The sequence below is a fragment of the Anser anser genome (assembly GCF_964211835.1).
Source record: "Anser anser genome assembly, chromosome: 7".
In the NCBI taxonomy this organism is placed as follows: Eukaryota; Metazoa; Chordata; class Aves; order Anseriformes; family Anatidae; genus Anser; species Anser anser.
The window spans coordinates 37,700,815-37,967,005 of record NC_139727.1 but is presented as its reverse complement, the minus strand read 5'-3'; the positions used below and the strand labels follow the sequence as shown (position 1 = coordinate 37,967,005).

General features: G+C 49.0%; 7 protein-coding genes and 1 long non-coding RNA gene across 21 annotated transcripts in view; 6 read left to right on the top strand and 2 right to left on the bottom strand.

Moving 5' to 3' along the window:
• Positions 1-6,279, bottom strand: part of ABRAXAS2 (abraxas 2, BRISC complex subunit) — an 18,088-nt gene extending 11,809 nt beyond the window's left edge. The window contains 3 exon segments of the mRNA XM_083844747.1: positions 2,440-2,476; positions 5,440-5,530; positions 6,121-6,279. Of these exon segments, the coding sequence (XP_083700873.1) occupies positions 2,440-2,476; positions 5,440-5,530; positions 6,121-6,192 (200 nt within the window). The 5' untranslated portion in view covers positions 6,193-6,279.
• Positions 6,280-8,089: 1,810 nt separating this feature from the next.
• Positions 8,090-15,856, top strand: EEF1AKMT2 (EEF1A lysine methyltransferase 2). Its single transcript, XM_083844586.1, has 6 exons — positions 8,090-8,187; positions 8,397-8,462; positions 8,971-9,085; positions 12,686-12,793; positions 13,697-13,913; positions 14,738-15,856. Exons 1-6 carry the CDS (start codon positions 8,132-8,134, stop codon positions 14,833-14,835), a joined length of 660 nt encoding a protein of 219 aa, XP_083700712.1. The 5' UTR covers positions 8,090-8,131; the 3' UTR covers positions 14,836-15,856.
• Positions 15,857-22,637: 6,781 nt separating this feature from the next.
• FAM53B (family with sequence similarity 53 member B) lies at positions 22,638-68,025 on the top strand. Of its 3 annotated transcripts, none has more exons than XM_083844576.1 (6): positions 22,638-22,890; positions 30,708-30,768; positions 35,610-35,823; positions 38,682-38,733; positions 45,718-46,469; positions 64,259-68,025. In XM_083844576.1, exons 3-6 carry the CDS (start codon positions 35,755-35,757, stop codon positions 64,601-64,603), a joined length of 1,218 nt encoding a protein of 405 aa, XP_083700702.1. In that variant the 5' UTR covers positions 22,638-22,890; positions 30,708-30,768; positions 35,610-35,754; the 3' UTR covers positions 64,604-68,025. The 3 variants fall into 3 exon arrangements, with proteins under 3 accessions (XP_083700702.1, XP_083700701.1, XP_083700700.1); XM_083844575.1 differs by having other exon boundaries at positions 23,751-30,768; XM_083844574.1 differs by lacking the exon at positions 30,708-30,768.
• Positions 68,026-69,810: 1,785 nt separating this feature from the next.
• Positions 69,811-153,886, bottom strand: LHPP (phospholysine phosphohistidine inorganic pyrophosphate phosphatase). 8 transcript variants are annotated; one of them, XM_083844582.1, is made up of 10 exons: positions 152,742-153,452; positions 150,408-150,528; positions 144,816-148,336; positions 144,374-144,609; positions 141,353-141,540; positions 140,580-140,733; positions 137,147-137,210; positions 135,870-135,962; positions 127,573-127,664; positions 99,611-105,961 (listed from the first exon to the last, which is right to left on the bottom strand). In XM_083844582.1, coding segments are annotated over exons 4-10 (810 nt in total). In that variant the 5' UTR covers positions 144,376-144,609; positions 144,816-148,336; positions 150,408-150,528; positions 152,742-153,452; the 3' UTR covers positions 99,611-105,744. The 8 variants fall into 8 exon arrangements, with proteins under 8 accessions (XP_083700706.1, XP_083700707.1, XP_083700708.1 ...); XM_083844580.1 differs by lacking the exons at positions 99,611-105,961; positions 144,374-144,609; positions 144,816-148,336; positions 150,408-150,528; positions 152,742-153,452 and adding exons at positions 69,811-70,595; positions 153,720-153,886; XM_083844581.1 differs by lacking the exons at positions 99,611-105,961; positions 144,374-144,609; positions 144,816-148,336; positions 150,408-150,528; positions 152,742-153,452 and adding exons at positions 69,811-70,595; positions 153,712-153,880.
• On the top strand, positions 109,244-116,249 carry LOC310902678 (inositol 1,4,5-trisphosphate receptor-interacting protein-like 1). The gene is made up of 2 exons (XM_083844577.1): positions 109,244-111,548; positions 112,137-116,249. Exon 2 carries the CDS (start codon positions 113,405-113,407, stop codon positions 114,413-114,415), a length of 1,011 nt encoding a protein of 336 aa, XP_083700703.1. The 5' UTR covers positions 109,244-111,548; positions 112,137-113,404; the 3' UTR covers positions 114,416-116,249.
• A 2,753-nt stretch (positions 153,887-156,639) lies between the features above and the next one.
• Positions 156,640-159,622, top strand: NKX1-2 (NK1 homeobox 2). The gene is made up of 2 exons (XM_083843149.1): positions 156,640-157,015; positions 157,957-159,622. Exons 1-2 carry the CDS (start codon positions 156,802-156,804, stop codon positions 158,508-158,510), a joined length of 768 nt encoding a protein of 255 aa, XP_083699275.1. The 5' UTR covers positions 156,640-156,801; the 3' UTR covers positions 158,511-159,622.
• A 9,370-nt stretch (positions 159,623-168,992) lies between these two features.
• OAT (ornithine aminotransferase) lies at positions 168,993-183,064 on the top strand. 5 transcript variants are annotated; one of them, XM_083844571.1, is made up of 11 exons: positions 169,140-169,213; positions 169,658-169,988; positions 172,193-172,419; positions 173,237-173,461; positions 173,600-173,695; positions 175,672-175,799; positions 177,389-177,511; positions 178,805-178,933; positions 179,913-180,026; positions 181,078-181,222; positions 182,152-183,064. In XM_083844571.1, exons 3-11 carry the CDS (start codon positions 172,221-172,223, stop codon positions 182,310-182,312), a joined length of 1,320 nt encoding a protein of 439 aa, XP_083700697.1. In that variant the 5' UTR covers positions 169,140-169,213; positions 169,658-169,988; positions 172,193-172,220; the 3' UTR covers positions 182,313-183,064. The 5 variants fall into 5 exon arrangements, with proteins under 5 accessions (XP_083700695.1, XP_083700697.1, XP_083700696.1 ...); XM_083844570.1 differs by having other exon boundaries at positions 169,140-169,221; XM_083844569.1 differs by lacking the exons at positions 169,140-169,213; positions 169,658-169,988 and adding an exon at positions 168,993-169,130.
• Positions 183,065-241,194: 58,130 nt separating this feature from the next.
• Positions 241,195-255,498, top strand: LOC310902131. Its single transcript, XR_014586505.1, has 3 exons — positions 241,195-241,933; positions 253,396-253,604; positions 253,682-255,498. It is a non-coding gene; the product is annotated as an uncharacterized lncRNA (long non-coding RNA).
• Positions 255,499-266,191: the final 10,693 nt, after the last annotated feature.

Genomic DNA, 266,191 nt, shown 5'->3' with positions numbered 1-266,191 from the left:
AAATCAACCTCTGCAGTCTTACCTTTCTCGATATGGGTCAGTATTCGCACCACCCACTTAGACATCCAACTTGGGTGCGTTTGGAGCCGAGGGGGACTACAGAGCTCACAGACAGAGGCAGCTGCTCCCAGAGGAAGAAGCAGAGCACCTAAGTTAGATGCGTAAGACTTGCTGGTGCGAATACTCTAACCACTTTTAAGCAACCGGTAATGCAATGCGATATGCCTGAAGTTGTTAGTTTTAAAATGCTTCCATTACGCACATTAATTTGATGACTAGCATCTCACCAGCAGCCTCTACAACAAGGGGCACACACATAAATGGACCGGGTCATTTTATTTTGGCCAGCATTCTGCAAAACCCTGCTTTGATAACAGGAGGTCTACCTGCCAAGGAGGAAAGGAAACCAGGGCCACTTTACATGCAGCTACAGATTAATTCCTTGAGCTCCAGTCCTGCAACTAGACTCAAGAGGAGACCCTTGAAGCCAAAACAATTATACCAGGGTCAGCACGAACACGAAGAAGCATCGTGGTCTTTCCATGAGGCTCTGCTTACAGGACAGAGGCCCAGGCCCTAATAACTTGTTATTTAGAGGATGCGATAATTTTAAGAATTCATAAAGCTATCTACACAGACAGGTTTATAAATTCAAATGGATCACACTTCATAACAGAAGGGAAAGCATTTGAAAATAGATTCCTCCTTGACTTACCTGCCAAGCCCTTAGTCTCTGTCAAGAGCTGATATCACTAACACCTAAAGCAGTGCAGGAAAACACTCTGTTTTAGAGGTCTGTGATCTCAGCTCTTGTGTGAGGGGGAAAAAAACATCCTGAGCTCAGTACTTGGCTGGTAAATGAGGGTGGAAATAAAATTTGGTTTTAAGGTGCCAGTTACTTTGAATATTAAGACAACAACTCTTTAGACGTCTGAGATACACCTAATATTTGCATAATCTTTTCAATTCATGCTCACAGCATTTGCATATTCGTTTAAGTAGCGGATATCCAATTCTTTCTTTATGACTTGTAAGTAATTTTCTCATGGGACGAGCAACTAGCAGTTCACAGAACGCCTTCATTTGAAAACTGCACAGCCAGAAATCAGTCCTTTGAAAACCCTCACTTCTCATTCAGTTCTGCTCTTTGGTAAAAAGCACTGGAGCCAAGCCTGTTACACTCAGCAGCAGCAATTCCCACTTACAAGAACACAGTGTGGAGGAGCCACAGGCCCCCCTAGGCTGGCTACATCTGAGTCAAAGGATAAGGCAGAGTGCCCCCAAACCACACCTGCTACAGCTGCAGGAACAGAGAAACTGGCATCATGCTCTGGTACTGATAAAGGTCATAGAAACTCTGCAAGGTTCCCCTGTGCTCTGCAGTAACTAAATTCAGCTGTGCTCTTGTGCAGAAAGCACGTCAAGAAATAAACTTCTTCCCCTTCCTCCATCGGCTCAGTTGCTAAAAACCAATTTCTGGACTGGGGCGAGACAGTGAACGTGAGCGGTTTTGCTATGTGCTGCACGAACATCACCGGGAACCGCAAAGAGTCTCCCAGACACTGGGATATTATCTTGATGGGTAGAGTCTCCAGCATATAAATCACCGGGATAAGAGTACCCTCTGTAATTATCAGATAGCAAATGACAGACTGCAGCTTTTCTCTCTAATGCAGCTATGTCAATCACAGTATCTAAGGTACTGCGTCTTCTTAATTGGCTGGAAAGCTCTAAATAAAGACAAGAAGAGATTAATTGGGAATTCCTTCTAAAAAGGATTTCTAGAGAGCAATTTAGAAGCTATCACTGTGTAACAAATGACGACTATAGAGAAAAGTTACGTGTAATAGACTGAAGCTGCTAAACGGAACGTATTAGGCCTATATTTAATTTTAATTCTGGACTACAGAAGATCAGAGGGCAAAAAGAACTGGTAAGCCGAAAGCTTTAGAATTACTTGGTGCAAATCAGCACAACTAATGACAAAACAACTCGTTAACCCGGCAAGTTAACAGGGTAAAGGCACACAAGGTGTACTGCGACCCACCAGGCTTCAGCAGAGCCAGCCTAAGACTCCAGTAATTTGGATTGGTTTTGACCTTCATCTTAATTATCGGTGATATGATTTGATCTAATATCCGCCTCCACTTGGCGGGGGGGAAATTAGGAGAGGTAACAAAAGCAGCCGTACCAGCCACCTCAGCAGCCCTTCTAAACAAAGATTTTGCAGTAAGGCAAGAGGTACTAGAACGGTAAACTCATACTCTAATCACCGTGGCTGCTGCAAGTTACACGGTTCTGTAATGTCACCAGATGCGTAAACAATGCAAACTGTGCTAGGTGCATGTGAGGCGCTACCACCTGTCACCTGCTCAACATATTCACAGCAACATTCACATATTCCACAGCCAACACAGGAAGACAACAGAAAAGGCTTACCTAAAGAGTTTTGAACACGGCTCATGGTTATGGATTTCTGCAACAACAAAAAAAGAGAGAGACATATGTCCAACCGCTCGAGATAGAGAGACATTAGGCATATCTTGCATAACTTTTCCACATCACGGCTATTGAGCAAACAAGCGTTTGTGTCAGACCCCGGGCTGCCCTTCGTGTCTCAGCGACGCTTGATGACACAGCACCACGCCCGGGAAACCAGCTTCTCCTTCTGATCCTCCATTTCACTGAGGGAAATACTTCCACGGGAAGGAAGACTCACACTTGCTCTGATATACACAGATATAGCCTCAGACACATACATTTTAAATTATTTTTCAATAATAACCTCTTCGCAAAGGCATGTTTGTTTTCCGTTTTGAAACACCTTTCCGCATTTTACTTGCATTCATATTCATTGCTGCTGTGATAAAGAGTGTATAAAAAAAAAGGCCGGGGGAAGGAATCACTGAAATTTTCTATACTGGAGTATTTAACCTGGTAAGACAAGTAGAATTTGTTACGAGAAAAGGGGTGAAACACCACTCCAAAACGATTAGCTGCATTTTTGCTTTATATAACAGAATTGTAACTTTTTTATTTAAGTCACTGCAATTTTTTCATTAGTGAGGTACTGATAAACGCTAACATGCTTATTTAATCATTAGTGGTTGCAACATGTCAGTAGTCACAGAGAAGAGGGAAAAGAGCAAAACTCCAATCCATACCGTTCCCCTACCGCCAAGCACGGCTTCCTTTTTGTGGCTTTCCGTACTTCTTTAAAGTTCTCCTCCACTCAGACCTCTTACCAAACACAGTTTGTCATTGACATTGCTGTACTTTGATCACCCAACCTGTCTGAAACCGCATTTGCGGGGCTGAACAGCCCTTACGTGGCAACACTCTCTCAGCTCCTCTATTAGAATGCGCAACAGCTCTGTTCAGACCCTTCCTTCCTGGCGAGCGACCCGCCACCTGCCCTTCTGACAGCCACCGCCTGCTCCGGCTGCAGCCTCAGTGGCCAGGACTCACCGCTCCCAGGAGCAGCAGACCCAGCACGGCCGCCCCGCGGCAGATCGAGCCACCAGCACAGCAGGGCCCTGAGCACCAGCGGCACGCGCGCTGCCTGAGAAGCCACGTTCCCACCGGCAAGAAGTTTGTGGTGCTGCTCTCAGACTTTTAAACAATCCAAACTACAGGAAGTCAGTGTCAGCCCCACGTTTCCATTCTTGCCCACAGGAATCTGTGGAGGTGATTTGCTAAACAAGGCCAGTAAATTATTAATTATTCCAGCCTAGACCAATTCCTTCCAGTGAATACACTGACCACAACTACTGAGAACATACGCTTGATCCTTGGCTTATTACTTCGACTTTTAAAAAACAGGAAGCAACAAGCCCACTGCCCAGAATGTGTGAGGAACCAGCAATCCAAATTTGAGCTTTACACATTGACTTATTTTACATAAATACCTATAGCGTACTTACTATACACCCACATACACAAGGCCACTGAGCTTTGAGACTACAGAAACATAAAAATGTTAAAACCCATCTGTGACAACTGTGCCACAAACCTGTCAGTTTCATTTCAACTTCTGAGCTCTTGGTTCTACTTGTAAGGCTGACCGAAAAATACTGCAGTAAGAAAACAGTAAAAATATCCAGAAGATCTCTGGGGAAAGGATAATTTCCTTTTTCACAAAACAAAAGGAAAAAGTAACAAAAAAAAAAAGAACAATATCTGAAAAGAGAGTGATTTCTTAACATTACTAACTCCTGGTTTCTGAAACCAGACTAGGGTGCAGCTGGAAGTGGCATTAAGGTATTATATTGTCATCAGTAACTAGGTCGGATCCCACTGAACAGTCACATCCAGCTTTGCCTGAACACACAGAGATTTCAGTTGCTTTCCTTCATCCGATACTTTGACAACCATTATATACACGCAGAAAAATTCTATCCCCGTATTTTCTGTAGTTTATCTCAAAGATCAGTGCAGGTCACACAATCAATTTACCACCTATTTTTCTTCAGGAATAACCAGAACAGGAACCTACGTAACCTTCAAGATTCTTGCATACACAACCACCGCTATTTAAAAGTGGTGAGTGCCTTCAGACGTACGGTGCTATAGGACTTAGCTTCATAGACCATCAGTTCATTACAAACCACATTTTGAGAGTCAACTGCAAGATGTTTGCGTTAGCTAAGCTTTATAAAGATCCTGGTAAGTTATCTACAATCTATCCCACACAGCCAAGTACGTACGCCTTTGGGTTTTTAAAGATTTAGATGTATTTCAGCACCGAGTTATATGCACGTATAAAAAAGGCATTTTCTTCCAGGAGCTTCCTAATCTCTCTAAGTCACAGAGAAGCTGTCACAGGCTTTTAACTCTCTTGTGTATCAAAACATCTGCATCAACCAACAACACTTAACGTCAAGGGCTTGCGTCTTCTGTTACCATCACTTCACTCTGCACAACAAATGAGCTTTACAGCACTCGTGCTTCTTATCAACGCATGGTTTGCCAAACATTCCTTGGCAAATAATGTCTCAGCAGCTTACAGTGCTACCGCCTACCAGCCAGCCAGCCAAACTCCCCACTAGCAGTTTGCCCCCCTTCAGCATCGGTAAATCAAGCAATGCATTTACCTTAAGTGCATCCCTGTATGCAGGCAGCCATACAAACAGGAAACTCTCTGCAGGGCCAATAAATCGTTTCTCCATTACAAAACTCACGTAACTCAGAATGAACAATCTCTTCTTCACAGCAAGAGATGTGTAAAAAGCCCCTCTATGTAGCGAGTGACTGTTACCTTTCCTCACACCTTGGCCATGAACAAATAGTGCGGCAAATGGCTTAGTGCTGATTTTGAAAGACTGGAAAAATCTTATGGTGGTCTCACAGCTGAAATAGTAATCCTTACTGAATTGTTGCACTGAAAATGAAAAGCTAAATAGTGCCTCTCACAGAATGTCTGAAAGTTCTGTTACTTACCAATGACTTGTAGGAATTCAGTGTTGCTGATCTGCGAGTCACTAATGCTAAAGGTCTCTTCTTGTCTTACCTCTCCTAGCAGAAATCCTTCCTGCAATTTCAAGGGGGAAAAAAATAAAAAAACACTAAAAATAGAAAAAACACTATATACACTAATCTATTGCAAATTTGTAATCATTAAATGGAAGCTTAAAAGCGAAGTTATAGTTTGAAACATATGGCTGAGCTGCAGGTATAACCAGTGATGAGATTTACCAGGGCTGACTTTCTGATTCACAGCACCGCAGCAATAAGCTGTAGAATAATAAGATGTTTTCATGTCCAAAAATGCTGATTATGCTGAAAGCTTCCCTCAGAAACACGACTTACGGAGGGAAACGGGAACTAAGGAGGCGAGCGCCCTGCCTGCAGCCCCAGCCCTACAGCACCGGGGGGGGGAACGGCGAGGCCCGATGCGAGGCAGAGCACCCCCAGCACCGCCCCGGGGGGCCAGGAGCAGGCAGGGTCCCCCCCCCGCGGGGCTCCCGGAGCCTCCCTGAGGAGACGGGGCCAGGCCTCGAGCGCCGCCACCCCCGGCGACCCAAAGCCCGGCCCCTCCCCACCCAACCGGGCCGCAACGAGCGGGGACGCGGGGCCACGGCCGCGGCCAGCGGGGCGAGGGCGGCGGTGCCGGGCACGTACGTGGTCGGCGCTGCTGTTGGCGCTGCAGTAGCAGACGGAGCTGAACGTGTAGCCCGAGATGGAAGCCGCCATCTTGGAGACCCCCGCCGCCGCCGCCGCCGCTCCCACAAGGCGCCGCGAGCGCTCCCCGCCCGCCCCGGTTCCGGCGGCGGCTGCGCGCGGGGCTGCTGGGAGCTGTAGTTCTCTGTGCGCACACACCGCCCCCGCAGGGGTAACCGCGGGGAAAAAGGTCCCTAAGGTCACCAGGTCCGTCTCCTAACGCTACAAGGCCTCCGCTAAGCCATGGCCCTAAACCATCTCCAGAGAAGGGCTATGAAGGTTGTAAAAGCCCCCCAAGATCACCTGGTCCAACCACCCCCTACCACCAATGTCACCACTGAGCCGTGTCCCCAAGCACCACGTCCAACCTCTCCTTGAACACCCCCAGGGACGGTGACGCCACCACCTCCCTGGGCACCCCGTCCCAACGCCTGACTGCTCTTTCTGAGGAGAAATGTCTCCTCGTTTCCAACCTGAACCTCCCCTGGCACAACTTGAGGCCATTCCCTCTAGTCCTATCGCTAGTTACCTGTGGGAAGAGGCCGACCCCAGCTCCCCACACCTTCCTTTCTGGTTGTTCAAGAGAGCAAAAAGGTCACCCCTGAGCCTCCTCCTCTCCAGACTGAACAATCCCAGTGCCCTCAGCCACTCCTCACAGGACTTCTGCTCCAGGCCCGTCACCAGCTTTGTGGCCCTGCTCTGGACACACCAGGGCCTCGATGTCCTTCTTGCAGTGAGGGGCCCAAAGCTGAACACAGCGCTCGAGGCGCGGCCTCACCAGAGCAGAGCACAGGGGACGATCACCTCCCTGCTCCTGCTGGCTGCACCATCCCTGACACAAGCCAGGATGCCGTTTTGCGCAGTAGTTATGTGCCCCTGGCAGCTGTTGACTGTGTGGTGGTAGAAAACATGAACACAAGAAGCAGCCCAGGAACTGAACGAGACGAGCTGTGTTTTTTCACTCATATCAGTTTGATTTTTCAGTTTCAGCATTCAACTCTCTACTCTCTAACGTTTTTCACTCACTCGGCCTGCGGGATTCTTCTGGAAAACGCTACGCTCTTTGTGCTTTGCAAAGGAAAAATGTTTTGCCTCTGATTTGCAAGCAGCTTCCTGTTGGCAGCATCCTGTGATGTTCAGAGCTTCCCAAATATCTGCTGATTTCACCCCAGCCCAGATATTTCCCAGCACAGATCATCTGGCAGCGGGGCGGCCCGTGTACACTCCCGTTGGCTGCCTCTCGTGCCAGGATTAGTATTGGTTGCAAACAGATTGCAGAATTAAGATATCTTGGAAAAAGTCTGATGAAAGGAAACAAATTTGTGAATAAATAACAAAAACAGAAAAAATGAGCACTGCAGAAAACAGCATTAAGAACTTGATGGTTATATTTTACATGTTACGCTGTCATGGAAAGTCAACGCAACATGAATCAGTGTTACCTCAATAAAATTCTTACCAAGTGTATGTAATGGCTGCGGGATAAGAATAATGCAATTACCATGGATCTGTAAGTACCGTGGTGTGGTCACACTGGAAACACGCGGGTGAAGCAGATTCCCTTTCCCCACCTAGGACACCTAGCGTTTATATTTACAGCCGTAGCTGTTCATAACCTCAGATCCTCTCCACCGGCGGACCAAAAGAAATAGAACAAGTCTTCCTTTTGCACATTGCCCTGATTTGAGGCGGTCGGTACGGGTTAAGATGATGACAATCGGGCCACTTGGAGCTGTGCTGCTCCCGAGGACAAACCCATTGATGGGATCAAGTCACACACTTTGATAGGATGGTAAAGCATGGCAATGAGGAGCCAGCAAGGGGACGAAAGGCTGCCTTGAAAAGCGGCAGAAGAGGCAAGGAAAAGCCCCGGGCTGGCGACTTTTCACCGGCGGCCGCGGTTCGGGCCCGGCTCCCGGTCCTCCGCTCCGCCAGGGCGGCGGCCGCGGCGGCCCGGCTGGGTGGCGGCGGCATGGCGGGCGGCGGGGGGCCGGCCTTCGGGCCCTCGGCCCTGGGCACCAGGCCGCAGTGAGTGCGGGCAGGGCCGCGATACGGGCAGGGATCGGGATGGGGAAAGGGTCGGGACCGCGGAGCAGCCGGGGCAGCCCGCGGGGGTGCCCTCCCCGCTCGCAAAGCCTTCGTGTCGGTTGTGGAGCGGGCGCGAAGCGGCCTCGTGATGCCGCCTTCCTCTCCTTTTCCCCGGCGTTAATCGCAATTTCTTCTCCTTCCCCATTTAGCTGGGATGCTGCGTACGACAGAGAGCTGCGGGTTTTTCAGGACACTGGAGACGCCGGGGAAATTTGGTAAATAGCTAACCGCACCGGAGCGCGCCCCGTATCCCTGTTGGTAACGGGGGTTGCAAAAGGGCACCCCGCAGTTTGGTTACAGGGTTAGCGAATAGTTCTGGGGGTTGGCAAAATGGTAGCAAATTTTAATCCTGAAGCCACCCGTTCCTCTCCTGCCCGGTTTTGCAATGTGAATTTATAAGATGCACTTAGATAACTGTCATTGCACGGAAAGTGAGCTGGGACTCGCCGTGTGTTTTACTCATAAACGTTCATTTTGTCACTGAGCTCAGATTTAAGTCGGCAAATTGGCAGTGCTGTCTTCATTTTTTTATATTTGGAGGGCTTCACCTTCCAGAGTTGGGGTTTCTGTGAGTTGTAAGGCCATTTGATTCACTTACACTTAAAGCAAATACAGAATATGAGTTCTGTCGGTTGCTGCCTGAGTGCTTCAGTGAGAGGTGCTTTGAAGAAGCCTTCTGTATGTCTTTGCTGTCGTGATTACCTGAGCCTTTGTTCCTAATAGGTTTGGAGAAGAAAGCATGGTTCGCATAATCAGATGGTTGGAAAAACAGAAGGTCCCCCATGACAGCTCTGTGCTTGACATTGGAACTGGGAATGGTGTTTTACTGATCGAGTTGGTTGGTATATTGCAAATTTTGTGCGCTTGACACAAAATCAATGCTCAGGACACTGTAGTTTAAGTACAGTTCACACACGTGACATTAGAAATCATGGCCAGCTGTAACTTACATGAAAGACAAGAAGCAGGTAGCATAAACTAAGACCGGTGTTCTGTGTTTTCCATCAGCAGAACACTGGTTACTGTGCACGAGGTCTTACATTGTCATTTGGTTTAAGAGGACAAGTGAAAATACTTCAGAGTTGTTGATAGGCCTTAAAGAACATTCTGTGACAAAAACAAGTCAGAATTGCAAGTGGCTGCCAGACAGCTGGTCGAACTTAGATATGTAACTCATTGAACCAGCAGTGCCATTGGGGTTTTTTTAAGTATGAACATATAGCATGGAGAATAAAGAACAACATGTATGTTGTTCTAGTGCACACCTAGAACATATAAGTTCTTCTTCCTAATGGAAATACATATTTTTTCACTAGATTTGCTTAAACTTCTAGTTTCTTGATACTACCTGGATTGTCAGTACGTCAGTTTTCAAAGTTTACAGCATTTCTTTAAATCAATCAGCCTGAATATTCCTGATTTTAACTTTACCTTTCTGACTTCGTACATCTAAAAATGCTTTTCTTCCCATTGTTGTGTAAAACACCCACAGATAAGGAAAGTTGATTAACACCTTTTGTCCACACTCAATTCTGATAATAGTACTCATTATTGATGTAAAAAATGGTCAAAATCAAGGTGTCTAAATACTTTAGAAGGTTGGTAACAGTTCTTTTCAAGAAGCTTCATTTCTGTCAGGATGAAAACCCCTTACCAGATGTGTTCTGCAGTATTACAACATTGTTATAGAGTGATACAAGATGTTTTGGAACTGCAGTATTCTTTCCAGGTTTTGATTGAGTCCATGGCTGTAATATTAAAGGAGGCTGGTGAAGAAGGGAGCTTTCTTGCTGCAGTAGTTTATATTGTTCTACATTCTCCATTTGCTCCGTTAGTTACTGCAGAAATTGCAGTGGTTGGAAGTCAAAGTCAGGTTTATAATGCTTTTTTTTTTTTTTTCTTAACATGAACTTTGATTTTAGAAGAATTTAAAGCCTTCATGGGGACTGACTGCCACGCTGAAGCATGGGATAAGTCTTATTGTCAAAAGTAGAAATTGCACATCTCATTAAGAGAAATAATTTTTGAAGCCTAATAAGTTTTAAGTGCAATGATAGTTCTTTCACCGTTGAATCACCCAACAGAAAAATCTTCATATTTATAAGACTTTTATATTGGCATCACTTATAAATCTGAAATTGATTTTCATTCTGTAGTAAGAAAACAACGGCCTGTTAGCTTTTAAAAACTATTAAACTGTCCCAAGAGCACCTCCCATACGTAAAGCACCTCAAAATACTCTGAGTGCTTTAACAGAAGATTTTTCGGTCCAGTTTCCATTTGAAAAGAATCTTCAAAAATTACCTTGTTTATTGTTTCTAAATAATTCAGGATCTCAGTTGCTGAGTTGATGTAAAATATTTTTTTGTTGTTAGCTGCTAGGCTTTGAACATCAAATCAGGCCTCTTGGCAGGCAAGTAGAACGCGTCTGCCATTGGAGCTGGACTTGATAATGTCGTAGAAATGGCAATACTGCAGAAGGCAGTCAGACTTCAGTCGTGAACTCTTTGTAGCAGCTCACTGAAAGGTAGCTGCTGGGGGCATGTGTTATTCTAAGGAACAGGAAGGAACTTAAAACACAGCTCGTTGGGAATACTGGACCCCAGCATGCCATTAACAGTAAATAATAGTACATGGGAGTATACCAAGAGAATTGTCCTCAAATGCAGCGAGGTCTAGATGAGGCTTTGTCAGCTCCAACAGGGAATGCTGCACAAAAAGGAGGCGAAAGAGCCAACTGGCTGTGAAATGTTGCTGCCACATGGAGCTCAGACCTCCTAAGTTTTCTGAGGACTGGGGAGGCCAAAATACTGACAAACTTCTGTGAGTGAAGGGTTTTCGCTGCCCGAGTGCGGGTGTCTGCCGTGCAACACCAGAAGCCCAAGCACAGTGCAGCGCTGCTCGCATCGCACGCTGCCTTCTGCTATTTAAGCGGCTTTTCCAGGAAGTGGCAGAAGCGTGCTTGTAAATAACCACCTTCAGGACACGGGGAGTCCAATTCCAGAGCGCGGTGCGGTCATGTTTGGCGCTTGACTGAATGATCCCTTCCTGTCCGTATGGAGTCAGGCCGTACAGGTTTCGCAGCATTTAAGGCTGTTTATCCTTCAGCTTTCCTTCTCTGCCCCAGAGACTACAGGAGCGAATGGAAACTCCCTGCAGTGACTCAAGCTCTTCGCTCCCAAACAGAGGAGCTGTTGTGGAAACTACTCTTCCACCCCCAAGCCTTCAGCGCAGGCATCTCGGGAAGCTTGGTTCGCTCTTGGAGCTCTGGGGAGGAACGTGGGCAGAAGCCCGAGCAATATGCTGTTCTTCATCAAATGCAAACAACACGGTCTTTGTGTCTAGCTGAAATTAGCCCTCAATTAAGAACAGCTGGCTAGCACTACGCTCACACGGACTGAGGGAGGAAGGACTTCAAAAAAAATGTACTTTTCCCTGCTATTGAGGTATCAGCCTTTGGAATAAGTAGATAGGCAGCGTTTTGCTCGGCACTGGTTAAATTCCATGTATTGTTCAAAAAACCAAACCCAAGCCATCCCCCTCCTCCCTCTGCTGTTCCTGCCTGCAGCTGGCCATAAGATCATAGCTCTTCCTGTTAGCTTTGGACCCAGCCGGACCGACCGGCGCACGTGAGGCCAGATCTGCTCGCTTCGTTTGCTCCGACCGAGGAGTGGAAACGTGTCGCCACCGCCCTCCCACGTGCCCAGCTCCAGCTGATGCCCGGTGCGCAAGCCCATCTGTGTAGCAAAAGGGTTGCTAGGATCTCGTCGCCTGACTTGGGCGAGCTGGGTTGTCGTTATCTAGTTCAGAGTCAGAGTAGCAGAAAGTCTCTGTGCTCTTTTACGTGCTTCGTGACCTGCCTGAAAGTGGCTGATACAAAGACCTCAGTGCGGTGCAAATAATTGCATTCAGATAGACGTTAGCATGAGAAATTAGAAAAAGTAAGTTTTTTACAGCGGTTTTCTGTACTAATAAAATGCGCTGCATATTTTGGCTCTTACCGTTTAGGTTATAAACCAAATAATTGCTCAACCTCACATGTTGTGCAAGTGTTAAAGAGGTTTTCTTATTGTGAAGCATCTGGCGTTGGCACATGTTCTCATCACTGAAAATTCCTCGTTTCTAGGTTACTTCTGGTGCAGATAAGAGCCTGTTCCCCACCAGGGTGTTTCTTTTCACAGTTCTGCTCCGTTTTCCACTTGTTGACATAAACCAGCTTTCAGTCAACAATGCTTTTGATGAGGTATCAGGCAGAATGGAGTTACTGCAGTTCATTCCCTTGGCTGTTTAGCTCTGGTGGTGATAACAGGAATAAAAATGAGTACATTTTTTTTTTCCTGTCATTAAGATGAGGAGAGGTTGGGTTATAGATGGGCAATATACCTGTTGAACACAAAATTTGCTAGCACGCTGATTAAGATTCTCTGCTTCTGCCTAGGCAAAAACTGGCTACACTAACCTCACCGGGATTGATTACTCACCTTCTGCAATAAAACTTTCAGAAAAAGTAAGGGAGAAGGAAGGGATGTCTAACATTAAATTACAGGTAAGTGTCCAGAGAAACTTTATTAAGGAAAGAGAAAGCAATTGACCCCGAGGTTAAAAGGCCTACTTGATATTCAACTGCACTCAGTGTAATATAATAATGATGTGTTTTGAAATTCATTTGTGTTTTATACCTCATGAGAGAACTCTAACCAAATAAATCTGTACTTCCGAGAAGATTTGTGGTCTGTTTGTCGTGTTTGTAACAGTCATCAGGACTAAAAAGATTTCCCTGCCTCTAGCGGGGCGGATGGCCGTTTGAGAAGTCCTGTCTTTTAGCTGATACATTCCGAATTTCAGATTAGAGATAGAAAATTAAATCCTTATGTGAAGGAATGCCTACCAGTAGCTATGCAGCAGGAAGTTTGCGAGGCCCTGCCTGAGCAGGGCTGGGAGCAGATGACCTCCAGAGGTCCCTTCCAGCCTCTGCCATTCCGTGATCCCGTGGCTGCCCTTCGCACCGAGCGCTGTCTGCTGTGCTCTTTTCCCCTCCAGCTCTGTACCTGTAGGGTGTCTCTGTTCCTGTACCTCCGTTGCGATCTCTTTGCGGCAGGCACTGTCTTGTCCTCTGTGTTTGTGCTCAGCACGCAGTGCCTAGGAAACCAGGGATCAAAGTACAAATGAGGATTTAAAGAATGAACTTCCAAATGTGTTAGCTTGAGTTGTAGATGAATAGGTATATATGTGGGCTTTGTAGCAAAGAGATTACTACGTCTGTAACGTATATAATGCCTGATGTAGAGAAAAAAGAAGCTGATGTGTAACTGAAAAGCCTTTGAGTTACCCTTTCCTAAGCACCCCTATCGTCAGGTTTGAGGCTTTTTACTTTAAAGCATTGGTTTGCATTAAAAATTCAGGAGCTCTTCAGTAAAGATCGTCTCACAGTTGCAGACTTCTTGTTTAGGTGGAAGACTTCCTGGCTCCGTCAGCTGAGCTGTCAGGATTTCAGATCTGTATTGACAAGGGGACTTTTGATGCCATAAGCCTTAATCCTGATAACGCGGCTGGGAAGAGGAAGCAGTACGTGAGATCTCTCCGCAGCGTGTTGAAACCAGAGGGCTTCTTCCTCATAACGTCTTGCAACTGGACCAAGGAGGAGCTGTTGGATGAGTTCAGAGAAGGTAAGCAGTTGAACAGAACCGTCTGCGAACGTATTTATGGTTGTTCGGGGGTGCAGTAGGTAAATTTTAATGTCTGTCTATTTACTTCGTTAGATGAGGATAAGACAAGGTGGCAGTAAAAAGACTAGTAAATGCCTTAGCCTATCCTCACTATGTTTTCTTCAACAAGTACAGCTTCTACATTTGCCAGTGCCAATCTGTGAAGGGAGCACAGGTTTTGTTATACCCTGGAGAACAAGGATTTCAGTCTAGTTACATGGGAAAGGAGAGAATTCTGTACCCATGGGAATGTTTTTTTTTATTTATCTTTTGGCTCTTTATTGACAGATCCAGTTCACCCATTCAACTGATTCTGAAATTACCTATATTTAGGGGAACTGGCAAGTCTGTGACTGTGACCTTTTATGTCACCCCTTCAGTCACCTTTCTGATCCTCTCTGAAGGGGGGTTGGTTTTTTTATTTTTATTTTTATTTTATTTTTTTTTATACGCTGGTTAGCTCCTGAATCTCATGCCTGAGGCTTGAAACTCCAGGACTGTGGATCTAAAACAACCATCCCTCCTGGGGAAATAAAATTACTGGCAAGTAACCATCTTTTCTGCCATTAATTTGTGTGATTCAGCCATCTAAGGTTTTTATTATCCGTGGAAGGTTTTCAGCTGTGTAAAGCAGCAGTGCAGCGTAACAATACAGTCCTATAAACTTGCAAAGTAACTGCCCTGCAAGTTTTCCAGACAAATAAAGAATGGTTCGCAACGGGTTATCCAAGAGGAGAATGAAATGACTTCCTTCTTACAAAAGCATTTTAATTTCTGTCTGGCAGGATTTGAAATTCTGGAGGAGCTGCCAACACCCAAGTTTTGCTTTGGAGGAAGAATTGGAAACAGCGTAACAGCATTGGTTTTCCAAAGAAAAAAGTGAGGCCATCCATCTTGGGCAAATTAGATTAGCTGAGAAAAGTCTGAACTTTAAAGTAAACCTGACAAAAACCCTCAGACACGTGTGTAAATAAATGTTATTTGAGTACACAGTAAAATACTATGCATGGAACTCCAAGGGGCTATAAAACATTGCCCTAGAAACATTTCAGCTTTGCATAACTTGCCTGTAAATTTTGTCCTTGCTACAACCTCACTTGTTTTAGGGAAGCTGTGAGTTTGTGTGAGACAAGTAAGGCATGCCGAATCTGAAGACCAATATAGCCACACGATGTTTGCATTTGGAACAACATAAAGATCAGCTAGTATTTCATTTCAGTATTGGTTAGCAGTAACCAATAGCAAAGGTATTCTGCAAGGTAAAAATCTCGTTCCTCTGTTGTGGTGTAATTGGGAACAAACTTTTCAGGTGTAGGTGCTGTGTCTTTTTTTCTAAGGTAAACATGGATATAACTGTTAAAGAGGGAAATGAATGTAGAAGCTGTAGCTGGTGCAAAAAGAAGGACCGGTCAGTGCTTTAAATTCAGAATTTTGGAAGTTCTCAGGCTCAGCATAGTTCTGTCTCCACCGACTCCTTTCCAGTAGAGGCAGACTACTGAATATTTTTAAAAATCTCTCTTGCAGGAATGTCTGCATGCTTTGTCAGTTATTTCCACTGATCCCATAAATATATAAAGACGTGATGTTATAATCTCACTAGCCTGTGACATATGTCTCTTTCATTATTAATTTGCCATACAAAAATGTCTTAAAAGCCAACGATGGCAGCAGTGGGAGCAAGGACACGTGACTTGGGAAGAGGATAGGGGTGCCGCCGGGATGTGTAGGAGTGGGATCAGGAAAGCCACGGCACAGGTGGAACTGATCTAGTGGGAGGTGTCCCTGTCCGTGACAGGGGGCTGGAATGGCATTGTCTGAAAGGTCCCTTCCAACCCAGACCATTCTAAGCTTCTATGATATGATTCTGTAATTTTAGTTGTATAAATACAAAAGAATTCAAAGCATAACTATACATTCTTTTTTGACTTGTGCTATGATCATTTTTTTAATTTATTTGCCTTTATTTCTTGTTATTTTGTACTTTCAGAATACTGCTATAGCCTAAAAGAAAGGGAAGTACAAATTCTTTGTGCCTTGACACACACGTTTGCCAGGTGACAATAACCTTGTTCTTTCAAGCATCAGGGAGGTCCCATTAGGCAGGCTGGTTGTGTTTCACAGACTAGGTCATGTTTGTGTGTCAGAGGAATGCTTCTCCTCATTGCCAGCCCAAGCAAGGTCCAGAAGATCTTTAAGGGTCAAGATACACTTCTGGTACTTTCCCAGGATGGAAAACAAGGTGAAATAAAATTTGCACAGGGGTAGGTCTTCTCTTTGTGATCCACCTGGTAATCTCTTCAAGGTAAGGATCCTAAATTCTACCTTGTTTTGCTAACTGGAATACACCGATTGCATTAGAAGAATGGTCAAAGAGCGTTGGGAAGGAAGTTTAGTCCCAGGCGGATAGCTCTTTGCATGTTTGGACAGGCTGGCGTTCCTAACTTGAGTGCCAAAACCAGTGTCTTGTCAAGTTACCATTTGGGTAGCTATTGTAGTGGGATGCGCTGCATCTACCCAACAGCACTGCTGTGAAATGTAAGTGGTAATTCAGACACAGAATATTTTTGATGAAGCAGTACGAAGGATTCAAAGTGCACTACTGAAACCATTTCAAGAAAAAAAGATTATGACTTTTTTTGTAGCAAATTTGGCATCAGGTATAGCTAATGCAAGCGAATATTAATCGGCAGGTATTCTGGCAGGATGTGTTTGGGGCATCTGTTTTATTCCCATCTGTAATTTTTGGTAACGAAGGCGTGATATGGAGTGAAAATAAATTGATGGTTGTCATGGATTTTCTTTTAATCAATTTAGAGGAATTAACTGTAGATCCATACTCCATGAGTTATGTAGGGTTCAGGGCAAGTATTGCTTTCTTTTCTTTATAGGTTAGATAATTATTAGATTTTGTTCACTAGGTAATATTTTTATGTCACTTTGAAAGATAAAAATTAGCTTCCTAAAATAGTTAAACAGAAATTCTAGCATCAGGTACATGTAAATGTATCAACCACTTTCAATTAGTAATTTTACCTGGGCATTTGAAAGCAATTCGTAGTAATGGTAGTAATAAATAGTAATCCAGTATTTCCTCTCGCTATTATACCGCTGTTTTTCAGGTGTTCTGGACAACTGTTGTATTTCTTTATATAATTATTTCCACCTAAAGGAATACATTTTCTACCAGGGAGGCTTCTTAGTGGTGAGGAAAGGCTGGGAACCAGTCTCCTCTTCCAGCCCACAATTTGCCTACCTCATTATTTAGCCAAGGTCACGGGCTTCCACTTTGCAAAGCATTTCCCTACTGCTCCCAGGCTATGTGTAGCTCCGCAGGCAGCAAGCCTTCAGGGATGGCACGTGGTTCCTCTGCTTTCCCTTTGGGATTGCGGGATCCAGCCGTAAGGAGGAGATACACCAGCTAATGCCACCTCTAAAATATTATCCTGCTGCCCCAAGGCGTTGCAGGCTTATTGTAGGAGCCTTGCTGTCTTCACGTAACTATTGCTTTAAGGCAGAATTCATGTGCTTCATCTACTTCTGAGGTCTACATTAAAGTTTTCTAGTACAATGCTTAAGAGAGCTGAAAGAAAGAGCCCGCAGATGGGTTCCTCTATGGGGAGGGAGGGCGGGGAGCAGAAAAATGGAGTGGCACCCACAGGCGGAGTGGTTTTGATCCTGAAATGTGTAGTGGCCCCTCTTCAGTCTGAAATGAGCACACGGGCTGTGACTTGGGTGTAACGAGTTCTGCATCTGACCTGTGGAGTGCGTGTTCTTAGACGGGCCCGTGCACTTTGAAGTATCACTGGAGAGTAGAAAAATGCTTGTAAATCATGTTTAGGAGGGTTTTTTAAGGCAGTAATAACCAAGGGCCTGCTGTTTGACATCTGCTCTGTTGGAAACCTGATATTTTAGGAATAATGGAGCCTCGGCAGCAGCTCTGATAGTGCCTTGAACAATGGCTTTTTACTGACTGGCAGGATTTGGAAATGACGTGTCAAAGAATGCCCTCGATTTGGGGCAGTTGGTCTGTCTAGACGATTTGTCATGAAGGTATGATCGCGTTTATGGTTTTCAGTGAAAAACCTTTCAAAAGAGTCAGAGAAATAAGCAGCGAGTTAGGAGCAGGGAGGCTTTGCCTGTGGTTTGGGGAGTTTGACGGTGGTTTGTAAGGTGGGTGTCTTCATGAACGCAACGAAGTCAGGATGGATTTTAGTAGCTAAGCCCCAGCGAGCAGCACCAGCTGCATTTGGTACAGCTCTGCCCCCGCTACCTGGCTCCTGCTGCCTGCTATTGCCAAGCTTTTGCAGGTTATTTTGTGAGGCATTTACTGGGAGAGTCCTTTGTGTTCGTGGGGCTCGTCCTGCGGAGCGGGCTGGGAGCATTTTACCCGGAGAAGAGCAGACCTTTGAATTCTTACGGGTTCTATCAGGGAAGTGAACTGTCAGGATGAAATATCTGACGGAGGAGACCGAGTGAAATTAATGAAATAAGTATTGATTCAAGAAGCCAGATCTAGGGGAGTTTTTACACATGGGATTCTGCTAAGGAGTAGGGTAAATAGGTTCTCAAGACAAAAAGCCTTTGCATTTCCAGCATCACAGCACTTTCTTGAAGTAAATGCTTCTCCTATAATCGTGTTTATATAAATTTAAAAGTGAGAAATACCAGACATGAAAACTGCGACACAACTGAACGAACACAGAAAATTCAGACGGAAGGATAACGTTCCCTTGCTCCTTGCCTTCCCTCTCGGTGACCAGGTTGGTATTTGTATGGAATTATGCTCATTTAATGGTCGTTGCTCCCTACGGGGCGGAGATGGTCAGGTGCAGTGCCCTGTAGGTTGTTTTTAAAAGTTAATTTTTGGAAGCTAAGAAGACACAGAATTAATATTCTGTTCTTGAACTTCGGTATAATTCTCTCGTCTAAAAGGAAGAATTTCTGCGAGCCACAATTTTTTGAAGAGATGCTGGGTTACGTCAGGAACACCAACAGAATTAGGGCAGCCGCTGTTCTAGAGAGGGCCCGCAGGGATGCAGCATGGAAGCACAGCCCGTCCGTCCTGCCAGGAGACGACTTCTCCGAGTCATTGTCAAGAGCATCAGGTTGAAATAACAACTGTGTGGTATGGGGCTAGGATCTGCGTACAGATACGGGCTCGCCCTCTCGATTCCACACTCGATGTTGCAGCACAATTTCCAAACACCGGGAAGAGCACGTCCCGCCGCACGGGTCCCAGCTACGAGTCTCAGGTATGAGCGTGCAGACGGTGCCGCGAGCACACTGCCCCGTGCCTGAAGGATCGTAATGTGCTCTGAGGATTGACCGCGCGGTACCTGCATGCAAGCTGGGACGGCGTGCGCTGTGGAGGTGTTGCCGCACAGAACCAGCTGGGCTGGCGCCTTCGGAGACTTCACTTGTGTTTAAGCAAGGGAAAGGTTTCTCTGCTGGGGAAGCACGTCCGTGACTACAAATGGAGACGCTCTCTCCTGTAATTTGCATCCAAACTGGCTCTGCTCTGCGAAGATGCCTGCTGCAGGCCGTGGCAGCTGTGGGGCCGAAGGGTCAAAGGCCCGAAGGGGCAAATGAGGCGACGAACTGACACCGCAGCGACGGGGCTCTGATGCCCCTGAGGCCAGGCAAGGGGCTGGCACCGGGCCTGGCAGCTTCTCTGGAGTTATTTTTACATGAGGATGGGTTCTTGAATAGCTTTTCTGCTGCATTAGGCACAGCATGCCTTGCTTCGTGGCTGACACTGGCTTCTGTGTGCTCCCGTGTTCCAGGAATGCACTGGCAGCACTGGAGCCGTCGTAAGGAAAATCCGCGTGTGCATCCCCTCTGCTGTGTCCGTCCTGCTGGGTTCCAGGGTGCCTGGTGAAAGACTGCCAAAACTTGTGTGATTTCACACCAGACAAAAACTTCCAGTAGGGTATTCAGCAACGTACAGCAAAATTTTCAGTGTTTTGGCGCTCGGATTGCTTTCCTAGTCTTGGCACACCGAAAGGTAGAGAACACGCCTCGCTACAACAATAACTGCTTTAGTGTACGGACCCAGTAAGCGTTTTAACACAGCGGATCGTCTCGTGTGAAATATGTGGAGAGCACATAGAAAATTAACGGGCTGGGGCTCTGCTGTGCCTTAAGACCTGCCTCCTTGGTGTTCCCACTGCTTGCTGCCTGCGCTGGGCTGAGAGGAGGGGAAGCTGGGGCTGAGCGTGTTCCTGCCCCTCTGTCTGTCCCAGTGGCACGGACACCTCCGGAGGGGATGGCTCCGCTGCATCGCTTGGCTGGAAGTGTGTCGAGCGTGACCTCACCCTGGTGGTAGCAGCTGGGTTGGAGAACAGCTCGCGGACAGCTGGGGCTTTCCGTGAAAGGGGATGAGGTGCTACAGCCTCGAGACAGCGGAGGGAAGGGAACGCTGGTGTGTTTTATTTGACGTAAACACGGGGAAAGCCAACCCCTGGCTTAATTTCCATTAGTTAGGTAACAGTATAGCTTCAAACGAGCGGATTTTCTGGGTTACTGGAAATTAAACTGGGTGCTGTCAGGCAAACAACGTAGCTGCAAGGTAGCGTATAAATTCTGGATAACAGCAAGTGCCTAAGCCTGGCCTGGAAAGCCGGAGCTAATAAACACCAGTGAGAGAACAGCAACGAGCCTCGGCACAGCCGCTCAAACAGCCAAGTGCTCATGGATAGTGTCGCATGTCAGGCAGAAGGATCTGGATTGATTTATTTATGGGAAGAATCGGCATTTATTAATTTGAAGTGTTGATAGGGTTGTGAACTGAAACCTTCCATGAGCAGCACGGACACGCAGGCACACGCAAGCTGTTGCGTGTGTGCACAAGTAACCTGGGAAATAAAAGAGGGATTTTTAGGTTTGGTGCAAATCCCACCGTATGCCACATGTGGTAAGAACTCCCCTCCATATCACAGTGCTGTCTACATATATTTAGGGTACCGGCTCTCCTCGCTCAGGCACGCTGAGCTAGAACATCCCGATTGTCTTACGGAGCCGTGCTTGCTCCTTGGGTACGGGATATTTGTTAAAATCCTTCTGCTTGCCTCTATTGAAGTTCTCTGACTTTCAGGACGTCTCCTGAACCCAGAGCGTGGCTTCTGCAGGTCTCCATTTGCTGCTGCTGCAGACCTTCAGCGGGTGGGCGTCCGCGCGCAGGCACCAGGCAGCCAAATCCTCCACCCCGGGAGAGAGGGGAGCGGTGCTCGTCCACCACACGTAGCGCTGCTGTACCTACGTCTTCCAGTGCCTTGGGCCCCAATATAACTTCAGGGGGCTCGTAAGGGTTGTTCACTTTTTTCCTACCCCCAGCTTCCATCTACATCAGGCTTCGAGTCAGTGGGTAGTAAAGGCACTGACACCCAGAGCCCCAAATGAAATCAGCTCAGAGTTAAATGGTGTGAATTTACCATCCACAGTGCCTGAACTCCCAGGCCCTGTTCTTTAAAGCTTAAAAGTGATTTCTATTTCTTCCCCTTTTGACAAAGATCTCTTAGACTGTCACCAGAGCAGGGACCTGTGGCCAGCCTTTACATTTACATCTTTTACCAGCCTTTTTATCCAGCCTTTACATCTCAGTCCCTGAGAATACCTCTGTAGAAAGCAGGTTTACACTCGGAGGCACGCTGCTGGCAGCCCACGGCCAGCTCATCTGCCTGACAGCACAGCAGATGAGAGGCAAAAAATGCTGGTTTTGGACTGAGCTGCGGAAGCAGCCAGAAAGCAACCTGCTTGGTTCCTGGAGACCAACCCCGCGCTGCACAAGGCTGCCGCAGGGATGGATCCAATTATGCCGCGAGCGCTAGTACTGAAATGCTCAGCTGGGAGTCACATAAAAACCATTTTCAAACTCGATTCCCAAAGTTCTGGCAAAGGAGCTTCATCTTCCTTGTTACCGGTCTGAACAGGCGATAAGGATGGCGAGCGGCGTAGGAGGACGGAGGAGCCTGATGCAAAAGCCTCTTCGTGTCGCCATCCCTTCCTCCTGCTCCTGATGGATTGTGTGCCGAGCGGCAAGCCACCTGCCTTGAGGGAAGCTTCTCCCTTCTCTTCTGCTTCTTCTGCTCGTCTCCTTTCTTCTTCATTACCTCAAATACCGACAGTTCTCCTTGATGCTTATCGGGTGCCCGTGGCCGTGCCCTCGGAGGCGTACCCGTCCCCTCGCCCTCGGCCCTCACCACGTCCTGCTGGTAGGCGCGAGGCCCCGATCCCCCTTCCCGACAAGATCTCTGCTGGCTGCCGGCGTGCAATCAAGAGGAATATTGAGGCTGTGCTTCGCGACGGGGCCCACATCCTCCCTGGGGCTGTCAGGCAGCGGCCTCGCTCCCTCTCCACAAAGCCTGCGTGTCACCGGGGATGGGGGGAAGATGTCGGCGCGGCTTGCTCCCGAGGGCCGGCTGCTGAGCCGAACCGAGCCGAGCCGAGCCAAAACAAACCGAACCGAGCCAGGCCAGGCCGGGCAGACCCGTCCCAGCGGGCTGCCGATGGCCGCAGCCCTGTGAGCCCGGCTTTCCGCCGGCCCTGCGCTGTCCAGCGCCTCTCCCCCGAGGAGGAGCGGCGCCAGCAGGAGGCAGCCTCGGCCGCCTCCGGGGCAGCCGGGGCCGGTGCGGGGCTCCCGGGGCGGTCGGGGCCCGAGCTGTGCCCGCTCCCCCCCCCCCCCCCCCCCCCCCGGGGGATGGCCCCGGGCCCGGGCTCCGCAGCGGGGGGCGGCGGGCGCGGAGCCCCCCGCAAGGTGCGGGCAGGGCCCTGCCTGGGCGGCCGGCGCCGGGCCCCGCTCAGGAAGTGACAAGCGCATTTCCTCCCTCCTCCTCCTCCTCCTCCTCCTCCTCCTCCTCCTCCTCCTCCTCTCCCCGCCAGGAGGGAGCGCGGCTCGGAGCGGCGCCCACAGCCGGCCCGGCCGGGCCGCGCCGCCGCCACGGTAAGAGCCGGGCCGGGCCGGGGGGCGCACAAAGGGCGGCGGCGGCGGGGGGGGGGGACACCTGGAGGGGACCGTGGGGACACCGAGGGGACCGGGGGGGACACGGGGGGACCCTGCCCGCAGCCTCGGCTCCCGAGGGAGGGCGGGGGCACGGCCGGGCGGGGGCCGCGGCGCGGCGCTGGGGATGCCCGGGGGGGGCTTCGTAAGCCCCGCGTGTGCAGGGCCGGCTTCTGCGGCTCCCCACGCCCGCCTCAATTAATTAAGGTTGTTCATTAACCCCCCCTCCGCCCGCCCCACCACGTGTGTGTCCCCCTCGGCGGGTGGCGAAGCTCCGGGACCCCCGCTCCGGCACCCCAGGGACCCCCACCCCGGCTCCCCGGGCCCCCCAGGATCCCCCCCCCCAGGACTCGGCTCGCTCCGTAAGGCCTGCGGGCACCCATCCTGCAGCCGCACAGCCCCGGTCCCCCGGCGCTGGGCAGCCGGGGCGCTCAGCCCTTAGCCAGGAGCTGCGCCCCGACAGCGGGCCCGGCGTGCAGGTGGCCGGGCACCACGAGATCCCCGGCCGGGCACCACGAGATCCCCGGCCGCAGCGGTGCGTGCTGCCTTCCCCTCGGGTCCCCCGAGCGATGCCAGGGTGGACGGCCACGGCGTAAAGCTCCCCACCACGGGCTGCCGAGGTGGCCCCAGCTCGCAAGCAGGCTGCGGAGGCACCGCAGGCTCAGGAGCATCCCTGCTGCGGCTCCTCGTTGCCCACGCGCGCCGGCGGCCCCGGCCCTGCTCGGCATCCCGTGGGCTGCGCGGCGCCGGCATCTCGGAGGCAGCTGAGCACCCCCGGCGTCACGCACGGTCCCCTCGGCCAGCCCGCGACGCCGCTTAGGACACGCACCGAGGCTTGGCAAGAGCGAGGAGGAAGACGGCGAGAAAAAGCGGCGAGAGGAAACCAGCCGAAGCCGTCGGCCGCGGGACTGCGCCCTTCTCACCTCCCCGGGAGGGCCGGGGCCGTGTCACGCCGCGGGGCCCGCGCAGCCCGGCCGCCGTTTGGTCTTCGGTCCCCGCGTCCAGGCTCTGTGCTTCCAGGATCGACCCGGAGGAGGGAGGGAGGGATGGACGGACGGACGGACGGCTCGGGGAGCGCCGCACGTGGCCAAGGTCTCGGCGAGCGGCTCCGGCTCCTGTTGCAGCGGGCGGCCGCCCGCTGGGAGGGCGAGCAGCGAGAGCTCAGCCTGCCGGCTCCAAAAGTTTGCCTTCGCGTGTAGGAGCGGGGTAAATCAGCGCAGGGCATAACGCGTTGCTGCGGACGGGATGCAGAGTCTTGTACGTGGAGATCAAGCAGACTGCGAGACAGATCCGGCATTGATTTAGGCTGGCTTTCAACTCTGGATGCATGAATTAATAAATAGGTGTGCGTAAATATGCACGCATGCAAATAGGTGAACGTATACCAACATAAATCCCCAAATCTGCTGCAGTTAATTATGTGCAATTAATTCCTGCTAGTATCAAAGGCTTGTTTCACTTTCAGCAGGCGTGCTGGCAGAACGAGGCGTGCAGCTTTTTGCCCAAACCCCTGTGTTTCGGCGTAGAACCCGTGCTGGGGGTGGGTAGGGGAGGTGATGGAGTGGGGACGAGGGGGGGTTTGTGCAGTTTGTCCGTTTTATGGCTGCCGGTCCACTTCTGATTTCTCAAGCGCCAGTTGTGTGGCGTGAGGCTGTTCTATTTTCCCTTCTCGTAACGTACAGAGCTTCTGTTTTTGTCCGTCCCCGTCGGGACGGACGTGCTTTGCACTGTCCGTGTAAAAAATCGGGTAAAGAAGAGGACACCCCGGGCCGAAAGGCGCGATCCGGGCTGTGTTCCCGTCCCCCCGTGGTGTCACACGGCTCGCGGGAGCGCTTTGCCGGGTCTGGTCCCCACGAGCTGGGGCACGGCAGGCGCTGGAGCAGCGGGGCTGGAGCAGGCGGAGGTGCCGGGACGCTCGCAGCCCCGGCACAGCCCAGCCTCCTCCCCGGCCCCGCGCTCACCCCGCCGCTCTCGTGGGGTGTACGTAGGTGCTCCTGCCTCGCTCCTCGGCCAAGCCGCCTGCGGCTGAGTTAATCACGCTTCTTTTCGCTCCTTTCCCTCCCGAAAGAGGGAGGTGGAGGAAGAGGAAGCAAGCCTGCCGGCGTGGGGAAGCGGCAGGCAAACAGGCGGGGGGGCCGCGCCTGCCGCGGGTCCCACACGCGCCAGCTGCGATGCTGCGGGTCGGGGCCGCGGTCACTGCTTTGGGGCTGTTTGTGGCACTGGCATCCCCACCGCCGGGGCTGCCTGCCTGCTCCTCAAGCTAAATTTAAACTAACGGGGCGAAGAGAAGGGGGTTTTCGGCCCTGCTGCTCCTCCGCTGGTCGGTAGGCAGCTCGTTTGGCGGGGACCGATGAGCGGCCGCCCCGTGGGACCCCCTCCTTGCCACCCCGTTTGGGGGGGCTCTGGCGTGGCCGCCCAGCTGGCATGGGGAGGAAGGTGAGGTGCTGCCCAAACCTCCCCCCAGAGTCGGGTGATTTCCAGCCTCGGGAGCGAGGGCTCATCCAAAGCCCCGCTTCGTCGCACGCTTACAAGATGGAGCGCTGCGGTGACCCGTGCGCTGCGAGTGCTGCGGGCGGAGCGATGGCTATCGGGTGTTGCAGAGACACCTAAACTCCCCACCTGCACTGGTTTTCACCCTTTTCCTCCGCCTCCCGACAAGTCGCTGGGTGCACCCGTGGCTCCCGAACCTCCCTGTTGTGCCGGGCTGTGCCGCGGAGCCCGGGGCCAGTGGTGATGGGGGGCAGCCCCCAGGCGGGTCTGCCCCCACCGCGCTTGGGGGAACAACTCCTCCGCCCCGCGGCACGTTATCTGGGGGGTGCCGGTTGCAGAGGAGCAGGCTTGAGCCCTAAATCTCTCATTCTGTGCTCCAGCTGCCTTGGTAGCAGCAGCCGCGCCGTATTTATGAGCGAGGACTTCGCTTCTCCGAGGTCACGCTGCGAGCCCACAGTCGCAGGGCCAGCAGCGCACGACATGAGCGAGCCAGGGGGCAGAGCCGCGGGCTGCTGTGGTTTTCCAAACTTTTACGAGCTGGCTGCCTTCAGGGAAACCGAGTTCCCAGGCTAGGGGCCTGTGCCTGGAGCCCCGCCAAGCTGGTGCGAGCGGGGGCTGCCTAAATCTTCGCTCACGGGCAGGCGAAGCGGGTGTTGGGAATTAACAAAGGTAACTGCAGTTAATGCAGGCAGAGTTTCTCCAGGCTCCGGGTGGCTGATCCGTGAGCTGTGGAGCTTGCAGCGTCCGGTGGGGTAGGTTCATCCGGTGCTGTACGTCCTGCACCTGCCGTGAGGTGCGCTGGGTGCGTGCGAGCTGGTGTGTGAGGAGCTCCTGCGGGCTTCGGAGATGTGCAGCTGCGGGGTGCGGGTCCCGGGACGGGCGGATGCACCGGTACCCACGGCAGTTCGGCTCCCTAATCACTGTATTTGAAGTAAAGCTTAAGAAATGGGAGAGCAAGTGCCAAAAACACGTGCCGGTGAAGGGTCTGGGTTCCCTACCCCCCTGCTCCACAAATAATACAAAGCCCGAGGCAGGCTCGGTGGTGGCTGTTGCTTTCAGAGGATTAAATGCAGCAGCGTCGGTATCGCTCCTCCGCGGCCCGTTTGAAGCATCCCCTGGGCTGTGTCGTTCCCGATATTCATGGATAGGTACGGGAGCGGAGCGAGGGGAGGGTTTGACTCCGTGGCTGCTCTGCGCTCGTGTGTCGGCACGGCTCCGAGGGTCTGTAAGGAAGGAAACCTGGCAGACCGTGCAGCTGGGAAACCTGCCCCTGCCTCTGCTCGGGGCCAGCCCGAGCGAGGGTGCAGCAGAAGCCTCAGGATGGCGGAGCAGAGGCAGGGCTTGGTGCGCAGCACCTCGGGGAGACGTTAAAGCACCAAATCCCTGGGCTTCTCCCCCGCCGGGAGACACCGGGGGAGTAAAACTGCATTAAGGAGGATGACTAGCCTTGTCTTTGCTTGGGATGGACAGACAGCACGGGACAGACGGGCAGCGCGGGCAGGACAGGCGGCTGTAGCAATTCCTCGTTCCAGGTGGAGGGGGAAAGCCACAGCAGGTGGATGTCCTGCGGCTGCCGTTGGCGCGCTGACCGCAATATTACTGCAAAGAGCCTCGTGGTGTGCTGGGTGGCAGTGGCGGCCGCCATAAAACAACGTCGGGGACGTATCGCTGACCCCGTTGTGGCATGCAGGTTTGGTCCCAGCTGTTACAGATGAACCCCGTATGATATTTTTGGAAGGACAAGCTGTAATTCTGTTAAACGGGTGCCGAGAGCTACTGCCGCCTGGGAAAGCTGAATATCCGTTACAATCACGGAGCTACGGAAAGCGTTAAAAACACCTCCCTTTGCTTTTGGTAGCTCAGAGGGGAGATCACCCCGGTCAGCTGTGCCGTAAGCGAGACGCGGCAGCGGCTGGCACCGCTCGTGGTGGATGAAGATTTGCAGTTCCTGACGGCTTCGGCTGGGAACGGGGTCACCCGCGCGTGCAGCCGCACGGGGCCTGGTGCTGCTGCTGCCGGCGGTCGTGGCGCGGGAGGCTCTCCGGCACGGTCCTGCGAGGGCTTAGGGTGTGAGTTATTTGGAGCCGGGGGTGAAGAAAGGTCTGCGCTTAGCGCCAGCTGCTCAGTGTCACCCCAGGTTTCTCCTGGCGACAGCCACGACCGGCGTTTGGCTTTCTCCTTAGTGCAGCACCTAAGTACGTGCTGACCGGCTCTCCCCGTTCCACATCGTTCCCGGTGCCCTGCCTGTCGCTCTCGCTGCCCAGCAGCGCTGCGAGCGGGGCGTTTTCTTGTTCCTGGTGCCTCTGAAAGCCCCCGTATCTCCTTTTCCACACCTCTGCTAACCACAGATTTTTTTTTCCCTGTGCGCCTCTGCTCCTGTTCCTGCTCCTACGGATGCCGAGGTCTGGAGTAAGCCTCTTCCCCAAAAGGGAGGAGGGACGTGAGGAGAGGATCCAGGTGTTGGGAGACTTCAGTGGGGAAAGTTGCAGAGTTTTTTTTCCCCTTCACAGCATGTTCACGCTGCCGTAAACGGCTTGGCACCCGGTGGGAGGGGAGCGGTCATGCCCCGTCCCGCTGGGGAGCTCGAGGAAGGCCGAGCAGGATGCCGTCGGTGCCAGCTGAAATAAAACCAGGTTTGCGTTTCCATTTACTGCTGGATTATTTTTTTTTTTCTCCCGTCTCAGAGGCAGGGCTCTAGAAATGAGGGCTTTTACGGGTGCCAGGCGGTAGCAGGGCTCATCCCTCTTCCTGCCAGTGGGAAAATTCTCCTCTGTGGGTTTTGCTTCTCCAGGGGACCGAGGGGTGTAAGGGCACGCTGCTTTTGGGCAGCTGCCCCCGAAAAAGCCGTGCCCACGCTGGCAGCAGCTCCTGGGGGGGGGCCACGAGCGTGCATGCGGCGGCGGGGAAATGTTCCCCGCTCCGGCCCTTGGGGAGCCGCTCGAGGAGCCAAAACTACCCGAGGTGTGGGCTATACGTGCTGCTGACACCTTACGGGAACGGGGAGCGTGTTAGAGCAACAGATTGGGTATTGTTCCAGCTCCGCGAACGTCTCCCGGAGATATTAAAAACACCGGCTGAAACCTAAGGCCGAGCTCTCCGTGAATGGCTCCGTGGAAATGTTGCCGAGCGCGCTCGGGTGCTGCCCGGCTCTGATTGAAACGGGGAAACGCGACGAGCGGGTGTTCGCTTTGACTTCTTCCTCGAAGGGAAGGGCTTCTTTTGAGGGAAGGGGAAGCATCCTGCAACGTTCCCCGTCACCAGATGAAACCGTCCTGCCCGCGCCTTGGTGCTGGCGGTGACTTTGTGGGGCTCCGCACCGCGCAGCGGCGGGAAGCACCCGATTTCCCCCAGAAACGGGGACGCCCCGTGCCCACGGCTCTGCCCACGGGTAGGGGTAACGCTGCCAGAGCCTGGCCCCGAGGCAGGAGGCTGCCTGAGCCCGCTTCTTCCCGCTGGGCACAGCAGCGGAGGTGCTGCTGGGTGTCCTCGGGGTGGGCTCCTTGGCAGCCTGCGCACGTAGGAGCCGTCTTCGGGTAACAGATTGCTGGGTGTTGGATGAACCCGAGGAAAACAAGAAATGCGGAGGCTGCAGGGCGGCGCGAGTTTGCTGCTCGGCCTGCCAAATCCACGCTAAGTCAGACACCGCGCAGATGTTTGGCTCCTCTTTCGTTAAGGAGATCTGTGCAAGAGGCAGGGCCGGGAAATGCGTTTCTAGCGGGTTGGAGCGACGGAGGTGGCGGCGGTGGCACGGGGGTGAAGGTTTCCCGGCCCCTTCCCTTTGGGGATGCACCGCTGCTGTACCCTGCCGAGGAAATGTCGATGGCAGTGCATGGGCGAGCAGCATCAAAATGTGCCCTTTGGTCGTTCGGAGGATCAATAAAGGCAGATCTGGCCGTTCTCCCCCCATCCTTGTGTACATCCAGTATTTCCCTGCTTTAAATCCAGCCACTTCTGTCCCCTGGTCCTTCAGGGGCCGTCAACCACCACCAATCCTCCAGCTCAGCCTCAGAAAAGGCAGAGCCCCGACCTGCTAACCGTATCCAAACCCGGGACCGACGGTGGCCTTCTCCTGGTGCTGAGCAGGGTCCCCTGCATTTCGGGGCGACGTGTCCCAGGCCTCACGGGTACCTGCGCCGTGCGGGGCTCTCCGGCTGTCCCCGAGGCGCTGGGAGCGTGGCGGTGCCGTCACCGCCCTCGCTTTGCCGTGCAGGACGTGCCTCTTGTAGGGACCAGGAGCTCTGCAGCCAGCACGGCTGGGCTGCCCGAGAAGCGCCGCTCGCCCTGGCCGTGAGCAGGCGGACGTCGTGCTCGGAGGTAGGTACTGGGGCGGGCTTTCATGCTGTCTGATATCGTTTATGTTTGAGAAGTGGCTCTGTAAAAATGGCACGGTGGGACCCTGCTTAGCACCTCTGTCCCAGACGTATGGGTTGTATAGGGGCAAACAGTACGAGGAAGAAACAAGAAGTGCTTTTTGTGCCCGTTTACCGGAGCAGCTTACTGCGGGCGGTAATTAAAAGTAAACCTGGGCTCTGCTGGCTTGTTCAGCACCCCTGGTTGTTAGGGTTAAGCAGCCAAAGCAATCCTCAATTCAGCAATTCCTCAGCTTTTGGGAGCGTGGCCAACACTCACAGTGTCTCCCCGACCGTTGCAAATTCTTGTAATAAATCTCACAATTGGGAAAATAAAGTAAAATTGCAGAGGTGAGCTGGTTCTTTGCACCAGCGGGCTGGTCCTGCTTCAGCTGCCCTTCTGCAGAGACCACCTCGGTCCGGCTCCCTGGGCTTGCTCAAAATAAGCCCCAGTCCCCAAGTAAGGCGTTAGGCAACGGCTGCGGGTTTGCTCCAGGACAACGTGCCATCTTTACGGCCATTTCTCTGGCTAAAAGCAGCCTTTAGGGTACGTCCAAGTGGCCCACGTGGCTCCACGCAGAAGTACTGCCAGCATCTCCTACCAGGGTGGCGTGGACCCGGGTGGCCACGGGGCGCTTGCCACGGCCGAGCAGGTCTGTGCCAGCTTGCCAGCTGGGGACTGTCCCTCCGAAGGCGTTTCGCTGGTCCCCCCCCAAAAATTTCTGTGCCACACGGCGCTGAAGAGCCCGTGTGCGGGAGTTGGGCCCTTCTGGGTTTTGCCTCCTGCCGTGCATGAGGTCTCGTCCCCCCCGCATGTCCAGTTGCCACCTCTCGCCTGGAGCCCCCCAGCCCCCCGGTTTGCAGCCCTCTCCTGCCACTCGCTGTTGGCAGTGCCTAATTCTGCTCTCTTTTCCTTTTCAGTCGCCGGGGAGGAGGAGGCAAAGTCACCGCAACACCACATCCGTGGAGCTGAGATGCTGAGGCAAGGCCCCCCCACCCCGTCCTTTCTCTCCGTTTGTAAGGGAGTCTTTCCCCTGCCACTCCTATCCCGTAAGAGCAGGGGGGCAATAAAACTGATGGTTCCTTACCGAACTTGACAGTGTTTAATTTTTGTTAATCGTTCCTATTTTTTTGGTGAGATCACACGTGGGGATGCGATCCCAGCTCTGTGGGTCTGGGCGTGTGCTGGGACTTGGGGCTCCCCCCCCGGCGGGTGTTTGGGTGCCTGGCTTTGGGCTCCGGCCGCTCTGATTTTTTATTCACTTAGCAATTCGTTCGCGGCCGTGGGCTGCACCCTGGCACGTCCGCGGCTCTCCGTTGTGCGGGTCCCCTCGGAGCAGGCTGGGTGGCTGCAGGGTGGATTCGCTGCTCGTGGTGAGCCGCGGGCTCCGGCGGTGAGCTGTTAATCGTAAGCACAGAGGTGATGTGGATCACGGAGCTGCGCGGACCTAGGGAGCTCCTGACATCTTAAACACCACCAGTCGCTGCTTCCCCCTCTGCTCTACCGGCGGTTAGAAACGCGGAGGGCAGGCGAGTCTTTTACCTGTTAATTAATGGCGACCGCGCATCGTTGTCTCGTTAGCCCTGGAAAAGATGGGTCTGGGTACAGGCAGCTGGCAGAGGAGGGCTGCTCGTGGTCCTGCGTTTGCTGATTTCTGGCGTTTTGGACCCGTGGTTGAGGACCGGGGTCCCGAGAGCTGGCGGAGACCCCGCTGAGCCAGGGGCACGGGGCGAGGCAGGGGAGCGCTGCCGCCCCTTTGCTCCGAGGCTGGGGAACCTGGGGCAGCTTGTTCCTCGCCATGCACAGTCCTCAGGCGGTTTTCGGAGAGCAAAGACTTGACTGTCACGCCCTGAATGGGATATTTCGCATTTATTGGAGGTTTTCACCTTGTAAATAAAAATATTTACTGGTGACGTGGAGGAGTGAGAAGCTGGACAGGACGTTTTGAGGAAGGGCAGCGAGCTGCCCAGAGCTGAGCCCCTCCGGCCTTGCTGCAGGAGTCAAGGCACTGCCCGAGAGAGGAGATGAGCCCGAGCTTGGCTCTGTGGAGATGCCAGGCTGCAAGGAGTTTTTCTGAATTTGTAACACAATAAATGTACAAATTGAAAATGTACCTGCTGATGTTATTTAACTGTACCTCTGGGTATTATTTAAAGCAGGGTGAGACAGACTGTGCAACGAGGAGATTCAGCGTAGCTCCAAAATACCTTAATCAAATGGCGTTCTGGGGACAGAGGACAGTCAGCTCCACCGAGCGAAGAGTTTTCTTATATGGACACCATCCAGTGACTGGGCAAAAAAAAAATAATGCTATCTACAGATTTAATTCTGCCCTTTAAAATATACCTGTTGTCCCATGGAAACCTTCTGCAGGGTTGTTGGTTCTGCTCTATAAAAAGCCCTAAAACATGTTTTCTGACTGCAGTAAGCAGTGTGGGCTCTCCCCAAATCCCTGTAAGTCACTGAGACCCGTGGTGTTTTGGAGAGGATTTGCCCGCTGCCTTGTGCAGGCGCCCCAGGTTTTGTTGCAGCTGCTTTGCACAGAGGAATTCTGCTGCATGTAGCAGGAGGGGAATTGAAGCCTGACTGGAGCGAGTGGGAGGGTGTTAGCGTGCTGGAAATGTGCTCAGAGTTTGGACGGAGTGACTAGGTTTGCTTCTTCAAACGTGTGGGTCTAGAACCGTGTTCAATGAAAACGTAAAACAGACGTGAAGACCAATTCGGTTGATCGCGGGACTTTATATCCTTAAGCGAAACTTAGAAATGATGATTTATTCCTTTCCCACCGTAATTTTTTTCGAAGACCAGCGTTCAGGTGCTGCGATGCTGCCCATAAATCAGAGCCGAGGGAAACCTGGTTCCCTCTCTGCAGCTGCGGAGGTCGCAGGGGCTGCCACTCAGTGTTTTGAAGGAGCACCCATGGTAAAAGCGCCCTTTGCTAACATTTTGTGATTTCACCGCGCTCGTGCTGCTCCTGGATGTTCCATGCAGCGATGTAGGTAACGGAGCTGGCACCAATTTGGTTATTTGGGGCTGTTTTGGGGAAAACCAATGCTTTTCCTGCGAGCTGAGGGGAACAAGCATCTTGGGGCGGCCTGTGCAGCGGCGGGGGGCAGGAGCCTGGTTCGGGATGCCTCCAGCACTCCTGCTTGCTGGTCATTGTGATCTCTTTTCCGTTCGGACTGAGACGGTGGAAATACGTTGAGGCCAGCAGGGCTGATGAGCTTTCAGCCTTTTTGGGGGGTTAAGGAGCCCTCCCGGCAGCTCCCAGCCTGTGTCATCCCCGTGGCCGTGGCCCAAGTCTAAACTTAACCTTGGCTGAAGGATGAAGATAGTCTCTTTATCTGATGGCAAACGAGGAAATACATTTCTTAAAATAATTAATGGTCCCTGAAGACTATCTTTTTATTAGCATCCGTGTGTGTGAAAGCTTCTGCTCTATAAATACGCGGCGGTTTCCTGCTCGCAGCGCAGCGCTGACAGGGAGACCGTCCCGAATGGGCTGCCGCCCCTCGCAGCTCCAAAATCACATTTCAGTGGAAAGTTCTGCCTTTTCTTTTTTATTTTTAATTACCATTTATTGGCGGGGGGTGCTTTAAAAACCCCACTGAGTGGCGGTGAAAACGAAAGAGCCCGTGCCTAGAGGCTTGTCCTGGTGCTGGTGGAACCACTGCTGGGGGATGCTGGTGGGATCACTGCTGGTGGGCTACTGGTGGGCTACTGGTGGGCTACTGGTGGTGGTGGTGGTATTCCTGGTGGAGATGCTGTGGGCATGGCGCCGCCGTGGGAGCTGCTGCCCGGGCTTGCCGCCGCGCCCGGGCGTGCGTAGCAGTCTGCTGCAGCAGCATTAATCATTACCTTAGGGAAAGATAATTATTTCTGGAGAAATCGTAGCCCGTTAACGAGGAGCCGTGCTTAACTGCTTTCCTGCTGCTGGGAACGCTCATTCAATCCCGAACTCCCCTACGGCCGCCTTGCCGGCAGTGGCCCCGGCGCCCTCCGAAGCACCTCGAGGCCGGCGCGGGCGAGCGTCGCTGTCCCTGCGTCAGGTCCAGCAGCAAATGCGGCCAGAAATGGGCCAGCGTGGCCCAGAAAGCTTGAGGCGGAGGAAGGGATGAGCCTTGGCTGTGGCTCAGCTGATGGAGCTGAAGTGGCGTCCCCAGTGACAGTCCCAGGGGTCCCAAGGAAGAGACGGGCCTGCAGGGACGGGGCCCTGCGGCACCGCGAAGGCCGTGGCGACCTTGCTGTGAGACACCGGAGTTTCGGCAGCGAGTCTACCACCAGCGTTGCGTATTTTCCCCCCCCGTGGAGCTATTTCCGTGTTTCCTTGCTGCCAGGCACCTTTGGTGTGTCCCCGTTTGTGCCCTGCTACGTGCCGGCGCCGGCAGCCCTTTTTGGAGGGCTCGTGTTCGCTCCGAGCCTGCACAGGCCCAAGCCTGGGGGTCCGCGTGCCCTGACGGAGGTCCCGTGAGCTTTTGATGCTCTGAAATACTTTGCTTTTTGTATTTGATGGTTGCCGCGTGCTTGTTGGGTTGCCCAGGGGTTTATGGCGACGCTACCAGTAAATTGTATGTGTGAGGCAACCAATACCCCGGAAGAAGCCAAGTCCATACCACGTGCCATCTGGAAGGGTAAATCTTTGAAACCTGCATTGATTCCCCATCCCGGCTCTGCACTCGGGGTGAACTTTGTCCTCACGAGCCCGGAGGAGGTGGTTGCTCTTCACCAGCCAGCTGGCCTTTAAATGAGCTACTCGTAACACCGGCGCGACCTCTAATCCGAGCAAACACGAAGATGATTTACGAGCTGGAGAGGGAATCCGTATCAGTTTGTAATGAGGTTTAATGCTCAGCAGCGTGTTCTCAAGTATTGTCCTTAAACGCTGCAATTTGGTTTTGACTGCGTGTCCCCAGATAAGTGCTTCATGCTCTTCGGATCATGCAAATGGTGGTTTTGTTTGTTTGCGTTAACTGCAAGGCAACAAAACAGGGAAACAGGATTAGAGGGGCGATTTGGGAAAAAACGCTGATTCCTATAATCAGATTTGAATCGCAAGCTGTCTGCTTCTGCAGGGGGGTAAACGTATGGGAGAGGATGCCGGGAGGTGAGGCAGGGCCGGGCTGCTCGTGGCCAAGGCTGCGCGGTGCCGTGTGAGCACTGCCTGCATTTTCCGATATTTGGGAATTGGGCTCCTCGTTGTGCAGCCCCGACTTAGCTTTTACTGCCTAAAGCTGCCAAGGAGATAAGGGAGGATCAGGAGACGCTGTGTGGCCCTCAGGATGACGGGCAGGGAGCTCTCTCCTTCCTCGCAGGCAGCTCTGTGCCCTGTTCTGTCCCCAAAGGGACAGGAAACGGGGAGATATTGGGGTGGCACGGGACATCCAAGGGGTTCCCAAAGGCATTGATGTGGAATTGGCTTCTTCTGCTGGAAATCTGCTCTTGGTCACTCTGCAGGCAAGCGCTTCTGTGAGATAGCCTCTGGGGCTTTAGTGGGTCCTTGTTCTGAAGCCTCAGCCTCTCCAACACAGGGGCTGTGGGTTCCCTTTTTCAGAAGAGAGAATTAAAGAGGAATTTGTCTTTATTTGCTTGTCTGAAATACTCGTGTTCCTCAGGAGTATGTGCTCCAGGCAGCTCCTGCAAGTGCCGTGGCACAGAACAGCTTTGAGCTGATCGGGTGCCGAGGAACGCCAGCAATGCTGAAGAGCCTAAAACAAATACTCCTCGCCCCTCTCCTAACGCAGCCCCTTCGCCCCGTGCCTTTGGTCAGGTAAGGTGCTTCAAGTCCTCCTCTAAACCTCGTCCTCTCTCCCTTGTGCCTGCAGGGAGTCACCGGCGTTCGGCCGCAGCCCCCCGCTGCGCTCAGCCCTTTTTGGGGGAAAATGCACTGAAACGGGAGCTTCGCCAGACCATGGCTGACGGCGACCTCTGCCTGGACTCTGATGGACTCCGACGCAGGACTGCACTACCATGGTGATGATCTTAACCAAAACCCGGGAAAACAAAGGTGCTGACTCCGTAACATGCAGGACTGAGCTGGTAAGCCTTGCGAAGTGTTCCTTGACGGCTCTGCTGCTGCCGATAGCTTCGCTGTAGCTTTATGGTGTGCTTTCTTTTTGTGCTGCAGGGCCAGATCTTTAGATCTTTAGATCTTTAGATCTTTAGATCTTTAGATCTTTAGATCTTTTATCAGCAGCGCTCCACTGGTTTCTGCTGGGCTGCATTCATTTCCAAGGAGCAGGCGATTAGTAAATGATTGGAGCGCCTTAACTTTTGCATATGTGCATTTCAGTAAGCATGCAATAGAGTAAAAAGTAAAATAAAATAAAATCAATGCCGTGAATAACATGGGTTAGAAGTTGCTTTACCCAGAGCGAACAGATGCTCGTCATTAATAGGAGGATGAGCAAGTGGGGAGCAGGATTAAGGGGGAGCTGGCAGAGGCCAGGGCTGTTAGCTAACAGGCTCCCTGGCAGCCGGGAGGGATGCAAACCCAAACGAGCTGGCAACAGAAAAAAAAAAAAATGGGGCGTCAAAATAAGTAAATGATGCTGAAATGGCAGTGGTATGAGAAGCAAGGCCAGGGTGAGCTGGTGGGGTGTAGGGCAGAGGGTGAGGGATAACGCAGAGCCATCCTATAAAGCACAAGGCATGGCTGGCCGTGGGTGTTTGTACCTCCAGGAGAAACGGTCACAGTCGGAACAGAAAATAGTCCAAAAACTGTTCCTCACAGGGTGCAGAGAGCCCCAGATAAGGATGCTCAAGAACACGGCAGGAAGCATCTGTCAGGATTAGCCATAAAAGGGCATTTTGAGCCTAAAAGCAATGTAAAAGCCCGAGTTTGCTGGGGATGAAGGTCTGTCTGGCCAGGCTTCCTGGGCAGATAGCACAGGGTGCTGGGTGGTGGAGGAGGAGGCGACCAAGCCAGAGGCTTGAAGGGCTGAAATTTGGGAAAGAAAACTGTTGATATATTAGGAAAGCGTCAATGCTGCAGTGTTGGCTCCTGCCAGGAAGGCAGCATCTCCTGCGAGGGGGCACACTGAGCATCAGCTCTGGTCATGCCCCAGGAAGGTGTAGGAGCCTGGGCAAGGGTCCTGTCCCTGCACATCTCCCCAGGGGGCTGCTGTCTGTGCAGGAGGACGGTCGGCTGCATAAAGGCTGAAAAGTTTCCTCTCCACGTCGCCCAGTGAGCAGGCAGTGCTGGGAGGGCTGCGGAGCTGCGCCACCAAGCTTTGCCCTCCCTTGCTTGCTGGGTGCCTCCCAGTGCTGTGTCAGTAGTGCAGCTGGCTCGTCCTGGCAAGACGTTCACAAGAGGTCTGATCTCGCAAAGAAAGCGGGAGTGTTTCCGCTGACTTCATGGGGAACGCCAGAGAGCGAACCCTAAATAAAATAAAGGTCTGAGCAGCAGGGCACCATCGCCAGCTGAAGACCCACGGACTCGCTGGTTGTCTTATATCCCAATCTGATCTTAGCCTAAGCTCTTACAAAGTGGTCATTACACTCAGTGTGAGGCAGACATCACGTGAAGATGTTCCTCTCCCTTCCTCCTTCGTGGGCATTAGCTTGTCTCTGAGCAAAGCCTGCAGAAGCGCGCTGTCAAAAATGCTGCTTTTCCTGGGGTTTGTCCCATTTCCATGGTTGCTGCACTTTGGCCACTCTGTGGAGACAGCCGCACGTCCTCCTTGCCTCCTGATTAATTTTACCTGCCTTTACTTAAAAAGGTGGTGACTCGCAGATAGAAATATCTTTATTTCACCTACAAAAGTGGCACGTTCTCCAAAAGAGGTGACGGACCCTTGCTCACCTTCTTCTCATCTGCAAAAATTATTGCTTTCTGCCTCCACATCCCAATACCTTCTGTAGGGGCAGCATTCCGTACGTGAAGTGGGATTGTTTTGTTGGATTGCTCTGCAGGGGCTGTGCCAGCAGTTGGTATATCATTATTATTATTATTGTTATTGTTATTATTATTATTGTTGTTGTTGTTGTTGTTATTATTATTACGTGAGCATGCAAGGTGTAAAAGATGAATCAGGAGAGAAGGTGTGATTGTGGTGGCCTAATTCCAGATAAAACACGGCAGTGGCAGCGCAGATGGACGCGGAGCGCATGCCAGCGCTTTGCTCAGATGAAGTAAAGCCTCGTTCAGAGGGGACGGAGCTGCCAGGACAGACAGTTCGGAAGCAGAATATGGGTATTTTGGGGGAGAACAAAAGAACAATTAGTATGAAAGTGTGTTGTTGCGGGCATAGCTGAAATGGCATGCAACTCCAGATGACATATTGATTTATTGTATATAGGACTGTCCATGCCCATTTTTAGAAGTCTGATGTTTTGTCGTACACAGTCAAGAGGAAAATTCTTGGAAAAAAAGAGCGTAAAAAACCAACTGGGCTTATTTAGTGCCCATATAGTGGCATTTTTCCCTATTTTTAGTGCACATTGGCACCATCCGGATGCAGAATCCTCAGGAAAAATGCTGGGGTGAGTCTCAGAAACACGCTATATGTTTAAAAAAAAAGACATAGCTGCTCTGTGTCTAGATGGGAGACCTTCATGAGCTTGGAGTGGGTCAACCACCACTGCTGCTCCTGTCCTGCCCCGTCCAGTGTTACAGCTAAACTCCTGGTTTAGTTTCTGCAGTTTTTGGTCCAGGACCTGGCTGCAGCTGTTCCCATGGGCAAGGACTAGCTATAGGAGCGATGGTTGGCAAGCTCAGGTCTCAACACTGACTCTCCGCAGCATGTAATTAACCTCGATTTCTCTGAGGGAAGACGAAGGAGGATAACGTGTCGATCAGGAGGCAAGGCTGCGCCCTCGGGTGCTTCGCTCTGTCCCTGGATGGCGCGCGTCGGTCGAGTGTGCGAGACGTGAATAGTTTTTCTGGTTGTTTTCAGCACACTCCAAAGATGAGTCAAGGACCTACGCTCTTCTCTTGTGGCGTTATGGGTAAGTAGCCAAAATTTCGTTCTGTTTTTCCTTCACCTCCGCTCCCATCTCCTCGGCCATGTGCAGGTAGATGTAGTGACCTTCTGGAGCCCTCCTAAAAATGTTCCCCTGCAGATCCCAGCAGGGGTGACCCCGGGGTATAGCCCCTTGGTGCCACGAGGTGCAGTGTCACCCAGTGTGGAAAGCCCCTTAGTGGTGGCCATCACGGCCAGGCCACCCTCTTTCCCAGGGGTGGTCTCCTGCCCTCCCATCCGTGCTGGGTGAATTGCTTGTCTCCCGCCCCCCAGTGCATTGATATATGTTATTATTTTTAGAATTACTTGTATTGTTGGGATTGTAAGCATTTGGGGTCCGAGACTGTGTTCCTCAGGGGTTTGCGTACCCAGCCCACGACCATGGCTCTGCATGATGCAAATAATAAATGTATTATCACTAAAATGTTCCACTGCTTGGCACGATGTGTTTGGTCACGCCTCAGACAATAATGAAAATATCTTTTTTTTGCCTTTAACAGTAACGTAAGCTGTTGTATATGGTGTTTAACACCTTTTGTGGCAGAGCTTTCTATCATCTGTAATGCTGTACAACCTCTGAAATTGGTGGGGGATTGGTGCATTGGCCCACGATCCCGAAAAACCAATGACGCAGGAGGATGTGCCCCTATATTGTGTTCTTTGGGTTTTGTAATGGGGAGCCAGTCACTAGGCGAAGTCTCAAAACCCAATTAAAATTGTAGGTCAAGTTCGAGCCAAGCTACTTGGTATGAAAGCCAATGCTTTACAGACAAAGAGGCTAACCCTTTTCTTCGTGGACACAACTCTCATTAGCGTTAATGGGAGCTGAGCACACGCATTGAGGGGAGATATTTCCCAAGCTCTCTGATAACTTGAGTCAATTGGAGGAGGGGGGGAAGATGGAAAATGTTTTGATTTTTTTTTTTCAGATGAAAGTCACAAGCTTCCAAGTCAAGAATGGGTAGAAACAGTCCGTTCCCTTTCTCCTGCCTGTCAAAAATGAGTAAGGGACAAAGAAACCCAATCAGATGGTTTTGTCTTGTGCTGTGGCACTGGCAGGCTCTTCCACGAATATGAAGAGCCTAAGCCTAATTGAAAATCAGCTTGGTGTTAATAGCTTTTACAAAGCCTTTTGCGTCCTCCTAGTGCGGTGCTGGTCTTCCTTGGCTGCCAAATTATCCTGTTCCCAAGGCAACCCAATCTCACCTCCTTGACCACAGCTTACCATGTAATTGTCTTTGTCATGCCCAGTCAAGAGGAGCGAGTCCCCGGCATGTCAGAGCGTTGTGTGGTTGGTGCTTAATTTTTTAAGGCGTCTTTCCCGAACGCTCTTCTTGATGCCTCCAAACCTGGGCCACAGTCGCAAACCAGCTCAACGCTGAAACTTGCTCAACGTTTTAAATAAGTCCCAGGGTGATGACGGCCCTGAGTGTGCACCTGGGTGAATATTTCAGGTCAGAGGGCCAAGAGGGAAAGCAGGGAGGTGAATAAACACAGCGAGGTTTGGAGTGGTGGCAGAGCAGCCTTGTGCTGTGTCCCATGGAGACAAGGTCCAAGTGCTGGGACTTCTCACCAGCATCGGCATGGGGACACGTGGCTGCAGGAGGGAGCAGGAAGAGGTTGGTCTAGGCCCCCAGGGGTGCATGATACCCCACAGCCAACAAACCCGGCCGGCCTAGGCTGGCAAGCCAGGGATTGTGCCGATATATGGCATAATGTGAATTTTCATGCCATTTGTTTCCTGTTTAACTCAGCAGCAAAGCATTAGAGGCGGCCCTAAAGCTTCGTGTGAAGACCAAGGGTGCCCCACTCTGTCTCTTGCCAGAGGGGACGTCATATACAGGGATTGCTCCCATTGCCAAATTCGGTATTGGTGGCCTCAAACCAGATCTAAAGGAGTCAAAATGTAAATGTCACAAATGTCGTGGTCAATGGGCACTCCAGCAGCATCGCAATGGGCAGCATGAGCCAGTCTGCCAAGATCATTGCCTGCAAAAAGTTCGGAAAAACACTTTAAAGGGGAAAGGAGTAAACTGAGTCCCTCACATTTTAGATGTAAGATGTTCTAAACTCTGTAAGGATCTGAAAATTGGTTCTAGGTTATAATATAACTCAGTATATGAGTAAACGTCATTAAAGGCTTGATATGTCAGATGGTACAATGTTAGATCCACTTCTTTTGATTTTCAGATTTATTAATAACACTTTGTCAGTGGGATGACAGAAATATTAGTTAAAAGACTGTTGAATTTATAGTTCTAGGCATTTCATCTTTAATTTCCATCCTAGCAAAGGGCTACATAAATAAACAAAAGCATTTTTCCCCCTTCTCCTTGATGGGCCCTTGAAACACCTGGGAGTGTAGGAATTGTCCTGTTACTGGACGGAGATTTTTTTCCTTCTCTTCCCTTGCTGTCTCCATCACATGTCCTCCAGCAAAAGAGTGCGTTAGAGAAAGAAGTGAGCATTTTAGAAAGTTTGGGTATTACTTTTGGCTTTCTGTATTGAAAATTTTCCGTCTGCGGGTGGACGGCAGTGGAAGCTGCACACTATTTTAACAACATGTTGGAAATATTGACCAACTTCTCTTTAGCAGGTAAGTAAGAAGTGTTTGGCACCTCAATGGGTAGCAGCTGAGGAGCGGGCACGTTTTTACCAAAACGGTGTTGAATTTCCCTCCGATGTACAGGCTATCAGCACAAAGAGCGTGCACATGTTGCCTGTTCTCAAGCAGTAGGTTTGGGGGCTGTTGTTTGCGTTTCCCCCTGAAGCGCAGCTCCGCACGTTGTATTTTAATCTGATTTGTGCCAGGGGAAAGCAGGAGGGCCGTCAGGCTCTGTGGCACTGCCTTCAGCTAATTGCAACTGTCAGATTTGTTCCACGTTGAGGAATCATCTCCTGAACATAAACAGGGGGCAGTGGAAAATACAGGCTGCCTTTTCCCCGGTGCGCGGGGGCCAGGAGACTAAAATTCGACGTGAACACCATGTGAAAAAGGGAGCTGGATGTGCACCCGCATGAAGAGAAATGTTTGGGTTAGGATCCAAACAGAATTTATCTGCCAAAAAGGAGGAAAAAAAATTGATTGAAACCCGTAATTACTTTACAAGTTGCTGTAATAAATTATGTATGAATGTAAATTATTTCACAGGAAAAGAACGTGGAGGAAACTTGAGCAGAAGGATCATGCATTATGTATAAAAAGGAGCTGTAAAAATATTATAGCAGCACATTTGTGCCGTTATAGTTAAAGTTGTGTCAGCATTTTGATTTTACACCCTTCTTCTCTGTGGTTATGAGCATGGCTGTTAAAATTTACTCCGTGTCATCGGAGGAAGGCAGCCCCTCAGCAGGCGTTTCGGCAGCCGCCGGCCATCCCAAAGGTGCAGGGGAAGAAATGCAAACGTTTCCCTGGGCTCCAGGCTTCCTTTGGGGTACCGAGACCCCAGATCAGGTTGGTTACTTCCACTGAAGTTTCAACAGGACCTCCTTCACCTGTGGTGCCCGTAGATGAAATGCCCGTCCTCGGTCTGGCGGTGTGTGCGCAAAGCTCGCCCGGCCCGGGCTGGCGTGGGTGGGCTCCAGTCTCCGGGGTACTTGGAGGGAATGGGATCCCCCTGAGGCTCATGGTGCCCAAATCTTGGAGGAAGGGCTGCGGCAGGGCACAGGTAGCAGCAGGGCTTGGGGTGCCACGCTGGGGCTGCTCTCAAGCTCGCCGTCGGTGTGGCCCTTTGGTGGTCGTTTGCTGCAGGTGGAGGGGTTCGTTCCTCCTCTCTCCTGGCTGCAGGCAGAGATTTCACTCGAAATTCCCTTGGGTGAAGTTTTCTGGTCCATCAGCGACTAATCTTTATGAATAGAACAGAACAGAACAGTTCAGATTAGTTGGAAGGGACCTGCAAAGATCATCCAATTGCCCGACCACTCGAGGACTAACCAAAAGTTAAGGCATGTTATTGAGGGCGTTATCCAAATGCCTCCTGAACACTGACAGCCATGGGGCATCAACCGCCTCTCCAGGAAGCTTGTCCCAGTGTTTGACCACCCTCACGGTAAAGAAATGTTTCCTAAGATCCAGTCTGAACGTCACCTGGCTCAGCTTTGTGCCATTACAGTACAGCTACAGTAAACCCGGTGCCTTCATCTGATGGGAGCCAGCTGTGCAAGGATCTCAGGGCTGTTCGGACACCACCAGTCTCCTTGATTCCGGAACAAAGCTTCTGAGACTTCAGGACCTGGACTTGTTTGATGTGGTGAAGGTTACCCGGAGAAAAAGGTGGACATTGTTCCAAGTAAATCAGGAAAGGGAGAGATGGGGGTAAAACCAGAACTAAAGCAAGCTGCTCTAGATGAAAGGGTGGCAGGATTTAAAAGGTAGCTTGCTTTAAACCCGATAAAGCCATCCTCGTTTAGTTGATGGACACGTTCAGCAAGTGACTTAAAATGTTTAGTTTTGTAGTTTTAAGTTAAAATCCAGAAGTAAGAGGCTCAGGCTATTTCATCTGAGGACACCGACAGCCAAGAAGGACCCATTTAACCAGGGGGAAGAGCTCCACGTGCCACAGCTACATCGGATCTTTGTTGCAAATGTTCTTCCATCGTTTTCCGATAGGCAAACGAGCGTTTTCCAGCAAAGCAGTTTACTTCTGAGCCGAGGAGTTCTCTCGGTGGATTTTATCCTGGAACAAATTGTTGCCTCTGGGTAAACCAAGCTGAGGTTTGTAATTTAAGAAAATTAATACAGGCTTAACTGCAGCAGTATTAATGGCTCCACTGCAATTATCGTTATCAGTGTTCTCGGGACGTGAATCTTAGTCTTAAAAAATTGAACAGAAAAAGCCATTTTTCCTCACAGGGCTTTCCAGGGTCATTTAATTACACCCCCAACCCCTAGACTATCCTCATTTTTGATTTGTGCTTCCATGGGTGTCAGGGCAGACACTTTGCATTGAAAAAAACATTTTGGGGGCTGCTGTGGGGTTCATGCTGGGACGGGCTGTGCTGCCCTCGTCCCAGGGGGCAGAGGCAGCAGGGGGCCAGCACCAAGCACAAGCACCTCCTGGATGGGAGCTGCCCCGCCAGGCACCCGGCTTCCTACAGCACGTGCTGAGCACAAAGGAAAAAAGCAAATAATAACCTGAAGTCATTGCTCGGGTTAACAGCACGCTTACAAGTTTCCTTGTAATTTTTTTTTTTAAAGATTTATAGCTGTTTGTGCAGGAGTAATGTTGGGAGAGGAAGGTATCCTGTATCCTCTCATAGAAGCTCGCCGAGGCCTGATGTAAAACGTGACGTCTGGGCCTGGGGGTCGTGGCAGCTTGCCATAAAAAATTAGCTTCTATTTCTGTTTCTTTTGTCTGGTGACCCGACCCGAGAAATCTCTCCGCTGGCAGCATAATAAGGGGGGAAAAATAATAAAGATCTAAACATAGATGTGATTGTTTAGCGCGGGTTTCTCACTTTTCATTGTGCTTATTGAAATGAGGAGAGCCACGGGTAAAGTATGGCGCGGTGGCTCAGTGCGGCGCCAGGCTGCTCGTGGTTGGAGCTGGTTTGGGGGGAAAAATGGGCAAAGTAGCCAAGAGCGGTGTAGGGACGTGAGCTTACAGAGCTTACAGAGGCCCCGGGTGTGACCTCCCGGCTGGAAGCGACCTGTGCGAGGAAGCAGTCGGTACCGCTGCATCGTCCTTATCGCCAGGCTGTACCTGCAGCTGCAGGGTGGGTACGGCTTTGAACTCATAGCTCAGCTGTCTAAATGGAAAAAAAAAATAGAAAAAAAACTCTAAAAAATACCATACAAGTTAGATACGATCACACGAAACTTCGCAGCGACGGTTAGCCGGCACGGTTTGCCTCTGTGTGCAGCAGCCGACGACAAAAGCAGTACCAGAGGTCTGTCGGGTGATTACTTTTTTCCATCGCAGCAGCCGGGGCTGGAGCCCTACCACGGTTTTCCTGTCGAGCATCAACTGCAAGTCTGCACAGAGCCCTGCTAGCCTTAGCAGCCCGTGCCAAGGAGCCGGGCCCCGACGGTCCTCCTCTTTCTTCTTTTATAGTCAGGGAACCGTGTGTGGGAATGAGCTCATCGTGCTTAAATCCTCTTTTTTGCACGGTCATCGCGGGGATCTCCGCGTGCAGCTGCAGCCTGGCTCGCGGGCTCGCCGCCTCGAGCCCGAAGTGGCTGTCGGCCCCTTGCCACGCACGTCTCAGACGCGGAGGGAACCGTGGATTTGGGAGGCGTGGGTTTCTCGGAGCTTGGCCCGGGGCGTCCCCAAATCCACCCGATGAAATTAACGCCTCCATTAACGCCCCGAAAGCACGTGGCAGGTCTTTTGTTGGAAGGCAAGTGGGAAACGGGCAAAACTGCAGGTGGGCAAATTCCTGAGCGTACAAACTGATCGAAAAAGAGAGGCAGAAAATTTAAACATCCAGCATTCAGCGTGGCTGAGAGCAAGACAGCCCGGTGGCTGTAGGGATGGCTTTTGGTTCCCTGTAGGCTCTGATGTCCTTGCCACAGGGAAGCAGTTTTGCCCCAACATTGCCTCAGCTTTGGGCTCTTCGCTTAATATTTTTTTGTGAACCTCTCGGGGAATTGTTGATTGTAGAGCCCAGGATGAAACGAATCCATCCGAGGCACGATTTATCGCAGAGATCTGGCGGTGACCGTGTCGTTTCGTACTGCTGAATTCCCCGTGGCTGGTGCAATCTGGATATTCGGAGGCGTGTTTTTATCGGCTCCGAGCAGTTTCGCTCCTGCTGCGATTATCATTTTGTCTCTCTCTCTCTCTCCATCTACGCCACAGCAACCGTGCTGCTGGCGGTTTGGAAAACCGTATTCCAAGAGTTAATTAATTTGTACTGGAAAATGTCCCATATGCTGCTCTTTGTTTATGGACGTGGAAAGCGAGTCGCAGAATTAATTAATGCTAATGCCCGCGCGCGTGTGTGTGTGTTTTTGTCATTTCTGAACCAGAAAATGACAGATGGGGAGACCTCAGCAGGAAGTGTCCACTGCAGATCGAGCAGCCGGGCGCCAGCATCTGGGACTGCCTGGCGGACAAGGGCGAGGAGGGCTCGCTGTGGCCGCGGGAGGCCACCAGCACCTGCTCGGTGACCAACCTCATCAAAGACCTCAGCCTCAGCGACCCCCACGGCAACCCCTCGGCGCCCCCCAGCAAGCGCCAGTGCCGCTCGCTCTCCTTCTCGGATGAAATGTCCAGCTGCAGGACATCATGGAGACCCTTGGGCTCCAAGGTCTGGACGCCGGTGGAGAAGAGGCGGTGTTACAGCGGGGGCAGCGTGCAGCGCTACTCCAACGGCTCCGCCACCATGCAGAGGAGCTCCAGCTTCAGCCTCCCGTCCCGCTCCCACCCGCTGGCCTCCTCCTGCGACCACCCCGCGCTCGCCAGCCGCCTGGGCTGCCAGGCGAGGAAAACGGGGCCCAGCGGGCCGGGAGGCGACGCGTGGAGCCCCGAGGGCGGCCGGGCGGACATGCAGAGGTCCCTGTCCTGCTCTCACGACCGCTTCTCCTCCTCGGAGCCCGGCCCGCCCTCGGCGAGCAGCACGCCCGCCTCCACGCCGCAGCTGGGCCGCCGCGCCGGAGGGCTGTGCCGCAGCCGCTCGCAGCCCTGCGTCCTCAACGACAAGAAGGTGGGCGTCAAGCGGCGCAGGCCCCAGGAGGCGCAGGAGCAGCGGCCGTCGCTCGACCTGGCCAAGATGACCCAGGTAAGGGGTGGGCAGGGGGCTCCGGGGAGCACGAGGCCCCTCGGGATGGGGGCTCGGGGCAGCGCCGGCCGCCGGCCCCAGCTCCATGCTGCGGTTCCCCCGGCTCTGGGCCTCCCAACGCAGGGTGTCCCAGCGCGCTCGGCTTTGCTGTCCGTGATAAAACTCCTGGCTGTGCTTCATCAGGTGAGGCCGAGAAACACCCTGGGGTTTTCTCTCCTCGCCTTATAGCATGAACATCCCGTCCTATAAGGTCATTTTTCCCCCTCTTGCAAGGATGGGATATTTTATGGCATTTCATGCCTGGCAGCTCGATGGGTGTTCGGATGAGCTCATTCGTGTTGGAGGAAGTGAAGAGTTTTTCTTCTCCAGAAGAGCTTAAAAGATAAAAAGGGCCAGAGAATTACGTGTTTGGGTGACTGCAGGGGCAAAATGCAAGGCATTGCAGTCATCTTTTGATAAACCCCGCCAGTAACATTTAATATGCTAAGCTTATTTTATTAGCTAACAGGCCGGACAGGCAGTAAAAACGGATTACACTTGCTGTTACATTTTACTAGCCACCGGTTGCAATAACACCACCGGCATCACCGAAGGCGTTTCCATTCCCTCGCGTCGGTGGAAATGTTTCTAAAATACGCGGCTGTGTTCATTGGTGCCGTACCCGGCGACTGCTTCTCTTCCTGTGGGTCTTTTTCCAGGAGGAGCTGGCGATGACGAGGGTGGTGGGAGGAGGCACGGGGCCGCCGTGCCCAGGGTGCCGCCTGAGGCTGGAGGAGGGATTTTTGGGGGCATGCATGGGGCAGGATTCACCGCCATGCTGCACCTGGTGCCATGCCGGTGTTTGCAGCGGGCTGGCTCTGAATGTTTTGTCCGATCATCAAGTCCTCCCCCCAGATAAGGTGGAAATGGTGGTGGTAGTCCAGGCATCTACTTGCCTTTTTTTCTCCCCTTCCTCCTTATGCTCTCTCCGTGCACAGCCGCTCATTGCTTCACCTGTACGCGCGGGGCAGAACGTCCCACAAGCCTGTGTGAGAGTTTCATGGTAACCCAAAGCCTGCAAAAGGCCCAAATTGCCTGAAAACTGTGGGGAGGGCAACTTCCATCAGCTGCCAGCGGCAGGGAGGGGGGCAAGGCAGGGTAACCCCAGATCGTCGTCGAAGTCCTGGGGAGCCCAGCATGGGGAAGCGATACCGGGGCTCCTTGCAGGCTGTGTCTGACTGCAATTACATCGCTCTCGGCCAGAGGAGAAGTTGCAGAGCATTGGCCACGCTCCTCCAGCTCTCTCAGGAAGCTGCTTCTCTGCTTATTCCTTGCTTTGAAATGAGCGTTATGTAAAAAAAAAAGCAGGTTTTTGGCTTCCCGCTCCCTGCGAAATGACTCGGCACGCTCTATGCATAGCGAGTCTTAAGCCGACCTGTTACTGATAGCAGGAGGTCTCGGCAGTCCCACGAGCATGATTAGGATTGTTCTCCTTGGTGCTGCTGTTGCCACCCGTGCTGCTGACTGCAGCTTTCGTCGAGGCTCCATCAACAACTGGCAGCGTGGGAGGAGGTCGCATGGGGCTGTGGAAAGGGGTTGGCAAAGCCCACGTCGTGCGGTGGATGGGGGGAGAGGGGAAGGATGTGGCCCCGAGCCCAGGTGCCGGGACTGGGAAACGTGCTGCACCTCTTTCTGCGTGCCCAGAAGTGGCCGGCGAAACCTTCCTCATCCACATTTCCTCCGACGGCGTTTTCTGAGACCGTGTTTGGAAATGCGAGGCATAATTGCAGTAAATGCAAGTTCGTACCTAAATGCACACGAGGGTTTAGGAGGAGCCGTGTGAAGGAAGGCTCTTGCATGCTTATCGCAGGCTTTCGATGTGTCTGGGCAACTTTGGTGTGGAAAGACGTTTGTGCCACAGTTTCTTGCATGGGTGTGCAGTACCAAAATCGAGTGCAATAGCTAAACACACAGAGCCGGCTGCACGTGTGCAACGGGGCAGCTTGGCGCAATTGCCCGCTGGTATTTGCTTGCCATGGCCAGAAGCTTGACCTGCAGCACTGAATTTGTTCAACACATCCTCCTCTACAAGCTGCTCACCTCTGAGAGGAGCTGAAGGCACTCCTTAGGTACTCAAGGTACTCGGGACCTTTCGGGATTAAACCAAAATGCCGAATGAGTTGCAAAGCTGCACGAGTTGATGGATTGCTGCACGTGTGCCCCAGCTGCGTCTGCTGGAGTACTCGGTGGTGAACAAAGGGAAGAGATAAAAGGAACTGTACTATTTTTATTCGCCTCGCTATTTTGAGAGTCTGCGCAATGGTTGCCATCTCGGAGCGGCGCTTGCGCCATGGGGAGATGAGCAAAACAGGGTTTCTGCAGATTGCGGAGGAGGGCAAGCTGCAGGGTGGGGATTGATAGAGAAGAAATAAAAAGGAGCAGAACTCCCTTACAAACCACGTTATTTTTAAAATTGCCATCCTATTGCAGTTCTCTTGGGTACAAGTCGCAGTCCTGGGCCTTCGTGGTTGCAGTTGTTTGTGTAGATGGGGAAAAAAAGAGTGGCTGTGTGCTCAGCAGGGGAAGGAGTGGGCAGGGTGGGAAACGGTTGGGGTTGGGCTCGACGGGGCAGGTAGCACCTGCTCGGCAGGGCTGAAGGACCCAAGGGGGCACTGCTGGCGGCTGGGAGGGCAGGGAGAAGCCGTCTGTCTGTCCTCGCTCATCGCTTTGCTCCAGCCAGCCCGGGGGGCATCACAGGGAGCGCCGCGGGGCGGGCACCACGCTGTGCCGGCCGGCAGGGACCAAACTCCCGAGGTCACAGTCGTGGCGGGCTCCAGCGCTTTGATCCCTTATTAAGGGAATTAAAGAGTTTATCTTTCAAAATGCTCAAGGAGCATTTTATTTTTTTTTTCCTAAAAGTTCCTTGTGATTTTTCTGCTCTTTAATTACCGGCCTTGGCAAACGAAGGGCTGGGAGAGGGAGGGTGGCCGGTAGGGAAAAGGAAAGGAAAGGAGACGGTCCGCCCTGCCCTCACTGCTGGCAGACAGACCCAGGGCTCAGGGTGTCACCAGCTCGGGGTGGTGCCAACCCCACCAAGGGCATCCGTTCGCCTTCTCTAAAAGTCATCGTGGCAAAATTGTTTCTGACATTTTCCTACTGAGCTGAAAGCAGGGGGGGATACGTGTCCCAGCGAGGCGCAGGCCCGCTGCGGACTTACAGACTTAACGGCCCTGGAAGCGCAGTTACTTACCTTTTGCCATAAACTGAGCCCTTTCACTTTTAAGAAGTAGGTGGAAGAGTAACCTCAGGCAATTAAAAAAAATGAGTGGTAAAAATAATTGAATGCACAATGAACCTTCAACGCAACCCCAGCCGGATCATGCCCACAAGCGTTGTGAGCTGCTCCTGGTGACGCGCGGAAAGGGCTGGCTTGGTCTTTCAGAAGAAAAGTGATGCCGAGGTTTCAAAAGAAGTGCGAAATGAGCCAGCAAATCCCAGCCTGTCTGTTGGACCTGTGAGCCACGCCAGGGTATACGCTGATACATGCCTGAAGAAGGACCTGCAAGGATGTAAGATCTTTACAGCTTTAGGAGGGTGAAGATGCCGCGAGGCCGGGCAGTCGCCGTGCTGTGGCACGGCCAGCTGCCCTGCAGGGCCTGGCGCCAGCTGGTTGCAGTCCTGGGGCTTCCTCGGCGAGCACGAAAGGTTTGGGGCCAACCTGGAAGCTCCTCCTGAGCACTGGGAGCTTCTCCCAGAGCCACCGGCTCCCGCAGCCCGCAGTTGCGTTTGCTCATCCTGCAAAAGTGAAACAATAAAAGGAAACGGGCTGAGAAGCGGGGACAGCACGAACAAAGGGTTGTGGTTATGAAATAGTCGAGATGCTAAAAGCAGCGGCGTGTCACCGTACTGGGTGCGTTTGGTAATCGGATTGCAACAGAGAGGGTGCTGGTTGTGCAGCAGCAGCGGTTTGGCAAGAGGGAGGCGATGCGGCCTGCGGGGATGTGAGCGTGGCCGTCCCCCGGCGGGATGGGGGAAGAGGCAATTCCCTTCCTGCAGGAACAAACAGGGGAAATGTCCCCAGACAGCTGAGAGCTGGAGACGAGCTGAAGAGCCTCAGCTCCGTGTGCTGCACCTCTGGGCAGCAGTTCCCCCAGGAAGGGCAGCAGGAGAGGGGTGCCCCTGGGTGGCCACGGCACCTCGCGCGCCGCTGTGGACCCTTTGCTCCACGCAGTGCCCCTCCTGCTGCTGCTGGGCTTTCTGCGTGAGGCTGTCCACACCGGGAAGGATGCCTGCAGGTTCGTTTTGCTCTGACGTGGGTGGCTCATGTAACGGTCGGTGAAGGAGGGGAGCATCCGGGCGCTGGCTGCCACCTTTCAGGAGCAGGAGGTGCGATGGGCTGTCACCCAACTGCATCGGGTGGCAGCTCTGACCAAAATATTGCCCCAGCCTGGATGCTCGCACGAAGCTGGGCAGCACAGGGCAGAGCTGCTCAGGAACCACCTTTGCTGTCCTCCGAGGATGCCGTGGGTGGTTTCAGGGCAGAGCTTTTCCATCGTCAGACCAAGGGGGAAAGTTTGTCAGCTGGACAAGGCTGCGGGGGGGCTTGTGCGTGGACACCCCGGCTGAGTCAGCGGGAGCTTCCCTTTCCCTCTGGCAGACACCCAGCCCAGGCACACACTTACGATTTGGATTTCCTTGCCTTTGACACAGGCAAGGGCCCCGAGAAGGACAAAACCTAATCACTCATCCATCCAAAAGCAGCTCGGTCCGTGTTCCTTGAAAACCGTAAGCTTGAGGAGGAGTTGCTATTTTCTCTGGCTGCTTTCCTCCACCTCAAAAAATCCTCGGAGCCGAGGAAGCGACGCCTGAGCAACCTGCGTTACTCAGCTACCCTCAAGCACGAGATCAGACGGAGGCAGCTGCCAGGGTGGGTCGTGCTGGGCAAGGAGCGATGCCATCAAGGAAGGAAGCCCCGCGCCGCGGGGTGCGAGCGCTGCGGCAGCGGGTGACCTCCACGGCATCCCCCCCATGTCGAAAGCAATGGAAGGAGAAGAGGGGGGAAGTAAAGCTGATGTCTGTTCAGGGGCCGGGCTTTTCCTCGTTCCTCAGCTGGGTTATGAAAAGCTTTTCACGTGAAAGCACAGGCTGCCTCCACGTGGGAGGACTGGCACGGAGGGACGGAGCAAGACGAGGCAGGTTACGGTGAGCATTCTTGCCCTTGGTGGGGCCGCTTTTCGGGGTGTGGGGCAGCGCGTCGGAGCCCTCCCCAGGAGGGGAGCCCTGTGAATGCCAGCTGGTTCCTCGTGGGCAGCGCGAGGCGCTGGGACCAGCGTGCTTGAGAAAACCACGTGGATTTGGTTGCTTGGCTCGGTATTCCCTCGGGTAACTTTTAATGACGCTCCAGGAATGAGGCCGGTTAGGTAGTTTCAGATGAAGAGCCTAAATAATGGCAGGGGGTCCGCGTTTCCTCTCCTCAAGCCTCGGAGGGGGTAGACGTGGCTTTGAAACGTTCATTTCACATACGGGGAAACTGAGTCCCTACGGGGAGAGGCAGAGCTGGGCACCCAGCCTGGGTGCTGGTGCTGGCTCAGCACCCGGCTCTGGCAGCCGACCGGTTAAATTTTTGCTCGTGCTGCTAACCACATGTGTTTATAGGCCATAAACCCGGCACCATAATCAAAATAAAAATAATTTGACCTGAAAGAAATGTTTTCTTCATACCGAGAGGGCTATTTGGGCCAGGCAGGAGGCGTTGAGGCAGAAGGGGAGGGAGCTGCTCCTGGAAGCAATTACATGGCCGCATAACTGGGCTAATTAAGAAAGGGCTCTAAATGTTAAAGTTCGTCTGGGAGGGAGAATACTTGGAAAAACATTGCCTCTAATTCCTCAAAGCCCCCGCTGCCTGTTTTTGTCTCTTCTTTCTGCCTTTTCCTTCGAGGAGGCAGGCCCACATCGCTCCGCTTCTCCTTACCGGTACGGCCCCGAATCAGAGCGGCCTCAGCGTCGGGCAGAAACCAACCCCCGGAAACTACCGTCCTTGGAATAATAACAATTTGGGATCCAAAACGGTCGGGATCGTATTTTTCCATGAACCGTGTGGTTTCTCAAGCATTTCTTCTCATACCGCCGGCTGGGTGCAGTAACAAACTGGGAAGAGGGGCAATGCTGAGGGGTTTTTTTGGGGGCCTGGCCGAGCCCCCCGGGGCAGAGGGCAGCAGGAAGGGGCGGTGGGCACGGCGGGGGCTGCCTGGCCTCGCTGCCACTGCCCCTGTGGGACACGGGGACTGCGTGCCGAAAAGCCTCTCAGGTTTTGGTTGCCTTGTTGGACTCGTCCAGGGGCTGGCCCTGGTGGTGCCGTGCTTGCGGAGCGTGCTGGGCAGCTTGCTTCCTCCACACGGGCTCTGGAGGGCTGCAAGGGAGACCAGACACGTCTGTCACGGCGAGCGCCCCGGGATGGAGTCTGAAATCGTCCCCGGTCGTGGCAGAGTGGGCCCTGGCTATCTCTCGCCCGTTCTGTTTCCTGCCTTGTGACATGTTGATAGCGCTGTTATGGGGAGATTTTAATTTGTGTTAGCACGTTTCCAAGCGCAGCTGACCTTTTTGTAGATTTTTTTTTAAAAAGTGAAGCATTTCTGTGTGTATTTGTTCAACACTGACCGCCCTCCCTGCAGCAGCCAGCCCCAGGAGAGGTAGCCCTGGCCTGCAAGGGAGGGTGCTCTTGTGTGCAAGGCACCAAGCCACGGAAAGATCCAGAAGTCTGTGTGCTATGTGCCTTAGCACCTCTTGCCCGTACCAGTCGGACGTTATAGGAGGTATTTGTTCCTGCCGGCTGTAACTGCATGGCCAGGATCTGGTGATACAGTGGAGGGGTGGCACCTGCGTGCTGTTCCTGATGGCTCCACAAGATGTTGGCTTCTCTGCAGTACTTCAGAGCATTTCCAGTGTGAGGAGCTACCTCCGGCAGAGCACGGAGCTCCTCCCATCACGTTTTCTCCAACTCCCATTTCCCGCAGGGTTTGTACCTGTGAACACCGAGCAGTCCCTAACAGCTGGCAAAATACTTCTCCTAGGTGCAGCACCTTATTATGTTTATATGGGACAGAGTAAGTGCCATAAAACGACCAAGGGAATTCACATTAGCTGTGCACACCCATCGCCACGTGGTCGTGCGTCCCCGTGGTGCTGCAACCCCATAAGCAGACCCCAGCGGGGCAGGCGGGCTGTGTGGGTTGGATGGGGCCCTACTGGCGGCGGTGGGCACCAGCTCGGAAGGGGACGAGGATGAAGCCCTGGGCCTGCTTCAGAAGGAAGGGCTGCAGGAAGGACTTTGTGCCCGAGAGCTGCCTGTCATGGGGAGGGTGCTGCTGTGCGTACAATGGGGCTGTTCATGCTGCTCGCAGGCTCAGCAGACAGACGGTGCCATTCATGGGGTGGCTTCGCTGTCCTCCGAGGAACACGTGGGCATGGAGGCATTGGCACCAGCAATCGCAAGAGAGGCCTGAAACATGGGCAGGTGGTTCCTGCAATTTTTAGGATTAAAGTGGGCTTCAGTCTGGGCTGGAAATTCAGAGCGGGGCGTGTAACGTCCCTGGCGGCTAGGGGCAGGCTGCCCCGGCCCTCTTTCCCCCCCAGACTCAGGAGAAAGGGTCAGTCAGTGAAGTTTCAGTGAGGGTCAGTAAGTGAAGGAGCTCATACGCTCCCAAAGCTGAAGTAAAGAGCCCAGCAGCTAGCAATTCCTCGGGCTGGCCTTGCTGCTGCGTGGGGAAGAGTTTTAAGCTGTGGGGTGGGAAAACCGATCTGTCCTGTACCGTCCTCTCCTCTTCTTTCTTCCCCATCCACCGTACTCTTCCCTTGAGGGGTGAAACCCTCTACACTTCCACGGGAGATTTTCTGAGTGAATTTTGGCAGCTTTCTGGCCTGCTGGCAGCGTGGAGCTGGTGAGCTCGGCCTCGGCCCGCCTCAGCGCCTACTCAAGCCAGTGGCAAGCGTTGCCAAAAGGTAGGACAGGCGAAAAACTGGAGGCCTTGAATTCCGGCCGTATCCCAGGAAATAGCCGGATATTGATGTAACTTCGGAGAGAGGTTCCAGCTTCCAAGTCCCAGTGTTTTTTAAATAAACACGAATGAGAGACTGCGAAGGTCACTTTGCGGCCCGGTGGGAAAACGCGCTGGAACCGAGCGTGGGTTCGGGATCGAACGCGAGCGGCGTGGCTTGGAGGGGCACAGGGCCTCGGAGGCCGGCCGGGCCGCTACACACGCTGCCGTTGGCTTTTGTTGCCACTGTATTTTTGTCTTTTAATTTAAAAACACACACAGTTAGGAAAAAAAAAAAAGAGATTATGTTCATAAGGGTGCTTGTGCTGGCAGGAGCTGCCGATGCTTTCCCCTCCCCGTCCCCCTGTCAGGCTGCTCCCCGGCCGTGTGCCCACGCTGCCGCCCTCGCCTCATGGGCAGCCTCACCCTGAGGTGTTTCTGTGGCTGTTTGGGTGCTTTGCTGCAGATTTCTCCTACGCTGTGCTGAAAATAAACGCCCTTATGCTCTAGATCAGCCTAGTTCAAGGCTTTTAGCACGGAGGTTAAAGTGCGTGCACTTTGTGCACAGAGGGCAGTATGTAAAGGGGAACGGATGGTTCTGAAATTATGGCACTTCTGTGTTTGTGTGCAACCAAAACAGCAACATCTGCAGTGCCAGGACCAGCACCCGTGGAGATCCCACTCCCCGGGACATGCTGAGGCGTTGGCAGGGCGGCCTGCTGGTGGCCATTTCAGGCAAGGTACAGCGGCACGGGCAGAAGACGCTCGCAGGGGGTGATTTATTGCAGCAGGCTTCTATTTTAGTGGCGTGACGGAGCTTTTAATAGCAGTAACATGTCATGCAATGACATACATTGTTTTGATTTTACAGTAGAAATAGTCCCATCTGCTTCAATTATGAATTTGTGACTCACCAAAGAAAATTGACGGAAAACGAAGTCTGCCGTGGAAGCAGAAGCGGGCAGTGTTTGGGGATGTGGGCGCTGCTGCCATGAGATCGGCGTTGCAGCACGCACCGGGGCACCCCGGTGGTTTTGGGGCCGCGTCCCACTGCCCTGTGCAGCCTGGCCCCGTCCCCGCTGCCGGCTCCGTCCCCGGTGCGGGGCTGCAGGGTCAGGCGTTGGGCCTTGTGTGCACTCACGTGAGAGGACGGGGCTGGAAACGCAAACAGAGCTTGGCAGTGTCTGTCTGGAACGGACACAGGATCCGATTGTGTCCCGAAGACATGCATCTGATGCATCACATGTCTGGTTTAACCCCCGGTGTCCGGGCTCGCGTTGTGTGCAGACCTGAAGAATAGCTTTCATACCATACACGCATAGGGATCTAGGCACAGGTCACCGTTGCCCCTGAGGCCTCTTGAGTCTTTCTGGAGACCTTTGTGCTCAGGATGGGGTCCGAGACCCTGGCAGCACCTGCAGATGCCAGCTTTGACCTCAGGTACCGTTTCCTTGCCGAGCCCAATGCGGTACCTGACTCATCCTGAGCTCCTGCTTGCTGAAGTCTTTGCAGCAGAAGCCAGCAGAGAGATCATTGCAGCAAAAAAATCCAAAAAACCTTTGGCAAAAGGATTTTAGCTCCCATGCTCAGGGAGGCCACCATCCCCGTTGTCCCCACGAATGGCCAGGCTGTGCCTGGGGCTGGGAGCTCCGGCCATGCTTATTTTAAGCCGCGTCTGTTCTCCTGGCTGCCTTGGCACGCAGGCCAGGCCGTGCGGCACTTCCTCACCGGCTCCTGCCAGATTCCCGACGCACTGACAGACTCGATGTTGGCAGCCAAAAGCAGTTGTGTGTGCTGCTTGAAAAGAAAAAACGCCGAAAAAACAAGCAAAGGATTTCTGGGCTCGCCATTCCCTTCCACGTTTCTGACGAACGATGCGGTGGTGGGATTTGCGGACAGCAGTCGGGTTTCTCTCCCTCTCCCCCCAGGTGTGCCGTTCATCGCATCCTCTCCTGTCAGAGGATGCTGAAAATGCACTGAGGAGATTGCACGAGCCCTGCACTTTGCCAAAAGCACAGGGTTCAGGACGAGGAAGCAGGTCGAACACCCTGCTCCACGGAGGCAATATTTGCTCTGAAGATCTCATCGCTTCGGTGCCCGGCCGGCAGATTTGCGTCACCCAGCAGCGGCGCGGATCCGTGCCAGGCGCCCTGCGTGCAGCCCCGCTCCCCATTTTATCCACGTTTCCTCGTGTCTCCCTCGAGGAACTTCGTGGGGCTGCTGCCTGCCTCGCAGATAAATTATTTGCTCAGCGCTTTGAGGGTGTTATTTATGTGCGGCTTTTTATTATTGTGCCAATGACAGTAAATTGCCACATGCTGGCTGCGTGCAGTAAATCGCCGCACGTGGCGCTCGGTGTCAGGTCCCTGTGCAGACAAGTGCCACCAGCCGTCACGGGTCCCCTCTCCGGCAGAGTCCCAGCCTGCTCCATCTCCCCGGGCCGGGAAGATGCTCGATGGGTTTTCCCCACCACCACGGTCCTGCCGTGTTTCAGCAGCTCAGGAAAACCTTGGCCGTGCCGTCAGTGCGCCGTGCTCCGTGCCGATGTGCACCCGTGGCGGCTCCGGCCAGGGAAAGGACTCTCAGGGCCGTGCCAGGAAGAGAAACGAGCCCATCGTCCTCCTCTTCAGTTTTGCTCCATTTCATTGATTTTTTGGCAAACGCAGCCTCGACGGTACGTGACTGTGCAAAATATAGCGCTGGACAAAGCGCTGTTGACTCACTTGGAAAATGTTCTGCTTTCTCAAGCCATTTTCCACAGCTTCCTTTTCTGCGAGCGAGGAGACTGGCAGGCCGGGGCAGCTCGCCGTTTGCTCCCGCGTACACGTACCCTCGTGCAGATGTTTCCTGGCCCTGCGGCCACAGGATCCCCTTTGGCACATCGTCCTGCCTGGCCTCTCCAGCCTGGGCTGCGGGCGCCTGGGCTGGAGCATCCGCGGGTGCTGGCAGAGCCGGGGAGGTCACAGGGTGATGGAGGCACCGGCACCAGCGCGGTGGCAACGTCGTTCTCCCAGAAGGCAGAAATTCAGCAGTAGGTGTGTGCCGTTTCGGGCCGTCACAAGGGTTGGTGAACGCTGGTTTTGGGGTGCCAGCATCTGAGAGCTGTGGGGGGAGCAGGGACACGGGGGCTGGTCCCAGGCTGGCTCCTGGGGTGGTGGCAGGAGCGCGGTGCCCAGGACTGCAGGAACACCGGCGCCGAGCCCAGTTGGCTGTTTGGGGGCTGTTGTTTTTGTTTGGGAGCCTCAAATAAAGACTTCGTGCCCCTGCTGGGGAGCGGGCGTTGGTGAGGCGAGAGGGTCCCGGTGTGCCTGTGCCAGTGACACAACTGGCAGGGGACACAAGGCCGCGTGGTGGCATCCCCCGTGAGTTACAAGAGGAGAAGTCGGGTGGGAACGCTCAGCAGGAGCAGGTTTCCACTGAGGTGGGCCGTCAGGGAAATCACGAGTCCCACAGAAAGCATTTTGTCAGAGAAATTCAAGGAGAGGTTTGGAAGTTTGGTTTTAATTTCCATAATGCCTTGTGTTGTAATTAAGGGTACAAAGTGAGACCACTGTAGTATAATAATAGCACTTCTGTGCCGCATATAATGCGAAGAATATGAAAAAGGAATAGGGCTGAAACTCTCAAAAATGTGTTTTCACCGAAAGAAATCCGTATTACTGACGTTTCATCTCAACTTGGGATAAGCCGGGCTATCAGCACCTCTGAACTTCCCCAGAGATAAGCCACTCCAGCCCCCGAAGCTTTACCAGCCCTGACTTCAGGCTCATACACCGCTCATCCCAAAGCACCTCCGTCTCCATCCGTCACGCTGCAGCGACACGGCGGAGAGAGCAGCTCGGCCCCGACGCCAGCACCTCCTCCGGAGAGGACCTGCAGCCTCTGGGCTCCTGGGATGCAGGGGAGAAGCCGGAGGGGCTGTGGAAAACCCGCCGCTTGCAAAACGCATGTAAATGCATATTTTTGCAGCCCTGCTGGCAGGAGGAGCCGCCGGTGCTGGCTGGAGGTGCTCAGGCTGCCGTGCGTCTCCGCCGGCCGGGCTGTGCTTACTCTGGCGCGGGTTCAGCGGCCCCGGCACGGGCGCCTGGCAGCCGGGCGTCCCTCCAGGGGCACGGAGCCCTCCAGGGGCAAAGCCCTGAGCTGTGGGATCCCCGCTCTGCCCTGCAGGGACGGGGCCGTGGGCACGGCAAGCTGGGCACCGAGGGAATCGCTGCTGGGGCTCTACGATGCCCCGAGCGAGCGCGTTGCTCCAGCGCGTTCCGACGCGGTCGGTGTCTGTTAGGGAAAATATTTGTTCTTGGCAGGAAACGAGGATTTCCTCCAATTATCGTTACGAATGGATACTGGGCCGAGAGGCTGAGCCCCAGCGTGCGGGATGCTGGGCACGGGTGGGACGGAGGAGCCCCGCCGAGCGCTGCCGCTCGCTCGCCGGTTTCATGCGTCTCCCTGCCCGCTTTCTGCCTCCTGGGTTTCGGGGTTACGCCTCTTCTGCGTTTCCCTGGGGCTGTGCGGCACCAGCGGGATTCCTGCTGATGGCTCACGCAGCGGCTTCTTCCTTTTGCATCGGTGGAAACCCGCTGAAAATCCTCACTGTGGTTGGGGCAGCTCCAGAGCTCCGGAGACGAGAATAAAGCTGTGAGTGGAACCAGGTTAACTCTCCCAGTCCCAAAGGCAGCGTTAATGCTGAAGGCTTCATCAAAACTGCCTTCTTTTATTTTTGTTGGTTTTATTACTGCGGTGTGAAGCAACTTGGTAGGATAATAGGTATTTCTTTGCCTGCTCGTGAAAAACTGTTTTTCACACCAGGCAGAATAAAAGCAAAATTGTCTGTGAAAGCTGCAGACCTTCAATGCAGCATCCACGCAGACAGCCAAACGCCGGTGCCCGCTGGTGCAAAATTAGGATCGGGGCCGTGTAAATATTCCCTTTCGTTAGGGGATGAGCCCTCCCCTGGCTGGCCGGCGCCCCAGGACTTGTTTGGCAGCGCGAGGAGGTGGGTGCCTGCACACCGAGTTACTGCTGGGGACCCGCACGGGATTTTGGGGTCAGTAATGCCCGAGGGATGGCCCCGGCTACCCGGGATGGAAATGTTCTTCCACTTCTTTCCCCCGTGAGCTCAGCAGCGCGCTGCACCTGGAGCTGTGCCCGCCGGCAGCTCAATGCCTCGATAGATACATGCAGAAAAAAAAACGTGGATGGGTTTGAGCTGCCTGACGCAGCAACGCCCGGGCCTCTTCCCCAACCTCTAACCCGACTCCGGCCCCGCAGCAGACACCCAGGGCTCAGTTTGCGTTCCGTCTCCCCTATAACAGCCCTCTGTGTTTTTTCTCCTCAGGTATTTCGGTCGTTTCTTCCCCGACACTCCATCCATCACCGGGAGCCCGGCCCGCGGGCGGCGGTGCCGGTGTCAGACCTGCAGCCCCCCGGCGGCGGTGTTGATTTTGGAAGCGGGGGCTGCAGCGGCTGGCAGCGCTCAGCCGTCGGGGGAGGCAAAAAAACCAGCGGGCGGGGCGCTCGCCCTAAAACCAGCCCCGGGAGAGCTCGGCCTGGGGATGAGGTCTGAGGAAACGGTGAGGCGGAAGAGCCTTGAACCCGAGCGAGGCACAGATGTGTGCGCGTGTGCCTGCTGTGCGCCACAGCGGCGGCCGCGATGAGGTTACGCAGAGCTTTAGAGACAAAGGAAGCCCGTTTTTGTCTGCAGCCACGGGGTGCTCGCCGGCAGCACGAGCGCGGGGCGTGCGGGATGCAGGTGCCACGCGGGACGTCGCCGTGCCCCGGCCGATCAAAGCAGCAGACAGCGATCGAGGACTGGGGGCGAGGGCGCCTTGCAGCAAGGGGCTGACAAACAGGAGGCGTTCGCCTCCCACAGCGAGCAGGGCAGAGGGGTCCCCGCGGCTTCGTTCCACCAAAGGGCGGCCGGGACGGGGACACCGGCGTGGGCTCAGCAAGCCCTCTGCAGCAGGGAGGCGGCGCGCCTCGCCGGTGCCTTCTCGCTGCGGGTTATTTCCAGCTTTCTGCAGAAACTGTAGCGCAGTGTGCTAACGGGAGGTGATGACAGCAGAGTAGGTAGGGCCGGGATCGCTGACAGCTCGTAGGGTCGCACCTTCGCTGAGAAAATTGCGGCAATAACCTGGCAGGGTGGAAAAAAAAAAAAAAAAAAAGGGGGTTGTGCAAAAGCCACTCCGAGCGTTTCGCCACGGGGCTCACGGGCGTGCTAATATTTATTCTAGCGCAGGCACCGGGGTCTCCTTGTTTGAGGGAGACGCGTTTCGGGGAAAAACTCACAGTCGGTTATTTTATGAGGGGGAGAGTTTTACGGAGAAGTGTTACCGAGGAATTTCTCCGCCTTTCTCGCTCTCAAGGCTGCCAACATTCAGCCCGCATCCCTGCCTGCCGGGCGCACAGGCAGCGGGAAGGAAAAACCTATAGAAACTTGCTCCAAAACCTATGGAAAAGGATGGATGCGGGGGGTGAACCAGTTCCTGCAGCTCCTGCCCCTCAAAATCCCGAATAAAACCTGGAATGGAAAATGCGAGGGACTTTAGGAGCACTTGTCCTTCGTGGCCCAGCGTCGAGCAGTCACTGTGTTTGCTGTTGGCCGCTTCTGGAGCTCCTAGCTTTTGGTCCCCGCGCGTCGTGGAGCGTCGTGGAGCACCAGCACCCCCTCTGCGAGGCGGACAACGCGCCCTGAGCCTGCCCACCACCGCGCAAGAAGCTCTCGGCTCCGGTGGCTGGCCGGCGACGGTGGCCGGTGGCTCCGCGGCTCGTTTCAGGCGGTCAAAAGTTTCTCACTCGTGTCTTCAGCCAGTTCTTCGGAATCCGGCAGGGTGTCTGGGTCCCTGCGTGCTCCTGGGGATCAGCAGCAGCCTTGCCGCCCTTCGCACCCATCTCCTCTCCGAAAGGAGCTGGGAGCTGGGCTCGGTTAGCAGAGGGCGGCGAGCGGAGGGAAGGAACAAGCTTCTGGAAGCGCCAGGGTTTTATTTGTGAAAGGGATTTGCACTTCTGAGAGCACTGTTGACTTTCGGGAGCCGTAGGCTTTGAAGTGCCCAGATCACTTTCGGAAACACGCTCGCAGGTTTTTCTTAAGTACTTCGAAAACTGCCTCTCGTGTCCTCGGGCCTCCTCCGGGCGCGGCGGGAGTTACAGGTTGGCCGTTGACCAGCGCGCGGATCTCTGCGGGAAGCTTCCTAGAAGGCAGGCCACGTGGAAGGGCACAGCTCATGTTCAAGGTCTGGAAAAGTTCAAGATTTGGCCGGCTGCTGCCTCATCCTCTGCGATGACCCGTTTTACGGCGGCGCGTCGCTCAGCGTAGTGCCCAAAGCCTTGCACACCTTGGTGTGGATTCAGCCCCATTTGGTTTCGAAAGAAATAATCGGAGCGCGAAGGAGGCTTTGACCTAAATCCCACGGGAGATAACATAAGGGGATGATGTGGCTTCAGCCAGAGCCCGGGGTAGGTTATTTTGGTGGAGTTACTCCCGGCTTAGCTGCGTTTGAAAAGTACCCAAGGAACAAAGGCCTGGAGCGAATACGCCTCCTGTTCCCGGGAACGCCGATCGGGGAGTTTGGGGTCAGGCTGGCTCCTGCCTGAGGAAACGTGCCCCGGCCTCTCGCTCGGGGTGCCTGCTGGCCGCGCGGCACCGAAACTCTCCCGGTTACTCCAGTGCCTCTTTGTCCTGGCTCGTGGAGAAGGCCTGGGTGGACACGGCGCGGGGACCTGCCGTCTCCCAGGCACATGGGTGCCCAAACGGCTCTCTTACAGCCTCCTGCTGCCGCAGGCGATGCCAGCAGTGACTCCAGTTTGACAAGGCGCCTAACCCACATCTCCAACCCAGCTGGGCTTCGTGTCCTAGTCGCCTGCCCTCGTTCTTCCCCCTTTTGGTGTCTTCAAGCTAAACCTCACCCTTTTTAGACCCTTCCTTGGAGGCCAGCTCAGCCGCACTCCCCCTCCTTGCTGCTCCGGGCTCTCGAAGAGCTGCTGACACGCGGCTTGCAGATTTAACCAGGCCTCTAACCCCCCACCCAGGCCGCTCAAGAAAATACAGACTGATGCCTGAAGCTGGTGAGGCCTCTGGGGAATCCCCTTGGCTCGTTCATCCCACCGAGACGTGAGCTGCTCATAACTCGTCATGGTCTTGCACCTTTGCAGTAGGCCTCTCCTGCGGTCAAGGCCTGAGCCAGGTACCCGTGCCGGGGTCTTCTCGTCACGTCTGTTTGAGTCGACTCTGTACAAAGCCCACCCCAAGACGGGCGAGGAATGTCGGAACCAGGAGCCCCCGTCCACTGCAAATATGCTTCAGCTCTCAAAGCACACACAAATCCCACGTGAGCAGAGGAGAGCTTATGGAGACGGGAGAGCCGAACGCTTGTTCATGGAGTTTCTAAGGATCTCGGGGCCATGGGTTAGGCGAGCTTCTTCAGCTAGCGAGAGCGCTCCTTTCCCCCGTCATTTCGTGGATGCACATTTGAAAGCTGCCCACTGGAGCACCGGGACATAAATAGTGAGCAGCTTTGTCGGGGTGGGAGCACACACGTGCCTGCTCTGCGCCTGGTTCCTGTCGGTGCCTGCCCCTTACGGGGTCCTGTGTGGTGCGGTGCAAAGCCAGCCCTGGCCGTATGGGAGAGGGCGCCCCGGGGCAGCCGGAGCACGGGGCTGACGCCCGCGGGTCGCGGCAGAGGATGAACGCGCCTCCCCAGTCCTGCTGCAACACCCGGGGAAAGAAAGGGGGGGGAAAACGACTTCTTCAGCGCTCACAAGTGCCCCCGGGGCACAGCCCGAGCACGTTATCTGGCGTTTGGTCTGGTGCAACGCCTAAGGCCAGAGCGGTGGGTGCACAGAGCGGGCTAAAACAGGCGCTTGGGGTAGGATGTGGCCAGGCCGTGTTGCTGTGGAGCGAGTGCTTGGTGCCGCAGCGCCTCACGCTTGGTTTGCAGCCCGGCCTCTTGCGAGGGCGTCCGCGGGCTGCTGAGATGCTCCCCGGGCTCTCGTGGCGTGTCTGCCTTCTGCCTGCTATGGGCACGTGCGCGGCCCCGCAGCCAGCATCAGCAGGGTGCCGGCTGTACTTCGCCTTGCGTCGCTACGTAGAGGTTAGTTTGCTCCTTAAAAAGCAAAGCGGAATGGGTCCGGTCAGGTGCTTGTGTTGGTGCCTCCTGGGGAGGCTGTGGGAGCTTCGCTGGGGGGGATTTTGAATGCTGGGAGCTCCTCATCGTCCTTAGGATTTTGAGGCCATTGTGAGGAAGTGACGAGACGTGAACCGCATCAAGTTTTTGGGAAAGGCATCGGGCCACGGAGCCTTTTCCATGACCAGGATGAGAGGCAGAGAGCCCACCTTGGGGTGCCTTTAATAAGGGCGCGTGGTCGGGACATACCCCAGTGGAGGGCTTAGCAGGGGCTAACGTTTCCATGAACTGCTTTCAAAAACAGAGTTTTCAGACAGACTCGCTTCATTTTGGCGGAGCAGCTCGGCACTGCCCTACTCGTGTGCCGTGGAGGTGCGCGGGGTGGCGGCAGAAACGGGGCCGGGGTGTCTGAGTTGGGTGCCATCGCCTGCTGCGTGGGCTGGGCTGGGCGCTGGAGGGTTGGAGCTGGCAGGGACGCGATGTTTTCATCCCTGAGTATTTTGGCCGATCCGTTCGTTTCTTTCCAGGCTCGGGGGCTCGCAGGTTTGGTGGCCGTGGGGACGTCTAAACCTCAGCGCGGCTTTTAGGATCCTTTTAGGATCCCCTCCCGCGCCCGTCTCAGCCGCCCCTCTCTCTCTCTCTCCCCTTGCTCTTGCAGAACCGCCAGACTTTCAACAGCCTCAGCTGCCTTAGCGCCGCGGCGGAGGACGGCGCCCAGCGGCTCCCCGACGCCCGGCCGTGGCCCGCGGCCGGCGGCCCCGCGGAGGTGATGCCGGGCAGGACCCCCGCCTGCACCCCGGTGCCGGAGCCACGCTCGCGGGGCGAGGAGCGCCGGGCGAGCCGGGATGACCTCTCCTGCGAGGAGTCCGACTGCGGCGCAGCCGAGGACGAGGGCGGAGGGAAGGAGGAGGACGCGGCGCCCTGGCGAGGTGGCGGGGCGGGCGCCGAGAGCCCCTTCCAGCTGGATGGAGAACTCGACATCGAGCAGATCGAGAACAACTGAGGGCACGGGGCCGGCAATTTGGGGTCTGGGGTCGCCAGCATGGCGCCGTGACGTTCTCCCAGGGGTCTCCCTGGGGTCTCCCTGGCGGTGGCCTCCTCCCGCCAGCCGTAGGGGACGAAGCAGCTTTGCCAAAATTTCATCAGGTATTTAGAGCAATTTTGTGTGTGTGTGTGTGCGTGCGCGCGTGTGCGTGTGTAAATGTTGAAATTCTTTGTAACTACTGTAGCCAGATATCAGCTAGTTTGGGCAAACTGCCCGTCAGGCTTTGGAGATGAGGTACGGAGAGCTCCAGAAAACTCACAGCTCTCTCTTTTGGCCTCCGCCGGCGAGGAAACAACTCGTGCAGACGTAGGGTTGCGGCTGAGGGATCCGGCCGCAGCCTCCCAGTTCGCCCCTGCGCTTGTTTGTAAAGCAGAAGGAAAAAAACCACCACGGGGGCGGACTGGAAACCTGGGGGAAGGACGAGGGCATCGGCTGAGCTTTGCCAAGCAGTGGCTGCGGGGTGGCCGGGGCTCCCCAGCCTCTGCTCCCGGGCTGCCACCGAGCCGGACACAGGCCCAGGCCCTGGCAGGAGCCGGGGAAGGCGCCGGGTGCCGAAGCGAAGCCGTCCCCATCCCGCACGGCCCCGTCCCTCCCTGCCAACCCTCCCGTCCCTGGCAGTGCCATCGGATGGAACCCGCGAGTACTTTGCTGAAATTTGATAATGGTAAGAGCTGGATTTTTTTATTTTTTTTATTTTTTTTAATTTTCCTGACGAGGAGCTCACGGGCTGCCTCGCCCCCGCCGCCCCAGCAGCGCTCGGATGCCTTCCTGCCATGCTTTTTTCTTCCCAGCCCCTCTCTCACCCGCTGGGACAGGGCCCCGCTGGGTGCCCCTGGGGGTAATGCGCCCACCCAGCGGCGGCTCTGCCCGCGGCGCTCCCGGCCGTGACGGGGGTCCGTGTCCAGTACCGTGGGATTACTTGACGAAAGTAAGCTGTCAAAACGCTGAAAATTCAGGTAGCAGCACTGGAAGCTTCTCCTCTCCCTGTGCCTTTTGGAAGCACAGATAAAGCGGCGAGCGTTACGTGTGTACGACAGGCAATCCTCGGGAAAGTAAGCTGTCCGCTCGCTAACAGCTTTAGAAGAACACCTGCTTTTTTTTTTTTCCTCTCCCCCCCTCCTTTTATTTTTTTAATTTAAATCTACAGGAAAGCTGTAGGAGCGGCTTCCAGCATCGCCTGCAGGTTCCTTGGGGCTCACGGGTTGTTTCCCGAGTTCTGCGAAAGCGAGAAAGGAAAACCAATTCCTAGACCCCGACACCGATTCGGGCAGGTGCCGTTTTTGGAGGGGCTCGGCACCCCCGTCGGAAAACCCTTAGGAGCCTGTCAGTCAGAAGAGGCTGAAAGCCTCCGCTACAGGTTTTATTAATCGTTGCTGGTTTTGTTACTGCACTTTTTTCGACGGTGGCTCGGGGTGCGTGGGCGTCCCCCCTCGCGGTGGGAGCCGTCAGCTCCATCGCTCTACGCCTCCCGCCCGACGGCACGGCAGAGCTTCGCAGAGCCCGGCAGGCAGGGCGAGCCCGCACACATTTGGGGTCTCTTCATTTCGGGGAATCCTCCAGCTCCTTAAAGTGTCCCTGTTAAGACATCCCGGTTCAGTTTTCAGCCCGCCCGTTGTGGAAGGGCCGGCGGCACGCGGTGGCTACCAGCCCGCGTCCCCGGGAGCGTCGTAAGCGGCTCTGAGTCTTCCTGCTGCCCCCACCCCGCCACAACTGACACGGTCCCGGCTTCAGGGTGGCCACGGGCACCTCCTCAGCCGGGTCCCCACCCACCAAACCCGACAATGCCCCCAGAGCCGCGGCTGGGCATCGTGTCCAGCACCGCGCCGCGGCGATCCGGCGCTGCCCCTGGCTCCCGCGGGCCCCGGGGCGCGCTCTTGCCTATGCATAACGGGGACTGTAACTCACAAGGGCTTCTGTCTCCTCTCCAAGGGCTGCTCCCCGTGCCGTGCCCCCCCCCAGGCGGCAGGAGGGTGCCCAGACGGACCCCTACCCAGCCGTACCCGACACAGACGTAGCACACAGTTTACACGCAGCACAACCCGTTTGCCTTACTCAAGACGCTTCTCCAGTGAGTCGTGGCCTTACCCTGGGCGCGCGAGCTTAGACGCAGACTGCAGTTAGCTACGGTTTGTAGGCCACAGCGGGGCTCCGCTGGGCGTTCCCTTGTTGGTTCCGTGTGATTCCATGTACTTGTTTTCAGTTTAAGAAAGCCTTACTTTTAAAAAAGGTTTTTTTTTTTTTTTTTCTCTCTCTCTCTCTCTCTGTAGAGGTTAAAAAAAAAAAAACACATTTGTGGATTTATATATATATAAATATATATATAAATAAAATAATGAAAAATATTAAATATAATATAGTACGTGCCTCAGATTCAGGGGACATCCTGTTGATTGTAAAGCTAGCAGCGGCGGCGCTCCTCGGCACGCGGTGGAAGCCGGGCGAGAGCCGCCCCGTGCACCGCAGCGACACCAGCTGAAAAGCAGGGCGCCCCCCCCGGGGGGGCTGCTTCGGGTTTTTAAAGGACTTCACCTCTCACGCAGATGCTTTGGTAACCCCCGCGGCAGATCCCTGCCGCCTGCCAGAATGTGATTTTAAAATAATATGCAGACACCTGACCTTAGCCTTTGCTAGGTAGCTCACAGGCTCGGTATCGGGAAGATATTTGGGGACTTGCTAAAGGCACGGCCCAACCCGCACAGCAGCCATTGCAGGACAATAACAAGCTTTAGCAGCAGCAATAAGGTTTCATCAGTGCGATTCCTGAAAAAAAACAAAACAAAAACCACACAGGATTTTAACGGGAAAATTCCTAGCACCGGTAACACACGCGGGGAGCTTGCTCTGTGTGTGCAGTTCTTTGAGCCTGTTCTATGAAAGATTACATCTTAAAAAAAAAAAAAAAAAAAAGACAAAAAGAAGCGTTTGTAACATAGATTGTAATTTTTCATGTTATAGCGTAGCCTATTTGGCCAATAAAGTCGTGTTTCAAGTGCATTGTTTAAAGCTCCTGGCCGAACAGGATGGCAGACGTACGTAGGACATTAGAGGATTGTAGCAGTGCTTTACGGAGTTTATGGTTTTGATGTTCAAGAAATCAAAAGAAGAGGATGGCCAAAAAATAAAAATAAAAATAAGCCTTCTGAAGCTATGACCTGTAGTAGCAAAGCCTCCCTGTTACTTGCACAAGCGCAGAGGTATGTGCGTGCACCCGGGGAGGGGCTGCCGAAGGCGCCCCCGCCGTTGCAGGCTGCCCTCTCCCCGGGCGGGCGAGAAGACTGCTGATTTGTACCCTCTCCATGACTTGATTGCACTAGAGCAGCTCAGTCTCAGGAAATTGCTTGTTACTTTTACTGTGTAAATAAAGCTTCCTGGTTCAATAACCCCCGGCCGGGCCGGCCGGCGTCTCGCCTCTCTGTGCTCCCGCGGCCGGACGCGCCGGGGTCGGGGGGGCTCTCTCGCGGGGTCGGTGCCAGGTATGGATGTCCCTGCCCCGAGTCGGACCACAAAAACGGGCATTTTGTGGTGCTGTGCACAGGGAGACGCGGTGCATCCCCCCCCCCCAGGGGGTCTGGGGGAGAACAACCCCCCGGCTCCGTGCAGCCCAAAGAGGTGACTGTGAAACGCGCCTCGAAGCTGGAGCACCACGCAGCACTTCACGCTCTGTGTTTAAGGTCAGGGATAACGTCCCACCCCGTAAAATAAAACCAAAAGCTGAGCTAGACCAGGAGCCCACGGCGGGGTAAAGGCACGGGGGGGGGGAACTCCCTGGGGAAATAGGGCAGGAGCCACCTGCAGCCTTCGTGCGCAGTAACTCGCTCTGTAGAGCCGAACGGAGAAGGGCTGCGCTTCCGTAAGGGAGCAAACAACGTAAAAAGCCTCAGGACAGACAGGCAGGATGTTTAGCTGCCTAAATTTAATCCGATTGAAGCGATAGGCTCAGTGTAACAGAGCAAAAAGGAAGAATTACAGGATAAAAAAACTTCTCGGTGCCCCATCACGGCCCTGATGTTGGACCGGGCTTTCAGGCGCCCTTCACGTGTGCGTGGATGCGCACAGCGCTGTAGACTTTGGCTGAACCGCTACCCGGAGGATGAAGGATACAAAAACAGAATGAAAGACTGCACTAAGGTCATTTTCCCAGATGCAGTTTACTTTATTATAATTTAATTCCTAGCCCACTTTCCCCTTCTGTCCCCACGGGGTGCAGTGGGGCTCAGCAGCCAGCCGGTAGCTCTGCAGGCAAGCAGCTCCAACGCGCCCGGCTGCGGCTCGCGGGCTCCTCCAGAAACACAGAGCAACATTTCGGTGTCCTTCAGCAGCTGGGGCGACCTCACGCTGCTTCGACTGTCGGAAACACGGCAGGAATTATCACTCGCCTCCTTGCAAACTCCAAAAGCAGCAGCCGAATGCAGCCAGAGCACGCTGCCCGAGCGCATGTGTATGTGTGCACACGCACACACGATTACGTGTGTTTGAGTAACCTTCCCGTGGTCCCACAGGAGGCCTGGAGCAGGTTAAAATTCAAACGGCCTCATTCCTTTCCACTCTACAGCACAAAGCCTGAGAACCAAGGGGGTGCAGAGCTGCTGACCAAGCTGGCTGACAGGGGACTTGTGCCCCTGAAAGGGCGATCCTCGCAAAGGTGGGCTGGGCACCCACGGGGGCAGGGGATGCCAGGAAGCGATCCCAAATCTCTAATTCCTCTCCCCATTTTGAGCCCCCGCCCCTTCTTGCCAGGTGCAAGGTGTGCAGGTGCTAGCGGGCAGGCTGCAAAACTGTCAGGCGAGGGAGAAACAAATCCCCGGGCATCCACCAGTCGCTGCTCAGCGGCGCATCCCCTCGGGCACGCCGAGCGCTGCCCAGCAGCAGGCCGTGGCTGCGCTGGGGGTGCAGGTACCCCACGGGCACACGGTGCTGGTGCAGGATGTGTCTGGAGCTGTGTGAGGGTTGGTGCCGACCAGGATTGGAGCAGGAGAAGGCAGGAAACCCGTGTCCCGCTGAAACCTGCGTCTGCCTGCCAGACCCCTCTGAAGGAAAGGAAAAGCCATCAGCCCCGTGGCCCCACCGGCGAGGTGCTGCGTGCCAGCTTGTTCCTAGGAGAGCATTTCAGATCCCACAGAAACCCCTGCCGGTGCCGAGCCAACTGAACACAGCAACACCAGGGCTAGCTTCACAGGACTGTGTTTATTACTGACACGAGGACACAATTATTCCATGATTTGTCACAGCATTACTGAATTCCTGCGCTCTAACCCAGGGCAGTACCAGACAGCGGCTAATCGGGGCAGAAACCCAACTACCAGCTCGCCGAATGTGCCTGGTGCTCTCCCACGGCAGGGATTTGTGATGCCCGTACCTCTGCGGGAGCGTGCTGGTATGCAGCCAGACCCCGCAGAGCCGTGCCGGTCTCCTCCACCCTCAAGGACATCCTCACCCCGCCTCAGGCACCTCAAATGGCACAGCGCTGGCGAGTTACACAGCAAAGCAAAAGGGTCTGGGTTTTGAAGCCATCCCTGCTCCTCGAGGAGCTCCGAGCTTCACCCCAGTGGCTGGAGTTAGGCTGGGTCAGACGGAAAGAGCCCGGTGGCACGCGGTGCTTCTGGGACTGCTCATTCCGTCCGTGCTGGCGCTTGTACGGCACCGAGGGGAGGAAACCTCAAGAAGTGCACAGAGGACAGAAGATTCAGCGTCCCCCCTGCTGAGGTTAGTATCTGGTTTTAGTACCTTTACGGGGAACGTTTGGAAACACAGGTGCTGCGCACCCGTGGGAGATGGAGAGCGCAGACTGAGCAGCTGGTGGCAGCGCGACGTGCCGGGCCTCGTCCTTGATCCCGCAGCTCCGCCACCGCGCCGCCGGTGCTACAGCTGGCCGAGGATAACGTCGACCGCCTCGGCCAGGTTGTTCACATAGGCGTCAGGCTTCACCTGGGGGTGGTTTTCATCACAAGGCCTGCGAAGGGGACAGAAGGGACAAGTGAGGGAGGGCAGGCTCCTGGCCGGGGTCCTTCTGCGTCTGCTCGCAGAGCCCGGGGTAGCTCAGGGGTGGCCCCAAATGGAGCACCCCTGGCTGAGCAAGGGTCTCAGAGTCCTCTTTTCTGTTCTTCCTCCCTTATCCCCTCTCCTCTCCCTACCTCCCTCACGTTCTGACCTTCCCTGTGTGCTACAGCAGATCCCATGTACTTGCGTTGGCTATTTTACTGGGCAAAGCCTTGTGAAGACGATGCTCTCCATCCTCACCTAACTAATCAAAATGCACGCACTGTGGTTTTACACGGCACGTTTTCACTCAGGTGGCAGCAGTATCAGACAAGGATCTCTGAGAGGACACCTCACTGCAAGCCTAGGATCCTAGGAAATTGTGTAAATAATTATTGTCCCATATTTTTTCTCTAGAAATAGGTAAGGAAAAGAATAATTCACTTCTGACCCAGAAACATGGTCTGCACGCAGCTGGAATGAACGGGAAGGCTCTGCTGGGGCTGAACGCTGCAGGACCAGCACCTTCCTGTAAGCGTAGTGGTGGTGGTTCCCCCTGTGACCACGAAAGGGGTCAGACTCACACTGCCATGCAAGTCGCGACCCCAGAGCAGAGCAGCTTCAAGCCACATTCGCAGCGATTTCAGACACCGGTGGCCGTGGGCACAGAGGCGCCGTCCTATTTAATGATTCGGCCGGGAGAGGGGCGGACACGGGAGGCAGCAACAGCCCGGTCAGCTCTTCCAAACCTCATGGCCCTCTTCTGGCTCTGGGGCTGAGAAAGCCAACAGCTGCTGAACAAAAACCATATGCATTTTTTATGCTTTAATGGCTTTCCTCTGGGAAAGAGAGGGGAGCCCTCGCGTCCAGCTCCTATCTCTCTTGATTCCTGTAAAGGGCAAAACTTTATTTAGCAAGGGCCGTTTTCTCAGTGAGGAAGACACGGCTCCCATTGGATGCATGGGAGCAGAGAGATTATTATTTTTGTTATTTACGATTTGCAGAATTTGTTGAGCACTTGTCTGTACAAGTACCAAGTTATTTCTTCAGTTCCAGCACTAAAGCTCCCCAGGGCTCTTTCCTTTCTGCTCATTTCTCAGCTGCGCTCCTCATTCCTGCCTCCACGAGCTCCTCACAAAGGCAGAGCCTCTCTCGGGAGCCCACGCTGCTCCAGATTTTGCTTGCTGGGAAGTTACAGCTAGGATCTAGAAAAGTTCCTGCTGTCCAGGCTTCTTTGTGCCACCAACAAAGTGGCGTCCGACACAGGGAGGCAGATTTTGGTGCTGGCTGCTGTGAAAGCATTTTATTTAAAAGGTGGAAGGTTATGCCATGGGTCTTTATTTAATTCCCCAAGTTCTATCTTGTTACGAGTCGAGGGTGCAATATGAGCAGTAATTATGATGATTTTTAAATTTTTTTTCAACCAAAGAAGAATTTATGTCACAGAATGCAAAGCAAGTTATTAAATACAATGGAGAAAAACCTTAAAATATAAACAGAGTTAAAATCCAGTACATACACAAGTTCCATGTGCCAATTATTACTCACTCCCTGATTTAACCAAGAGTCTTTTATGAATACAGAAATTTGGGATATGGTAAAATACTCAATTCTTGGCAATAATCCTTAATTTGAGTGGGGATCCAAAAAAAAAAAAAAGTAATGAACAAAACTTCTTTTCATTCTACACCCTGCAAAATGTTTCTTTCCTTGCTTGTACATTAAAAGAAAATTTTAAGACCTGCTTGAAAGGAAAGCTTCAGGAAATTGTCCGTTACACTGCACTCTGATCTATTAACAGGACTTTGCAGTTGGTATCTGTGCTAACGGTACAGAAATCCACCTGGAACCCAGCTTCTAAATACTGGTGAGCAAGGAGACACGCTGCTCGTGTGCTGTGGTAGGGCTGGGTGTATGTGTATATACCCCAACAGTACGAACTGGGAAGTGAGGCTCAGGTGCCACAACACTTCTGACAAGTTCGCTGCAGATTCAGGCCGCGCAGTTTGCAGGTGCTCCCAGTGGTAGGCACACCGCAGCCACCTCGGAGGACTGCAGCCAGCCCACGGGTAGCCCCTACAGCCCAGCAGCATCCTGCTCCGGACGTGGGCTGCATTGCCACCCGCTGCACCCCTGGTAGTCCTAACACATACCTAATATATACCTCTATATACCTAAAGTGATGCCTGCTCTTCTGCGTTACAGCCCCAAACCCTGCCGGGTCACACCTGCAGGGTTACCCTGGCCTACTCTTCGGCTGCCTGTGCTGCAGACAGACAGACAGACGGCTTCTCGCACAACACAAGAGTTTTGGTATTTTTAATAGCGTTAGGGGCTTTGCCCACAAGGAGCGAGAGGCCTCGGCAGCCCCGTGCAGCTGATGTCTCCCATGAGGGCACAGGGGTGCAGGCACAGCCCGGTGGCCACCTGCGTGGCCTGGCTCGAGCAAGGGCCCTGTGGCGGTGGGACTGGCCCTGGGACAAGGCGCTGTCCCCACACCGGCTAGCACCACCCCGGGGACACCACATTGATTTCATTTCGGCCCACGGCACGTTTGGGAGTTAGACTTTTGAGGCACTTCCTGTGCCTTAGATTACATCTGCTCGTCTCTGCTAAGAGGGGGGAACGCAATAAATCAACTGGCCCGGGCTCCGCAGGAAGGCAGAGCCCTGAAATACAACAAACTTCCCCACTCTCCTGCCTCCTCCTGAGGCTGAGCCGAGGAGCTCGTCTTCCTCTCAGTGCTACCCCAGGAGCCGATTCTTGTGGCCACGGCCTTTGTTTTGCAGAACGCTTTGTAACTCACAACTGCAACACATAGCCAAGAAACGTTGGTTTTTTTTTTTTTTTTCCCCAGCTCTTTCAAAAGGAACCTGCAAGCAATAATCCCCAAGCACTAACGCCGAGACACAAGCAGCCAAATGAACCTGAGGCCTGTCGGAAACGGGGTAGCAGAGGGCCGTGCCGGGAAACTGGGCCCGGGTCCGGGCCATGGGCACTGAGCGGCCGGGGGACGAGCCCTGCCGGGCTCAGCGCGTGTCCTGCACAGGCCTCGCAGGACAGGGCCACCAGGGCCGGGCAGGAACCTCACCAAGGGCAGATCTTTCTCCCCCAGCTTCAGCTTGGTTCCTCGTTCATTGACAATTGCTTATTTTGCCTTTATGAAAAGCTGCGCTAGGACAGGCATCACAACGGCAGGTCGCAAAACTGACGGTGAAGGTTATCGTTGAGCACTTTTCTCTTTCATATTCCAGAAATACAAAAACCTGAAAGAACGCTTAATCTGCTGGGTAAACTGAAGAATAAACTCAGATCGAACTAACTTGAAGATAAACTCCTTCTGGTTTTGTTTTACATGGGACTCCGGTTGCAGAGAAGAACATAAATCAAACTGACAGAAAATTATATTCTCTAGCTGAACATTGAGCTGTCAGCAATCTTGGCCAGTGCACAAACTCGCTTGTGAAAAATCAACTACAGCCTTGGGAAACCCTCTCTTCGGTGAAGCCTGGGCTCCTCGGAGCGATTTAGCTCCGCGGCCTAGCCGCACATTCGTGGGACGTTTTGCAGCCCGGGCTGGTCATGACAGCCCCCTGCTCCCTGTGAAATGAACTCGTGGCACTGGATTTCTGCATGGCCGCTGTGTGACCACCTCGCTGGTACAGGAGATGGTCAGGGAAAGAAGCGGCCAAGCACAGGCACCGCCCGAAATCCAGGGTGGCTCTCCTGGGTTAGGACTGCGCGATCATCCTACCCTCAAGCTGCAGAGAGAAAACCTGTCATGACACGGCAGTTTCAGGACTTTGAGGCAGCCTCTTTCCTCAGGAAGGCCTCTGCCAAGGCCTGGTGAGGAGCACGCCATCTCCTCGCCGAGGTCAGACACCCAAGCAGGGTGGGACCGTAGTGCCACCTGCCTGACCAAGCCCTCGCGGTACCAGCAGTGCTGCAGGTAGGACACCGTCACCCCCTGCACCTGGAGGTGACAATGCAACAGGCGAGCACTGTAGTGGACCAAATCTGTGGGATTTGGGGACACCTAATCCGTGCCTGCTCCTCAGAGCACAGAGAAAGGCAGAATACATTCTTACAAAGAAAACGCAGCCCAAAAAGATCAGTACGTTACAACACACAAAAGATCAAAGTATCTTTAGCATGGTGCGACATGGAAAGAGATCTGGAGACTTGGTAGTTACTCATGTCCGTCCAGGCACCCTCGGGAGAGGGCTGAACACCCTCCTCTCCCCAGGACCATTTGTCACTGTCAGTGCTGCAGAAGCTCAGCAGCTATCTATAGCCCCATGTGCTCCGAGCCAGATCCTCCGCCCATACTAAACTGGTTAGTTCAGATCAATGCTTCCATGTGAGACATCAAGGAAACAGCAGGAGCAGGCTCCTGCGGAAAGCTGGCTCGGCGATTTTAACTCTTCACTCGGCCTCTTGGTAAGAAAAGCTCTAGCACGGTACCAGGGCCACTGACTAGCAGGTAGAGATGGCTTCCTCCTGGTGAAGCACAAAACCACGTCCCAGATCCAAAGTGGCAGTGAAAGATGAGCTTCTGCAAGAAGAAGAAGGTTTGCTTAATGGCTGGGTGACATTTCCACTTGGACAGGTCTGCTCTGACAAGCTAGCTGCCCCGTGTAGGCCCAGCACCTGTCAGGATGGTCTTGAATTGCCCTGACCTGCTCTGTAATCTTCTGTGCCCTGTAAGCAGCTGCGATGGTATAACGGAGATATAATGGAGCGCCTGTGGTGGATGGAGGGATCTGGCTTGCATGTCCCTTTGCGAGAGCTACTAGGAGTCTTGAAAGAGAATGAAGCTACAAAGACATGCTAAAGAGAGCGGGGATGTGGGGACCAATACTTTTAGTCCATGGGTCAGGGTAGGCATCGAGCATCACTGGCAGCCCGCCCCGAGCAGCCCCATCACGGGGACCACGTCTGCAACAGGAATCTGAGCTGCAGCGTGTCTGTGAGGCAAACCGGGCCCGCTGGGTCCTGGGGTGTCCTGCGGGGCTGAGAGCCAAACGCCGCCACGGGAGCACGGGGGTGTTTTCAGTGTGCACACCGAACACGCACGTACAAGGAAACTCCACGTACCGGTCGGAACGGCTTTCCACATGCCTCAGTTACGCTCATTTCCAACAAAACATACGGAGAACAAAAAGGAAACAGCTGGATTACTGCGTGGACGAAATAGGAAAGGTTTAGCGGATGGACGTCTAAACGGAGGTGGTTGACACGGATGGTCGCGGCCACGGGGGTGAAAGCAGCTACACCGTTCAGATCAACCCGAGACCTGCAGAAACTTGACTTCGGAGACAAGCAGCTGGGAATTGATCAAGGCACGATTAGTATCACAGACTAAAATTAGCTTTTGCATAGTTCTTTAAGAATAGGGGTGGGTAGGAAAAACAACAGGCAGGGCCAAAGCAAGGCACAGAAGTTAATTTGAAAGAGACAAATGAGCTTGCATTCCAGCGTACAGAGCTGCAGTCATTTGGCAAACCTGATCTGTAACACTGCATGTCCCACGATCGCTGACCTTTTCAGCAGCACAGCTTTCTGTGAGAGCGAGCGAGAAATCATCCCCCCAAATCTCCCTGTGTTTGTACAAGGGATCTCTTTGTGTCACAACACAGAATTCCTGCTAACTCCCCAATTAAGCAGAATACACTCCCACTGCATAAAATTAGATAAAAAAGATTAAAACCATTCCTCCTGACAATGTATTCTTCAGGGGCTCTTACCATGGCTGTAAAATATGTGAGACAGAGTTTAACAAGATTTTCTTTATGAGGAATGTAAACAGACACTATTAACCTCTGCTGGTTTCTTTGGACAGATGCAATAACTTCAGTCAGGGCTACGAGTGAAAGTCCCGCTTTCACTGAACGTGCAATTTAATCAGCTCAGCACCGAACATCCAGATAAATCACGATGACTGGCAGCACACCACCGTGCAGCTGATGAATGCCTGTACAGCACGTTTCCTGATGCTATGATGAGACAAACGTGCCACAAAGGCACCTGATTAAACGTGTCCAGTGCTGGATCAGGTCCTAAAACCTGAGGGAACTCTGTACCTCGACCCTCATATCTCATGTCACACCCAGATATCCCCCAGAACAGAAAGAGAGGATTTTCTGGTTGAAACGCTAGATTTTGGAGAGCTGCTGCAATGGCTTTGAGAAGAAGCTAACACCTTTCTTTGTCATTTGGGATGATGATATTGCTCGTAGAGGTGGGCACCTTCAACAAAAAGCCCTAGCCATAAGCCGTGGAGCCAAGGACACCTCCCACTTTGCTGCAGGAGTTGGTGGCCCCTGGCAAGCACCTCGCTGTGCCATCCCCTCCTGGTCACCACGCCTGTGGGGCTCCAGGAGAGCAAACCCCTGCCAGAGACATCCAGCAACCTCCACCGCTCTTCTCTTGCCTCCCAGAAGAGTGCACAAAGCTAATTGTGTGTAATTGCAACTCGTTTAAATGCAAGCATCCACAAACAGGTAGAAATTACCAGCCAAATTGTTCGCTAACATCTGAGGGAAGCCTGTGGGCTTGCCTCTTAATTGGTCCCATTTAAGTTCAGCTGCTGCAGTTTTAACCCAACAGAAGGAACCAGTTTAGGTACAACACTTCTCCAGGCGACGCACCCAGGGAAATACTGAGACGGAATGGATAGGGAGTTATCTTCCTGCAAAAAATTAAAAAAAAAGCTTGGCTAATGCTAGGAAACATTACCTAGATATTGTTTGTATTTTCTGCATGTCAGTGCCCTTCCTGGTGGGAACACTCGTACTTTCCCAATGTACACGTGCTGAAAATGTAATTTGAAGCGTTGTGGTAATTTGTTTGTTTCTGATCACTTGGCTGCATGGCGATGCTGTAACCAATGAGCTCAGATACACAACTCCAGAAATAACAGCTTAAAACAGGATGCTGTGAATGCCGGAAGGCTGAAATAGATGCGTGGGGGAGCATTGGGTGTCCATGCTGCAGTTTGCTCCACCAGCAATTCCAGCAGGTCCTTTTATTCCAGCTCTGCACAGGAACCACGAGGTGCTGTGGCTGCTCAGTGCGGTGCTGGCAGAGCTGGCTCTGCTCTTCTGAGCCCCTGCACTCTTCTCAGTCGAAGAAGTGCCGTAGTGTTGAGTTGCTCCTACCCGTGCACCCTGTCACATCCCCAAACTCTTCTGTATGTCCGTGTCCCACCGAGCCAGCTGTCCCAGCACGCTCAGCACCATCGTTTCTCTCCCCCGGGCAGCTGAGGGCAGGCAGCGATGCCAGGGCAGAAGAGCTGGGGCGATGCCTGAACACCTTTGCCAGAGGGATGCTGAGAAGAAGAGGTAAGAGGAGCAGAGGTGACCAGGACAGATCACGGACTGGAGGCTGCCAGTGGGCATTGCACTGAGCTTTTGTTAACACAGCTCCGACCAATACTTCTCTTTACAGGCACGACCTCTACGCACACCAGTTGTACATTACCCCTTGAATAACCCCAGTCCCCTACCATCTCTTTACAATACGCCGTACCAGCCAGCCTCAGAATACACAGCGAGGAAGCGGATGACGGGGGCAGCCGTATTCCCCCACCCACCCCTATTTATTTTCTCTCTCAGGAAGTACAGCACATGTGAACGTGCAAGATTACAAGCTTTGGGGATTAAAAGTTTTGGAGGTCTTTGTATGGGCTGTATAGGACATACACAGACGTAGCAATATATAAAACCACCTTCTCCCACTACTTGAGTGATTCCACAAACCCTCCACGACTGCAGCTCGCGCACCCGTCCCTGGCGGTGACATCTCCAGGGTGCAGTAAATGGAAGCAGAGATTTACTGCTCCGAGTTTAACTCCACTGCCTTCACCAGAGCACCTCTGCAGTTGTACTAAGGGACACCAAAAAGTAACCAGGCTTGCTAAACCATGCAAAGCACTGCGCTAAACCCTGGGACTGCCAGTAAGCAGGGGTTGTGTGAGCGTGTCTAGCGTTTTGCCTAGCCCCTGGAGTGGGAATGGGAATGGGAACGGGAATGGGAATGGGAACGGGAACGGGAATGGGAATGGGAATGGGAATGGGAACGGGAATGGGAATGGGAAGCCTCTGTAGAGGTGCACCTTCACTCCTCTGCCCCCTGGGTTTTCCCCATCACGCTGGCCCAGACGCAGTGCCCCTGGCTTTGCCTGTCTATAAGCCAGATGCCGTGTCCAGGCTGCTCATGGGAACCTCTTCAGCAATCTCCTCCTCGTGACAGCGGGGCTCCTCCGAGAGCAAACATCCCATGTTCATCCCGTCTTCTCAGACACCAAGTCCGGATAGGAGAAATCCTCTGGCAGAGCAGATTTTTTTCCTGCTGCCTCTACCTAACAGAGATGACAAGCTCGTACCCGAGAACCAGCTCTTCCACAGCTAGAGTTAGGTGTAAAAAAGCTGGTCTTCACCACTGCCTAACTTTCACGCCAAGCTAACTGACATAAATCCTACCCCCGGTGCTGCATGCGGCCTGCCGGCACGTGGTGGGAACGAACCGCCGATGCCAGGCATGGCTGCGTAGGGGAACGGCCCCTGGCTGCGATGGGGGTGAGCTGAGGGATCAGGCGCTGCGTGTGGGTGCGCCTCGTGCCCCAGCGCAAGCACAGCCCAGATGTTTGCAATAAAAGCAAGTCTCCCTTCTCCCCCTCAAAAGTAAAGGGAACATTTGCTGTTTGCTGAGAAAATCGCAGAGCTGCCCCTGCTCTGCCAAACGACACGGCCTAACGGGGTGTTTGCAAGCACCGGGAGACTCGGCTTTGCCTGCTCGGTTTAATTATTGATGACCCGAGCGGCTCTGCCAAGTGACCTTACTCAATTCAGTAGAAAATCATTTTAAACGCCCCCAAGAAAGAATTTAGACACAAATAGTTCCTTGTGCACACACACAAACAGATGTGCGTCTGAAATGCAACCGGTGCCTCAGCTAGTAAAGGAACTTAATGTTACACAGGAGTGGGACTGAACGATTTCAGGGGCTGAATTTCAGGCTCAGCATCTTACTCTGTTAGGTGCTTTTAAAGACCTTAGCCTAGGAGAACGTTTCACTGCTTTCCTTTAACACATTGTTCACGTAATCCCTATTAAAGGTATAAAATGAATGCTGGCTCCTGCATTTGCAGAGCATTGCCGGGGGATTAAAGTCACAGAACCCGTCAGATCCAGGTACTTGCAAGAGAGGAGCTTTGCAGATTGCAGGAGAAAGAAGTCTTGATTTAATATTTGGAATGCTGTTTGGAGAAAGTTAAGCAGTAGGTCTAAGTCACACAGATAATGCAACCCTCTGAATGAGAGGCGCTCACAGATGAAGCGTTACAGGACTGTTTCTCGCCAAACCAGAATCTGAGCTACCCTCAGGACAGCGGTATTTCTCATCACGTGGTGCTCGCTAATTCACAGCCTTCGTCTGAAACGAGAACGAAGCCATGAGGATACCCATGCAGCTCCCAGGAACTCCAGAAGACAGGGCAGGCAGGCACATGTGCAATCTCTCCTCCTCCTCCAACGCAGCAGCAGCCAAACTGCTCACGTGTGAGGAGCCAGCACCTCACCGCTTCAAAACTTTCTTCATGCGAGAAGCCAAAAAAGCACTTAAGCTGGAAAATTAAGGCACGCTCCAGGTCTTTGGCTGCAAAACCACTCAGCCTGGACGAGGCGAGCAGGCGGTCACGCAGCCAGCCCGCTGCAGCGAGGAGTGAGCGCAGCCCTGCCGTGGGCTGTCTGGCCTCCCTCCTCCCTGCCCACCGATCGAGGGGAAGGCTCAGCACCCTGCACAGGAGACACATTTTTGTAGGGTTACATCTCTGAAATGGCATTTGGCTTCATTAGCCTGTGACGGCTGGGAGAGGAGGTGGTAGCGGTGACCACGCGGTGAGCAGGAACGTGATGACCCCAAATGAAGGACACAACGTGCACCAGGCTCAGAGATCTCTGCACAATCCTGCTTCTGAGCGCCCCAAAGACACCCTGAGGGGAGGAGAGGGGCTTGGGAGTCAGCAGGGTCAGGCACTTGGGGCTTACACTTGGGGAAGGAATGTTACATCCAGCTCACTGCGCTCAGGGATGTCACAAACCCACCTGTCCTGCAACTGATACAACAGAAGGGCGTAAGTTTTGGAACTAACTGGTGAGCGTTCAGCCCAAGTTTTGGGTATTGCTTACACATACTCCCCTTCCATACACACACCTATACAGCATTAGGTACCCCTTCCGAAATGGCTCACAGCATCCTGAGCATGCACAGCCCTCCAAATTAATGCGGGGGTGCTTCTCAGAAACCTCTGCTCCTTTTAAAGAGTAAACTTTGCTACAGTTATTCCAGTACATTCTGGTTCGTTTGCTTAATTCACTCTGTAAATGAGATATTCATGATCTCCTCTTAGGATGGCTGCATGCTCTCAATGTCTGCCTACCGTTGCTTCCACTTCCACAGTGCTGAGGGGATGAGACTTCATCTGCCTAGGAATTTTTTTCCCAATATCTGAAAACCTGTTGATGGCTCCATACAGCACCTCCTGGACTAAGGGCAGTGAACTTTTGGATGAGGGAGCATGCCTTTTCTGTCTGCACTGCGTCTCCAGCAATGAAGCCTTCACTCGACGTTGAGCTTCTACGACAATACAATTTTCTTCTGTTACATAACAGATTTGCTCCATAATCCAGTTTTTCACATTTCCATTTGTTCGTTGATATCTTCTTTAAAAGAGTTAAATTAAATTGGTTAGAAGAACAGAAGACAGTTCTTTACCTATCCCCAATTCTACGGGTAAATCCCAATTTTCCATGGATTATCCCAGACTCTCTGCAGCCTCTACCCCTGGCTGCTACAAAAGGCTGTGTGCCCGCAGCCTCTGAGCTGCTGTACGGGGTCTGTGTGGGCAGCAAGCTCCTGGAAGGGACAGAAAACGATGCAATCCCGTGCGGAGCAGCAATGGGAAGCCCGCACAGAACTGCATTTCTCCTGCTGGCCCCAAAACCAGCACTAGTGAGGCTATGGCAGCAGCTCAGTTTGCACTGCTGCACCTCCCCAGCTCAGGGATGGCAGTCGGCATTTCTTTGGATCGGACCAAACTTGCTACATCCCTTAAATACTAACCCAATAAAAGAGCCATACGCTTTCAAAAGAGGAAAAAAATAATAATAAAAAAAAGAACAATGGCTTTGAGACTGCTTCTCCTTCTCGGTATCAGCAGTTTTTGCTTTTATCTAAGCACCTCTGTTGAGACTAGTTTCTTCCCTTTGCATCAGTTTCAAGTGAAGAGTAATCCTCTGGAGAACGAAAGGCCCATAATACTGGTTTGAGCTGCGGACAAGTTGCTTCTGTAACCCGACCTGGCTTGAAATGAAATTTATTTACATAGCGTGCTCGATACCTTTGAGAAAATCTGCTACTTCAAATACTTCAAAGGATTACTTTGTACTGGAGGTGGAACAGCCAAGAGGACTACACACTCGGCACATATTGCTAAATTCTTGCGAGGCATCTTAGGGTGGAGATATTTGTCTATGAAATAACAAATAAAATACTCGATCCTTTTCAAACGGCGTTCACGGCGGCACAGAGCGATCCGGGGAGGGCTGATCAATCCTTTGTGCTGCTTTTTCCCAGCCTGCAATTAAGCAGCAGCTTGAAACGTAGGCTGTGTGTGGTATGTGGGTACAAATGCGAACTAAAGGCATGTTTGAAGCAGACCACTCAAGCCCTTGCATGGAGAGGACTTAGTAGATCATAGGGAGAGAGACTTCAACTTCATTAAGTGAAACATTAAAGGGAATGCCCTAACTTACAGCACCAAACATTAATGCTCGGTGATGTAAGGGGTTTAATTGCCTGTTGCTTTCCCACCGTAAATTATTACCTGCAGCTCACGGAAAACCTCCTTCCAGACCTGCTCGTGCACCTCGCTCCCATTTCAGGTGCTCACTGGGGTGGAAACAGAGGGGCAGCTCCGAGTTGTTCACAGAAATGGGCACGTTTTGGGGAGGCAACGAACATTTCAGAACCTCGCCCATTGGGTACGGGCTGGTTCAGGAGCTCATTACGTGTGCGATCCTCTGCAGGTTTTACAACCGAGTTCAGTAACCAGCCAGGAGGGGTGAAAGATGCCCTGCGGTGACCGAACGCACCGCGGGCAGGGGGAGGGATCCAGCAACGCTCTTTGTTTGCTCTTTGTTTGTTTTCAGAAGTTTTCACTTGCCATTTCTGTTTATTATTATTCGCACTGAGTGACCCCAAACCGCACGTGCAGCTCTGTCCAGGGGATCCTGCGAGGTCGGCACGAGCGACACGGTCGTGCAGGTCTCGAATGCCCCCGTGGGGTGGGTGTGCAACGTGCCGGTCCCTCAACATCAGGGACTACTTCTCGCAGCCCCACTGTGTGCTCAGCCTCCCCTCGAGGCAAGGGGTACCCGAGGTGGGTGCTGGGAGGTGTCCCCGTGTCACTCTACTGTGTGCCATTAAATGTCCCCGGGCATCCCTCGGTGGAGCCCCGTAACGCGTGCTTGGCTAACATGCCTTTCCCCAAAGCATGAAGATATCAGAAAATGGAGATTTTGCCATTTCCCTCGGCAACGCACGCTGACGGGAAGCCACTGCAAACATTTGTGCCTTTTTTCTCCTTTCTTTAGTACAACCTGCAGGTGTTGGCCCGTGGTGTGCCTTTTTCCATTCGATTAAGGATCCCTTTGGTTCCCTGTTTCTTCTCCCCACGACAGGGCTCAGACGTGGTAATCAAATCCCCATCTCCTTGCCAACAAACTAAACAGACTGAGCTCCTGAAGTCTCTCAAAGGCTCCCATTTCCTCCAACCTTCAAACCACATCGGTGTCTCCTTTCTACATCCTCTTGCGTTATTCAATATCTTTTAAAAAACTCCCCCAAGATCCGCACGTGCCCCAGAACAACCACAGCCTGATAGCCGAGGGGAGGGAGCCAAGGGAAGGTGTGCTCCTTCCCATCCCTCAAAGCCCAGCCCTGACTCCTAACAAATTCCGCCGGCCAGCCTCGTTGCTCTATAAAGTCAGATGTGAAATAATTTTATGGGTCGCGGGACCGGGCAAATCCCGAGGAATATCACTAACTCAGCCCAGGCAAGGCTGAAGAATCCCAGCGTGAAGAGAAAGTGCTGATTGCCCAGGAGTTCCTCCGCCGAGAGACCTAACAACATCTTGATTCAGCTCCCAAAAACGAGGCTAAAACCCACAGGCTGTGCAAATCCTCAAACCCACACACCTAGCAGAAGCCATCCACATACCCTTCACTTCAATTACCCTTCGAGAGGTCGTTTTCAAACCTCCTCTTGTGGAGATCTACAAAATTGAAGTTAAAGTGAAAACATCTATAACTTCCCTACACGTGATTATTTACAGGAGAAAGAAAAAAGTGGGTGGATGGCAACCAGGGTAGCATGAGCCAGCCTTAAAATCTTACTCAACAAACAAGAGAAACAAATGAAAAACCCGAGGGAAAAGCAAGCACGTGGCTTGGGAGAGCGGCTCTCTGCTGTGCCACCGGCCTTACCTCTAGTTCTAAGGAGTGTGGGAGAGGCGGCGAAATTAAAATTACAAAGCACAACTATGGGTAATTGCTAGAGGCGATCCATAAACTCTGACTTTGAAAGGCATCTGCCGAAGCCCTGGCTCCAAGGGCTCCAATATAATCCTCTGACTCTGGAGGTCCCCTCCCCAGCCCGTCGGGGCACAGCGATGCTTCGGTGACGAACGCTCCTCCCGCGCGGTCGGCCGCCTCCACCCCGCGTCTCAGCAGTGCCTTTGGTTTCAGCACAGCTGCGCTGGGACGGATGGGACGTGCTCAGGCCATCGCTTCCCAGGGCTGAGGGGGAGGAATCTGAAACCGAGAGCTTCTACGGTGAAAAAAAACAAAACGGGGAGACGGCGACGTTGTACATCGTACCAGCAAGGTTCGTCTCACCTGCCTAGGACTAAGGAAGGCCCTTCCATCCCATCATTGACTACTCTCAGTTTCTAAAGCTAACTCTGCTGACACTGCTGTGATCTGATTTTAGCTCGTTAGCCTCTGGCTAGCGGCAGCCTGCATCCCACGGCAGTTTTGCAGGTCAGCACGCCGACCCCAGATGAAGACTTCTTGTGCTTCTGCAGCTAACCCAACAGGTAACGTTCAGAGAGTGCGCGAGATCTGGAAATTCCAAGAAAGGATCTTATGAAAAAGGGTCTGCAAAATGTTTAATTAACATTTATGCGGAGTAAATTGGGGCTGTCAGGTAGCTCGCAGCGGATCACAGCAAGTACTATGGTGACATCATGTCAATCCCATTGCTACTGAGCATTACTTGCCGACCAAGCCCAGCCTTCAGTCAGTACAAAGCAGCACCTCGGCACTGCCACACCGTGACACACAGACTTTTAGCTGTATCATAGAAACTGCCGTCTGGGAACTGGAGCTGGGAACCCGTGTGTATTTTTCTGCCCAGGGCGCACGTTTTGGGTAAAGTCACTAACATGAAAATTGCGGGTTATAACGGGAATGTTGATAGACCCTTAACTACCACAACGGTGCAATCCCGAGAGCATGCCCAGCCTATGCAGGCTTAGGAGAACATGATATTTCTGGGTGGTTACAGCCACAAGTAATTGCATGGTTTGTATTGAGGGTTTGGGGGTTTTGTTGTTGTTTTTGTTGTCTTGGGTGGGTTTTTTTTGCTGTGTACATTTCTCAACCCTGCTCTCCTCGGCAGAAGACCTCACAGTGATTTCTGTACAAGTTCCTCCCCTGCTGCAGGTGCACCCCCTCACGGCAGCACCCCAACATGCACCGGGGACACCTCGTGCATGGAAGGGCTCCGGCTGATAGCTGTGGGTTGGCTTCTGCCCGGTGAGCTGCCACCAGGGACCGCGGGGTGCCCGGGGAGGTCCCAGCTCCGCGACGTCCCCAGCTGCAAGCCCGGCGCCCGCCTGGCCGCCTGAATTCAGCCCCCTCTCTGCGGACACCTCCTCTCTTCGGCTGACTACAGCATTTCTGCTAAGGACCCGGTGGGCATCGCTTCTTATTGCTTCCCAGGAGGAATAAAAGGCTCTTGAAGCTGCCCCACAGGCCTTAGCAGAGCGCTGATGCCCCGAAGTGCTGGCGGATGCGGGCTTCGCAGACCGGCATCACCAGCTTCGCTTGGGACAATGGGGCAGGTGGCTTGAACGGGCAAGAGAAATTACCAGCTGAAGAGAGCCAGCAATGCGAGGCAGCATTTGGACCCCGGTTTCACCACCCTAAGTCTGGGAGACGCTGTTTAGGTCCAAATGCCCACCGCTTTCCCCAGGGCAGCCTCCTTCCAGCCCTCATTCAGAAATCTGGCTGGAAGCTCAGTAACAGCGAGTGTTTACACCACTAAAGCTCTGCGGTACGAAATGACAGCAGCTTCCCACAAATTTGGGCGAGATAAACATCTTTGTCACAAAGCATGAGCCTCTCCAGTGGTACTGGCAGAGACAGGGAGCATCAGATAATGGGAGCTGCCCAACGCAGCAATTAAACACTTGGAGAGGGGCGAGCCCCTGGGCGACGATGCCCTCCCCATTGCTTCCTATAAAGCCTTCTCACATAAATTAGCCGTCCCCGTGATTTTAATGCTCCGGCGTGCCCTTAACAAAGGAGTCCTTCCAGGGCTCCGCTCGGCAATCGGCTCCGGCTCTGTCGGGGCTGGAAATCTGGCGGGGATCCAGGGGGCCAGGGATGCTGCGAGCTGTCCCCTGAGGGCTGGCGGTGACCGTGGGGAAGGGGCTGCTCGCCCCGCTGCCCCCTTCGTGTCCGTGAGCCTGCAGCTGGAATAAATCAAAGCTGAGCACGGGACCTGCCCGAGAGGGGGTCCCTGGCGCTGTGCCGGGGTCCGTCCCGCTGGATTAATTCTCCCACACGGATCGCAGCGCATCCCGTCTTGCAGGAGCGGAGGCCGTGCGCGGCCCTGCAGAGCCCTGCAGCTCCTCGGGGCCTCTGTGCACCTCGGGCTGGGCTCCAGCCCCGCTCGCCCCCGGGGACCAGCAGCGACCTCAGGAATTGTTCCGTGAGTTACGGCGGCTGCTGGAAGCGAGAGCAGAACCGGGCGTTTTCTACATGAAAGGTATTCTATAAACCCGAACAGCCATTCACGTCACCAGCCCATCTCCCTAATTAAGAGCCGAAAGAATCCGAGCTCGGTCTAAGGGAACGATCAATCCTGCCAGACACAATGTACCCGGAGGGACGTTTGCAGAGCACGTCTGATGCTGCCGAGGGCTTTGTTTCCCCCCCCGTCCCTCCTGCCCCAAGTATAAAAAGCTGCAATTGAAAAGTCCTGGTCCTCGGAGGGAGCGCTGGTTTTTATCAGATGGTAATGATGAGTACATCGTGAAATCATTTAATAGTTCTCATTAAATGCATTGCTGGAGAGCAGGCTTGATTTACGGACAGTACGCCACGGGTATAAATAAGCTGCACTTTGCTTGTAACGCAGCTGGTCAAGAAAATTAATGCTTTGTTTTCCATAACCTTTGTACTCTCCCTTCCTCTGCTACTATGGCAAAGCTCAAGGCGTGTAACTCGATCATCCTCTGAAAGACAACACACGTCTGAATGCCTCTCACAGGCTCGGCCCAACAGCGGAAAGGCAGACTCCCAAAATGTAGCCGCGTTCCAGCTCCCCCAGCGCCGCTGTCCCTACACGTGGAGACACTTCCCTGCTTTAAAACAAAACCCCAAACTACTCAGCAGCAGACCTACCTCTTTCTGTGCTGGAAATGCTGCTAGAACAGCATATCCTGAGAAACTCAGCTCCAGCAGACACCGATATATTTAGCACTGCTGCGTTAAGTAAATTCCCACCTTTAAAAGCAGAGGGTTCCTTTTTCTTTATTATTTTTTTTTCCTTTCCCTGGGAATAGGACAAAAGCCACTCAGATCAGATTAACATCTGTCTTCAGGTTAGAAGAGAGGAAACACGAGGCAGCTGCGGTACAGGACAGTGGCCAGAGACACTTTTTAATGCTTATATTAACCGTGGCACCTAATCCTAAGCAAACACTTCGTCGGTTGCATAATGTTTTTTCAAAAGCCCTTTTCCTCACGGCACAAGGTGTACGCCGCGCGTGTGCTTCAGCGCAGGGACAGTCCAGCAGCCAGGGCAGGCAGATGCCGGCGGGGCTTAGGAGAGAGTCGATTTAGACGAGGACAAAGGGACGGCCTTTGCAGTCGTATGGCTCGCATCTGGAATTCACAGGCACGCTGATTTTACAACCCTCTCCTCACGGTTTCGCAGCAGAGCCCTGCTCTGCCTCACCTCCCAGCCGAGGCGGTGTCTCGGTGCCGCTGTGCAACCCTCACTTCGCCCCGTTTGTTCCTCCACCACCTCTGCCCACGTCCCTCGGAGGCAGGCAGCCAGGAGCTGAAGCCGTGACACCGCTCAAGGGGGCTCCACGAGCCCCAGGGGCTGTGCTGCAAGATCCAGTCCCGGGTCTGACAGCTTCAGGACACTCCGAGACTGCTCCGTGCCCTAAAACCTTAACGGGAAGCTGACAGAGCTGCATACGTGCTCTTGTATTTTGTGTGTATTAAAGCACAAGGTCTTAAAAGCAGCGAGGAAGACCCATTTCCAGTTTACTTCTGCTCACAGCAAGTGCTTTTGAATCTTGCTCAGAGACCCGCCTGGTTGCTTTTCTGGCATACACAAACCTCTCTTCAGAAAAGCCACTTTCTGGAGACTTTTTAGTGTTTCTTTTCTGGCTGAAACCAAGAAACCTCTTACTCAGCCCGTCATTTCTTACACGCACTTGATACGCTAGGCTGTAAAATCCCTGCCTGAAGACAGTCTCAGAAATGAGTAGTCAAAACCCTGAGAGAGCGGAGAACAAAACAACACGAAAATCACCTGTAGCCATGGCAGGAAACGGAGAAAAGATTAACCTCATTTAAGACTAATATTTCTGTGTGTGTGCATATTTATTAGTAAATAATCTGTCTCTGCTATTACGATTTAACTGCCCAAGGTAAAACAGTGCCGTCAACCACCCCTCGTGCAACGCGAAGGCCCTGAAGCAAAGGATGGATGTCCTTTGCCATCCCCGATCTGCATTTCCCCAAACAAAGCCAGCACAACGTGGTCACTGCCGGGAGCACAACCCGGGCACCAGCTCTGGGAAAGGACTCACGATCTGCCCGAAACCAGACCTTAACCATCGGGCTTCGTTTAGCCACGCATCTGGCATCTAAACCCGAAGAAATTAGGAGCATTTCCTCTGAAGGCAGGACAGACTTTGGAAGCTGCTGTTGAGTCTGAAACATTTGAAAGCAATTGCTAATGCAATTTGAAATGATAAATAAAGCAAGAAGACAACTCATTTCAATAGGAAAAAAAAAATGCTGGACTAATTTATGAGATATAGCTATTCATAACACAAATTTTTGCTGGGCCTGGTGGTAGATGGCTCTTCTCTGCTAGTTCCTGGCTCTGTAACTCAGATGCTATTTTTTGGTATTTAGTTATGCAAAGATACTGGTGGTCATTACCTCCAGCACGCTGACCTGGAGGGTGATGCGACTCCAAATCTCACTTTTCCTGGTACGAAGCAGGGTTTCATTCATTATTTTGCAATCAGGGTTTATGAGAACAGCTAGGAAGGACCGGAGGAGATGCAGGACGAACTCCTGCCTCTGGCAGTGGCCAGGTGCACGACCTCAGGTAAGTCATTTCACCTTTCTGTCTGTTTCCCCGGCTCTAAAACAGGTACTTAGCTCCTTTCTGTAAGCACCCTGAAACTTCATCACAAAAAGGCCGGGCGCAGAAGAGCGAGGTGTTCCCAGCCCTTCCCAGCTGAAGTGAGGCTGAGACTCGGAGCGACAGACGAAGCGGTGGCCAAGCCCCCGGGCAGGGACCGCAGATCGGAGTCGGTCACCAAGCGTGTTTGGGACGATGCCCCGACCAGCTGGGAGTCATACGCGGGTTTTGGCACCGACTTCAAGAGCTCCAGACTTCACCTTCCATGTCACGGGGCGGCATCTGCACAACAGAAATCACACGGGTGCCGTCCGCTGGCTCCCTCCCCGGTACAGAGTTTGTGCGCTTCAGGCACGGAGTGTGTCTGATGGGAACTGCTAGCCCCAGTTCTGGGAGGTACCCGGGGGAATCACCGACAGGCGATGAGATCGCCAGGCAAGCAACGAGACCGGCAGTGAGATGAAGAATGGAGGAGCAGGAGAGAGAAGCTGCGAATCAGCCCCGAGCCCCTTTGGGAAGGGGCCGACAGCAGGATTTCATGTCTTGTGCGCAAACAAAGGGGGAGGAAGAGACCTCTCAGATAATCGGCACAGAAATGCTCTTGACCTTTTTAGCACCGGTGCCAAGAATGAAACTGATAAAAACCCCCGGAGCCGATCTCTACCTCATTACTGGACTTGTGCCAGGCTGAGCTTGGAAATTTGGCTTGCGTGCTCGTGTGCGAGGATGTCCCCTACACAAAGCTTCCACTGAACGTACACCAGGAATCAACGGCGGGGCCACTGCTGCCTTCCTTCTGGCACACCTAATCCTCCTCCAAGCCTCTTTTGCCCACCTAGACATCCCTTGCACACGTTCGAGGCTCAAGGTCTTTGAAGTATTAGGGCTGCGACGGTGCAAACCAGGATCCCAACGAGCAGCCTCCCCCTAAAGAGTTAAAAGGGAGAGTTCTGCTAATACTTAAGCGTTACAAATCTTCTCGGTTAAAATAAATTATTCAGGAGATGTCATCCTCCCATCAGCACCATCTGAGCTACATTTGTAATAGTTCTGTGCGCTGAACACTTTCTGTCATAATATCAGGGACACCGAGCCTGCAAGACGGAGAAGGGGGAAAGGCATGCACACGATGAGACATGAAAGCCAAAGCTGCTCTCCCCTAATTGCTGTGAAACACATGCTGCCCACGGCAGAGGAGACATCAGTGGTGTCCGTTGTGGTACAGATGAGTAAAACAAGCAGGAATAACGCACTGGCTTCGGGAACTGCAGAACCTTCTTCCTTATTCTCTCGTAGATCCGCTACCCTACCTGATGGGTAGTTTACCTACGACTTCCACGGCCTCATTTACTACAAATAAATGCATGCTGTGACTCCCCCAGATTTTTCCAGACATCAGTTTTGAATCAGGACCCACCCTCAAGGTGGCATGGACATATACTTACTAAGGAAGTTTCGACTCTATTGTATCGAAGAATGGCAATGAAACCAGGAAGCATTTCGCTTTGCCCCAGGACGTTAAAATATCAACCCAGCTGCCCGTGTATTCATTTATGTGCTCAAATCACACACCAAACGCAGAAAACAAACGTAAGCAAACGTGTTTATAAGCAACTAGAGGGAAACAAATCTGAGCTTAACATATAGGAGCACAGTGGTGCCCAGACTGCCCACGGACAATGCCAATACTCCAAGGCACGATGATAAAAGTCTTGCTTGCACTTGTAAATGTCTATGTCAAGATGCACGCCGTGCTAATCTTTCCTTCTTGCCCCACAGAGCTCCTACACGCCCGGTCATGTCCACCTGTCCCAAAGCCCAAAGAGTAGGACCAGGTTTCCCCCAAGGAAGCTGTATGGGGCAACGCAGCCTGAGCAGTGAGAGATGGCTGTTGGGACCAGTAAGGCAGCATATGGAAGGGAGGACCAAGATTTAGCAGAGGTTATGGAAAAAAAACAACCTCTTGCTCAACCCTGGCCCTGCGCTCAGAGGTAAAGACGAGCAAAAGGTGTGAAAAGGGCCTGCCAACACACCCACTGCTCACCCGGGCATCTCCATGGGCCTCGGGAGAGTTCTGCAAGGCGAAACAGCGCTGCGGTCAGCTACGAGTGGGCTCGGTGCCTGCACAGCCAGCAAAGAAAAGGCTTACATGTCCGGGCTGGAATGAAGAAAATTCAACTGCAAATACGCTGAAGTATCGCTTGCAGAAGTCAAGTCCCCCTGGGGAACGGCAGAAGGAACGCCTGCCAACGGGGTGACTTCTGTGACTTGAGGGTGTGTCCAGAAAAAAACAGAGCAAAGCCACCAAGCTGAGGGCGTGCAGAAAGCACACCAAAGCCTGGTCGTGCCATCAGAGGCGAGGACTCTCCCTGCCATGTGAAAAAGAGAACAGCAGCACTCATGCTACAACCAGACCCCCGCTGCTTCCGCAAGACTTTTGATTTACGCCTCTTTCCCCAGCTGTTAAACAGGTTAACTCCCCTCACCTCCGGCAGATAGGCTTCACCTGCCACTGCTCCGGAGCTCCTTTGCTGCTGAAGCACCCTTGTTTCCTAAGCTTGGCTGCGAGCCCGTGGTCAGGGGCAGCACGCTTCGTACGGGACCGTCGGCATCCTGGGGAGACGCCACCCAACGGCACTCGCAAAGGACGCGAGCGCAGGCTGGAAGCCAGCTGTTGTGGGGAAGCACCTACGGGAGAATACTTGGAGAAATCAGGGCAATGAGGAAAACAGGAAGCTGGAGCCTGTTTGCCCAAGGACGGTGATGAACAGAGCCTAAAATTCTAACGTACAACGGACATCCAGGCAAGACGTGCCACGAGGAGGAACATCTGCAGCAATATCTCTGTGTGGGCACCTGGTGGGGGTGAGGAGCCCTCGTCACATCGCATCTGGGGCGAGCGGGGCTGCGGCACCAGGAGGAGAAGCGGAGCAAGGAGGACGAGGAGGCAGCGGGGCAGCCAGCTGCTATTTCTGGCTACCGGAGGTACCGGGGAGGTCACTTCCCCTCCGTGCCTCCCGCTCGCCCCGTGGAAAAATAAGTTTGTTATCTGAGATTCACGAAGTAAACACCCGTCTCTTCCCGAAGCACCGTGCAGGGGATCAGCACCGAGATCCACCGGGAGGAATTAATTCCGTGCAGGTTTGCCGTTTGTACGGCCGCTGCGATCCCAACGGAGCAGGCACGAAGAGCTGGTGCTGCTGTCATTAATGTCAGCCTTCTGTAACCCCCCCCTCCCAGCCTTTCTGTGAAAAGGCTGAAATGCCGGAGTTTGAAACCTCACAGGAAGTCTGGCAATGTAAAAATAGCCCCTCTTTTCAGAAAAACAAACGTGACACGAGATGCCACTGTGAAGAATGGCTTGGGAAAGAGCTGCTTTACAAAGCCCTTGGCCCAAAAACCTGGGCAAGGCTGCGCGGCGCTCGGTGCCCTCCGGAAAGCTGCTCTGTTCCTGTGCCCTGTCGAGTTAACGCATGTCCACTCGAGCCTTTCTTGTTCCCCGAGAGGCTGAAAAAGAGCTCTGGGTATTTCCAGACCTGGTCTGTGTTAACTCGGGCCCGGTAGGAAAAAAAACAACCAGAAACCCAACCGTAGTGAAGCCGCCAGAGGTCCAAAAACGCGGTGACCTTATGAATATCTAAGCCAGGTCCAACCCAGAGCAATTTGTTTTGTTTGGCAACACCCTGGCAGCGTCTGCACTGAGAATGCACGGCCTCTAATGTGGAACATGTGTTTGGTGAGAGTAACAAAGCACCTGGGCTGGAAAGTCGGGCCGGTCGATCCTCCTCCCTCCTCCTGGCAGCCTCAGAACTGGTTTGTTGCTCGGAGGGTCAAAGCGCGATCAAACAGGTGGGCTGGGAGGCTCGGGTGCTTTCCCCTGCTGCCTGTCCCCAGAAAGCAAACGTCAGAAATAAAAAAGGATGGGTGGGAAAATGACCGGCAGCGGTGGAAGCGGCAGCAGCAGAGCTGTTAAACACAGCAAACCTGGGAACGCGTCCAAAATTCCCCGAGTGCCAGACCGAAGGCACCTGTGCGGCCGTTCCCTAACCGTGCAGCGCAGGGCACGGCACGAGGCGTGAGGTGTGCAGGCACGCTGGGAGCTCTGCGGCCAGCCAGGAGGCTTCTTTTTCATCTCCTGGCCTTTGCTCTGTCTTAACTGTGCTTTGAGACCACGGGCAGGCAGCTCCTGCTGGAGGCACAGCTCCCTGCTCCTCTCCCCTGCGAGAGGCACCCCAGCCTCTGCTGTGACGGGCTCCTTAGGAAGCAAAGCCCCAGACACGGGACGATTGCAAAATTAAGCACAGAATTGCTCTCTACGTAGCTGCTAAGCTCTGAATAAGCATTAACAGTAGTCACTGATGATCCAGTGGGCAGTATTTTGGGGCTCTATGAAACACTCTCACCTGCTTCAAGCCCACCACGTGGGTGGTGGCTGAGTGCAGGACGCCGAGGCCCCCGGCTGGGGCTGCCCCGGGCACTGAAATCCTTCCCAAGGACATGAGGCTGCCACCGCCATGGGAAGGGTTAAGGGAACTGGAGTCCCGTGCTTGTTTACCGTGCGAATTAGAGGTGGATAGTTTGCTGTGAACATGCTGATCGATATCTCCCAGCTGCCAGTTTAATCGGGACAAAGTGAGCGCCTATTAATCTTGCCCTTTTCCAACAACATTTAGCCACCATGTGAAAGCGTTTCTCCATCGCAAACAAATTAACCTTGATAGCATCTCTCCAGATATTTTAAAGGGACTTAAAAAAAAAAGAAAGAAAACCCCAAACCAGAACACTAGCAACGGGGGCCAAGACTAATAGCCTGGCTTGAATTCGAAGCCATGCTTTGCAGCGAGTAAACTGCAGGAGAAGGAAGTGGCCGGGGCTGCCGGCGGCTCGGCGTTCGCTCGGAGCACGCATGGGATTGCTCAGAGCACCACGCCAGGTGTCAAGAGGAAGGCTTGTCGTGCATTTTGGAAAGCCACCTTTGAATTCCTCACCTCCCTGGGCTGCGGCGACGTAGCCGGCAGCAGAGGCATCACCTTCTCGGGAGAGGTTTGGCTCCTCGGGCAGTTTTACGACGCGGGAGGCAAATCGTGCAACCCTCGAGCACCCACCCCTCCTAACAAACTTCAGGAAATATTTTAAGATTCCAATTCGCGTGGTTTTCGGCTCACCTGCGGGCACTGAATATGTATATACATACAAAGTATTCCGCTTGTGAAACACATGCACCTTTGGTGCTGAAATAATTCAGGTCGCTGGGGCTCGCGGGGATTAAACCTCCGGGCTGGAAACGAAACGTGCCTGCAGATCTGCAAACAAACGATCGTAGAGAGTGGAGGAACAGCTCTGGAGAGCCAGCTTCTGCTGTTTTGTCCTCTTTGTGCTAAAAGTCTCTTATTTTCCTCCGTGGGTGAGTCATGGAGGAAGAGGACACAGCCTAGCACGTGGAGGAGCTCTGTGACAGCCCTTTCTCTCGGCTGTTCTGCCGAGGCAAAGGCACCACAAGTCCTCTGAAGAAAGGACGAGAGAGGGGCTGGACTTTCCTTCCACGCTTCCTCTGAAATCACACTTGGCAGGGCAGCCCCAGCCCGCTGAAAGAGCACAGGAATGTGCATGGCAAGAGCCGCACTCGGGTTGGACCTCGCGGGGCGTTTCGAAGCCATCTGGGCTCTGGTTTAGCTTTCCAGATAAGCTCCAAACGAAAAGCCGGCCCCTGACCGGCGGGTTCAGCTTGGAGTCCGCAGCAGAGGAGCGGCTGAAGGACGCACTCGTTGAACTGCGCTGCTCCCAGGCGGGTGAAGGGCAGCAGAGGAAGGCTTTTGCCACCAGCACCGTGCAGAGAGGACAACTCACCCGCTCCCATCCCGTTCCCCAGACCCTCCGATTTCGCTGCCTCGTCCAGCTGGAAGATTTCTGCTCCTGTTTCCCATCTGCCGGGAAGGCAGTGAGAGACCTCGTGCAGGCAGAGCTCAGGCAGCTAATGACTTTCCCAGCGCGGGGTTATACAACCCTTCCAGCAGGCACGAGGTGGTGCGTGAAAGGCACCTGCCCTCCCCCAGTCCCCAGCCCCCAAATAAATCCCACCTGCACTGAGTGCCCCACCAGCATCCCCAGCACAACGGCAGGTACCAGCAGTGGAGAGCAGTCTGAGACCAAACCATCCCGGGGCGAACACCACCTGCTGAAAATCCCTTAATACGGCTCCAGGTCTTCATAAGGTGCTTGGACACCTCCCCACGTGGACCTGGAGAGGCCCTTGAAGCAGGGAAAAATGTTGTCTGCGATTCACCAACTGGTGTGGAGTCAAATCATGCTGTCGAAGGCACAAAGACGTGACTGGGGGGGGACACGTCAAGCTCCGCGAGAAGCCTTTTCGGAGGAAACAAACAAGGAAACCTCAAATGTCTCTGAGCACAGAGCTCTGCTTCCTTCCACTCCAGCCCGCGCGAGCCATCCACTAATTGCGCGGCGACATCCGGCTCTGTCGGGCAGGTCGGCGGCGCTCAGCACCCGCCCGCCCTGCTCGAGCCAGGCACTGTGCTGAGGAGCCATCGTTCAGGCCGAATGGAGCCACGTTGGAAAAGCGGTGACCCGAGGGGGGCTGACACGCAGCAGGGAAGGTTCAGGTAGCACCGAAGGGCAAAAAAAAGACCCACCGAGGAGAGAGGAAAGCTCTCAGCTGCAGCTCTGCTCGCCCACGACTGGAGACAACCCAGGGGACGGCAGTCACCCAGTGCTGCCCCCAGGAATCGGGGGGGGGGGGGGGGGGGGGAACGTCAAAATAACACCTTGCACTCTTCCTTTAAAGATCTTAGAGAGCTCTGCAAACATTAGGGAACGAAATCCCCCGGCGCTCCCGTGCTGCGGTACAAAGCGGGGGGGCTATTCGCTCGGGCAGGTTCGAAGTCCCAACAGCTCCTTCATTTGTTTTTCCGAAGGGGAAACTGAGGCCCCCGGGGGAGCCGAGCCAGCGTTTCCTCATCTGAATGCCTGACGTTAGGCAACTCCTCGTGAAGAAACCATTTACAATTTTAAATATATTTTTTAATCAGATTAAAGTATTACAAGTTTGATCCCCTTCCAGGCAGCTCGGCCGGCTGCGTTGTGTTTCACCACTTGGATTTTTCCCACAAAAAACACCGCCAGGACGCTGCAGCAAGCAGACCATATGCCTGCCTGTGCTTACACACACGGAGCTCTGAAAGTGGCAACACCAAACCAGCGTTTCCCACAAAACCAAGAATTCCCTTTGAATCATTAAGGCTGTTATATAAAATATACACTTACTCCTGCATAATTAAAAAAGCCTCTGCAACTTTAATGTATATTGCTCTTGATCACGGGGAAGCAAGAAAGAACAAAATCATTAGGCGCTGAATTATTCCAGTAGCCTATTATCATAGCGTAATCTTATTAAAGAGAATTCATGCTGGTATAGCCTCTTATCTTCTCCACTTACAGAAGAGCCATGTGGTGTATTTCTGAGTGCACAGAGATAATAAAATTACAGGGAATTATGCAGGCTGCGTGCGGAAGAAGCAGCATAATTCCCTCCCTGCGCGGAGGGATGCTGATTTTTCTCAGGGAGGCAAACCCAGCACTACCCGGCTGCTAAGCAGAAAGGAACTATTCATTATTATCTGCAGAGAAGCGATTTGGGAAAAGATCTAGGGGCTAGCGGTGCGACAGGGGATGGCCTGCTGCCACGGCTCAGCCAGCGAGGCGCAGAGCGCGGGGTGCGCAGCGGGCAGGACCTGTGCAGGCAGCGCCTGACACGGCCCGGGCAGGGCTGCGGTGCCAACGCTGACGGCACTCGGGCTGCTCTCCCTTGGCGAGCTCACCCTGAGGCCCTGGTGGCCACGTCCAGCAGGGTGACGGCACATTTTGGTGGGCTACCTGGAGGGGATCCTCCTCGCCAGGATGCCCCAGCAAAGCAGAGCTTGGAAATCCCACCCGTGCTGGGTAATGATGGCGGCACGGACAGCCCCGAGAGCTCAGGCACAACAGAAGGCCAAGGAGAGGTGCAAGCAGAAGGGGAAAGCGGAGCAGAACCTGGCCCTGCAACTCCACTTTCCACGGAGAAACCGCTGTGCACAGCTGGCCACAGCACCGCTGCCCAGGTGAGCACCCGGGATGCTCGTACAGCCCCGTCCTGCTCAGCCAGCTGTTCTGAGACGGGACGGACCGCGCCGCGAGGTCTCTGGGTTGTGGGGTCTTCCAACCGGGCTTTGCAAACTGGGTTTAACCGGTCACAAGTCAGGGGTACACACACAGTGCTTGTAACCGGACTTGTACGTCAGCAGTGTGAGGGAGAAGGCCTCGCTTCCCTCGGTACCTGCTGCAAAGGACAGACACGCAATTAAAAGTTTTCTGTAAATGTTAATTACAGCAGACTTAGTTGGCTAATGACCGATTGATCTGTTGATTGTATGAGGTTTGTAAGTGTAATGAACCTAACTGCAGCATGGATTACAATCTTGTTCTAATTAAAACAAAAATGTGCAACATATATTAGCCATCAGAAAGAGATTTAACGGTTGCGTGGGGTCGAACTGTTGAAAATATTAACGTGTTGTCTAAAGCCTGCAGCTTTTAATTAGCTTCTTCACCCGAGTGGAACGCCTGTTACTCTGACGCATCCAGATATGATTTTCTCGCGCACTCAAAAATAGCTGGAATAGGGATTTGGACAGAAACTTTCACGCTGCCCCTCCCCGGCAACCCATTTACAAGTACTCCATCCTCAAGTCCTGACTTCCAGCTTCCTCAGAGCCGGCGCTGGCACCTCGGCAGAAGCAATGCAGAGCTGAGCAGGGCAGAGCCGCTGAGCTCGGGGGGCCACGGGGGTGGCGTGCCAGCAGTCCTGGAGGTCGCGGCTGGGCGCGAGGTGCCCCCTCCGCGCGCTGCTCCCAGCGCCGGCTCTCGCCCTTGCAGCGCTTCGAGGAAATGACCTACTTTAATCCAGCTTGCTGAAGCCAAACGAAGAGGGGATTGGAAAGCGGACGTTCTCCCTGGAAAGCCCTGGGCTTAATTTCTTCCACTCCTTTGGCAGCACCTGTTTCTGCACGGCTCTAAGACAAATCGCACCGCCTGCTCCTTTTTTTTTTTTTTTTTTTTTTTTAATCTGGATGCTGCCCCAGGCAGGAAAATGCCGCTGGTTGTAGGTGACGTCTCCACCCGGTTCCTACCACAAGTGACACGTCTGCAGAGTCAGGAAGGCCTGAGGCCTCTCCAACCAGCACAAAAAAAAGGTTTTAATCATTGTGACCCCTTTCTCCCAGTCATGCTCAGAAGGGCACTCGCAGGGGGAAATGCAAGCTTACCTACAACGGAGCAGCTGGATCCCAAAACCACAGGGCCGACTGGGACAGCTAAAGCACCCGGACAGCCTGGCTCTGATGGGTTGGTGCAGCATTTATTTAAGCCTGGTCCCAGGGCTTGCTTTTAGGGAAACAGCCTGAGGTTTCTTCGCTCCCCTTGCCCCCACAGAAGTCCCACCAGACCCAGCTGCCCGCACAGCTGCTTCCCGAAAGCCCACGGTGCCTGAGCACCTCTGGGGTAGGCAGCAGCCCTCCAGGCTGGCCCTCTACGAACCAGCGGTGCTCCTGGCGGCGAGGAGCTGCGGAGGTGCTCTGTAAGAGCAGCGGCCGAGCAAAGGCAGGGCTGGCGAGGGAGGAAAACATGTGAGCTCAGGAAGAGCTTGTGGTTACGATTGGAGGTGTCACAGAGCAGCGTATGAGATGGCACTTACACCGGTCTCGGCGAAAGGCTTCCTGCCATCAAAGCGCCTCATCTGGGTCACGCTTCAAGCACAGCGAGCTCCTGGTGCACGTGCAGGCAGCGCCGTGCTTGGCACCCGGACCTGGCCCCCGGGGTGATGCTGTCGGACCCCACCAAACTGGGCCACCGAAGGCGTCCCGGCCTGTCACTCAAACCCCCCCGCCCAGGTTTTATCCCCACCTATTCCTCCAGACTGCGACACCGCACCCTGTTAGCATGCATTCCTTGGCAGAGACCCCCCGGCCACCTCTCCCAGCCCAGCCTGCTGCCTGAAGGGGGAGTCTGGCACCAGCGGGGCCTTTCCCAGCCCGCTCTGCCACCACCCTGCTGCTGCTGTCACATCGGTGGCTTCTTCGGTTCCAGGATAACCCCACTTCACACCGCCTGGACATTTATTTTGGCTATTGCAGGGAGTTAGCTGAACACCGAACCCCACGCAGACCCAGCAAATCTTTCCTTTTTCAACAAGGTGCTTCGACTTGTCTGTATCTTCAGGGACACGACTGAAGCTTAGTTAAAGCTGAGCACGTGTTTAAGTGCTTCACTGAAAACAGATGAGCTGGAAAATACCTTAAAGTGTTTAACAGAACCAGAACGGCTAGCTGTGAACGGCTACTTTCATGACCCCATAAATGAAAAAGGAAAAAGAAAACCAAAGCAAAGCGAAGGAAATCCACTTAGGCTGAGATAAACTGAACCTGGGCACTTGTACATGCCAAACCCAGCAGTTCCAGCCATCTCCAAAGCTCAATGAGCTCCTCTCTCCCAAGAGTGTCAGGTACGACCATCTGTGACACAGGAATGTGAGCTCGTGTTTCTTTTACTAACACGATGAAATGAAATGTTATTCCTGACAAGTTTATATTAGGCCAAGTGAGCAGGATAATCCCCTCCAGTTGCAGCAGACCTCCGACATTTCACAAAGCACACAAGAACGGATGTAATCCCTCCGAGCACGGCTCGGACACGAGCTCTGCATGTTCCGGGACAGCAGAGCAGAGCTCTAGATCTTAGATTATGATCAGAAACCGTGGGGCTCGCACCTGCACCGCTGCCTGCCCCTACCTGCGTCTCAGGGGCACCGTCGGAGAGGAAACTTTTGCCCAAATCTCTGCGACAGCTGCGATACCGAGCGAGTTGCTTGCCCTGGGCTGTAAAGCAGAATGCTCTCTGGGCCCAGCACTCCAGGTTATGCGGATGAATTTTCCTGATTTCCCATGGACACACTCACCAAACGTGAGCAATGAACCCACCCCACCCCACACCACCCCATCCCACCCCATCCCGCTGCCCTCACCCAGCACAAACCCAGGCCCTTCTGGCCGCCTGGTTCACATAGCCATCAGCAATGTGGAAACCAGACAAGGGTAGCTCCAAACGGAGCAGCTCTTGGATGCTTTCCCTGTGGCTTTTGCAGAGAATGGGCTCCTTTTAGCTTTTCCCACTAGACAGATGTTGCCCTGTGCCCGGGACAAAGCTCCCAGCCCAGGGATGGGGCGGCCGCCCCCCTCCCCTGCCCCCGGCCATCCCCAAGTGCTCTGAAAACCAGAATGCGGGATTTTGTTGCATGACTATAAATGGTGAATTGCACAGGGCAGGAAGGATTATTTATTTATTCTTTCATTCCTCAGTGCGCGCAAAGCCAAATTCTGCCTGCCTTATGGGACTGTGGGTGAGAGCTAATGCCCACGGACTGGCTGCCGGGGCAAGGTCCCCAGGTATTGTGAGGTGGAGGTCAATTTGGTGGGCAAATAACCCTTCCTGAAGCTCCAAATGAGAAATATGTTTGGGACACAGGGTTTACCGTTGCACGGCAGCACTCTGGAAGCATGCTCACCTGTCCCTTACGAACAAAAAATGCTAATCCTGAGAATTCAAGTGCCTGCCAGATTTCTATGCATCATACTATGAAGTGTCATGTGGGGAGGTCCCTCATCTCCCATTTCAAGCGTTTTTCTCGGCTTTTCAGCCCCTGCAACAACAGATAGCACTCGAATGGTCCCAGGCTCTCTGATCGCTATCTGATCCCTTCTTGGGAACCATCAGGCTGTGTTTTTTTTCCAGCTTACTTCATTCTTATCCCCCTTTCTTCCCACAATATGCCCGTTCCTCGAGCTCTGCCCACCTCATTCCCAGGGAATCGGGGACAGGACAAATTTATCCATGGGGCAGCTCCCACCATTCTTCCTCGTGAGGGCAATGCTCCTCCCTGGCACTGCGCCCTGCGCAGTACTGCAGGACCTTCGCATCTGGAGAACACGGTCAAGCTTCGCCCATCCTCGGTTGCACGCTGGTTAACGCAGGAGCAGGTCCTGCTGCGGGTGAGCACGCTGCCGGCCCCACTGGGATGAGGGCCGCAGAGCCATCGGGGCTGTGCCGGGGCACCAAGCTCCATGCCCACCGCCTGCCGCGGGTGCTGAGCCCCCGTGCCACCATCTGTCCCCACACTCCTTGCTTCTTTGCAACCTAACCAAACCGAACCAACCCAACCCAACCCAACACAACCCAACAAAACCCAACCCAACCCAAGCCAACCCAACGAAACCCAACCCAACCCAACCCAAGCCATCGCACTATTTCCCTGGCAGGTGGTGTTTGCCTTTAGCCAAAGCACTACTCTCGCCTAATAATCATCAAGGATTTCTTTGCCTTCGTTTTGGTCCAGGTTCAAAACAGTTTTCGAAATACTGAAGGTTCAGTTCCAATTAAAGCAAAAAAAAAAAAAAAAAAAAAAAAAAAACCCACCAAAGTCCTGGCACTGCTTTCCAGAGTGAGCTTTGATGTGACTCCCCCCTCACTGCTGTGCGCTCCTGCTCCCACAGCCTGCCAGGACAGCCCCTCACAAGGGTTTTTAATAACCCGAGAAAAGGAAAACAGCCGAGATGAAGTGATTCTGTATTCAGCAGGATCACGCTCCAAGGCTTCTCAAATAAAAGTCCCCAGGTTAGAAAAGTGTCCTGCAATTTCACAGCCTTTCACAGCAAAACCTTCAGCCGCAGAAGCGAATCCCAGATTTCACCCAGTGACCAGACTTAGGTACCGACAGAGCCTTTTCTTTCGCTCCGTGCCATTCATCTGAGTGGTACTTCAAAGACCGCAGGTCTACAGAGAAGAAAAGAACATTTTCTTTGGCCGTCCATTAACATAAATGAAAGTCCTTTCAAAAGACACGAACTCTAGAGGCTGCTGTACGCTTTTCACAAATTGTCTGCAGTAAAAAAAAAAAAAAACAGAGGCAGAGCCTTTCTGCCTCCAAGGCGGCTGCAGAGACGTGATCAGGGTGCGGGGCTGCTTCGAGCGCTAGCAGGGAGCAGGCACAGCCTGCCTCCAAACGGGGACTTTGTGAGTGCAAACGGTCCCCTCGCTGGTGCGTGCTCTTCACAGCGATGGTGCGGGGAGAGAAGTAACAGCAGCCGGGACCCATTTCTGAAGGAGTGTCAGAGTTGCTGTTAGGAACACAAAAGACGGCAGGACCTCAGCAGACCTGCTGGGTAGTTCCTGCGTTCGGGTGCTAGCACCGGCTGGAAGTGCCGAGGCTCGCACGCTAACAGCTCGGGTGTTACAGGCTGAGGGACGGATCCCCCAAGGGTGTAAACTGGCACAACCCCGCTGGCTGCAGCAGAGCCACTGCAACTCACCTGCTCAAGGCTTCGGCTGGAAGTTTATCCTGTCGGTCTGGCTGCCACGGGCAGAGTAAATTAAATTTCAACAAAGCACACCGGGCACAGGCTTGCGCAGGAGAGGTCAGGGTATCTACTGGGGGCACAAAAAGCCACCACCAACAAAACAGCCCAAATCTGGATAGGGCTTAATTCCATTTTTTTTCACACTGTTATGCCAGCTGGGTATATACCGCCGTTGTGCTACTGGAAATAATCTAAAAGCAGGCACCCGGTGTGTTCAATTCCAGCACTGAACGGGACCTGTGCTCTTCTTCCAGCTGCACCAAACCAGGATCTGCACACACACAGACAGCCCGTCAGGATCTGTTCAGGATCTGTTTCTGGTTTGTAGCCTTCCTACACCCATTACATGGCTGGGGAAATCTCTAAAATCACGTTCAGGATCTTCCCCTCTCTGTGAGCACACGCTCCTGCTGCGAAAGGCACGCAGGACCTCTGCAGTCGCTGAACTCACCAGGCACTCGGTACTGGAGTTTGTTATCTGATATGCACTTCCAAAGTAATTGGAACAAAATAATTATAAAAAAGATTTCTTCTGGGGCTAGGCAATTCTTCAAAGCCGGGAGCATATGAATATTCAGGCTGAAACTGAGCATGCAACAGCTTAAGCCATCTGAAAGTTAATTTTTCCATATGGTGTCAAAAGACACTTGCTCTCCCTCTCTAATCCTATCTGCTTGTGCAAGAGAGTTTTTCGTACGGGCCCAGCAAGTAACCCCGGTCCGTGCTGTGCACCGCCGGTGCTGTGCAGGCAGGCCAGGCAGTGCCGCCTGCCTTCCCTCCCCTGGCGGTAGGCAGCGCCACGCAGCCGGCCCAATCCTGCCTGCTGCCCCCCGAGGCCACGGTTACCTCCGGCGTGTGAGGACGAGGAGTCAGACCCGAGGTATATATGACATCCACGGCCTAGCAAAGCAAGGAAGGTATATTTTTCTTTGAATTTACGAGTGGAGCAGAAAACGAAGCCAGCAGGAAGAAATTCCAGCTCTTTCATTTTCCCTGAAAGGAGATCCATAAAATCCTGCTAAGTCTCTCGGTTAATGCAAGCCCTGGGATGCAGCTTAAATACACTTCCCAAGGCCACGGTATGTTACATTTAAAAGTCACTGGCATTTAAACATAACAATAAAATCGACATGCGTGCTCCTTCCTCCCAAACCTCGCTGCGGACCCACCAACTCCTCTTGACCGCCTTTCTGCTGACGCAGAGAACCTGACTGTGGGAAAACTAACGAGGAGACCAGGAATAATTGTGAGGTGGTGATCAGATGTTCAAAGGACGGGTGCCAGCTCAGGCTCAGGGGAGCCTCCTGATGAGCCAAACCTGCTGATCTCAGGAATTCCTCCATGTCAGAGTGGAGAAGAGGGAATTCTTCCACACCCAGTAGGTTGTTGACCCGTAGCAACTATCAGATATATGCAGGGTTTATAAAGAAAGAAAGAAAAAGGTGACGCGTCTTTAATCACACTGCTATGCAGGACACCGTATATGCAAAAATTATCCGTATATATCAAAAGCAAACTAAATTCAGACAACAAAAACTGCATATGAAGGCCTGTGAGGAGAAGACAAATGGTGAGGTTGCCCACGAATGGTCAGACACAAGCGAAAGGCAGGGAGCCCTAAAGCAGCAGCCACCCAGTCCCACTGCCACCAGGAGAACTGGGCCCCCACTGGCATGAGACGTGGGGCACGCCACTGAAAGCTGAGGCAGAAGAAAAGCAATGCACAGCTCTCTTATTTTAAGGTCCTGCAGTAGTTCCAATCAGCTGAAGAAAATACATAGGCATTTCTCCAGTTTAGAGCTACTTTAACGTTTGAAACGGGAATGGAAGAGGCTTACCCCACTTGCAGTGCCGTTAATCCCCACCTCCACGCCCTCCCCATGCAGCTCACTCTCAGCTAGCTGGAGCAGAACCACGCTGTGGTGATGGGGAACTCGCTGTCTTTGATGCCATCTACTGGGAAGGTGGCTCCGACAGCCGGGACGTGGCCGGCTGGATGGAGCAGGGCTCTCCATCTCTCTCAGCTTTCCAAAGGCTCCGCCAGAAATCCGGGGGGCCCAGCCCACCTCTGCCTACCCGGAGGGCTCACTGCACAAGGGGACGCGCTGGTCTCGCGAGCCAGTGGATGTCCAGAAGGAGAGGCAGAAGGGAAGAGCTCAGGGAAGGAGCAGTGCCACGGGGAAGGAGGAGAAGGAAGAGGGAGACCTGGGTGTAAGGTTCAAGAGGTGTAAGGTTCAAGATTATGGTCCTGCTAGGAAGGGAGAGGACAGACAGAGCAGTCCTTTAAGGCATTAGTCTCTGACATCGGACACAACTGAGCTAGTGCCCTGTGAAGGACAAGAGGTGAGCTTTGAGTATGTCTGAGATCCCTGGGATCTCCCCGTGGGGATGCCCCAGTCTTCATCAAGTCACCTCGTGGTACTGCCAAGGGTTTCCTTCCACATGCCTGATGTTCAGTGCACCACAGACACTTGCTATAGGAAAAGCAAGAGCGAGTTACCTGCTTGTTTCAACGTTCTGATGCCGACACTGTTGCACCCCCAACGTGGTTGTCGTATGCCCCACACACCACAGCAGCCCCAGCCCTGGTTGAAACCCACGTTACCGCAGGGAACTTTATAAAAACACTCTGCAAGGCAGGGAGATGACACTGGGGTGGTTTTTTGCATGCCAGCTATTTTAGGAAGGCGTTAATGACCACATTTAGTCTCCAGGGGTGAGGGCGGTTGTTTTCTTGCGCTGTTTTTTTAAGAATCCCAGCAGATAAGATCAAGGCTGGCCTAGTTCAGCTTTTTTTTCCTCTGTCCCAGTAATTACGATTTGCAGATAGGAAACGCCTGCCAAGCATCCCAGCTCCGTAGCGTGTTCTGGCTCTGGCTGCGGAGTCAGCACTGGCTTGGAAAGCAGGCCCAGCAATCTCAGCACAGAGGACACTTCTCCCACACTGTCTTCGGAAACGCCTGACAGCACGGCAGCCACGTGGCTTTCTGCAGACGGCGTCCTGGTTTCTCCCTGAGACAGCCTGGCCGTGGCACAGAGCACACCGTGCCCCTGGTGCCGCCCCTCCCCGAGTCCTCTTGGCGCTCGGCAGTCACAGCGCTGAGCTGTCGGGAAGGCTCCGTCTCTCTCCTCCTGCTGTACGAAAGACACGGAAACTAAGAGAGAGGAACTGAGCTACCCGGGGGAAGCAGTAACACTGATGGCAACCGAAATGCAGCTGGAATGCCAAGAAACGAAAAACTCAGAACAAATAAACCTAGAGAATAAACTTTTCTTTTTTTTTTTTTTCAGATCTCCTGTAATCACACACAATTCCCGCGTTATTTGTAAGGACAGCGAGCTGAGCAGCACAGAGGAGATGCCCAAGCTACCAACAGATCACGTTTCTCTTTTGACCATGTCTCCAAACAGTCAGACCCGCTGCCCAGTGCCCTGCCCTGCCACCAGGCTGGTCTTTATCCCTCTTTATTGCCCGTACACAGCTTGGGCAGCCAGCAGAACCGACAGTTTTCAACGGGAACGATAAATACGCCCAACTAAGGGCGAGTAAAGGGAGGGATGGACTGAGTCAAAAGGCAAATCTGGTGTTTTCTGTATCTTTGTGTAACACATTATGATGCCTCCGGTGTTCCCCTGGTGTTTGCCGCAAGGCTCTGGGCTGCCTCTCCATACAAACAAGTGGGATTTGATTAGATCCTACCGCACTCGCAAGGATTTCTGCAGACGTACATCCTATACATTTGCTATGCAGAGATCTCACCAAATCCCCCGCGGAGCAATAGCTCCAGAAAGCTGTTGTTTCACTGCCCATTCAGTCCTCCAGGAGTCTCCTATGAAGGCAGCAGCTCCTGGATTTACTCGGCAATTAGCCAGGCCCCAGCCGGCGGCCACCTGGCACCGGCTCAGGTTGCTGACCGGCTGTGATGGTCTCAGCCTGGACCCACCAGGGCAGGACGGCTCACCAAAGCCCCTAACTGAGCCCCCAGCAGCGGAGTTACCCCATGGGACCATGCAGCAGGCAAGGATGGCCACTGGGACGGGAGCAGGGAGCCGAGCTGGAGCAGGTGGGAGCAGCGAGGCCTTTTATCCAGATATTTATTTTCACCAGGGCCAGGCGCTCCTTCTGATCCGGGAAGCATCTGCCTGGATGGGACCCCGCTCCGCGTTATGATTCAGTGGGTGAGTTTTCAGCGTTTTATATGGCAACCTCCAGGGCTTCCTCTTAATTGTCCGCTGCTTTTGGTAACAGGCTGTGCTTTGGCGAGGAGAAAGCCCCTGGGAATATCAGTACACGAGTGTGGGGGAGGAGGGTGCCAGAAGAAGCGATTTTGAGCTAAATAATGGACAGTGCAGCTGGAAGGAGGATCCAAGACGCTGACAGAAGGCAAGCAGGTTACTTCTGCCCCCTCCCTGATCCCGTTATTTAACATCTGTAACGCACGTCCCCAGACTTTCCAACAGCCTCTTAGAGCAACTTCTGAGAAATCCTGTGTTTACACGACATAAAACACTCTCCCAAGGCACGGCGCTGAGAATATTGCCACGGCTTTTTTTTTTTTTTTTTTTTTTCAGCTGAAAGCGATCCCAGGTCGGGATCTCAAGAACACCCCTGCTTCTCGTCACGGGGCGTGCGATGTTTTAAAAGCAATCACCGAACAGGAAGGAAGAGACAGACGTGGGATTCGCAAGACCTTGTCCAGTGCTTTGGGAGTCCAGGGTAGGGCTACTGCCTGGCTGCAGCCAGAGGCGGACCCACACGAGGCTCTCCGGCTCCCCACATCGTTCCTCAGCCAAATTCTTCAGCACTTGGATGGGAACAAAAATCCGTGGAGGTACGAAGGTGATGGGAATGGCAGCACGGGAGCTGAGAGCACAGGACTGTGAAGTTACCAACCCAGCCACCAGGGCACGGAGGCTTCCTGACACACAGGGTACACGCTCAAACCCTCCTCAATCTCCTGCAACCCTGATTTACCCGATTCATCGCTCCCTTCCAGAGCTGGTGGCCTTAATGGTGACAATGCCCCCCTCGGTCCTATATTCGTTCAGGAGCGCACAGCACGTGAGGGCCACCGCCCCCGTTCAGACAGGCAGCTTGCTCTAATCCTTTGCTCTCCTTTCAACAGCGTCCAGTTTCTGACAGCGGTTTAGAAGTAAAATGCAGGAGATTTTATATTAGAATTTGTGCCCTGAAGGAAAATTTCCTTTTAAATTTTATTAGTGAGAATTTGGCCCGTGCCTGGAAGCAAAAAGGCTTACATTGCTACCAAACCCCTTGGACCAAAATCCTGACCCAAGGATCCAACGGCAATTTTCCTTCTGTCTTCTTTGGGCCCACGTTTTCATCTTTCAGGTTTGCTGTCTGTGTGTTTTAAAGTCCTTATAACAACTCTAAAATCCCAAACTGCTTTAGAGCTGAGTGAGAAACCCAGGCGATGCATTCCAACTCCTGCAAGACATGCTGGGCTGGAAAAGAGAGCTGCTTTCGTGGTACAAGAAGAGTAAACATTCAGCCAAAAGGCAGCATAGCTCATACACCCACAAACACAGACAGGCCCAGCAATTATGAACTTGCTACAAGAGAGACCAGCAACTATTATTAAACCCTAGTCCGGGCATTTTCCTCTAATATTAAATGATGGCAGCAAAACGGCTTCCAGGCCCATGGCTTTGCTCCTTTATCTGCCTTCATTTTCATGGATGATGGATAACCTCTTCTCTTCTCTTCTCTTCTCTTCTCTTCTCTTCTCTTCTCTTCTCTTCTCTTCTCTTCTCTTCTCTTCTCTTCTCTTCTCTTCTCTTCTCTTCTCTTCTCTTCTCTTCTCTTCTCTTCTCTTCTCTTCTCTTCTCTTCTCTTCTCTTCTCTTTTCTCTTCTCTTCTCTTCTCTTCTCTTCTCTTCTCTTCTCTTCTCTTCTCTTCTCTCTCTTCTCTTCTCTTCTCTTCTCTTCTCTTTTCTCTTCTCTTCTCTTCTCTTCTCTTCTCTTCTCTTCTCTTCTCTTCTCTTCTCTTCTCTTCTCTTCTCTTCTCTTCTCTTCTCTTCTCTTCTCTTCTCTCTTCTCTTCTCTTCTCCTCTTCTCTTTTTGCTCCGCTCCTCTTACCCTCCCCTCCCCTCTTTTTTCTTTTTTCTTTCCTTTTTCTTTCCTTTCCTTTCCTTTCCTTTCCTTTCCTTTCCTTTCCTTTCCTTTCCTTTCCTTTCCTTTCCTTTCCTTTCCTTTCCTTTCCTTTCCTTTCCTTTCCTTTCCTTTCCTTTCCTTTCCTTTCCTTTCCTTTCCTTTCCTTTCCTTTCCTTTCCTTTCCTTTCCTTTCCTTTCCTTTCCTTTCCTTTCCTTTCCTTTCTTTTTCTTTTCTTTTTTCTTTTTCCTTTTCTTTTCTTTCTCTTTTTCTTTCTTTTTCTTTCTTTCTTTCTTTCTCTCTCTCTCTCTCTCTCTCTTTCTCTCTTTTTCTTAGCAAAGTGCACATCATACCAAAGTGATTTCCCTCCCTGTGCCGCTATTCCAGCTTCTAGCAGAGGTTTGCTACAAGGCACTAGGACAGACAGGAGATATCCATGGCTCATCATAAAGGCACTGCAGGCAGCTCTCCGACTCAAAAACGCATTTTCCTACTATGACACTTTCTTCCGTGGGGAATTTCCGAATACACATTGCCTCTCCTCACACTGACATGCATGTAGGGAAAAAAAATACACCGGGAAGAGAGAAAACAGGAAACTCCTTGAAGCGGGGACAAGAGGAGCTTTGTTCCCTTCCCACCAGCACCGACAGCAAAAGCTGCCTCCAAAGGCCAGGTATTTCTTGCCTGCAAAACAAGTGGCAGGAGAGAGTTTTGAGTGACTGAGCCTGATTTTTGGCCAGTGCCTCCCGAGGCCTCTGCTGCACTGCCGTCTGCATTCCCTGTTCCCACGGCCCCGGAGCGGTGACAAGGAGAATAACCAGAGCAGCCCCCGGCCTGTGCGGATGAACTCCCAAGTATTTAGATTACTGAACTGCACCTCCATAAATCTAGCCGGTTCTCTGACACAGGAAAGGGTCCAGGGTGTTAAATAAATAGACAGTAAATTTCAGAGGATTTGGTAAAATTAGGGTTGTCATTACTTTTCCATTCCAAGAAGACTGATCTCGGTTATAATTATCCCGGCCACAGCCAGTCTTTTCAATAGCCCCACACTGATAAATGAAGCGTTCACTCTCACGAATGCCTCTCCTTCCCCCGATGTACGCAATGTGTTCCAGATGGATGGAGAAATCATTTTTTTCTTTTACACTTGCTAAGCTCTTTCCCAGCGCCCAGTGGGCCAGAGCACCGGCAGGTGTAAATCAGCAGAGCTCCACCAAACTATCCTAGGCTCCGCTATTTACAGCAGGTAAACATCTGTCCCCCTACTTCTAAACATAAAATAATGCACGGTACGTGGGTGTCTTCAGAAGCAGTAACCCATAAATGACTGCTGCAAGAAAAACCCCATCAGATAAACACAAAGGATGGTAATTGCGCAAATCACTCCGGGCAGGCAGCGCGGCGCGCCTGCCAGCTCAGCGCTGCTCCTGGAAAAAGCCACTTTAATTAGGCTGATTTAAATGCAGACAGGTTTTTCTTTCAACCGAGGCCTTTGTACCCGCTTTGTATGAACAGGAGGTGGCCTCAGAGTCCTCAGCCAAAAACTGTCCTTTTGCTCCCCTAACGGGTGCCAAGTGCTCGCCGCTCTCTTCAGCAGGGAGCAGCGGCGCCCCGCTGATGCCCACCGTTGTGTCTCTGCTCTACAGAGAGCACAGGCCTCTGAATTTTGGGCTAACAGCTCCCCCGAGCAGGGACGTCACCGCCAGGTTAACAGGGAAGAACATCCTCACCAGACGGAGCCAGGAAGGATGCTTTGACGTTGGAAAGGTCAGCGCCGCCCTGCGCAGGAGCATCTCCTCCCCGCGCTCAGCAGGCGATGCCCAAACGCTCCTCAGGGCACACTGGTTTCCCAAGCTCCTGCCTCAGGACAGCTGGGACCTCATCTGCAGCAGTGCTGAGCCCACGCCGATGCCCCTGTGGCGGCTGTGAGCTGCATTTTGAACATATGTTTCCATGTAATGCTCAAGTACTTGCGAACTGAGCCTGCGAGCAATTGACCTCACAGCGTTACTTTCAACCTCTGCTCCTCTCTTCCCTGTGTGCAAAGCCAGGAGAGTATTTCAGGACTCCGCTCCGGAAATCAATGCATTAGTGCTTGTATTTAAGGGTGGGGAGGACACAGGAGAAAACCACTAGCAGCATATATAGGTAAAGGACACCGCCACACAGAGGGCAGCAAGGGAGGAAGGAGCTCAACACCGCAATCGTGAATAAAATAGCTTAACGGAAGACCCCGTCTGAAAAACTTCTAGACAGTTTTCCTCACAGGCATGGCAGGAACGAGCGTCCGGCAGTGCCGGGCACCTCCCCTCCCGCACAGCCCCATCCCTGTCCAGAAATGTCTCCTCTGAAGCACTGCGCCGCCACTGCAGGCACACGGACCGGCCAGGGAGAGGCCCCATCCCATCGGCGCCTGCCCCTCCGCTCCGCCTCGCGAGGAAGCTGTAGGCTGCGATGAGGTCTCCCCTCAGCCTCCTCTTTTCCAGGCTGAACAGGCCCAGTGACCTCAGCCTCTCCTCGAACGTCTTCCCCTCTAGGCCCTTCACCATCTTGTAGCCCTCCTCTGGACACTCTCCAACAGTTTCACGCCCTTTTTCTGCTGTGGTGCTGTCCTGGTTCCAGTTAGGACAGAGTTAAGTAGCTCATAGTAGCTGGTAGGGTGCTATGTTTTGGATTAGGATGAGAAGAGCGCTGATAACATGCTGATGTTTTAATTGTTGCAGAGCAGTGTTTACACCAGGCCAAGGACTTTTCGGCTTCTTGCTCTGTCCTGCCAGCGAGCAGGCTGGGGGTGCAGCAGGAGCTGGGAGGGGACAGACCCAGGACAGCTGACCCAAACTGGCCAAAGGGGTATTCCATACCATCTGACGTCATGCTAAACAATATATAGGGGTGGCTGGCCGGGGTGGGGGGGCCGGCTGCTCGGGAATAGGCTGGGCATCGGTCAGTGGGTGGTGAGCAATTGCATTGTGCATCACTTGTTTTCTTACACATTATTATTGTTAATACTATTACCATTATCACTATTATTATTATTATTGTTATTATTATTTTCCTGTCTTAATAAACTGTCTTTATCTCAACTCACAGGCTTCACTTTCCCGTTTCTCTCCCCCATCCCAGAGAGGGAGGGGGGAGGGTGAGCGAACGGCTGTGTGGTGTTTAGCTGCCAGCCGGGTTAAACCACAACAGGTGCCCAGAAGCGCACACGGTACTTGCGCTGAGGCCGCACCAGCGCAGAGCAGAGCGGGACAAGCCCTTGCCTTCCCTTCATCGACTGGATGGGTGATCTTATCATAAAAGGAAATCAAGTTTGTCAAACAGGACCCACCCCTCACGAACCCACGATGGCTGGGACCTATGACTGCCTTGTCCCCCAGCTGCACTTCAATAACGCCCAGGATAGATTTCTCCACAATTTTACCAGGCACTGACGTGAGACTGACAGGCCTGTAGTTGCCAGGGTCTTCGTTCTTGCCCTCCCTGAAAACTGGCACAACATTTGCCAGCTTCCAGTCAACTGGGACCTCTCCAGATTCCCAAGACCGTTGAAAAATAATCGCGAGAGGTCCCGCGAATAGGGAATACAAGGTTATGACAGACTTTTGCTGGGCGCTCCTGCATGCAGGATGCTCAACACTGCAATCGCGAATAAAATAGCTTCACGGAAGACCCCGTCTGAAAAAATTATTGACATTTTTCCTCACAGGCATGGCAGGAACGAGCGTCCGGCAGTGCCGGGCACCTCCCCTCCCGCACAGCCTCATCCCTGTCCAGAAATGTCTCCTCTGAAGCACTGCGCCGGCACTGCAGGCACACGGACCGGCCAGGGAGAGGCCCCATCCCACCGCCGGCACGGCCACCGGCACCCAGCCACCGCTGCCACAGAGGCCCCGAGGCCAGCACCAAGGCAGACACGAGGAGCACGGCGCCCACGGGCTCCATCACCCAAATTTCTTCCTGCAGATGGCCCCGGGGGCTCCCTTAGGCCGTGCGAAGGGAGCTCGGGGAGCTCCGGCGCTCAGGCGACGCCAGGGCCTGGGTGGGACTGAGGGCGCGGCCGGGGGGCTGTGGCGGGGCGGGGGCGCAGCTGACATCACGGAGGACGTGTCACAATGGGGGGGCTGCTATAAAGGCAGCAGCGGGCAGCGCTGCCGCACTTTGGCCTGAGCCACTGGCGAGGTGAGTGACGCGGGGGCAAGGCTGGGCTGGGCCAGGGCCGGGGCACGAACGCCGGCACCCCGAGGGGCCGCTACGGCTGCGGCGAGGGCCCGGCCGCTCGGGGCAGGGCTCGTGGCTGTCGCCGCCGGCTCTGGCCGCGGTCCCTGCTGCCTCCCACCTCCCTCGCCCCCTCTCCTACGCGACCCCAGGGGCCTGCGGCGCCCGCCCCAGCTCCCTCGGCGGTCAGCCAGCTCCCACCCGGCCCCGCTGACCCCTTTCTCTCTCAACTCTTCCAGACCATGGTTTCGGCAATCTTCTTCGCCTGGACGTTCCTGGGCTTAATTCATAGCCCACAGAAGGTCGGCGGCGAACTGGATGCGGCTACGAATGTGCGCATGCAGCAGCGTGCCGAGGAGCTGCAAGCGCGCATGATGCAGCTGCTGCTGCAAGTGGAGCAGAGGGACCGGGAGCACGGCTGGGCGCGTGTGGGAACCCTGCTCCCGTCGGTGCTGCAGCACTGGCAGTTCTGGGCCCTGACTGCAGAGCTTGTCCTCTTCGTTGTGCTCTGCCGCGTGGCCATGAAACTGTGCCGCGAGCTGCGCGGCGGAAACGAGGTGGCCATCTCCGGAAGCAAGGAGGACGACGACTCTGAGGAAGACCCCACTGATGCTCTGGATGCCCACGGATTTGTCAACGGGTACCTGCAGTGGCCGGTGAGGAACCTGGAGGAAACGTGCAAGCTGGTGGAGGACCTGGTGGACAACCTTCTCTGCGCCTGCCAGAGCCTCCCCGGGAACAAGTTCATGCCGCGGCTGCAGCCACCCGTTGGGGTGGGCAGCGTCTCCGGTCCCACCGAGAACGACACCGTCTACCGCCTGCTCGTGCCCCTGAGCCCACCCCCCGGGCACGCCTTCCACCCGGAGCTGGGCACCGACGGGGAGACGCTGGCCAGGAACTCCTGCCTCCGCGTGGACCTGCAATGCCTGTGCACCCGGGAGCGGCTGCTGGGGGACGTGCTGTGCTTCCTCCACCGTCCTGAGGAAGACCTGAAAAATCAGGACCCAAACCTCCTGGACACCCTCTGCTGCGGCTCCTACTTGAACGTGCGGAAGACGGCAAAGTGGTTCCAGGAGCTGGTGGCAGAAGCCTGGGCGGCCGTGCCTCAGTCGTCCCAGCTGCAGCTAACGGTGCTGCCCTCCGCCCGCTTCTGCGAGCTCAGGATGACCAACGCCTCCGAGGAAACCCTCTCCGTCCAGATCATGCTCGGGGTAAAGCTGGACGACTCGGACACCTTCCTGACCTTCGAGTAGTCAGAGGCCGTCGTTAGCAGCAGCCCGAGCTGCCCGCAGAGCTGCGCTGTGCCACAGCTGCACTTCTTCAGGAAACACCTCAGCGTGCTGCATCCTGTTAGGCACCGACTTGCCACCCGTGCCTTGAAGACAGCTGTCACCCACCTCCTGACCACCATCCTCGTGGCAAGCACGCACAGGAGGCATTTCCAGCCCCACACCAGCGATGATTTCGGGGGCTGCAAAGCTGACTGAGCGACACCCTGCTTGCCACATGCCCCAGAGCCGAGCACGCTGGCCACGGAGAAGACGCTGCTCGGTCGGGAACTGCTCCTCCGTGTCCTCTCCACAGCAAAACCACCCCTGGGGGAGGCACACCGCTCGCAGCTGAAGAGACCGCTGCAGGGAAGCTTGAAGCAGAGACTCCTCTTTCCACCTGGACAGCGACCACCCGGGCTCCTGGGGAGCGTCCACTCGCTCCAGGAGCTCTGACCTCTGCACAAATTGCAATATATATTGCTTCCTTGAAAAAATGCTTTGTCTCTGAGTGTCTGTACCACGCCTGGTCAGCAAAGGCGGGCATGAGGTGCTGACAGCTGGGCTGCCACAGCACCGGGGAGCATTTGGTTGAGGAGCTGCTTCCGGGGGCTCCAACTGCGCTCCTTCTGGAGCTACGGCTCCGCTGCCTGGCCTGGCTCCTCCAGCAGGAGAGTATTTCAGGGCTCCGCTCTGGGAATCAATGCATTAGTGCTTGTATTTAAGGGTGGGAGGGACACAGGGAAAAATCACTAGCAGCATATATAGGTAAAGGACACTGCCACACACAGGGCAGCAAGGGAGGAAGGAGCTCCGTGCATCCCGGCTCCGGGCGCTGGGAGACGAGGGTTTGGTGTGGGGGACACGGACGGGAGTGTTTTGTGAGGGACTGCGCCCCAAAGCGAACACTCAGCAGGGCTGAATTCACGCTGCGAGCACTACCATGCAGCGTCTTTATCTGAATGTCACTTGACAACGCGTGCAGCAGTGCTGGGGGTAAGCAGCGCCCCTGGTTCCAGCCCTCAGCCCCGCTGCCTGCTCCCGTGCTTTCGAAGAGGCTCCACTTTAAATGATGATGTGCATTAAAATGCTGCTTTGTACAAAGTGCCTGTATCATGAAACTCGGGGGCTGCTGAGAGCAGGGGTGATTAGTCATGTCACAAGTCTGGGAAGGGGCTTTTCAAAGCACAAGCCCATTTGCTGCGGTAAAAGAGGACTCCCCACATCTCTGCAGAGTTAAAAGATGACAAATGTCCTCTTTAAAGATGAGCGTTTGCTAGAAGGTCTCAACCAGCAAGGAAGAATAAAGAGCTCTGCCTGCGAGAATAAAAGCCAGCTCTTGTATCGTGTGCAGGGCTGTCATTTCTGGCAGCTCCATTAACGCCCCACGAAACCAAGGGTCTGCAATCGAGCAGCCGCCCTGCACCAGGATGGGCATTCACTGCTGCTTTACGTGAGATATACTCCGGCTGGTAAGGATGCGAACATCACGTGTAGCTCTCACCAGCTGAGAAGCACGACGAATTCCAGCGGGCATCAACACGGAAAGGTGGAGGTGTCCTTGTCAGAAGAGCACAGGAGTCAGCTGGCAGCATCCAGAGGGAAAATGGTGGCAACTTTTGCAGGAGATCTGCCTACTATAGTTTTTTCTTTTCTTCTTTTCTTTTCTTTTCTTTTCTTTTCTTTTCTTTTCTTTTCTTTTCTTTTCTTTTCTTTTCTTTTCTTTTCTTTTCTTTTCTTTTCTTTTCTTTTCTTTTCTTTTCTTTTCTTTTCTTTTCTTTTCTTTTCTTTTCCTTTCCTTTCCTTTCCTTTCCTTTTCTTTTCTCTTTTCTTTTTTCTTTCTTTTCCTTTTCTCTTTTCTTCTTTTCTTTTTTCTTTTCTTTTTTTTCTTTTCTTTTTTTTCTTTTCTTTTTTTTCTTTTTCTTTTTTCTTTCCTTTTCTTTTGTTTTTTTTTTTTCTTTTTCTTCTTTTCTTTTATTTTCTTTTCCTTTATTTTCTTTTCTTTTTCTCTTCTCTTTTTTCTTTTCTCTTCTTTTCTCTTCTTTTCTCTTCTTTTCTTTTGTCTTCTCTCTTCTCTTCTCTTCTCTTCTCTTCTCTTCTCTTCTCTTCTCTTCTCTTCTCTTCTCTTCTCTTCTCTTCTCTTCTCTTCTCTTCTCTTCTCTTCTCTTCTCTTCTCTTCTCTTCTCTTCTCTTCTCTTCTCTTCTCTTCTCTTCTCAGCATTTGGCTGAGGAGCTGATTTCGTGGGCTCCAACTGCGCTCCTTGTGGAGCTACAGCTCCGCTGCCTGTCCTGGCTCCTCCAGCAGGGCAAGGAGAGTAGCTCAGCACCCTCCTCAGCGCCGCGTGTTGCCGGTGTGCTGTATGGAGTCTGAGGGGGGGACTTGTGCAACCCGAGGCGAACCACGCCCTGGGAGCACCCATCACACCCCGTTGACCATTTGGGCCCAGTTCAGACTTATCTAACCGCTGCTAACACTGCAAATTAAAGGCATCCCAGAATGGATATAAGAAGGAAATGCATGACCATTTTGGATGCTCTGTGGGCAGGTGGGAGGTGCAGCAGTCAGGCTCCCAGCCCCGCTCCCAATGAGCGAGGCCACTCACCAGTTTTAGGGAGTTTAAAGCTGGCTGGGGCTGCCCAGGACACTGAGCCCATTCAAAGCCCCGGCCCAGCGGGCTGAATTAGCTCATCTGTTGGCAACCTGCAAGCGAGCGGGGCTGAGGTGTAACCATACACGCTGCTGACAATGACTGAAAACCACAAACAAGTAAGAATCGTAATAGTTACAGGGCAATGTGTGAACATGAGTCACGCCCAAGCGTCAGCTGCGAGCTACCTTCATCTCCACCGACGAGCACTGCTTGGTGCTGGAGGGGGCGGAGGGGGAGCTGTGCCCCTCAGACACCCCCCTTTTCTCACATTACTCCATGTCTTCCTGACACTACACAAAACAAGCACTCGTGTATGGAGCCATCGTAGTTTTGCAGACCTGTAAGCTGGCATCGCCGGGTGCTTTATTTTTAACTCCGGGCAAGTCACATCGTGTCTTCCCAAGGGCACGAAAAGCAGCCACTAGACCAAGCTCAGCAGAGGCAACTTCAAGGGGAGCACTCCCCACACCTTGTTTTTCCATGGTGAAAAGGCCACCTGCCTGCAGCAGAGCCCCCTGCACAGCTCCAGGACCCCACTTTCTGCCTGTGATCACCCCCGGCTGCATGTCCCCATGCCTGAGCACACGGCCCTTCAAGCATCTCCAGAGCACAAAAAACATGCTGGGGCCTAGCCAGCCGCTCGGGTTTGTTGGCTAAACCCACTCTTATCTACCTCGAGGTAGAGCAGAAAATAAGCGGCAGTAAATTAGCCTCCAGGTAAGCCCCAAGCAGTTGCAGGCCAGGCGGCATGGCACCGAAGCACAAATTGCTGCTTGTTTTGTGCTTGCAGGGCGCAGGCACAAGGTGCTGCCCCAGAGCAGCCGCTCCTGCGCCTGTTTACAGCAGCAGCCCCAGACAGAAGGGAGATTAAATTTCAGATACTGAATCACTTGCTTCGAGGGAGTTACATCAGCAGCTCATTTGGCCTGCTTCTCTCTTGTTTGTTTGCTTCTTTCTCTGAAACGAACGCTCTGCTTTGGTTTTCTCGGAGGAGTTCCCCTTCTGCCGCGCTGCTCGCTGGGCTAGTGCAGGGCTCCGCCGACCGGGATGACATTTAGCTACGGGAGGAAAACAGGCAGAGAAGAGGAACCTGCGTTTTAAAAAAGGAAACCTCTAGTGAAACCGCAATTGTGCAGCTGTCCCAGCTCTGCCACTTCTGCAGCACGCTTCAGCAGGCTCGTTAGCATTTTTTTTACAGAAATAAAGCAGTCAGCTATCGGCGTGGTGTTCATCGCTGCTGTCGAGCGCTGAACAAGCTAATACGGCTTGGCATCCTGCAAGTGACAAGTGTTGAGAAACGCTGCTGTGCTCGACCAGCTCCCATGACTGTTCTGCTGAGGAATTTTCCTGCTGCAACGTTACATTGGCACTGAGAAGAGGCCGGGAAAGATAAAAATAAACGCGAGCCCGCTTCCTGTCCCATCTCGTAAGCTGTGCTCGTCAGGCTGGGGTCTAGCAGGAGGTGGAGGTGGGCCTGCCCCCCAGGGGTGCTGCAGGTCCCTGCAGGTCCCGTGGGCCAGGCAGCTCCCCGGGACACCACGGGCGCCTGCAGCAAACCAGGCACCGTGCAGGAGGAACACGCTCACTGGAAACCCTGGAAAGCCCCCGAGCTGCCTCCTTTCGGCCATTCCAGCCACCACCAGCGTTTCCCTCAGCTCACGAGTTAGGTATCTGCAGGGAGGAGAGAAACACAAACTTTTTGTACCAGCAGCTCGCCAGCCTCAAGTTGCCACGGGCTCTGCTGGTACCCGTCACGCAGACACGAGTGCACCCAGCACTGAGCCCTGGGGGACTCCACTAGTGACCGGCCTCCAACTGGATTTGGCTCCATTCACCCCAACTCTTTGGGCCCGGCCATCCAGCCAGTTTTTAACCCAACGAAGCGTACGCCAGTCCAAGCCAAGAGCAGCCAGTTTTTTGAGGAGAATGCTGTGGGAAATGGTGTCAAAAGCCTTACTGAAGTCAAGGTAGACCACATTCACAGCCTTTCCAATATCCACCAAGCGCGCCACTTGGTCATAGAAGGAGATCAGGTTCGTCAAGCAGGACCTGCCCTTCATAAACCCATGCTGACTGGGCCTGATCGCCTGGTTGCCCTGAAGTGCCACGTGATGACACTCCAGATAATCTGCTCCATGAGCTTCCCTGGCACTGAGGTCAAACTAACAGGCCTATAGTTCCCCGGGTCTACCCTCCGACCCTTCTTGTAGATGGGCGTCACGTTTGCTAGCCGCCAGTCGACTGGGACCTCTCCTGATAGCCAGGACTGCCGATAAATGATGGAAAGCAGCTTGGCCAGCTCCTCCACCAGTTCACTCAGTACCCTCGGGTGGATCCCATCCAGCCCCATCGACTTGCGTACATCCAAGTGCTGTAGCAGGTCGCCAACCATTTCCTTGTGGATAGTGAGGGCCACATCCTGCTCCCCATCCCCTTCCACCAGATCAGGGTACTGGGTATCCAGAAAACAACCGGTTTTGCCGCTAAAGACTGAGGCAAAGAAGGCATTAAGCACCTCAGCTTTTTCCTCATCCCTTGTAACTAAGTTTCCCCCCACATCCAGTAAAGGATGGAGATTCTCCTTAGTCCTCCTTTTGGTGTTGATGTATTTGTAAAAACATTTTTTGTTATCTTTAACAGCAGTAGCCAGATTTAGCTCCAGACAAGCTTAGGCCCTTCTACTTTTGTCCCTGCAGAGCCTCGCAACAGCCTTATAGTCCTCGTGAGTGGCCCGCCCTCTTTTCCAAAGATTATAAACCCTCTTTTTTCTCCTAAGCTTGAACCACATCTCTCTGTTCAGCCAGGCCGGTCGTCTTCCGTGCCGGCTCGTCTTTGGGCACATGGGGACAGACCGCTCCTGAGCCATTAAGATTTCCTTCTTGAGGAGTGCCCAGCCTTCCTGGACTCCTCTGCCCTTCAGAACCTCCTCCCAAGGGACTCTGCCAACCAGTGTCCCGAACAGCTCAAAGTCAGCCCTCCGGATGTCCAAGACAGCGGTTTTACTGGTCCCCTTCCTGGCTTCGCCAAGAATAGAGAATTCTACCATTTCGTGGTCACTCTGCCCAAGACAGCTCCCGACCACCACATCTCCCACCAGTCCGTCACTGTTTGTGAACAGAAGGTCTAGCGGGGCACCTCCCCTGGTAGGCTCTCTAACCAGCTGCGTCAGGAAGCTATCTTCCACGCTCTCCAGAAACCTCCTAGACTGCTTTCTCTGGGCTGTGTTGTGCTTCCAGGATATGCCTGGGAAGTTGAAGTCCCCCACGAGAACAAGTGCTGACGATTTCACAACTTCTGCCAGCTGCCTGTAGAACTCCTCATCCATCTCCTCATCCTGGTTCGGCGGTCTGTAACGGACCCCCACCAGGATGCTTGCCTTGTTGGCCTTCCCTCTGATCCTAACCCATAGGGACTCAACCTTATCAGTCCCAGCCTCAAGTTCCACAGCACCAAAACACTCTCCAATATAGAGAGCCGCACCACCACCCCTTCTGTGCTGCCTGTCCCTTCTGAAGAGCCTATAGCCAGACATTGCAGCACTCCAGTCGTGAGAGTGGTCCCACCACATTTCCGTGATAGCAACCAAGTCATAGCCTGCCTGCTGCATGATGGCTTCCAGTTCTTCTTGTTTGTTACCCATGCTGCGTGCATTAGTGTAGATGCACTTCAGTCGGGCCATTGCCTGCTCCCCCGGCCTTGCCATTGTTCCCCCTGGCACAGCTCCAACAGGCCTTATTTCAGCCCCGTCCCCCTTCTTACCCAGTTTAAAGCCCTCTCAGTGAGCCCTGCCAGCTCCTAGGCTAGGATCTGTTTTCCCCTTAGAGATAGGGACCCGTCTGCGGCCATCAGGCCGGGTGCCGAGTAAAGCGCCCCATGGTCAAAAAAAAAAAATTTCTGTGTTGGCACCAGCCTCTGAGCCACGTGTTAATCAGGTGGGCTTTCCGTGTCCACTCGGTACCCCTCCCTGCCACTGCAGGGATGGACGAAAACACCACCTGTACTCCTGCCCCATCCACTAAAGGTCCCAGTCCCCTAAAGTCCCTTTTGATAGCCTTCAGGCTTCTCTCTTCAATATTATCACTGCCAGCCTGGACTATCAAAAGCGGATAGTAGTCAGAGGGGTGAAACAGGTTGGGAAGCTTTCTGGAAACATCCCTGACCCCGGCCCCACGAAGGCAGCAGACTTCCCTATGGGTAGGGTCAGGCCGACAAATAGGGCCCTCTGTTCCCCTGAGAAGGGAGTCGCCTACAACAATTACCCTTCTGTCTTTCTTGGTGGAGGCAGTCTTGAGGCATGGAGTCGACCTCCTCGCCCTAGGTATCCTCCTGGGTAGACTTTCTACCCCATCTTCACCCACCGGTCTCTCAAGCTCTAGGGCCTCAAACCTGTTGTGTACAGGCACCTGGGAAGGTGAGGGCAGTAGGGCGGGCGTCGCCTGCGAGGTTGAGCAGGGACCTGTCTCCATTCCTCCTCAACTCCTAGGTCCCTTCCCTCTGCCTGACAGGGCAGGGGGTCCACCCCCATTTGGGGTGTCTCAGCCCGGTACCTCTCCTTCAGGCCCTGCAGGGAGTCGCCCCACCAGTCTATCTCCCGCTCGCACTCCCTGATAGCCCTCAACCTCTCCACCTCCTCCCTGAGCTCTGCCACCAGGCGGACCAGGCCGTCCACCTGCTCGCACCTCACACACGCGGCGCCTCTGCCTCCCTCAGACGGCAGCGACAGGCTCAGGCACTCCCTGCACCCAGAGCCCTGAACCGCCGCATTTCTGAGCGGGCAGTCAGTCTGGGTGCCTACAGACTTTCTAGAGGGAGCGCTCTGCCTGGTGTACACCACTGCAGCCCAGCTAAGGGTCGACAGCCGTTAGAGGAGTTGTTCGTATGGGCGGGGGGGGGCAACGTTCTGCCCTCCCTTCCCTCCCTGCTCGCCCTGCCCCGCCACCCCCTTCTGACGCGGCCGCCCTGTTTGTTTGCCCGCCCTGTTTGCCCGCCCTGTTTGCCCGCCCTGGTCGCTCCCTAGGGGCCGCTTTTGAACGGCCGGGGAGGGGGCGCTGCTGGCTCAGCAAGCAGCAAGGACTTAAAATCTTCTCCCAGGCCGTTCGTTCCTACAGCACCGGAGCCCGAAACTGTAATTTCTGTCTGGGCTTTATGAATATGCTGGGGAAAATTAAGGCTGCCGTCAGATGAGCGTTAACTACGCTAAAGAACTGCAGCCTTAACTCCAAGCTTCCTCCGCAAAGCTGATTCAAAGATTACAGTAACCCAAGTGTGGTCAAGACGCCGATATACACACGTGAAGCTCCTCACGTGGACAGAACAAACCGTGATTTGAACACGTAATAAGTGGTGACTAAGTCCATGCCTTCGGATTTACTGCAATCAGCTGTCACACCACAGGAGAACCGACTTGCTGACACTAGATGTCAATAAACATTACTTAAGACACTACCATAAATTATAATGCACCATCTATAGTGCAAATACGGGTTGGAAGCCTTTCCATTTAGTACTTGAAACAGGCTTAATTATCAGGGCTGCGAGGCCATCCAAATGCCTCTGGTTCTCTTTCAGCATAAAGGGAGTGCCTCTGTGCGTTAGTTCTCATTACACACGTCTGGTATGCTCCATCAAGACCCATGAAACACGAAGCTAATACATTTGTTCATCTTGGCTGTGGTTAGTAATTCAGGGAACAAGACAGCGAGGGTGGGAGGGATGCTGCTTCTGTTTCAAGATCTTTGCAGAGCAGTAAGATGCGACTGTTCCTTTGCAAAACGTGTCGTGAGCTTTCATTTACTATTACAGGCTGTGACAGCTGTGAATTTATCTCTGGGTGGAAATTTGCTTCTTAGAATCGTTTAATAACTTCACTTAGGAGGTTGTTATAAAGACCCACCCCTGTTTTTCTGAATCCTTAGTCAGTTGATGATGTCAGCCTGAAAGATCTTCCTCTGTCACAACTTCTGTCTTGATCACATCTGGCAAACCAATTTCCTTTAAATCTCTAAAATTCTGTATGTTTTCTTCAATCAGATAAGAGGAACAGCTCACAAGCCACTTACTTAATAAAGTCAGGACAATTATTCTCAGAGGATAATTATAAAGTGGGGAAACCGAGGAAGGGCAACGTGAAGTAACTTGACCCGGTTCTCCCAGAGCACAGCGGCAGAGCTAGCAAGAGATGGCAGCTGTCCCGGGCCCCTTTTATCCCTGCTCTACCTTTTACGTGTAGTATTATGAGAGAGCTCAGGGATGTCGCGCAGGCCAGCAGGGACAGCGGGTACTTCTGCGAACGGTCCTGGCTACCCCGCACACCAGCTATGCGAAGGTGACACCGAGAGACGAACACTGCCACCTCAGGGTTATTTCCGAGTGCACAGCACAAGCTCTGGTACAGTCAAGAAATGCCACTGCAAACTTCTGTCTACAGCCAAACTTACTCCAAACACCTCCACTTTGGTATCAGCATGGAAACCGAAAGAGCACGATCTCTGGATATCCACAGTAACCGCTGCAAAGGCTTTCTTCTGAGTAGAGCTCATTACCTATAAATCAAACCCTGTAAACAACAGCAAGGAGAGAGGTGGAATTCTTCTGCCCTGTCACAAATCAGTCTGATGCACTGACGTATCTGAAGGCTGTTTCTGATTTCATGGGGAGACAGCTGGAAGAGCCTCAAAGTAATTTTTCTCTGCTTTAACTTGCACACTGCAAAGAGGAACAAGAGCATTAAGTGGCGTTGCAGAATCAATAGTTATGGCGGAATTTATTGGTTTGATGTCAAGGCCAATTAACTGCAAGTGGAATTAGCACATACCCTGTGCAGGAAGACGAGTACGTGTTCTGCCCTAGATCAGAAAGGTGTTGGCTACGAAGGTGCTCCACGCAGGTGTGCACGGAAACGTCTCAATTAGCACCACATTTCCCAGCGCTGAAAAACCTAATGCTGTTTTCTCCCGGTACACAGGAGTCCGCAGCACAGACCTGATCTGCACAGCGTGGCAGGAAGGAGTGACTGAGGGTGGTGACACCGACGGACCAGATCCAACGTGCCATATGGATTGTGCATCTAAAAAAGGCTGCATTTGGCTAAGCAAACTACTCACCCCGTGTTGGAGAACCGTGCTGGCTGAGATCAACTCAAAATGCCATCTTACCTCTACACCTTTCCATTACTGTCCTGACTTATGTCAAAAGAGGTTTTATTCCATTATTTACTGCATTTTATGGACTAATGTACTCCATGCCTGGTTTGGCTACTGAGGAAGAGTTCAACACGTAAGTCCTGCTGGAAGATTAGGTGCTTTTGAGGAGAAGGCAAGCACAGATTCAGAAGTGAGATAAAAGGAATTGACTACATTAATTTTACTAAACTTTAAGATCACAAAAAAGTGAGAAAACGGTGTTAATTTTCAGGACCTCTGGTGTAAGGTGGTGTTAAGCTGAATGCTTTTGCACCCGCTTACTCCACACTTGCACCTCACCCTGGGAATAGCCAGCACCAAGTCCTTGCAGAGCCCAGCTCCAGCCAGAAGTGTGAGAGCGCAGGGAAGGAGGCAGCACTACGGCTACGCCAGCTCTCCACGCACACCCCTTCTGCTCCCCTTTTGGACCTCAGCTCATCTGCAAGGCTTTCAGGACAAAGGGGACCTCTTCTCTTAGTTTATTAAGGCCAGCAAGATGCAGAGAGTTACTTTGCAACCTGCAACCTGCACACAAGCACTGCAGTCACTTTGAAATACAACAAACTTTACAGGAAGCCTTGGTGCACGTGTCGTCTTTTGTGCTACGGTGTGTAACCCCTGGTGGGCGGCAGATCTCAAGGATGTTGAAGGCAGCTGCAGTGACTCCTGAGATGAGGAATGCTGCCCCAAATCACCACAGATGACGCTCTGTCAGCCAGGGTCACCGTTTAGATGAGAATGGAGGCGTACAACAGAACCCCTTGGACCTACACAACCACCTGCACAAATTATCCCCAAAATTGTAACTTCCCCATATCCAGCAGCATGTTGTGACATCCTCACTCCTAGAACAATTCCTTGGTGTACTTTATTATTTTTCATTTTATTCTGGAATCAGCTCTGCATGCATTTTGCTGACGTGAGGCACCATTGTAGCGGTGGAAACAAAAACCTACTCGTTGTCGCAGAAGCACAGGAGCAACCCGGCTGAGGTGATCAGCCATGTCCTGAGCTGCAATAACAAAACTCAGGAAATCCCACACCCCAGCACTCAGCAGCTACACGAAAACCTTGAAGCCGTTTTGCCTCACGCTTCTTTTGCAAAAACAGCCTTAGCTACAACCTGTCGTAGTAGCTACTACTGAAGTAAATGTACTAACAGTGCCATCCAGAGGTACTTCAGCGCAGTGCACACCTCTGGGTCAGCAAGAAATACAAGGGAGGACCGATGTACCAATAGCAGACTTAAACCCAGCCACGAAATAATTATATTTTGTGTCATTTTTCATATCAACTTTCATCCAGTTGCTTTTTTTCCAGTCTCTTTCAATACTCACTGTGTCTTTTAATTTCCCACGTATACTAAATCAATCACTCTTAAAAACATATGCATCTCTAGCCTCTAGGAAAAAAAGAAACTATTTTATTTTACTCAAAATTGGTAAGAATAGGACTGGCACCACATGCTCAATTTTGAGAGGCTCACCTGTATTTCATTGCCATACAGTAACATATGATTTTGGATAGCAGCAATCGCACATTGAAACAGGACATTTAACAGTGGAAAACGATCTTTTTTCCCCTACCTATAACAGCTGTGACCTCCTTTCAGATTTTAAACTACGACTCAAGCTTGATATAAGAAAACGCTTTTCAAACATATGATTATATATATTTGTGTGTGTGTGTGTGTATGTTCATGTCTATACATAAAAATGCACGCCAACTGCCTGAAAGCTTTCAGTGCAGCATCACCTGTGGCTTATTTTTACAGTGGGCCACGTATGTCACAGGAGATGTCTGTTGAGCAGCCTAATTTACCTCTGTTTTCAGAGATAGCTCCCTCACTGCTGCTCGTATCTGTGCGACATTAAGACGTGGAGTCACTGAATGCTGTCTGGTGATAGCCATCAAGATCAGAGAAAAACCAAGTGCTGAATCCTAATTCTCTCCTTTAGGCAGTTAATGGGATTACACAGATAAATAACCCCAACAGCACAAACTACATACTTTCTTTCTCCACAATCATTTCCTGGTCCATCAGAATTATTTTATCAACTTACATAAGCTAAAATTGAGAGAGAAAAATCACTTGATAACTAACAAAACTACATTTCAGACAGCCTATGGCAAGCACCATTCCCACTTGCTGCATCCCTCCCAAAAATTGTTCTTTTACAGTCTCAGTATTTGAAAATGAAGAAACACTACAAATATAAATTATGTCAAATTAGAAATGCTGTTACTGAACCGTGCCTACTGCAAAGAGGTATGGTTAAAAGGAGATTTTGAGTGTTATGGAGTCCAAACGTTAAACGTAAGGACCGATGTCTGTATTGCATTTGGAGAGTCACCTTGGGCTGACTTCAAGCCTTATCTTGCCTGAGCAGCAGATAGTGGCTTCATTTTCCATTGGGCACCCCTGGAGCGTGCCCTGTTTATAACTGCACTCAGGTCTGCTGTCAAGAGGTACAAGGAGCAGCTATTGATAGCTCTTTGGTCAATGAACGCACAGGATCACAGAGACACCTGCACAGAGAAGGCTTTGAAAGGCCAAGGTGAGCAAGTCTGCAGAAGCCTGCTCTGTTTAAGACGGGAAGAGGAGAAACAGCTTTCACATTCCAGACTTCTCAGTGCTGAATATGTATCTAGAGAAAATAGGAGACATATGGAGTCCTTCATAAAGCTGTGAGAGATGACCCACAGAGATCACTGAGTAGATGTCTAATTTTACATCTTGACTCTGCTAGAAGTTTCAGACGCATCTGATATCAAGTGTACAACACTTACACACAGTAGTAAAAAAAAAAAAAAAGAAACAAATTAGTTCCACGCACTAAATGTGATGCAAAATTATAGCAGTAATTAAGAGTAAAATATTTCTTGAAAAGATCAAAGAAAACAAACCTCTCCCATCCTGCCATTTTCATACAGAGTCTTTTCTCAAAATGCATTTTGCAAATGAAAATGTCATCATGCACCCAAGCCTAATGGCTGCCCAAGGAAGTAGTTGTTCAGTCAACAAATGGAAGTGTACATTGATGGCAAATGTCTACCACCAACAGGAAAAGATCTGGAAAAGGCGTGGAAAAAAAATCAGGTCTCATGCATTCATTTTGAAGCACTATTCAGAAGGCGTACCAGGTTCCAAACCACACCACCTTTTCTTTTAGAAATGAATGAATTGTACGAAAATTAAGAGCACAGTGTAGTTCGGCAAAAAGGAAAGTGCAAAAATCATTACCTACAGTTATTTCCCCTCTTTCCATGGTTAACCTGGTGGAGCGCAGGGTGTAGAGTGTGCACTGACCTGTACTTCCCTGTCCGCACTTGCACAGCTCTCATCCCGCACTGCTGGGCACCTCCTACATCATTCACAATATCATCTCCAATCATGATGGCCTGTCAAAGCAATGAAATACAGAAAAACTGGTGTCAAGTCAATTTTATTTCTGCCATGCTTCACGTTCCTTTGACATAATAAACAGCTTGATTTGATGTTTAATACTGCCATCAGACAAATTAAACAAGATAATATTGTCATCATATTGATTAGAAGTCATCCTACCTTGACTATAATTCATGCTATGGCTCCTTGAGCAATATACTAGTGCAGTATACATCCGTACAATTTGTAATCCATCACAAAAACCGAAGTGATTTGGCACACAATTCAGACAAAATGTTGAATTTTATAAAGTTATCCCTATTATGTTCCTAGCCACACGTTTATGTTAGCCTTAATGGAAACTGCTTGGAGCATATCTTTTCTAAAAGTTTCATTAAAATTGATATTTTAAAAGCTAGTCAAAAACTTAATCTTGTGATCACTGAAACGTGCAGCCCATTTTCAGGTAGATACAGAAATTTGAGAAGTCTTCTGTGAGCGTAACATCTAATTGATTAATTTTTGCACTGTGGGATACGGTACGTACAGGCACAGCACAGTTTGCGTTACGGTCACCTGAAGTCTATGCAAATCCTAACAAACTCAGCTAAGCAGGTTATCAAAACAGGTAACTGAGAAGAGACCTTCCAGCTGGACTGAGGGGATTTGGCTGCACGTCTGAAAAAAAAAAACGTAGTATGCATGTTCACTTCAGGCTTTGTGTCTTGGTTAAATGAGAGCGTATCAACCAGGGGCTCTCCTTCACAGCTGTGCCTACAAAATTTCAAGTGCTTTCTATCATTCTGCAACAGAAGATATTACTCTTATTCTTCAAATTTAAAAAATGGTTGTGGGTTTTCGTTTCATAATTTCAACAAAAAAGCAGAACATGATCTAAAACTAATAAGAAAAAAAGAATAATAAAATCAGCTTGCAACATCCCAAAGGCACTCCAGGTTACCCTGCAGAGAACAGGGGCAGCACTTAAAACTGGGGGGAACACATCAGCTTTGAAAACACAGAATCTAGTTTATCTATCAAATTTTAATATGGGATTCTTCACCTTTTGTATCAAGGTTGAATTTTGTTTAAAATACATTCATTGGCTGTATTTTCATCTTGCTGAATAGCCTCGTACTACCTAAACTTTACTGCCAGGCTTTCACAACAACAGTACAATGTTAGAAGGAAATTCCTGCCTGAACTTCTCTGCTCCTTCCATACACTTTTGATAACAGATTATTTTCATATTTGCACATCGGACGCATGCAATCACTAAGCGAACTGGTGCTTACTAAAGAAATCGATGTTACATTTTGAGCCTAGGGTCTGTGACTACGGGTCCTCGTCCTGCCTGTGGGCTGGGGAAGGTCTAAAGGGACATACGTAATGGGAGCAGGACTGCCTCGGGTGGCAGCTGGGTTACTGAGCGCAGGACCAGGGGTACGCCACTGGGCACGGACAGAAAGCCATCCTAGCGTTTTTCCATCTGGGGAGAACTGATAAATGGACCGCTGTCAGCGAGGTCATGGGAATGAGGCACACAGCAGGACCAGAGATCGGCTTCCCCAGCAGCAGCAACCTAAAGGGAATTCCGAGTCTTTCCATACAGCTGGCTGCAGCTTTAAGGAAAAAAAACAAACAAAAAAATAGAAAGTCTCTCTTGCATCTTGCAGGCACCATTCCTCTTATTGCTCTGGCTAATACAAAAATCTCTTCTTCACTTGCCTTCACGTGGAAGCACCTCATTTTCACATAGCGTGCAGCCACACAAGAGCACCGGAGAGCCTCGCCTGTGGCAGTGTGCAGGCGCCCGTGCTCTCACCGCTCAGCACTCCGCCGTGGAAAGGAAGGTGGGCGCACAGACACCCCGGGAAGGGGGCTGTCTCGGCAGAACACATGCTCACGCATGAGCAGGGGGAGGTCCATTCTCCCAAAATTTAGGCAGCAAAAAAGCGATGCCACTTACCCCCAGTCCACCTATCTCAAGAGCTTTAAAAACGCTAGGCTCACTTTCCAGATCCAGGGAGGAAATCTCAGGACAGCTCAGCTGTGTACAGGAATACCTGGAACAGCTCCGGCTGATAAAGCACAAATCCTCTTTTGTGTAACACATCGGGTACAGCATGCGGGATTATATATAGCAGTTAGCAGCCCAGTTCATCTTTCCTGCTGTTTTTACATACCGTTCACGTGAGGGATTATCATCACCCTCAGGTGAGGGGATGCAATCGGCCATCCCTGCGAGTCAAGGCTCATTTGTCCGGTTCCACTCCGAAGCAGCTCATTTTGAAATGCTTTATATGTGCACGGTCTGGCTTCATTCTGCCTAGGAGCAACGCTGCTGTGATCACACTTCGAGAGCTCTTTTATGGAGCAAGGAGGTGTAAAGACTCGTGGGAACATGGCTACAGCTCGGGAAAACGTGTCCATAGGGAAAGAGCAGCAGGAGGCTCTGGGACAGGCAGCGCTGCTTTTCTAGCTCCCTGCTCACAAACTGCTTCAGAGCCAGCACGTGATGGAGGGCTCAATCTTTTTCCTCTTCTCATTACTGGACCGTTTTCCTTATCCACTCTGCTCACAGAAATGCAAGTGTTCCTAGTAAGATACCTGATGCAAGATCCCCTGTAGACAGCTCACTTTTCCCTACCACTCCAGCATGAAATGAGGAAAAATGATGCGTTAATTTGAAGTAATTAGTAAATAAAGCACGTATAAACACACAAAGAAAACGTATTAGTGGGAACGATTACATTTCTCAAAACAGCTTGGGGGAAAATAGGTAACAGGAGTTGGCTGGGAGCAGTTTTGCCAGATTTTGTCTGTCCTCCCTCTGCCCTTTTTTTTCCTCCTCTCATCTGTGTATACGTCCTCCGTTTTCAGTTCTGGGTTGCTCTGAAAGCAGGAAAGGGCAGAGCGGGGTGGCTCAGCAGACCCTCCAAAGCCAGAGGGAAGCTTGCTCAGCAGGGCTGTATTTCACCCCGTCCAGACAAGTTTTCCTGCAAGACACCCAGCAGCTCTGCAAGTGCAGCTGCACATGAGCAGCGATGCCTGTCCAGGCCAGCTTGTGGCATACGCATACCAAAATGTACTCCAGCCCCCGGGGATTTCACAGATTTACTATCGGTGAAGGGCAATAATCACTAAAGGAGGAGCAATTATTCCCAAATCATTAAGGATTTAAAAAATCATTGGCAAGAAGATAGAGGTCAAAAGGTGCACTGTCAAGGGAAATAAAAAAAACTCTACCTGTCAAACCTGGGTTTAACTTCCTCTCTGACTGCAATATGGCAAGAAGAGAAAGATATAAAACTGAAAGGTCGTATACCCACCGAAAGCAAGAATGAAAAGATCCCCGTTTGCGTTCACAATTTACATGGGGATCACACCATTAATCTGTGCAATTAGTCTGTGGAAGTTGCTTCTTTTTGATCAGCTACAAAATTACAAAAAGGACAAAAATGTATTGAGATGATCTCTCTGGCTTTAAGAAAATCATCAAAGAATTAAGCCAAATGTAATTTACATTTTTCTTTATCTGCGTAGCTGGTGAGAGACGGTGTGTGTGGTTGTGTGCAAGCGATACATAAAGCACACGTGTGCCAGAGCTGAGGGAAGCCACAGCTACTGAGCCAAACCTAACCCAGATCAGCAGTGATAATGGAGGAGATGAAGACGAGCTCTAAGGATTCAGGGCACAACATGATCCCAACTGGACAAACATCTGCAGAACAGAAATCACCATCCTGGTCAGTGATCCTACTGGAGTCACCACACACCCTGGAGGTGGGGACCGACTCCTCTCACCTGCTAACGCGGACAGCTTCAGAGATGGGTGAATGGGAACCTTTTCTATTTTTTCCTCTGCAAACAGAGTTTTAGTATTCATTAAAAAAAAATCACAGAAACGTGTTTGATCGGAAAAGGAACTATGGAGTAAGAAAAGAGGCAGAAAGACCAGAGTATTCTGTATTACCTAGCTCTGCTTCTGTTGCAGTGCCTTGTTACTGGGAGAAGCTCACATGTGGTACTTTGGAAGCTGAAGCCTATGGAGGATGCAAATGTTACAGTGCACAGAAGGAGGCACGTGAATTTCAGCTGAATATTTAACACAGTGAATGTTCCTAGAGTCAAAAATATTTATGCCTAAGCAGGTTTTTGCTACAGGCTTAACAGCAAAGTTAAAGGTGCCAAGGATGTAAAGAAATAAAGCGCATACGCAAAATCCTGCTTAAAATTAAAGACCTTTTACGCAATGAATATTACACATTTATTTTTCTCCCTGTTCTCCATGGCCCACGTGGCAATCTCCTAGGCTTCAGGATCCCGTATTCCTGTTAGTTATACTTCTATCCAGGAACTACTAGCTGTGCAAACAGCAAACACACGTAAGGCATCGCACGTGGCCTCTGACCCGGCAGAATTTGCACCACAAGGCAGGTGAAACACAGAAATACATGAAACCTCCAGGGCAGATTCCAAAAGCCCCAGGGCCAACCAGGTTTGAATAAGCTTGCAGCAGGATTCAACGCTTGAAACTTCACAGGGCCGCTTAACTCTTCTCTCCGAGATGGAAAATATTCCCCGTCAGCCCCAGAGGCAGGGCAGGGCTGGCCGGCACGGTGGCGGATCCCCGCGGCACGGTGAGGGTGACCTGCCTCTGCTCTCACGCACCACTGACTCCCCCCTGGGACGGGCAGCTGGCCGAAATGGGACCTGGTTAACTACCAGTACTTTATGCACTCGAGTATAACCTGCCATAACTCCCGGTGAAGCTGGACAATTTGCTACAGACAGAACTTTTTATGATTATATAAAAGTACGGGAGCCTTAACGTTATTTAGGTTTTATTGTAAAGCCGTAAAAATCATCCACTGTTACAGCTGCCTTAAAACACATGAATTAGGTGTTTCGGTAACCTTTAAGATGTGTTATTCTTTGTCATATTACTGAATCATAAGACAGGTCTGGTTACCTCTAAGAGGTTTAAATTTCCAATCTATTAAAGTAATACTGGCAATCTGTTATTTCTAGGCCATTGAGGAAAGGTTAAAATGAAAATTGGACTTCAGGGAGTTCCTCCTAGTCTAAGTGCAGGTTGAAAACATCTCAGTAGCAGAAGGTAAAGTCAGGGTCTCGGTAAGAAGCAGTTACCAAGGGAAATGACTGGTGATAACTTTATTGATTAAAGCAGCTTGAGAAATTTAAGATTTGCCACTGTCTAGCATTACTGCGGTGAGACAGCTTTATTAAAAAGCTATTTTTCATTAGAAGTCGGGTAAAAGAAAATTGTAATGTTTTCAGAAGCGCAGCTCATCTAAAATGGTTTAATGATGGTATGGATTAAACGTATTCCACAGGTGGAATAAATTACTGGTAAACATTTTATAAAAGTAAAGGCAAGTAAAGCCACTCCTCATCTTGTCATTACAAACGCAGAGAAGTAAAGCTCATTTGGGAGACAGATTAAAACCTCACACGGTGCACCACTAAGGAACTTACTGAACTGCATATATCGCGTTTTTAGTATTATGTATGACTAACTAACACAACCTGCAAATCCGTCTCGAAAGAACATTAAAGTTACAAGGTCAAGCACTCAAAAGTTACAAAAATACACTACAATTATGGTGGTGTGCTCTTCTGTAATTCGTTCCTCCTACACATATTCTTCATGGGCTAGTTTTTAATTACAGCAGCAAGCCCTGGTTTTCCATCGTCGAGAACACCGACAAGGCACCCGGGGCCATTATGCAGCGGTACCTACTGCAAACCTGCTGGTGAGGTGCGTATGTCCTTTATCTTGATTCTCTGTTTAAGAAAAAATACACCTACAGACTAGACCTGTTGTTAGAAATTGTTGGCATTTCATACTAGAAACTATCTGGGAAGAAAATACCAAGTTAGTCACTAATAGCACTGTGAAAATCTAGCAAACAGCAAGGACTGAATAAATAATAATCTCCGCCGGGGACTATTACTGCTTTTCTGTACTCAAACCGAATCCTCCTGAAGTCAGCGGGAACCACTCCTCAAGGCTCACCCTACGGGAGCATTTTTATACCAGCCTGGTGATGCATTAAATCATCTGCTCAAATTTGGTTCTCTGGGGCAATGAGAAACAAGAAACTCATCGAGAAATGGGGTGTGGTGTTGCAGCCCAGCGTGGAAGCACATCCCTGTGACGGTGTTCTCCCACAGCGGCAGGGGCTGACACGCTGGCAAGGTGGGCAAAACAAAGCTTGAAGACAACTGCACTGTCCTGACTGTGAAAAAGGGAAACTAATGTCACTACGCAGGGCCTCAAGATAGAAAACCCCAGAAGAGCACATCGTTCGTTTCTTATACAAGCAGAAAGAAAACACAAACCTTCACACCTCTGATTTAGAGGCATAAAATCCAAGGGCTGAGCTCTCTGTGTTTTGTTTTGTTTTTTCTTTGTTCTTTTTTTCCAGCTACCTTTTTCTTGAAATGCCATTCAGTTTCTGAAATGGATTTTTTTGGTTTGTTGGTTGGATAAATGGATTGAGTAATTGCTCAATACCTAGGATATTTTGTTCAGCCTGAGCTATCTTGTTACTGGGAAGATATCGACAAGCTGAAGGGAGTGCAGAAAAGAGCACCGCAGCAGGTTAGGGTGCAGAGTGACTGAATCACAAGGAAAGTTGCTGAGAGCTAAACGCAGTTTTAGTACGAGAAAACTACCGTAATGATAAGGAGTCTGGAGAAAATTGGAAGGAGAAAACATCCAGGAAGGAAAGCAGTTATTTTGGTTGTTACCTGGAATAAAACTAGAAGTAAGGATATAGAGTTTCAAAGGGAAGCATCTCGACGAATCTCAGAAAAAGCTGCCTGCTCATAAGATCTACTAGAGCTCGCGAATACTGTCCCTCAGGGACTTAAAGCCCGGTTACTCCTCACTTAAAACCACTCTGCACAAAACACTGATAAACATGGAGCAGGGAGCACTCCTGCATGGGCAAGGAGAGGGATTAGATGGCCCACAAGGTCTTTTCCATCTTCCCATTCAATAATAAAGTAAAACCCAAGCACACAGTGAATTACAGGGCCATAATTTCTTCTCCAGGCTCCACGGACCTACAAGCCACCCAAACTTCACTCCTGTTGTTTATGATGTCACCAAAAGCCTGTGATGGAGTTATTACCTTGTAATTCGCTGTCGTCTGTTAGTCATTTCATACTCATCCTTATGTCCTGTGTGACACAACAACAAATCAATAAAGAGGGCACAACTACAGGGAGGAAAAAAAAAAAAAGGGGGGCGTGCTAAGTAAGCAGGGAGCGTCACACACTCGGTGTGTTTCTGGAAAGCCTGATGAAACCAGTAACAAGAGAAGAGTTTTGGGGTCAGACAGTGCTTTCGTTACTTCTGTCTTTCCCCCTTTAGGAACTATACTAAAAAAAAAAAAAAAAAGTAGCAAGTGTGACACCAAATGAAATAACATTTTGGCTGCAGTTCCACCAGGCTGCAGCCTTCATGGCTCCTGTTACACTGTGAAGCACACCATCTTCCATAATTCCGTGGGAAACCTGACCTTTATTCCCTTGTGCTGGTTTCCTTAGTCTCCAAACAAAGGAATTCTCAACAGAAGTACATGAGCTTCTGAACTACGTGGTTTAGAATGAAGGTGAATAAGAAGGCTCATCACAAGAACACAGAGAAACTACATCAGGGAAAGGAGGATGGAAAACTCTAAAGGAGGTAAAGATACAGATGGTACAAGTCAGAGCAAACAGAGACAGAAGAGAATGAAAAGGGAAACAGGAAATGGTCAAGAAGAAGCCTCAGGACAGCAAAGAAGTTCTGAGGAAAAATGATACCATGCCTTCCAGGAGGGTAGGAAGTACACGCAAGGCAGAAAATATTCAACAGACCCCAACCTGCTACCATTTGTCCTCTTGACTCTCAGTCCTTCACATTATTTGATAGAATGGGTAAAACATTTTTCTTCCCCTCCAAAGCAATCTTTCAGATTTTTTTAATAATTCATAGAAATATCCCGAATATAAGTATTTCTCTGCACCACGTATGACAAACTCTTTTTTTTTCCAGAAGCGTATTTCCACCCACTGTTTACCATGTCCTCAAGGCCACACTCCCCTCAACCTTTTCTGTAACTTTCTGTCAAAGACAGCAAACCAGTGTAGGGGGCATAACTACATGGCACAGCCAACAGTCAGGGCATCAGCAACATTACCTGCTGTGGTGGAACTCCCATTTCTGCTAGGGCTGACTCAAAAAATGCTTTTGCTGGTTTTCCCACTACCTCAGCTTCAACATCACAAGCATACTGGAAAAAAAAAAAGAGAGACAAATAATGCTATATAGATCAGAAAAGGATTTGTTCAACTCCGTAACTCCAGTCAATTGTATAAGAAGTATGTGATTATTGATTTCTGCCCTTAAATAACACAATGGATTAGCAGATGAAGATAGCTATCTGATAGTTTGGATAATAGGAGGGTTCAGTGCTCTCTGTCAGAAGAGAAAGTCATCCTGAAACATCTCAAGTTACAAATCTGTTTCATTCTCCATCATGGCAGCAGCCTTCCTAGTCAGTTCCAGTATCACTGATCTTTGTAAGAGCGTCACTTTTACAGAAATAACAAATATCCTTCACAGGATATGATCAAAAGTATTGGAGTAGTGAGTATTGGCCTTAGAAGATGTGGGGAGTTTATTCAATACTCCTGCATAATTTTAATGGTTCAAGTGACAAACCTGAGTTAAAAAGCTTTATTCTCCTGAACGTAAATATCAGCACTACGCTGAAAAACTTGAATAAATGACATGTTTATAGCTTGTTCCTAGACAACAGGAAGCCTGACCTTCTATGGGAGCCAAAAACTCCCTCCAAAAAAAATCATACTGATCCAAATGTATGTACTGCAAGCACACGTTATATCCACTATCTTCTGTGCTTGTATACTCCCCTACTTTGCTTCCTTCTCCGAATTCACTCTGTATCTACTTTTTAAAAATCTCTCTGCAAGCCTATAAAAAAAGGATAATGATTCTCTCTTTCTCTCACCCTTAGGTTGGCTTATCTATTGGGTTCCAGTTATGCACAGACTTAATCAGGCTTAAAAACAGGACTACACATAAGAATCTTGCTGAATAAGGGCTTTATGCTGTAAACTGTTAAGGGCAAGAGCTGTGTTAAATGCTATGCCAAACATAAACAGTTTTTCTTGGATATCTTGCAGACAATATACCGTGATTTTTCTTTTCTGACTTCTTCTTTCAAGGGCCTCACTTCCAATAAAGATACCATGATGGTAAAAGTTCCCATTTTAAATACAGAAAAAGTGAATAATACAAATCCATCCATCTTTAGAATGCAGCAAATGAGTTTCAGTCTGTGGAAACTTCCTCTACCAAGGTGAGTAATTACAGAAGACGACCCATATTTATACCAGTTACTCTTTAACAAGGTGCACAGAGCGAGTAAGCATAAAGCAAGCTATAAAATACCTCTAATGCCTTCATATATGCTCCAACATCAAGTTTCAGGCCATCAGTTTCTTTATAGTAGCGTCTGGAAATGAAAGTGATAAAGTTCCAATGAAATGAAAGTGTTGGCAGTTAAACACAAAGAAAGTACATTTTATTATTTCTGTGCCTATATAGATGTCCATATGGCTGCAACAAAAAGTCATCATCAGAAGCTTTAATTTAGCACCAGGAATTAAGAAAAGGACAGGCTAAGTACTGTGCAGTGCTGGGGAAAAGATTTCGGACCAGGTGTCCCTCTGGCATCCAGGACACAATTCTACTTATTCAAAGGGATTTCCTCTAGCTTGGATTAGGGATGAATTCGGCCCATCTCCTACTGCACAGAGTACTAGTTTCTCATAAAGGCCAGTAGTTACATCGCTCTTCCTCTGATCAGTGAGAGACCCTTTGGCAGATGCAACGTGAGGGCTGGCACCCACCAGCACCTGTAACGCCTCCTCCAGAAAATTTGGAAGGAGACCCCAGGTAGTTGAGCACCTTTGCTTGTCACAAACCTCCCACACAAGGAAAGCTCTCTTTGCTATCAGGACTAAGAAAGCCCTCAAAATTAAGTTTTGCTCTTTCTAAAAATGTTCCTATTGCCACGAAGCTCCCAAATTAGTTACTATCTTTTTGGTGTTTTTCTGGACTAGCAAATCATGTTAACACAGGTCTTCCAAGCTGTCCTTATCAGAGCAAAGACAGGTTTCTGTATGACAGAAAAGAAAAATGTAGGATGAGCAGTCAGTTAAGATTTTATGCCTTATCTTTCTGCCATTTTCGATTATTCAGCACAGCTTCCCTTTAAAATGACCACTTGACCTTTGCTAGAACAGCCATTAACCTTCTATAGTCTAGCGTAAACAGCTTAATTTTCTGACAGTGGCATGACAGAAGAAATTACAAAGCCAATTCCCACTCTCAGCCCAAAACAGATGCTAAATGTAAATCACTCCATTTTCAGGAGGAGGGCATTCTGCTTCAGTGACTCTGACACTTTCGTTTTCCATAGAATGAACTAAAACTTCAACAGAAATCAACCTGCTTGCTCAAGGTAGACGTGTTGTTAAGGTCCTACCAATTACACTCATTCCATACATGAACAATGAAACTGGCTTGTGTTTTTTTGTTTTGTTTTGTTTTTTGTCTTTCATATGGCCTTTGGCATCAGTGATGCTTCTTAGCTATAAACTGATAAATAATCCAGTTTATAATCTCCGTTCTTCGAGTCTGAAAACTTCTTCAGCATTTGTTGCAGAACTCATGTTCACAGTATCTAAAGGACGGACCATAAAACACGATGTTCACAATGAAAACTGAGCTCAGGAAGCCCGAACACAGGTTATTTCCCATTAAAAAAAAATAATCCTTAAAAAAAATAATAATACTGCTTTAGAACTGTCTACATCAATGAATGACGGAATAAATATTTTTATATGCATGGGGTACAAAGGCATTTTTGCATTGCTCACGCTGCCAATCTTAAACAAAGGTTTATTCTATATTTATCTTTGAAAGACAGTATTATGTGACACAGAACTTGGTTATTTTACATACATTAGCTATTATGGTGTTAGCTCATATCATTGTCTCCTTATCCATCTAACCAAAAAATTGTAAAGATTTTTTCCCCGTGTTACAGGATCAGAGCGTGCAAGTGTGAGGTATGGAAACACATTGGATTTAACTGCTCCTTCCCGCTGTTAAATTCTACCCTGCTGGATCAATAATCCACAGACTAAGAAGGGCTTTCATGCCCATTATGGTCTATTGAACCACTGAAAAAAAAGTCGTTACGGTTTCCTCAAACTAAACACGTGTATTCTTTTTTTAAGCCCATACACTGGTCAACAGATAAGAATAACTCCTCCAAGGCAATGGGGATTTGTCATTATTCAGCACTGCCATTAATAGCCACCTGTTTAAAATCTCAGAATACATCCAACTGAATTGTTTTTACTGAAACACCCAAATCCCCTGACTGGACTTTTCCTGCCTATGAAAACAGGCATTCAAAATTTACTTTTGATGTTCAGGGTATGAATTAAAAATATCTCTGTATATTCAAGCTATCAGAACAACCCATTTGACAGTTGCAAAATCAGATATGCTTTTTATGCAGTCTTCCTCATACCCACCAGCCTAGCCATCTCAGTATATCCTTGGGCTCTCCCCTTAGGTCTTCTCAGCCCCCACACGTTGATCACGGCCAGACGTCCCCCATCTGTACGTCAGTTTGGGTGGAGTTTGTGCACTGCAGCTAATTTCATAAAATGGCAGCGTTTCCGTGTTAGCAGACGAAAACTCTCCTGGCTTATTACTTATGTACAGCAACTCTCAAGCCACCAGCAGAAAATGGCTCCCTCATGTACAATGTTTTCATATACGCAAATCAATCTGCAGGGCACTAGTGCCACCTTTCAGAGACAGCACCTTTAAGTACAATTCACACAGCATGGAGCCATTTACGTCACACAGCCACATCCAGTACCACACCTCAGCTGCTATAAACGTGGGCAGGATTTGAACCCAGAGAAGGAATTCAGGCTCACTGTTGACTGATGGAGAATTTTCTGGGCCACCTGATCCTCTGCGCCATTAGTAACTTCAGATGCTGGAAGGCTAAACTGCATCAGTAATCCAGACTCATCTTAAAAGAAAAAGTTCTCTTCCTAGTGGCTTACAAAACTACTGCTGTTTGACCCTCCCACCACCACCTGCAAACGTGTGGATTGTTTCATTGAGGTCTAGCTCACTCTTGAATGCTGACTTTGAAGGATGGGAGGCTAGAATTTGTTGTCCTTATACAACAGGGTGTCTCCAGGTTCTCTAAAGGCTGCTGCAATTCCTCCTCAGAGCAGCAGCTACAATTCTCATCTTCTGAAACACACCCGCACAACTGCTCGCTCTGTGCAGACTGCAGAAAAATGACCATCAGCAGCTGGACTTCACAGGATGCCCCCTGCAGCACACCAGAGACCTGCAGACGAGTATTTCCTAAGTCAGCTGTAGGATCCAGCACAGCACACCGAGTGACTTCCACTGCTCTCTGCAAAGCTGCATCTGCGCAGGGCTGAAATGGAACTCATCCCAGTGAGCGCTGCATCCATACCACCTCGTTTTAGAAACCTAACTCAGCATAACCTCCTGAGTTTCTCCTTACATCCCTGCAAAGTCTACAAACAAGTGACTTGGGACAGGAAGCCAAATTCGATGACTGAATTACCTACCCACTGAGGATCTTTCATTGACAGCTACCTGGGCAGATCAGGTCTAAACACACTGACTAACTGCTTAAAAGTTGGCAGTGTGAATGCCCGCACCAGCATCTGGCTTCCGCTACGTACCAAGGTACTGGGTGAAATGTAAAAGCGTACGGACTAGAGAGAGAAGCAAGAAGCGCTCAACTCACCCTCTTCCAAGGGAGATCAACACAGGCTTCTCCAATCCAATCAGAACTCGGAAAGCTTCATTAACGTTTGCGTAGGAGAAGTTTTCTGCTGCATCCCCAACAACCACACAGTTTGGGTTTGTTTTATCAATCTCAGCAAATTCAGGGATGAGATCTAAAGAAAAAAACATACAAATCCCTTACTGTTACATATCCCATTGGAACTGATGGTTTGCTCCTAGATTCGTGTTTCCTTTCACTCATTGCTTGAAACATTAATAAATAAATAAATAAACCCAAGTCTGAATCAACTGTTCTTCAGCCCCCTTCTATTCCTGACCAGATCCTGATATTCACCTCAATGAAGAGGTGAAAACCATTTCCCACCCTTGCCTGAGCACCCACTTCTAAGTGGCTCATCGCACCCAGGCATCTACACCTGGAGCACAATGACGTACTCACCTGGGGCTAGCCTGTGCACAGGTAAGTTTGCTCTTTACCTCCCTATTATTTACTGTTCAAAAAAGAAAACCCTTCAAAAAGAGGCCTCCCTGTCTGTTGTTCTGCCAAGTCACTCCACCAGCCTACCACCTCTAGGTGTCTTCACCATACCGCTGATGGAGATCTCACCCAGGCCACACCATTAAGTTTATTCCAGAGTCTCGTGACTTAGGAAAGAGTAGGAACATCACAGCTGGGAGCAGTTCCCCCAGCCAAGCTCCTCTATCACAAATCCCCACATCCCTCTGGGTTGTCCCCCCCAGACCCCAGTGTCTGCTGCAGCATTGTCCCACCGTCGTGAACGAGCAAGTGTGGCCTCAGTCCACGCTCCTTCAAGAGGTGGCAGGCTGCTGGTGCTGGGGCAGTGACTTCGGCCACGGAGATGTCAAAGCCCAGTCCCTGGAGCTTCTTCACAAACTTCTCTCGGGTCGCCTGTGTTTCGTTAGTGCAGAACCGCAGCTTTAGACCAGATGCTTTGATCCTGTTGTGTAAAAGCAGCAGAGGGGTTAATTGCACATAGAAAAGGAGGTGGGAGTACCAGCTTTGCTATCCCACATCTAGCATGGTTAATTGCAATAAAAATGCAACTATGAAATGCCAGAACAGGAGCACAGAGTGGGCAGGATTGGAAGGGACCTCTGAAGATCACCTGGTCCAACCCCCTGTCGGGCAGGACCACCTAAAACACGTTGCGCAGGATGGCATCCAGGTGGATTTTGGGTATCTCCAGAGAAGGGGACTCCACAGCCTCTCTCGACAACCTGTTCCAGTGCTCTGTCACCCTTACCATGACCAAAGCATCCCTAAAATCCATGGAATTGGAGTACTACAAGTAAATTACATTGAATTGGAGTACTACGAGTTCCACGTGCAGAGCACCTGCCGTGAAATGTGCCTTTCTTGAAATTCCCTAGAATTCCCAATCAGAAACCCCCAAAGCCAGTTAGTGTTAGACCAGTCCATGGACGTACACACACGAACCGCACAGCCACGAGTACAGTATCTGGAGCGATACCACTGGCTACGAGCATTTTAACTGGGATTTCCACCTGTCCACTTACTGGTCGTCTGCTGCAGTGGCTCAGTGTTTATGCGAGACGTAACAGCGGTTTTTGCACTTCTGCAGACTCCAAGTAAGAGGCCAGCTAGTTTCATCACGCTACAAGAATGATGCTTTTATCAACACAGGGATGGCTTCAGTCACATTTATCACGCAATCTCTCATAAAACACCTGTGCTGCTATTTGTTGAGTAATCCTGAAGAACAGTGCACTTCCATTGATTTATTAATAAATGTTTACAGATAAATATTTTTGACTTCTCAAGGAAATAAAAAGAAAACACAGCCTGAGGTGCCCAGAGCCAAGGACACCCCTCCTGTGCATCAGTGCTCTGTGATCTCATGCAAGTCCTCTGCCTCAGCGGTTTTGGTTCCCCCCCTGCAAACAAGGGTGCTAACAGCACACACGGCACAGTGCTTCAACACCTACAGAAGAAAATTTAACTGCTTCATCTGGTTATCATCATACAGGAAACAAAACATTATTTCTAACCATTCTTCACTGCATTGTGCCAGAATCGTTTCACAGTGCCAAGCTAATGACTGAGCTGTAGCGAGCCACTGGGGATGTCATGAAAAGGCCTCTGCTCCGAAGATGAGTTGTCTGCCTTTTGGAGAACCGTTGTATTTCAATGTGGCTGTGACAAAACAGAGACCTTTAAAGCGTATCTCAACGCTCTGCCTAACATTTGTTAGTTTTAGTGTGAATAGGTACAGAGGCTTATAAATTCTTAACTAAAATATTACTACATTTCTTTGCGTTAGGATGAAAAAATGTTTTCTACTAGGAAATCCCCTGCATTGATTCTCAAGACAACAAAATGTGTGGGTTCCTTTTCTAGGGAAGAGGATCCCAACCGGTTGGTGTAAACCCCAAAATCGCCTTAAGATAACATATCCAACGAAGACTTTCCATCAAACAATTCTTAGAAATCCGGTCCTGACCCAGAGAGTCCCTTGTGCTCATTAAAACTGTGTGCCAATGTCTTCTTCAGTAACACAGGTGATTCATTTCTTTCTTATTATTTGTCTTTCCTAATCATAGGTATGTGAATTATCAATTACACTTAGTGGTTAATTGCCCTTCATAAAGATAGCTTTCTATTTTAAATTAGGCAGTTAATATATTGTAACTAATAGCATCCACTTGTACATTATAAATATATCTTCATTGATTGGAGCAGTGAATGTGAGATTCGCTCGCAAGTTAATGAAGCAATTGAGTGAAGAAGTGCAGGGTGTACCCAGGGAATAATTATTGTTAATGAATTATGATGTGACCTTCTCAGAACAATGAACAATTGGTGTGACAGTGAGATGACAGTATTCCACATCTGTTATTCAAAACACGGTTTCAGCTGTAGTTAAAAAGCAAAGCAATGTAATTTGGATACATAAACTTTAACAAAGTGTGTTGTGGTTAAAAAAATCTTATTCCAAAGGCAAAGCCTATCTCCACGCTCTTAGGTAAAAAATCCCACGATTCATGATTGTCTGAAAACAGGCATTTGTTGAAGAAGAATCTATTCTTTCTCTTCTCAAAGGTCAATTAAATGAATTCAGGAACAACACTAACCGTTGAGTTGTACAGACAAATAAATGTGCCCTCACACGTCAGCTTGGTGAAAGCAAAGAGTGTGTTTTCCTATACTATTATAATTTAACTCCCTTTTCAGAATTTTAGATGAAAACCACAGTTACACTTCTGAAAGGCACGTCCAAAGTGGAAGCAGTTGAACATATCCCAGACTGCTTCAAGCCTTAGTGACCACCAGCAATCGTCACCTCAACAAATGAGCTCAGTAAATTACTCATACCAAGTAAGGTCTAGAAAAAATTCAGCCAAGTTGGTCAGAAAATCGTTCTTTGGCTGAAACAACTCTGAATAGTACCCTGGAACACTAAACAAAAGAAAATCAACAAAAACTCCTTACTCTACAAAGAAGAGTTATTTCTACAAAAATACCTTTTCAATGAAAACTCACCTATGCTTTCAAAGTTGGAATCTCTAAAAAAAACCCACAAAACCCTCTGCTAGCTTTCTGCCAAATCCTTACACAACAGTTGCACCCGCTGGTAACTGCATGATTACACACACGCCAGGACCAGTCCATCCCTCAGCGCTCAGCACACAGACCGTGACCAGAGCCCGCAGGCCACCGCTGGCAGCAAACAACCATCAACTCGGAGCTTAAAGGAACAGGGCGAGCACTGAACGACAGCTCTGCGCGGGGGAAATCCTGGACCCACTCACATTTATAGCAAAACTCTCCTTCGGTTTTCACTGCCAGGCTTTGCCCCAGGAGAAGCTGAACGAGACAGCCTGAAGGTGCGTCTAGCAGAGATGAGACGCCTTAGCAAAGCGAGTCGGTTCTTCACAGCAAGCCCCGAGCTTCTGAGCTGACGCAGCACCCGGTGTGCGCGGTGTAAGACACGGATGAGCAGGTCGCTGCAACGCCTAGCGCTAGATTGTGCTAGGTTGTGGGGAAGCTGGGAAAAAAAGTACAAATCTGTGATGTGATGACTTATTTGGTAAGTAAATACCTGCAAGTACAGAGGAATGAGATAACAGCAGACGAAGTACCTAAGCGAGATTCTCCCCGGATCCCCAGGGTTACAGTTAGCAGCAGCACCACCGCAGAACGGCAGGCACACTCTGTGAACCCAGTCAGCGCGGCCTTCAACAGCCTCCGTACCTCACAGCTGCGATCCAGATCCCAGAAGTCCCCAAAATCAATCCTAATCAGGGTGCAAGCCGAGCACGCACACGGCAGTGCTTCACCCCGTGCTGCTGAGGCCCGTGGACACGCCGGCGCCGCTGGGCAGGCCCCACACGCCCGTCATGGCGCCGCTCCCCCAGGCAGAGCAGGCACGAGGCCGCACGGCGAGGCTGTACCACCACACGGGCGCTGAGCAAAGCAGCCCACAGAACTTCCAGGCCCCAAATCGTAAACAGGCAGAACTAAAACCCCACCAGGTGGCTCAGGAGAGGTTCTCCTAAGCCTCACCACAGGAGGGATTTAAACCCGCCCCGTACCGAAACAACCATTTGGTCGCCCACACGATCCCTAAATCTGGAACTGGGGGCTCCCGCTCAGCGCCAGGCACGCCGTGAGGGCACGGAGGTAGGAGATACGGAGATGAGGTTTTTAATTTCAGCCCGGCACCGTCCCTCACGCCGCGCCAGCTCTTTGAACTGACCTTTACCTCATCCTGCCGGAGCGGGACAAGACGCTGAGTGACAGTGTCCCACAGTGCAATTACCGTGCGTCAGATGAGCCGGTCCCTTACAAATCACCTCGAACTTTACACATCTGCTGGCTGTCAGCATCTGCCAGGTTCACTCACCCGAAAATAATGAAAAAAACTCTCATTATTGTTCCATAACAGGTAAAGTGTTAGGACAATTATTAGACATCCTGGCTGACCTTGTGCAGACAACCAACTGCCCTTGCCAACCTTTACGGGCAGACTTTGGGCATATAAAACGCAAAAGCCGTTCTTTTAGACAACGCAGAGGTTGTGACACCAGCAGGAAGAGAAACGGCCCTAGGATCCAGGCTGAAAGCCATCACTCCTTACATTCATGCTGTCTTGCAAACGGCAGAAGAAACTAAGGATGTGGCGTGAGGCTAAACTTCAGACTTCCCCTCGCTGAGCACCCGCGAGTGTCGCAGGCAGGGTTCGTCCCACCAGGAGGGCCGGGCAGCAGCCAGCAGGCTCCTGTGCGCACCGGCAGGGTGGCAGAAAGCCACGTCCCGCAAGAGGCAGCAGCCTGAGCCTGGCAACTGGATTTGGTCTTTCACAACGGGTTTGGAGGAGTGCAGGTTGCGAGATTTCAGGAACTGGCTTTCTATCTCGCCTTTCGTTGTTCAGAGGTTTTTTAGTTTGAGAGAAAAGCAAGCGTGCTGAGTGCTGGTGCTCTTCGGCTCTTCGCATGCACAAATACCCGTGTTCTTCCGTGTGAACCTGTCACCACTAACACCATCCCAGACACAGGGGAAAACAACAGCACCAGACAGCTACTTGAGATCAAGCAACAAACTAAAACCAGAACTCATGCAGGAATGCCCTCCGCACGGGCCAGGGTACTGGTGCTGCAGGTACAACATCTCCTGTCCAGGGAACTTTCTGGTTTAGTTGCAAAGTTGGGAAACCTCCTGAACAATATCATTTTTAAAGCAATCTCCCCTTTCTAAAAAACATAATGAAGTAATGAATTGAGTTTTCCAAAGCAAAAAAAAAAAAAAAAAAGGCAAAGCAGAGTGCTGAGGAAAATCTGGGTTACCTGAGCGTTGCCTTGATCTAAGTTCTTAGACAGCGCTACAAGGAAATACTCAGTTTGCCTCTGCTATTGACACACACCAGTGTCTACTACTCAAATGCCATGGCTGTCCAGGAATGCTCTCAGGAACCCGAATCATACTTTATAGCCCATCCATACCACTGATTCCAGAGCCACTGACACCAGTCTATAAAAAATCCCCCCATGCTCGTTTTTAAGCAGCTAAAACAGAATGATTTCCTTGAGTGCTGGCAGTTGACCATTCTTACTGGCAGCATTTCATTAGATTTTAATCATTGAATCATATGTAAAGACTCATTTAGAAAGAACACCATTGGTACCTGGTATAGCCAGGCTCACTAAAACTCCTGATCTCTGGTGGTCCGCCTTTCTGCTCCACATAGCGATGCTGGCCCTACAAATCGTTATGCATTGCATTCTTTGGCCCAGCTCCCCTTGCATTTCTGTGTCTGAAACACATCTCTACGTCTGCCATCTTATGAGCACAATTTCCTCCCCAGATCCATGTGGCTCACCTCTCTATGTAAAGTAGATAATTTGGAGGGAACCCAAAGGAGGGATTAAAAAGGGATTAAGAAACAGAAGGGCATTACCTTTGAACGGGAATGAAGGCAGATTAATAGGTGCATCAGAAGAAGCCAAAAGAGAGGCAAACGTTACTTAAGGGCACCATTTAAAAACTAAAGTCTCTGGAAGCTCCAGTTGGAGACACTGCTTGATAGAAAAAAATTAAACCATTGAATTGCTATTCGACATAAAATTGAACAGACTACCAACGCCTTTATTTATTTAAGTAATACTGATTTTGTAAAAGTAGAAAGAGATACAGAAACTCCCATATCACAGCAGACACAAAGTCCATCTTGTCCAAAACTCTCCACAAAGGCTGCCTTTTTGATGCATAGAACTACAGCTGGATACCAGAATTAGTGAATGAGTTACTTGATACTATAAATCATATTCCACCTGCCCGAACAGAAGGGCACTGATGTGTAGACAACAACATGCCACAACAGTGAAATCTAGAAATAAGTGAAATTAGAATTAAGAAATAATCTGAAGGGAATCTATAGGAAGGAAGCACAGAGAAAAATGTAAGCAAATGCATACAAGATGCATTTAACTGCCATAGATTCCCAAGGTAGCTTAAAGTATTCCAACCAGCAGACCCAGATTTCAACCATACTGCAGGAACTGAATGAGGGCTTCCACATCATGTTACAGTGGCTGGCTGGCTATTGCACCGCACCTACACAATCCTGTAACAAAAATAAACTGTGGACTTCAAATACTTGGTAATTCTCCACTTTGGAGTTGTGAAGAAAAATCAGAGCTTTTGGGGGTTCAGATAGCATGAACAGGGCTGGAATACATTTATTTGCACTAAGCAAAACATTTTTGTGGACATTAATCATTCTCCAATAGCTTTAATTCTTTGCCAAAAGCAGTTATTTTGCCTCTGAAGCCACTAATTATTTCAATAAAAGCTCAGTCAAAACCAAGCTGTCTTCATCATACTTTTACTCTGTATACAAATATCATCTGTAAATAACTGATTCTATGTCTAGAAAAAAAAAAAAGAAATTGTCAAAAGGTTTCATTTAGCTTATTTTATTTTATCAAGAAAGAATTCACTCTCACGTGCTTTGCACACTACTTTAGAAAGTGCCATACTATTTCATGGCAATAGCTCAAAGAGCAAACTGCATTCCAGCAAATTTAGTGTGATTTTAATCTGGAAGTGATCCGCTGTTAATGATACAAACACACGCAGGTATAAGCTGCCCCAAGGCAAGGAAAACACAGCTGATCTTCGTTAGATACCCGCAGAATCTCTCGGCTGACTTTTGCACCTTCCGCTGCACTTGGAAGCAGCAGCAGAGCAAAGAACTACTCCTTCCAGCTCATCACCTGCAAAGACAGCATGCAATTTTAATGAAGACCTTTAGGCCTAACTAAGGGTGACATTGGTGAGGATGTGCAAAGAATTGGGCTGGATTCTTAAGACTACAGACTGAGTTCGCCAAACATGAAAGACAGGGAAAAAATAAATAAATCAAACAATACGGCAGTGGTAAACTGAGACAAGTCTCAAGTTCTAAAGCACAGAGTGAGGCAAAGGGCTGCTTATCCACTCCAGGATTAATTGGTATTTATATGAGGTGGTAGAAGAACAAGTGCCGTTACTCAGTGGGTATCACAGTAACATCTTCTATTATTCTTTATTGGTAAATATTTGTATGCCACATAATTGTGCTGATGGACAGTAAATAGCTGAAGACCCCAGAGGTTAATGATGTTTAAACTCCAAAAGTGCAAGCACTTATTCATGCAATTTCCACAGGCAGCACTTGCTTGGAGTATCTACATCTTCGGGGACAGATATTTTTAAAATAATAATGAACACTGCTGATTAGGGAAGAAAACACAGGTTTGGAAAGTCCACTGCACTAAGAAACCTGGGGCCACAGACTGCTGTGGAGCTACGAACAACTTTACAGCCACTGGGGATCCATTCCTGGCTCTGCTTCTGGCTCTGCCAGTGAACAGCTGCACGGCTACACAGAACTTTTTCATCCTTTTGTGTCTCTGCGGCTTCATCTAGAAAGGGCGGGTGATAACACTCAGCCTCCTTTGGGATCCGTGGATAAAATCTGCTAACAGAATTAAGCGTAAGGACAAGCGAGTGGATATTTACCCCAGAGTTTGTACAGTTTATGTGAAAGCCTCTTTCTAGGACTCCTTTGCTGCTGCGTGTAGCAAACGTGGAAACTTTGCACGTCCGCAGCACGCTAAGCCATGCTTGGGTTACCTTCTGTTGCAACAAAGATTTCTGACTCCTGGTCCCACACATCCTTCAGATGGCTCTTTGTAAACCCACAACTGTCCCACCCGAACCCCCGCACGCTGAATTGCTTTACAGTCCCTGTTCCGCTTGTTCTCCTCACAATCTTCGCCTTGTTCGCCTCTCCAGGTACCTCGTTTTAACACGGCTGTCCAGCTGCTCCACAGCCTCCCTGCGCCCCAGATTTCCGCTGCTCTTTTCAAGAGCCGGTGGAAGGCTGTGCTCGCAGATGCACAATCCTGGCCGAACAACAGGATGTTGTAAATGTCCAACCACTGCGCGCTTTTCATATGGATATGCTAATGGGCACGCTATCAGCACACAGCTGTAAATGCAAATAACAGAGCTCAGGCTGGGCATCTTTTATGGATGTTTAACCACCTTCTGTCTTGTAAGAGACCAGCTCCCCACTATTTGGGAGATAAAAAGCGAATGGCTCACCTCATGTCAAGGCTGTGTAAATCAATTAAGACAACAAGAGCACGGCGCAGAGGCGCTGTTAAGGCTGGCTCCAACAGAAGTCTTTAAGTCACCGATGGGCTCTCTCATCTGCTACAAACACCACCGCCGTGTCTGCCAGCCATCCGCACGCGCTCGGAAGAGACATGCTTCATTCAACTCTTACGAGGATTTTAAAAAAATAAATAAATAACAACAACTAATGTATGCCACAGCAAGCTAAACAATCAAGAAATGCTGTGGGTTGTAAGTTTTAAAGGGCCAATTTATCTTATCACGCAATTTTTGAATTTTCTAGTCCCCTACAACTCCATTTTCCCCACTCAAAATTAAAAGCAGCAGTCCCTAGTGAGTTTAATGGCATTTTTGATACCCTGGATTCTGGGTTAAAACTCTGGTGCTAATGTGGGTGCCTATCTGCCATGGTATGGCCAAGTATTCTGGAGGATCCGGATCCACTGTAGTGCTACTTAAGAGCAGAAGGACGTCTGCTTTGTACAACAAATCCTTCTATGGCTCACCCTTTTGGCCTCTGATTCACCAACTTCCTTCCAGTGTATGTTGAATCCTAAAGTATTTCGTGGGTAAAAATTACCAGAGATGAAGGTACATTAGTGGGAAACGAAGCACTCCTGGTTTTCATCGCAAGTAATACCAACTTGGATAGTGACTACTGACCTATTCCTTCAGGGGATCTCTAAGGTACAGACAGTATTACTGAATGACATCTTGATCAGGGCGTTTCAGAGTCCATCAGCTTCTTTCATGGTTGTTCCACTCCATCTGACTGTACTGCTAGCTAAAAACAAAAATAAACGAGAGAAGCGACCGCCTGCAGCCATCCTAAATATAAAGCAGACCAAATTCTGCTGGCAAAAATTACACTGCTACTTTCTCAAATGCTAACTGAAATCACTGCATAGCAGAATTTGGCAGAAAACAAGAAAAATAATGCAGCAAATATAGTTTTAGAAGAGCTGAAATGACTTCAGTCCTATGAAGCCAACAGCAAATGAAAATATTTACTTATGTTTTTTATTGGTGCATAGTATACATTGTTACATGAAGTTAATTGCTGTAATGGTGTGGGAGATGATGCAGGAAGACAATCTGAAGGCAACAGGTCAGCCGTCTCTTTATGAGAGTCCATATCCATAGTGTGAATTATCAAAATGGTATTTAAGAGTTATACCAGACATTTAGAATAGATATGCACTAAGAAATTTTAGATGTATCTCTTCACAAAAGATCACATCAATCTGAATTAGTTATAAACTTCCTAGCGATCTGCATTTATGACTTTCTAATTGATACAAAAATGCATTAATTAAAAGAGAGCCACTTTTAGGTTTGATCCATTTGCACAAAACCACCGAGCTGTACTCTTACGCAGACATGCATATAAATGATCAACTGGTAATGGGATAATGAGCAAATAAAGATTTTAAATGGTGCGAGCTAGAACAATTAGCAACCTAATAGGCAGATAAATAAGGCTGCTTGACTTTACCCAAGGAAAATGATTATTCTTAACCACTTACATCGAATGACCTGAACAAAATACGCTTTTTTTCCTCCTTCCTGGTGCTTTTCAGTACTCACTCGTGTTGTCCCAGAGATAGGACCTCTCATTGACTCAAACCTTCTAGGAGCCCCTACATGCTTAACCACCCTGTTCCCAGCACGCTCCCTAAGAAATAAGCCCTGTGCTTGGAGCTGCATTGCCAGGCAGGATGGTGGCACAGGGCTGCACAAGAGGGCACCGTGCTGTCCCCATCCCCGCTCACCAAACCCTGCCCAAACGAACGCAGCTCTCCTCTCTCAGCATCTCCTCCTCTCCCAGCATCTCCCAGCCCTCCTTGAAGGTGCCCTCAAGCCCCGGCCGCATCAGGCAAGCAGACAGGTCGCATTAGCTGCTGAGATGCAGAACCCCCTAAAAGCAATAAGGGCTAGACGTTTCCAGTATTCCACGAGAAAGCCATTAATATCTTGCATTTAGCCCAAGGCCAGAGCTTTCCTGTTGTTTCAACAGCGCATTTCTGGCATTGCCCTGAGTTAAATTGCAGTTTATGTTGCCTCCATATGGGAAGTTTCAGCAAATGCAGTGACAGTTAGTAAATAACAGCCTGCAACCTGACCGAAAATAAAGTTTAAAAACCCAGGAGAAACAAACAATATGTCAAAAACATCTGGGGATCCGTGATACAGATATTATTAAGTACGTCCTGGTTTATAAAGAAATGATCTGCTCACAGACAGTAATTATATGGCTGTTGTTATTTATGTTTATCATGGCCATGCCTGAATGCCTCAGCTACAATCAGGGTTGCCCTGTGCTGAGCACTGCACAAACTCAGCCCAAGAGAGAGGCCCCCGAAGCGCTTACAAAGAAACAAAAATATAAAACCCCCATTTCACCAAGGGGGCAATGAGCCACACGGCAACAAAATCATTTTGTCACAGGCACGCAGAAAGTTTCTGGCAGAAGGAGCCAAGCAGCTTCTCCGCAAGACAAAGGATGCTGCAGATGATGGAGAAAATAAAGCAAAATTAATCTGTGGCTCTGGCGCCCTTACTGAAGGGTTGCGGGTACGTGTGCCTGTCCTCTGCCCGAGCAGGTGTTGCTGAACACGCAGCTTCGACCACGCTGGGACCAGCCACAGCCTCCTGCATGGGTGACTCGAGCCCACGGCAGCTTGCTGCCTGTGCACGGCCCGTTTGTTGTGCTACAGCAAGCTTTGGGACCCCCTTCTTCCTCCTGCGGAGGGGAACCACCGCAGCACCCAGGAGCCCCGCAAAATAATCAGAAAGTGCCACTCAACGAGACGTGACAGAGTGCTGTCACAGGGAGGTGACAGGATGCTGCACGGGGAGAGCAGGAGCTCCTTCACGGGCAGGCTGCTGGCACATCCCCCCCGTGGAAATAATGTCATTGGCAGTATTTGAGCGAGATGGGAAGGGAAACCAGGTTAAAGTTTAACCCTGGCAGAGGTCGCATCCAGAAGCACCTACCTCTTTACAGTCAGCAAACAGGCTGCCCTATGCTTCAGGGCATACAAAAGGTTTTATTTTACTACCACCTTTTTCTTCTAGGGTCTATTCTGAATCCAGCACCTGTAGCACAGCGACAGAAAAACACGAGGACAGAAACCACGCTGTGATGTTGTGTACAGAGAACACAGAGGAATGGAGACAGAAGCAACTCATGGAAAACCCACAAAGCACAGCATTCTAATACTAGGTCTTCATAAAAGCAACTTTTTCCCCTTCCTAGTATCACCAACTTCACTGCTCGCCCGAGAGCCTTCCCGACGCCGCTGCTCCCTCCGAGGCTGCTGGTGCCAGCGGAGCGCCACAGCGGGGCTGCGGAGCCTCAACAAACCTTAAACTTGCCTCAAAACGCTGCTTTCTGGCAGTGCTGCAAAATCTGACCGTGCAAAAGAAAATGGAAGATTTTTCCATTTGTACTGCATGTGCCTGCTGCATGTATTTCAAGGAATGTGAACAGGGGTCTAATAAAAATGCAAAAGCCGCAAAGACTTCTCGTATTATCAGTGCATTTGGTTCTTTGCCAGTTCTGACTTGTCCATCTCAGTTCCAGCATTTAGGTACATGCTCAACTAGATTCATGTGAGTGTTTTTAGTGATTTCAACATTTCTCGCTGTTCCTTTTCCTGCTGGATCAAGCACTCATCCCAGGTGTGCTGGTGCAAGGCGGTCTCAGAGCACACGAGCCTTAGAAGCTCTTGCCAATCGCACTGCCAACATTTAAACACTGTTTAGCGTTAAAAAAACACCTTGCCGGCCCCGGGCCGTGCAGTGGTGCTTTAGGGTCGGCTCTCGCAGCCTCCCGGCGGCGGCAGGCGCGGAGCTCGCCTCACGCTGCCGCAGCCCCGCCGGGCCCCGCGGCGCTCAGCACCCGCCTCCCCCGTCCCGCAGCTCCCCCCACGGCCCGCGGCCGGCCCGGCAGGGCCCCGCTTACTTCCGCACCGCCTCCGCCGAGCCGGCGATGGGCGCCCCGCCGCCGCCGCCGCCGCTGTCGTAGAGCACCCCGCTGATATCCAGCAGCAACCCCCGCACCCCCCGCGCCCAGGCCGCCATCTTGGCGCCACCATCTTGGGCCGCCATCTTGGCGCCGCCATCTTGGCCCCGCCTCAGCCCGCCCCGGGGGCCGCCGGGCAATGGAGTCCCCCTGTCGGAGCCCGGTTTCGTGGCTTTTCTTGCGGTTTTGGTGTCTTTGGAGGCGTCCCACGCCTTCCTGGGGGCATCCTGGGCTTTGCCCCGGGTCTGTCTGTGGGGAAGGGGCGGCAAGACCCGAGCCTCCCCTGGCAGAGCTCCCCTTCCACAGGGAGGCGTGGGGTGAGACCCCCGAGGGCTGCGGCTGAGCGCCTCAGAGCCCCCACACGCCTAACACCAAGCAAAGCCGGTCCCCAGGGCACCCCGCTGCTCCACAGACGGTCTGCTGGCCCACCAAGCCCCACAAGGCCAGGTCCCCATGGCCAAAGCGTGATCAGCGCTGTGCCTGCCCCAGTGGTGCCGCCTCACGTCTGCCCCGCGCCCCACAGGAGCACCAAGAGCAATAATTGTCATTTCGTGGGCAGAACCGAACCGGTCGCCTCTGTTTTCCCATCAGTGATAAGATTCTATCAGCGGTGTTCCAGCTTTGCAGACAATACTGTTTTCTCCCTTGATAAAGTCCGAATGCCGCCTTATTGCTAATACTATCAATAGCGTGCCGTGACGCGCGGAATACATCAGGAGCTGTGCTGGAATTACAGTCCACTTTGTTTTAAGAAAAGCAGAGGAGCCTTGGCAGCATTGATTTGCATCACCGCGTCTGGAATAGCCTTTGGCTTCTCCTTAAAGATAATATCTAAACTGTGAAATTCATTAAATAGACCCAGAAATGGATCAGGTTATTTAAAACAACATCACTAATAGTGCAATATCTCAGCTGTCTACGCTGATAGTGAACATTGTCTTGGATAGTGTTATCAGTCCAGGACACCCGCTATGAATATTGATCCGCAGCTTGTTACAGCCATCACTTGCCGTCAGGACAGGTCAGGGTTGAAACCCACCTAGCATCAAAGCAATTTAAAGACAGCACTCAGCCTGAATTTTAATGCTCGAGCTGGAAAACAGACCAACTTCAAACAGACTGCTAAAACCAATCCATGAACGTGTGCTTTTTCTGTGTGCCTTTCCATGGGCATGCATGTTTGTAGGTCAGCCTCTATGCACGTGTTAACCTGATGATATTTGAAGAAGATGTCTGCTAGCTCACAAATTAATCCCAACACTACAATTTACCTTCTAAGCTCTTGCAGTAGCAATAGCTCAAACAGAAATATTTGCAGTCTCACACAGATCAGATTATATTTTTTCTTCCAAATAAGAAAAATTTCCAGTGCTTCAAAGGCTAACTAGCATCCTTAAAACAAAGTGAGCCACACACCTATTTACCGTATCACAATACCTATGATTTTTCCACGTAGTTTGAAACTAGCACTGTGGCAAACGAAAAGAATCTGGTTTCAAAAATATGAACAGGATATGCATCAAGATTTCACACCCCTTTTCTTTATTTGGCATCCCTTTTGAGGTATGCTGTCCAGAAACTGTAACTGTTCCCCTCCCCTTCCCTCTCCTTCTGCACCTCAGGTAACGCTGAATGCGCAACCAACGCTGCCAGCACACAGCAGAGTGCTTTCCAGCTCCCCACCAGCTTCATTTTCACGCAGGATGCATCCCCCAAACTAAGCTCTATCGGTGTGCAGCTTCAGCACCTGAACTCCCCATGCAGGAGATCCCTTCTCTTCTCAATCTGCTTGCTGTCCCATGCCAGAGGCCAGTGCTGAATGGGTCCTTGGATGCTGCCACCGTGTAATTGACCAGAGTAGCTATTTGCAATCGCATCTCCCTGCACATCTTCATCTCCTCTTCCAGCTCCCCATTACCCTAATTCCTATGCCTTTGCAGTGACGAATAGAAAGCCCAGTTTGCTCTCCTTACTCCCGTTCTGCGGCACCTGTTCCCATTGAGCTAAGCCTTATTTTTACCTCGAAAGGAACTGACAGCGCCCCTTTGAAGACTGGCGGACACATTCATTTCAGGGAGCTGAAACTGAGACACCTGCAAATATGAAAAGGGCCACAGCCTTCATCTCCTCCTCAAGTCAAAGCGGGAGAAGCAGCACATTCCCACAGACAGACAGACAGACGGAAGGAACGCCACCTTCCCATGCCTCTCCCAGCTGAACAATGCCCTTGTCCACACCTCACCCTGATTCACAGTGCCAACAGAAAGCAGAAATGCTAAGGAGAGGGAGCAGCATCCCCCTTGAAAGCTACAGAAGTACAGAGGTACATTGCCAGCAAGTTTCTAACAAATGTGGGTGACCAGAAGTGGTCGAGGTCCAGGGACTGGAGCAGGGTGGAGAGACCTGACCTGCTGCTGCCGGTCCTATACCACAAAACGGATTAAAGGCAATAGGGCGCGCTCCCAGCGCAGGCACGCCTCAGTCTCCCTGCCCACGCCAGGGCTGAACTGCAGGGCTTAGGGCCGAGAGCCTGACCCAGGCAGCCCCGAGCTGACCCCGAGAAAGCGAAGGAAGATGCTCGGGGGCCAGACGGCACCTTCGCGCCCTCAACCCGAGCCATCCGGCGGGGGGGGGGGGGGCTCTCCCCTACCCCCATCCCTCCCGCGACCCCCGCGGGCTCTCGCGGGGGGCTGCCCCCAGGCGCGGGGCTCCCCCCGCTCCCCTCGGAGCCCCTCGGCGGGGGAGGGCGGCGCTGGCTGCGCCCCCGCGGGGCTCCGCTCGGCCGGCGGCGGGGAGGGGGCGCGGGGCGGCGTGCCAATGGCTGCGCTGCCCCCTCCTCTGCCCCCACCCCGCCGCCGGCCCCTCCGCCCGGCTTCTCCTCCCCGCCGCTCTCGCTCCGAGCCTCCAGCGCCCCGCCGGCGGCTCCGGGAGGAGGAGGAGGAGGAGGAGGAGGAGGAGGAGGAGGAGGCGGCGGCGGCGGCTCCGCGGCAGCGCTGCCACCCGCGGGTCCCCGGCGGAGCGGAGCGGGGGATGCCGGAATGCCCGGACGGCGGGGCCAAGGAGCCCCCCGTCCCGCATAGGATCTCCTTCTCCATCCTAGACATCCTGGATCCCCAGAAATTCACCCGGCGAAACCAGGCGGCCGCGGGGAGCGGGGGCGAGCGGGAGAAAAGTTTGGCGAGAGTTGGAGTGGGAACGGGCGCCGCTCGCCACGGGAGCGGCTGGGATAAGCTCGAGGCGGACGGTAGGAAAGCGCTCGAGTTTCTCCCGGAGGAGCCGGCGGGGCGAGCAGGTGGCGGGGCCGGGCCGAGCATCCCCCGAGCCCGGTCCCCGCCGCCGGGTGGGTGGGGAGGGCGGCGGGGGTCTTGGGGGGGTGAGGGGGGGGGGCCGCCCGCCGCCGCCTCGGGGTCCCGGCGCTGGGAAGGAGCAAGCTCCGGCCCCGCCGGTTCCAGCCGGGCCCCCCCCGCTGCACCCCGAGCGAGGAGGGGGCGTCCCGGGGCGTCCCCAATCGCGCCCCCCCCCCCCCAACCGGCCGCGGCCGCAGGCGGAGCCCCCCCCGGTTCCGGGCAGCGCAGCCCCCCCGAGCCCTTACCGGGGCCGGGAGGGGGGTCCCGAGCTCCGTCCCGATCCCGGTCCCCGTCCCGATCCCCCCCGCTGTCCCTGCCGGCCCCCGGGGATTTCTCAGCCCGTCCCCGGCAGAGGATGCCTCAGCTCCCATTGATCGATATCCTATTACCGACTCCCGCCTATCTCCCGCCCGCAGCTTGCAGGTGCCCACTTCAAACCTCCTTCCCCCGGCCTGATCCTAATATTGTTCGATTAAAACTTACCTTTAATAGATGACATCTATCGATCCGGCCCTCGCAAATCTGAAACTCCATTAGCACGGAGATTGGGGGGGGGGGGGGGGGGGAGGAGGAGGAGAGCGGGGAGGGGATTTATTTCGCTTCAGAAGGGGGCTTTAATAACTTCTCTTTTAATTGGTAAGCAATCCATACCCACACCTCTCCCCATGACCCCCCCAGCAACCGAGTCGGCGCCGGGCGGGCTCTATAATCCCCCCCCCCTACCTCCCCGGTCCCCCCGGCAGCGCCCGTCCCCGCCGGGTGCCGTCGGGGGGGCGCAGGGGAGGCTGCCCACCCCCGGCGCTCCTTCCCCCTGACGAGCTCCGCCGTCTCCCCGCAGATGCGGAGAGCGGAGCCGAGGCAGCGGCCGAGGAGGGCCCGGGAGCTGCCTGCACGACCCCCGGCCCCGCTCCCGGTCCCGCAGCCCCGGAGGAACCGGGCTCGCCGCGGGGCGGGCGGCGGCGCCGAGCCGAACCGAGCTGCGCCAAACCCCGGCGAGCCCGGACGGCTTTCACCTACGAGCAGCTGGTGGCCCTGGAGAACAAATTCCGGGCCACCCGGTACCTGTCGGTGTGCGAGCGCCTCAACCTGGCTCTGTCGCTCAGCCTCACCGAGACGCAGGTGAAGATCTGGTTCCAGAACCGCCGCACCAAGTGGAAGAAGCAGCACCCGGCCCCCGACGGCTCGGCCGCCCCAGCGCCCCCCAGCACCGCCGCCCGCGGCCCCCCGAGCCCCCCGGCGCGCCCCGCCGCGCCCCCCGGCCGGACTCTGCCCCCCTTCGCCGCCGCCGAGCTCCTCTTCCCGGCCGCCTCGCCCTTCCCGCTGGCCGCCGGCCCCTTCGCCCCCTTCCTGGGGCCCGCGTACCTCGGGCCCTTCTACGGCCCGCACCTCTGAGGTCTCCTACGGCCCGCACCTCGGGGGTGCCACCGCCGCCGGGCTCCTGGGCGCGTTCCCGATGCACTCGGAGGCGTTGGGACGGAGCTGGCGAGCCTCTCGCCACGTGCCGGTTCCCTCCAGAGCCTTCTCAAAGTTTCTTTTTAAACCGTTCCTCGTCGCCGCCTGGCTTGCCGGCACATGCCTCGGAGCTGGAGCGCCCAGGAGCTGCGACGCTCGCCACCACCGCCGGGACCCCGCTGCCTCCCATCCGGCTCCCGGGGATGCGAGCGAGCGAGCCAAGACGGCCCCAAGCCTCTGCTGTTGCCCCCGGACCCGACGGAGCACCGTGTGCCCCACGTTTTTACAACACTTCTCCCGTCGGACCTGAAAACTGCAAGGCGTGCGCTCGGTACCCTGCTGAGGAGGGGGTTTCCTTTTGGCCGGAGGGGCAGGGAACCGCAGCGCCGTGCCAGCGGGCGAGGAGCGCAAAGTCTGCTCGGTCAGTGGGAAGGTATTGGATTGCTGCTAATACGCGTCGCCCCTCTGCCTTTCTTTTCAGTCCATTCCCGTTGACTTCAAAGGGTTTAGAGGAGACGTCTAAAGATCGCTCCTCTCACAGAGAACGGGTGTTCCTGTAAGAGCAGCGTTAGCGCCAAATGAGGCAGAAACGAAAACATAAATCAGAGAAAATGATTACATTATTCATTTCTTTAAAAACGGGGCATTTGTGGTAGAAAATAAGTAAAACGCAGAATCTCCCGCATGCAGAGACCTATCTTCCATAACAGAGAAACACATGCTTTTTCTTTTTTCCTTTTTGGAGCATTTCTCAGAAAGGAAAATCATATTTCATCCTCATCATTACAAGCAGCGGAATGAAAAGGAATTCTGACTGGGGGCTGATCCCTCCCCGAGCGGCCGGGAAGTAATTGGGTTTAAAAAAAATCCGTCTCGCGCGGTTTCGCAAATTATCGCAACACGCCGCTCTGGAGTGTATGCCCTCGGTCTCACCATGCTTTAAAGTACACATTGGCTCTCCAACCAAAAATCTTAGCTCGTAAATCCTATCCATCTCTTCTTGTGTTTGTCTAAATAAAAAGGTTTGTTTGTTTGTTTGTTTTTTTAAATTATTCCGCGTTGAATTGTTTTTAATTGTGCTCAGACGAAGCGCTGTCTGCCCCGTGGGTGGGTGTCCAGGCACCCAGCTCCTTGGGGTGGGGTGGCGAGAGGGGTTCCCTGGGACCCCCTGCCAACAGCAGCACCCTTAAGGTTTTGGGGCTGAGGCAGGAGCCCCAAAAAAACAGTCCTGGGGCCGGCTCACCCAAGTCGCCGCAGCCGTCTTGCCAGCCCGAAGAGGAGGCAGCCGGTGTCTTCCCAATTACATGGATTGCTACTAATGAAACCTGAGGTTTGCTTCAGGTCGTGACTTTGGAAGGCATAACTACTGCAGGAATGTACTTACTTGCAGGTTAGTTAAAGTAACTTTTTAACTCTAATTGGACTTCAGTTGGAGTTGCAAAAGCCGGGGTCATTACGGCGGCGCGGCGCGCATCCGGCGCTGCCCGCTTGCTGGCCAATGATCCAGCAGTCGCGGCCGGCCGAGGCGTCGGGGTGCAGCGCTGCCAGCGGCCCGTGTCTGGCCAACAGACCTCCAACAGGAGCCCAAGTCCCACAGGAAGAGAAGGGTCCAGGAAGCCCTCTGGTCCGCGCTCTTCGCCACAGGTTCGGGGTGACCAGACCTAAATCCTCTTGGTGGCCTTGTACTTGCAATGCTCATCGCTGCGCTGGCAGAGCCCAGCTCGTGGGTTCACTGTGAGGCGTTCCCAGAGCACCAGGCAGTTGGTCGCCTGTACTGAAATCTCGGGGGGAAATGCCCCGAGCCCTGGCATTCGTCATACAACGAGTTTTCTTCCTTAACAAGTGTAGGTTGTAGCAAAACTAGAGAACATTACAAATACAAACGCAAACGGCATGAATTGGTGTGCAGTCCTGCTGTTCGTAAGCCTTCTCAAGGCTCTGTGGTTTGCCAGCAGTTTTGTCTTTGGCACGACACCGTTACCTTTATGGGAAACGTGAACGCTTGATTCCTGTGCAGGAAAAGGCAGCCTTTCCCACCACTCCATTTAGTCATCTCCCTTGATCCAGATCAAAGAAAAGTTTTACAATTAATTTCAGAGAACATATCGATGCCCGTTCCCACTTTGTATTACCTGCACCTCTGCGCTGGAAGAGTGGGGCATGGCAACGGGACCGAGGCCCTCGTGGCACCAACCCCAGGCCACCAAAACTCTTCTGGGCAAGGGTGCATGAGCTGCTCGCACCCCCCCTCTCCTCCTGCACCTCCGGCTTCCAGCTGGAGATGTGGCGACTGGCCACTTGGTACTGCTGTGATGCAAAACTCAGCCCTGGAAATAGCCATTGCTGTCAACCGTTGCATTGTCAGGATTACGCTAGTCGCACCAGTCACACTTCTGGAAACGCCCCACTGAGTACCCATTCTCTCTAACCGTTCTGAATACGGAGTTGTAAAATATTTTCAGGCACAGGCATAAATTGACTTTACTCACAGCCGAATATAGATGCTAAAAGGAATCACAGGAAAGTCCCACGTGTAAACAGGAAAAAATCGCATCTATATCAAATTAAAAGGGTTTTGAATTAAAATGCTCCGGAGAGAAGAGGAAAGTTAGGAGCCTCATTCCCCTCGTGTCGCCTGTAGGAGCGGCATCGGCAGTGAGGCACGGACAGCCAGCTGCTGGGGACACCTGGGGCACGCAGCCTGTGCAGAGCCTTGCAATGTGACTCATACAATGCTCATATTTGACCCCAAAAATAATAAAAAAAAATGTTTTGTACCTTCTATCTGCACAGGCCACAAAAATATTAGTGGTCCAAGCCCCACAAAAGCACTTTGGAAATAACTTCATTTAAGCTAATACTGAAAGAAGTGCACAGGGGAGTCCCACGGCATCAAAGCTAGGGGAATGTGGGCAATGGCGATTGAACCGGACTTGTAGATCTGTACCAACAGCAACAACAACAACTCATACAGATGGGTTTAAAAGTCATAAGAATACACCGAACAATTAAATATACCGAGGGCCTGAAGATAGAATCTAGGTATTGAAAGGCTAGTGAGCAAGCATTTTGCGTGAAGAAAATCAGTATTCATTGTGTAATAGAAGACTTTGGAAAATTAAAGTTTAATTCCCTCCCTCTTCCCTCCCTCCCTCCGTCCCTCCCTCTCCCTCTCTCTCATATCATTAGCTACGATCAAATAATAAGCATTATAACCAACGAGCTATGTATGCACAGGTTCCCGAGCTGAGGATAGGTTTGAAATTCCACCTGTGGGTTTTTTCTGAGTGACCTCACGCAGGGTGCGTAGGGCGGGCAGGGGCGGCCCTAACAAGGGCCCGGCAGGCTCAGCGGCCTTGTGCTGCTTCCTTCTGGCAGAGCAGCTCCCACAGGAGAAGCAGGGCCCTGGGTTTCTGTCGTCCTGGTGTCCTTTATCCCCTGCCTCATGGGCCCCAGATAGGTACAGCTGGGCCGAGCTAGCTCCTCGTGCTCCCCGCTGAAGGCCCCCACTAGAAAGATCCGCGGTGGGAAGTGTTTCATAAAAGCGTTTCGTAAAGCATCTCAGATCCCACGGCTGGCGGCCTGCCGGTTGTACAGCACGTTCAGAGAGGCGATGAAAGGCAAGGTAAGGTACCCGCGTGTTTATCAAAGGCCCCACGAAATAGAAGAGCCGGTCTATTAAATGCCCCATCGGCCCGCTAAGTGGTGAAGCGACTCAGGACTGATGGAGCAGCGCCGCTTTGGTCCCACACACAGCTCGCGCATGAGACCAAAGTCTGATTTCCAGCAGCTTTACAGCTCGCAGGCTAGACCAGACGTCTAGCAAAATATTTGGTGGGCGAAATCCTCCTGAAGCAAAATTGATAATAGGGTTCTTGCATCACTAGACCTGAACACATTTTTTTTTGTTTTCCACTGTGACCCCGTATCAGCTGAAGTCACCTCGAGCAGACTTGTACGGCGCTGCCCTGGCACAGAAAGCTCATGCTGTGGGGCCGATTTCTGGTCGAGCACTGAGTAAAAGTTTCTGGGAGACAGTGATGTGTGCCCGCTATTTACGAGCAGTGTGTCACGGGCTTCCTTTAGCCTCCTACTGTGGCACCGCGACCTTTGCGTACTGTTTTAGCAAGGCGTTGTTGTATTAAACTCAATTTCCTTCACATTTTCCCCTTCAAACACTGAGGAGTCCCCAAGCCAACTTCTTTCTCAAGCTGATCATCTAATTTCCTATGCTCTGTATAGCGCCACATGATGAATGTAATTAATAAATGTGGTATTTCATGGGGCTTAGGCATGTCCTAACACCGCAGAGAGATTTCAGTGGCATGCAGGATTCGGGCTTTTTCACCAAGCAGCCTCTGACATTCTGAAACACTTCCAAAGATATCAGCTCTATGTACGAATTCAATACAAATAAAATATTTGACTCCTTTAAAAATCACGCCACACATGCTGGCTTATTATGGTAGCTTTGATCACAGAATTTGTTTTACCGCTACTTTTTAATGAAAAAGTCTATTTATTTATTTATTTATCTATCTATTTATTTATTTTTAAAGGCGAGGGTATACAAAGGATATGCAGAGGATATACCATTTGCGCAACGGTAACCTTAAAAGACGTCGGGTTCTGCATCTGTGGATCTTCAGGCACCTGGCGTTACAAATCGGGAGTCAGCCGAGTTGAACCCTTGTCCTCTCAGGCAAGGTCAGCTCCATGTCCCCACAGCCAGCACGCGGCTGACACCTCTGGGTTCGTGTCTGCGCGCTGCCACGGGACTGACAGCTCCTTATCACGCAGTCCCTCCCCCCCGAAACAACCCGGCAGGACTCAGGAGATGCTGCATTGCACTGAAATTGGCAGGGAAGAGCATTAGTTTGAAGAAATGATGAATGAGCTGCAGAGCAAAGAAAGGATTAAGTGCTTTGCTTTCCCAGTTTATTCGCCCCTTCTAAGGAACGGCCACGTGACAGCTGAGGAGTAGGACATTTCTGGCAAGATCTTGCTGCTTTCTGAAGGTCTCACTTTTGGCAATACGCTTTCCTTATTCCTGATATCTTAGGTTGCGCGATTTTTTAAAACAATCATCATGAAAGAAATTGTTTTGAAACAACGCACTTCAAAGCAAAGCCGTTTGTTCTAACGTGTGCCAAGAAAGCCTCTCATTTGCTGAATTATTTGGTATTCTGGGAGATCTCAGGCTAGCGTAAAGTCCTGAACGGGGAAGTTCGGGAGCTGCCAGCACCGGCCTGAGGTCAGGACGAGTGGCAGGTGACGCAATAGGTTGCCTCGCTAATCTGCCCCTGCAAGGAGGCCGAGTTAAAGTCTGACTCGGCCCAGGCATTATGTAAACTCTCCGGTTCCAGACGACAGTAGCCCTGAGCAGATGATTGCTCACCACTTAGCGAGATTAGCAGTCTCTGTTGTGGCAATGCCAAGCACATGAACGGTGGGGCCTGCGGGGATGTGCTGCGGTAGAGTTTTGAGGACAGTTTCCCAGTTCCTGAGATGAAGTGTGTCCAGATGTTCAGGGCTCAGACCTCGGATTAACCTAAGTGACAAGATATCCATTCTTATTACACACCCAGCTGTATTCATGTTCATTTTCTGTGTGCTCTCGTGACAGTTACAGCTGCCAGCTTGGTGAGACTTTGGAAGTGGGGAGAGCAGGCAAAGCATTTCCAGGCTGTCCTTTCCAGAAGTCACTGTCCCGATAAAACCCAAGAATGAAGCTGATGGAAGTTCAGAAGCAGAAGGTCTGTAGGATCAAAATCAAAATATTCTTGTACAAGGAAAACGCCAGCTCACGTGAGGCGCTTGAAAACCTGAAGTTCAAATTGGCTTTGACTTGCTCCAATTTTCTTTGGATTTTATTGTACTATTTCTGATTTTTGTGCTAGAAAATGCAGGTCCTGCGGATTCTCAGATTCTTGCCCACTTGCTGCTCTCATGGATCTCACACTTGGATCATGTTGCTGCTGGAACTGCAGGTAAACGGGTAATTTTATTATCAGTCACGTGTCAGAGCTAGAGAAAAATAAAACCAAGTCACGAGTGAGCTGAAGATACACAGCTCTTTTAATCCATGTTAGCGCATCTGGAAGTTGTTTTTCTCAAACTGTCTCCAGGTTGTATCTTCTTGGTAGTGTGAATCCCAAGGAATATGATGACCACCAGAAATACATAAATAAATTACATTTCTCTCTCCCTATGTCATTAAATTAAATTACCTACAAGCTCTAGAAATAGCAGAGTTTATTGCTCACCCTTAAATCTAGGTTTCACATACAAACAAAATGTCACGTCTCATTTGTGGAAGGCTCTGGACGCAAGCATCAATAAATTGCAAAGGACAATAATGGAATATAAGTTCAGATATTGGAAAAAATGCCTAAAGAAGACAATCACTATTTCGATTTTATAATTCAGTTATCCACACCGTCATCTAACAAACTGAGTATCATTGAAATCTTGGTAAAATAAGACAGCAAGCAAACAGGGGAGGCTAAGTGTTAACTGTAACTCAAGGTTTATCTTGCAATAGGAGTATCAGCTCCAGGGGTTGTTCGTAGTGCTTTAAGATGGTTAAGGGACGTCCACTTGATCACGCAGCGCTGATTTTAATGGGGTTGTGCTATGTTTTGCCAAACTATCTTGTAAAATACAGGCTAAAAACGAGACCTCTAACTCGATTTGAAAGGCAGATGTGCTTTGCATGAATTACATTTGTTGTTTCTACGCTCTGACACACTACACTGTAAGATATCCTAGTTGTGCTGCAGGAAAGACTAAACTTTCTGGTCCTGCAAGAAATACCTCAGTGTAGAATTCTGCTGTCCGTAAACAACCCGAATAACACAACCATGGGCCATAGAAAGCAATTTCTCTGGACCGGGTTCTATCAAAAATCAGCATAAACTTCAACTCTCACTGATGAAAGATCGTCTACAAGTAAGAAAGTGTACAAGTAGAAAAATTCTCGAAATCCCTCATTGGTACCTTATCATGATAATAATAAAGCCCCTTCATCTTCTCATGCCTTGTTCAGACGTACGTCTCAAATAAGAGACAGGGGCCACAGAAAAGCTTTACCCCGTGTACGCTTGGTGTTGCACCAGATGCTCTGTAGCAGTGGGCAAACCGAGAAGTGTCTGTCACACCGTCAAGAGTCGCATGGCCCATGATTGTCCATGTACACGTGTTGCAAGAGTCCCATTGCTGCGTGCTGTCACCTTGCCAATCCTTGGTGAGAGGTGCGATACCGACATCTACAGGGTTGGCGCACGGAGGGTGCAGCACCACCATCCTCTTCTCAGAAAGGTGTTTAGCGTAAAGAACCTGGCCAGCTGTCAGACCCGGACTGCTGGGTTCTCCTGGACAGCACGGCAACTGCTGGGTTTGCCTCAAGAATCTGCCCTTGGCTCAAAGAGAAGCATCACCTTTTTACCTTTTTTTTCATCTTTTTCTTTTCTTTCTTTTTTTTTTTTTGAGTGGTAGCATGTCACTGACAAGAGAAGAAAAGGGTGAAAATGACCCTTGTGGCTTTCCTAGAGGTAGGAAGAGGGGTGGGACTGTCTGTCTGCCAGCACCGAAGACTTACACTGGTGTTAGCTAATTGTGAACTTGTACCCTGAGCCTCATGACTTGGACGGACTCCACACCCCAGCTGCTGACTGGTGTAGGTCATGCCCTGTGGTGAGTAACTCTTCCTCCGAGCCGAGCAATGAGCCGTCACGGCCACCAAAGAACAGAACAGCAAGAGCAGCAAGCGTCCCGTTACACCAGCGCTCCCCCAGCACCGCCTTTGGCCCCGCAACGCACCCACCTTGCCCAGGTAGTGCCCAAGGCTGTGGTTAACAGGCCAGGGTATTGGCCCTACCTCCACGGAAGAAAATAACAACTATAGCCGGGATGCAATGCCTCAGCCTCTTCGCATGCCTAATTCCCCATGACTTCAGTGAGCATTTCTGCCAGAGAGCGAGCTGCGGAGTTATGCCTAACGACTGGCATGACTTAACTTGTTCCTTCATGTGACTATATGGTCTACTTAGACGTCAAACTGTATTTTCTGGATAAGCACAATGAATATAATAGCCCTCTTTTCGCAAGTAGGTCAAGGTTTTCTTCTTTTTCCGTGGGGCGAATTATTGCAAAATGGGAAAATTTCATGTCTTTTGTTTTTCATGTTTTGGTTACTGTCATGTGGAGTCTTTTAGGTACCGACAGGTAACTAAACAGCACACATTAAGCTGCTGTTTTTTTTTTCCTTTTTTTTTTTCTAAATCTCAGGAAATACTACATCTAGCTGACAGTAACTGCTTCAAGATATACGGTAATAGCTACCGCTGTGAAAAATGTGAACAATTTAAAATTTCAGCTTGATAACATTTATAAAAGAAAAGTGGGTATTTTCAGTGTCTTGATTGTAAGTGCCAAAAACAAAAGAGGAAAGAAAGTGATTCACAGAAGGATTGCAATGATCCTACAAAAAATTGTGATCAAGCCAATATTACATAGGAGTTTGAAGTCACTCTCTCTCAGATGTTAAATAACTAGATTCCAGTTGAGAGTTACTTCACACCTGTATTTCTTTTTATCTCAAAATAAGCCCATAACAGCTTTAAAAAATAAATTTACACGTAGTATCTACGCATTCTGTTCTATGCCTGTATTCGAGCATGTAAACCCTTTTTTTTTTTTCTTCTTTCAGGCTTGCAGGATCCAAAAGAGAGCAAGCCCTTTCTTGCTTCAGGGTTATTGGTTTGTTTGGTTGGTTTTGAGACTCCGCATTTCAGACATGAATTTGCAGTGCTTACTTGGGTACATGGCCACTGGTTTCCTGGGAGTGAGGCTAGACTCAGGCATTTTTTCCTTACACCAGAGATGAACTGTGAAGAAATATAATACTCAAATCGGTTCATTGCTTTTTTTTTTTCAGCCTTAAAATTGTGAGCGTTTCACAAAAAATCATACCTTTAACTAGAAAAAAGGGTTGCAATTGCTCGTAGATAATGACTGTTTCCAGACTTAAGAAACTTGGCACAGTACAACCATGCATTCATTCGACAGACGTGATTGTGAAATGTATTTTGCAATGTAGCACCAAAGGCACAACCTTTTAGTGTTGAATGCTTTGTGCATTCAACTTTGGCAGGAGATGCAGGGCACTGTTCCCTGGCAGAATTAGGCTAGTTAGAGACATGAATATACTACTAGGATTGAGCCTGACTGGGTATGGATTTACGAAGAGCCCGGGATCATCTGTCTGCCCTATTCCCAGCTGACTGCACACTGGGAAAATTTCCTCCGAGGGCATTTTTCTCCAAACGCATACGCAATGCTGCTCCCTGCCATGCGGGCTTTGAGCCGCTTGGTTAGGAGATATGACAGGGTTCCAGGACATTTACACGGGGTTGTGTTTGTGTGTGGGGGGGGAGATATGCAAATTCTGGGTACTGTCAACCCAGTACACCGTGTTTTCTTTGTGGAAAAGCTACGGACTGTCTTCCAGCGTAGACAGACTTGTCAGGACAAATTATGAGTCAAGAGGCATCCAGAAGTCTGCACTCCTGAGACTTTGCTTTGTTTCTGTTTTTAGTAAGGTGGGTTATATAAAAAGAGAAATAGTCTCAGTATCTTTTCACAGCATTTGTTTTTCTTCTGGACTAAAACCAGTGCACATTGACTACTCATGTCTCAAAGGAGACCTTATTGCTCTCTCTAACTCCCTGAAAGGAAGGTGTGGGGAGCTGGGGTTGGCCTCTTCTCACATGTAAGTAGTGACAGGACTAGAGGGCATGGCCTCAAGTCGTGCCAGGAGAGATTCAGGTTGGAAATGAGGAGACATTTCTCCTCAGAAAGAGCAGTCAGGCGTTGGGACGGGGTGCCCAGGGAGGTGGTGGCGTCACCGTCCCTGGGGGTGTTCAAGGAGAGGTTGGACGTGGTGCTTGGGGACATGGCTCAGTGGTGACATTGGTGGTAGGGGGTGGTTGGACCAGGTGATCTTGGGGGGCTTTTACAACCTTAATGATTATAAGGCCCTTGTGAACGCCCCCATTCCATGGCCACACAGCGCTCCTGAGGTGTCACTTGGCCTGGGGATGGGCTGAGTTATTTGACAGACTAGATTGGGCACAGGCCCGTTTTTGTATCTTTTTATTTATTTTATTTTGTTTTCGTTTATTGTTATTTATTTTGTTTTCCCCGTGCTCCCTCCTTCGTACAACACCTCCCCAGGTGGGGCGGCGACACCGTGGTCGCCCTAAGTCCAGCCCCGTCAGATCCCTGCGGGGGCTGCGGCCCTGACGGAACCCCGCCAACGGCCGCCGGGGGGGGGGGGGGGGGAGGGGGCGGGCCCTCCCTGAGGGCTTGCGGCTCTTTCGCTCTCCGATTGGGCGAGCGCGGGGCGTTCTCCGCGCCGAAGCCCAATGGGAGGCGGCGGCGGGGCAGGGGAGGGAGGCGGCGGCCAATGGGCGGCGGGGCGTGAGGCGCGGTGACAGCTGCCGCCGGCTGCCTCCGCCTCTGCGCCGCGGGCCCTGGGCCGAGCAGCACGGCCGGCAGGTAGGGGCCGGGGCCGGGGCCGGGGCCGCGGCCGCCTCACGCGGGGGGCTCTGGCGACGGCCGTGAGGGAGGGGAGCGGGGCAGCTCCGCGGTGCCGTGCGGGAGGCCTGTGCGCGTGGCCCCGGGGCCGTTGGGGTCCCTCCGGGGTCCCTCCGGTGCCCCTCAGGCCCCTCAGGCCCGTTGTCCCCAGCGGGTCAGGGCGCGGCCCGGCCTGAGGGGAGCTCGCAGCCCGCCCGCTGCCACCCGCCCCGGGCAGGGCAGCCTCCCGAAAAACATTTATTTAATGTTTTTCTTAGCCCTGCTGAGGCAAAGCTGGCCCGGGCAGGTTTATTTCCTCCGGTTGAAGCTGTTGGAAGCGGGGCAGCGTTACTGAGGGGCTGCCGTGGAGGGGAAGCTGCTTCCCATCCGCCCAAACCGCAGGATCGGCTGAGCAGGGAGGGCTAGCTCAATTTCTGATGCAACACCTCCCCGCCTGCTGGAACGCCTGCCGTCTGCCCCCAGCGCTGCCGCGCTTCTCTTCCTCGCAGCCCCGCAACAAGTTCCTGCTTTTCCCCCAACTGCACCCTGCCTTTTTCCTGAAATTGCTGCTCGTCTCGCCTTGCTGACCGCCAGAAGCAGGCTTCTCCTCGCTTTTCGGCTCCAGATGCGACAAGAATTCGCGGTTTCGCTCTGCCTTGCTCAGGGTAACCCCCCCCATGCCTCAGCTAAAATGATGTGGCCTCACTTCCGCAGCTTGCAGGTCATTTCTCCTCCTGGAGGGGAAGTCTTTGTAGGGATTTCCGATTAAGATTTGCCACCCTGAAGGAAGAGTAGTCTGTAACTCTCCGTGCAGAAAGGTAACTCTCTGGTGAGGGGCAGGTAAGAGTTTCATTCCTTTACAGCTTTCATTTCAGGAATGTATGGAGAATGTCCCAAAATAGAGAAGCTTATCATAGAATTAGCTGCCTTGCCAGGGAGATGTGTCGGGGGCAGGATGGCACGGACCAATGGCATTTAAGGGGTTAAGCAAGTTGTGGTTTTGAGCGGTGCGGTTGATCTGAATCTCTGAGAAAATTTTTCTTCTATGAAGATATATTTGTCTTTTTTTTTTTTTGTAAAATCTTTGAGTGACAGTCTTGAGAAGTACTAACACAAATGGCTAATACTTAACAGCTCTGAGTTGGTGAATTGCCCAGGGCTGAGGAACAGCTGATCTCCTGCTGGAACGGAGACTACTGACTCTGGCCCAGCTGATTTTGGTAGATGCAGAAAATAGTTTTTCTGGCTTTTTGCTTAGAAATGAGGAATGACAATATAACATCCGAGGAATCTGCTGGAAAAAATGCCTCTGTTTAAGGTGACTCATCCAGCGTGCAGTCCTTTACCAAAATAAATTGAGAATACATCTGTCTGTGCAAGCAGCCTGAAATAACAGTCTCTTTCCATAAACTGTCCCTGTGTTCTCCTATTTAATATGAATCTTCTGCTTAGGTGTTGCAGTATGCTTTTGTTGTTAGGTAGCGCGCCAGTGTTGAGGTTCCTTAGAAAGCTCTTCGGTTTGCTAAGCAGTCAGTTGCAAAGGAGGCTGCACTTGATAATCAGAGCACTTGTCATTGTCATCTTCGTTGTGGGCCAATATCTTTTGTCAGTTTGTAAGTGTGATGTTGTGCAAGACTGGAATCTTCAGCTCTGACAGCTCTTGGCCTTGCTGAAGTGAGCGTCTCTGCGTTGGCTCTGTGCTGTCCCCAGTCCTCTCATCCTTCTCTTAACGCTTCTCTAAGTAAGAACAAGTCGTGTGTAGAATAATCCTTTGCTCCTTCCAGCTCTCACAGACATCCTGGGCCTTTCTGGTGTTAGTGCTTTCCCGTGAATGAAAAGACACAGAACTTTCCTGCAAAGGATTCTTTTCATGCTGTCCTGGTATCGTGTATTAGGTGCTTCTTAGTGCTTCCACATTATGGTAAAGGATTATCGGAGAATTGTGGGAACAATTTACATTTCAGTGTCAAATACAAATCTGAAAAGATTCGCCAGATCTTGGAGTTCTGCCTTCCATTTTGATGGACTTGACAAGTTTGTTTCCAAAGACATGTTAGCCATATAAGTCTAGGAATATTAATTATGCTCCTTGGTAAATGTTTATGGAATTTAAATTGAAAGATGCCACCCACTGCTGGGAATTAGACCATGGTTCTGTTCTTCCTTTTTGAAGGCTTAATTGTGTGGTTGCTCTGACAGAGCAGGAAGGGGAAAAAATGCAGTGGAAGTTCAAGTTCCTAATGTTTTTCCTGAGTATGTTTCATGAAATTCTACCCTCAGGTTATCTGTAGATGTTAACAGTATGAGATTATGTATTCAGGGGAAATCAACGATTTTTCCTCAGAAAATACAAGGTGTTATAAAGATGGTTAATACTTGATTAGCTGTTACTTTCCATTTGTTTTTTCACTGCCTTGAAATGCCGCTAACAAGGAGTTCTTTATCCGTAGCTGGATACGCTTTAACATCAAGAATGCAGTTTATACAAAAAGCCACTAACTTTACTTCATAAAGCTGACCTCAGTTAAAACTAATCCGGCCTTTATCAGTCTGATATTATCAGCTAAACATTATTTGGGTCAGGTGTTTCTTTCCAGCATTATATTATTTACTTTCTGATTCTGTGTTGAGATTTCTCTTAAGGAAGTCTTCGTCAGATGAAAGGCGTTTCAGCAGCCCCAGAAGCTCGATAAACGTAACTTATCATTTCCCTGCTCTGCTGAACGTAGCTTGTAATAATAAATTTAGTTGCAATTTAAGGCACAAAGAAAAAGTACTTTCATAGGTAAAATTATGGGACTGTCTCGTAGGCTTGCTGAGTCGTGCGGTTTTTGTTCTATTACTGGGAGTGTACATTAAAATAGGAAAAAAACAACTTAGTTGAAGTCAGTGCTGCATTCGTTTATACTTTGTACAAGCTTTCCTGATTGCAGTGCAGAACGGTTGGGAAACCTGTAATCCTGGCAGTAGAAGCACTTTAATCGCGTCATATATTTGTTCAGAAGTACTGTCAGTGCTAATTATTAACCTTTTTTTTTTTTCAGATCTGTCACAGCATACCTGAAGTCAACAATGTTTTCCAAGCTCACCCGCCCTCAGAGCCTCGCTGTTCTCTGCCGAGGTGTTCATGCTTCGCTGAGTTCTGCTACCTCAGTTGCGACTAAAAAAACAGTTCAAGGGCCTCCGTCCTCTGATTATATATTTGAACGTGAGGCTAAATATGGGGCCCACAATTACCACCCACTGCCTGTTGCTCTGGAGAAGGGAAAAGGTATTTTATTTTGGTTGCCCTGGGTGCTGTCGATGGGATGTGTGTACGTAATGATTTTGAGATAATCAGTTTCTTTTCTTGGTGGGCTGGGTGCAGAGAAGATTGAGATAATTGATGAAGTAAAGGTAGTTAATTTGCTGGCCATAGCTCTGGATGAGGCCTTATGATGCAGCCTTAGGAGGCCACCTGATAAAATTGTGCTCTCTATAAAATGATTTATTTAAATAAAGGGCTAAGTTCTGATGATCTCCATAACTCAGAATAACCCAGCAAGAAAGTTTCAGGCAGCTCTGTTTCTTCTGTTGCCTTGTATGGAGATTTTCAGTGTTAAGGTGAACATGAACACTGTTTAAGTGCGTAGTTAACCTTGTGTACTGCTCATGTGTTATGGCTTAATTTAAATTTACTCTGATTTTTAACTATATTTAAGGGGATTTTCTGCTCTGCAGGTTAGGCTCTATGAATGTGTCCTGAAAGGCTGTCAACATAGTGAATCAAGAGTGTGTCTTCGTCGCTACGTGTCTCGATGGTTCAGAGCAGCTTTATATAGGAAATCCTTCTTTTCTTGATACCTCATTAACGCTTATTGATAATGTACAATCTTTTTGCTTTTGCTACCTTTATCAATTGTTTATTTTCCAGTCAGAGTGCCTCTTGTGGGCTTACCTGTAAGAAAATATACCTGACTACTCCACAGGATAGCAAGAATACAACATAGGTTTGACTAGGTTGCATTGCAACTCTTAGCTTATACTATTTAGTATTCTCTTTTTTTTTGGATTGTATTTATATATTTACTACACTTTTGTTTTTCTAGGTATTTACGTGTGGGATGTTGAAGGCAGAAGGTATTTTGACTTTCTAAGTGCTTACAGCGCTGTTAATCAAGGCCACTGTCACCCAAAGATCGTGAGTGCTCTGAAAGCTCAGTCTGAAAAACTGACCCTTACGTCTAGAGCGTTTTACAACGATGTGCTCGGTGAATATGAGGAGTTTGTCACCAAAATGTTCAATTATAACAAAGTTCTTCCAATGAATACAGGTAAAAGAAAAAAAAAGTATTTCCGCTTTCTTTCTTTTTAGTAGAGTCAACAGTTTTGTGCTGCACTGATGCACTTGTTACTGCGTCGGTGACCTGTCTGATGCACAAATGTGATAATGGTGCTGCTTTATGTTTTAGGAGTGGAAGCTGGAGAAACTGCCTGTAAGTTGGCTCGCAAGTGGGCATACGTTGTAAAAGGCATTCCGAAATACAAAGCAAAAATTATTTTTGCAGGTACGTTGCGTGCATGTTACGAGTTGAGGTATTGAGGAAGAAGGCAGCTCTAGATGCTGGCTGTAGCACTCATCCTGTAGCTGTAGTGACTACACTGCAGTATTCTTAATGCTTTTGTTTTTTCACTGAAGGAAGGAAATCACTGTTAATGAAGTGGTTTATAAAGCTTTATAAATAGCAATTGAATATATGAAGTAGACATTATTTGTACTACTTAACCCTTTTTGTTGTCAGATATTGCTTAATAGCTGCCTCAAGTCAAATGGAAGCTGCATTCATCCTCCGTACTCTTTTAATTGCTGCTTGGGTGTTAAAGAACAGTATCATTTTATTCCTTCTTTCTTGTGATACCTTTCATTTGAATTAAACTGTTGAGACCCCTCTCAAAAATCCCACATTTGGGATAACCTCCTTCCTTCGTAAACACTCCCTACCAGTGTTTCTCTTCTGCCTTCTTTAAGGTATTCCAGAAGCTGGCTTTAATCCAGTAAAGCCATTTTGTAGTCTTGGTCATACAACAAAAGTAACGGCAATCTTGCTAAAATTGGTAAGGGGTCCTGATTATCTAAGTGGTGTGCTTTCTCCCTTCATCTGCTCTTCTTGGCTATGTTTCAGGGAAAAGTTGCCTACCACTGAAGAAGCTAGCGTGCTTTGCTGAAAAATGACTGCTTAGGTCTAGTTCAGATAACTTCTATTTGGTATTCTTTGGTTGTAGGTGAAGTGTTTCTTGTTGATTCTGCTGCTTTTCAATGGCTCTGTATTTTATACAACTTTCCAGAATAAAGCTTATTAATAAAGTGATTTATTTATGTATTTATTTATTTGTTGTTGTTTGTTGGTTGCTACAGCTGCAGTCTGTTTCTGACTTCTGGTGCATGTCATAGCTGGACTATAAATTGTCATTAGACTGCATTTATAAACTGAAATTCAAAGTTGCATACTGAGTTATGTTTTCTAGGGCCAATTAGATTAGATTTTTTTTTCTTTTTCTGGGAATTCTTTAAACAAATATATTTCTCCCTTTCTTCCATATATATATTTTATTTTGCTCTTTAGTCAGTCGACTTTCAGTAAGTGCTTTCTCACTTTGAGAAGTGACTCCCCAGAGCGTAGCAGGGGTCGCTCTGCTAGGAAGCGTCGCTGTTGTGAGCAGTGTAGTGCTGATCCTATTGGCGACTAGGAGGAGGCAGTGCCTAGAGCTGCCTCCGTCAGTAACTGCCTTCAGGATTTCCTCCAGACTGAGAACATCCCAATGAAATTGGTGTGTGGGGGGAGACTTGTAATGCTGTGAACGTTTTGAACTCTTATCTTCCTTATTCTTATCAGACGTCTAATTATCAATTAGGTGACAGTAAGTTGATTCAATGGAAATACTAAAATAATTTTTCATAGTCTTGGTGATAGTTGATTCCCAACCATTTTAACTCATGTTTCTATGTGAAATAGTGCACAGTCAGAGTGTTTTTAAAAATATAAACAGCTTTTCCTGGAACTTTGAACTACACAGAAATGTATCTTTTAGGCTCACTGGCAGCTTTATTTCTAGGACTTAAATTCTGGATGGTAGTTTCTTTCTGTATTTGATGAGTACTATTTATGTAAAACCTGCACATCTTCCTCAGACTTCTAGGCTACTACTTTCAGATTACTGACAAGAAAGAGTTCATGGAAGTTATTTTGTATACTTGCCAGGTCATGTCGTAATATTCATTTGTTTTTCCAGCATGCTTTTGATAGAGCAACCTGATGTATTTAAGGCATCAATGTAAACTGCTAACAATTGCTGGAAGGATGCTAATGTTAGACAACTCTTAAAATTCATCAGCAGGTCGAAAAATATGATGTCGTACAAACTGTTCTGGCTCTTAGTTTTGTAATGAATCTCTGTCAGTTATCTTAGGTGAAAATGCATCATAATTTTGTCAATGAGATGTTAGCGAGGCATATATATAATTATTATTTTTTTATTTTTTTAGCTGGCAACTTCTGGGGCAGAACGATGTCTGCTATCTCCAGTTCTACAGACCCATCCAGCTACGATGGATTTGGACCCTTTATGCCAGGTTTCGAAGTGATCCCATACAATGACCTACCAGCTCTTGAGGTATTTGGAATCATTTTACTGTGTCTCTTGGGTGAATAGCAAGGCAGGAAAAGCAGAAGCTTGTCATTTGAAACATACACATTAAGAAATATGTATTTCTTAAATATGTCTAGATACACATGTTATGATTACCTGCAGGTAATGTGTGTAAATTCTCCTTTGGTTTTGATTTTCAGTTTGCTTTAGGAAGTAAAAGGAAAACAAGGTCTGTTTTATTTCCCTCGTTGCTAAGATGTTTCAGGTGTAAATAAAGAACAGCAAATAAACTGTAAGGGGATTCATGTTACACATGCTTAAAGTAAAATAAGTTGTAAAGTTGGACGTGGATTCTGAAGCTAATATCTTGACTTACTTTTCTCAGAAATGCTAAGGACTCTCCAATGACTGGATAACTAGAGTTCACTGCAGTTGCTTACCGGTCTTGTGAGCTTCCTAGCATCCTTAAAAACATGCTAGGCTGGCAATTCACTCAAATGACTGAAATGCTACTGATTCTGCACTGCCAAGCTGTTGGGGAGTGTTGACCTTGATTTAAACTTCCCACACTCATAGTCTGGGTTTCTGTACTGGAGGGTGGATGGTGCTTGATAGCAGCTGTAGGGTAACTGGATTTGGGACCTGGAAGGCAGGAGGGTGCCAGCTAAACACAGATGGTACTGAGGCAGCAGGAACACTGGCATCACCACTTTTCCATCATCTGCATACATCATCTCCATGCGTGACAAGTCAGTCCTCCGTGTCTGCTGTGCCTGCTTAGTGCAACGAGCCATCTGTGGAGGTTTGTGGGACAGAGATGCCTGCCCCCTAGGAGTTTGTTTAAGGGAAGCTAAGGTCTCTCTGTTAGAGAGACTCTAACAGAGTTAGAGAGACTCTAACTCTGTTAGAGTTGCTTTGTGGAGTAGCTAAATCAGCTTTGAACCTAAGTAAGGCTGTTCATTGTGAAAGCTCCGTAAGTATTTACTGGCTTTCAGCCAACTTTACTGAGGCTTTGAATGCGCTCTGGAGACCTAGAACCCACATCCGTGTCCATCAGACTAAAAGCTGAATTTATTCTATTTATGGGGCAGTATTAAGGAAAGCTGTAGTAAATTTTGTGCTGGGAATCTTAGTATCTTCTGAGTCTTGTAGACTTGTAAACCTCCCAGAGCTTGATAGTGCAAGAATGTAGCTGTGGACTTTGCTTTAAGATGACAGCTTTGTACTAGAGAGCCTCCATTCCTTTTTGCTTGAGGTGAACTGGGGGAAGCATTGAGCAATTGTTTGTCTTGTATGGGGTAATGCAAAACTGAGTATATTTCTGAGGTAGTTTATGAACTGATCTGATAATCTGCCTGTCTGGCTTTGCAGTTTTTAAGGTTCATAATTCCCCGAGCGAGCACACCAACTGATCTTTAGAGGCAAGCAGTGACATAGGCTCCTGTGTTGGAAGTGAAATGGTGCTCGGAGATAACTGCCTGACATGAATACTATTACCTGCATTTAGGATTGAAAACAGAGTGACAGCTAGGTTGTGCTGTGTGTGTTCTCGCCGTATTTTGTAAATGTGACCTGAGTACAAGTTTTTCTTTCTGTGCATATCATATTTACAGCGGGCACTTCAAGATCCCAACGTAGCTGCTTTCATGGTTGAACCAATTCAAGGTGAAGCAGGCGTGGTTGTTCCTGACAAAGGTTATCTCACGGGAGTGCGGGACCTCTGCACAAAGCACAATGTAAGGAATTCATGGCTTAAAATCACACACTGTGTCTCCTGGCATGTCTTGTAAGGTTATTCTCACGTGCAAGATATTGGACTTCAAATGCTGTTTAATAATTTCTTTCTTTCAGTGGATCAGGGTAGGGATACTTAAACTTCCTACTTCTTATTTTGTAGCAGTGCTTGCTTTTCTCTGTTTCTTACTGCTGTCACCAGTATAAGCTTCTAATGGAAGTTTTTAAAACTGCATTTATTTTAATCGAACTCTACATTTCTTTTTCACTTTCTCACAAATTTCTTGGACCACAAGCCAGTTACTGTGGTGGTTCTACCCTGGCTGTTCAGGACCTCATTGCTGGAATGCACCAGTGCTATCGAGAGTTAGTAACAGTAACAGATCACAGGACGGAACACTAAAGAAAATGGTCAAATACTTATGATGTTGAATTAGACTTGCATTCAGCATCTCTGTACGGGTGGGAAGGTGTATTTATATATATCTGTGCCCTCCTGTTGTCGTTGGGTACTGCTAATGCTCATAAGCAGGCTGCCTTCCCTTATTTCAGCATCAGCTTAGTCAGGCTCTTCTATAGGTCTAGGCCGTGTCCTTTGTAAATGTAAGGAAAACAACAAAAGTTTTATTGATTCATGGCTTTTTATTCCGATGGATCCTGTCTGATTTGAAAATCAACACTTTGTTCTAATAGAATTCTGATTCTTAATTTGAAAACGTTACCCATAAATTATTCCAAACCTGAGAGGAAGCTATTGACATACAAGTAAAGAAGTTGCCTTCATTATTACTGTGATGCTTACCTCACAGAAAAAGTAGTAGATACTCTGTGAATTCTAGCACATGACAGTAATGCAGCTTAGGAAAATGAGATCAAAAACTTGCATGTAGGCTCTCAGAGTTACATAGACTGAGACCAGCAGAGTTGCTAAAATGGCATTTTTCAGAAGCTTTTTCAAAGGTCAGTTTCCGAACAATGCACCTAACTTTTTGGAAATCTCACTTGCTGTTGTAGTGTAAATAGATTCTGTATGAACAGGGACCAAGTCTATGTGGAGTGTTCCTTATGTAGCAGAGAATCTTTGTTAAAGATGTCAGAGAGAAGTAGGACAGTATGTTTACCTTTCGTTAGTTTGACATTTCGCAGAATTTGTGTGTCTTAAAGAAGCGCACATAGTGCAATACAGCTGGAAGGTCTTTCACTGTGTGCAACTCTGCTGCACAGTTTGAAGTAGGAATGGGAGTGAAAAGTCATTTTCTGTAATGTGTGTGTTTTTTCTTTTTATCTCTATACAGGTTCTGTTTATTGCCGATGAAATACAGACGGGCTTAGCCAGAACAGGAAAAATGCTAGCTGTTGACCATGAAAATGTGAGGCCTGATGTAATTCTTCTTGGAAAGGCCCTTTCTGGTGGCGTATATCCTGTGAGTAACAACAACAAAAAATCCATTAGTTGACTAACCATTTTTTAAGTAATTAGCACTGAAAGTCTACTAGTTGGAAGACAAATTTGATGTTTGTTGTGCTTGGACATGGGTGTTTACAAGATTAACTGTAATTTGTGACCCAGATAGTAGAGCCTGTGAGTGATAAATAAGAAAATTATGGAATACATAGTTACACGTATAGCTGAAATGGCTAGAGTATACTGAACTTACTGTGTTGATACTTGAATTGTTAGTGTGGCACATCATTAGATGTCATCTTCTTAGACAGGGAATTTTTAGGTGTTTTGGTCCTTGTCAATTAATTGAATAGATTTGGTGTATCTCTGTTTACTTCAGTTTAATAATATCAGAAAAGTAAGTGTTTGGTGGTCAGTCTTTCATTCTGGAATCACTGGTGAGTTTCTGATACAGTCTCTGGACAGTAGTTCATTGCAGTCTTGCTTTAATGAATTTCTGATTAACTTTGTAAAATGGGAAAAAAATAATGTGTGCTAAAACATCATCTGTTAGAAGCATTTTTCTGAACAACTGGCGTTAGTTCACTTGTTTGTCATGCCCACATGACTGGGTTTATCCTCCTGGAGTGACATACATTTCTGCTGATTAGGCTGGAAGTTGCAACCTGCCTTGAACTGTTTTGGCCGGTTTTTGAGTTGTTAAGCAGAGTTATGAAACTTAAACTCTTGAAATAATATTCATCTTGGAGAAATGCCTCTCAGCTGTAGTTAGCTGCTGTATATTACTGGTATAGCGGAGTGTATCTAAGGGGATTAAGCTGTTACGTGACTGTCACGTGTCCTCTTCTGTACAGAGCTAGGAATGTAAATGTAACTTAACTGCCGTGGGATGAAAAGCACCCTTTCCTGAGCCCTGAGGAAAAGTTTACTTCAGAGAGATTTAAGTTTACTGTTCTAAATTATGTAGGCAAATGAGTTAGCTGACCTTTCCATTTTAGGTCTCCGCAGTGCTGTGTGATGATGAAGTTATGCTGACCATTAAGCCTGGTGAACACGGATCTACGTATGGAGGAAATCCATTAGCCTGTCGTGTTGCAATGGCAGCACTGGAGGTTTGTGTGTTTTAATAAAGATTTAGATTCTAAAGAAAAAAGTGTGTCACACGGACATTATCTTCACTTAAATAAGTGACATTATTGATTATGCTACAAATAGAAATTTATCTTTAAGTAAGAATGAAAAATTGGTAGTAGTTAACTATTTGCATATAAATTAATATCATAGAATGGCTTGGGTTGGAAGGGACCTTAAAGATCATCTAACTCCAACCCTCTGTCATGGGCAGGGACATCTCCCACTAGATCAGGTTGGCCCAGGCCCCATCCAGCCTGGCCTCTAACATTTTCAGGGACGGGGCATCCACCACTTCTCTGGGCAACCTGTTCCAGTGCCTCAGTACCCTTACAGTGAAGAATTTCTTCCTAATGTCTAATCTAAATCTATCTTCTTTTAGTTTTAAGATCACAAAACAAATTCTAAATTCTTAACTGAAAATGTCCCCTAATTTCTTTGTATTTTATTGTCTTAAATTTTATTCTGCCATTTAAGCCATTACCTAGAACAAGGTTTAAGGTACTTAAATTCAGTAGAGTGATTTTGCTAATTTCACTGAGTTGTTTTAAAAATGGAGTATTTTTCTATGCCATATTTAAGAGTTTGCTGCTCTGTGAGCTTGATAACGCACATGCCACTGGAGCTCAAACAAAAGCTAGTAAAATATCTTGTCCAGATACCATATTTTAAACGTTCTGTAACTGCATAATTCACAACGTTTAAGGAAGTCACTCAAAAAGCCTCATCATTGCCTGATACATGGACTTGGGCAAACTCACAGATTAAGAGTCATTAGAGGTTTATCTTTTACTTGGGGAGGAAAAAAAAAAAGACAAATGGAAAACAGTTTAGAGATTTATGTTTCTTGTAAACACAAATGAGTGAAGGCTTAATGTTAACTGGCTTGGATGTGCTACGTTTGCACTGACACCTTGGATGGATCAGCTTTTGTATCTCAGCAATTGTCATGTCATTGTGTGCCATGCTGCAGTAGACAACTAAAACAAATGCTGTGCCCTTCAGCTGACTGTAGATCTAACCTTCCTTTAGGTAATTGAAGAGGAAGACTTGGCTAAAAATGCAGAAGTAATGGGTAACATATTAAGAAATGAGCTCATGAAGACACCATCTGATATTGTAACTTGTGTCAGAGGAAAAGGACTTCTCAATGCAATTGTAATCCGGGAAACCAAAGGTAAGGAAATATAATCAACTGCAGTCGTAGCGTGACAAATAACTTTCAAGTTAAAATTGCAAGTGTCTGTGTGGAGTAGGGGTGTAGCTTACAGTCATCTTGTTTGGGTTCTCATCTTGGCACTGTAGTAGTGTCTGTAAATTTATTTGAGTGACTGTGTGCTATTAAAAGTAGGAGGCTTTTACTATCTCAGTCTAAACTTTTTCTAACAACATGAATTATTTTATGACTGGATAATGTTCAAACCTGATGGTGAACTTAGCTCCCCACAAATGCCCCTTTGTCTGTTCACCTGGAGATAACTGGCCCTGTCTGGAAAGCTAGTTTCTGTCAGACTGTGGGAAGTTTGGCTGAGGTTGTTTGTTCCAGGATAATTAGATGAATACTGGAATGCATGAGGAAGGAAAGAGTTAACGATTGAGAACAAGTTTCTAGGGATTAACACATTGAAGTACACCAGAAAATGGTTTAAAAGCCAGAGCAGACTATTTTTTGTCACCAATATACTAAGTGACAAAGTGCTGCAAGAGAAGGGTTATAATTTCTTAAGATACACTCTTAAGATGGACTGAAATCCAGGCATAAAAGTAACCTTGTCTGAAGTCCTATCCAGATTTTTTCTCTTACCTGCCTCTTGCAGGCTTCCACTTCTTCTAATTTTCTTCTTTTAATCTACTGCTGGACGTAGATGGATATGTCATCTGTGAAAGAGCAAAGCTCAGGTTTTGCAGCAGTACTAAATATTCACTGCAAATTCTGGAGAGCTGCTCAGACGTCACCACTTCGTTTGTGAGAGTGAGCCCATGATATTTGATTTTTCTCACTACTAGATGGCAAGCAGTTTACAGTCTGGCTTGGCTCCTCATTCCACGTGCTGCGATTGTGCCACTTTCTCTGCCACAGTGTAAGTGTCTTTCCTTTAATTGCAGACTACGATGCCTGGAAGGTGTGTCTGCGGCTTCGTGATAACGGACTTCTTGCCAAACCTACGCATGGTGATATCATCCGGCTGGCACCGCCTCTGGTGATTAAGGAGGATGAAATCCGAGAGTGCATCGAAATAATTCATAAGACCATTCTGTCTTTCTGAAAACGTGGCTTTTAAAGTGTATCTGCTGACTGACCCAAGCTGGTGTGTTGTTATATGTGCGATGAAGGCCTGCACGTGAAGCAAGCATCTTTAATTCCTTTTATCTAAGAGGACTTAAGTCTTTAAAAAAAAAAGAAAACACAAAAAAAAGCTATGTCTTTTATTTTCTTCAGAGCCATTATAATTTAATAATGATTTTAAAGAGCTTCCAATCTTGGAATACTTGGAGATGAAGCGATGAGGTTCTGTTCATCTAGTTGGAACTTACCAAACTGTTGAGTCAGAATGTTTGAGGGGGGCACGTCTGTAGAAATCTGCTTAATTAGTGAAAGTCTTGGCCAAAGTTTAGAGTATAACTTATATATATATATATATTAGTAAGGGTGGTCTTGAGCTCTCAGAACTCTACCAGACATCACATTTGGTATTTTTGCCTGTTGGTGAGATGTTTGTAGTGGGGAAGCACTTGCCATTATTGTCGAATTTCTGTTTCTCATTTATAGCTAGAAAAAACAGTGCTAAAGATTTCACAAACTGGGTGTTGTGCCGGTGATCTTGACAAGCATCAGGCTGTGTTCTCTGTGTAAACATTTTGGTTTTATAACTGGAGTTGCTGTTCTGAAGACTGGTCCCGGTGTTTGGCTTTGCAGTCTTGTAAAATAGATCTGAGTATACAGATCTGTTTTTACTGTTACAAAACTTCCTATAATCTGGATGTTTCTATTAAAACATGCCTTGCTTTAAAAAAAAAAGTTAATGTGCAATTTAAATCTACAGTGTACTGAAAAAGAGTGAGCCCCACAAAAACTTGCAGTCACCGCTGTCCAGAGCCACAGCAGTCTCTGTGTTTCTGTCTGTCTTTATATGGCAGCTCTTGCTGTCATTTTTTTTTTCCAGGATGAGTGCTTCTGCACTTCTGTGCCTTTAGATACCCAATTACGCATGCAGTTGTGGAGTTGGCTACTATTCTTACGCTAGGTTGTTGTTTTTTTTGTAAGTATTAACTAACGGAGCTGGTTTTAGCTGAGGCTAAATCCTGACGGATCACTGTTAAAGCAAAATGCTCCCTTTGCCATGCACAGGGGCTAAATGTAGTCCCGTGTTCATAACTGGAAATGGTAAATAACCTGTGGTGCCTGAAAGGCAACGCAGTTCATAGAAATGAACCAATCTGCCCCTCAGGATCCCAGTGGGTGCCTTACACAGGTGTGTACCTTGCTTGGTTTCAGACAAAATATGGGTGCCATGGGTGAAGTTGGAGTGATTCAAGTTGGAAAGGTCTCATTTGTGCAAGGGGTGGTGTGTCACCGTGACTGTTAGCTTCAGGAATAGGATTTAAATGCAGAAAGGTGTTGCCTAGGAAGGCTGGCGTTGCTGCAGGCTGCGCTTATACAATCCAACTGGAAAGGTGAAGTAACTGAAAGAGACTGTAATGTAAACGTCATTGCTGGAGCCTTTTCCAAAAGGTAAACCCTCCAAAATCCCTAACAGCCAAAAAAAATTTACCTTCATAGAGCAGTAGGGCTGGCAGGAGCCAAGGACATGATCAGGTCCATTCCCCTGCCCCAGTTACGCCACTGTTTGCATAATTGCCTGAAAGGCCTCTAGGGCAGAAGACTCCTTTACCTGTTTCAGTGCTTCCCTGTCCTCACAGTTAGCAAGTTTCCTACCGTATTGTCTGTGTCTCGTGCTGCCCATTTAGACAGTCCATCAGGGCCACAGAACAGGTTACTTTCCTTCTGTACAACAGTCTTTAACACGTGTAAAGATCGTTACCATTCCTGTTTCAGTGGTTTCTCCTTCTCTAGGTAAGGTTCTGTTACTTTCCTGCGAGGTAATGTTCCCCTTCACCGTTCTTGCTCTCCTGTGATTCACTGCTCCACCATGCCCTGGGTGCTGAGCAGAGCTGACTTGTTTGTGTCGCTGTGTGCTGTACTGCACTTTATGCCTAAGCATTGTTGTTTGGGTTTTCTTGCAGTGGCATATTTTTATCTCTCAGCTTGTGCTTCCAGACTCCCTTTTGTGCGAGTTGTTTTGAAGAACAGCTTTGGACCTGTTTGTCCTCACTTTGTTTGTGTAACAAGCAAGAATGACCTGCATGTAACATTTTGTTCTGGTTTATTGTGTTTCATCCTCTCTTACTCAGAAGGTTTTTCTGGCTTTGTTATCAATTTCAGCTCTAATCTTGTTGTCCAGCCCACTTTCCAGTTGCAGACTAACTAGGCCAAGTCTGCTCAGGACTTGATTTTTTTTCTGTTTATGCGGCAGATCATTGCTGACTGATTTCTGGACTTTTTATTCATCCCATGGTTGCTTCCTGAATCTCACTTCCTTGACAAGCTTATGAAAACTGAGGTATGTAAAGCCTTTCTGAGGACAAGTCAAAATCTGTCATCTGAAATTACACTTATTTAATGACTGGGTGATTAAGGATTTTTCCTTTTTGACCTGAAAGTTGCCCTCCATTCTGCATTGTTCCCAGAGCCACAGCTATCCGTGTGAGGAAGGTAGGTGTGTAGTGCCTGCCTAAGCAGCTCAGAAATTCAGGAGCAGAGTTAAGGAAGGTGAAGTCCCCACAGCCAGTAGTTATGTTTAGAGCCTAAATACGTGTTTTGGGTGGATAGGGGTACTTGCAAAATACAATGGCAAGTGGTTCTTGCCTTTTACATTGACGTGGTGGCCTGGATGTGCTTCCACAAAGCAGCTCTGAACAGAGAGCGAGTCCCATGTCCTACACAAGTGCATTTGTCACTGTCTGCCCTTCCAGGGGGTGAGGCAAACTCTGCTCGTGCTTATGAAACACTGCTGGGTGCAGAGCAGTGGGAGCTTGATGGAGCCAGAGGCACAGCAAGGGTGGGTGACTGCATCCTGAGAGCTAAAGCACACGGGGGGTTTGTGGTTGTTGGGTTTAATTACCGTTCAATGTCAGATCAAGAACAGAGCTACGTACATTGTTTTGGGAGTGAAGACAGGAACCCAGGGCTTCGCTTCCCAGACACTGACCCTGCCAACAGTCAACCTTCAACAACAATAAAAATCATCTCAGCAGTGAGATAACAGGAAGAGCTGGAATGGCCAAAGGAAATGTCCAAGCTCCTCTTCCAGTGTGTATGGGGGCAAGGTTATAGGCTATTAGAAAGATCGTCTGCCTTTGATATGTAGCGCGTGTTTTGAGAAAGAGAGGGCAAAATAAGGGCTTACTTTATCATGGAAAGTGTCTCTTTGTCTTCTGGCCAAATCCCAGTTCATGCTTGCTAGATTTCAGTGACATGGCTTAAATCTCTCAAGCTCAAATATAGCTGCTCATGTAACTAATGGGCTTGTAAATCAGTCTCTGGTTTTGCTGTCTGGGATTTTAATTAGCCTTAGAAATTTTCTTCAGGGCTTTTATTACCAAAAAAATGTAGAAAACTAAAGTGCCTCTTAACAGCTCAGCGCCAGAAATTCGGTGCTTTCGTGTTTGTGCTTGTTCTACTTGTTGCTCAAGTGTACTATAGCCCTGCCAAGCGCTGCTCCTGAGCAAAGTTTTATTTGAAGGATGCCGAAGTGGAAATCATTTACAAATTAGTGTAATGTATACTCTGAAATGTGCAAAGAAAATATGTAAGACATTTCATAAAATATTATGAGTTTGTTTTTTGCATCCTAACTTTATAGGAAGTGAAGAGGTGAGAAAAGCAAGCTTGGAGGATGCCCTTTCGATGCCTTCCCTGTACTTTTCAAGTACTTTTCTTACCTTGTAGAGAGAGAGATATATCTTGGTAGGGAAGAAGGCGTGGCAATGGCACTTCTTTGGTGATGCTTTCTGCTGTTGTAATTGATATTTATATTTAAAATGATATTTGAAAGAGATCTGTATGTTTAACACAAATTGCCTATCCAAACGGTGGCTGTTCCTTTAGCAGGAGCTATGCAGCAATAAAACTTTCTGGAGGTATGTGTGTATTTACAAGATGTCGCTTTAAGCGTTTGGCTCTAAAGGCTTAATCTGTCTCCATTATAGTGCCTGCACGTATTCTGATGTTTCTTTGTGTCAGGTATGGTATATGAAATGCTTTCCTAAATGAGTGGGGACTCTGCACTGAGTGCTGTGCAAACACGGGGAGGTAATCTAAGCACCCAAGAGCCAAAGCAGCATTCCTTGTGTACCCAAAGCTGCCATTGACTTCACTGGAAGCTTTGTTTGCAAAAACAATGCCGAATTGTGCTATATGCCAGTGCTCTCTGCCAAAAAACATGGACGTTTCTCTTGGCATGAAATCACGGAATATGTATTCTGACAGAAAAATAAATCTTTGTTTATGGGTAAATGTAAACTAAGATTTAAAGGCGCCACGTGAAACGGTGAAAGGCAGGAGCAACACGGAGAAGTGGGGAGATTGGGAAGCATACAGTGCAGGTTTCCTTTATTTTTTTTTTTCTTTCCTGCTGGCAATCTGGGGAGCCATGCTTATGGCATCGTCCTTTGTCTGGGATTCTTTACAGCTGCAAAAACCTGAATTTATGCACTCAAACAGTATGTTTGAGTATGTAACAGTATGTTAAAAATTACCCAAATAGATTACTTTCTTAAAAGGCCTCAAATGCCTATCAGTCTTGACCTGACAAAGAACTGCACATCTTGAACCTGTTAGAAATTTCCATGATGAAGCAACCTCTGTTTTGTTTGCCTTTCAACAGCAGTGTTAGTGGATCAGTTAAGCAGAAGAGACGCTGTAGTTGAATCTTTTTTTTTTTTTTTGGCCGTTTCTTGTTCACTTTCTCATCTTTTCCATCTTTCTGGCAGCAGATGGAGCCAGAAGCTCAGCTTTACACTAGGAGCTCTCTGCTAGGTGTAGAATTTTGGGAGTTTGTGACTCCTGAGGGCTCGCTTTTGGTCTTTACTAATACAGAAATCAGACACAAACTTCAGTTTCATCTCTGTGTGATAACTCAAACTGTAACTTACGCAGTGCACTCGTGGCTAATTTTGGGTGGGGGGGACCGTAAAATGGAATTCCTTTATCTCTCTAGTATGACAAGTACCCAGTAATCCCAGCAATTCATAGCTGTCCCTGTTTGACTGATAGGGATGTAGGGACATCTGAGAAGGGGGGGCAGAATTTTTTCCTTCCCAAAGAACTGAAGTAGAAGAAAGATGGAGGTTTGAGACAAAACTTTAAATATTTCTTTACATCAGGAAACTGCTTTCTGTGGGCCTGCCTGTGGCGCTTTGCTCCAGAGCGGGAGACTTAACCAGCTGGGGTTCCTGTATTTGTGCAGTAAAAAGAGGCGGTTTTCTTTCTTTTTTTTTTTTTTTTTTGGACACTCATCCCCAGGCAGGAAAACAGACAAGAAAAATGTGGTACCAGCACTATTCATCAATTAAATGGTCCTAGTGCAACCCTCATGGAAACCTCACCAAACCCCTGCGTTGACCACCGCTTGGCAGGACCTTGGTGTCTGTCCCAAGTGCTTGAGCGGTAGCTCCTCGTGAAGCTGTGTCTGTGAAGCCCTGGGAGCTGGAGGGGTTTTTTGGTCCCACCCCAGCCTCCATGCAGCCAGAGAGCTCCCGGGGTCAAGGCAGAGCTGCTTAAAGCGCTCCTTTGTTTTTCTTTCAAGTGCAGGCTACTCTGCTTTTATTTTCATACTCGAGGCAGTCTGTTTTCATCCCGCAGCCTGGAGTGCCGAATGCTAACGTGGCGTGGATAAGGGGTGACCGTAACGAATCCTGCTTGGTGGTTGTTCCCCTCCGATGCTGTCTGTCTGTCTGCAGGGGTTTGTTTGCAGAAATCTGAGCAGAGGCTGTGCTGTCTGGAAAATCCCCGGGCTCTTATCGGCGCTAGTCCAAATAAATAAGAGTAGAAAGCAACTCCTACTCATTCCTGTACAAAATCCTATTAATTTGCTATGATTTAGGCTACGTATAAAGGCCCCCAGGAGTATTGACCCTTTGCACAATGTGCAAACCAAACAAAGGCCTGGACCTTGGACGAACTCCCAGTCCTTCCCTGGGGTCTGACACAGGGGAGACCTAATCCTCCAGCTAATACGCTCCCTTGGAAGGGATGTGCGGTGAGAGCCGGGAAAAGCTGCCCGCGTTACACAACTCGGCCTGAAGGAACAGCAGGAACAGGACGGAGGAGGGGGTAATTCACACACACCACCTGATTCACTTGGCGTAGGCTCCCTGGTGGGTCCTGCAGACGGTGGTGGGGCAGCTCGGCGGCTCCCTACCGGCCCCCAGGGTGAGGGCACAGGCTGGGGGTGAGCCCCCCGTGCTCCCCAAAGGGTACCCCGCTACGTACCGTGCCCGCTGGAAACATGCCAGGGGAAAGGCTGGAAAGAAACTCAGTTCCCCCATCCGCTGTGCTTCTGTCCAGCAGGCACTGAGACTGCCCTGCTGGGTCGGCCTGCCAGGGGTGTGTGTCCCTCATGGTGGCAATACAGCAGGGCCTGGTCAGCGTGTCACAGTGCTTGGCAGTCAGGGTGCTGCTGGAGGAGCTACCTGTCTCAGCATGAGGCTGTAGAAGTTGCCTCAATGTCCTGAAAGTCTGGAGACCCCTGAGGGAGACGAGGCCTAGGAGAACTTCCCTCCCCACTGTACCTGTAGTTTTGGGTGGGGGCAAGAGGATCTATTTTCCTGTATAACTTTTCATCTTTTACCCTCAGCAACGATCAGGCATCATTAAATATGAATTACTTGGTGTTTTGGAAGCATTTTTGAATAATACGTGAACATCTCAGCTTCTCCCAGGAGGGCATGCCTTCATTTCCACCCAGCTGCTGCCTGCGCCTGGCACGGCCCCGCTGCGACTTCTCCCCCAGCATCTAAGCGCTGCCCTCGTGTCAGTGATCCTGCGGAGGTGGTGCTGGTACGTACGCAGGGCTGCCAGCCTGCAGCGCACACGGCAGCATGCTATCCGCGGAAAAGGACAAGGAAAACCACGCTGGAAAGCCTCAAGGAAAATGGCAGCGCGCGGGGAGCTGGCTTTGTCTCCCTGGGGGTGGCCTGAGCCACGTCCCGGGGACGCTCTGTGTTGTCTGGCCTGCACGAAATGGCAGCGGCTGGGGCACGAGCACGGAGCCGCGGCCTTGCTGATAGCCGCCTTGATCCGGCGCTCGCGGCTCCGCAGGGACAGATCCTGCACGGCAAGGTTAAAGGCAGCGTGAGGAATGTGCGAGGAAGGGACTGACGTCTGCGTGCGGCTCCGAGCAAATGAGCTCCCGTTTTAGCCCCAGCTCTGAAGTTAACCTTTGAGAGCACAAAAATGAAAACAAGATGAAAGCCGTATCGGGCAGGCATTCCTGGGCAGCCGCTGCCTTTGTAACGGGCTGTCTGCATCTTACAGGGGATGTCTGCACCCTCAGACGCATCAGGAGGGTGCAGGGCGGCCTCTGCAAGCAGAACTGCCTCTTGCTATGGGAGCTTACACAAAAACATCATTTTGAAATATCCCTGCTCTTCGTGGCCCTGCAGAGATGAACCGGGATCTCTAGCGGGGTTTTCAGCTCTGGCACCCAGCTCTGACACCCTACCTCGGTCGGCAGGTGGGAGCTGCAGGATGCACAGCTCCTGATTATGTTTCATCCCTGGGAGGGGATGTGGGTGCTTTTATCCCGGTGGGTGTCTCCGGTCTGCGTGGAGGCAGCCAGCCGTCAGACTTTTCCAGCCGCTGGGTGTTCCTGACCACCCTCCACACAGATGCTCGCCTGGGCACCACATGGGGGGCCAGGGAGCGTGGGATGCTCTGAGCCCCAGCCGTGCCCCCACCGCGGCCCCGAGCCGGTTGGGGGCTGCTTTTTCCAAGCTGAAAGTCACCGCTTTGCGACTCACATGACAGGAGTCTGAGCAGGAACATTTTGGTTTAATCTAGTCCTCTGCCCGCGCTATTCTGCAGGCCAGTGGGTGGCCACACGCTAAGTCAATATCAAGCAAATTAAAACCAAAAAGAAGGGCTGGGAACCACGGTGGTGTCTGGGACCTGCTTCCTCATGCTGAGCAGCTTTCCTCTCCTGCTGGAGCCTGGGCCAAACGTGCCCGCGTAGCTGTGCCAGCCTTTCCTCGTGGGGCTCGCAGCAGGGCTGGCGTTTTGGAGCTGTGGAGGATGTGCTTTCGCAGCTGAACGAAAACGTGGAAATGATCAACGGCTATCTGAAGAACAAAAATAGCAATGAGGATGTGAAAAGGGTGGAGCAATGAACCGAAACGCAGGGCTGGCAGTGGGAGAAGGCCACGGGGCCCCTTCCAGCCCTGCGTGCTGGGGAGCCTCAAAACGTTGTCCTTCTCTGTCCAGGGGGGTGTCAGCTCCCATTTCATCCCTCTGCCCCCTCCTTTCCTTGGTCTTATCACCCAGGATTTGGAGAACACTTTCTTCTCCTCTCAAAGACTTAGCATATCCCCTCACTCTTCACTTTAGGGCTAAACGATCCAGACGTCGGGTTTTGTCCACCAGATCTGTGTCTTGGGGCTCTCTGCATTGCCCTGTCCTGTTGTAGTGTGCCCGCAGCTGGTCGCAGCCTTCAAACAAAGCTTCTCCAGGGCTTGCACGCAGCAGCAGCGCACCTTGAGAAAGCTGTTCTTATTTAGACATCTCAGCAGGATGTTTGCTTTCTTTTTCTTCTTATTTTTTTAACAGCAGCCTGACTCACAGCTCCCTTGTATCCTGTTCTACGCACCTGTTGCTGTTTTTCCATTGTGCATTAAGGTTATTCCTGCCTGAGTGTCATAGCTGGCACTCGTCCCTCTTTGCTCCCTCTTTCTCCAGTTTCTCAGGATTTTGGTGGATATTGTGGTTGGGAGCCTCCCTGCTGCCCTCCCTCTTTGTGCCATCTCCTGCTCCAAGACCTTGGCGCTTCAGCCCAGCTCATGGATGGGGAGCTCTGGAACAAAGCCGGGAGATCAGTCACCGTGAAAGAGTGAAGACCGTTAGCTGAAGCTGATCCCTGCTCATCTGCTAATTACCAAGCTCCGAGCAGACAATTACCATTACGGACTCCTCACATGGCCATGGATAACCGCTGACCTGGAGTTTTGGATCCCCCAGCCGCCATCCCACCGTGCGTTATCGCCGCCAGGCAGTAACTCACACAGCAGTTAAGGAAGGCGTAGCCCAGCGAACTGAGGCATTTTTCTGCCTGCACACCAGCTGAGGGCTTTGTGTGGAGGTGGGCAGGAGGAAAGTCCTTCAACATCACAATTGTGACACATTGTGGTTATCCTAAGCTGGATGGTTGGTGTCCGGTTCAGATTCTTCAGGTGAAAAATCACTCAAACACACCTTCTCTAGGTGCAATTCCCTAAAATGCATATTTTTGGGAGTCATATATTATGTCGGCACAGCAGCCTTTGTTATATGTAGGGTCCAAAATAAAACATCTTACACCCTTGTCAATTTAAGTAACAACCTTTTTCAGGGCAGTGGGCCCTAATTCCTGGTTATTTTTGGAGCCTGCTCTTTGTGTCTGACTTGTTGATGCATGGCCTGTTGCCTCTGCTCCATTTGCTCGGATTAATACTCCTCAGTCACTCCTATGCACTTCTAGATATACAGATAGAGGAAACCCCGACGGGAAGGGAATTGCAGAAGGGAAGATGAGATTCACGGGCACTCAGGGTACCTGCCATGGAGAACATGGGGCCTACTGTTTAACATAGCTCATACCTTCCAGCAAAGCCCTTGCAGAGCCATCACAGTGCGACCAGGATGGCGATGTCCGAGTCTGGTGGCATCTAACCTGGGCTTCCCTACGGGCAGCAGCGGGGGAGGCTGCAGGTGGAGTGGACTGCTAGATCCCTGCCCGATCCCCGCCAGATCCCCACTAGATCCCTGCAGTTGCTGGGGCTCTTGCATCTGCCCAGGTCTCATTGCACTACATTTTTTTTTCCAGCCAAGCTTACCAAGATCACCACGCTGCTCCCTCTGCAGTGTGTCCTCTCCTCATCAGCTCCCCAGTCTTTGTGGTGTCTGCAGACTCGATCAGGGCTTTCTGCTTTTTTTCCTGTCATCGATAAAATGTTGAAGTGGCACAAGACCAAGGGGAAGCTGATTGGAAGGGGAGCTGCCACGCACAGGTATCATGCCCGGTAAAGTAAGCTATAAACAAAATAGTAAACAAACAAGATTTAAGCAAAAATAAATAAATAAAAATAAACTAAACAGGTAAATGTGCATTGAAAGCATTTGCTCGCTTACCTGCACATCAGCAAACACAACCTGGCCTCACGTAGCGCTGCTCCTGCAGCACACGGCTGCGCAGTCCCATGAAGTGCCGTCCCCGAGCACGGCAGGACCCCGAAGCTCTGAGCCTGGCCTCACCAGGGAGTCCCAGCAGGTTCGGCTCCCCAGGGCCCGTGGAAGGAGCCAGGTCCCACTGTGACGCCCGGGGAGGTGGCAGCCGGGCTCTGGACATGCAGCACAAGCAGCCGGCCGCCGCGCGCTCCCCGTGCTGCCGCAACGCAGGCAGGTGACCTGGCTGATCATCCGTATCGGCTTTTCTTTCTCAATTTGGCAATTTTTCACATGAGGAAAACCTCAGAAGAGCTGCTGGATAAGTCGATCTATGGCCAGCTCGTGACCAGGTCACAGCAGCTGCGGCAGCACGTGCTCAGGTTGGGATGTGACCGGGGTTTTCTGACACAAACTTCTGAAGATGCGGCTTGAGTAAGTGTCTGATGCAGCCTCGCTGATGGAAAAAAATGAACACCAAGGGCTAGCAAGCAGCTGGCAGGAGTTGTTTTTAAACTGTGTTCCTTGGAGAGCCCATCAGCAGCAGAGAAGACGCCATGGGCATGTTCAGATGGTTAAGTCATATGTGGAAGCAACGGGAGCAGAGATCTCCCAGGGTACATCCAAACGCATCATTCCTCCCAGCGAGACTCAGTGCGATTCCTGATATTCTCCTTTAGGAAGTGTAGGGCATAAATTAATGCCGTGTGCATTTTGCTGCGTGTCTTCACATCGGCAGCAAACGTTGTCAGGAGATGCGAAGTGCTGGAGTGGGCGTTGTGCTGCCCGGCTGCGTCTCTTCTCCCTCGGGACAGGCAGACTTTCCCAGGGTGTCCTCTCTCCCCAGGTCTCCTCCTGTGCATTAGTCATTGTATTCTTTAAGCCTCACTTTGATGAAAATTTCATTCATTATAACTTCATCACCTTTAATTTCGGAAAGGTCTGTCTAATTAAACCTATAAATACCCCGGGAGACGAATTATAATCAAACATCATTCACTTAGCGTCCACACATGCTGAAAGTCACTCTGAAACAATGACTCATCTCAGCCCGCGTGCCAAAATCCATGCCTTGCATTTTTAATATCTGAAGTACTTTTGTGCTTATGAAAGCTTGGCCATCACGCTGGGAGATTTCATCAGATAACAGTCCTGCTTAACCACCGGGCCCAGGTCATGTAAATCAGCACACGCGGGCTCGTTTGGGCTGTGGGGCACGCTGCCGCTTCGCTGGCTTCTAGCTCCCCTTCCTCGTCTAATTTCCTGCTTCCATTTCTACATCTAAATAGAAAAATGCTCTTGTTGATGGTCCATCACCCGTTTTTACAGATCTCCTTGCTCACCGTTTTATTCGCTGGGTGTCTCAGATGCCCTCGGAAGGCACCCGGGAGGGTTTTGGTGTGCCTCCCCCCGCGGGCTGGCTGCGGGGGGCTGCAGCTACAGAGGATTTCCAAGGCAGCTTTTGGTCTGGATGCAGCAGGGCCGGGGCAGTTCTGCCTGTGAAAGCCCCAGGTACCGAGTCAAACGTGCCCGGTGTTACCTCCCCACCTCCAGATCCAGCAACACTGGGATTTCTGCCTGTTTCTGTGTTTTCTGTGTCACCCAGCAAGCTTTGCATCCAAACATGGGGAAGAAGCAGGGTGAAGGAATATCCCAGGCATGTTCATTTACGAAGTTAATCTGATGCCACATGATGGCATTTCACTAAGCAATAACATTCTGGACCCAGCCTTGCCTAGTCAAATAAAGGGAATAAGACCCTTGCATTAGACTGACTCTTACCCTGCCATCTGATGCTCTCCCTAACTCAAGGCTCTGCTCTTTTAAATCAAATTTATTCCAAACCTGATTAAAATTATTGGCCTTCTGTAAAGCTCACTCAAGCGCAAGGTTAAAGGTTTTGAAACAAAGCCTTTTCTTAAAAGGAAGGTAAAACACCTTCAATATAGACAGGGAAGAAGCAGTGGCTGAGTTTCTCTGAGCCGGGGGGTGGATGGTGAGGAGGGGCTGTGTGTTCTTGGGGCTGCACAGAAAGATCCGTTTCTGCTCAGATTCAGCTGGCTCCAGCTGGCTTGCATCACCTCCAGTGGTTTGCAAGGAGTATTTATTTCTACTATTTGTAAACCATTTTTTTCCCAAGGAAATCCTGCCTCACCATGACCTTTTTCCAGCTATATACAAATTACTCAGGCCAGGAACGAGCCGTAACTCCCGCTGTCTGCACACCCTGTTAGGGTTTCCCTGGTCTCCCAGCAATAGGATTGGTTTCCTTTGCTGGTGGGGGGCTGCTGAAGCAAATAAATCATCTCAAACAGTGATGTTGTAAAAGTGTATCTTAAAAAGTGACCCAAGGGGAGGCAAAGCCCACAGCTACCCAACACTGAATGCTGGAGGTGTTGAAGAACCATGTGCGCACGGCTTGGTGGTGGATTTGCCAGTGTTAGGTGATGGTTGGACTTGGTGATCTTAAGGGTGATCTTATTCCAGTCCAAATATTTCTGATTTTAAAATTGGCAAGCACCAGTGCAGTGAGCTGGCATGTCAGCCTCTTGCAAAGGGCTGCAGCCTCATGCTGTTGGGGCTTAGCATGTCCTATTTTCCCTGCTACACCTGGATATCCTGGCATGACGCTTTGGTAGAAGGACCAGTTACGGATCCTGACCTCCTGGGCCCCGAGGTCTGCTCAGGAGTTTCTCTCCTCCGCCATTACCTTGGCCAAAGGCAGGCTCCAGCCTCCTCCCTGGGTTTCCCTTGCCAGGCCCAGCTCGCCAGCCATGCCCCTTGCAATTAGCACGTATAACGAATGGCACACATGAATAACATTTCCGATGAATGCCTGGGCTTGCAGGGTTTGACTCAACCAACCTCATGCAACTGCTTTCTCACAAGGGGCATGGGAGCAGTTGTTACGTACAGGGCAAATAGAAGCAGCTTGGTGCGGTCATGTCAACCCCTTCCCATGGACAGGAAGCAAATTGCATGGAAGCAACATTGAAGCAATCGCAAGATAACATGTCTGGTGATAATTGCAATTCCGAGCTAGTTGGCTTTCTTTTCCAAATCCCAAAGAAATCAAGAAACACCACGGACAGCAAATGTATCTGTCAGTCAGGGAAGCAGACTGAGAAAACCTTTCAGGGGGGCAAACCTGTGTGAAAGAAAACCTCTGCTACAGTGTGTGTGTGTGTCCAGATGCTGAGACAACCATTAAAAACTGGTCGTCTTATTGCTTCTTAGCTCTGTGTCTTTGTCTTCGGGGTTCTGTGCTTCTCCCCATTTTTTTTTTTACTTTTTTTTTTTCCCAGAAACCATTATTATTATTATTATTTTCCCCAGAAACCATACATACATTTGTTTCTTTGGCATTGGACTAGAATTTCCTTCATAAAATTTCAGTGGATAAATTGGTGATTGCACTTTAACACTCACTCAGTTTATCATCCAGTTTGCAAATTATCTGAGTGCTCAGTGCTCTAGCATTTTAGAGTCATTCTGTTTTGCCTTTTTTTTTTTTTTTAATAATTTTGAATATGTCCTAAGTACCCAAACGTTGCACTCCACAAGTTGGTGCTTGTGTGCAGTGTACAAAACCTGCTCTCTGGCTACGTTATTTCTCATCTTGATCTCCATCTCCTGGCAGAGGAAGGGGAAAGGCTTGTCACGACAGACCCATCTCATGGCTCCCGTATTGCACTGCAAGGAGTCAGCTTTCCTTCAAAGCCGGGAATCACAGTCAGCCCAAGACCCAGACGAGAGACGTGCATAACTGAGATGCTGAGATATGCATGACCGAGGTGCTCTTAATATTGGGATGCTGGTTGGCCTAGGGAGCCCTCCATTGATCTGAGCCCCCCATGCAATGCTGCAGCAATGCCTAGCGGGGTAGTGGTACAGCACACCCAATTACTTCTGCCCTCTTTTAAGTAACAGCTGACTTGCAGGGCGTCTAAGAATTACCTTTCACTTCGCATTAGATGTTTTCAACCTGCTGAACCAGAACTTTAATGAAATGCATTCAGTGACTTCTGGATGGTCCTCCTTTGCTTTCTGCAGGAACTTAACAAGAGGGCGAAAAATGCTCTTTCAAGGTCCCTGATTTTTTTCTGCCACATCAAATGAGATGTCTTTGTAAAAATTGATGATTTTAAGCTACTTTCAGACAATAGGCAAGCTTTTTAAGAGTTCTGTATAACTCAAGTTAGCTGTGACTTTGAGGCTGTATGTGAATCCCTTGGCCTGGGAAAGTCCTCTTTTATATGAAATAATAACATACTGTTGGGGTTATTGTTACTGGACCTGCACTGCAGAGGTGCCCTGTTTCTACTATGAAATGATCAAATGAACAACAAACGTCTCGCAAGACCAGTTGACGGTGAAGGTTTCAATCTCCTTTGCTATTATTTTCTGTTTTGTGGCTCTGGGGCAGGAGAGGCGCAGAGTGAGGCTGGCAGGGCCAGAAGTCTCAGGGCTGCATCCCCCTGGAGCCATCCCTGTGATCCAGCAGTCCATCAGGGGAGTACCATAACAGAAAATCTGGTACCAGGGTGGCCTCAAAATCACTTTTAGGATGTGGGCACACACAGTCTCCAGGCAGAAAAGCATGCAGGCACTGTGAGGATCAATTCTTCTTTTCGTTTCCCCATTACAATCCTCATCTATTGATGATTGCTTCCCCAGCTGACAGGGATGGAGATAACTGCCAAGCTTTCATCCTGAGACTGTCACGAGGAAAACATGGAGCCTTGCACACCCAGCGACCGTGTCCTCCCCTTGCCTGGCTGCTGACTCCTCTGCACCTATTGAGAAGCTCCAACTCCCCTGGGGGGGTGCAAAGACACTGGTTTCAGGAAAAACTCCATGCCCTGCTTTTGATCCGTTGTGTAGACCAAGACATGCCCCTTTTCTTAATAAGGCTGGCTGAAAAAGGTCTGAAAATCAAGTTAATGAAGCCTGTGTTTTACTTTTTCCTGCTCTTTTCTTTTTCTTGTCTCTGTCTCTCTGCTTGGTGCTTGCTGCTCTATTTTCCGCCTCCTAAGCCTTTATTACCTTTATTCACTTTAATTAAGTTCTCCCTCAGATTCAGAAGCTTAACAAGGCTTGAAGAAAGGAAGTGAGTTTGCTGAGCAGCGTGGCTTTCCCCCTCCCTTAGCATTTCACCCTTGGGTACCTCCCGCTCTGCCAGCCCTGCAGCATCTCCTGCTCCCCTGGCAGGCACAAAATCATAGAATAACAGAATGGTTTGGGTTGGAAGAAACCTTAAAGACCATTTCCTTCCAACCCCGTGCAATGGCAGGGACACCTCCCAGGAGACCAGGCTGCCCATAGCCCCATCCAGCCTGGCCTTGGGCACTTCCAGGGATGGGGCAGCCACAGCTTCTCTGGGCAGCCTGGGCGTGGGCCTCACCACCCTCTGAGTGAAGTATTTCCTCCTTGTATCTAACCTAAATCTCCTCTCTTTTAGTTTAAAGCCGTTACCCCTTGCCTTGTCACTACACCCCCTGACAAAGAGTCCCTCCCCAGCTCTCCTGTAGGCCCATTTAGGCCCTGGCAGGCCTCAGTGAAGTCTCCCTGGAGCCTTCCCTTCTCCAGGCTGAACAACCCCAATTCCCTCTCCCTAGGAGAGGGGCTCCAGCCCCCTGAGCATCCTCGTGGCCTCCTCTGGCCCCGCTCCACTAGGTCTGACAGGCAGCAGGGGCTGCTAGGCCATCGAGGAGATGCTCTGCTCCCAGAGCCATTGGTGCCGCCATTGGGACACAGCCAGGGTGACAACCACACATTTTGGAGGGGAAACTGCCCTGCTGCCGTCCCCACTGAAGGCCACTGCCCTGGTTAAGCTGGCTCCAGGGGCTCCCAGGGCCACCCACTGACGGGTCCCTCCGGATGAACTACGTTTCTGGCCCCGTGGTGACACTGGGGGACGGGGAAGGTGCTGGGGAGAAACAAGGCCGCGGCCACCCTCGCTTCCAGGGCTGGGCCCCCCACGTGCAGCCCCCAGTGCTGCCATTAAACTTTGCTAAGCAATGTGCGGAGGCAGCTCTGTTCCTCCTGTGATCGCATCTTACTGCCCAAACAGCCACGGACATCGTCTCCCCATCTTATTACACCGTTATCCTCCTGCTCGATATAAATATGCTATTCCAGAGCTTGTTACTGTTCCACCAACAAATGAATGCATTTACAAAGTAAAATACCTCGCAGGCCGGCATTGCTGGCAGTACATTTCCACACTCCTATAATTAGACAGGTCCTAACCAAACTGTGTGTGGGAGTCTGGCTAGGTCTGGAAATAATAGGTTTGGTCTCTAGATACCCTTCTGCTGTATTAGTCTAACTGGGCACTGAGAATATTTGCTGTTTCGAGCGATTAGTGATTCTTACTGCATGCCAAATCTCTTCCACACCAGCCCGCCCCCTGCTCAGTGTTTGCCCTCTGCATTGCCTTTATTAATTGTCTGACTGTAGAGTAAGTTTCTGGAGAAACAGTGGAAGTCTGAGCATAATCAGCCTGAAGCTGCCTAAGGGGATATCTCACTGAAAATATTTAACTATCTGGGCAATGTGCTCTGAAACTCGCAGCAGGGAGATGCTTCTTTTATTTATGTATTTATTTTACTATTTTTTTTTCCTATTGACCTTGTGTCTTGTGTTCCTTCACTGATGGAAACAGCCCAATTTCAACAGGGGAAAGCCACTTTCCATAGCCTGGACCCAGGTAGCTCTGCTGTGCAACTATATCCCATAAAACAGCCTGTCCAAAGGCTTTCCAGGACAATGCAAACATTATGGTTTTCCTCTGGAAAAGTGAAGCCAGGACTTGTGGTAAGTCATGTCACTGGTGTGCTCCCTTCAGGGCCCGTGCTACCTTTTTGCTTTATGGCATACACTTTGTTTCTGGTCACTTCACGCCTTGGTCTTTACTGAAGCAGCTGATGCAATGTGGATATGAACAGAGCTAGGAAAGGCAAAGGGAGCCTGGCCCGAGCAAACCTGGGACACTGGTGTGTGCAGACGGAGTTATTGTATGGGGTATACTCAGTGGACCAACACCTCTCCCTGTGATCTTGGCAGCTCTCCACAGGTCGTATTTCCACGTTTAAGAATCATTGAAATTCCCCTTGTGTCCTGGACACAGCAACTACCCTTGCCTTTCATACATTTTTCCTCCTATGTATTTGTCTTGGCCACTGCAAGGAGGAGTCCCGGTACAACACTGCATGGGCCATGTTGCTTGGACTCACCATGGGGTCACATCCCCATGTTAATGATCCTTTTCTACTTGAGTATGACAACAAGCTTTGAGTATGCTCAACAAGCTTTGCAGCTGGCATTTTTCTCTTGATGGTTCAGCTTATAGTGTAGAACTAGACGGTGAGCAGCAGCCCTGCTTTTATGGGCGTGCGTGTGGTGAAATGCAGTGAAGTTGCACTGAGCATCTGACAGTGAGGCAGGAACATGAGTTTAGAGGTGATGATGTTATCAGGAACAGCAAAGTTGGCCAACTCTCCGGAGAAACACATCTGACCTTGCAAGTGCTGAGCTGGAAACCATAAACAATGCTGCTTTGATTGGGAAACACGGCTGCACCGAATGACCAGTCCACCCAGTCCTACGGGGTTGGGTTTTACTGCTTGCTGGTGATAAAAGACTGTAAATATTATTTTTCTCTTAAATACTTGTAGGACTTTCTTTATGGAGTATGTTGCGGTTCTCACCCCATCCCTAAAAGGACGGACATTTGCCATTTTGCAAATAGGTAAGGAAGGCACGGAGATGCTGAGCCGACTCAATTAATGTCAGACATGAAGTCTGCTCCAGAACGAGGAGAACTGGCTTCGCTCTGCAAACCCCAGGCCTCCGCACAGTATTTCCTTGTTCTTCTGGTGCCTGAAAGGGCCGCCGAGGGGCTGGATGGGAGCCCTTGTTAGTACATGGAAAAAAAAAAAAGAGAACGAACACTTTGGCCTGTCAAGTGCTATTTGCTGTGGCCGGGCACTGGGTTGGGAATCTCCCCGCTCAGAGGCTGCTTGTGCTGCGTGTTTGTATGTTGTCTAACACAGCGGGTAATTAGTCCCAGCTGGGATATTTTGGACGTAAAAATTATGCAAATATATTTGCTACAATTAATGAAAACGGTTAAAAAAATGGGCAAAACCTTCCTGCTGTCTAAAACAGTTTTTCATTTGAACCCGAGCATTTTCAGTGAAAATTCAAGCAATTCATTCAATGTAACAGCCTTCGCTTTCAGGTTCCCTAATCATCCCCTCTGGGGAAGCGATGAAAAGATTCTCCGATCGTTTTCATTTTAGATTTTCTAGATAAAAGAAGGCTTATTCCCAGCCTTGATCTGTCAGTTATGCTCAATCTCTCCAAAAACCACTCTCACTCTGCTCCGGGCTGGCACCTAGTCGGGTGTGAGCAGAGGTGCTGCCCACGGGCGATGAGGCAGGTCCAGAGAGAAAATAGGATTACGAAGTGCTCAGCCTGGCCCTTGCTGCCAGTGACCTGACGGGTGACGGGAACAGGGTTAGACCAGTGGCACATTGCTTTAGAAATCCCAAATGGAAATAGGATTAGAAAAGTGTTGACCATTTAGATGTTGGAAGATGAGCGATTGAGGTTCACAGTCCAAGACATAATGGGGTTCACCACAGATCTGCTGGCCCTACAGCTCCACGTCACGTAGCTTCTCTGCTTCTTTTCACTCTTCTATCTCATCTTTTCTTCCGGCCCAAAACTAATGGCAATAACAACTCTTGCTTGCATGTCCCCTACAACCTCTCAAAGTCTTGAGGAGAAAATCAATGACAAATTAATTCCTGGAGATTTGTCCCTGTCAGAAGTAGAGTTTCATGATGGCATGACCTATATCCCAGAGGAAAATAGAGAGACCTGCAGACAGCAGTTTGTGGTTACTAACCTAGCTCTGCTCGAGTGTCCCTGCTTTGCAGAGGGGCACACGCAGATGAGACCCCTCTCGTCCACATCTGTGCTGCAGTCAGGATGCTGGTGGCTGTGCAGACCTGGGCATTATGCTAAGTGCTAAGCATGTTTCATAGCTGAAAGGAAGAGATGCTACCAGAAAATCATGATTTTTCTGGGAAAAAAAAAAAATCACTTTTTTTTCCATAGGTTTTATTATCCTGAAATATCAGTCTCCTTCAACAGGCTTGCCAAAACCCATTTTTTTCCTGTCAACTTCTGGCATGAGAAAACAGATGATAACACTTTTTATCTGCCGATTCATAGCAGTTCATAATACCTTTTCTTTGTGTGTGATCCTTCCCAAACTTGCCTATGGAGGCATTCAGAGTCAAGAAAAAACAAAACAAACAAACAAAAAAAACAAATAAAAAACCAAAACAGCCTGGTTTTACCCAGCCACTGGAAATAAACAGGAAAAGTAACACAGCATAAAACTGATTTCCTTAAGACTTCTAGGAAATATGGAGCTAGCTAAAAAACAGTTGAGACCTCCAGAGCTGCCCCATACTTGAGGCTGAATTTCTTTACCTAGTTGGACTAAAAAAAAAAATACAAGAATAACAATTGTGAAACTAACAAATGACATTTTATCAGGAATAATGTTTTTGTTATGGCAGGACAGGATGTTTTATGAGGGGTGTAAGACCACGCCAGTGTGGTTTACTCAATGAAATGGAGTAATCCCTGACCCTCCGCTGCCCTCGCCAGCGCTGGTGTGGCACCGCAGATCTCTTCCTTTAGCTGCTCGCTTCCACTAAAGCTTTAGTGAATGGGTATTATATTAGAAACCGCTGAAGAAAATCCATGCTAAACCAGCGCAGAATTTCCAATGCAAAATATTCCCATCTGAACCCAGGACATTTAGAAGAAATGCAGTACGGTCTTGTGGCATAAAAAGAAATATAAAGCAATAATAAGCTACAAACAACAAAGGACAGTTTGCTTCTGAAAAACTACTGAAGAATTAGTCACAGATTTTTTTTTGATGAACAAATTCAGTCAATTCCCAGATCACGCTCCGTGACATATTTCATACTGCAATCTTCTCATAAGTTTATTTTTAATTTCCCATCCACATTTCCTCCAGGGCCTCGTATTTTCCATTTTTTGTCAGGATAGCTAATGACAGCAGCCGGTTCCAAACTTTTAACATCAAAATGACACAGAAGTAAATAACACACATAAATCTCATGGCCCTTCATGTCCAAGGGCAGAAGCGCTGCAGAGCTGATGTTTAAAACCGGGACAGATACTACTGCCCTGCGTGATTCTTGGTGTCACTTACTCGTTGTGGGATGTGTCTGTCCTACACGATCCCAGCGAGAAGCGTGTGCATGGGACCGGAGAATCATCTAGGGTGGAAAAGACCTTCGAGATCATCAAGTCCAACCATCACCTCGGCCTTGTGAGAGTTATCACTTAAGCTTAGTGCCGCGTCCACACATCACCTGAATACCCCCAGGGGCGGGGACTCACTGTTCCCCAGGGCAGCCCACCCCAATGCTCGAAACACCTCCAGGTCTGGGGAAGCCCAGGGCTCCTCCCCTGGCCAGAAGAGGCCGGGGTGGCACAGCTACCCAGGGCAGCACATGGGTTGGTTCTGGTGCACCCACGCACGGTGCAATGCTATATTGGCAGCCTAAAAGTCTCTAATTGCTCTTCAGGGAAAGGAGTAATAAGGAAAACAGTGAAAGCCACGTCTTCCAGGGAAGATGCGCGTTGGGGTTTGTGCCTGCCCTCTGACAGCCTCTGGCGAAGCGAATGCAAAACGCAGGCCTGGCAGGGGATGCCTTTGAGACCGGAGAGTGCCCCATACCCAAACTCAGACAGAGAGGTTCCCCCGTGCCTACTCCACAAACCTCCCCAAGGGTAATTACACAGCAATCTGCAGGAGCCCGTAAATACCCCGCTGCCACATGTTATTTGTTCGTGAAACCTACCGAACTGCAGAATAATTAAAGGGTACGTTACGCGATATTTGTGCCCAGTGACTCAATAAAATCACTTTCACAGCTGCTTTGACATAATGTTCACTTTATTTACAAAGAGATTGTTATGCTGAAACAGCTGTGAAACTGCTTTTAGTGTTGTCTGGCTTTGCATCTATTCATAACTGGGACACTAATAAAAATCCCATTTTTCCACATTTTCCTGTGTGTTGAATAGCTTACAGAAGGTAACACGTTAGCAGTACGTTCGCAGGGCTCTGTGCAGTAACAGCACTCGCTGCCTGGACTACTGTAGCGCTCTCTCCCCGTTACTTTTGTATAGGAAAATGAAAAGTTTATAAAATTTCAGTGGTGGATGCTGGTTGGCAGGAATTTGCCACAAGTTTCAGCTGGCTGCTTCTTGCTAATATATATATATATTTTATTTTAACTGGAACTTTCCAGTTTTTCCAAACGTTCCAGTACATTTATGACACATGTGTGTTGTTTTTTTTTCCTGGTAGTCTCCTGAACTTGCTCCACACACCCCAAGGAGTCACCCCATCTTTAGGTCAGTGGGTTGCCCTCTCCAGCAGTGCCCTCACATGCTCGATTTGCACTTCTCCCCATCTGGTCCCCCCTTGGATTGCCAGGGTCTGGATTGAGCCTTGAGGGCATGAATTTGGGGCTGGTGGTGCTCCAGGAGTGCACAGGACTAAGCCACAACATCCCTGTAAGTTCTGCTACGAGATATAAAAATGCTGGCCCTTAGTCAGAAACACCAAGGAAATAATAGGGCAGCAGTGCAGAGAGCCCCTTGCTTCATCACAGATGTGGAACAGGGTGGGACAGAAACCACACAGCTGGGTAATTACAGTCTGCACCTAATGAGTAGGCAGAGTCACTGAGTGCTGGGGGGTGAGGCTAGCATCGCCAGCTTTGATTCCTTTGGGCTCAAGATTATGCAGCAAGGAGAGCGTCAATCTCTTTTCTCAGGTGGCAACCAGTAGGACATGAGGAAACAGCCTCAAGTTGTGCCGTGGGATGTTTAGATTGGACATCAGGAAGAATTTCTTCACGGAGAAGGTGGTCAAGTATCGGAAGGGGCTGCCCAGGAAAGAAAAATGCAGCTGGGTAGCAAGCATCGTGGTACCCGTTGTGCTCAGGCTTGTATGTCGATATTTATCAGGAGGCGCATTTGCCTGATCAGTTTGTGGGGGATCAATAAAGCATTGCCTCTGGATAACAAACAGAGAGGAGGCAGCAGCCTTTGTGGTGACACAGTGATGTGATTTTGGTCTCAGAAAAATCAGATTCTGTTTCCTGGATGTAGCCGTCAGCCTGGGCTTGAGGTGATGTTGAGGCAAGAGGCACTGTAGGAGTTTGGTTCATACGAATCCTCGCCGCTTTTGGAAGGTGTGATTTATACAAAGTGATGTTGGAAGGGAAATGGTTATGCAGTGTTTCAGAACAATAAAGCAGAACACTTCGAAGGCAATGTAAGCAATATGCTGTGCTGTGCTTTGCATCTCAGCTAAGGGCTTCAAGTACCTCGAGAAGTGATTTCAAGCTTATACATTATTCATCTGCAATAACTGTCTTTTAAAATATAACTGTTAGGGGTAACAACAATCAACGCTTATTCACCGTTGCCATCACCACCTAACTTAACAAGGATTAGCCTGTAATTTCAGCGTACAAGAGCATTCCTGGAATCTCTCCCCCTTCTCAGGCTCTTACAAAAATATTGTAAATTGTGACAAAATCAGGCTGGTTACGGGTAGCCTTTCCCTGGCACTTCCTCAGAAATGTGCCTTGTTTCAGTGTTGAAATTTAGCTCAGTCTTTGTGAGCTGAAGTGTCTAAAGTCAGAGAAACCTAAGTCAAAATAATAAAGATATAAAAAACTCCATTTGTGATGTAGCATGGGCATTTGTCTGCTTTTCTTTCAGCTAGGGACGTGATACAAGCTGGTTTCTGATAACAAACATCATTGTGTATGGAAATAATGCAAGATGTATTTAGGCCATACGCTATTTCTGTTGCTTAGTTTAATGATTTTCAGATTTGCATTATATTGTGAAAATCTGTATTTCCTTTTAAATTGTATTTTATCAGCTAGACCCATTGCTTCTGGCGCAGATGTGAGTGTTGCACAAAAAAAAAGAACCATGAAAGATCAGGAGGAATTGCAGCCAGGGGGTTCCAGACCCCTATTAACCAAATACCACACTGGCAAGGTCATTTTTCCTCTTTCCTAACTGGAATAAAGAAAATCTAGTACAACGTCAGATGGAGGGAGGATAAGCCTGGATGAGGTGGATTGGGCTGGCCAGGCTAAGTACTCTGGGATGCTCATTTATTTGATCTTAACTGTGAAAGAGGATGGGATGCTTTGGTTTTCAGAACCAGTTTCTTTATGTGAGAAAAAGTGAGGTGCTGCTTGAATACAATATTTTCCTGTTCTGCTCTTAGATGCCTCACAAAGACTTAGACATAAGCATTGAAGTGTCTGTCAGTTCATCAGGCACGGAGATATATTACTTGTGCCACTGCAACCATTAAGATGGATTGCAAGAGAAAGGCATAAAATAAGATTTTGCCAGCAAGGGAGACAATGAGATGAACGAGAAAGTTTGATTTTCCCAGAACATGTAGATTATTTTCTAAATCCTAAATTATGGCTGTGTCTGGAGAATACAAATCAGATAACTCAAAGGAAGAAAAATAGGTCAGCTGGGGAGGTGTGAGAAGCCAGGTCTCGGTGCGCAGGTGGTTATTGTTGAACCATGTGTGTTAGCAGAGCACAAGTGTCAGTGGTAGAGGTGCATTGCTTCCTAAACATTGCCGTGTACACCTTCAGATAGAGGTGGGAGCTGTAACTCAGCACTTGGGGTCTCTGTCACACGCACCTGGAGCACCTTCAGAGTCATCACAGTATGGCTGTGGACGTTTGCTCTTTGATTATGGACGTTACGTGTGGGATTCTTCTCCTTTCATCAGTAACACCAGCACACATCAAGAGCAATTTCCACTGAGCCACAGAGCGAAGAGGCTGCTGAGGCTGAGAGCTGGATGTGGCCGCCGATGCTGAGTGAGTCCCAGCAGCAACACACCCCTGCATCCCCTTGGCATTGCAGGGGGGTGTACTTTGGGTGAGAACAAATAATACTGTGGCCAGTTGCTTCTTATAGGCAGACGAGCTGAAAGTCTAACATATGCTCAACATAGATCCATTATTATTATTATCATTATTATTATTATTATTATTGTTATTATTATTATCATCATCATCATCATCATTGTTATTATTATTTTGTTATTGTTATTATTTCATCATTATATCATCATCATCGTTATTAATATTATTTCAGCTTGCTTAGCGCTGTTGTATAAATTCGTAACGGTATTATGCACATCTGGAACGGCATACAGCAATCACTCTGAAATCCCATTCTTCAGAGTGCATACCAGCACCTCCTGCATTTTATTCAGCCCTGCTCAAACTGATTTGATATGCAGTTGCTTGGCTGGAGGATACGTCTACACTATTATGTTCTAGTAGTCAAATGCCGGGGGGATTCGTGAGCCAGAAATGGTCACTCCCTGCCAGCAGGCTGTGGGTTACGTGCTGTTTGCAGCCTGTGACTGCGGTTCATGACACCTGCCCTGGCCGTGACACTGCTGAGGGCATAGTGTCACCATAGCATGCACAATGCTGATCAGCTCCTGTAGGGTTCTGAGCTGAGCTTTATGCTGAAAATCCCTCTAAATGCTGAAATTTGTTGAGATTATGAGCAACAAAGTCATGCATAATTTTGAACATTGGCACCGCTTAAAGTGAGATTAAATAAGGTTTCAACTTCGGTAAAGAAGAACTTCCCAGGAATCTAACCAAATGAAATTATGTTTTCTTTTCAATACATTTACTTTAGTGGGTTCCCTGCCCCAAACCAGCATGTTGCTCATCCCCATTTCTGGAAGACTCATGAGCTTGTGGGCCATAATGAGGAACAGAAGAACTGTGGCACTGAACATGACAAAGGTGCTGGCACCACTCCTTTGCATGGGTGCTTGTTAGGTACTGATGATAGTCTATATTAGCTTTTTGGTACCCTTTCCTGTCTGTCTGAAGGTCTTTGAGGCAGACACTCACATTTTATGAGAGCTGTAGGGCATAGGCAATAGCTCTGGGTACGCAGTGCCAGATTTACAAAGCCCAGTCTTCTCTAGGCCCTTATAAATTTTTGAGTTTCTTGACCAGCTCAGGCCATGCAGGACCATTTTTCCATCCTTAGGAAGATAACAGGGGCTACGGTGTGTTTCTGTAACTTGGAAAAATGGAAATGTTTTCAGTTTTAGTAAAAATCCTTGATGGCAACACCCCTAGTGGAAAGGAAGTCATGGTCTTCGTCATGTGTTGGTGAAAATCTCATCTCTTGCATTCCCAAGTGCCATGTTTCCTTTCCTATCCTTTTGGGTTTGGATCTGGAATATTTTTAGGGTACCAGTTGATGGGATGTAGGTTCAGCTCATTTCCTACATGTCCCCAAAATAAACGTCCACAAAAATGGAATTTAATAGACCAAGGAAAGATTAATGTAGCAGTAAATGGGCAGAGGCAGAGGAATGTCCTAGAAAGCCGCTGTTCTCTGATCTTGACTCTCTCATCAATACTTTTCAATCTACGGTGCTGAGAGGGATATCACTTTTAATGCCCTGAGGTCACCGAAACCACACATCAAATCTGTAATCCCTGAGCTGGCAGCACGGCAAATGATTTCTCTATTGGTCTTTATAACTGTAATTGCCACTGAACAAAATCTTTATATATTTCTCACTCTAAATTACGTGACTGATGACTTGGATGCTCGCTGTACAAAGATGAAACTGATGGTTTCTGATGGCGTGAGGCTGATGAACAGTGCTATCTGTTGGCTTTTATGTCTTTCAAAAACAATTTCTTACCAGATGGTCTTCTGAGACTGCATAATCTCCTCCTGTACAGTTGAAGTAACATTGACATTGTAGCATAAACCTTAGTTTCCAAGGTATGGTAACCCTTAGCCATGTAATGTAAATAAATAAATAAATAATAATAAAAAAAAATATATATATATAATTCAATTTCCCTCTTGTTGTAGTAATAGAACAAAAAAATTGCAATGTGGAAGAGTTGGGCAGGTTTGCAGAACTGTACAGGTTTGTGGAGCATGCATGCCCTACTGAGGGATTTTTAAAATCGATTTAGGTCCTCAGTTCACACACAGTCTTGCTTAATCCTGGCCAGAGGACCGTGATGTCTGACAGCTGCTCCTGCATTTCGTGCAGACTCAGAGGGGACATCACATCGCCCAACAGCACTCACCCCTACACGAGCTCGTGCGGCACTTGGGGGTGGTTTGGTGTGGGAGAAATACACGCTGCCATGGCCCATTCTCTGCCTGCTCTGCAGCTAATCTGCTTTTCCTGGCCCAGCTTTGGATGTTTTATTAAACGTATTCTGCGTGTGTTCCCGTGTGAATCAGTGTTTTCCTCGCTATCAATAGAAGCACCAACTACACAGCTGTAGGGCTGCTAACTGGAGGTGGGAGTTGGAGTGTTTAGTAACACAGCTCATGGCTGGTGAATAATTTCAGAGGCTGTCTGAACACTGGTGTCCTCTCAGCATCCCTTCCCTCCTCAGGGAAGACCTGGTTTGGTGCTCTCCTCCTTAAAGGATTTGGGCCAAGTTTGAGAAGATCGGGAAATGCTCATTGGGTACCAGCTCTCCTCTGGCCGTGCACCCTCCCAGTAAGGAGAAGGATTTTCTCTGTCATTTTATAGCTCTCCATCTTGTTGCAAGGCTGGCAGAACAATTAATGCATCACCTGTGAAATGGGTCTGATGGTGTTTATGGAAATACCCGGCCAAGGGATTTTTCCCCTACTGACTGCATATTTTGGCTTGGCAGCACCACGTTGGACTTCCACGCTGCTGGTGCCACGAGTCCAGCTCCTTTCTGGCTGCTGGTACCGTCACAGAAATGTCCATTTTAATCACGAGTGACGGAGAAATGGCTCTCCCTGGTTTACACTCTTTTCCAAATGGTTTCCACTCTGCAACGCTGAGCGCAGCAGCAGGAGGACAGCTTTCCTTTCAGGGTCAGAAATGCCAGCCTTTGAACTGCGGGGCAGGTAGCACAACTTTAATGTCATTGAAAGTTTTTTTCCTTTTCTTTTTTTCCAACATTGTCTACAACAATTGCTCAAATAGATGTGAAAGCAAGGGGCTGGATTCTCAACTGTCACAACTGACTCAATAAAGAGATGTTGATTTATAGCAGCTTAGATTCCAGTTTTACATAAAATATATTAAAAATCTAAAACAAACAAACAAAACAGAATCACAGTCTGATCCTACTAATATTTACTTGTTTCAGTGAAGTAAATGATTTTTGTCGATAGCTTTATGCTCTCTGTCCTGTCTGAGAAGAGAGCTGTGGCACAATTTTGTGAACAAGTTTGAAGTTACCTCTCACCGAGGACCAGCCTATTGTAACCCCTGGTGATTAGAACAAACTAAATACATTTCCTATGAGACAACACACCAACCTTCTTATAGGAAAAGTGATTTCGGGTGGAAGGCACAGGCATGTCTTTTTCCAAAGGAGACCATCACCAGCATGGAGCACCGGAAAGCTAACAAAAATAGGGTTAATTTTTGAGCAAAAGCCATGGATCAGGGAGCCGTGGGGAAGCACTCAGCTTTGTCCCAGCTCTGCCTGCGGATGAACTGGCAGCACTAACCCAGAACCCTCCTCGTGTAAGAGGAGACATTTGGGGAAATTTTGTGTCTTGAACCCATGTGGAAATTACGCAAGGAAGTTCTTGGAAAAACGTTCAAAGATGTTGAAAGGTGAGAAAAGAAAAGAAGCATATGGGGATGAAGTAACCCCACGCATTTACACACATAACTGGACTAGAGGTGGCTCCGCAGTCAGCAGCACGACTGGGGGAGAGAGCAGCTGGGAAGCTAGATGCTGTGGCAACAGAAAATATCTTCCACCCTTTGGCATTTGGCTCCTATAATTGCCAAGGACAATGGAAAAAATTCAGATGTGGGAAGTAGCACCACAGGGCCCAGAAAGGAATTGCACATGGAGAGCATTTGGTTTAAAATAAGCATGCCAGCTCAATTTTGGAGAGGACTGCGCCGAAGGAGCAAGGCAAAGGAGCTTCTGAGCGGGGGAAATGGCGTTCAAAGTGTTCGTGCAATTCCTGGCCAGGCCGACGGGCTTGGTGCCCCCGTGACAACCTGGGGGCGCGCGGCTGTGCCTGGGGGTCCCACCTTTTGTTCTGTGCACTGGCAAAGTCCCAAGGGGGACTTTTGAAGGGGGTCTGGGTCCATCAAGCAGGACAGGTCTGCCACGAACAGCTCAGCAGTCTGACAGCAGGTTGGGCTGCACCTGTGTAAACGAACTCGTTATCTTAATCCGCAGAGAGATTTACATGTGTACTCTAGCTGCCATGAGAAGGTCAAGCACAAATCCCTTGTTTTCTGAGATAAGACTATAATTATATCGTTTCAAAAAATGTATATTCTCAAAGAAGGGATGGTCTGAGGTTTGGAAGAACATATTTTCTGGAGATGCAGGAAAGCCTTGTTTATACACTCCCATATGCTCTTGGTTGCATTTAAAAAAAAATAAAAGAGAGCATCGCAAAACAAAACTTCTACGGCTTTTCCTGTGCAAAAGGAAAACTCATTTAACTTGTGCTTTTCAGAAAAAAAGGGGGCCTAAGAGGCTGCTGGTGGAGAGCTGAGCCTTGTGGGGACATGCAGTGTCCGTCTGTCCAGCAGCAGCGCCGGGTGCTGTGCACACCCACAGCGCTTGGACCCCCCCGGCAGCGAGGTGCAGGATCAGGGCTCAGCTGCAGGAACCCTCCTAGCTGCTTGCACCTGAAATTAAAGTCTTCCTGATGGAATCACAGCTCGGCAGGAGGATCTGTGTTCCCCTGGTTCAGTGGAGGAGTGCGCTGCCGTAAATTATAAAACCTCACTACCGTTCTCATTTTTATAATCACACTCTGGTCACACAGTTTTAATTACTAGCCTGCATTAATGCAAAAAGATGATGATCCGCGTCCCTGCCATGAACAAATATGAGTATTATGGAGAATATGGGCCCAGTGCAATCAAGCAGCCCATGAATCCTCCCATCCCTGCACAGCTCTCAGGCAGGTGTTAGCGATTTCAGCAGCCTGGGAGGGAGGTGGGTGCTCGGCGCTGCCTCCCCACGAAGGATGATTTATGATTTACGTCCACAAAGCTTGGGGTCTGATTTACGTCCACAAAAATGGCCGGAAACCAGCTGGGGATGTAAATTGGAGATGTTTGGCCTCTTGTTTGCACTGGATGTTTCCTGCCTTCTGCTGTGTTTTCCCAGCCTGACAGACTGTTTTTTGGCACAGACAAACTAAAACATGTACTAAAACATCGGCATTAGGTACACAGCCTACGGCTGCACGGCACAGCACCCTCCTCGGGAGCTGCCGATGGCCACGTGGCACGTCAGGGGAGACAAATGGGGTTCACAGTCCTCCAGGACCCGAAAGTGAGGGCTTAAAACTGTTTTGCTTCTTTTAACTCCTCTGATTTCTCCAGCGAGGATGGAAGAGAACAACACATCAAATATTAATAAGATAAAGATTTTGAATTGTGCTTGCGCTGAAATCGTGGGATGCTTTCCTCTTGCCTGCCAATGTCCTGATGCTTCCAGAGCAGCCGTGGCCTGTATAAACCATATGGGAATTATCCCTTGCAGTTCAGGCCGCTGAAACCTGGCCGGGCTGTAATCCTGCTTATTAGGAGGCCAGGAAGCACACTAATAAGGGATAGCACTACCTGTGTTGTGCAAATATGCACCGCAGCAGAGGGGCGAGCTGTTTCCCAACAAACATTTTTTCCCTACATCCGTCATAACACGTAGTGCTTGGGAGTGTTAAACTGAAAGGAATAGGAGGAGAGAGGCTGGTCACAAGGAAAAGGTGAGGGCAATAGGTGCTGGACTCGATCTGTCCCATGCACTTGTGCCAGGAGGACTGCTGCTAACTGCTGGGGCTGTCCGGGTGCTCACTGCCAATACACCAGCATGAGATTATTAAAATTATTTGCTTATTAGGATTATTAGACTTGCCTAGTTTCTCATAAAGTAAGAAAGCCTTTAGGTTCGTCCCTATGAGCTTCTGGTAACAATAGATGTATGCAGTATATAATGAGTTCATGCTTTTAGGAATACTTTTAAGATTTATGGTGTGTACTGGATTCATTTCATCACTACAGAGATTACGTTAATGTGGTTTTCTACTACATTTAGCTCAGCAGCTGCGGTTGGGAGTGATCAAGTATGCAGACTGTTAACCAGGGAAGATGTTGTAAGAAAACACAGACATGCAGAAAAAGGCTTGCAAAAAAAGGGGCAGAGCGCTTTGTTAGGTGTCAGAGGAATAAGTGATTTTACAGAAACATGACCGCACTTTGAGGGGAATTTGGAAACCCTCACAAAAAGGAAAAAAGTGGAAAAGAAGAGGAAATAAAATAAGGAAAGAGCTATTTCCCAGGGCTTAGCAGCATGTGCTCGTGTGCTGTGCAGGAAGTCCACCTTCTGCGCTTGCAAGCGGCCTCAGATAAATCACCTGCATTTCCTGCACAGACTCTGGCCAGCTGTGGAAGGGACATAAATATGTTGTTCTTCACCGGCGTCCTTTGGAACAAATTAGTCATTTCCACTTGAACGAACACGAACAAAATGGGAAAACAAACGAAAACAAGGCTGTGGGGCCAGAGCCAGTGGGACTGTGTGGTGTCTTCTGAGCCACGCAGAGAGGACAAACCTGTCCCGTCTCCTGCAGCCCCAGGAGATGGTGGGGACGGACCTCCTGCGGCCCCCATTACATCCCAACCACTGCCTGCAGGAGCTCCTGCCGGACAGATGGACAGAAGCAGCTATTTCTGCCCGAAGCTCCCTCCATGCTTGCTATTCTACTTATCGGAGCACACAATTGAAACGTAGCTGTGTATCAGGGGATTTGTGTGGTTGATCACCCTGTGGGCACATAATCTGCCACACAGAGCCTCGAATGCTGATTCCGTCTGCAAATCCCATGTGCTGAGGCTGTCCTCAGCTCCTTGCAGCGCTGGGCTCCTCCAAAGACAGCAAGCTGGAGGGTCACTGCTGCGCAGCGCTCTGCTTTCTCTCATCATAAGCTGGAAATAAACGATTCTGACAGCCTCCACCCTCCCGAATATCCATTTGCTAAAGTGAGTGCAGCATAATATTTTATTCCTGGGTTGGTGCTCTTGACCCCGGTGCTTGGCTTGTAAAGAGCACTTGGCACTTATGAGAAAAGGCAAGCAACAGCCTCTTAGCCACGTGTGTCACCGACTGCAGCGGGAGCTTCTGATGCTGAACTTCAGGTGCCAGAATACTGCCTAATGTATAGAAATAAAACATCCTAGCGATTCTGAATTTGCAGTGGCCAGCGCAAAAATACACGATCATTTATCAAGCTTGAAAACCTTTTCAGCATCTGCTCATTTGTAACACGCTTACCATAAGCACCCTGGCGAAGAAGCCCTTTGCTCCAGCTTCCAGGCTGATAGGGCAGGCAGCTTTGGGGCAAGACGGAGATAACATCGCTGGCTGTTGAAGATAGAAATCCAGCAGCCTGGAGTATTAAATGAACCGAAGCACGTGGAAAGAGTGATCAGTCCTAAGTAGAGCGTTCAAAGGGTGGCCCTGAAAACTGAGCAGAATTTTTATTTTTTTGGATCAGCCATGCAGGCTTTCCCTGTTGGTAGGCATGGCCGGTATGAATACAACGTGGTTACAAGAGAAAGCTTAGTTGATTTTATCATCTGACTTACAAACGCTCTGTCTGGCTTTAATTAACCAGATAAAGTAATTAAAAGAAAAATAGCACCTTGAGTTCATCTTGCATCTGGATGACAGAAACGAGACTGTCATGACTGTCTGCAAAGAAACACCGGAACAAGGCAGTGCAACACGTCACAGAGTAGGGCTAATTAGAAGCAGAGACACTGCATATTTTTGATATATGCTTGAGAAATTATAATGACTGTTTTGGGTTTGATTTTGAGTCCTATCGTATTTGAGTGATATTTGAGTATGACAAAAGTCTTGAATCATAACCAGAAATGAGCTGTAAAATACCACCAAACCACTGATTCACCTCTGCCCTTGGTCAGATTATTTCCCCCTTCTGAAGATTCTGCAAAAGCAAGGAGGAGCCTTACTTCAAGGCACTAACCCAAGGAGGGTCTTACTGAGCAAAGCCCAGGAGCTACGATAATGATAAACACAACAACTAAACTAAGCACTTCTGTCACTAATGTCAGTGAAAATAATGCATTTTATTAAGTGGGTATAGAGATCGTTGAGGGTCTAGTGGCTCTATACAGATATTGGAGCTGAAACTATTGCAGAAAGATCATACTAATAATTTGGGGCTTAGAAAGCAAATAACGTGGCAATTAGAGAATCTAATTAATGAGGATCTTTACATAATTAAATTAATGTAGTCATTCTGGTAAAATGTCACATTAACATTTCATTGACATTCATGTTTACTAATAAAACAACAAGTGTCAACTAGCGACGCATTACGTTTTCAGGATAGCTTCAGAAAAAAACAATACCCTGTATAGGAATTTGCTTTTTGGTGATCACCCACTGCTTTCCACACGCAGGGCACACAGTTACATGTTTGAATACTCACATCCTTTTCCTGAGAGTAATTCTGATTAAATTTTTGACAGAGAACAAATCCTTAAGCTCTCTGTGTGTCGTTGAGCTACCCCAGTGTATTGCAATGCCCAGCTGGCTCTTGTGCAGCAACACACCACGTCTTATGCAGACTTTTAGAAGTAGTTGGAGAAAAGGATAGGGTATGGTTAGTCACAATTGCATTTTGTTGCTGTAAAATTGTTTGAATGCCTTGTTACTTCTTTGTCTTTTTTTTTTTTTTTCTTTTTTCTTTTTCTTTTTTTTTGTATCAGGAAAGGGATTGTACAGTTTTAAAAGAGAAAAATACCTAGCTGCTGTAACCATCTCCCACAGCCGTATTACTCTTACTATCTTAGCGTGATTTGTGATTTCAGCGTGATGGGACCTGCTCCAGGGACAGGTTAGGACAGGTAGCACACCCAGCCCACCCCGGGACCCCCAACAACCCCTCGTTGCTGATCTGTAGACAAATTTCACTGTGGACCAGTGCAGAGGAGAAATTAAATTTTCACTTCTTCAGAAGTAGTTTCTAAGTAATGTGCTCCTATTGTATGGTGAGATTTAGCCCTACAGTGAATGAAAACTAAACAAGCATCTCTAAATCCACCTGAAGGGAGCTGGGAAAACACTCTGAAGTTACAGTGAATGTAATCCCTGCTTTGATATTCATATGTTTCATCACTGGGATATTTCGAGATTAGATCCAACTCCCAGAACAATTATAACAGGCTTTGAAAACAGACTTTGGCTTTTTCAGAGCCAATATGACACAATCTTTGTCACAAAACCCCGTTTCTGCACCCATTTTCCTCTGCACAAATTGAATGTTATTGATTTGGAAACTGATTTATTTTTTTTTTCCTGTGCACCTATTTCCACATTGAAATAAGTAACAACGATGCTTGTAGCCATCTCTGCACGTCTATCTTCTTTTCTTTCTGTGACAGAAAAGCTTAATTACCTTCCTTCTCATCTAATCCTACAGTGTATGACGAATGCTAGGCTCCAGCTCCAGTGCCGGAGGCTAAAGGTACAGTTGTGTCTCTCCAGCCTCCCTCACAGCGACAGGGAGAGAGGCAGGAGATTAGGCAAAGAGACCCAAGGATCAGAGTCACAATCTGATTCCGTCTTAATAGGAAAACACCTTAATTCATTTATCCGTTAATGACAGGCACATACCTAACCCATGAACCTGGGTCTAGGTTTAACACGGGACTTGTTTTATGCTGAATCCAGTTAATTATCATATTTATTTATTTATTATAACCAAGCTTTCACATCACATTTTTGAGGGCCAGACACTTCGGCACTTTAAAAAGGGAAATAACTCATTACCTCCACTTTATTAAACAGAATGACAATGTTTAGGGTCACCCACTGGGTCAGGGCAAGCTTTTAAAAGATCGCCTGGCCCCTGTCTGAGGCCAGGCCCCACAGACAGAGTGGATTACAAAGATGACGTGCAAAAGCTTGTGGCAAAACTGGAAACTTTGGTTTGTCTTTTTTCTCCTACCTGGGGCTAAACTCTAAAAAAATCTGATTAAGAACAGTAAAAATCTCTCAAGCAGGTAAAGCCATTCCCTTCTTTCAATGCCTACGTGCTCCTTGAGAAAGTAATGTCTGAACCGGCCTGTGATCTTATTGCTGGGCCTAGGCAAAAAAATGGTTTCTGAGTAAGATGGAAATTGCTAACTAGAGGCTAAAAATGCTGATATAAATAAATCTGTAAAGAAGTAACCCTGTAGCATAATTCGGGAACTTTTAGTAAACTGAATTTAGGAAAAGCCTGACAGGGCGTAGATAACACACTTCAGAGGAACTCCTGTGAGCCTTCTGCACTTCTGTGACAAAAATTAGGCAGTCCTGCTGTTCCTGACTGTTTGGGGACATGTGTTAGTGTAACACGACTGTTATGAAGCAAAGGGCTTGGGGAAAGAGGGAAAGGACTGATTCTGATTCAGTGGGGTAGCGCTGCCTGGTGTGCCTTCGCCAGCACACTTTTAATGCTGTCTGTGGTACCTTTTCCATCGCTTCTCTTAGCGCTCACTGTCAGGAAATTCTCCTTGATATTCAGCATTAAGATTTCTCTCTTAAATCTCATCTCGTTATTTTTCTTTATAACCCCTTGGAACGCCATGAATAATTCCTTTCCATCCCGTCTGTTTTCAGGCGCAGGCAGGCCTCACGCTCCTCCCAGCCATCGCCCAGCCAGGCTATTCAGGAGTTTCCTTTAAACCTCTTTCTGCAAGCCCTGCCTCCTTTGGACTTCAGCAGGGCTTCAGGGGAAGACGAAAGCCTGGGGAGAGTGCTGTGCAGTAAGAGGAGAATGTAGGCAGCGTGAATATTTGGGGAAAACAGAAGTAGAGGAAGGCAAGAAGCAAGGGCTAGTCTGTGCTATTTCTCCGGAAGATCCATTGGAAAAGGGAAGGTTTCAGGCAAATGGCAGTTGGATTTGGTGGCTGAACAAAAATGTTGGCCAGATTCTTGTTGCCTGAATGTCCTTGTGTGGGTTCACAACTTGTAAATCCTTTTCCCTTCTCAAGATGAATTCTTGGTCCCTCTCAAAGGCCCTGGTTACCGCTGCTCAGGGGCTGGGAGGGCCTGGATACCACAGAGACATCTGGCTGCCTGGCTGCCTCTGGTTTCAGCTGCCCTAAATATACCCTGGAGGATCCGTGCCAAAGAGAGATGCTTTTAAAAGGGAACGTGAGCTGATAACCTCCTTGGTTCCTGACAGTGTTTTTGCAGATTTAAGCCTTTCATTTTCCTGCCTGCTTGAGCAGTCGAGACTCAGAGAGGTGGAGGAATGTAAGTTGGCAAAGGGTGCCTATAGTAACTCCTGAATCCTTGAAGGGAAAGGGTCTGTGCAAGGGGTGTTTGCATTTGCTACTGCAGTTACGTTATCCACTGATTTAGAAAGGCCCTGCATATCTAACACATGCTCAGCCTGCTCAGCTTCCCTGGAAAGAATTTGCTCCTGGCCCTCGCTCTCAGCCCATATTGTCTCAGCCTTCACAACACATCGGCTAGATTTTCAAAGTGTCTGGAATTAGCTTCTCCTGTCACAGCAGTACGAAAATAGCCGTGAATTGAAGTGATCTCCGTGCAGCATTTAGCGAGCAGTGTCGCTACGGCTCATTTCTTGAATTTCCCACATAGGATGCCAGGTGGTTTTCAAGCCCATATGTTACGACCTAGAGTTGTTCTCTTCTAGGTAGAGTGAAAACAGAGAGCTGGTGAGAGAGGAGATCAGAATAAATATAGTGTGGGTTACCGCACGTACGTAAGTAGGACAGTGCCAGTGTTAGCCAAGCTGCTCCGGTGGCACCGCAGATCTCTCGAGATGTTTGCATGACAGCTCCTTTCCATACTGCTACGGGAGGTGCAGCGCCAAGTGGCAGGTAATTAAACAAAACACTCTGCAATGTAGATCAGTTATTGGAAGTACCCTTCATTCAGGGCTTATGTCTGTAATTATCCCAGAGTGAGTGCCCTCTTAGACTGCTAACAGAACGTATCATCCACCACCGACAAAGCACCTGCACTTCAAATGGCCCACAAGGCATCACTGCACTGAGAAACTGGAGTCTGCTGCTTTGTTTTGACCTATTTCTACTTCAAATTCGAAGCTAAGGCATCCATTTGGAAGCTTGTGGAAGAGTGGGAATATTTTAAAATAACTGGCTGGCATCCACCTTCTGGTAAAAAAGCCAAATGATAGAAAATGCAGTTACCTTATCTGACTTGGGCTAGCATGGAATTAATTTGCCCGATAAAGTCAGGCAGTCTGCATCCACTTCTAATATAGAATAAAAATTATTTTGCATCCCACTTGTCCTCGGTGAGCCTTGGGTAATGTTAAGGTTGGCTGAATTTTTGAAATAGTATTCCAACTTGCTATTTGGTAAACACTTGACAAAAATAACAATGTCCCACTTGAAAACAGTCTCCCTCTTCTTTCTGTTTCAGTGAACTCTCCAATTTGCTGAAGTGTCTCCTCGCTCCTAATTTGCAGTGTCTGGGGGTCCTCAGGTGGGATTTGCTGTGGCATTTTGTGGCTCATCTGCTTGGGAGAGGAGGGTTTTCTATGCATCCCCCGTGTCTGCCCATCACGGAGGAGGTCCTGCCTTTTCCCGGCCCTTATGCAAAGCTGCTTGAACTCATGCTGCCCCGAGAATTCATGCCTTTGCATATTTTATTATGGCTGCTGGTGTCATAAAAAAGCTAAAATAAAACTGAGCAAAAGGAGAAAGCTCAGTAGCAGGCAGGTCTGCAAGGCTCTCCTCCTGCCACGCCACAGCTGCTATCCCTGCCCAACGCCTGGCGAAGGCCAGCACCGCTGCAGATGCAGCAGATCATAAAGAAGGAGCAAAAAAGGGCAAAATCCCATTGTTTTTGGAGGCACATGTCTGTGCGGACTCCATCCTGGTGATCAATACTTGAACCAAGCAGATCAGTTTGTTGTTTGAGGCTGCTCCTGGCATCCCAAACATATCGGCAGCTCTGCCTCCCCACGACACTGCTGCCCTTCTTGCTGAACTCCTGCCAGGGACACTCAACCCAGCACAAATCATCAGCTTTCACCCTGCCAGAGTTTCTAAATACCTGGTCCTTCAGGGGCTGACATGCAAGGTGAGTCTGGTTGACTTAATCTGGAGAAGGAGACACCATGCGCTAAGTGATAAACTCCTCTTGTGGCAAATAGCACGAGGACAGGAACAGGCTTATGCAGCATAGACAGGGTAAAAAGGAAAAAAAAAGAAAAAATAATTTTCAGAGTCAGAGGAGTGCTTTCCCATCTTGTATTTTTCCAGTAATTATCTGCAATTTCTTAGACGTCAGATGAGGCAGGGTGGCAGCATCAGGTCCTCAAATAAATATGCTCACCTTGCCCACATTTAAAATTTAGAAAAATACATTGAACTTAAATAAATGTGTTTGCTGAATTAGCCTGAGATTATTTTCACTGAATGTCCCTGGGCAAGGTGCTGTTTTACCTGCTTTTTATTGCTGTAATTTAGTCAGGATTCTTCTGGCTTTGATGAAAAAGGGAAGATAAAATGGTTTTTACAAGTTGTTCTCTACAGAGCTGGTCCAGGGAAAAAAAAAAAAAAGTGGAAAAGCTGCCACCATTTAGTAAATGCAAAATATTTTTCCCAGCTTTAGCTCCTCACATTTTTTTGTCAGTCATGCCTAGAATAAAAACTGCTCTTTTTTTATGCACATGAACTCAACACAATTTTCCTAGGAATTCGTGGCTCACTCCCACATACCCTTCATTATTGTGATTTTTTTTTTAACTTTTTTTTTTTCTGCGTGGTGCAATTGTCATAATGTTTTTGAATACATCCAATACTTCCAAGAGGAGAACAGAACAAAAAGGGCTGGACTTGGCTGCCTGAGCATGCCAGAGAGCTGCTACTGCGTACCTCAGGCTTTTATGTCTGAGAGTGGGATTACTCAAATGGGATAAAATATCATTAGTGCCTGGCTAAATTACCTGCTGAAGGATTTTTGCCTTAAGATAGTCGGTTTAGGGAAACAACAGACCAAAGGATCATATTTTACTTCTGACTACATCTTGGCTGGGTGCAGTCGATGGGAGCCAGCCCACAAATACCTGCCGTGAGCAGACAGTTGTGCAGGGGAGGATGTTCCAGTGGGGCTCCTGGTGCTAACTGCTTCCCAAGGCCAGCAAAACATCATCACCCACCCTCGTGAAATAGAAATATAAGATCGGCCCTTCCGCTGGCTGGTGAACAAGGAGAGAGAATGAAATGCAAACTGATTTGTAGGACACTGACCAGAAATACATCCAGCTTCCAGTTAAGAAAATGTAGGGTTTTGTAAGAGGAAGAGAATGCAACCCTCTCTTTTCCCATGGGGAGAAAAAAACCTTTTTTTGGAGAGTTTTCTGCTGGTCTTTTCAAATTGGTTGAGTGTCTCTGGGAGACAGGAATTCCTGGCAGGGAAAAAGCCCTTTGGTTCCTCACCTCTCTGGAAAGCCAGCTGATGGGGATTTTCCATGGTGCAGCCTGTTCCTGCTTTATTGACCTGGATATTCCTCCTTGTTTAGAGAAGTTTTGTCTTACATTGGAAAAAGAAAAACTCATCTCTTGTCAAGGTGAAATGAAAGACGAAAAACAACAAGACATGGGGGTTTCCAGAGAATTACAGGCATTTCTGATGTGTTAAAGTTATTAAAAATTCTGAGTCTGGAACTGGAGTCAAGGCAGTTCAGTTGGTGTTTATTCCCTTTGATTCTTTTAAAAGCCTTCCCCTTCCTTATATTTTTTCTTATGATTCTGAAAGAATAATTCAGAAAACTACAACAGAAAAGGCCTATTTTCTCTATCTGTCCCCGTATTTTTTACTTTGAAGCTCCTTACCACGTTCACCAGCATGGTGTCTGAAATCCAGATTATTTTCCCCTTCATTTTGCTCTAATGACTGCCCCCAGCCTCCTGCACCATTTTGCACAGTAAATCCACAGAAAACACTGAGCTCAACCTCACAGAGAAACATAGAAGAGAAAAAAAGAGGAGCTTGACAACTGAGTACAAATTGAAGAACCCCCTCAGTAATAGCACGCTGTGCATACACACTGTGCTAATTTGGGGTAATATCTAGCAAGGCGTTGCTGAAGCAGAGGTCAGAAAACCAGCCGGGGCTCAAAAACAAGACAGGGGCAGGGGTTGCATGTACCCATCTCAAAGGCAGAAGACCTGTGCTGTAAATGTGGGAAGATGTACAAAAATAAGGGGAATGTCAGGTACTGTGACAAACGGACAAGAGCAATGCTGTCATAAAAAGGTGAAGTACAGCAAGAGAGGCAGCGTTAATTGCAGACCCAGCGATGCATATATTAACCTTTGGCTATGTTGAAAAATATTTCAGCAACAGGCGAAAATTGCTGCGTAGACTGTAAAAAAAAAAAAGTCTGCACCTTGCTCTTATTCCTCTGGCTGTAGATTCACACGGTGAAAATGTGAATGCCTGGTGGTTGCCCCATTTGCTGGGACAGCCTGTGTCTTTGCTTTAGACCATGGTTCTCACAAAACGGTGCGTCTGTGCTCACAAAACCATCCCGCAGTATCCTGATATGCCATCAGCAGTACCACAATATGAAGAATTAACCATGGCCTCCTGTTAATAATGCATTTGCCACGTTACCTTATCACTGCTGCATCTGGAACATGTATTGCAATAAATTAGTCAAATCCTGACCTGCTTGCACACAGCAGGAGCCCGCTGCTGATGCAAGATAATTTCCCTGTGTGAACACTGGGGGATTCGCTTCCCATTCCCTTACGGCTGGGCTCAGCAGCCCTGCAGGTGTGATACCGGTTGCAGTGAAAGCAGATAAGATCTTGGGCAGTGAGGTCTTTTCAGGCAAAGGCATGCTCCGTACGAGGCCGAAGATCTTCTAAGAGGCCAGTCCTGCCACCAGGCAGATGGACATGCTGGCCCTTATGGTGTTAGTCTCGCTCAGCACCATCTGCCCTGGTTTTTCTTTTAATTCTGGCATTGCAACCGAACTCCCAAGCTCTAGGACACAAAACCAGCCGTGGTTTTGGCCCATCTGGAAGGAGGTGTTCATCGTACGAGGGGAGAGCTGTGAGAAACGGAGCCCTTTTCAGCTCCTCTGACGAGCTGCCCTGTGCTTGTACGAGCCTGACTATGTGGCTTGCCTTAAGTGAAATTAAGCTGTTATTAAAGGATTCAAAATACCCAGCTCCCTGCTGAATCTCTTGTAAAGCATCCTGCCAATTTCTGCTCATCTTTTTAAAAGCATGCCGGTCCCATAACACGGTATGGATGGATTTAACTTCTGCTGCGGTTGTTTGGTTCAAGACTAACAAACTCCTCATTAATTATTGATTTGGCTTGTCAAGCTCTAGCATCAATTATTGCAGCCCTGGCACACAGGGCTTTGGAATTAAAAACACACATAACCTTTGTGAGGAAAGGGCTCGCTCTTCTTGGCTTCAGAAGACCATTTTTCTTGCATGACGCTTTCATGACTTCTGCACATGGGGTCTCCACTCGCACGTGGCTGCCTCCCAAATCAGGTAAGCCTCTGAGCTGCTTCAACAACACGGCAGTGGATGGTCCACAGCCAGACCCTCTGATAAACACATAGCAGTTCATTTCTGGAGCTGAGGCTTGGTGCCCTGGGGAGTGCTAAGTCATTGTGTTACTATTTCGTCTCCTCGGTACGGCTGCCTTCCAGTTCTGGGCCTGTTGGAATATCTTTGCTTTTCATGCATTCCAGCTATTACGTATATTTGATAGGTAGAAGTGGAAGCTGCGGCCATCAGGGGTGGAAGATGAATCAGTTGACATTTCCCTGGTGTAATAGGATTCAGATCTACTTCTGGAGGATGGGAAAATGACTCTGACAGAGAGTCCTAAAGTCCTGAGCTGAGGAAATATGTTTTTGTAATTGCACTTGTTGATGAGGAAAGGATAAGCAAGGGATGGAGCAGTATTTCTTTTCTGACTGATTTAAGAAATATTAGCTTGCCAATTTTAGAAAATATGAAAAATCACCTTGTAGTTAGCAGGGCTGGGAGTTACAATGAATTACAGAGTCCTTAGAGCAATATTTCTGAGAGCTTTTATATAGACACATTTCTTAGCTCTGAAAAACAGAGAAATAATACTTCACATGGGATTTGTGGGTTTGCAAATGAAAGCAACACTTGCTCTTTGCAACACAAGTGCATAAAAGAGCTGAGTCTTCACTCTAACCTCAATTGATATTGCAATCCACAAATTAATGCTCACTTTCTACCTGCCCGTGGGCTGCTGCTCCAAAATGTGCATTTCAGAGGGGCCTTCTCCTCCAGGAGGTGCCAGGCTACTTTGTCTATGTTTCATCTCAGGTTTATGGTTGGATTGGGAATTCCTGTGCTTTCAATACTTTCACAGCACCTATTTCAAGACTGCCTTCATCCTCCGGTGTCACCATGTACTAAAGTAGATGTGTTGGTAAAGAATTAAGATTAAGAAGAAATTGGAAGGTGGGGGACTGGAGAGGAACTACTGAGTGTAACCCACAGGACTGTTTTTTTCCTTCAGGATCTTCCAGCTAATGTAAATCAACAAAGTCCTGTTCAGAGCCTCACGTGTAGCTGCTGTCCCTTGGCAGAAAAGGAATCAAACAGCCCAAGGACGCTGCACTTGTACACTCAGCGGGGAGGTATTGTACCAGATGCATCCAAGTGGAAGAGCATATTAAAAAAAAAGACAAAAAACATCTTTTCCAGATGGAAAAGACATGGATGTTTGCAATAAAATATTTTGAAGAAAATATCCCAGTTTCATTTATCTACTTTACTAGACAGGAGAAAATGGTCTCTGGACTTTACCAAAACACATCCCTTAAAACAGCCCACCCAACTGAGCTGTGAGTTCTTCCATCAAACCTTTCCTTTCATACCTGAGCTAGAAGCTAAGCCAAGGAACAGTTTTCTGCCTTTGCTGGCCAGTCAGGCACGGGAGCAGCTGAGAAAGCACACTGAAGGTTGCTTCTTGGTCTGGTCAGCAGCTGTGACCCCTTGAGGGATGCCCTCAGAGAGGGCTGAGCCTGGCAGACCGGCGTCCTGGTGTCACCCCGTGCCTTTGGCTTGGTATCAGCCAAGAGGCACAGCTCAGGTAAATACTGAGGGCAGGGGAGCTGCTTTGACTGCAGTCCAGCCTGGAGGAAATTCATAACTAATGACTTCACCATGGCCTGTGAATCTGACCTTCATGGCAAAGCAACAGAGTCAACAGTGGGGAGACCAGCCCTTGGGATCTTACAAACCTAAAGCTGCTGAAACAGGGAGCTCAGAGAAGCAGTAGGCTATGCCTGGATCCCAATCTTTGGAAACCAGAAGCAGCTTTTGTGACTGATTCTACCTTCTGCCAAAGGCAGCTTTTAGAGGCTGTTAGGGCTGGAGGTGCACGGTGCTAAGCCAGTGCACAGGGAGGCCTTTGTGTGTGTACTCACATGGGGCTAGTACCTTCCTCCTGCCTCTTCCCGGGAGCTAAAACTCCCTCTGCCACTCTATTTTCTGTGGGACAAGCTACAACTAATTGTGCCCAGTTTCTCTCTTTAGACAGCAAACAGGGGAAGCTGAAGAGGTCAATGGGCATCAATTTTTGTTCTCAAGAGAAACAGAGGGAGTGCTACTTCCTATTCCTTGATTCATATTTTAGGGGAAATAAAATTGGCAGCAGTTGTTGCACCTTTCTGGAGTACTTAAACACTCGTATACTTAAACAGAACAGATGGGAGCACTGGGAATGTCTCCCCTACATCTCTCTGCTGGAAATGAAGTACATAGCTACACCTTGTCCTGTGCTTTGTCCCTAGCCTGTGATTCTCTATTTCAGTAGCGTGGGCAGCTGGCCTAACACTGAACATCTCCTGGGATTGGCATATGTCTTGGCAGTGAAATAGAAGGGCCAGAAAATTTCAGATCTTGCTCCCTTTCAGGACAGTGTGGGTTCTACCCCTTAGACAATGGCAGCATCCCTCTGGCACGGTGTGAGTGGGGCAGCCATTTGCAAATGCATCAAATCTCGTTCTTACAAATGTTTTCATGTTTCTTTCAGCTTTCCACTGAAACAAGAAAAAGAAATAATGTTTGAATTTAACCTTTTTGAAATTTAAAATATGGTGTGTATGTTGCAGGAGGATAACTTGTCAAGGAGGAAATTCCAACGCTGATCATCGCTGCTCTTCCCCTGAGCTCTGACACCGGTCCAACCCACCCACCTTCACTTCCTGCCTCCTTCCAGCCAGAGCAAACAGCTTCTCTCTAAGCTTTGTCATTCCTTCCCCAGACAGACACACTCAATCCAGGAAGTTTGAACATGGAAGTGTTTGGGGAGAGGCAGCGCAGGAGATCCCACCCATCCCACATGGTGGTACCCTGCCCTGCCACCATCGAAGCATCCTTGTTCCCTTCATGCTTGGAAAACCAGACATACCAAAGGTGGGTTAGTGAAAACACTTACGCCGTTTAACAAGCTGGATTAAAAATAATAAATCTCATCAGGAGGCTATGTTTAATTGCTGGGATTATGCCAGCAGTGGAAACATAAGGGGAGGAAAGTCAACAGGAGACGTGTCCTGAAGAAGCGTGTTCCCTTGACTTCCCTCACAAACTGGAGGAGAAAACTGGCCTGTGATTCAGTTTTGCCTTTGATTCAACATAATGACTAAATCCTGCAAAGCTAATTGGTGTTATGGCCATTTGTGCTGGCAGCAGTACCTCAATACTTTTAAAAATCATTATCTCTTAAGACTTTTGCAAATACACAGCGTGGCTGGCAATGCCTCATTAAAGCAACGAAGAAGAAAGTCATAAATTTTATTGCCTCAGCACTACATGTTAAAATCATAATGCAACGGATCTGTTCTGAACGTATAAATTTCCTCATCACTTCAGCAAAATCTCATGTTTTTCTGGACAAGCTCTTGAGAAGGGCATGAAAACGAAAATGCCATCAGAATTCAAACACAGAAGTCGGATCATCTTCATTTTTTTCACGTAAAGAAAATACTTGCTCTAACCAGAGAATATATTTTAAAATGTAACCACACTGAAGCATCGGACAGATACTATTCCTGCAGCAATTTTAGGCAATGGACTTATCTATGACACTTAACCACCAGCCCACTATTTCTCTTGATGCACATTAGGTGATGCACATTAACAGATAGTGAGGTCAGTGGAAAGATTTTCATTGCCTTCCTTCAGTTTCGCATCAAACTCTTGATCAGTACATATAGATTTTTATTATAATAAATAAATTTGAGAAAATTGAGAATAAATTTGCTAGTGGTTTAGAAAAGTTGTGCTGCATTGGCTTAGAAAAAATGAGCTATTATTAATAGGAGCTGAAACAGAAATTCATATCATATAGTTCTGGGTTCTAGGGACAGGCCTGTCTTCAAGAACCTGCTGTTTGCTGTTTAATATTGTAAATTTGTATGTATAAAAAAGAGACATTATTAAGAGTTTAATTATATGAACTTTCCAGAAGTTTAATAGTGTCTGAAAGACAAATCCCGTGAAGTGAGTCACCTGTCTTCTTCCACATATACCTGGAACTGGACTCTAGATAAATGAACATAGATAAATATCATTTAGCCTAACAAAACCCGCATGAGCAGGGATCAATTTCCCACTGCCATTTCGTTTTTCCTCTCTGCAGGTCCCTGGATGTGGCGAGGGATTTCTCAGGACATATATTCCCCTTGATGGGCGCGTCAGTCACCGATTTGTGTGACTGTGCATTTGTGTGCATATCCAGGGGAAAATAAATCGTCTTTCTATAGCTTCTCAAAGGGAGTTAATCTGTTTAGGATTGAGCCATCTATTCTATAAGACCGGAGATGGTTTTATTAAATGACATGGATGCTGGAACATCGATGTGCTGGAGTTTCACTGCCACGCTGCTGTGGTGAAAGAGATATAGAACAGGGACAGTAAGATGACAGTATCAATATAAGGCCAGATTTACAATTGTCATCCCCAGTGATTTAATTCAAGGGTATGGTATCATTCACTTTGAGTTAATGCAGAAATACTGTCTGTATTTCAAAGTCTTCATTTCCATATAGATAAAAATACCACTTGCTGACAAATTGTTCATAACATTTTCATTCTTATTGGAGCTGGATTTCTCAGCGGTGTCCTGGGAGGCTCTCCTAACCCCACAGGAGAAGGACGTTCCTGCTTTAAGCTATTAACTGGAGCTGGGATAACAGACACTAGGATGAAGGGAGCAGGAAGGGTTTATACCGATATCTCTCAGCCTCCCCAAAATTTTCACCTGTGCCAGGAATGACAGAGCCAAACACGAGCTGCAGGCTTGTACCTGGCCATCGGATACCCACCTTCCACAGAGCCTCTTCTGTGGGGTAGCATCTCTTTGCTAAAACAGTTGAGAACTGTCTTAAAAAGAGCGAAATTAAACAAACACACGTAGGATTTGTCATTTTAAAGGCAGGACAAAATCTAAAAAAAGAAAACCAAACAAGGAATCATAGGAAAATCTTACAAAAATGCAAGAGGCCCCTGAGTGTTTTGATGGCTGAAGCTGTCCAGAGGCGTTGCCAGATTTTTTTCCCAGCATGCTGGAAAAACTCTACCCTGGGATAGGTCTGCTCTGTCAAGCTTTAGGAGAGTTGGTTTGGCCTTGCTGAAGCTGCGGGGTGGGGTTGGGAATGAAGCCTGTTTCTTGGTCAAACTCTGGCTTTGATCTCAACTATGGAGACACTAGCACCTCTCACCATAATTTGGGATCTGCCATAAATATCTAAACTTCAGACTAATTTTTTTTTCCTTCCTTTTCCATGCTTTAGTTTTATTTTCCTTCTCTTCTTGGACTCTCTCATAATTTCAGGAGCTTGACCTCTGAGCAATGTTGGCAGCTGCGTATGCCAATGTTGACATCCCAACCATGTACAGCTGCACAGCGCACAAACCTCTGCAGTCAGAAGGTCAAACCACCTCAGGAAAAACAGAAAAAAAGAAAAAGATTTAATAATTTTTCTACTCCCAAGGCCTTTCATTTAAGAACCTTAAAGCTTCTAAGAAGACAAGTAGGGGTTGCTCAGCCCTCCGCCAGACACCGTACCTCTCACCCCGAGTGGGCAGATTAGGAGGGACAAAATCTTCGCCCAGGCCCCCAGCAGCTGGTCAGCTTCACAGGATGCATCGAGGCAGGGAGCTGGCCCTTTGTAATTCCTCTTTGGTCCAAGAACTAAGCGAAATCAGCAATCATCCTAGTTCTTGCCCTGTCCTGGATGTTACACAGCTATGTACTTGGTGAGGGGACAACTCGGCCTCAGAAGTCAGGTACGTTCTTGACATTCAGTTAGTGAAACACCAAGCCCTCGAGGGTAGTAAGTGCAATATACAGCACCTACAGAACATAGCTGTGGGATTTAAACCAGGAAAGAACCGTTTCAGTTTAGGCTTGGAAATTAATATCTTGTCCTTAGCTGCACAGTTAAGGGGTATTTGCAGGAGAGACTGATGTTTGTCAAGTCACAAGCATCTCTTGTGCAGCACCTTCATTTCTTTAAAGCTATTCTGTCCAGAATAAGGGGTTACAGGACACCAGAGAAATCTATAGCATGGTATTGAAATAACCGGATAATTTCACCAGCACGCAGAGATGATATTACAGTTTTCATTACATTCCTGTTACAGCAGCACATTTCAGTGCCTCCTTTTCTCATCCTGTGCTGTTTTTCAAACCCAGGTGTTCCCCAGAGACTTCTGCGATGCTTCCTCTTGCAGCCTTGGCGTACTTTGAGGATTAGAAGCTGCCACAGGTTAAACCATGCGAGTTAAGGCACTTAACACAGCCAGCATACAACGCAGATACACAATGATGGGCAGAGGTACGAAGCTGGGATCTCTGGTACTGCTGTGAGGTGCCGTTCTCCGAACTTTATAGCAGTGGGAACTGAGTACCTCCAAATGCTCTGTAAATTGATTCGCCAGTTCAGAAAAGCCAAAGGCAAATTAAATTTAAGGTTAAGCGGAGAGGTCAAAATGACCTGGCTGTAATGGGAAGGAGTGAAAAAAAGCCTGGGCTTTTCGAGGTTTGTGCTCTGGCTGATGTGATGTAAGACAGGCTGGTTTGCTTCAGATCTCTGCTCTTTGGATCCATGCCAAGGGAGGCTCTTCTTGTTTATGCTGGTGCAAACGATAGCAGCAACCGGACAAAGACAAGAGGCTCATCCACATGAGCTCTTTAACAATATTGGGCAGAGTGCTTATCGCTTTTCATTAACATGTAAAATGAAGCCAAAAAGGCAGAGCACAGTTTGTTCCATTTCCACTCTAATTAGATGCGTTTCGTTATTTTCCAGATCATTCACCCTTGGTTCAATTTAAGTTTATTTTAAGACGGGCTAATCAGCCTTTTAACTAGAGAATCCTCGGCCTCCCACTGCTCACTTGCATTTGTGCCTAATCAGGTAGAAGGAGTTCTCTGCTCTGGGTAAAGGCTGGGCTGATGCTGACTTTAAGAAATGGCCTGCCGAGAAGTCACCAGAGCTGTCCACCACAATGTGCTCAGCGATGTGGCACAGATACATCGTGACATAATAAACGTCACGTTATATGCCCAAGGATCTGTGTCCAGGCAAAGGACCTGGAGATGTGTAGATATGAGAGGGAAGCATGAGCTCCATCCACATCCTCATTACATTGTCCACTTTTAGTTCTCTTCAAATAAGGACCAAAGGACTACCTGTTGGGACCAAATGTAGGCTTAAAATACATCTTGTGATGAACAATTCGGTGTGTCCTCAATTTTTAAGCTGAGCAGAATACATACAGGAAGAGGGAAAGCTAAACATATGTCAATGTTAGTTCCTGTGCATGCAATATTATGAGGAAACCCGCTCTTGGCTTACAATTGTTAATCCCTCAGTACTGTCCTGGTGCTATAGCACTGCTATAAACTCAGACCGAGGAACTGCACCCAGCAACTCCTGCATAAAGGTTTCAGCACCTGTCAACATCACTGCTCCATTTGCTTCCCTTCTGTACATCTATAGTATAGAGGGAAACAGCCAACCCTGATCCAGGAAAAAAATAGGAAATAGGAAAATGAATACTGAATTAAGTAATTTGTCTAAAGTTGAAATGTTAAAGAAATTTCTTTTAAGAAATCCTCTTAAAGATGAGTAGATAATAGACTCTATTTCACTTCATGTTACCATAGTACATTTTGCACCATGAACACAGGAGCTCCCCAGGTAGCTGAAGCCTTTGCTTTTGATCTTTTTTTCCCAGTCTTCATGAAATGGTGATAGAAATGGAGATGAGACAGAGATGATGGCTACTAGGATTCTGCACTGAAGCCTGAGAAGGGGAGAAGCAAATTCTTTGTGTGTTTAACTCTGCTCACTTCACCAGGGATGCTGCTGGCCTTGCAGGGCTATTGTCTTGGTGTAATGTTTTATTTTGCACTTTTATGAATGGGCTATTTATGTAGCTTCTATGGAAGATCTTCATCTGGTTAAAAACAATAGAGAGTGAGGAGGATTTGATCCACAGGGTTACAGATCTGACACTCGAGGGCCCCATGAGTTCTTCGAAGATAAAGTCCATTGTCTTTAGATTTGAATAGAAGGAATGTTCAAATTTTAAACAAACAATAAAACATTGTCTGATATCCTGAAGAAGCTTACACTTTTTTTTTTTTTTGTAGATGGGGCAAAAACAGGTAACTTCAGACTCTTTTTCCAAGCTATGCATAATCACATAACTAATTTGAGGAAAGAAATGCATTGGTTTCTTCAAGAACCTTCTTCCAGGGTCATGCGTGATCTTGGTCCTTGTGGGACTGTAGCTTTCCTGCAGTAGGACCCTGGTTCTCACCACCATAAGGAATGAGGCTTCATTTCCACCTAACCTCTATATTGAAATATTTCTATGTAGTCCAATGGCTTCCGAGTAGGAACATGAATAGCATGAATATGTTCGTGTGCTCACTGGGAGGTCTGGCATGGGTTAAGCTATGTGTAATATTCTTCATAATTACTCTGAAGTAAATTTTGCACTTGGAAAGCAGTCTTTTTTTTTTCTTTTTTTCTGTTATTTCCCTTTTCAATGTATGTCACTTTTTTTTTTTTTTTTTAACCATACTTGTGCCTTCTTGGGTGGTAAAATATGGTTATTAATGTTGAATTTGTAACATTGGCATTGGTCAGGTTCCTAGAAGACAATTATGAACACCTTCTTTGATGTCTTGCACAGCACAGTCTAAAGAAACCAAGCCAATAATTCTGTCTTCAGCTCATAAAACATACTTGAAGTATAGACTATCTCTCAGGGAGTTATTGTCTTGGTGCACTGAAATAAAGACCTCAAAAATGGAGCCTCCACCACATTTTCCTTTCTCAGAGACTTCAAACAATAAAAGTGGTGAGCCATCATCCCTTATGCCCAGTTTGCTCTACTTACAGAACTGGTACTGGCACAGGAAACAAGTGGGAAAATAATCTCAATATCATACAAAAGGCTTGCTTTCAAATGAAAATAGCACAGTCTTATGTAGCATGATAAACTGACCCTTTTGCACTTACCCAGCCTCTTTGCCTGACCCCCAGCAGTTAGAAGCCTGTCCTTACATCACCTTTCTGCTATGATATTTCTGGTTTCCATTGGGCTTGCCTGAGAGACCTCACAGCAGGAGAAAATCTGGCGGTCTTGTACTGTCGTCTGTGGTAACAGCATGTGACAAAACAACTTTGCATCACTTTCTGCAGTGGGGCATGGGATAATGAAGAGAACAGAAATAAAGGAATTAAGGCTTGTGGGAAGACAACATTTTCCATCGTGGGGAAGAGATGTGTGTAAGCAGCTTCCCCTCCCAGCTATAGGCTTCTGGCTCTGGGCAGGAGGACTGAGCACTCTTTCCCCTGGAGGACGCAGCAGCAAAGCCTGTCCCTTAGCTTTCTGCCCCTCAAAAGAGGTAAAACATTAGCGTACAAATTACCAAGGGTAAAACAATCCTTTGTGGATAGATATCTCCTCTAACCAAACGTGCTGGCCTCCATCTACCCCAAGCATGTTCCCAACACTCTGGGCTCCAACCATATTGTTATCTCCTTGTATTAGTCCCACTCCTGACCATAAGCGGGAAACAGTGTTTTGCCCTGTTTGTTTGGGCTTACAGACTCAAACAGGCCACGCCAGCACTAAACCCTTCATCCAGCTGGCAGGGACCAAGGCAGAAACACTGGGCTGCTCGAAGGCTGGAGCTCCTGCCCCCTTGCACTGCTCCTGCTCCTTGGATATGGGGATGACTGCACACCCTACCTACCAGCCTGCTGGGAAAAGCACGAGGTCTTGTTTATTCATGAATGCTGAGAGTAATAACAGGCCATACAGTGCAATTCCTTGGCTGTGAAATAACACCGCATCTCCAGGAGACGCAGCAGAAACCCTACTGCTTCAGATAGATTAATTTCTTTTCTATCAGCTATGAGTATGGTGCTGCTTTCTGACTTCTTTTTCACAACCATAGATGTTTAGCTGCCTGTTAAAATTCATGAGAATAATTATACTGGTGAATCTGGGAGAACAAATAGGACATGTTGTTGGTTTATCATCATTCCTCTCTCTGGGGACACTGTTCTGGTGGCTGAGACTGGAAGACATCATCTTTAACAACAAAAAAAGGAGCTGATGAGTCATCCCCAACTATGAAAAGGATTAAAATATTTTTAAACAGAAGAGTAGTTATTAATAAAGTGCAGGAAATGATAGGGAGTTATTGCACTTTGAGCAAATAGACCAACACGACTTCCTCCCACATAGTACTTACTTTGATGATACTCTCCCTCCCTCTTAAATCTTATTTTTATTCCCTCTCAACTTTCTTTCAAAACTTGTTTACAAAGTGGCCATGATTTTATCCTTTCTCTGGGTGGATTCTCATTTGCCATGAATGGTTTCTACTTGTCAGCCCTTGAAAATGGCCAGAATTTGGAAAAATTCTCCACTCTATCTCATGAACATGCTCAAGCCCTCACTCTGCCCACTTCTTGGAAACATGACCTAAGGTTTCGGTACCCTGTACAAGTGCCCCAGTCCTCCTGAATTCTCCTGAGGCTCTTTTCTTCCCTAGTATCTTGTTAATACAGACAGTTTAACACATGCTCTGTATATAAATAAAAAAGCCAGCAGTTTCAGTCATAGCAGATAGGAAGAGCGCATAGCTACGGAATATGGCCCTAATGTTTTTCTGAGTGCAAAATTGTCGTTGGGGAAAGAACACCGATAAACATGTTGGATTCAAAATCCTCTGCCAAAATCCCTGCTCTCACACCTATGTAATCCATTCCTTTCAGAGAAGTCACCTGGCAACATTTTCCCCCGTACTCTGTTCTCACCTTTGACATCTTTCAGAAGATAAACTTAATACATTAAATTGTTTCAGAAGACATTTTACATGCAGATGACAGGATTCTTTTTTCTTCAATAAATGTCATAACGCACCCTATTTTTCTCTTGGTAAGTTATGAATTTAACTCCTTGAAGTATTTTGGCTGCTTTCCAAAGAAATTCAAAACAATCCATCAGAGCTAAGCCAGGTAATGCTGACGTACGCAGTCGAGATAGCTTGAGTGTTTTCTGACGGGAAAGCATTTTTCCAGAAACTGCATCAGTGCTCTTTTTAACTCGACAGTGCTCCAAATCAAAACATTAAAACTGTCCCCACCTAATCTATAAGGTTTTGTACAGCCCTGGCTCTCTAGCTGTTTGGATCACTTTGTTCTGATTTACTCTGCTTCCTTCTTTCATCGCCAGTAATAGGATCCTGCCACTGGAAATGAGCCCAAACCTCAAGTTTAATTTTAGTTCGTGGTACTTTACTGTTATGATGGTCACTTTGCAAATCAGAATTCCCCTCAGCTACCAGCTCATATTTATTGTTACAAATCCTATGAAGCACCAGGGAAAAATGTCCTTCTTCATCTTGAAAACCTAATGCTGAATGGCTGGAACGTGTTCAAATGGGGAAAAAAAAAAAAAAAAAGAAACAATTATTTTATGATGCATTTGATCCTCATCTAGTGCAGTACAGACAAGACACTATCCAGAAAGCTGTGAGTCACAGAATGGAGGTTTCAGAGGAAATAAAACAAATTCTTATTTTTCTCTCTTTAAGTAGATGCTTGTATTATCAAAACACCTCAAGACCTCTATAAGAAATCTACAAAATCAAACTGTGTACTATTACTTTCTCTCCAGATTCATTGATGAGGGTTTGGGGGCATTACGTTTACTATCCTTATTTATTTTCCCTTCAGTCTCTCTCTGCTATTCTAACTTTTGCTACCCAAGCTCATGTTTCCTCTTTGGATTTCTTCTGAACTGTGAGATGGATCTTTGTTTAATTTTGGCTTTTTTCCCCACTGCTGAGATTGGTTTACTTCTTGATCAGCTGTTATAGCTATGATTTTCAGCATGTTTCTCTTTCTTCTATTGGAAACTGTACATCTGCTCTCGGCATCTGTTCCATATCCTTTATGAACACTGAAGAAGGGAATTCATTTATTTTTTTTTTTTCTTGCAGAGGCTGAATCTATTGTCTTTAAATTATTGTCTTTGCCTTAGAAAGCCCACAGTCTCCTTTCCTGTCTTTTTACTCTTTGCATATTGGAAGCGTTTCTTATTGCTGATCTTCTGGTAGAATCATATTTTCTTCTATATCGTTACTTTCCTTATAATTCCTTTGGAGTCTTTAATTGCATTCACAAACCATTCCAGACCTTCTCTGTTATCTACCTCTTTATTACCTCTTGTTACTTTTTTCACCACATTGTACATATTTTCTTTTTTTATGCTGCTAGTATATATTTAATGACATCTACAGTCTCTAAGCTTACTATAATTTGGCTTTGAAGCAACAGCTTTTCTACACTGCTATTTCTATCTCTTTATTCAATAGAATTTCACCACATTTCATCTACCTCAGTGCAACCACCTTGTTTTTGTCATTTATACTTCCCCACAGGTATGGAGCAAAACACTTTTGCTGAAGAGTTTTAGCCTCCTTTGAAATATTTTGCTCTTGATAGCTCCAAATCGAGCAGTGAATCCTTCTCTCACTTTGTAGTTTTTGCTTTAGATTTTGCATAAAAGAAACCTTTTGCACCTCAGCAAAGTGCTTGACTAATGCCTCTATTGCTCCAACTTGTACATATCTGTAAAGTTAACATCTTTCATCTTGAAGTATTATTACACACTGTTGGCCAGTTGAGTGAAAATGGACAAACACATGCAGTCTGGTTTATAATAGATCTTTAAACAGACATTTTTATGCTTCACCGAAGAATTACCGACAGAAACTTTACTCTCTGGAGAGTGCCAAGAACATGTAAAACGCAACAATTACAATACATGCACATGGGGAATGCTAACACAAAGCAGAGCAAACATTTATTAAACCTTTAAGTGCTGTCAGATACACTGTTCCTGCACAGCTGAATGCAGCGACCACGCAGAGCTCAGGGAGGGGAAGGGGTTCCCAGTGACTGATGTGCAAGCTGGTGAGCAATTTGACCCCGAGCAGAACACCAACCAGCCACCTGGAGACTCAGCAGATGTCATATCCTGTGTCTCTTTTGCTCAGCCTCAGAGAAAAAAGGGTTTCTGCCTCTTCCACCACCCTCTCAAAAAAAAAAAAAGGAGAAAGTTTTATCCTGCCTCCTATAAGTAAGCACGAGAAGCCCTGAAACAGGAGATTAGTGCAATGTAACTACAATACACACATTATCGACAAATAAATGAGGCATTTATCAACAGTTCAGACACTCATGAATTTATCACAGGAAGAAGCATGAAATTCCAAGATTACTCTTACCCCATCATTTATTGTCTATACACTTATCAAACTATCTCAAAACATTTAAGTCTCATTATTCCCACTGATGCATTTGGGAGACTGTACTGCCATTTTACTTTTGGAAAGAATAAAAGTTTTCAGTCTGAAGATTAATTCATGACAAAAAAAGACACCCAATATTTAAAAAAAAAAGAAAAGTCAGACAGAAAAGGCAACTCCAGAGCTTTATAAGCTAAATGAAAGCTTGTTCTTTTCAAAATTTTCTTATAAGGAATCCTATGGCTATTAAGAAATACTTTCTCATTAGGTTGCTCTGAAACTCAAGGTGTCAGTCTACTTTACAAATTCACTCTGTAGGCTACTTTGTAAGATCATTATTTAACACCAGGATAAGTAGGAACTAGCCATATACAGATACTTGTAGAGTTATAGGGATCTAGGTTTTCCCAATTTGTACCAGAAGTGACTCATTGCTTATGTTTGGTAGATCATATATCCACCCTTTGGAATATATTGAAAAATTGAAATGGCATCAGAGAACTCATGTTACAGAAAAAACTGCAAAATTGTCTACTAATGTTAGTTCCCCTGAATTTCATATTCCCCATTGGGATAATGGAGCAGATCCAGCTAAACTATCACACTGACACTAAAAACAGTTTATTGTAATGGAAAGAGTTGGAACCCCTCAAACTGCTGGCAATCATGGCTTTTGGTGGAAAAGAAACACTTCCTTTGGGAGAAAGGCAAGAAGAGAATTGTGAATGCCAGGAGGCTTATGTTGGGAAATCAGCCACATATATGCAAAAGGATTTCCACTGCTAGTTTTAATGCAAAAATGGTGTGAATAACTTTAGAGTATTCATTTGCAGAGCTCAAATAATCAAAGAAAATGAAGAACAAAAAGCCAAGACAGTTCATTGGCAGATAGAAGAAGGTTTGAAAGCTAAGACTTTTGGGGAGGGATGTCCTATGCAGTAGTAGAGCACATCTGGTTGGATCCCTTCACAAAATGAACAATGTAATGCTTGTGAACGGAGTTGGCTCTGGATTCTGTTACTCAAACATCTTCAAATAAAACCTATCATTTAGATGAGGTTAAACTGTTTGATTTCCTTGGACTAAGGAAATCCACATCATGACAAGCCAAGCCTGACAATATGAAGTTCTGTTTTATGAGCCACAGCAGAAAGTTCATCCATATCCTTCAGAAATCAGTGGAAAAAGTATTTTCTGTTACATAAAAAAAAATAATAAAAAAATTAAGCCTTTTAGGGTGACAGAGCACTGGAACAAGTTGCCCAGAGAGGTTGTGGAGTCTCTTTCTCTGGAGATATTCAAAACCCGCCTGGATGCCATCCTGCACAATGTGTTGTGGGTGATCCTGCTCGGCAGAGGGGGTTGGACTAGATGATCTTTAGAGGTCCCTTCCAACCTTGGCCATTCTGTGATTGCAGTGACCACTACTAGGATCCTATCCCTCACTGATATGCTCACTATACCTCATCTATATCTATAGTGTATTTTTTAACCTTTTACTTGGTGCAAATATATTTCAAACATCTATCATTTTAGATCTTTCACACTAGAATGAAAATTTATTAAACGATACTTACTTCCATATAAATTTGTGTTATATTTCACTACAAGTAGAATTTTATTAATTTACTGATGAAAAATAGGATTCAGAGTCTGGCTACTGAAAAGAAAATTGCTGTTTATAATATGTGTTATTAACTTGTTGAGGCAGCTGCTAGTGAAAATTAATGACTAATTTCAATTCCTGATAAAGAAGGCAAGAAGAAATCGTGTGTGTAGAGAAATTATTGGTACAGCTTACAGAGGTCATGTATTACCCACCCTAATTAACACATCGTGACATGAGAGACAGAAAATCTCATGACTATGCTGATGATGGATAGATGTTGTTGCTGGAGGGGTATAACAGGCTTCCAGGAGCTGGCTTTTTGCTACATCACCCAAAGAGGTGCGACATTTGACAAGGGGTATGTGGGCAGGTGGGCTGGCTACCCCTCTCCTCTGCCTTATTAACAAGTGACACCTGCAGGCTGCAAAAGCCACCTGCGATACGATGAGATTGTTCTATCTAGCAATGAATCACCCAGACAGTGTGAAGTTTTTTAAAAAAGAACTTCATAAACATTCTAAATTAAATGAACTAAACTGTTATCATACCTACGCCAGGTTGCTACTAATAAGGCAGTTGATTCAGTGCAAACATAACCATCAGGAAAATATTAAATACACATCTCTTGAGCTGTCCTCTTTGAACTGCATTCTTAAATGTTTCATTAACATGAAAACTCTCCTGAGCAAACATCACACAACAGAGAACACATTTTTGCTAAAGCAATAGACGTTACATATAAGTGTACAGACACTTGCTTTTTAAACAACACATTTCATAGATGCCTCTGGTGCAGCAATAGGTTGAAAGGGGGAGACTGACTCCCTGCCTTATATTCCAAGCATGCTTGCCCTGAAGCTAAGGGTATAACTGTAAGCAGCAGTGAAAGACTGCTTTTATTTACATTATGCTAGTCTACAGGCTGCAGCATCCTTTCAGCATTAGGATGATGAAGACAGCTCTGTTGATATTTAACATTATCACTTTGTATTGTTAATTAACATAAGTAAACTCTTTGTTTACAGAGAGTGGGAAAATGTGGTAAGAATGAAGACAAGGAGTTAGTAAAATAAATGCTTTGCAACAGCTGTAGGGACAGAGACGTGTGCTTGGGGAAAGCTGCTAGGAATATGTTTCCTTTGAGTGTGCATTTTTGGAACAGGTGGTATTCACTATTCTGATCTCTTCTACACCTTTTAAGTATTGTTTCTGTTTCATAAACAAACTTATTTTTTCATGTTGAGTGCTAAGTCTTACATATATTTTACATTTAAATTATCAGCTATTTAATCTGTATTAGTGGTAGTCAAGAGAAGTTAAGTGATCTGAAGATACAAACCAAATCAGCCATAATTTAATGTTCTGACACCCTCAGAGCACTTACAGAACTCTGAAAATCGCAGTGTTGACTATCCAATATTACACCTATGGGGGTTTTTAGACTTTTAGTTCAAATTGAAGCTACGCGTCCCAGCCTATACTACGAAAAAACATTGGACTAGAGCCAGACTGAGTTGTGAGATTTTCCAAAGCGAGCCACTATATTAAAAAGGTGTCAAATTTTTATTACAGTGCTAGTTTTCATTGAGGAGAAAGAAGCAAGCATCAAGAATCTCTTCTCAGTCCCTATACTGCATGTCTCCATATGTCCAGGGTGAGGGCTTCACCTAAGGGTGAGCTGATGGCAGCAGTTCATTGACAGGAGTGAATCCTAAAACCTCACCAGCCTGCCCCAGGATGCTGCCTGTAGGACAAGAGCCAGTGTTGTTTGTGGAAGAGATGGCAGGAGCTGTTTCACGCTCCCAGCCAAGGGTGCTAACAAGCTGGCTCTGTCGGCACTGGGAGCAGGCCTGCGGTGCGAGGTCAATCCAGGAAGGATGCTGTAGGCAGGACTGGTGGGGTCTGTGGTGACACCAGCTGCCCTGGGAGCACATGAAACTGCCAATATATCGTGGGAGAGGATCTACAGCAAACAGAGCTAGGAGGCAGGTGGAGAAGGTGCTGATGTTATCCTGCGCAGAGGCCCTGTGGGACCAGGCCTCCCCCTGTGCACAGGCCCGAGCAGCCTCACATTTCAGCTGATGTCCTATCACCTGCTCTTCAACCCCTAGAGCACCCAAAGCAGAGGGGCCCAAAAGGTATCTGGGCTTTGCCAGAGACCAGCAGAGAGGAAGCACTTGATATCTGATGAGAACTGATTTCTGTGAGATGAGATCACATCTCAGTACCCAAGGTCCTTCTACTGTTCCTCTGTCATGGTATGGGGGCACAACCACCACAGCTGAAGCTTTCCACTTTGGTTCATTATTATTAACCTAATGAACCAAAAGCCTCTTCTGTCCTTAACAGGATTTTGAGGTGGGAAGGTCAGAAGAAAACAACACACCAGGTCAGGCTAAATTAGATTTCATTTAAAGGTATAACACCCTTTTGTTTCTATTAATTCTGCTACGGAGTTTCATTAAGTGGCCTGCAGCAACATCAGCACACGCTTCTTGTGCAACTGAACAGCCAGTAACATGCACCAAATATTTGTACTATTTGTGTCAGGGGTAATTGCCTTGAACTCTCCACTGAACTGCACTTTGTCAATTGTCTACCAGTTCCCCCTGATTTTCTCTAAAGGTATCCTACCACTCTTAGTGTCCTTCACAAACATTGACACCTTCCTCCTCTTGGAATCACACACCGTGTCAATGCATAGTCACAGCAGGCTGGGGCAGATCTGTCAGCTTTTAGGAGAAGAAAGTGTAATTATACTTTTTCCTTCTGTTCTCATCTTTTCTGGGCCACGACAGCCCTTTGACGTGTACCCTATTGTCCCTCACTTTCACAAAAGCTTTCACAAGTGGGTTTGTCAGTAGCCTTTTAGAGACCCCAATAAGCACCACCTGGTCCTTTTTCACACATACTTAGCTGATACACAAAAAAGAGTAACAGGTATGGATGTTGATCAGCCTAAACCTTAAATGCAGCTATATGACAGTGATCTAGTAGCTTAGCACAAAACCCCTCCAAAAAGCCCCTCCCTGAGACAAGTATTGTAGTGGAGGAAATTCTGAACAAATTTGAGAAGCTTATATGAGATGTAGCTCAGAACAGGAATTAAGTTATTAGCTAATGTAGCTAAACAACATGGGGAAAAATTATACCATTGCTTTTTCATTATTTGATGAAGGAAAAAAAATAGGGAAGAGAGATAAATACAGATTATAAAGGAAAGAAGCAGCTACCAATTATTAAGAACATCCTCTGCCCCTTGTACTATAGCAATAAAGAACATGAAAAAACACAGACAATACTGCTGCAGATGTTTATATCCTAATATAAGATATTCTTTTCCCACTCATCCTAGCATAAAAATCATTAGAAGAAAGAGCTGAGGGAAAAGTCCCTACAACTTAGAGTCCTAATACTACCTATACAGCTCAACCATTTCTTTACAGAGTGAAGGTATAAATGGTAGACGCTTTTATAAGAAAGTCTCCATCTCCTTCTCCCATCATGCTTTAACCTTATGGGTATATATAAGCATGGAAATAATTCATGGTGGTCTAAGCTATTTTTTTTATTTTTTTTTTTAAAGCTAGATATATGTGGCTAATAGCGGTGGTGGTTGCTGCTAACTGGATGCAAGTATCTTAGGTCAGTCATAACCAGAACTCGTACTGCAGCTTTACACAGGTATGTTGCAAAGGGAGTGCTAAGCTTGCTCATGTCTTATAAGCTTGTCTAGGGTCAATAGAATGGGTCAGGCATTACCTGGAGTTGTGGGTTTTGACACTAAACTAGCATGTTCTGCAATATTACTTCACTTATTTTTAACAATGTTGCCTAATATTAAACAATCTGTTATTTGAATAAGGAACGTCTTTCTTTAAGCATTGCATCTGATTAAAGGAATTCTTATGAAAACAACAGTAGTACCCATTATGTAATTAAAACTTTCCTGTTTATGTGGAAAATTGCTATGAGACCAATGCTACAAGAAGATGAAGGCCTTAAAGGGTAGAACACTGACTTTCAAGTTCTGTTAAAGAATGTGAGTCATCTCTGGGAATGGGATTAAAGCAAACATCTACTTCTGTAGTAGTCTTACTCTGTGGCACTCCTTTTCCTTTTCTCTGGCTGTATGATGTCAATCCTCAGAGCCGTGCTAGGAAGAAAAGTAAACTACCACCAAGGCATTCCTAGTAGCCTCTCTGCTGTAATTAAGGATGAGACACCTCTCTTGCAAGGCAGCCCTGTTAGAAAACTGGTCATCTTGAATAAAACAATCCTGACTTGTGAAAATTCTGCCTAGTTCTATGAACTGAATATATGTCAATGAGAGCTTAGATTGAAGTCCTATAGTAGTGATCCTCAAACTAGTCATGCTCTGAAACAGTATGTTCTTGTTCCAACTTTCTGGTGTGAAGAGAGAAGACAAATTTCATGAAAACTCTTGAAAAGGGAGACTTTTTAACATTTTGTGTCAATCTGATGAGAATTTCGCTATTTTTCTCGTATTGCATTTTAATCAGCACTTGTTTTGCTCATGGTACGTGAACTCTTTATTATTTTAAAAGCTATAGGCTATATAGTACTTGGTGCCAGCAGTTTACTATCTAGGGTAAGATACTCTCAACATCAAAGTTGCAGTAGAAAGGAAATATGAGGTATTTTATTGATCCCTTAGGACAGAGTAAAGCCAAACTCTGAAAAAAAAATTTGCAAGTTATGACCTCTATAATATATGTAGCAATAGAACAGGGACCTGAACATGCATCTGTAGATGAGCTTCTACAATTCACACCTCATTTAACACATTAAAAATGACAGATGACTCTTTAGCATTTTAAAAACAGGCTGACCTTTGCTATTAGGCAGTATGTGTAGAGTTTCTATCATAACTGGAGATGGAAGAGGAAACTCAGTCCAGCAGTAGGAGTTAGTTGGCACTCACTCTCTTCGTGCTCGATAAAGAGAAGAAAAGACATCTGAAAGAGCAAACTGAGGAATGAGTGCCCCGTGGTGCTTGGTGTCACTGGGGCCTCTCGTGGAGGGGCCTGAAGAGAGGTGGCCCTGAGAGGAGCAGGGCCAAGGGCAGGCCGAGGCCTTCCCTGGAAGAGGGGTTTCCTTGCCAAGCAGAGGAAGATGCCAGAAACCACTGGCACCTGAAAGATTGGGGAGAAATTCTGAGGGAAGAGAGGAAGCTATTTCAGAGAGTCCCTTGGGGAAGGAGTAGGAGTGAGAAGGGGTGGGAATAGAAGATAATCACTTCTAAGAAGTCTGAATTCTGGGGGTCAAAATTTTCATTGCCAGTAAGAGGAAGTTCAGAGCCAAACTATCTGGTGAAAGAGCTCTTGCTTAAGCTCTAAGACTGTAAGTGATGTGAAAGTTGCGTAGTGTTTTTAAGAAGTTTTTAGAACACTTTCTGCTTTTATATCTAGTTATTTCTGTGTCTAACTGAAAGTAGCTCTGTCATAATGAGCTGAACTGCAAATGCAATGCATTAAAATGTTCTGTAGATAGGACATGGGGAAGCCTTGCATAACACATTCCTGCACTAAATCTGTTTTGCCATTTGCGTTAAACCAATTGTTAGCATTCCACCAGGGCATGTTGGGGATTTTTTTTAAATAAAAAATCATCTGAGAAAACAAGAAGGCAAGAATTGGAGAGAAGAAACTCTCTATATTGTGTCGATGCAGAATGATCCTCTAAAGAATATAATGAATAAAAAGCCCCCTAAAACTAAATTGTTTTGCTGAGCCCCACTTTCAGAATAACTCAACATGTTAGGAACAAGAACAAGAATTCTTAGTCTGGATTAGTAGGAAATAAGAACATGTGACGGATAAACTTAAACACTTGGCCAAGAATATTTTCCAGCAGAATGTACCCTGACTGGTACCACATGAGATTTGAGATAGTCTTATAAAAAGTGTATTGTATTTATAAAAAAAAAAAAAGCTGAAGTCCAATATCACTTAAATGCTTGAAATGGGAAGAGCAGTGAGGGGTAGCAAACGCTATTACCGGAATAACTCAAATTCTCTTGCAATGTTGTGTCTTTCTACCTGCATCTTGCAGGTATTCATGATACTCACATTCTTGTACAATAAAATAACTTCTGCTTTATGTCAGGAATGGTGCTATTTTTTGAAGTCACATAGGCTGATCAGTTGACAAACAGTAGATTTGAAGTTTCAGAGTTTAAATTTAGAATGAATTATTTAGAAATATCAAAAGAAAAGTCTTTCAGAGACCTGTAGTAAATGCCCTCTGTTTTGGAGCAGCTAAACCTGTATTTTTGTTAAGTCCAGATTCTTAGCCAAGCACAAACTACATACAGGCTTGCTGATGCTGAAGTCTGCACAAACTCTGAGGTCTGCAGGACTCCTGGGAGCATGGAGAGGTCTGGGCCTGCCCACGGTACGCTGCCTAGTGGGGGACTCACCCTGTGGTCAGCTCAGCAATAGGCAGGCCAGGGATGCTTCACTAATCAGGTTGAAGAGCAGCCAGTAATTGCACTCTAGATCCTTCCACACTGCATGGAAGTAAAAAATAAGCATGTAAAATACACTGCACTGGTAGGGTGGCTCCATCTGCTCCACAGCAGCACCATGGCCATTCTGCCCTATTTCCCCAGCAGGCTTCCACCTCTCCTGTGGTTTGTAGCTCAGCCAGCTCACCGCAGATCCTGCTCTGTCCTGAGCGAGGTTGGAGACTGAAATCCCAGCTCCTGGCTCTCCATGGAAAAAAAGTCATTGTTATCTCAGCCATCAATCGATTATTCTCTTGGTGCTGGACCCACACCTGCAGCCAGCATGCAGCTGGGTATCTGCTTGTCCTGCTGCAAGCAGTTTTCTCTCCCAGCCAGGTATAGCATTACCAAGGGAGGTATTTATATGCTTCTCTCCTGCCTGCACCAGCTTTTACATCAAGAAATTTCTGGTGAAAACAAAAACAAGCAGTGAGAGAAGAGGGCAAAGAACAGGTGACGTTGCTGGACTAGGCGATGTCTGAGGGCAAGTCATAAGTAGGGTTGTGGTGTTGTGAGCAAGAAAAAGATGCATTACCATTTTCCTAGAAGCTTCACACGAGGTGCAGGGATGCTTGGTGTTATTCAGAAACAAATGCCAACTAGAGATGAATTATGTTATGCTCAGCCCTGAAACTACTCTAGAATGAATCAATTCTGAACTACAAAGTGAAAGAACAGCATATAATATTTATACAGTGTCAAGTCGATGCCCTTGAAAGTGCAGATGCCAGCACTGAGAATTGGTGGGCTCCCAAGCCTTCAGTGAAGATGTATTGATGCAGACCAGGTGAGAGTAGGCAGCTTCATTGGCTACCAGGGAAAATACTTGTTCCCCTGATGAACTAAGTGCTATCTGTCTTTCTCAGGTTACAATCAAGTATAAAAGCAACTGCCAGGGGAAAATAGGTGGGCTTCATTATTATTTTTTTTTTTTTTCCAGCAGTGCCAGCCCACCTCACATTTTGGCAATAACACAGAGTTAAAGTATGGTCTTGTGTGGGTGTTAGTCAGGAAGTTTATTTTTCTGAGAAATGGTTTAATACTCCTTCATGAACCCAAAGTGCACATGGGTGTTATAAATCTGAGTTCTTCTTTATAGTGCATATGACCACCAGCTGGATTACATATGACAACATTCAGGATAATGTTGATGAAAAAGTTTCATATTTTTTTGGCATTTTCTTTTCACTTCCACTTATAACCTGACAACATAACCTGAGACTATTTGCAAGTTATATGGATCAAGCCTTCCTAACATCTTCGAAAGCTAGGTAAATTTCTGTGGCTGGTTTACAATATAAATACTTCTGCTAATGAGGTGCAATGCATACGCAAGTTTGTGCATGACTGGAGATCTTGGAGTTTATTTTTAAGGTGTCTCTGACACCTAGGGTCAGGTGCCTACAAAGAAATGTCAGTGGGTCTTGCTGGCCTTAATTGCTGTCACCCTCATCTGTGGGTGTCTATGGCTGAGCTCTGCTTTGCACCAAAGTTTTAGTGTTTTAGGGCTCTTTTGAGGGAGGTGGGAAATAAGGATTTCATGCCATGTGTCAAGGAGAAAGGGTTTTTAAATGCAGGTCATCCACATGCTAATTAGCTGGTCCAGAAGCCAACTGTGCTGCCTTTTCTTCCAGAAGCCACATCTTGCTCCTGCACCCCAGGCAGGAGTGGTTCGTGGCCATGGAGGGGGGCAGGCAGGAATCCCGGCTGTTTGAAGGTGTTTTATCCGTGCTCCTTGGCATGCTGTTTAGCTGGCAAAGTGGAATCTGTGTCAGCACTCTGGTTTGAGCTGTGTTTTTAGGCATTTAATTATTCCCATCTATTTTAGGAGTCATCAGTGCACTCTTGCATGTCTAGCCCCTGAAGCCGATGCATAACTACCTCGCTGGTAAATTTAAAAAGATGCATTATCTGATGAAGTGCTTTTTGTGATTTAGAAGCAGCTGCGGGACTAAATGCAGAGATCAATCAATATTGATTATCACAGTTTTTCCTGGGCTTAAGAAGAGTGTGCTGTAATAAGGGACTGCAGGGCTTCAGTGCTTCTGAAGCATGCCTGCCTCTTCCCTGTGAGATATCAAAGAGGGTAATTAATGCTTTTGGCATGGACATTAATTCTGGACCAGCGATGATGATATGGGCATTAAAAGGGGGATGTAGTCTTTCCCATAATGTATTGCAGAAAGTGTATGCACGTAAGGCTGTGGTTGAATTTGATGAATTATCTACCTGGGTTCTGTCACTGCTACTTTGTTAGAGCTCCTTAAATACAAGGCAATGGCAGAGACCTGGCGTGATGTGCAGCGTTTTGTCTGCTCGTGGGCCACTCACAACGTGTATTTGTGCCCCAGTTCCTACAGCTGTGCCATAGGAGCAATGGAGACTCCTAAGCATTGCGTGCAATAAAGAGCTGCATTAAAGAGGCAAGAAATACTGCTGCCTCAGTCTTCCCAGGGAAAATAGCACTTGGTGGTTCCTGCAGCGCTGGGTATGGGAGGGGAAAGTTAGACCAGGCATGCTTTTTCTGTATTTGTGCTCTGCTCCTGCTTGCCCTTGAGGTCTGTAACAGCCCAGCCTCTCACTGCACTGAACTGGGTGAATAGCTGTGCCTTTTGTTGCTGCTGGCCTGGGGTGAACCCAGCCTTTCTGCTCAGCTCTGCGCAGGGTCTGGCCGCTGAGGCAGGTATAGATTTAACACTAATTATCAGCTGAGCTCTGGCAGCCTTTGCATAAAAAAGCTAGGAGCAGAATGGGCTCACCACACTGTGGTGACAGTCTCCCTCTTCTCCGTGTCTCCCTCCTGAAACAATGAAAGCTCATTTGTGTCTTAAAAACAACTCCATAGATTACAGCCTCGCCTGCATGGCAGCTTGTGTGGCTGCAGTAGTCTGAACACTTCATTTATTCCAGAGACTTAATCTAAAGCTCTTCTGACTTGTTGTGACTGTGCTGAAAAAAAGCCCCCTTTGAGCTGGGTGTAAGGCACCACCATTGCCTCTCTATAAACCACTGGGCCTTGTGAATATTTTTCATTCACTGATAGAGAAACTGAGGCAGAGTTCTCTTTTTCTCCTTACAGCACTGCAGCTATTGATCAGCAGTAACGTTTTTTTATACAACAAAATCACATTTTCTTGGTATATGTCTATTCAGAGCTTGTGGTAGTTGGATCCCCTCCAAAAGGCTAATAGGTTAAAGAAAAACCAAGCTGACACGCCATCTAGACCACCTCAAAAGCTTGTCTCACAGTTCTCTGTTTAAGGTGAAGTTAATGCAATTGAGTTCATCCCCAAATATTAATAGATCTACAACCACAAAACTAGTTGCTGATATGATGATATGGCAAATGATCTCATCAGATCTACCTCTGCTTCCACATTTTCCTAGAGTAAGGTGTCTGGAGACAAAATACTGAAACACAGCTCCTAAGACTTTCTGATTCGCCTGAAATAAATCCTATCTTAAAACTTTGGAAGTGTTTTTTTTTTTGTTGCTTTATCAAAATGCTTGTGCCAAGCTATCTTGAGGTTGCTCAGCTTGTATTTGAAGCCTCTTACTAGCTTGATGTTATCAAATTTACTTAATGATTCTTTGTTTGCATATCAAAGACAAAGTCTGCCTTGCATGCTTGCAAAGCCAGATCTAATCTTGAATCTTGTGTTAATTCTTTGATCTTGATACTTCCAGCAGTGTAAAACAACAAACCGCAGCGATTTCTTTATGATACACGAGCGATACAATTTCCTGAGAAAATAAGATTTTATTGCTTAATCTTCTGAAGGGGTTGGCGATTGTGAGATCTACTAGTGTGTGTAGTACATAAAAGGGTCAGCAAATCTGCAGGGGTGCTTATGAAAGTGCACATTCACCACTTGAGGCAACAAACCGTGAAGCTGAGCTACCCCTGTGCAACCTGAGCGTTTGCCTGTGTAGAGGGGATGAATGTGACGTGGGGCCACGGCCACCTGTGGGAGCACGTTGCAGAGGGCCTGAGCACAAGGGGATGGATAAAAGAGTGTGAGTCAGGGTCTGGGTTGCTGAGCACCTGCTCCAAGGTAACCACTCCTCAGCACAGGTTGTGCCTTTCTCCACGTGAGCCTGGTAGGAGACACGCTTCTGGTTGGGGATATTTGGTTGCAAAATAACAAGCAGTGAGGGCATGACAGGGAGAGCAACGAACAAACGTTTCTCATCCCACAGGTCATAAATACAAATGTTTGAACATGAAGTGCCTCAAATCTGACTTGCTGCAGAACAATGTTTCGTAAGCAGTAGGGTATAAATAAACCTAGCTCTGGTGTTTCTGATGAGGAAAATATACACAAAGAAGGAAAGAGCACAAGCAATGCATGTGTGGAATCCATGTCATATGTCACCGCATAAAGCTTGTAAAAGAGACCTTTTCCTCCATCCTTATCTCAGGACATTAGCAGGTATTGGATTTTTTCAACCATTAGCTAACTGTGCACTGTCATTCATTACACAGTTTTGAGGGAAGAAGTCTATAAAAGCTTTCAGGGTCTGGAAGAAGCCTGTGATTATCCTGGAAGTGCCATTATTGGTGCCATTATTCCTTCTACATTAGTTGTGCCACTGATTGAAGCCACAAATCCCCGATCTGTACTGTTGTGCTAGTCCAGTGCCTCACAGTACCTAAACTGGTGATTGATGGTGTCCTGGTGACGGGCAATACACTACAAAGGAGCAAGCCTTCAATTGCTGTTATCCTGTGCCTCCCTGGGAGAGCAGCAGCAGGGCAGGATGGTCAGGAGGAGCCTTTAAGAAGGATTACTTTGAAGTTTTCTGTGAATGTCCATAGACAATAGGCAGGATGTACCAGCGCTGTGGGCTGGAGCCCAGGATGAGACTGGGAGGGAGCTGATGTCTGAACATTTTTTTACTGATGGTTGAAAATCCTATGTAAATGTGATTACATCACATTTTGTTGCAATAATGGTAGTGGATGGAGCCTGGGAGAGTAATAAAATGCTGCCATTGGGAGGAAGGTAAAGGCAGGGCCAGATAAGATCCATCTGGCTAAGGACAGGACAGTATGTGTGGGCAATGGCATTCCCTAGAGGCTGCCGAGGACTCGGTTCTTCCCTCGCTCCTTTTGCCTTTGGGCCTGTTCCTGCTGTCTTTAGCCACGGCGGACTCCGCTGGAAGTGGGGATTTGCTGCATACACAGCCCAGGCTCCCTTCGCTGGGGAGCCTTTCTTCTTGGAGGCTTGGAAATGACACCGACAGATCTGAATCCCAAAGTCCTGAATTTTGGGAGCCAGATCTGGGGAGTTTAAAACTCTTTATCAGTTCTTTCACTGTGCTGGGCCTCAGCCAAATTTGTCCTTCCAAAACCTGCAAAAAGGCAGGTTAGGCCTGAAATTTCAGGCTAAGATTCATCTTTTCTAAATAGGCCGCAAATATATTTTTGTCTGCGTGCTGAGCTCTGGTCCTGCACAGGTCTTATTTTTGACATGAAGCTAGTATTTCATAAGCTTAAAGTGGATTTGGCAAGCAGAAGAATGCAGCATTCATTGTTATTCTGAAGAGAGCAGATGAGGGAAGAGGCCCGCATTAACAAGCGGAGTCAGACAGCTTGCCATTTGTAGCTTGCCTAAACGAATCAATGATATGGAATTATGAGCAAGACTTGCCGAGAGGCTGAGGATTTTATTGGAACATTTGCAAATGATATTAAAGTGAGACATATAGCAATGCTATTGATGAAATTGAATTCTTTAACTACAGAGCTGTGAAGCAGTTCATCGCAGAAACCCACTGGATGCTTAGGAGCTGATTCCTGTAGCCCGGATAGGTGCCCAGGTTCCTGATGTATGTCGATGTGGCTGTGCCTGCGGGCCTAGGTGCATGACCTGAGAACTTGCTCGTGTACTGCTCTGCTGATTTGACTTTTTGTCAGTAAATATCCACTGCTCTGGATACTGAAAATCCAGCCCTTCTCTGTTTTACCAGTCATTTTGGACAAATGTGACAACATTCCTATTGCATTGATCAAAATACAGCAGGAATAGGACACAAATGGATGGTCTCCTCGTCAGGATGGTACTTCTGATGGAAAGGTATAGGAAATAGTAACGAAAACGGAGGGAAAAATGGAGCCATGGGTCAGCAGAGGAGGATGAAAAAAATATCTGTGTGGTTACTTGTATCATCTGATGCTAGATTTGCTTTCCATCAGTTCTGCTGACTGCTCGACCCAGAAATAGGGAAATTGTATTTTTCATCAAAGAAAAGGAAAGACGGACATAGGCTGAGTAAGCTTCCAGGTTTTGGGTGTTTTTTTCATTCATCTCCAGCAGAGAAAGGAGGACTCAAAAATCTTTTGAATGCTCTCTGAGGCCCTGTAAGAGCACCTACAGCACAGCAGGTGCAGCCTTCACTGCATGTGTTGGTGCAGAGGAAGCTTCCAGCCGGCAGCCCGCAGACCTGGAGCCCTCCTCTTTCTGCCCGTGGTCCTGACTCTTTCCAGGGATTCATCTCAGGAGCTTCAGGTCCTGGTGAGCTGAGTTGCTCCATGGTGCCACTGACTATGGAGGTAACCAAGACCTCTGCTAGGTTCCCAGAGGTGTTCATGCGGATACTCGCGTGCTGCTAACCTGATCTGGCTGGGGAAACCTGATGTCACCTGGCACTGACCATGGCCCTGTGTCTCCTCTGCTGCTTAGGACAACTCATTAGTGCTGTGCAGCAGCAGAGAGCTGTGAATGGCTTCAGAAACAAATTTTTAGCCCTGAAATTATTATGTACTCTTCCTGGTTCTCTTTCTTTCTTTTTTTCTTTCTTTTTTTTTTTTTTAAATAGAATTCCCTTGGGAATGAGTCCATTCCCAGTGGAAAGGAGGCTGGCTCCTTACCACTGTTTAAAGCTGAGATTGCTTTTAATATTTCTTCCTCCAGAAGGATTTGAAATTTGAGAGTACTAAAAATGAACATTTTCTCTTTTTAGAGAAGGAAGCTCTTTTCCTGTTGTCTCCTTGCACAGTAGTCCTTCTAAAATGATTGAAATACCTCCCTTGGAGTGCTATTTCATCTTTGCTTTGCTTTTGTGCCTCCTGCTTATTTATGGAAGCAGCTTTGTTTCCTCAATAAACAAGGGCTACATTTTTTTTCTTGGTTTCATCAGCCGAACAGCATGAGCTGTTCAGAACCAGGTCTGCTTTGCTGCAGCCTCTACCAGAAATGGTGCTCATGTCAAAGGGATGAGGTGTAGATATAACTGCAATGTGGGCACGGGCATCTGTGAAGAGTTGTTACCAAGTATAAACAATTGTTGAAATATGATAAACTATCTGGGAATAAAAAGAAATGACAGGAGAGATTTTTGACAGAAATAGAGGTATTTTGTTTTTCTTCCTCCCTGAATCCATCTGACTCTGACATCAATGTACTTCGAGCACAGAAGCATGGCAAACCTGACCACCATTGGGGTAACTCTCTTTGGTTTTATAACAGTCAGGCTTTAATCCAAAAGCGTGTAACCAAATATTTACATTATATTTAGAAATTTAATACTTATTATATTTAGAAATTTGTCCTTTCCCCAGCATTGCCCATGCTGGAGAAGGTGCTGCAGTTAAGATCTAAGATTGACCCATGGAATGATAATTTTAATCCCGTTTGCAAAAGCAGTAGCAAACTCTTCATTCTCACAGCAGGCTTAGTCACCACTGCATTCACCAAAATTACAGACAACGTTGTTCTGCCTTTTATTTTTTTCCTGTGTGTTTTCCCAGTGCTGATCCTGTGCAAGTCTTTCCTCCTGATCCATAGCGAATGAACAAGTGCAGCTGTCAGGAATGAAACTTGATGGCCAGGTGCAGATGGCCTCAAGTCCTCCTACCTAGAATTTACCTGTAGCTCACTCCTATTCAAAACATAAACCCAGCAGAAAACACAGCAGGGATGTGTGTGAATTTTAGGCCACGTGAATTTGAGGTGGCCTTTTTTTTTTTTTCTTTTGCTGCATTTAATCTCCCAGTGCCAATAGAGAGATTTTCAGGAAACTCTAAGGAGAGGTGAAAACCAACACCCCGAGCCATGCTTTGGACTCTACCTTGTTACCTGAAGGGTAATTTTGGGGGACATTTGGCAGAAAATGCCAAATTTGTCCTGTAGAAAGCAGAGAGCAGCTATGAGCTTTTTCCATGTGTACACACTGCCAATCCGTGCAAACACGCTGCCTTCAAATTCAAGAGACCATAAACGAATACCATCAGTTCTTTGCAAGCTTGCTCAAGCCGTTTATTTCACTCTGCAAAAGAAGATTTACAAATAAGAGAAAGTGCATGTTTCCATGCATTTCTGCAAGCTTTGTCTCTCCCTCGTGCTTTTGGAAGGTGAGAGTGGCTGCAAGGCGGGGTGGGCTGGGAGAGCTGGCGGGAGGTGCCTGCAGCCTGTCCAGGCAGGACGTGCCCACGCTCTGCCCCTTTGGTCCTGGCTGGGGACTTTGGCCAGGAGGGGACCTGGAGGTCACTTGTCAGACAGACACGGGCAGTAATTTCCTTTGAATTACCCAATGAATCATGCAAGGATCAGAGCCCCACAATCCAATTTTTTCCTATACAATCTAAAAGAATTATCTTTCCCATCCTTCCTAGCAGTGGTATTTCACATCAGCCTGGCTGTTGGCAGCCCCCCCAGATACGGGGCCAGATCAGCAGAACTCCATTTACTTCAGTGGAAGGATGCCAGGAAGCGCAGCTGAGGACCTGGCTCTTCTATCTGAGCTGTAATTATAATGCTTACCTAAGCTTATCTGCGAATTTTGCCTGAAGATTTTGAGAACCAGTTTTCTCGCATGATTCAGGTATTTCTTGTGACAGGGCGGGCTGGAAATACCCCCTAGCAGATGTTCTGGTGGCACAAGTTACTCTTGCATTCCAGGTCTGGCCTGACCCTGCAATAGCTGGGCGTATGTGGAGAAGAGGAGGAGCAGAGACGCTTGATGGAAAATTCTCCATCTTCTCAATGGCTTGGTTCAGCGTCAGCAATGGCAGAGCCTAAATTTTCAGAAGAAGGAAGAGAGCTTGTTTCTCTGCCTTAACTCCCTTGCTCTTTCAGGTGGTATTAACCCTCAATCTCTGCTGCTTTGGCTTATTTCCCCCTGCCACCATGGATGTTTGTGATGTCCTGAGATTACAGAGCTCCACTTTCCTTGTTTTCCACCACATGGTAATGCTCTCCTGTGCTTAGTGATACCCCACATGGAAATCCTCGTTAGCCTTGTTAATTACTATTGTCCTATTTAAAATCAGTTTATTATTATTATTATTTTTCAACCAACCAGAACAGACCTTTGTCGTTAGGACTGACTAATTTACATCAAGTGGGTTATAGGATTGCTGTGCCCGAGGTTCTGCTTGGCTGTGTCTGCTGATGCTTGGAGGAGTTTTGTAATCACAAAAATAATAAAAATAAAAAAGCAACATTTAATTCCAGACGTTAATGCACTTCCCATAATACTTATGTGAAGAGTGCTCCTAGCAATGGCTCTTTAGAGTAGGCATTATTGGGGATTTGGGAAGCGATGCTTGCTGTGGGAAGAATTTCCTTGTGCAGATGTAATGTGATGCACGTGTACATTTGGGTCTGCTTATGTTTTAGCAGTGTATTACCCAGTAATGGAAAACACACACATTCGACGTGCAGTACAAATGATAATCCCACTGCTAAAACCCACAGCCGTGCAGTGGGAAAGGCCTGATTTGCTCTCTGTGCACATTACCCGTTTTAATAAGATTTAAGGCTAAAAATGCACAAGACCAAAGCTCAGCTGTTCCAGGGAGGTTTGTTTTTTACTGCTCAGGTGTTCTGCAGCACTTTTCTTATGGACCAGCTTGTCTCTGTTTTACATGAGTTGTAATTACTTTGCATAATGTAGCGAATAAATGAGACTGATTCCAACAATAATATGATGATCAACTATCTACTTATAAAATATGCACTTTTAGGTATGAAAACACTTTATAAAAGAAAAAAAAAAGTTACTTCTACTTTCTATTTAGGGAAAGAAGCCAATAAGATTTTGAATTATTTATGCAAAAGCCATTCCCAGGTCACGGCAGCATCAGAAGCTAACTCCAGCTTTTCTGTGCTTCCATCCACGGTGTTTGCCAGCCCTGTGCAATGTTCAGGCTATGGCAGTGGAGGAACCAAAATGATGCACTATTAGTCAGCCCTGAGATTGCAGGGGGAGGAGAATCAGGCTGTTACTGTGAATTTTCTATGGCAGCTGCTGCATAACAGATGCTTTCAGTGAATACCTTGAAGTTTGATGTCCTGTCCTTATCACTGAAGCACAATTTATATAACGAGAAATTTCATGCCATTCGCAAGTAGTCCCTCAAACAATTTTACTCCTAAATTATTGCATTTATCTGTATTTTTTTTTGGTTGGTGTATTAATGCCTGTTCTCCAATTCTTCCTCTGGACTTGTGTGTGATCAAATAAATGGCCGAATTTGCACATGGTCCTGCCTTAAGCAGCAATGCAGACGCACGTGTGACATGCAGGGGTTGTTCCTGAGGGGGCATGTGCTCAGCAAAGGAAGCTCTGAGCACCTCTGCTTCAGTTAGAAGGGATGTTTTCCACATTGCCATCGGTATGTGTTCTTTACATTGTATGCAGCAACTCCTAGCTCGTAATTACAGGCAAGGAGTTATTTGAGGCAGTTCGGCCCATTTCTTGTTACCTAAAATAACTTCAAAGTGTGCATTTATGCTCTCAAAATGGGTGTGAGTGTGTTACAAGTATAGCTCTGAATAATCCCACTGCAAAGCATGCTGTAGCAGTGCTGGGCCGCTGTAATCGAAGAATAAAGTCTGTAACCCTCCCCTGTGACACCTCCCACGGTGGGTGCGTGCTGTGACACACCAAGCCTGCTCTTTGCTCGTAGCCTCCATATAAAAGGAGAAAACCATTTGTGGCAATTTCATGCCACTGCAGTTATGAAAGGGCAGCAGATTTTGAATCTTGGTCACGGTTATTGCAACAAAGCAGTTGTTTCCACCACACCCATGATTGATTATTTTTTTTAAAGTACAAATCCATGCCCTGGGTAATTCCAACCACATGCGAGTTTCTCCGTACAGCAATCTCTGCAAACATCCCTTGAAACACCCGCAATGAGATTCATACCCACTTCTGAACTGGAAACTTTAAGCTTACAAAATGCCACTTTCATTTGCTTTAATGCCTGGAATTTGATTTGTGGCTAGAGCATGAATCTCACATATGCATGTCTGGCCTGAAAACGATGGCATGTTTTTTCCTTGGGTTAATGTCAGGGAGCAAAGCCTTCCGGAGACCAACGTGGGAGGGAAGAAAAGAGAAGTATCTTATCTGTGCTCTTCTTTTGCACTTCTCCGGGGCTCCCCACCACAGCGATGCGGTGGTTGGCCACTCTGCAAGTCCTTATCTTCCACAAATCCGCAAGAATTCCCTTTATGGGCTGTGAAATCCTCCCACAGAGAATAAATTGCGAAGGCTGAGAAAATAAGCTTGGGTGGAAGGAAAAAACCCATGGTGCTGGCAGGGGGCAGGATCACCGCTGGCTTTCTGGGGCTGGAAGAGGATCTTTATGCAGATAGTGGAGCAGGGGGACTGTTGTGCCATGTGTGGATCATGCTGAGCTTCGTGGTGGTTCATTATTTTCCCTGAGTTCTGCCTTGCTGCAGTTTTTGCCTTCTCGGTGAAGATTTTACAGCACTCTGCTGGCTCGCCACCAGCTCCCGAAGGCCACCGAGAAGGCTGCTTTCCTCCTTCAGGATTTTCCACCTTGCTGCGGTGTGGGCAAGGAGGACAAATCGGCCATTTCACGCCGCGGTGCACCAAAAAGGCTGCTCAGCTGGGCACTCAGGTGTGCTGAAATGACTTGGCGAGCACCTCTGGCATCCTGTCCGCCGGGCTGTGCCTGTCCCGCGTGCCTTCAGGGATGCTGCAGGGCTGGAGGGCAGAAACCAGAGGAATGACACATTCCCAGAGGTGTCCTGGGACTGTGGGAGGACACTAATAGAAAAATCCACCAATTCTGCCTCTTACTGTGCAGTCACTTGAGGCTAATTTTAGTCTGAGTGACTCTAATCTCTAATAGAGTTGTTTTTTTTTGTTTATTTTTTTTTCCCTGTAATTAAGATTTTACTTCTCCTTGACATGGGCATAGATGGAGAGGTAGCAAAAAAAAAAATTAAATTCCCATTATTTTTGTGTAATCTTTGCAAACCATCAGGATGGTGAGGACTTTGAGGACACGTCTCTGCTGTGAGTCTCGCTGCATTTCAGTGCCCCAGCTGCACGTCCTCTTTCCTGCTAAGGCGGCTTCTTGCTCCTAGGGTATTATTTTAGCTCGTTCAGTTGCAAAGTAGTGTGTTAAAAGAAAGGACTGCTGCATTGTCTTAGCTCATTTATGGCAGGTAACACAAAATTTGGAAGGGAAGTAAGGAAACAGTCAATTATAAAACCTTTTGCAATGGCACTTGTCATTCTGCAGGGTTAAATAGGCCAGGGATCACAGGGTGTTTCCTTTCTTAGCCAGCAGAAAAGCACCGGAAAGGAAAACCAAGCTCTTAGAAACTCTATTTTCATAACAGGGTATTCTGACTGCCACGTGAACTGTACTGCTAAAAACAGTTGTTTTTTTTTTTAGAGGACACAAGCTAATGCGACACTGGATCTGGGCTTAAGAATATATAAGAATAACTTATTTAAAAATAACTTTTCTCCTTAACAAAAGGAGATTTGTGACTCAAGACAGCATGTTCCCACAGAAACCAAAGGCCAGATCTTGCTAAATAGCAGCTCTGGGTTTTGCATCACCTACTTGGCCACAGAAGATAACTTCATTCAGTTGAGCAATATTTTGCAAGACCTAATCTTATAGGTGATAGGGTCAAAAGATAAAAGTGTAAGAAAAAGAGGAGGAACTCGTAGGGTATTTTTATCTGTGTGAGTAAGTTTGCATGTAAATAGTCCCAGTGAGCAATTAAAAAATATGATTTGCAAGAGTGAGAATGAAGTTCAAGATTGGGCCCCCCTCTGTCCACCTTTGGACTCTATAAATTTTGTAGAATGGATTTATGAGGTGGTGGTCTTGTTGGAGCGGCCTGTTTGCTCGCTTTATTTCAGCACTAAAGCTGTTGTAGCATTGGTCTTGGCAAAGAACATCACAGATTCGGATCATTTTGCAATTTTAAATAGTTGAAGGAGTCTGTGCAGCCAGATAATCAATGATCTGTGTAAATGCCAACACTAAAATTAAATGGTTAATTAAGTTTATTTTCCCTGGGCTGTTCCTTCTGCGTTCTCCCAGTGTGCTGCTGCAGGACAGACAACTGTTCTTCCAGGAACAAAAGGAGTTTTCTAGGTATAAAACGAAGCCAAGAGACAGCAGACTAGCATGAAAGCCATTAAAATGACTGGGAGCCGTTCCATGCTATTTAACGGGCTTTAGCTCATCCCTTTTATGAGCACTATGAAAGCAGTTGTTAGCCATTTCTGGAGAGGCCCCTCTCCGGGGTCAGCGTTGGCCAACCCCACTGGCAGAGCCTGAAGCTGGTGGGCAGCCCCGTCTCACCCCACATGCCTCGCACGGGGGTGCTGAGGCACCTTCAGGAAGAATTACAGCATCCCCATCCAGCCAGGTGATTGTGTGCCTCCCGAGAGGCGTGTGTCAGGGAACTCTGATTTATTGCAAAAGAAGCTGGCACCGCATACAAAACACCCAACAATGTGTTAAAACAATTCTCCAAGTCTCTCTTAGGCAGTGTTGCTGTTTGCTGGCAGCTCGGGGTAATTCAGATGAAAAATTATCGTGCACTCTACATGCTGAAATCTCCTCATACTCTGGCACAGCCGAGGGATAGCTGAGCAATATTAAAGTGTCCTGTGAGCAGAAGCAGCCCTGTCGGGAGCAGTGATTTATCACAAATCGCTGTAGCTCCAGAGGTGGAGGAAAGCTGCAGCGATGAGACTTCAGTGTAGGGATCCTGAGTACGTGGTGCTTGTGCTGAAGGGTGCCCAGGAGTGCTTGAGGTTGGGACTTACCTGGAGGCTACTCCTGGAGCTGGTGCCCTGAGGAACAGAGGACATCACCCCCGATAGGTGTGATGGTGGGGGGGTATAGCTATGGAGGCTGTGGATTTGATGTTGTTAGTTCATTTGAACTTTTACTAGGTTTGTTTCCTTTATGGACTTCACATTTTGGGTAGTGGAGATTCCCATCCGGTTAGAAGTAATCTAGGCGTTGTCTTTCCCTGCCCTTCCTTCCTCCATGGAGCTTTGCCTGTTCAATGGGTTTGAGGATGAAAAACCTCTCATTGTAAGAGCAGCAAGCCATGTCCAGGTCCTTCTTGGGCTTCTGTGTCCTCAGCTGCTTGTTCCCTCGCTGTTTCTGGTCACTCTGGTGATCCACATGCCACACTTCCCATCTCATTCACACGCTCTCCCTGTCTTTCTCTTCCTCACCCCTCCCCAGCCTCATTGGATGTCCATCACCACAGTCACCCCAAACCTTTGTCTCCCTGGCAGTCATATTGCTTTGGTTATGGTTTCTCTCCTCTCTCAGACTGGCTTTTGAAGTAGCCTCTTACATCAGGCCTGAGGTCAAAGAAAAACCCATTGCTTCACAATGATGTTGGGCTTCCAGGTCTACATGGATGTATTCAGATCTAGATTTTGATGATTTCCCAGCATCTGCACACTCCTCACAGCCCTGGGACATCTTTGTCATGCACGACATCCCCCAGCAGCACAGACCAATTAATAACACGTCTTCTGCTCCCATCCCAGGTCTGTGTGAGTTTTGGTTGCTCTGAGAAAAGGCACGTCATCTCCGTCCCCGCGGCTGCTGCTGATGGCTCCTTCCAATTTAATTCAGGTGCTCTCGCTGCAGGTTGCACCCCCTGGTTCCCCTTCCAGAAGGGATGAGCTGTAATTGCTCCAGGTTCTTTGGAGATTCAGTATCTCAAAAGGCTGAGCCGCAGCTTCGGCAGCCGTGAGCTCTCCATGGCTATCATGTATGCAAAATGCATTTCCTTTTGCTAGAGGCTTGAAAACTCCTGTGCACCTGTTACAATATGACTCTGGTGCATCTTTTGTGGTGTTTTATGTAAGATCAGAGCTTTTCTACCCTATTTTTTTCCTGAACTAGGAGGCTTAGTTCTCATTTTCTTCTTATATAAAATTTAACTTGATGATGTTTTGTGCTTTGAAAAGTTTCTCTGAAGATGCTAAGATAAAGTCTATTATTTAGGTGCTATTTGAAAAGTCTTTAAACTGTCTTGGCTCCATTTTCTTCCAGACTGTTTGGATGAGAATATCTGGGATCAGTCTTCTGTGCTGAAATCCAAAAAGCCCCAAGTTTTGCCCGGAGAAGTGACGACCAGGGGTGGACAGAGCAGTTTCCAGGATGCTGTGTCTGGGAGAAGCAGACTCTATGTGACCTGTTTTAACGTGGAACTGTGAAGAAAAGTACAATTGCAGGGTACATTATTTTTAAGGAAGCATTCTAATGCAGCAGTTGTTTTGGTGTAACAGCAGCTGCACCACAGCCCCAGTATGTGGGGATCCCTCAATATGGCTCTTTTCTAGCCTGCATCCTTTGGCAAATTTCGGGTATTTCAACAGTTCTATTCTGTTTCATAGAATCATATCATAGAATCATCGAATGGCTTGGGTTGGAAGACCAGGCTGCCCAAAGGCTGGCCTTGGGCACTTCCAGGGATGGGGCAGCCATGGCTTCTCTGGGCAGCCTGGGCCTGGGCCTCACGACCCTCTGAGTGAAGGATTTCCTCCTTATATCTGATCTAAATCTCCCCTCTTTTAGTTTAAAACCATTCCCCTTGTCCTGCCATTGTCTGCCTGAGTAAGAAGTTGCTCTCCATCTTTTTTATAAGCCCCCTTTAAGTATTGAAAAGTTGCAGTGAGAGAGTCTTCTCTTTGTACACACATCTGAGAATGAGTCAGGCCAAGCTGACTGCTCTTATCACAAGGCCTGATCTGTTACCTCCTTGAGTGGCCTGACAGAAGATCCGGTAACCAATTTTCTACGCTTCAGCTTGCATTTCTTTTCACGTCTTACAAAGAAAGTCCTCTGTAGGCTTTGTTTGAAAAAGAGCACTTTTCATGCTAAATTTTCTATTTGGAGCCAGCTGGAAGTTACCATTCATTTCTCTGCTAAAATTAATTGAACTATTTTGGTGGAAAAAGCTGCACTGTGCAGGAGCCACCACTCCACGGCACATTGCATTGGTTTGAAAAATTGTTGTGTAAAGCCACGCGGATAATGGATGTTGCATCATGTAGCTAACTCTCTAACTCCAAGATGCAGCCTGTTTTGTATGAAACGCTCATACTCACATGCTGCTCTTATTTGTAATTTGTATTTATTCCGACTTCTAATGAGGAAGCCGCATTCTTCCACTGGGAGATGGATGCAACTGGAGCCCTGCGGTGTGTTAATAGAGTGAAGGCAATCTTCTCGCCTCTCTTTGTTGATTCAAACTGCAAGCCTTTTCCACTTCGAAGAATTACTATTAGTTTGGTTTTCCAGCCTTGCTAGGAAACGTCTTGCGTCCTTTGAAAACAGGAACATTTGAGTTGCAGTTGGCATGGGCTGAGGAAGTCTTTGTTAAGGCACCGTCCTGGGGTCCAGCAGTAACCTTCATGCCCTTGGAGCACGAGGCACTCGTGGGCATCACCCGGTCTATGCAGGGCTGAGGTGGAGCTCAGCTCCTCTAATACAGCCACCCTAATTCAAACCATCTGGCCACCAATGACATGACCATCGTGCCTGGCTGTGGCAAGACTGGGAGCCTGGAGCTCCAGCTAGTTTGTTTATTGATAGTGAGAATTGCTGTAAATTTGCCTCGGGGTTATTTTTTTTTAATAAAGACGCATTTGTTCCAATAAGACACACTTCACTTCATGCAGCTGAAGCCAGAATTAAAAAGGAATGGTGGAATTTGGTGCATGATGCTATTTACACAAATGTCTTTCACATTTCTGTGGTTTCTTTAACCTGGAAAAGCAAATTTGCCTGTGTTTTCATTTCCTAAGAGGAGATAAGAACTCCCTGGAAAAAGCCCACTGAACTGCTGAGCCTTGATGTGTGCTAGCTTATAAAGCACGGCTATATGGAAACCACATAACTGGGATGTAATTGCCAGCTTCTGCTCCATCCTATATATACAGTGACCAGACAGTCTGCTCAGCTCCTGCCAAGCCGAGGGTTTGTCCTGAGGGATGTGTAGCTGTCTGGAGTCTGGTCACCTCTCTTTGCCCCTGCTCTGCCCATTCCCTGCCTTCTTCCTTAGCCGTGCCCCATGGTTAGGGTAGCCCTGGTGCCTTGGAAGGGGACGACAGCTGGGTGAGGGATGGAAGCACAGGGGGTTTACTCGGCAAAACTGTAATTGTTTTTTTGTTGCAGCCTTTCTCAGTCTAGCACTTGTGGGGTATCTGCAGACCGAGGGATGTGTGTGCTCGGGGTCTGGGGGAGCAGAAGAACCCTCCCTGTGTTTCATTCCCCCCGCCAGCCCACCAGCTTTCTTCATGTTTCTCCACTCTGAATCTGAGTCCTCTTCCCCCCACCAAATACTTGGCGGTGATCCTGGGCTTTGCCCTGAGGTCTCACCTTAGATCCCAGTTCCTCCATCACTGTTCCCAAACATTTTGAAGGTGTTAAAATGCTTACCTGGTCACTGTGCCCTGCACTTTGCACCAAGCCCCCGTGATGCTCCGTCTTCCTGTATTGCTTTGCCTTGCAATTATTTGGCTCGTGATTATCAGGAGCTAAACTCTTTCTTCTTTTTCTTTTTTCTCTTTGCCAAGTACAGATTTAGCTTTCTCTTTTGTCTCTGCTTGCACCTTGCTGGAATGGCAATTTTGGAGAGCCCTGGCCCCTGCAGGAGCGTGGATTTAGCTGCCCTGCACAGCATGGCCGTGGCAGTGCCAGGCCAACCTGAGGACGGAGCTGCAGCCGCCCCATTCCCGTGTTAAACCACATCCTCAGCTTTGTGTTTATTTAAACTTTGCAAACAGCAGCTCGAGCTAAAACCTCGGAGAGGTGAAGCATGGTCAGGGTTTTGCGTTGTCGGCCCCTTCTCGCTCCCTCCCTGCCAGCCCCTGCCCGTGGTGGCATTTGTGGGCTGGCAGCTCACGGCGTGGGCTGAGCTCGTGCAGGCCGCAGCAAAAACCCCGGCTTTTAGCTCCTGAACTGGATTTGAACTGGGGCAGATCTATAAATAAAAGACCCTCCAGTCCATTACCAGCCCTCCGCAATCCAAGCCTTCCAGCCTAACTGTATTTATGAGGTAGCTACTTAAATAAACTGTGTTTTATGGACATGTACACTCAGACTTCCACGTCAACCATTTAGGATCATGTGAGCCTTTAAAAGCTTTCACAGGCTCGAGCTGCCCGAGCTGATTACACAAATCTGATTTGGGTGCTGGCTCCCACTCCTGCTTGCTGCCATCCAGCCGTGTTTCAGCCCAGTCCCTTCCAGGTTAGAGAAACCAGATTAAAGGGGCTTTGCCAGGACACCCAAGAAAACCTGCCTTGCCGAAGCTATTAGCCATCTCCGTATGAAATCTGATTCACAATAGTGATTAATCTTTCCAGCAGAGCTTCTTGCGCAAAAGTTGAGCTTTCACTTCACCCAGCTGTCGATGTACATCTCGGTCACCTCAGTCCTCTCCTGCCCTGTTTTGTGCATGTCTTACAACATTGAAAATAACATCTGCTTCTGTATGCAAAAAAATAACAACTATATTTTACAACACAAGAGCACACAGTTCTAGCTGTATTTCAGTAAAAAAGACAAATAGAGGTTAATTTACATTTGGCAAACAGAGATAATGAAAGCGCAGAGATTTGCAGGACTATGAAAATCAGGTAGTGAATTTTAGGTTGTCAAGTAATGAATGTTTAATGGCAGAGGCTTTTTTAATGGGAGAAAATTTGCATATATTCCTTATATACACTGCACACCAGCTAGAGCTGTCAAAGTGTGGAAAAAAAGTGTTGGGTAAGCATTTTTTCCCATTATCGACAAAAGACTGCTTACTCTTCCATTTTGTTTAACTTCTAAATCTACCATAATCCCCAATTCGACACCACTCTTAGGGTCATTTCAGAGCGGGATTTCTCCTGTCCTTTATTTTACCCACTTTCAGCCTCCCTCATGCTCTGGTTTTGGGGACACAACTGGGACGTGCTGGTGGGGTCCCCCCAGACCCAAGAATGGGAGAGCCACAGTCAGGACTCCCCCACACCACGGCACCACATGAGGCCATCTTCTGAAGGATGGTACATAAAGGAGCAGTAAAAGATGTAAACTTTATTTTATTTTTTTTTCTCTATAAACCTAGGGAGGTTTTAAAGTCATTGGGAAAATGTCCAAAAAGAAATGAAGTGTTTAATGGTGTTATTTTTGTCCTGGGCTCTCTGCAGTTCTCATGTCTTCTCCTCTCCTCCCTTCTTTTCTGCTGATTTGAACTTTGGGATTAATAAACTGATTCAAGTGCAGATTTTGAACCCAAATATTCTTTCTTTCAGATGTAAGAGCTCTGCTCCTGACTTTATAGCCTGAAGTCTTGTTGGTAGGAACTGCTGGGATGGTTCCTTTTGATGGGGATGAGACCAAGGCTGGCCTCCCTGCTTCCTTTCCTCCCTCTTGCCAAGCTACCAGGTCTTTCCCTGCACACCTCCTAACAACCTTGCCACGGCTGATGGAGAAAGATCTTTCCTTCCTTCATCTCTTTTCATCTGGAACAAATTTTTATTGTTTTCCTGCTTCACTGGTTCTTACATTTCAGATTTCAGCCACATGCACGTTTTCTCCTTTGTGCCGATACCGTGTGTGTTAAACCCTTTCCCTTCCTGAGGGCATTAATTAAAAATATTAAAACTAAAAATATGAACTATGCTAATCTTACAATGAGTGATTTATTTATTTATTTATTTATTTCCAATTGTCCGTGCGATCACTTTGGAGACGGAGCAAATCTGCAGGCTGACCCTGAGATCTGCCTTGCCTGCTTTGCATTCAGGTTCTGCTGTGAAAAAAGCCTCTGCAGGCTGGGTACATGCCGGTCAGAAAAGGGGTGCATCCAGCCCCCCCCAGACTGGGATGAGGAGGACGTGCTTCCTGCAGCCCAGCTCTTCCAGCTCTCCAGAGACAGCCCAGCCCTGGCTGCAGTCAGGTCCCTGCTTGTTTTATGCATTGCTCACATTGCTCAGCAAGTTCCTACCAACAAAAGCGGCTCAGTCACAAGCAGATTACGTGGCTGTCATGGGCATGACTGGAAGCTCTCCTCTTGCCTTGCTTGTAGGGCCTGGCTAGGGCGAGAAGGTACAACTACTTTACACACGGATGCTGGTAAAGGTACCTGGAGCATCCTGGTGTGCAAATTGTCACAGCGAGCTGGTTTTCATGGCAGAACACCTCTATTGCATTCCTTGGAGGAATTACCAACATGATGCCAGAGAGACAAAGAAAGGGTACCGTAGTCCAGGAAGAGGAAGTTTCTCTTATTTAAATGAATCTCAAGGGATTCTGGGGATTTTATTTTCCTGAGGTCCCTCTTTCCCAAATGCCTGCTTTATGGTTGTTGCGGGCTTTGACAGCAAACGCATCAGCATCCCATGTCCTCAGGACAAATCCAGGGCTCACAGTTATTTGTTCTGGCTCGTGGACAAGAGCCAGAACCTTTCTGCCACAGAGACCCCATGGAGCTGCACAAGAACACGAGGTTCTGCTTGTCCTTGGGGTCATTTGTGAGCTTGGACGATGAAAATAGCCCTCAGTGGGCATACCACCAGCTGCAAATGAACACTAATCCAGACAGTGCCTATGGGTGCTGGTCTCGGGGTGTTCATCCCATGCATGTGCCCACTTGTTTGCTGCAAGTTCTCTGCCCGTGCAACTACTCAAGAGCCAGTCTTCTGAGAGAAAAATGGAAGTAAATGGAAGTAAATTGAAGTAAATCCAGCAACAGCTCTGTTCATGGCACGAAGTAAGGAGCTGTTTTTCCCCTCTAAGCTTTCCATTTTTAAGGACTTTTCAAATAAATGTTTACAAATCCTATCACCTTTTGTCAGGAGGTTAGCGTGGGAAAACACAGAGCGCATTTGGAAGCTGCAGCCTGGTTTTGCTGTAAGTTACGCTATAGCTGGCATCAATTTCAAAGCCTTGCTGTAGCATTAAAGCTTCTAAAGGACCTAGGTAGATTTCCGATATATTTATAGCTGAGTATACTTTGTAAATTTGGAGTTTCATCCTTTGCTTTTTACAGATTAGACAAGAAGTCAATAAAATAATTCCTTCAGTCCGCTTTTCGGCAGATGTGAGTATACAAGCTGATACAAATCAGCAGCTCATGTACTTCACATTCTGC

Bases quoted from the DNA above. Each gene is read 5' to 3' on its own strand.
- LOC310902678 (XM_083844577.1), top strand. From the start codon at position 113,405: ATGGTTTCGGCAATCTTCTTCGCCTGGACGTTCCTGGGCTTAATTCAT.
- LHPP (XM_083844578.1), bottom strand. From the start codon at position 153,871: ATGGCGGCGCCAAGATGGCGGCCCAAGATGGTGGCGCCAAGATGGCGG. The intron at 141,541-153,719 runs GTGCGGAAGTAA...TTTACACAACAG, and splicing joins TCGCCGGCTCGGCGGAGGCG to GATCAAAGCATCTGGTCTAA. The intron at 127,665-135,869 runs GTAATGTTGCTG...TTGCTTTGACAG, and splicing joins TGGGAGTTCCACCACAGCAG to GCCATCATGATTGGAGATGA.
- OAT (XM_083844569.1), top strand. From the start codon at position 172,221: ATGTTTTCCAAGCTCACCCGCCCTCAGAGCCTCGCTGTTCTCTGCCGA. The intron at 173,696-175,671 runs GTACGTTGCGTG...TTATTTTTTTAG, and splicing joins AGCAAAAATTATTTTTGCAG to CTGGCAACTTCTGGGGCAGA. The intron at 180,027-181,077 runs GTTTGTGTGTTT...ACCTTCCTTTAG, and splicing joins TTGCAATGGCAGCACTGGAG to GTAATTGAAGAGGAAGACTT.
- FAM53B (XM_083844574.1), top strand. From the start codon at position 35,755: ATGGTGATGATCTTAACCAAAACCCGGGAAAACAAAGGTGCTGACTCC. The intron at 35,824-38,681 runs GTAAGCCTTGCG...GGTTGTTTTCAG, and splicing joins TAACATGCAGGACTGAGCTG to CACACTCCAAAGATGAGTCA. The intron at 46,470-64,258 runs GTAAGGGGTGGG...TTGCTCTTGCAG, and splicing joins ACCTGGCCAAGATGACCCAG to AACCGCCAGACTTTCAACAG.
- EEF1AKMT2 (XM_083844586.1), top strand. From the start codon at position 8,132: ATGGCGGGCGGCGGGGGGCCGGCCTTCGGGCCCTCGGCCCTGGGCACC. The intron at 8,188-8,396 runs GTGAGTGCGGGC...TTCCCCATTTAG, and splicing joins GCCCTGGGCACCAGGCCGCA to CTGGGATGCTGCGTACGACA. The intron at 9,086-12,685 runs GTTGGTATATTG...GCTTCTGCCTAG, and splicing joins GTGTTTTACTGATCGAGTTG to GCAAAAACTGGCTACACTAA.
- NKX1-2 (XM_083843149.1), top strand. From the start codon at position 156,802: ATGCCGGAATGCCCGGACGGCGGGGCCAAGGAGCCCCCCGTCCCGCAT. The intron at 157,016-157,956 runs GTAGGAAAGCGC...GTCTCCCCGCAG, and splicing joins GGATAAGCTCGAGGCGGACG to ATGCGGAGAGCGGAGCCGAG.